This window comes from Heloderma suspectum, chromosome 2 (assembly GCF_057233095.1).
Source record: "Heloderma suspectum isolate Gila_16-S chromosome 2, 16-S_ref, whole genome shotgun sequence".
NCBI lineage: Eukaryota > Metazoa > Chordata > Lepidosauria > Squamata > Helodermatidae > Heloderma > Heloderma suspectum.
The window spans coordinates 123,518,559-123,806,916 of NC_139459.1; the positions used below are offsets into that span (position 1 = coordinate 123,518,559).

The 288,358-nt window shown below is 44.1% G+C and overlaps 3 protein-coding genes and 1 long non-coding RNA gene across 5 annotated transcripts; 2 read left to right on the top strand and 2 right to left on the bottom strand.

Moving 5' to 3' along the window:
- Nucleotides 1-57,550: 57,550 nt before the first annotated feature.
- On the bottom strand, nucleotides 57,551-69,724 carry LOC146352683 (uncharacterized). Its single transcript, XR_014787815.1, has 3 exons — nucleotides 69,527-69,724; nucleotides 60,295-60,447; nucleotides 57,551-57,954 (listed from the first exon to the last, which is right to left on the bottom strand). It is a non-coding gene; the product is annotated as an uncharacterized LOC146352683 (long non-coding RNA).
- Nucleotides 69,725-70,503: 779 nt separating this feature from the next.
- On the top strand, nucleotides 70,504-71,244 carry TMEM215 (transmembrane protein 215). Of its 2 annotated transcripts, XM_084832152.1 has the most exons (2): nucleotides 70,504-70,851; nucleotides 70,942-71,244. In XM_084832152.1, the coding sequence occupies exons 1-2, from the start codon at nucleotides 70,504-70,506 to the stop codon at nucleotides 71,242-71,244; spliced, it is 651 nt and encodes a 216-aa protein (XP_084688278.1). The 2 variants fall into 2 exon arrangements, with proteins under 2 accessions (XP_084688278.1, XP_084688277.1); XM_084832151.1 differs by having other exon boundaries at nucleotides 70,504-71,244.
- A 14,160-nt stretch (nucleotides 71,245-85,404) lies between these two features.
- Nucleotides 85,405-179,005, bottom strand: LOC146352685 (atrial natriuretic peptide receptor 1-like). The gene is made up of 22 exons (XM_084829678.1): nucleotides 178,910-179,005; nucleotides 150,926-151,022; nucleotides 146,474-146,606; nucleotides 143,788-143,911; nucleotides 136,669-136,773; nucleotides 134,061-134,163; nucleotides 131,609-131,754; nucleotides 129,692-129,768; nucleotides 122,666-122,752; nucleotides 121,479-121,622; nucleotides 118,609-118,730; nucleotides 114,108-114,249; nucleotides 111,166-111,214; nucleotides 108,836-108,937; nucleotides 106,486-106,605; nucleotides 103,036-103,129; nucleotides 102,083-102,170; nucleotides 97,466-97,605; nucleotides 93,711-93,863; nucleotides 91,125-91,223; nucleotides 88,570-88,661; nucleotides 85,405-85,623 (listed from the first exon to the last, which is right to left on the bottom strand). The coding sequence occupies exons 1-22, from the start codon at nucleotides 179,003-179,005 to the stop codon at nucleotides 85,489-85,491; spliced, it is 2,448 nt and encodes an 815-aa protein (XP_084685804.1). The 3' UTR covers nucleotides 85,405-85,488.
- Nucleotides 179,006-254,895: 75,890 nt separating this feature from the next.
- LOC146352686 (uncharacterized) lies at nucleotides 254,896-256,769 on the top strand. The gene is made up of 2 exons (XM_084829679.1): nucleotides 254,896-254,905; nucleotides 255,949-256,769. Exons 1-2 carry the CDS (start codon nucleotides 254,896-254,898, stop codon nucleotides 256,767-256,769), a joined length of 831 nt encoding a protein of 276 aa, XP_084685805.1.
- Nucleotides 256,770-288,358: the final 31,589 nt, after the last annotated feature.

Here is a 288,358-nt window from a genome sequence, read left to right on the forward strand (position 1 = left end):
TCATGGAGGACGGGTGAAGTGCCAGATGACTGGAGGAGGGCTAATGTTGTCCCTTTAGGTAGTGGGCTCTCCCACACTGGAGGCATTCAAGACGAGGCTGGACAGCCATCTGTCAGGGATGCTCTGACTTGGATTCCTGCATTGAGTAGGGGGTTGGACTCGATGGCCTTGTAGGCCCCTTCCAACCTTACTATTCTATGATTCTAATGCTGAATGCTCGACCTAACTTCCTGCTTTACAAAACTGGGGTAGTCAGAAGAATTCCAGCATATCCATAACGGGTCCCCTATGACAGAGAGCCAAATTGTAGTGAGGAAGTGTGCATTATCCCTATATTGCTTGTGACTCCTGCTGTAAATTCACTGTAGGATTAAATGATCTAAACAAGCAGATTCCCAAGAAGGGAGAGATACAGGGCAGGGGATGCAGATGCATCATTTGGAACATTCTGTCACAATATACGACTGACAATATAAAGCATTCATTTGGAACATTGACTGAACAATTGCAAAAATACAAAATGACTCATTTTGGGTACACTGCTGGATTGCCATGTGGGTTGACTTGAGATGTGTAATTCACCAGGGATCCAGTTTAAAAAGAGGCTGGACTGAAACTGGGCCATCTGTTGGAATGGAAGTCACTCAGAGCGTAAAGCTGAAACAAACGGGCCAATTTAAATCTGCAACCTGACTCTGGAAGTTATTTGTGCACTTTTCTCATTGTCATCATCATGAACTTTTATGAGTGATAGCATGCATTCAGAGTGTGTCGTACTTAACAGAGTTTCATACGCAAAAAAGACGGGTAGGAGCTAGGGATGTATGGAATTTGTTAAATCCATTACATCTGTGTTTCGCAGACTGTCAGGCATCTTTCGTTCCATCATCTGTTCATTGGCAGAATCAGATCTTTCTTCTTTTTTAGGGATATACAAGAATTTTGTTCCTGTTTGCAAACGTGCACTTGCACAAATCCCCCACAAAAGTAAAAAAAAAATCCTCTGTAAGTCTGCAAAATCCACATGATTCAGAAGAATCCAGTCCACTGTGGAATTTGCAGGTCAAGAAATCTGAACTCATTTGAATCAATTGTGGATCTCTCTGACAACCCTAGAAGGAGCTTACAGTCTATTTAATCAGCACTGCAGATTTCAGTAAGGGGCTGAAAGACACTTCATTAGGGTGGGACAAGTTTCAAAGCAAGGTTTAATTTGCAAAACAAACATTAGGAATATTTCTTAAAAACATTTCTTATGATGGCTTTTTATATAACCAGTTTTTTTTGGGGGGGGGGGGTTAACTATAGCAGTGTTATCAGCAGAGAACAGCCATTCCTCCATTTTGATTGAAGGGCTTTGTGCATTTGGCATGCTTATCTCGTGCATCAGCCCATTTAACAGTTTATAAAAATAGCCACTCAGTATGTAAAACATATGATTGTACTCTAGGGGTGAGCACTGACCACAAGATTTGGTTCAGACCCTAATCTGGAAAACAGCCTGATTCAGCTCAGACCAATTTCAAGGCACTTCAACTCACATCTGAATCCAACTCTTTATTCAGAGATCCAAATTTCATGACTCCCATTGGAAATCAATAAATGGCTAAAACCTTTTTCCGTGAAACGGTTGAATGAAATATGCAGGCATAGTAGTCCCTTATGAGGGAACTACAGCTGCCAAATTTTGGACAAATAGGTGCAGGGGTTTAAGTACTGCATGCTTTCACTTTTTTTTTTTTTTTAAGGGAACTGCCAATGACTGTTTTATTTCCTGGCAGAATTGGATGAAATCTGCAGGGATAGTTGCCTCTTCTGAGGGAATCATGCCCGCCATGTTTCAGATAAAGAGGTTCTGGGAGTTTTGTGCAAGAACAGAGTTTACAGTTTGGGGGTTTCCAAAAAAAAGATGCACTTATCCCATGTTTTTTGTGGGTAATTGTTATAAAAATCATATACAGATAAGAGCTGGCCCTACTTAAGAAACCTGCAAAATTTAAGGAGGATAGGTGCATTTTCGGGTGAGTGGGGGGCGGCGGGTAAATGATCAATGGTGGGTGGGTTTTTTTAGCAATTTGTATGAAAATAGGATATGCCCTAGAGGTGTCCCCACACCTTTAATTATTTGGATTGGGACCAGTGTACCACGGGAGGGCAGGATTAAACCTCTCCCCCACCTGATTTTTTTTCTCTTACATTCCACACAGACACAAACACATAAACACATACATGGGAGGGTTAAAAAGGGGGTGGGAGACTCCGTGGACTCCAGTGAAATCTAAATCAGGGATCCAAATCAGGGCCATGTAGCTACACTAGGCTCAGCTGCATGCTACACAATTAATATAATGTGTTGTTTGGCCTATAGAGGAACAACCTGTCCGCAGAGGAGGTTGCACATTGTGCCCCTGCAAGATGCATGATTCCTCCCAATCAGGCACACCCAGAACACTGACTCACACATATGCACAGGGGGGTGAGCTCCACTGGAGATGAGATAGCTCTTCCTTTTTCATGCCCTGAAAGGAAACATTTTCAAGTTGAAATGCCACTAGCTGCGTTTATCAGCCAATTGCAGGCATGCTTCTCCTGCCTCCATCACTAGGGATATGTGGCTGCCCATAACCTACATGGGATTCGGTGGCACACATTGTAAAGAGGATTCAACTATTGCCATTTCCAAGTTCAAAGCCGCTATGAATAACAGCATTCTGGAGCTTGCATGGGTGAGCGCTAGGGATCACTTTAGGGCCAAACTAGATGTGATGGTGGCAACCGTGTTTTAAAATTGAGTCTGCTGCCCAATTAATATAACACGGGGGAGCAGAATTCAAAGCACACCGTGGTCAAGCATTAGGGGCATTGCCCCCCCCCCCCGTGCAATGCTTTTCATCCTATAATTGCTGCACCTCAGAAGAAACTGTAAAGTGTTTCCCAGAGAGATGCCAAAACCAGAGGTTACATAGGAACAACAGAAGAACACCGGAAGCCAGGGGAAGCCCATAGCTGCGATTCCAGTGGGGCTGTGATTCCATTCTGGGTTTTAGTCAGAACCAGCCAGAACTCTAAAGGATCTATCCAAGGTGCTGAACTCATTTTGAGGATACAGTGGATAGCTCCTTTCTGGCTGGTTCTGACTAAAACCCAGAATGGAATCACAGCCCAACCAAAATAAGGGCCACCAGCCTCTACTGTCAGGAGATGCCTTATATGGAGTCAGACCATTGATTCATATAGCCTTGTATTGTCGACAGGCAGGGACCCTCCAGGGTTTCAGGCAGAATTCTTTCCCAGCCCTACTTGGGGACGGCTGGAGATTGAGCCTGAGACCTTCTGCATGCCTAGCATGTGCTCCGCCACTGAGCCACGGCTCCTCCTTATTCCCCTGCCAGGAGAGAAATGGCTGGGGCGCAGAGATTTCAGGCTGCAAAGCGCAGATGAGTTCAGCCCCTCTCTGGTGCACGTTGCGCTCTCAGTTGTCTCCCTGCTCCCCTGCCACTTTATACTGCTTCAGCTGGACCCGAGCTTGACCCTTAGCCAGCCCTTAAAAAAAACAGTACTGCAGGCTTCAACCTGACCGTGTACGTCGACTACTTTCCTCTTCCATCAGCAAAGGGAGAACATTTGAGATCGTGTATAATGCATATTAGGGGTGATCAATAATTTAGATGCCCCGTTCTTTTTGTTTATGCCCTTCAAGTGACTCACACCGGGAGCTCCGCATAGGAGTAAGACATCTTTTTCCATTAGTGACCTTGAAAGAGGGGGAGCTAATGTGTGTGTGGAGTCACAGTGCTTTGCAAATGTAAGTCTGATTATTCTTCTTGCACACTAGGCAGTAATAACAGTGAAAAACAAACAGACCCCCGAAGCACTCAGCAGCACAAACATGACAGAATGCAGCATGAATACAGCAGGATATACTAAGGGCTGGATGCAGGGTGGAAGAAGGTAAGGAAATTACAGGGGAGGACTGGTGAGCAGGACAGAGGGGTGCTTAACCCCTTCCACCACTTGTCTCCTACAAATGTCCTTCAGACAACACCCCCCCCCCCAGCCTTACCTCTGATTTCCAAGCCTGGTGGTGGTGACGGAGGGGGAAGGGAGGGGGCAGTTATTTAAAAATTACCTGCATGGGATCTGCAGGGAGAATCAGTGGGTGGGATAGGGTTAAGCACCCCCTGCCTGCCTGCCTGCCGACCAACCTTCCTGCATAAGATTTGGGAGGGTACTATGGAGCTCCAACTCCATGTTTCCCTCATAACATCTAGATCGACCCTAAGAAAACAAAGGTGAAACCAAACATTTAAAAGAGCCTTACAGGAGGAAAAAAATAGATGCCACTATTTCAATATTATTATCTCCATATTGCAGATGGGCGATCTCTATTCACTTTTCATTCTGCACTGTGCTTTTAGGAAGGCTACCTTCAAATATCACCCTGGTTCTCCAGTGTCAGTTTTGCCACTAAAACAACATTAAGCAAAAAGCAAGAAGGTATTCAGTCACATGGAGAACAAATACAATATCAGTTTCATAATCCTCAGCAATGGAATCATTGTTCTCTCCAATTGTTTATGGAGAAATTAATGGAAAATTAAAGACTCTGCTGTGAATAATATCCTTGCTATTTAACTTCCAAGTTGCTGCATGGGGAGTGATTATCTGCCACAGCAAAAGGGCATGTAATGTGCATGCCCAGCTAAATTACAATACAAACATAATTGGATTTTAGTAGGCCAGTTACAGTACAGTCAGGGCCATCGCAACGTATGCTTGGTTATTCATTGTCACGCCCTGCTGTCCTCTTGCACTGACATGAATGAACAGGCTTCACCCAATCAAGGACACCACTAGACCTTTATGTAAAATTAGATCCTGAACCAAGGTTTTGCTGGTTTGAGCGACCTGGATTCACTTTCTTCCTGTGTTCTTTTTTCTTGTCTTTTCCCACTTTCCATGTTCGCAGCCTACACTAGAAAGCTATACTTGGAACTAGCTCAGTGGCTTTAAACATTTACAGATCCAAGATCCACTTTTAATTGAATACCAGCCTGGAATACAGGACGTACTTTTTATATTGTATCTTGTATATCATTTTAAGATGCTGCCTTCTCTTTTTCTCCTTTTCTATTCCTTTTCTCTTTCTCTCTCCTCTCTATCAGCCGTTCTTTCTCTTTCTCTCTTCTGAACAGAGTCATAGCACTGTCGGTGTGACAAGACTTCTGGTGAGGTAACATTGCAATCCATTTGTAAGTCGTAGTCTAAAGATCAATGAACTAGACTACCTGATGCTGCAGTATTTTTGGCTCCTGACCAATTCAGGTAGCGGGTGCATGAATATGTGTTTGTTGCCAGATTACATATCAGGGGCATTCCGTCATCAGTTGAGACAGATCTTCACCAGATTGACAGTCATAGAAAAATCATACAAAAATTAAATCCTTCCAAAAAAGGTCTACGTTGATTTGGGAAACACTGTACTGAAGAACTATTTATTGTTGATGGAAGAAAGGCAGAGTCAAATGCCCCAGGAGATTAACAATGAATGCCAAGCCAAGCTTCCTAAAATAAGTGACTCCAATTTTCTTGTGACCTTCTGTGAGGACAATAAAATAATTTGCACATATGCTCTATTCACCATTCCGTCTCACTAATTTCTCTTGCAATACAGAACTAACCTTCTGGGGCCAAACACCAGCTGTCTGTCAATTCTACAGACAGACACAGCATACATTTCTCAAAGAGCAATAAGGCATTAAAAATGATAGGCCAATCTAAGTGATCTCACATTTGTTCTGCTGATAGACTTACCTAGGTCTAGGTGCCCTCCAGATATTTGGACTGTTAAGTATGGCAAAGGACAGGCAAAATATGTTCTTGTCTCATTCATCCTCACAATAAACCTACATGACAAGACAGTTTTACACCCATTTCACAGATGGGGGGGGGGAATTGAGGATGGGAGTCAGTGACTTGCCCGAGATCAGATTTCCTTGGTGTAGATCCAGTACCCCAGCCACTGGAATATATTAGTGCTCAAATTGTTGCCTGGCATCTGAAAATTAGAGTAGATATGTGTGAGCTATGTTTAGTCCCCTCTTTGTTGATATGTTCCACTTTACAATAGCAAAAATCAGTGACACCTGCAGAACTGAACATCCTGCAAAATTCGCTTTTCATCTTCAAAAACGGCGAGCGTCCAATCCTTATGAATGCAGACAATGTCCACAGAACTTCTCCAAAGCCAAAGGAAGGCTGAGCGAGATTCTTGTGCATTTCAGTGCTCTGATCTCTCTTTGCTTACTGTTCTCCATGGATGCTAGCAGCAAAATAAATTAGTCCTAATAAGCAAATGTCATTTAATTCACATTATTTGTTTGGTTACACAATTTGGCTTTTCTTGGTGCAGAATCTGGGTTAGCTTGTGATGAGTTGGGAACTGGGGAGGGAGCTGTCTATTTCCCTATGAATCCCTTCACCTGCTGAGGTCTTCTTCAGGGGTTGTGTTCTGGATACACAGCAGCAAGGGGCCAAAAACTGCTGTAAGAAGCAACACAAAACTCAATAAAGAGGTGTGTAGACTGGTCTTCATGCCCAATGGTTCTCATATGCCAAGATCTATATATGCTACGACAGAGGTGGACAGACATCAGCCTTGCGGGATCTACTTTGTTTTTTTACTAGAACTCTGAGATCCACCAACCATAGCCTGGTGCAAACAAATACATTTAGAATTAAAGAATTCTAAGCCCAGGGATTTGCTTCGAGTACCAGAAGTGAACAGAGGTCACGGTCCTCCCACTCAAAAATCCACTCCTTATCCCAAGCCAGGCACAGGCAACCTGGTGCCCTCCAGATATTTAGACCACAGCACCCACAGTCCCCTGACTATTGGCAACACTGGCTGGGGTTCATGGGAATATTTATTTATTTAATTTCATTTTCATTTCTATACCACCCAAATGCCGACGCTCTCTATTGTAGCAGTAGTCCTTATTTCAGCACCATAATTGGGGGGGCAGGAAGAAGTCATTTTGTTGCTGCTATTAGAAGTAAAAAATCCTTGCTGGTCTGCTGCAAATCACTTAAGAGTTCTACCAGTAGATCGAGATCCGCTTCTGCCCACCATGTGCTAAAATATGAGCCATATTCAGGCATTCTACTTGTGTATAGATCAACAAGGGAGAAGCAAAGATGAGAATGCTTGCTTTTTCCCCACCCCTTTCTCTGCTCATGTAGGCTCCATTGGAGTACATCCCACCTAGGCTTTAGGTGGAGTTGAAAACGCTGATACTGGAGGTCATCTGGCCAATCAAAGTGTGCACTACTTATTCAAATATTTGGACTCGCTACTTAATGGGTTGCATGCATTGCATTGCCTTTTATTGCCCAATTGTGTGAATTTAGATTCCTTGAATTGTCATCATAATCCATTTGAGCTTGTGGAGCAGCGAGGTGAAAATATTTCATGGACATAAAATGCAGTAAAATACCATTTAAGCAGCACGGAATCTACATTGCCCTGGATGAGTTCAGTGTGCGTCGGCTTCATGTGCAAGCTTGCAGCCCAGATCCAGCTTGGGGAAGCCGTTCAGGCAGCGGCTGACTTTGGCAGACTCTTACCGCTCCTTGAAAACGGTTTGTTCACACCTGGCTGAATTCAGAAGGGGCCTCTGAGCAAGGAGGTCTCGGCTCTGCCAGCTCTGCAGCCAGGCTTGCTGTGCTAGGTAATATAAATAGTCATCAGAAGGTTTCGGAAGAGTTGAACCGTGGGTGAACAGTTTGCATTGCATTTCCTCAGGCAAAGCACTCATGCTTACGGCATTAGTCAAAAATAATGAGAAATATGTTGGCAAATGGCACAACCATTAGGCGGAAATGTTGATGATGAGAAAAGAGATGTCTCTGGCAGAAGAGAGGGGCCTTCTTGCTGTTTAATTTAGCATCCTTTAGGGACTGGCCACTGAGGCAGCTACTGAACCTGGTTTTGGTCCACAGGCAGTCTGCATTCTATAATTTATTATTGTATTACAGCCTTCCCCAACCTGCCGCCCTCCAGATGTGTTGGACTGCAACTCCCATAATTCCCAGCAGTGCTGGCTCCAGGTTTTGGAGGGCTCTTGGGCAACACACACTCAGTGGGCCTCCTTCCCTCATCGAGTCGACCTTCTCACCACCATCGTCCCCAGCTGCGCTTGCTCCTCCTCCTCTTTCTCAGCATTGCTACCACTTGCTTGTTTGACATGCAGAGTCAGTGCGCAAGAAGGCAGCGGCATCTTACTGCAGCTCCTTCTCACCACCACCACCGTTGTCTGGGCCAGAGCGAGAGGCAGGTGAACAAGCAGGTTGCGATGAAGAGGAGGAACAACTCCAGGGGGCTCTTTGTCAATCGGCCCCTGCTTGGATGTGGGCCCTTAGCAGGTGCCTGACCATGCCTACCCTTGATGCCAGTCCTGATTTCCAGGCAGCATGGCCAATGGAATATCAAAGTATTTCAGGGCCCACATGCTTACATCTCAGTGGCTACAATGTCATGCAGAGGCAGTCTTCCAAGGAAGCAAGGGACATGGTAACGATTGGATACCACCTGGCTGGAGAGCCATCTCACAGTACAAGATTATGCTTTCTCTACTAATTCTTTCCGCCAAAGAATGATGTCACTGGTGTCAATGGAGGTTTTCCCCCACCTGCCATGGTAGCGGTGTGTGTGGGGAATATTTAAGCTTTACCTCCCAGTGTGGGGTGGCCCTCATCTGAACCGGGACTATGCTAGGGATGGCGGAGAATTTCTCCCCGAAACTTCGGGGGGCCGAGCGCCAACGTGTTCGGCCCCCCGAACAAGTTTCGGGGAGAAATCCTCCGCCCCCCCGCCCCCCCCGGGACGGGACTTACCTTCACCGAATGTCCCTCCCGGTGGCTGGTCCAGCCGGCGGTTCGGCGGGTGTTCGAGCGAGGTGGGAGCGGCAGCCGGTCTTTCGACCGGCTGCCACCGCCGCCATTGCAATGAAAGAAAAAAAAAAAACGCCCCCTGATAGGCTACGTGACGATTCACGTAGCCTATCACGGCTAGATTTGCAAAGTCAGCCGTGATAGGCTACGTCAATTGTCACGTAGCCTATCACGGGTGACTTAAAAAAAAAAAAAAAAGAGTGTACGGATAATGGCGGCCCCCATAGGGAGCCGCCATTCCCGTTCCTTATTTGGTCGCTGTAGTCTACGTAAATGTTTACGTAGACTACGGCGAAAATAAGGGCAACGCTATTTGCGTTGCCCTTATTTTCGCCGTAGTCTACGTAAACATTTACGTAGACTACAGCGACTAAATAAGGAACGCGAATGGCGGCTCCCTATGGGGGCCGCCATTCGCTTACGCATTTTTTTTTTTTTTAAGTCACCCGTGATAGGCTACGTAACGATTGACGTAGCCTATCACGGCTGACTTTGCAGATCTAGCCATGATAGGCTACGTGAATCGTCACGTAGCCTATCAGGGGGCGTTTTTTTTTGTTTTTTTTACTTTCGCGTTCGTGGCTGGCCGAGGCGAGGCGCCTCCTCCCCAGCCTGAATTTCGGCCGGGCGAGGCGGGAAGCCTCCCCCCCGGCCTGAATTTCGGCCGGGCGAGGCGGGAAGCCTCCCCCCCGGCCTGAACTTCACGGGGAGAGCAGCGAAGTGCCTCCCCCCCACCGCGAACGGCCTTCGACGACAGGTAAGTGACTTTCGTCCACCCCTAGACTATGCGCACTTACACTAAAAGCCAACCCTCAGCTACATGCTATGCAATTGGCATAATGTGTAGTTCGGCTCTCAGGAATAAGCCCTACTGAGTTCAATGGGACTTATTCCCAGGTAAGTGTGGACAGAATTGGAGTCCAATTCTGCTTCCCTGCTCCCTGTGTCACAAGGGCTGCTGGCCAGGAGAGGAAATTATGGGCAATTCTAGCTAGGACACTTGCAGAACAGCCCAGAATCCCCCTGGACCAAAGAGCAAGAGGACACCAGAAGGCCAGCCAGGTGCCACCAGGGGGCTGTCTTCACGAGCGGTTTAGTGTGAAGTTAGAGCAGTCTGAGTTCCTTTGCGACAGATGACATTGCCACCAATCCGCTGCACACCAGTCACTTCCCTCTTGAAAAGCCGCATTTTCGGAAACTCCTTTTACTCAGACTTTTTTGTTCTTTTGTTCTTTTCTTTTTTACTGAAAGTGGCTCCCTAACAGTTTTACCAGTGTGCCATGTCCCCCCCCCCATATTAAATCCTGGCCGTGCGTCTGTGACCTGGAAGTGACATAGTCAAGGGGGTGGGACACCCCATTCCCTCTTGTTTCCCCCAATGGAAGTGGTTTTTTCCCATCCCCATTGAGAAAATCACCAGGATCACAGCAGCAACCCCTCATATTACTGCAGTAGTGGGGACACTCATCCAACTTCGGTAGCCTGCTTCTGATCTTTAACATATCCCCCCTGCTTGTGCATGTTCACTCCGAAGAAATAAATCCTGCTTCCCTGCAGTGAAAGGGTTGAAGGCAAACTGTAGTAACTTGCCCTAAAGCGCTCTTTCCCTTCTCTGATGCTCTCATCACTATTGTGATGCTGTGCTTCTTTGATATCCTGTAGTTTCAAGACGTTTCTCTGTTGCTATGTAAAGTCCCTTCTCCGCTTTATCACAGTAATGATCTTTCAGGTTTATGGGAGCTTCTCACTGCGAGCAGGGAAGAGAAAGGGAGGGTTGGAAGCAATAATTCCAGGGCAGAGTGCTGGAATGAGACAAAATTTAGGGGCTGAGCTGCTCTCAAGGGGAGGGGGGGCTTCAGATGCTGCACTGAAGAATTGGGAATTTTGGCTTCCCAAGGCAAAAGTGCACACATGGGGAAAACTGAGGTGGGAGCAATAACTCCATGGCAGATTGCTGGAATGGGGAAAAACTGGGGTGGGAGGAACCTTCAGATGCTGCCCTTGAGAACCAGGGATTTTGGCTTCTTCAGAGAAACCTGCACACATGGGGAAAATTAGTTGTGCTCCATTCATAATAATATAGTAGCAAGGGAGAGCCTGGACAGGGGTGGGGTATAAGCCTCTCTCACTGGTTGAGCAGCCCCTGCCAGGTTGATGACATTCAGTTCTACTCCCCCCACCTCACCTGGAAGTATGTTCAAGAGCTGTGTGACCCCTGAAAACCAGATTTTAAAGGTATGGTATACTTGGCTTCTCTTGCTTCATGTGTCCCTGACGGACCAAAGTTGATCCCATGAAAATCTGGGTAATACCCCAATGCGCTTCTCATTCCATTGCCGTGAAGATCCCCCTTCGGTGATGCAAAGCTCTCAGAATCTTCAGTTCCCGAAAACATGTTGCTGAAAGTTCTCTCTCTGTGCCACTGGACTACCAGTCTCTACACGGCCAGCACAATAATTCCAGGAGTCATTAGGCGACTGAAAGAAATGATGGTGGACAAATGATGGTGGCCCCGTTTACACATACCTGGAGTGGTATGATCGACCCACCTGTTGCTCCCTCACTGCACCAGGACGTTTAAAAGTGTCCACCCACGTGGTTTGCTTTACAGTGTGTTTATTAGGTACCAAGGAGGAGAACATTGCTTGCATGTTTTATTAAGATGGTCTAAAGGAAAAGACCATGAGTAAAAAATAAAGTAAAACTTGGAGTGTTGTGGGAGCGGTCCAGTGAGGGTAGCAATCCTGTTCATATAAAGGTTCATATAAAAGGATTCTAGCTTAGAAATGAATAAGACACTTTCTTCCCTTATTCTGTCGGTGCTTATATAACTGTATTCCCTTGTTGCTGAGTCTATAAAAAGAATGGGGTGGGGGGTGGGGTTAGATAAGGAGGTAGAAGAGTAGAATGGAGCATCTCTGCCTTACCACTCTCAGGTTTGTGTTAACAGATGGCAGGTTCAAGGTGCAGAGGTAGTATTGGCAGCTGCTAGAGCATCACCTTTGTTTGGTTGTTACATGACATATGGGGGAAATAGGAAAGCACAGCCTTAGAGGGAGCATTCAGTTTCCCACGTGAAAAGAGGTTTTGCTTCCACTGCTCTTTGCTACAAAGAAAGTAGGTTAAAAGAATGATAAGGTTGAACAGTTGAGCATTCCCAAAAGCAACAAAATGCAGACGCAAAAGATGGTGTGTGCAATCCAGTGTAGAAGCTCTCTTGTGTACCGTCCCCGCTGTCCTTTTCACACACTCTCCCTAATCTAGTTATTCCCACTGCCTGTTCTTCTTTCTACACACACACATCTGTTTGATAGCAACTGCCTTGTAGAGAAGGTTTGCACACCGTCATATGGATAGGGTTGCCAACTTCTTTTTACTGGCCCCTGTTCCTGTGCCTTTGAGTGGCAGGACATGCAGAAATCAACAGAAGAACTTTTTGCAACATGGAGAAGGAGAACTACAGATCAAGTGGCTGCTAAAGGCACAGGAGGAAGCCTGGGTTTTTTTCCTGGTCAGTTGCTAACTTCATGTATAGGAACGAAAACAAAACAAAAGGGAGTCTTCTCCCAGCCTGACTCCTTCATTGTAACCAAAGGGAGAAAGCTGGATCACAAGCCAGGGTTCCAATGTCTCTTCAACAGCTCTGCAGCATGGAAGAGGGTGCTGCTTCTTTCCACAACCCCTTCTTGTTACTTGTCATCCCAAATCACATGTAAGAAGGAGTTACTTGCCTTGTCCCACAGGAGAGCAATGGAGTAATGGAAGGACAAAGGCAGGAGAAGCTGTAGGGCTATTCTCTTTCTCAGCCATGGAGCTCTTTAAAAAATGAGTCAAGTAGGACCTCTGGGCTGTAACTCTGCAAGTCAAGCAATATCTGGTGTCAGATACCATGGCTGGATTTCTTGCTTGGCCTGACATCCTGTCTGATGACAAAGGCATCAAGAGGCTAACACATCCTTCCCTGAACTGGTGCCCTCTGGATGCTTTGGACTTCAACTTCCATAAGCCCCAGCCAGCATAGCCAATGGTTAGGAATGATGGGAGGTGTAGTCCAAAACATCTGGAGGGCACCAGATTGGGGAAGGCTGGGCTAACAGCTGGAGGAAATATCAAACACCTGGAGGAAGTATCAGTGATGCACACACCTGGTGGGGCCCATTCCTCCACTTATCACTTAAAACTGATAACTTAAAAGTACATCTCACCTCCTGATATTCCCTTGCCCATAGTTTTTGCTCCTCACACTCTAGACAACCTTGAGTCACCCAAATGCTTCCTTGTCTTATAAAAGACTCTGCCCATCCTCTCCTTCTGCCCCTTATGCATGGAACACCACCCCTCTCCCAGAACCCCTGTGTAGTACCATCTCTTTCTTCCTTCAAATCGCAGCTCAGAGCCTACCTTTTCCATGAAGCCTTAAGTATAACACCTGAGTCCTTATGCAGACTGAAATACATCATCTTTGTATCTGCATGTGCTTGTACTTGCCTCTTGTTTATCCTTGCCTCTCTCTAGCTCCCCTCCCACTGTCTAAATCTGCAGCATGAAAGAGGATGCACAGCTAGGCTTGTTCCCCCACCCCCAAATTCCCTTTTTATTTGTCCTCCCATCTCACATGCTGCAGCTAGCAAGACTCTTAAAGCAGAAATGTATCTTCCCCCCACCCTTAAGATTTGTATAAAGTGCCAGGTTCAGAGATGGAGCAATATGAATAATAAATTTAAAGAACACATGGTGCTTTAAAACACACACACACACACCCCATTGGTGAAGTTAGTGGCCACAGCTATCAAAGCAGTAATGAATTTTAAAGTATCCAAGCCTAGAAAAAGGTTGAACATTCATGTCAAACCTGGGAGATTCCACACTTTGTTGTTTATTCGTTCAGTCGCTTCCGACACTTCGTGACTTCATGGACCAGCCCATGCCGGAGCTTCCTGTTGGCCGTCGCCACCCCCAGCTCCCCCAAGGTCGGGTCCGTCACCTCCAGAATATCATCCATCCACCTTGCCCTTGGTCGGCCCCTCTTCCTTTTGCCTTCCACTTTCCCTAGCATCAGCATCTTCTCCAGGGTGTCCTGTCTTCTCATTATGTGGCCAAAGTACTTCAGTTTTGCCTTTAATATCATTCCCTCAAGTGAGCAGTCTGGCTTTATTTCCTGGAGGATGGACTGGTTTGATCTTCTTGCAGTCCAAGGCACTCTCAGAATTTTCCTCCCACACCACAGTTCAAAAGCATCTATCTATCTTTCTTCGCTCAGCCTTCCTTATGGTCCAGCTCTCGCAGCCATAGGTTACTACGGGGAATACCATTGCTTTAACAATGCGGACCTTTGTTGTCAGTGTAATGTCTCTGCTCTTAACTTATCAAGTTAACTTATTTATTAACTTATTTTTGCTCTGCTCGAATCTTATCAAGATTTGTCATTGCTCTCCTCCCAAGAAGCAAATGTTCTCTGATTTCCTGGCTGCAGTCAGCGTCTGCAGTAATCTTTGCGCCTAGAAAGACAAAGTCTGTCACTGCCTCCACATTTTCTCCCTCTATTTGCCAGTTATCAATCAAGCTGGTTGCCATAATCTTGGTTTTTTTTAGGTTTAACTGCAACCCAGCTTTTGCACTTTCTTCTTTCACCTTCGTCATAAGGTTCCTCAGCTCCTCCTTGCTTTCAGCCATCAAATATAGATTCCACACTATATGAATGAATTTGGGCTGGAGATACAGCTTGCCTGGATCTCTACTCTATAGTTTCCTTAGCCTGATACTTAATCCAGCCTTGCTCTGCTGGCAAATGCACAGAGAGTGAACATTCATGGAGGGGAGCAGGATCAGAGCAGTAGTACACACACACACACACACACACACACACACACAATCTACAAACATTCAAGAGATGGTGTATCTCCTTTCAGGTATTATACAACTGCACCAGGTGAGGGTCAGTGGGATTGTGCATGCCCAACTTCCAAGCATTCATTATGAGATCTGAAGGAGGAATCGTGGCTCAGTGGGAGCACACCTGGTTTGAATGCAGAAGGTCCCAGGTTCGATCCCCAGCATCTCCAGTTAGGGCTGGAATAATTCTTGCCTGAAATCCTGGAGAGCCGCTGCCAGTCAGTGTGGATGATACTGGGCTGGACAGACAAATGATCAAACTCAGTATAAGGCAGCTTCCTAAGGAGCCCCTGTGCATATAAGCCAAATATGCTGAGAGCTGTCTCAACATGATCAGGAACCCCTCTTCTCCCTTACACAGAGAGACATTTAGACTGCCTGAACACGGCCTAAGCACATTCAAACTGTACATGTATAGACTTCTCTGTGCCATTGGGTACCCTTTCTCAGGGTTCCTGGTCACTTGCATAGAGCCTACAGACATAATTTGTAGGACAACAAACATGCATAGATCAGGAATGGGGCTTGCTGCAGCACAATTCCACTCTCCCCAGCATCAGACATGCATTCACTGGTCCTGCATTTGTTGTGTGACAATGGCTTATAAGAAACCATTACCAACACTTTTGAGTCATCTGGTCTGCAAACATTTCCTCTCCGTCTTTCTCTTTTAATAGTGGAGGGAAGATTATTAATTACATCTATTTTTTGCAACTCATCTGCAATGAAATTGCTCAGATCCTTTAAATGATTGGTGCTTTGACCAGAAAAAAAGTGATTCCCTAAGCAAAGATTTGCATATTCCAGCTCCTTCCTTCAGGGTATATATTGTTTCACACAGAGGGAATTGTGAATTCTCAGCCAAGTTAATAAACGAGATGACAAGATTCATGTGACATGCGGTTCCTCAGAGAAAGGACCTCATGCATGTAAAACAATGCTGCAACCTTGGGAAATTCTCTAGTTAATGACTGAAGCTCAATATGTATACAATTTTTCCAGTAATGGTGGTGCCTATAAACTTCTCTCTCAGGATACTGCATGAGCCTGCTTAGTACTGGGCATCCTGGAGAAAGAGTGGATGACTGCTTTTGGCCACTGACATCTCACCCCAACCGATACACCTTTCTGTCTGTTCTCTTATTGTTTTTGCAATAAGATCATTCTGGTGGCATTCTGAGCATCTCAAATTCAAACACATCAAAGCATCCCAAGACCGAAAATTTGAAAGGCCTAGAAGTTGGTTGAAATGATCACACAGAGGTTGTGGAATGGGGGGACAACTCAAGGAGCGGGAAAGACTCTCTGGTTCTAGACTGGAGTGCTGGTGCTCATCAGACTGGACCAACATCCCCCAACCTGGTGCCCTCCATATGTTTTGTACTACAGTTCCCATCAGCCCCAGACTACATGGCTAATTGTCAAGCATGATTGCTGTTGTAGTAAAAAAAAAGGCATCTGGAGGGCGCCAGGTTGGGGAATTATTAACTAGACAATGCTAGACTAGCTGGATAACTGATCTGCCTCAGTAGAAGGCAGGCACAAATATTCCTGATCTCATTGATTATTCTTAAAACAAATATTAGTAAAAATATAGTAAAAAGAAAGATTAGATTGGTGATAAGTGCTAAAGTAGATAGATGGATAGATGTGGCTGGCCATGCTGGGAGTTGTAATCCAACCCCTCTGGAGAGCACCAGGTTGGGGAAGGCTGCGTTAAAGCATGTCATACGATGAAATAACCTCTTTGTTGTATGTCTTGGGCTGTACCATTTCAGATTGCATGGGAAGGATTGCATGATCGGATGCTCCCCTTTATTGGTGGATTGATTAAAAAAAAAACACTTCCTAGCACATAAAAATATAGATGTCAAGAAGCACAGTCTCGCCACCTCTGTGTTATACTAAGTTTTCCATGTGCAGGAATTCTATTGTCATGGGAAAGATCTACAGCAGATCTAACCCCAGATTTCCCAGTTCCTTGTCAAGTTTGGTCCTCAGCTGATGCCCACAGCATCTCAAATCCAGGTCTGACATATACATTGTGGGATCGGTCCTGCAAACGTAATACAAGTTTCTTTACCCAATTGTGCTCTGGGATATCTAGGGATGTCAGAAGAATTTATCACTGAGCTTTAGTCAACTTGGCCCCCTGGTTTCAGCTCAGTTTCCCATGACTTGATCTGCATCAAGTCAGTCCAGCTCCTGGATTTTGGGGGTGGGGGGAGCAATTTACACAAATTATGCAAATTGTGGCCATAATTTGTGTGATTTGAGCAAACTGAGACCATGATTTGTGCAAATTACAGCCAAAATGTGGGTAATTTGCACAAATTGCTTTTCGCACAAAAACCCACAAACATTCCCAGATTTTGGAAACAAATCCCATCTCGGCTCACAAACGCAAGCCAAGTCGGGGGTGCTGCAGCAATCCATCAAGCCCCAAAAGGGCCAGATTTCCCAGCAATGGACATCCCCAGGGATATCTAAAACACCACAAATAGAGATTTTAGCTAGATTGGTTGCCAATTACACTGGTTTCCCTTATTCTGTGAGGATACAGGGGAGATAAAGAAGCAACATGTCTAACAAGGAATCATATATAACAACTAATTCTCCACTTCAGTTTCTTTGCCACACCGGAGCATGGCAGAAATAATCAAGTGCTTCTCTTTCACCATCTGTACTTGGCTCAGAGGGTAGGGGTGTGGACAGTGGGATGTGTGTGGCGAGCAAAGGAGCCAAGACACTGAGGTAGGGATAGGGGAGAAATTTGTTTGGTTCAGATGTTAATGCAAATCTACCTAATTTGCACTTCCCAAACCAATATGCAAGCCAAAATGCCATTATCTCTCAGAATTCACAGTTGTCTTAATTTTGCGATGCAGTTCTCAAATCAAAATGTGCAAACAAAAAATGCATATATTAGGGAGACATGCACACAAAAATAAATACGTAAGTGAAATTAACATGTAAAAATGTGTTGTATTAGTGAGAATGGCTTGCAAAAATGTGTATGTTGGGTAAAAAATAAATGCAAAAATAGATATATTCGAATAGAAGTGCACAAAAATGCATACAAATGTTTGTCTGGACTTTTAAAAAAATTGCAAACTGACAACATAAACTTAAGCATGGAAAAATGAGAAACAGAGAGAAACCAAAATTGAGATTTGTCCATCCCTACATTGAGTGGGACGGGTGGGGAGAATCTTCAATACAATGTCAAGGCCCAAAGAGAATCCATTGCATAGCAGTGAAAGTACAGCTGTGAAGACCAGCCTAAGACCCAATAACTGAAAGGTTCAGAGATGAAGGGGTAGCAGTGATGACAACGTGGTACAAGTCAGGAGTCAAGAGTGGCAGCAGGTGAAGCATCAGAACCCAGAGAAGCTAGCAGCAAGGCTAAGGCCAGCAAACAGGTAGCTTTGAGAGTTGCTCCAACATTGGTTAGAAACCTACTGAGAAGTATGTGGTCTTGTCACTTCCCTCCTGGAGGAGATTAGAGATTCAACTTAAATAGGGAGCACAGAATTCTGAGCAGTGTATTCCAGTCATGCAGCCAAGTCCCCTGACATAGCTGCCACCACCTCTGGGACGGGCTTGATGGTGAATGCGGGATGCCAGCAACTGAGGGAGTTTTACACAAGGAGGATCCGAAGACATTAGTAAGGAGACATTCTGAGGAGTGGGTGATGGAGGAGGCAAGGATCCCCAGGGTGTTTGTTTCCTCAGTTGGTCCAGGGAGTGGGTCTCCACTGGTTTCAGGTTAGGAACACAGGAAGCTGCCTTATGCTGAGTCAGAGCATGGGTCCATCTAGCCCAGTATTCTCAACACTGATTGGCAGCGGCTCTCCAGGGTTTCAGGCAGGAATTATTCCAGCCCTACCTGGAGGTGCTGGGGTTTGAAGATGCCGGGGACCCTCTGCATGCAAAGCATGTGCTCTGCCATTGAGCCATGGCCCCTCCCTTACCATCCCAGGATTCCTCCTCTGATGCTGAAATTTCCAAGTTCAAGTCCTGGATCATGACAGAGAGAGCCCCCATCATCATCCATCAAATTTTATGGGCATTTAGTTAATGACTAAATAAAGATTATAGTTCTGTTCTAACTATAAAGATTATACTTCTTTATAGCTATAACAGTATAGTTCTGTTAAGGTTGCAAACTGTGTTATGCTCATTATCTCATTCATCATCACACACACAAACCCACAGTCAGTCTGGTTTAGGGTGATGCATCCTAAACCCTCATGGATCATTGCCTTGTTGTGGCAAAGGGGCTTGCATAACTCAGTGAAGCCATAAGCTATGCCGTGCAGGGCCACCCAAGACGGACAGATCATGGCAGAGAGTTCTGACAAAATGTGGTCCACTGGAGAAGGAAATTGCAACCCACTCCAGTGTTCTTGCCAAGAAAACCCCATGGAACATATCATAAGGCTAAAAGAGATGACGCCTGAAGATGAGCCCCTCAGGTCAGAAGGTGTCCAATATACTAATGGGGAAGAGCAGAGGGAATTTCCAAGTAGCGCCAGAAAGAGTGAAGCAGCTGGGCCAAAGCCGAAAGGACACTCAGCCGTGGATGTGTCTGGTGGTGAAAAGAAAGTCCGATGCTGTAAAGAACACTATTGTTTAGGAACCTGGAATGTAAGATCAGTGAATTAAGGTAAGCTGGAGGTGATCAAACATGAGATAGCAAGATTGAACATTGACATCTTGGGAATCAGCGAACTAAAATGGACAAGCATGGGCGAATTTAATTCAGGTGACCATCATATCTACTACTGTGTGCAAGAATCCCTTAGAAGAAATGGAGTAGCACTCATAGTCAACAAAAGGGTGGGAAAAGCAGTACTGGGGTACAATCTCAAAAACAATATAATGATCTCAGTACGAATCCAAGGCAAACCATTCAACATCACAGTAATTCAAGTCTATGCCCCAACCACTGAGGCCAAAGAAGATGAAGTTGATCGGTTCTATGAAGACTACAACACCTTCTAGAACTAACACCAAAAAAAGATGTCCTCTTCATCATAGGGGATTGGAATGCTCAAGTAGGAAGTCAAGAAATAACCGGGATAACAGGCAAGCATGGCCTTGGTGTACAAAATGAAGCAGGACAAAGGCTAATAGCGTTTTGCCAAGAGAACACGCTGATCATAGCAAACACTCTTTTCCAACAGCACAAGAGGTGACTCTACACATGGTCATCACCAGATGGTCAATATCGAAATCAGATTGATCATGTCCTTTCAGCCAAAGATGGAGAAGCTCTATACAGTCAGTAAAAACAAGACCTGGAGCTGACTGTGGCTCAGATCATGAGCTGCTTCTTGCAAAATTTCGGCTTAAATTGAAGAATGTAGGGAAAACCACTAAACCACTCAGGTATGACCTAAATCATATCCCTTATGAATATACAATGGAGCTGAGGAATAGATTTAAGGGATTAGACCTGATAGACAGAGTGCCTGAGGAACTATGGACGTAGGTCCGTAACATTGTTCAGGAGGCAGCAACTCAATCCATCCCAAAGAAAAAGAAATGCAAGAAAGCAAAGTGGCTGTCTGATGAGGCTTTACAAGTAGCTGAGGAAAGAAGGGATGCGAAAAGCAAGGGAGAAAGGGGAAGATATATCCAACTGAATGCAGAGTTCCAGAGAATAGCAAGGAGAGACAAGAAAGCCTTCTTAAATGAACAATGCAAAGAAATCGAGGAAAACAATAGAATGGGAAAGACTAGAGATCTCTTCAAGACAATTGGAGATCTCAAGGGAACATTTTGTGCAAAGACGGGCATGATAGAGACAAAGAAGGCAGGGACCTAACAGAAGCAGATGAGATTAAGAAGAGGTGGAAAGAATACACAGAAGAACTATACAGGAAAGATCTGAATGTCCCTGATAGCCATGATAGTGCGGTCACTGAACTTGAGCCGGACATCCTAGAGAGTAAAGTCAAGTGGGCCTTAGGAAGCATTACTAACAACAACGCTAGCGGAGATGACAGTATTCCAGCTGAGCTATTTAAAATCCTAAAAGATGATGCTGTTAAAGTGCTGCACTCCAAATGCCAACACATTTGGAACACTCAACAGTGGCCACAAGACTGGAAAAGGTCAGTTGACATTCCAATGCCAAAGAAGAGCAATGCCAAAGAGTGTTCAAACTACCATACAACTGCGCTCATTTCACATGTCAGCAAGGTTATGCTCAAAATCCTACAAGCTAGGCTTCAGCAGCATGTGAACCGAGAACTACCGGAAGTAGAAGCTGGGTTTCGAAGAGGCAGAGGAACTAGAGATCAAATCGCCAACATTCGCTGGATCATGGAGAAAGCAAGAGAATGCCAGAAAAACGTCTATTTCTGCTTCATTGACTACGCTAAAGCCTTTGATTGTGTGGATCACAACAAACTGTGGCAAATTGTTAAAGAGATGGGAGTACCAGACCATCTTACCTGTCTCCTGAGAAACCTGTATGAGGGTCAAGAAGCAACAGTAAGAACTGGACATGGAACAACCGATTGGTTCAAAATTGGGAAAGGAGTACGAGAAGACTGTATATTGCCGCCCTGCTTATTTAATTTATATGCAGAGTACATCATGAGAAATGCCGGGGTGGATGAATCACAGGTCAGAGTTAAGATTGCCGGGAGAATTATCAACAACCTCAGATACGCAGACAATACCACCCTAATGGCAGAAAGCGAAGAGGATCTAAAGAGCCTCTTGTTGAGGGTGAAAGTGGAGAGTGCAAAAGCTGGTTTGAAACTCAACATTCAAAAAACAAAGATCATGGCATCTGGCCCCAACACTTCCTGGCATATAGAAGGGGAAGAAATGGAAGCAGTGACAGATTTTATTTTCTTGGGCTGCAAGATCACCGCAGATAGTGACTGTAGCCATGAAATTAAAAGACGCTTGCTCCTTGGGAGGAAAGCTATGGCAAACCTAGACAGCAGAGTAAGAAGCAGAGACATCACCTTGCTGACAAAGGTCTGTCTAATCAAAGCTATAGTTTTCCCAGTAGCAACGTATGGCTTTGAGAGCTGGACTATAAGGAGGGCTAAGCGCCGAAGAATTGATGCTTTCGAACTGTGGTGCTGGAGAAGACTCTTACGAGTCCCTTGGACTGCAAGGAGGTCAAATCAGTCAATCCTAAAGGAAATCAACCCTGACTGCTCATTGGAAGGACAGATACTGAAGCTGAAGCTCAAATATTTTGGCCACCTAATGCAAAGAGAAAATCACTGGAAAAGACCCTGATGCTGGGAAAGATTGAAGGCAAAAGGAGAAGGGACAGCAGAGGATGAGATGGCTAGATAGTATCACGGATGCAATGAATATGAACTTGAGCACACTCCGGGAGAGAGCGGAGGACAGGAAGGCCTGGCGTGCTATGGTCCATGGGGTCACGAAGAGTCGGACACGACTGAATGACTGAACAACAACAATCCTAAACCCCACCAATACAACCCAAGCAACTTATCTGTTTTCAAGGGGGATGGGACATAACCAGTGATGTAGGTTACTCTTGCCTTGTACAGCATGCTGTTGTCTCATGTTTGCCAATAAGTCAGCTCGCCCTTTGCAAGGAACAGTTTCACTAAGTGGAACCTATTCTGGTAGAATTATGTCCTTTTAACTTTCTGTTTAGACTAATATGGCTGGCAAGCAGCAACAGGCAGAGCCCTGCAATCAGGGGCCTTCTTTTGCCCTGCTGCAATGACTGATTTCTGAGGGTTACCAGCCTTTCTCCACAATCCTTCTCAGCTGAGCTTTGGGCTGGGAGAACATTTCAGGATCAACTCATGCACCGTTAAAACATCCGCTCACTGTGAGGGCAACGCAGCAGCGGTTAAACAATGCACAGCAACATCACAAAACAACGCAAGGCCAGGAATGGAACACCTTGGCTTAACTGAACCTTTGCAGCAGGGAAGGGGGGATTCCAGGAGACACTATGTAATTACAAGTACTGGAATTTATCTCTGTGTAATCTCTTTCATAAACTGTCATAGAATCATCGATGGCCGGAAGAATGATTGATTGTGGTCTCTGTAATCTGTAGCAAATGGACCTGAAGCACCTGTGTGGCGGCAAGTGGGGTAGGGGGGAGAAGTAATTAGGGCTGTGGACATGATTCAGCCAAAGTTAAGCCCTTTTTGTTCCCATTGATTTCAGGTACGTGCTGAAATAGCTCTAGCTGGACTGGGCCACTTGAGACTGCAGGTATGGGACTACACGTCTTAATGCTCTGCCTGCGTGCAGAAAAGCATCTCCCTGATTTAGAGAACAAGAATATCAGCTAGAAGAGTCCTCGCCTAGATGTCCTTGTGATGTGCTAGTTGTTATGAAAAGAATTTATGAAAACTCACAAAGGTTGGTAAGTTTAGACAAAAAGAACCTGATTTTTAAAAAAAGGGAATATGGAAGAAACTGAAACTAACAGATTTCTCCATCCAGGCCCAGGGCTTTGAATGCTTTGCTCTTAAAAGTCTGGGTTTGAATCCCTGTGCATTTAACCCTGTTAGTGCTGAATTAGGGTTGCCCCCTCCTCTTTTTTCTGATGGGCTTCTCATCTTTAACAGCTATGCGGCAGGCAGGTACATCGTGGTCCTCTCTGTGCAGAGATCACCTGTACGTTTTGAATTAGACGGTGCAGAGGATTGAGAATTTTGTTGTAGTTTGTCTTTGATAAGAGTCAACAAAAACCCAAGGAAGTTCTTTATATTTGGAACAGAAAGAACTTGAGATTTTAAACATTTGAATGTGGGAGAAAGGAAAACGGGCATTTTCCCATCCCTAGTCTCTGTGCACCAAATGTATATGTATGGAGAAGCACTCAAAAGTGAAACCCATGCCTACACTACTGAGTGGTACAATCCAGTAACAGCTTTATTGTGTGATTCCTTTGATTGTGTAGCTTTGTGTTTGGGTAGTTATGGCACATTGGGGTCTAGAAGGATTTCTTCCACGCCCCCGCTTATGGATGTCCATCGCCAGGAAGTCCGGCTCTTTTTGGGCTCACCAGATTTCCATGGCAACCCCGGCCTGGCTTGCATTTGCGAGCCGAGCTGTGGGTTTGTCCCAAAATCTGGGAACTTCTTTTGTTTTTTTCATTTTCCCTGTACATTTATTTATTTAAAATATTTCTTGGCAGCTTTTCAGGGCAGAAGCCCTCCCAAGGCGGCTTACAGCAGTAACAGTAAATAGAAATTTGTGCAAATTATTTGTATAATTTGCACAAATTGTGGCTGTAATTTGCACACATTTTAGCCACATTTTGCATGATTTGTGCAAATTGCGGCTGCAATTTGTGCAATTCCTTATTTATGAAAATATTTTAAAACCAGCAAAATCTGTGAGCTGGCCTGACTTGATACAGATTGAGTTGGGCCAGCTCATGTGGAAACGAGCCAAGTCCAGGGGGCCGAGCTGATGAAAGCTTGCCGAGCTCCACCCCTTTGACAGATTCCTCCAACATCCCCAGCCCCACTACCTCATTTGGAGCATCAGGTACTGCCACAACCAGACATGCATGTAGCATGGAGGTGTGTAAGGCCTTCAGGCCTGAACCAAGCTATCAGAAGTTTTAGAGGGGTTTAGATGATCCATAATGCTCCCTGACTTTGGTTCAGTTGGCTGCTGTTTTCCCTAACAGGCTCCTTGATTTACCAGGATGAGTCAAAGGTCGATAGGGCCTCAGCACATTCCATACTAATGAGCTGGAGTGTCTTATCAGGATGTGCCTGGGAAGTGAAGCTTGTTTGCCTTAAAGCTACAGGTGTCTGTGCTAGGAAAGTTCTGATTGTTTCCCTTCTGACCAAGCACTGTTAGTCTTTGCTGGGAAAGTTGTAGATGAATGCTAAACAACGCTTGCTGTTGTCATGCTGCCTCACTGCTAACATGTATGGTATAAAACCCATTTTACCCCATGGCTCTGGGTTCAGAGAAGCTGTCTGATCCAACCATTGGGTACGCCTGTGTGCTGTAAGTACTCAATAAAGTACTCCTTGTAAGCAAACCTGGATCTGATTTATCACTATCTTGGCACCTCTAAATTAAGAGGCCTACTGCAGGGGCAATACAAGGTGCGCTCAGTACGATTTCCTTTGGGTAATCGTAGACTTTTGTTCTAAGTAATCACAATATGTGATTGTCTACTTAGCTGTGACCCACTGGCCTCAGTCTGACAGAGTATGCTTAAGCCCATTGATTTCAGAAGTTTGATGTGTGCTTAACTGTCTAATGCAGTGGATATCAAACCTTCTAGGCTCAGGGACCCCTTTCTACTCAATTGATGAAGGTCCTTGCGTATCTGCCACAGAATGGCCCACCCACATTGCAGGCATGTCCACAGCATGTTTTAGGGGGTACACAAAATCCATGTCCATTGGGCTTTATTGCTTAGGCTTTCAAATGGTTTGACTGAATTGGGAGGGTGGGGGCAAAAGACTGGGGGGGAGGGAACTGATTCCCCTCTTTTGCATGTCCAGGTGGGAGGGCATCCTTTTGGAGGTGACCTCACTAGAGCTCCCTCACAGCCCTGGTTGGCTGATGACCTCCATCTCTCCCTCACCCATGTTCCATTCCAAGGAATGGCAGCCATCACAAACAACAGTGCCCTTAGTCACCATTTTTAATGATGGCAACTATCTTCCCTCCAGAATGCTCCCTTGAACAAGATATTGGCAGGGCGGGGGGGGGGGGAGATGGTGGCCATGAGCCATTTGGAGCTGCAACGGACCTTCAGTAAGTACTTGTTTCAACAGCCTGTGCCCCTACAACTCGGCATAGGTGAAATCTCTCCCTGCACCCCCCCCCCATTTCACAGACTGAGAATGGAACCATGAAATTGGAGAGTGCATTACTTGAAATGACAGCGTTGCTGCCCGTTAGAGAAAAATATCAGTCGTGATGGGCAAACTGTCTTTCAGAGAAAGCAGCTGATCTGCCATTACTGACATTCCCATACTGACAGTATGCCTGATATACTGCTGAAGAAGCCCAGGGTTCCCCAGGGTACTTTCTGAAAACGACTACTCTCCTAGAGTGTGGCTAGTATGCAAGTGTTTGCCATCCACTGCAGCATGTGTCTTGCTTGGTTTCCCGCTGTGCATCATTTGCGCTGCAGACAGATGTCTTCAGTGCACCGGTGTCCTGCTTGAGGCACACTACATCGCACTGGCTGATTGGTAAGGGGCTGATAGGTCCTGCCATTCATAGTGGTGCAGATAGGTAATTTCTGACCCCGAACTTATTGGTCTTATGGGGGGGGGGGGCTGTAGACAGCCATGTGTATTGCTTCAGTTTTGAAGTACACAACTAACATTTATCTCCTCTCCTCTAATGTTTCTCTTCTCTCCTCTCCTCTCCCCTCCCTGACCCCCCCAGCCATTCCACACTGCTTCTAAATCCCTGACATATTAGAGCAAACAACAAAACAAATAAGTTTGCCAACACTTGTTAAAAAAAGAAATTCTTTTTTCACATTTTAAACTCACATTTTCACATTTTAAACTCTCACATTTCACATTTTAAACTCTCTTCAGTGATGGCACCATCATGCCTACAGTGAACAAAATGGAGTTTGCATCTTTCTACTGCCCTGATGCTGAACCATTTACTTGGGAATAAGTACCATTTTGTTGTGGAGGACATATAAATCAAGTCAGCTTCTGTGACCATGTACAGGCCCAGCTTCTGACTGTAATGTTTAAAAAAAAACGTTCAGAAGCAAGGGTGCTGCAGTGACCAACGTCAACCCTGGTGGGTCCCAGCACCCTCAAGCTGGCCCAGGTGCTGATATGGTCTATTTGCTGCAGCCCCCATCACCTGCCACTCTCTGGGTGGTCATTCGGGGGGGGGGGGCTGTGGGGCCCTTGGACTTTGGGCCTGAGGTCCAGCCCTATCTGCACCACTTCATCCATAGGTCAGTCTAGGCAACCTTTCCTTGCAACTATGGTCCCATGACTTTTCTGGCAGAGAGATCAAATCAAGGGAATGATGCAGTAGTACCAAAAGCAAGAGAGAAAAATATGGAACAACATGATCGCTATCTATATATAAGAGATTCCACTGCCGCTGAGCAATAATGTCAGCCATATAGACAGCGTAGAATGAGTGCAGTGCACTCCCCATTAGAGAGGGACTGGATACTGACTTAACAGAATTACCAAGAACATTAGCGGCTTATGCCAGATTTTGTTTTTAATACAAACAGATGTCCCATTCATTACTTCAGCTCTCAGATGTGCACCTAAAGAGCTTTTGATCCAGTTAACATGCATTTAAGCTTTGATCCTAGAAACATTTCCCTGGCATGGATGTGTTAATGAAGCAGAGGCCACTCTTTAGGCCCCCGCTTGGGAATTTGGGGGAGGCGAGATCGGAGCAGGAAGGAGTGAAGCAGCTGTTCCACAGACTCAGCACAGACAGCTGATCTTGTTTCACCAGGAATCCTCCCCCCCCACACACACACAAACACACATTCCAGTGAAGATTGCTCTGGACATGGGCCAAAGGAAGTAAATGGTGACTGGCAATGAGATACAGATCCATTTAGATTTTACAGAGTGATATGGAAGGAGGCTAAAACGTGTGTCTTGCTGCTCTCTCTATGCAAGCACAGCAAAAGTGCTTTTAGCCATCACTGGGGGAATTGGGCAACCATTCCAAGCCAGAGACAGCTGTTTGGCCTGAGAAGTTTGGCCACTGCAAGTGCTTGCACTGCTCGACTCTCTCCCCAGGGCTGACCCAACTTCTCAAGCAAACCAAGCGGCATTTGGGTATATGCTGATACTGTAAGGAATGCCAATCAGCAGCATGCTTGGGGACAGGTGCCCTCACCGTAGGATCACTTCCCTCATCACAGAGGATGCTGGAACACAGAGGCAGCGGCATCTGCTCCAAGTGGTCCTGAGAGGGCATCTGGCAAGAGGTATGCTGCCCAATGGCTCCCCTAAACATGCTGGCATTCGAAGCAACTATGTGGGCTGCTTGGGCAGCAAGGCAACCCAGGGGAGAGGCTCTGGCAGCCTCCTTGGCTTCCCACACTAGGCCAGGGAAAGACATCAGGAAGTAATTCCTCCCACAGGGCTTTTTTTCAGATCAGGAAGCACAAGCAGCCTCTGAGGTTGCAGAACAAGAGAGAGATGAGTAACAGAAAGAAAAACACACACACAGCACCCTCGGCTACCTCTTACCGCTCAGGTACATCACCAAGGGCAATTCGAAATAAGTAATGAAATGCTCTGAGAATGACGCAAAACAAATGGAAGCCTTTTTCACAGGGGAAGAAAACTTCCAGGAAACTGAGGTCGGATTTTGACACAGCACCAGGTCTAACTCTTCCCTGGAGCTGGACACAACACTGCCCCCCGACACCTGCTACCAGGCTTTCAGGGAAGTAGCAGTATTATATAAGCATCTGCCTTAGAGACAAGATGTGCCCACATTACCCCTCAGAAATGTAATGTTTGGAAGACTCTGGGGAAGGTGCTGAATCCAGAAGAATGACAACCGGAGATGAGTCGGAATTTCTCATGAAGACATTTATCTCAGAAAAGTTCTGAGAGATTTCTTTTCTTACCCCCTAGAAATAAAAAGCCACTTTGCAGAATTTCCCCCCAATTTTCTTCACCATTTGCTTTCCTGTCTTTTGGCCACTTTCCCTCTCCACCCTCAATGCCCTGGAATGACGCTACGTATGGGGCATTGCGGAGAATGCAAAATGGGGACCAGGCTGCCAACACAGTTGCCACCATTGCCACTTTGTAGTGGCAGCACAGTAAAGCCAAAAACTCTTAGGAAAAAAGCTGTGCTACAACCCCTGTAAATGGTGAGCCCTATCTGGGAGAAACCATTGAAATATTTCTCCTCCTGCTGGAGATATTCAGTGAAATTGTCCCCCCAATTTCAATACCCACAAATAGAGTGGAGAATTTCAAGAGGCCACTTATGCACATCTCTAAAAAAACAAAACAAAACAAGCTCTATGTTTCCTGCTACAGAAGCCTCATTCCAAGTGTCCTAGGAAGCAGTGCTTGAAGGTTTCTTTCAGGTTCTCAGGATGCTCTAGGAATGAGGCTCCTACAGCAGGAATAGAGCCCATCCCTAGAGCATTTTTCTTCTTCTTTTTGACCATCAGGAAAGGGTGGGGTTGGAGTGTCAATTGGGTGATTGGGGAAGGGGCTTCAGCACCTTGGTGCTGTGAAATGGAACAGATTCTGTTGCTGCTGGAGTATGTGTTTGAGTGGTGTGTGCGTGCAGGCGTCGCCACCGCAGCAGACCCTCAGGACCAAAAAGGTTGTGCACCTTGTCCTATAAGAACCTGTTAAAATCTTTTTCAGATGCCCTTCTCCGGATGCCTCCCCCTCCCATGTGAGATTCAGTGGGTGGATTCCAGAAAAAGAGCCATTTCTGTGGTATCACCTGAACTGTGGAACTCTGTCCTAAGTTGTACTCACCAAGTGCCTTCATTACTGTTTAGGCATCTGGCCTAGTTCTGTTCCCTGGAGCTTTTAATTGCATCTTATTATTCTTACTATTTATTTTTTCCTCCCTCCAAATGGCTGTCTCAGCTGTTTTTACTTTGCATTTATCTGCTGTTTATATTTGTTTTTAATGCTCAGGTTGCTTATTCCTCTTGTTTTTATATTTATTGTTCTTTGCCTCCTTGAGGCTCCAGCAGTGAGGAGCTGGAATATAAAACCTCAATATAAATTAGTTTTTTTTTAAGTGTTTAAATGATAGGCATGTACCAGCCAATACCGATGTTTACATTTGAATTAACAGATGTGGGGAATACAAATGCCAATTTAAATATGGTTTGCAAAAATAACCAAATATGGTAGTGGAACAAGTTGCTAAAGGAAATTGTGGAATTCTAAGATAGTTCTTAAGAGGAAACTGGAAAACTGGCTGTGCTGTATCATTTCAAGCTAGGGAGCCCCGCCAGCATAAAGATTTGGTTAGATGCTCAGCATCCCTTCCAAATATCCATTTCTGAGGCCTAATCCAGAACACTGTGCATTTGCTCAGTTGACTGCTAGCAAACTGCTCATGCAGTGGTAACATCCACTTGTTCCAGCAGAGGTTACCCTACAATGCTTAGTCAACAGTAAAGATGGACATTCGATGGCTGGAAAATGGGGTCTCTCCAAGCAAACTGCGAGTGACAGATAGCTGACAGTGCCCAGGATGATGAAAAATGACAAGAGTGCATAAGGCCACTGTTGTTTTCAAACAGGCAGTTCAGTAACCCCAAAGAAAGCTATGCTCAGCTTTGTACTCCAGTCATCAATGCTGGCCTTCTTAGGCGATAACTTCTTAGGTGACAAACATCAGACCGTTCAAGCTTGCTGTGTGCTCTGGTTTCCAATCCCCTCAGTCAAATTCAGGAGAGGCATAGGCTGTAAGGAAGGTTTGGAAGACTGAAGCGCTCCCTGGACATCATTCAACATTCCAGAAAGCTTCTATCTGGCATAATAAAGAGCGATGAGCGATGTGATGTGACACAGTAGAGCACAAGAGTGCTGATCTCTTGGCACGTGGGGTATCTGAGACCAAAGCTGTTTCCACCAGCATTTTACTCCAAGCTGGCTGCACGTTGAGGTTGTTAGGGATGTCATTGTGGCCATCCAGCAGCCACCCCGGAGCTTATCAGGGAAAAACTGGATTTCCTGAGACTGCTTCAAGTCCGATTATTTTCCTTAAGTTGTGTTCTCCACAGTATAGCTGTTGTGTCCCGTGTCCCCCACTCCCTTTACCTTGGGTATGCTAGCCCTGCCCAGGGGTGTACCTTGACCCTGGTCAGGGGGTGTTTCTTGCGTGTCCTGTGTTTCCCAGCATAAACCAATTAGTGTCTACTCAGAAGTAACTCCCATTGTACTTAGTGAGGCTTGTCCCCTGAATGCCCACATCAGAATTTAGAGATCCCCCTGAATTGAATACAGAGTTTAAAGCAATCATTCCCTGAAGCCTGTAAAGTGCTTTACTGAACCTGCGATTCTCAGTGGCTTGGTTTATTGCCTTAGGAAGTAACTAGTTCACACCTTCGTTGTAGAGATCCTGTGGTTAGAAAGGGGACTGGTTTCCCATCCCTGTCCCCCCATCCCACCCCATTTTCCCAGCACAAGCTTGTGTTTCTACTGGGAAGTAGCTCCCACTGTGTTCAATGAGGCTTGCTCCTGAAATGCAGGTGCATCTGGAGTTTCAGGGGAAAGGAGAAGTGGGGGGGAGCCTCTCTTATTGGTTGAGCAGCCCCTGCCAGTCAGATGACATTCACTCCAACCCCCACCCCCACAAGGAAGTATGTTCTGTGAACTGATTTTTACTTGCTCATGGAGCCCTGCATGGACCAAAGCACAGCAAAGCTGATTCCTTTAAAAAAAAATCTGGTACTCCTCCATTAGCTTCTCCTTCCGTTGTCGTGGAGACATGGTCCCTATTCAATGGATATCTTTTCATATGGATTGAGCAAGGGGATGAGGCTGCAGCTCAGTGGTAGAGCACATGCTTTGCACACAGAAGGTCCTGGGTTCAATCCCCAGCATCTTGATAGGACTGGGAAAGACCCTGGAGAGCCACTGACCATCACAGTAGGCAATACTAAGTTATATGGTCTGACTTGGTATAAGGTGGTGTTGTTATGTTCATAAAGGGAGAATTGTGTACCACAGACTTTGAGTTAGTTTCACACTAGGCATCAAGAATAACTCAATTCTTCTTGTAGGCCTGCTGGGATCCAATCCAGGCTGTCTCAGCAAAACATTTGTTCATTACTGGCCTCCAACTTTACAAAACAAAATGCATTTGGCCACATAGTAAATTCATTAATTTACTTACTTATTTACTTACTTAAATAATTTATAACCAACTATCTTGGCCTATCCAGGCCCTCAAAGTGGCATGCAACACCATAAAACAACAGTACTTACATATCAGAGAGCAGCAAAACAATGTAAACAATATGCAGCAGAACAAGAAAAGAATGTAATGTAAAGATTTATAATATAAAAAACTACTCAAATCACAGCAGCCATTCAATAATTAAAAAGCAAAATTCAGCAGCCCAAAAGGACTTTTAAGAGGAAAAAAAATCCTAAAAGGCAGTGTAGGACCTGCCTAGTGAGCTCCCTTAATCAGGAGAGCATTTCTTGGGGTAAGTGCCACAACAGAAAAGGCCCTGTTCCTTGTTGTCATCAATCTGGCTTTTGACGAGGATGAAACTTGGAGCAGAGCTTCCAAAGATGACAAGTAAAGGGGGAGGGGAGAGAACTTCATTTGGACACAAGAATTCCCTGTATCAGAACCGTACATCACAGTCACAGTGAAGTGAAATTAATATTTGATCAACTGATTCATATATTTTGGATACATACGGTATCTTAAAGAAAGAAAGAAAGAAAGAAAGAAAGAAAGAAAGAAAGAAAGAAAGAAAGAAAGAAAGAAAAAGGTAGGCTCTAGGTATTCTATTCAGGTAGGCTCCCCATGTGAGATCCTACTTGAGTAGGCAACAGTGATGGGCAGGACCAACAGGCTTGTTCCTGCTCCCTCCCTTGCGTGGTAGTAATTGCAGGGGAGAATGACTGAATAAGGCCACTGTCATTAGGCAGCTTGACCTAAGTGAGAATCCTTCCTGTTTCTAAAGATGGCAATGAGTCAGACCCCAGGCATGAGAAGAAACTTTCTACTGAATCATATCAAATTAATTTTTATTGGAGATCAAGCTCAGGATGCCGAACATCCTGGGTTTTTTTGTTTTATGTTTACCCCTCTGGCAGCTTCCAGTGCCCCAGAGAACTCTTGACTCATTAGCCAGCTTTGGAAACAGGAACTATTTTCACCTAGGACAAAGACCTCAATATCATTGGAACCTTTGATACTTTGATAGGGCCAGATCATCCGTAGGGAAGGAGGAGAATATTGTATAGTCTGCATTTTTAAGTGAACCAACATAATTTGCACTCCCCAGACCATTACACAGAAAACAGCCTTCAGGTTGTGCCCTTCTCTGAATATTGCGATGCAGTTCTTATCTCAAAAAATATGTACAAAAAGCTGCATATTAGGGAAAGTTGCATACACAATGTGTACGTCAGGGGAAATTGTGTGTGAAAATAACATGAATTTTCATGCCATTTTTTAAAAAACAATTTGCAGACCAATGTGGAAATGGACAGAATGGACTTATGAGTGAATACAAGCAAAACTGACATGGACCAGAAATAGACTGATTTGTCCATCCCTAATCATCAGCAGATACAATTTCATGGAAGCAACCAGAATCGTGCTAATTGTTCTGCAAACTCCCCATTCTACTGAGAACCTATTTAACTGCACAAATGGCAAATTAAACAAATGTCACAAAAGAGTCAACAATATGCATTTCAGGAGCAACTGTGTTAAATGTTTCTTGCCTGATCATTATACGTACTTGACCTTTTAAAAAAGAGTGACAAATTCTCCAATAAGTATTTAATCCAGTCTGTTGGCTTTATGTTGAGAGTGTGAGTCACCAGCATCCCAACATCCAGCCACAATGAAACTACCTACATTTAGAGCCCAAAGAAAAGCTAAGCTGTGTGTTAATGTACTGAAAGGGTATTTGATGTTGGCGGAAGCTGGCAATGTCTGAAAGTTACCCAGGCAAGCAAAGGCACAGCCACAGCCAACATCCAGCATGTAGAACAGATCACAATGTACTTTCCTACGAGAAACTTCTCTGCAGGTTACCATGGTTGTTAGGAGAAACGAGCCTGGGGCAGGACAAGCAGAGATTCCATCACAGGTTTTGCAATTCTAGGAAGTGTGACTGTCTAGACAGGTCTGGCTTATATGCCCACTGACCAATCATGCCATAATATCTGAACATATGAAGCCATCTTGCTTACTTGCACTGGCAATGGCTCCCCAGAGTCTCAGCCAAACGTCCTTCCCAGCCATCCTAGGTAAGATCTTTTAACTTGGAGAAGTCATGGATTGAATCTGGTCCCTTCTGCATGCCCTGAGCTATGGGCTCTCCCAATTATGGTCCATCTCTCCTGGGGCAAGAGAAGAAAGAGGCTATTTTCATGACTAATGATAAGAATGCCTTTTAGCCTCCTGAATGTTACCAATACAACGAAGAAAGAACCATTTTTAAAGTTATCTGCTCTATGCAGCGCATTCAGTTGTTGGGAATTCATATGCCAGTATTGCTATGTTTGCACTTTTATCCTACCTTTCTTTGAGTCAGAAGGAAGGCATCTTACAGTGCAATCCAACGTGTGTCTACTCAAACATAAGCCCCAGTGAGATTCAATAGAACTTATTCCCAGGTAAGCGAGTACAGGATTGCAGCTTTACTGACACTAAACAACTACATAAGTAAAAGTTAAAAGCAAAGTAATTTCCCAAACCCAGTAATAGTTAAATATTTTAAACAGTGTTCTGGGTCTAGCCAAAGTTCATGACTTCTAAGACCAGTAATTTAAGTGGGAAATATATTCATAAACACGGATTACAAGCATAGTTTACTGTCATCATTCCATGCACTGAAACATGCAAAATATGTCACAGATGAACCTGTGAGGCACAGTATTTTCCAAATGGGGATCCACTTTTGTTACGGGGCATGTTGTAAGGGGCCGCGGTGGCTTAGTGGTTAAGACGCTGAACTGCAGACTGGAAGGTCGGCAGGTCAGCAGTTCGAGACCCGAGTGCTGCGTGACGGAGCGAGCTCCCGTCTTCAGTCCCAGCTCCTGCCAACCTAGCAGTTCGAAAGCAAGAAATTGCAAGTAGATAAATAGGCACCGCCTCGGCGGGAAAGGTGACAGTGCTCCGTGCACCTCGTTGTTCAGTCATGCCAGCCACATGACCACGGAAGGGTCTTCGGACAGCGCTGGCTCTTCGGCTTAGAAACGGGGATGAGCACCACACCCTAGAGTCGGACACGACTGGCTGGGGACACCTTTACCTTTTTATGTTGTAAGAACAAAAAAACATGAGAAGAGAGCCCTGCTCGATCAGACCAGAAGTTCAGCTACATACTGCTTCCCACAAGCCAAGCAGGTGCTTTCAGGATGCCCACCTGCACAGTTCAAAGACAGTAGCTGTCTCCCACTGTTGCTCCCTAACAATTTGTATTCAGTCACGTAGGATACCAGTTCATTCAAAATTTCTGCAGTTCTGCCTGGACACTGGAATTGCTAGGCATTATCGCCCATTTGCCTAAAGAAACCCACAAACAAAGCCTTCAGCCATCAAGGTCACCTTCATCAAAAGTCCAAATCCTCAGATTAGGCTATGCAGCTCTATGAACAGCCAACAACATGGCACCAGCTTTGGATGGGGCAAGTGTTCTCCCTTAATTTAAAAAAAAAAAAAGCTGCAGTATGCTCCCAAATAATAATCTTTGTGCATTAATGAACTCCAAGTCTGAAATGCCTATTCAAGCTCCTTTCAGTTTGTGCCACTAATTACTCTAATTAGTCCCCAGTGAAACAAACTATTAGAAAAGCCATTGTTAATTTGTTCCAAAGCAAATGATTATCTAAAATTTACACAGTAGGGAAGTTCTTAATTAGACTGTCATCAGCTGGGACACTAAGTGCTCCTGGCAGCAGGAGGCTAATTAATTACTTCTGCTGCCACATTGCAAATTTTTTGTGTAGCTGCAGACGCTTCATTGTCTCATTCCCCCATAAGAAGGCTTTAAGAGTATTGCAAGATAACTGGTTCGGCTCATGGATTCACAGACGACCAGCCTTTCTATCACTATGCAACCTTGGAATGAGCGGATCTCAGGCTGCATTTGCACTGGCAAGTGACGGCTGACTTATTGTTGGAATATAATGTCAAAGCCTCAGCCAGAGATGTTGTGGTAAAGGGGACTAAGAATAGGATTGTACAAGAATGTTGTTTCAGTTCGCAAAACACCTGAACTTGCAAACCTAAACCCAAACAACCCTGAAGACGAATGGGAGTGCATTTTTTGGAAAAATGTTTGCACATTCCCAAACTTGTGGTAGTGTTTGAAAAATGTGTATTTTGGGGGAAATGCACACTTTGAAATGTGTATTTAAAAAAATAAATATGCATTGTCATGCTTTACTCAATGGGAGGGAAGTGTACATTTTTGAAAAACACACACAAAAATGTGCACTTTTCCCATTTGAAGGAACCGGAAAAGCAAGCTGCAAACAAAAACGGCAGCGAACCGAACCAAGCTTCTAGGTGAAACTGCGAGAATTTCAGTGAGCTCAAACATCCCTTGTTCTCCCATCCCCACCTCAGAATACACCAGAGAGAGTGGGAGGGCAGACAGAATCAAAGCAGAATGGACAGAACCTATATACAGATCATGTAATATGTATAGTTATTTAATTGTATTAAATATTAATAAAATAGATGCTAATTTTATAAAATGTAAAAGTAAGCATTCAGTGATTGTGTCAGTCATTCCAGTGTCTTTGCAGTCATTGGTCAGAACACTAGGAAGTAGGAGCGTGTTGACTTCTTTGTGACCCCTTGGGTAGGATAATGTCTACATACTGTGCAAACATTGTCATCTTTCGGCACCAGGAGGCTGTCTCCACAAGTGATTTACTGCGAGTTTGCTGCGTTTGGAGGTTGTTCAGGGCACATGACATCATGGCCATCCCGCAGCCACCCCAGAGTTTTGTGCCAAAAAAATGGTTTTTCTGAGACTACTTTTAGTCAGATTGTTTTCCTTAATTCGGCTTGTCTGTGCTTCTGTTGCGGTGTGCACCAACCCTCCACATTTACTCTGGCATGATAGCCTTACCCAGGGGTGTGTCTTTCACCTAGCCATTACCTCACTCACCCTGGTCAAGGGGTGTTTCCCCAGTGTTTTCCCTGCCTGTGTTTCCCTTATATTTCCACCATTTTGCACGGGGAACTAGAGTAGCTATATCCCTACAGCACTATCATGAAATAGCACACTAGTTTTTAAAAACCGAAAACTCAGGAAAGAGAATCTGGAATCTCCCTGAAACAGGAATACCTCCACAAACACCTTCCATAACTACTGCCTTGATGTTAAGGGTTCGCCAGTTCCCCAGCCAGTGAGAATTCTGTCCAAGGGTACTGCTACTGGATTTAGTTTCCACTGGCCATGAGATCACTGGAGACATATGGTGTATTTATACCGTCTACTTTATTTACAAATGTACAGAGCATAAGCATCAAAAAGTCTTGGAGTATGCACTGGCCACAAGATTTGGTTCAGATCCTGATTCAGTGATTCAGAAACCAGCTTGATTCATGTTGGACCTGTTCAGAGGCTGCCTGATTCAACTCAGGGCTGAATCCAAATCTCAACTGGGAAAACTCAAACTTTGTGTCTCCTATTGGAAAAACATGTGACTATAACTTTTTTGCTGTTTGACAAAACTAGATGACATTTGCACACATAGAAGCACCTTGTGACAGGATGAAGCCTGCCAAATTTCAGACAAAAAGGTGCAGTGTTTGTTTGCATTAGGCACATTTAATTTTTAAAGCATACTGACAATAACATAGTTAGTCCTGGGCAGAATTGGATGAAAATTGCAGAAATAGTTGCCCCTTTGAAGGAGATCAAGCTTGCCAAGTTTCAGGTTCTGGGATTTTTTGTGCAAGAGCAGTCTTTACAGTTTTGGAGCTTTCAAAAAAGGAGGTATTTATCCCCCTATGCTCTTTGTGGGCAGTATTTATGAAAATGGCCTATACAATAGGGAAATCTAGCTAAGAAATCTAAAAAATGTCTTAAGGATAGATGGAGCTTTATGTGTGTGTGTGTGTATGGAAAAACAGTCTTCAAACTGAGAAGGGGTGAGGAGGTGATTCATTTCCCTCCCCCTCCACTGTGATTTGGGGGGGCAACTTCTATGAAATTCACATACATCACAGAGGTGTCCCTTGTCTGGAAACATGCAGAATCCCAGGAGGATAAGGCCACATCTACATGGCACCAATTTCATTGTTTGCTCGGTAGGATCTGCGCAGTATTAACGCTGTGACTTCACAACTGGGGCGGTAGATGGGAGGGTTAAAGCGGGCTTCCCAAGCCCGGAACAGCAGAGAGCGCAGAGCTGGGAAGGAGGGTGCGCGACTAACATGTAGGACTTGTTTGCGAGTAGACATTCATAACAAACCCCGCATACACATTTCTGAGGCAGCCGCTGCCTGCAGAGACTGAGCAGGCACTGAGAGCATGAAGTGCTTCTGAGCACACGTTCATGAAAATTATCTGCCCTGGCACCCACCCTTTCTCAGCTTCGCAGCTGCGAATCCACAGGCATCCAGCGTTTCTCAGCTGTGTTCCTTTGTAGCTGCACGTCTCCACTCTCAAGCTCAACACTTAAAGTGAGAGGCAGTGATGTGGAAGTGAAGGCAATTAGTTACTTCCCAGTAGACATGTTTGCCCCTCTGTTCTCTCCCCGCTCCTGCCCTAGGCTACTTTCCCTTCCACCAATCAGTGCGGCGTCCACCAGCCCGCTTCTTCATGCCTCTGTAAGTGTGGAGCTGCGAAGACGGAGGGGCATCACTAACGACACTGCGATTTCAATCCGAGGAAGGGACAGACAGCTCAACCCCCCTCAGTGAACCCGAAGCAAGTGAAAACTTCGCACCAAAGGGACTCTGAGAAAACCCGGATTTCTCCGTGAAAACCACGACTGGGCTGCGAAGCAGGGAATGCGTCATCTGTCGCAAAGATCTTCCCTTCGAAGCGGCACTGGGGCAAATGGCTCATGTAGATGGGACCCAGGTGAAAGGGATAAGGAGTCATTATGGATGAAAACCAGTTTAGAGCTTTTTTCCTGCTCAATTGTCACCAAATTCACAGCAAGTGCAATAGCATGATAGAGCTGGATGATGGATGTAGAACATACAGTGGCAAAGGCAGAAGAATTTGAACATCCATAATTCTTCAAGCAAGTACCCAATGCTACCCTCTCCCAGGTCCCACAGACTCCACAAAAACTCTTTTAATGTTTCTGCTCCTGGAAGAGAGATCTAGCAAGAGTACTGAGCCCCCAAAAACAGTGCTGTGATGTATCCACATCCCTGGCCGAAGCATTTGAATCGGGGAGCCCTGATAAAACTATCCACTGTGATTAGAAGCTGGAGTTGTCAGTCACAAGAGTACACCCTCTTTTCTCCCTCCCCACTCTCTCCAATCAGTTATTTCCTTATATGGAAAGCTTGGGCAGAAATGTATCCATTTTTGCAGACTTGGTGTCATTTCAAATCACCAAGTAAGCTACGGAGGATTCAGATTCAGATCTGGTCCGCTCTGGAGGAGCTCTGCTTTGATTTGCACATCTCCCAAATCTTTCTGATTCAGTCCAATACAGTTCTGAATTCAGCTGAATCCAAAGCACACCCCTATTAAAGACTAACAAATTTATTATGGCATAGGCTATAGTGGTCCAGAGTCCATTTCACCAGATTCATGAAGCGTTATCCCCAGTTGGCAGATCATACAACTGAAGAAGTGGACTCTAGTTACAAAAGTTATGCCATAATGCATTTTAGTCTTTAAGGTGCTACAAGACTGTTGTTTTTGCTGCAGCAGACTGACACAGTTACCACTCTGGAATCAGAACACAGTGGAAACAAAGAGACAAAGAGACAAAGAAACAAAGAGTGGTTATGCTGCAGCAGGCAGCATAACCACTCCTCCTGTTTCAGGGTCCCAAGGAAAGAAACATCCCCCAAATGCCCCGGTTTTAGTCAGCTCCAGCTCAAAATACTTGGCTCTCCATCTCCACCTGTGTCCATATTCAAAACTGCTATAACTTCTAACTGTCTCTCTGCCCCTTCCTATACTCTAGTACTATCACATTTTGATGGTAGGGGACAGCAACTTCAAGCTGATTACTGACATTTGAAGCCCTTTTAAAAAATGTCCACAAGCACACATGGAATTTGTTAAGTAATAGCAATAAATGCATTCATATTAAGTGAAAGCAGCCAACATTCATAACAATTGCCTTGCTGGATCAGACCAAAGTTCTAATGAGTCTAACGTTCTGTTTTCCACTGCAGCCAGCCAGACACCTCAGAGCACTCACAACATGCAGATGATAAGGACTATCCCCTATTATTTTTCCCAAGCTTTCAGTAATCAGAGGTAGACTGCCCCATTCATGGAAGTTCATGATTAATCGCCATTGATACACCTATTTTGCATCATTATCACAATCCTCTCTAAAAGTCATCTAAGTTAGGAGCCTCTGCTGAATGAACTCCTACCTTTTTGAAACTGCATTTGTATCACATTCTCATCCACGTTTTTCAGGATGGCGTCTATGTTCCCCCCCTGGCCACTGTGCAAGGTGATGTACAAAGATTTCAAAATCGAATTGCTCTAAAATTCACTGTTTGAGAGCGGGGAGCATTTGCATGTGCAGAAAAAGAAGAGACAATATTAATTAAAAATAAGCAAGATGAATACCATTTTATATGACAGACTGGGCATCATGTGGAAGGCTTCTGGCAGGCACTTAGCAGCAATTTAATTGCTGATGGTAAAAAAAATTCAGTGATTCTGCTGTACTACACTGAAGACTGCGAGACAATAAAAAGCAGAGGCTTTCAGGGTATCTTATTAAGATAAACAACTGAGAGATCTGTTAATTTTACCCTATATGATTCCTTCCCACTTCATAACCTTCCGGCACTCCAGCAATGTTATCACTTTTTCAGTCACTGATCCAAAACTAGACTCCAGGTCTGCACGCCCACTCTCCATCCATTCTGATGGGTTTGCAAAACATTACAATAAAACACATTTCCTTTCTATTATTATCTGTCAGGGTGGACACTGAGTCCATAGAACCTCAGAGCAGTTCTGATTCTGAGGAGGAACAGCCGTCCGTGGGAGAGGAGCACGCTCTTCCCTCCCAGGCCCTGCAGCTGGCAGAGATTCCTCCCGCTGGCATTCCAGACATAGATAGCGCTCCTGGGAGTGAAGGAGCGCGGGAGGAGGGCTGGCTGGATGCTCGACGCAGACGCAGAGAGCGATGAGCTATGGAGGGCACAGAAAGGAGGCGTAGTGCCCGTTTGGCGCGCAAGCAACGGTCGTGTCCAGAGGACCCAAGGGAAAAGGGGAGGGACTCTCCCTAGCCCATAAGTTCAGGGTCTGCAAGTGATTCTCGTTCAAACGGGGACCAACTGTTTCCAAACCGGGGCATAGGTTACTCTGCTGTTCATAGTTTAGTCGCTGGTGATAGAGGTATTAAGTTGTAAAAGGAATAAAGCCTTTATTTGAAATTTTATTTGGATTTTTGAAAAGAATCCTTTATCTGTGTCTGGAGTTGGCTACTGGAGTAGACTGAAAGAGGCCGGCTAGGGCCCCCTGACATTATCATTGGTCACCAAAGGAATGGCAGGCTACAGCTGATGCTTCAGAACAGTTGCTAGCATTTTCCTTTTCCTTCTTTGTGAGTCAGAAACCTCAACTGAGTGGCTACAGGCAAGCCAGTCACAAGAGGGAAATATGAACATTCATACACTAAATTACCACTGGTCAAATGAGAACCATGGAGCAATAAGGCTGCTTATGAGAAGACCCAGTGCCCTCTACTGGATGGAGGGTTGGATTTGGATTGGGGAAATCCTGCAAAGCCATGAAGCCCACAGGGTGACTCTGGGCCAGTTGTAACACAAGGTTGTTGTGAAGATAAAGTAGTTGGGGAAACATCCTGAAAACTTGGATGAGAATGTGATTCAAGTGCAATAAAAAAGCCTGCCCGAAAAGTTACATCTTCCAGACTCCCTTCTCAACATCTGCTGCCTTCCTGAACCTGATGACCGCCAGATGTGTTGAGCTACAACTCCCATCATCTCCTGCCAACATGTCAAGACACATCTGGAGAGGCACTTGTTTGGGGAAGGTTGCATTAAATATACAGGAGTGTTCTTGTCCTCCTTTACATCTGGCTACCCCCATTTAAGTTGATGACCAAAACAGTCCTGCAATGCAATGCCCTCAGTCTACTCTGAACTTCTTCTGCCTTCTCTGCAAGACAGTGTTTAAGTGCGTAGTCACTGATGCGTACACTAAAAGACTGGGTATAACTCTTTATCAGAATTCTGTCTTCAATAAAATATGGTTTTGTTCACTTGGACAATAGGTGGCTACCACAATGAGGATACCAAAATATGGCCCAGCTCAGTAAAATCCACTCTGCCAAGTTCAGCCTATAATAGTAAAATGCAGAAAACTTACTTGCACAGATTCAAATTGAACTAAACAGACTCTCCAAAATGAACTGACGTGAGAATTTCCTCCGAGGTAAGTGTCAGAAGCTTTTGGAAAACCTCCACATCCACAGCTTATAACAACATCCCCCATTCTCTCAGCTAAAACCAGCCCAGTTAGGGGAAAATCACAGAGAAGGCCTCTGTCCCTGCAGCAAGTGCGCACGCACACACACACACAGACAGAGAGAGAGAGAGAGAGAAGAGGCTCTCTTAAAAGTTATATGCACATCTACATGCATAAGAACAGCAACAGCATATACCCACACCTGTGCATCTTTATGCCAGGCCACTAAAGCCATATTCAGACTTCTACTTTACAAAGGACAATCCCCTATTTGAAGGACTACCCAGTCGAAGTCTGCATATAAGCACATGCCAGTTTTATGCAAATGCGTGCCCTCCTTTGTCCTCCTTTTTGAAGAAGCATTTCCTCTTTTTTGGTGACCTGTAAGGGCCCCCTCTAATTTTAGTGTTTCCCTCCATGCAACTGTAGTTGTGTGGGGAGGAAGAGCAGGGCCATGCCCACATCTTGGAAGGTAATCTGTAAAAGGGAGTCTGTCGTACATGTGTAGACCTCTCCCCACCCGCAGGGACTGGGAACACTGCACAATCAGGGTTCCTGATCACAGGAGACATTTCACCCAACATATGGATGGCAGGGGGCCAGGACTCTCAGGGCTGGGATGGTGGGTATGGGTACAGCGGATGTGGGCCACTTCTCCCTCTCCGTGTGCTTACAATCACATGGAGGAAACACTCAACTAGGCCTTAAATCAGGAAGAAAGGGTAATCCAAAGAAAGTATCCAAAAATCCACAATGAACATGAAGGACATCCATCTAAAAACTACAAAATATACTTCCACAGTCACCACCAACACTGCAGGAAAAGAGGGGAAACTATTGTTCCAGATCTTCGCTTGAGTTGATAATAATGTCAACAGCAATTATTATTGTGGGATTCAGGCAACCATAAGCTACCGTCAACCAGCTAAAACCTTCCTAGTTAGTTTTCAGTATTCCTGTTAATTATGGGATGTGTTACATGGCCCCAGTTATCTAGGGACAACACCCACTCTCCAGTTCTTGCTCACTCAGAAAATCTCCCCACTCAGAGTGAGAAGATTCTTGTGCTTTCAGAGTTACTTAAAAAAAAAAACCTGCCTTGCGCACAGCCTGAATGTACCATTTCAGTCCATGAGTTCTGATGATGCTCTGAGATGTAGCTTGGGTTGCAGGGTTCTGCTAGGGTTCAAATCTTGAGCAGGGATCAGGGTGGGTCAGGTCTCTCAGGAAGCAAAGCAGAAAGAGATCGGCAGCACAGAAAGCTTTGACTGGGGCTGGAAAACAGACAGGATTGTCTGTGTGTTGCTCCAACAAAGATCAGAGCAAGACTGAGGCTTAAATGGGGGCAGCACGGAGGAACCACTGGCAGAGAGGGGCTGACAGGGCCACAAGAAACACAAAGCCCTCTGCCTCATCTGCTGTTACTGACTAGCAAGAGTGCCTTATCTGCCTTTTTTGCTGGCTTCCTGGCTCTGCTGGACTGTTTTACTCTGCAGCTTGCTAGTAAGGGTTTGCAGTTGGGGACCGTGTGGTGGCCGGAGCCGGCCGAAGCCTCACCTGTGAGTGGAGCAGCTCCAGGAAGAGGCTCATAAAGAACTAGCCCTGCTGTGGCAGGGCCAACCCCAAAGGGGCAACCCCAAAGGGGTTTGCCCCTTTGGGTTGCTACGTAGGCGAGAGTGTCCCTCTGTTGGTCTGGGAGTAGGAAGGTTGCCAGGCTCCTCTGTGAGAGACAGGCCCGTGACCCTCACCTAGGGTGAGAGCCTGGGTGGGGGAAGTTTGTGGTGTGTGGATGCCCCCCCTGAGCAAGAGTCAGAGGTAGAGAAAGAAAGCTCCATCCAACTAGGAATGGGATATAGCCACCTGTGTAGGCTAATAACTTGGGTGAGCCACTCAGGGGAGCCACAAGAGAGTAGAGGACCTGGGTTGTAGTTTTTAAAAATAGTTGGTGGGTGGTGGGCTTATGTGGTTGTGTTTGTGATTTTAGGGGTGGGGTGCCCACCTGATAGGTGAAAGCAAGAGAGGCATGTGTCCACCTGGCAGAGGCAGTGGGGGGAGTTCTAGGGGACAGAACATACCGAGGCTGGGCGGCAGATGCTGGCAGAGTGCTAGAGGCAGGCCATGCCACGTAAGGGGAACAGGGGAGAGATGCGTAATATCTGTCCCCTGCTCCAGGCCTGTCCAGAGCCGAAGGATGGCTGGGGGATACACAACTTCATCTAGGGATGTCAGAGAATTCCGGCACGGACTCCAGTGAGTTCTGCCACGGACTCCCGGAATCCGTGGCGGAACGGCCTCCCCACTGCCACCCCCCGGAATGGAGCTTATCTGGCGGCGGCGGCAGCAGCAGCGGTGGCTGGTCTCCCGGCCACTGCCGGGTTGCTGTGGCCGCAAATGGCAGCCATCGTAGCGGCCACCATTTGCGTGGCTTCCTTTTGCCATGGTATCATGGCAAAGAGCAGGGGCACAAATGGCCTTTTGCCATGATAGGCTACGTAAATACTTAAGTAGCCTATCATGGCTTGGCAGACACACAAATGGTGGCTGGCGTAGTGGCCGCCATTTGCGGCCGCAGCAGCCCAGCCACAGCCAGAATTCCAGCTGCAGCCAGTCCCGGCCGGCAGCTCTGTGGAGTTGCTGCAGAGCGGAGCCGGCTGGGGAGGATTCCGCGGGGAGGGAAGGAGCACCTCCCCCCCACCGCCAATACCCCAGAACGGACGGGTGAGTGGGATTCGTACATCCCTAGGGATGTACGAAAGTCACTTACCTTTTGGCAGCTTTGATTCGTGGGGGGGGGAGGCACTCCATTCCTCCCCCCGGAATCCTCCCTGGCCGGCTCAGCTCTGCGGCGCTCCATGGAGCCGCCAGCCAGGGCCGTCCACAGCTGGCTGCTGTGGCCGCAAAGAGCGGCCACCATAGCGGCCGCCATTTGCATCCTGCCAGGCTGCCGTGATAGGCTACATAACTATTTACGTAGCCTATCACAGAAAGAGCAGCGGCACAAACGGCGTAATGGACGCCGTTTACACCCCTGCTCTTTGCTGTGATAGGCTACGTAAATACTTACGTAGCTTATCACAGCAGCCTGGCAGGACATAAATGGCGGCCGCTATGGCGGCCGCCATTTGTGGCAGCAGCATCCAGCCGAGAGACCAGCTGCCGCCGCCAGAGCCTCCACCGCTGGAATATCTGCCCCAGGTAAGCTTTGTCCCGGGGGGGATTCTGCGGGGTGGTGGAGGGTGGGAGGCCGTTCCGCACCGGGTTTCGGGGGGCTGAATGCCAGTGCATTCGGCCTCACTGAAATCCGTGGCGGAATTCTCCGCCATCCCTATACATCCCTAACTCCATCCTCTGGCCTTCGTCTGCTGCTGTGTAATGCCAGGTCCATTGCCCATAAAATATCTCTCATCCATGACATGATCCTGGATGAGAGTGGGGGCCTGGCATATATTACGGAGAACTGGCTGGACAAGGCTGCTGCTCCCACTGTTGCGGCCATTTGCACAGCTGGATTTTCATATGGGCAGCAGCCGAGGGCTGGGAGTCAGGGAGGGGGAGTAGCTGTTATCTACTGGGAGTCCTTGGTCCTCACACACTCCCTTTCTGGGAGACCAGGGTTGCTGACTGCATGTACTGGGCAGTCTTGGGATTATGCTCGTGTACCGTCCACCCTGCTGCACGACAGACTCCCTGGCCAAGGTGCTTAAGATGGTCTCTGATATGTGTGTGCAGTCCCCTAACCTGTTGGTGTTGGGGGACTTCAACGTACATTTGGAGGCCATCCTTGTGAGGGTGCCTTGGGACTTCATGGAGACCATGACTTCCTGGGAGCTGCACCCTATTCCAATTGGGCCCACCCATGTAGCCGGTCATGCATTGGACCTTGTGTTTGTTTCTGGAGAGGTGAGGAGTGATCTTGAAGCCGGGGGTATATCTACCACCCCCTTGTCATGGTCAGATCACTACCTGGTGGGGTTGGACTTCTTGGTTCCACAACCCCTACACAGGGGTGGAGGACCCATTAAGATGCTCCACCCCAGGCATCTTATGGATCCAAATGGATTCCTAACTGCGCTTGGGGATTCTTTGGAGCCCGCAAACAACTGCTTGGTCGAGACCCTGGTGGATGACTGGAATGCTGCAATCACCAGAGCATTAGACTAGGTGGCTCCAAAACGCCCTCTCCCCCTGAACAGGGCTCAGACTGCACCATGGTTTACCCCAAGGTTGCGAGCTCTGAAGCGGGAGGTGAGACAGCTAGAGTGCCAGTGGAGGAAATCTCACTCTGAAGACGATCGAACACACATTAGAGCTGTAGCTTCAGCCTACCACGTGGCGGTAAGAGCAGCAAAAAAGGATTTTCATGCTGCCTTTATTGTGTGCTGTTCCAGGAGGCTGTTCCAAGTGGTCCGGAACCTGGTCAGTCCAACTGTTCAGGAACCAATGGAGCATTCTAAGGCCTCCTGTGATGAGATTGCAAAGCACTTTGCAGATAAAATCGACCGGATCAGGAGTGCTATTCCGTGCGCTATGGATACAGTTAGTGAGCGAGGGGTGGCCAGTGGAAGACCAGTTTATGTGGGATCGGTTCCAGCTTCTTCCTTCTGAGAAACTGGACAGGGTGCTTTCATCTTTAAGGCTGACCACCCGCTTACTTGATCCTTGCCCATCTCGGCTCTTTATGAGCTGCAGGAGAGACTCAGGGACGGGTTCAAGGTGGTGGTGAATGCCTCCTTCGAGGAGGGAGTGATGCCATCAGCCCTCAAGGAGGCAGCGATAAGACCACTGTTAAAAAAGCCCTCCTTGGATCCCCAAGAGTTGAACAACTTTCTCCCAATCTTGAATCTACAGTTTGGGGGCAAGGTGATGGAGCGGGTGGTAGTGTTGCAGTTGCAGGCACACTTGGAAGAAGCCGATTATCTGGATCCATTTCAATCGGGCTTCAGGCCTGGGCATGGGACAGAAACGGCTTTGGTCACTTTGGTGGATGAGGAGGGCTCTGGATAGCGTCATATGCTCCTTCCTTGTTCTCCTTGATCTCTCAGCAGCTTTTGATACTGTCGACCATGGCATCCTCCTGGACCACCTGGAGGGGTTGGGCACAGGGGACACTGTATTACGATGGTTCCTTTCGTTCCTCTCTGGCAGGTATCAGAGGGTAGCTCTGGGGGAGGAGACTTCAGACCCTTGGCTGCTCACTTGCGTGGTGCCACAGGGTTCTCTCTCCCCGATGTTGTTTAACATCTATGTGAAGCCACTGGGGGCTATCAATAGGAGGTTTGGGGTGCAGTGTCACCAATATGCGGATGACATGCAACTCTACCTCTTATTTAAATCCTCACAAAGTGTGGCTGTAGAAGCCCTGTCCAAGTGTCTGGATTCGGTGAGTGGCTGGATGGGAAGGATAAGCTGAAATTGAACTCCAACAAAACTGAGGTACTTTTGATGAAAGACAAGGGGAGTTTGGGGGATGCTGACCTGGTATTGAATGGGCTGTAGCTACCCCTGAAGGACCAGGTCCGCAGCCTGTGGGTCATTTTAGACTTCCAGCTGTCCATGGAGGCTCAGGTGTCGGCCATGAGCTGGGCGGTGCTATACCAACTCCATCTGACATGGGGGCTGTGCCACTACCTCCCTAACCATCTGCTCCCATCAGTAGTTCTTGTCCTGGTCTCCTTTTCCCTAGACTACTGTAATGCGCTCTATGTGGGGTTACCCTTGAAGACAGTTCAGAAGTTGCAACTGGTGCAGAACGTGGCAGCCTGCCTGATTAAAGGCAGCCATCAGCAAGACCACATCATTCCATTGCTGAAGGCGTTGCACTGGTTACCAATTGTTTTCTGGGCCCAATTCTAAGTGCTGGTATTGACCTTTAAAACCCTATAAGGTTCTGGCCCAGTCTATCTTAAGGAGTGCGTCCAGCAACACCAGGGATGCCGATCAACGAGATCAGCCTCGGAAGGCCTTCTGTCTGTCTCATCAGCCAGGACAACTAGGCTGGTGAGGACTAGGGAGAGGGCCTTTCTGTGGTGGCTCCCACTTTGTGGAATTCCCTCCCTAGTGACCTCCACCATGCCCTCTTTGATGACCTTCCGCCAGGCCTTGAAAACCTGGCTGTTCAGGAGGGCATTTGGGGTGGGGGGTGGGGGTAGAGCAATGTTTTGTTTAGCTGATCATGTAGTATTTTGTGTTATTTGTATTGTACACCGCCTAGAGTGGCTGGGTAGCCGGCCAGATGGGCGGCTAATAAATCTAATAAATAATAATTTAAAAAAAAGGTCACTGGCCTTTAAGCTGGTTAGCTCTGCCTCTACCTTTACTGAGGCTTTAACCCTTAAAAGACCTGGTTGGTTTTAGCAGCCCCAGCCTGTGGCAACATGGGAGCAGTTGTGTCACGATAGCAGTTTTATGTCCCAAGCCCTCAGAGTCTGAGGACAATAATGGAGCCTCCTCTGGATAAAGAGGAGCTGACCCTGGAGTTCCTCTGGAGAACCTGGTCCTGAGGAGACAGAAGCCTCATGATGCCTTTCTGTGGCCGAGTCTACTGACTCCACAGCCTCTTTTGAGGATGAGTTGGAATCCTCTGAAGATGATAGTTCAAGGTGCTACTAGTCCACGATGCTGGAGTCCATTCAACTGTCATTTCAGCTGCCACCCCGATATGAAAATGCTGCCTTCTCAGATGCTCTCCTAGGATAGACCTTTACTCAAATTAACCTCTTGTCTGCTTACAGTGCCTTACAAATGTATGCAATCCTACCTTGAAACCAGTTCCTTTATCTGCCAGCTCCTCCAAGGAGAATATTTCTGATCTAATCACTTCAGCCTCTGAAGGAAGGGGAGAGTTAGCTTGCCTGCCTCAACTGTCACCTGGCCCCTTTGTTCTTGGGAGTCATTTAGCAGCAAACCACTCTGCAAAAGAGAGAACGAGGCTCTTTTCATTAGCCTTCTTTGACCCAAGCTTTCCTTGAGGTTTTCTTTGGAAAAAGAATGGAAGGTATCTATAAATAAATGAAACCAAGAAAGAATATCATTTCAGCCTAAATGAATGAATGACAAATTTTTACCTATCAGTTGGCATTTCAAATGTGATCTCAGGAGTGTCTTGAAAGGGGTACAGATACTTTTGGAAATGCTCCCCCCAGTATCAGGATTGAATACCAGCTTGGCAGGGCCTCACACTGGTAACTTCCTATTGACCGTTATCATGATTTTCCTTTTGTTCAGGGAAATGTAGAAGCCACATCCAAAGACATACACAAGAAATGGAATTAGTTTTAAAACTGAGATAATTGCAACAGAGCTGCCTCAGCCACTCAGTCAATTCTGAGGACACAGACGCTTGGTATTCATTAAAAGCTCCTCACAGGGTATGATCCTGCATAAGAGAACTTTTAATATAAACTCCACCCTTGGGACTATACTCATTTCCATGTTTATGCCAGAGAAACATACTGTGGTTGCCTCAAGTGGGCCATTCTTTCCCAGAGCTTTCTTCAGTATCTTCCCATGGGAGACTTGTTTAGGAAAGCAAATATCCTTCCTGTCACTCCCACTGAGCACAGACAACTTGGAATCTTCTAATTTTCCTTAGCTTTCTATTGCTGTCAACCTACAAAATAAAAAATGAGAAGTACTGACCCACAGAATCAGTGATGACTGGTGGCCCTAGGTTTTGGGGAAACCCACCAGCTTGCTTCCGCTCCGCCCACCGAACTCCTGGCTCCCACTAAAATGACCAATCCTTAGACATATTTCAGTTGGCATGCCTTTTGCACTCTCATAATTTAAAAGGCTTCCTGAAGAAAGAATTACACTTTACAAAAAAACAAACAAACAACAGGGCTCAAACTCGGTGTCAGCGGTCAGCACCCTTAGGCATCACCCAAGGCCCCAGAACCCCAACAGGGCCCACTGATAGCTGCCCTGAGCTCCCCTTACTGGGTGGCTAGTTCTCCAAGGCACTATTTTAAATTTCCCACAGTGCTTCAGAGCGATACTACATTGGGGACATTATGGGGAATTTAAAATGGTGGCTCCTAGCTGCCAGCCCCTGCCGCCAGGTAACCCAATGGCTGGGGCCCCACTGAGATAGGAAGGGGCTGACTGGAGAGCACTTTACTGAGGACCTTGTGAAACCTGGAGCTGGCATGCCCTAACCTCATGTCCTGGTGTCCTCATGGTGAGTATTTCTGCACTCCTGTCAGTGGATGTGAAACGGAAGTGAAGAAACACACAGCACAGTTATGAGGGCTCTTTGTCTATCCAAAGGAAGGAAGGAAGGATACCAGACATGGGGTAAGATGTGAGACAAAGGGGCAAGGTGTGGTCAGGACTATCGTTTGACCCCCTCTGAGGAACACCTGTATAGGGGTTCCAGTGCTCTACAGTGCAGACTGGCAGCCTTCCATCCCCTCAGAACTAAAGCAGAAAGGAGGCAGCAGTAACCTAGTTTCATTTGAAGAAGGGCTGAGTGAATAAACAGAAAGGATTTAATGACTTTAATGGAGGTTTTTAAAATAAATGTGCATGGCGGCACACCATCAACACCACACTACCACTCTCAGTTATATTAATCTGCTGTTATTTAGGATAGTGCTCTGTTTGATAAAGAGAACTAAGGAACTTTGATCTGTAAAGATTTCAGCATTGATCTGCTATATCTAAGATAGTACTATGACTGTTGTTGACATTACTTTAGTATCTTGAATGTTAAATAGCATCAGGGTATTTTAACTTGAAAATTCCTGAACATCGATTTGTTGTTATCTAAAATAGCATTTTGACCGTTGAATAGCACTTAAGGCACTTTAATTTGAAAACACTTGAAAATAGATGGGATGTTATCTAAGATGGATAATTCAACCTGTATTAGATGATTTGAAAGATGTATTGATGAAATGATTTGATGATAATTTTAAACTGTGGGATGAAAGCTTTCAAGCCTTCGATATAAGATTAACAATAAGATTGATTAGGTTAAACGGTGACATTGATAGGAGGCTTGGCAAAGTAGAAAAGAAATTTGAGGAACTAGAAAACTCTACATGATAATTAACCAACACAGAAGTTACAGTTATTAGGTGAAGAAAAAACAGGATACAAAATGAAGTATAACAAATAAAGACTAATACAGCTATTGCAGGAGCCACACCTGAAATAAATGAAAAACAAATTGGGTCTTCAGAAGACCAATTGGAACAGTTAAGATTATACTAGGAGAGATGGAATTAAGACAAGACACATCATAGAAAAAGATGAGTTCTTAGAAGACTTTACAGTATCAGTTGTGGGGACAGATTCTTATAATATAATCATTGATAAAGTACATCATACCGATTCAAGATTTGTACATCAAAAAAAGTTAAGATTGGGACGTAATATTTCAAAATGTAAATTCAAGGGACACAATAAGAGAACAGAGATATATTTAGGTTGATGGGAAAGTGGTTTATATTGTTAGCTGATGCCACTCCCCCCCCCACACACACACATTACACTGGACAAAAGAAGAAAGATTTAATATCTGATTGTCTGAAAAAAGTTTAAAAATAAAGTATAACTGGAATATACTCCTTAATGTTTTCATATAAGCAAAGGTGAATACACTAAGACAGGGGGGAAACTTTTTTACATGAATTGAATCACTGTGATACAGGGGCCACTGTTTGTGTTACATATGTCGTTCAACTGTCAGCAGCACCAGGCACACGATCCAGTAGGTTTTATAACCAAACATGCCAAGCGGTGTTTTTTCCATGGCTCCATCCCATGGTGCTGCTGTCATCTGAACAGGGCCAATCAGGCAGATCGCTCCAATGTAACTGCCACCCAGCTGAGATAAAGGGTGATGATCAAGTGGGAAATATCCAGATGACTGGTGCCATCCATGTAGTGCCACTGTGCCAGCCTTTTACCGTTACAGCAGTGCCATGGGACAAAGCCAAGAAAAAGCACCTCCCGAATTGCTGCTGTAGCAAGCATCTAAAGGGTACCTAATTCATCACTGCCTTTCAAGTCCTGTGCCACTGTGGAACACTCTTTCCATAAATTAAAGCTGACATAAATACATAGGGGCTGCTCACACTACACACTAACCCACATTCAGTGTTGACGTGTTGTCTGAACCCAGGGTCGCTTGTTAACCATGCAATGTGGCTTGTTAATGACCCTGAACAACCCAACAACAAAACATGGGTTCTCAAGGTGGCTTGTTCGAGAAAAATAAGCCACACTGCATGGTTAACAAGTCACCCTGCGGAAAATGTCCTGGTTTCAGACAACATGTTAACCCACAGTTCAACAAACAACCCACACTCAACCACTGAGTGTGGGTTAGCGTGATGTGCGAACCCAGTCATAGGCTACATTCAAGGAAATAATGAGACCCCTCATGACCTAAGGTTTCCTAGGGACTCTCCCTTGCTAGCCAGACTAGGGAAGACTGTGAGTGAAGTAGGGATGTGAGAATTTGATTTCAGTTCTCAAAACATGCAAACATGCCCCATTCGCAATCCTGAACTGGGATGTTGTTGTTGTTTGAGAAATGTTTTCAAATTCCCAAATTGGTTATCTTGTTAGGAAAATGTGTATTTTTAATGTACACTTCGAAATGCACATTATTCAAAAATACACGTTTTCATACTTTAGTCAATAGAGGGAAAGCACACACTTTCGAAAACTATGCAATCTTTTACCATTTGGACAAGCCAAAAAACAGTTTGACAATGGGAGCAGGATGAAATAAGTTTGATGTGATTTTCAGTAAATGTAGATGAGCTCAAAAATTGTTGGTTCTCCCATCCCTAAATACAGGCCATGTCCACAAAAAAGGCAGCATTATTTTGTGTTTAAAAATGTTTTAAAGAAAGATTAGGGAATAATTTCCATCTTATCAGAATCTGAAATTCATATCTGTCAGAAGAGAACAATCCTGCCAACGCCCCAAAGAGAACTTCAGTATATGCTGGATTCCCCATTACCATCAGTGTAGATTATGGGTAGTATCCCATATCAATCCTACTTAAGAGTAGACACATTGAAATGAATGGGACTTAAGGTAGTCATGACTAACTAAAGTCATATTCATCTCAATGGGTCTACACTAAGTAGGACTAATTCTGGATACTATTCCAAGTGTACTCAGAGTTGGTGGCCCCTATATTGAAAAGTGTGCGGCAAAGGATCATTCTTTGTTCATCAGAGACCTATATCCACAACAACCTGCTGAATCATGATGACTGTCTAGAATTGATGTATATTTTTGGCTAACTACAATAATAAAATGATTACATATTTACAGCAAGGGAAAATAAATTAAAAACCCATTGAAATAAAAAGTCGGCTTTTAACTTCCCAGTGGAATAACATACACAGCCATTTTTGTCTACAACACAACTGAATTTTCCTAAGATACTTTCCAAATACATATTCCACACTATTTATAGCACTGATCATCCAAGTAAACATTCCAGCATCTGTAAATTTCAGCATTTACAGACAGCTGACATCTAGGGGGGATCTTCACAACAACAGAATGAGAAGTATGTTGGAGTATTATCCGGATTTTCACAGGATCGGCTTTGGTCCGTCAGGGACACACGAAGCAAGAAAAGCTGAGTGTTACATATCTTTAAAATCCAGTTTTCATACAGCACTTCAAAGGAACATAGTTCCGGGTTTGGTGGGGGGAGTAGAATGGAACATCATCAGCCTGGCAGGGGCTGCTCAACCAATGAGGCTTGTTTCCTGCCCCTGTCCAGGCTCCCCTGCTTTTGCCTGAAGAAGCCAAAATCCCTTATTCTCACATGCAGCTTCTGAAGGCTCTCTATGAGAGCATCCCCCCCCCCGACAATTTTGCCCCATTCCAGCAGACTGCTGTGGAGTTATTGCTCTCCCCAGTTTCCCCAATGTGTGCACTTTTGCCTGAAGAAGCCAAAATCCCTTATTCTCGAGTGCAGCATCTGAACGCTCTCCCACAGAGCATCCCCCCCAAGTTCACCCCAGTCCAGCAAACTGTCACAGAGTTATTGCTTCCAACCCTCCCCCTTTCTCCTTCTCTGGGCACTTTCTCCTTGCCAGATCGAAGAAGCAACTTTACATGATATTGGAAATGCAATTTAATACAACTATGGAGAAGCAAAGTAATTCTGACATCAGAGGTGCATCATCAGGGAGTCAAATTACTGGCAAAATGGGAGTGCAGGGCAATTCTGAGGCTGGAAAGGCTCAGTGAGGTCAGGGCCAAGTGAAAGACACACCCCTGGGCAGGGCTGTTATGCTGAAGTAGATGTGGAGAATAGGGGCACACAGCACCAGAAGCACAGAGAACCTGAATTAAAGAAATAAAATGGAGTAAACCCTGTCGCAGAAAACCCGGCTTTCCCACCAGAAATTTCCAGGATGGCTACAGATTGGCCACAATGTCATCAGCCGCAAACAACCTTGAAATGCTCCCAATTTGCAGCAAATCCCCTGTGAGGGCAGCGCCCTAGATATTTATCCAAGGCCTTTTCAGAACTTCTGTGAAACAACTGTATTGTGGTGATGAAAATATTACATTTTTTTTTCTTAATGAACTTGTCTCATAAGAAGATTAGCACTGGCCAATAGCTCTTCTGGATTACTAACACTAACCTCCTGAAAATTCTTCAGCTACTGGCTTCATGGTGTAAATCTAATACAGTGCTGCTTACCTTGTAAGACAGGAAAATATCTCCTATTAATTAGTTCAAGGTTATAAAGCACAGAGTAACTCAACACCTCACCATCTCATGTGCTGTTCATTTGTGTGCAAGTGTCAATGAGCTCACCCAATCTCTAACTTCAACAGAGGTTGACTAATTGGCTATTACCGTCATATCCTGCTTTATGTTGTGAACATCGAGGGGATATCTGAGTGCTGCCGTTAAAAACATGCTTCTAGACTAGATGGACCCTTGATCTGATCCAGCAAGGCCATTTTTTCTTAGGTCCCTAAGCTGAAAGTTCTTGCATCAACATGGCCACTCAATCAGCAATTTCTGAATGGCTCGTTGCTGGGGAACACGAGCAGGAGGGTGCTGTTGCACTCATGTCCTGCTTGTGGGTTTCCCATGGACATCTGGCTGACCACTGTTCGTACAGACTAGATAGGCCTTTAGTCTGATCCAGTATGGCTCTTCTGTTCTTATGGCTCTTCTTAAGTACCTCTCACTGCCCTCAGCATGATCATTAAGCGCTTTTAAAATGGTGCTGTCTATCACCACCTCTGTATGTATAATTTTGAATTGAGTTAAAATAAATCAAGTCCATCAGAACAAAGATTTTCAACATACTGCTACAACATTCACAAGGACACTTGGATCACACAATCTATTTCAGCATATGGGAAATGAGCTCCACCTCCCAGCATAACATGACAGCTAATCGGTCCCTTCCTTTCCTCTTAAACCTTACTAGATGAATTAATTTGATCACAAGCAAGGAACCTAATCTTCAGTGGAAATGCCATCTATAGATTTGTATTTGATGACTTCAATCCCAGCCATGATTATTAAATTAACTAGTAAAATGCCTGTTTACATGAATTTGTGGGAAGGGGAGGCCCTGCTTGGCACACTGACCCTCAAGTATAGATTCCCAGTTAGTGGAGCTATGTAGATCTTGCCTCCAACGCAAGTTTGATCCCATTTGCATCACTTTCTCCACCACCACCACCCCAGCCCACACCCACAGCAGCCATTCATTGGAGAAAGCAAAGGGATGCACTTAGCAACATTTCTGGGGCAGAACAGAACCTGCCCCTGCTTCCAGTATGTAGGTGAGGTTTTGCCATTGCCCTGCCCCTTCATCTGCATATTTCTACTGTGGGTTCTTCTTTTTTGATGTGATGCACCAAAATGGAACCTTGGACCTTTAAGAGCATGTCTGGGATTGTTTTCATATTGTTACACTTCATCTTTAAACTTCTTTCAGTAATCTTCAGTATTTTAGGGTCCATGGATTTTTTCCTGAGAATCTTAAAACTTTTCCAGATTCCTCAAACACTTCCTGCTCTTCTGATTCAATGTTTCAGATCCATTCCCAAAATGATTGTTTGCTTGCCTGTCTTCCTGACATTTTCAGGCAGCTTTGTATTTCTTGTATTTTGATAGATATGTCAGTCTAATGTTACAGTCGAATATTAATGACTATGCAATATGTTCATAGTAAGCCATATTGCCAACTGTTATTAATGAGGACAGCACTAGGGACTTCAACCTTCACCGTGCCTTTTACACCAGCCGAAGAGTGAATCCATTAAAGCCATAAATATTTTAGCCTGTTCTAAAGTTGCAGAACAAAAATAGTCTTTCCCCAATCTTCTGTATTGTCTATGATAGCAATCTAGATTTAGTTTAAGCGGTTTTGTTAAAGAGATGATTTGGTATCTGCTGGTGGAAAATAGGCCATGTATTCACTGCAGGTGAATGTGCTTACTTTAAAGTGGTGATGGGACACTGCATTTGTTTTCATCTTTTAAAATGCTCAGCATAAAGTTGCATCAGGACATCTGCTTCATCCGGTGCTCCACTCTTACTGTGTTTTTCAAACTGGACTCCTACTGCAGTCATTTACTGATGAGATCAGTAATGATGGACAGAAGCCCCATGGTAATGCTGTCCGCATTACCAAACATCACCTTCAATGTACAGCCATAGCAGGAGTGTCGGGATTATTCTAGATGGTGATCAATAAGCCCAATTGGCTATGCACAAACTGAGAGTATGACCTAGAATTAGAACCCATCCCAGAATTCACTGCAACGATTCCACAGGGGCTTCTGGATGGGCAAACAGATGCGGAAACAGCTCCTTGAGGATAGGAAGTTTAACATCCCCAGGCTTATTGGAGGGGTACATGGAACCTGCAACAAAAAATTGCCATGTGGAGTGCTCCTTTTCAGGGTTCCAGTGAGCCAGCCATGCCCTTTTCCAAGATATTCCATTCCACTCCCTCTTCACCCCCATTTTTCATCCCCCCGTCCCCAGACACTCAGTGTTCTCTGGCCACTGAACATGCTCAATCCTCATTGGGCTGTTTTGAATCCCCCCAACCTTTTAGAGATTTTTTTCCTAAAGGTTTTTTGCACTTCTGCAAAACTTGGGATTTCCCCAATTCTGCCAATACCCCATACCTTCCTGTTGTACTTGGACGGCACGATTTTGGCTACATAAGGATCAGCTCTCAACGAATGAGTTCATTATTACCTTGTGCTCCTCATTCATTCTGGAGAAACAATGCTGCCCAGATATAATATGGCCATGGTTTTAGGATGGCCACATTATCATCTTCCTGGGACCCTGATTCCACCGCCTATCCCCGCCCCCCAAAGCCCTCTCTTAACCCTTCTAATGTGAATTCAGAGACCACATTATTTATTTATTTATTTACTAGTTTGCTTATTTGAAACATTTCAGTAAGATACATTCCAAGGTGGCTAAGTCAAAATAGCTTTGACGCTGTTTCACTTTTGCCAGATCAAAAGTGACCTTTTGTTGGTATTACCGAGCAGCTATTTTATTTTGCTGGTTAGGCCAATATTCATTGCCCTCAAATACCTGGAGGAGAAACCTATTCTTTCCACGCTCAGAAACAGAAAAAAACACCACCATGAATTATAGTTAAGCAGATTCCAATAGGAGACAATCAACGAACCCGAATGCTTTGCTGAACTTGTTATGGCTTATATTCCAGCGTAGCAGACTCTTCCCAAGGCTTTCCATGTGTATCTCCTTCATTAAATAATTGTACAAAGCCACCTGGTGGTAAAAAAAAATGGGGAGATTTAAATCACACATGTTCCCCACCCTTCCACCTGCTTCTCCCCAACCGTTTTTCTCCTGTTAGTGTTCTGTGACTAGTCCGGCAATAAAACTTGCCAGGTGATAAGTGGTGGTGGGGAAGTGGTTTGAGGAGGAGAGAGCACAGGTGGAGGCATGGGTCAAGTTCTCCCACCGCACATTTTAGGATTTGGCACAACCTACATTGGCTTGTGCCACCATCATGTCTAGTCAACATGTCTAGCTGACTTGAGTAAAATCTTTGCTAAATCCTGTACTGGGCACATTTACTAGATCAGTGACTTTGGGGGTATGATTATATGATAAACTTAAAGACTACAGACAATATCAGACAAAGAGTGAACATGCAAGGCAATGTCTTGACACCTACCAACAACAGGGGGTTGTATTAATCACATCCTCAAATTTCCCAGCCACCCCTCAATTTCATTTTTCCGTTTGAAATCCAAGAAAATGATTAATGGATCGACTGAAATTCCCAATTTGCACGAATTCCGGAAGCATAGCCAACGTGTGAGTCTGTCCCAGCAAAAAAACAACAAAGGGCTTAAGACTAATTTATTGCTGTGGCCAAAATGTTGGTCCCTGAAAGTTTATGCCACAATAAATGGTTTAGCTCTTTAATCATGCAATCCTATGCATGTCTACTCAAAGGTAAGTCCCACTGTTTTCCATGGGTCTTACTCCCAAATAAATATGTATAGGACTGCAGCCTCAGTTGCCATTAGTCTTATCCTTGTTATTGTTGTTGACACTACTGGCCACATACATAAACATTCACATGGCACATCTGATGTTGTTAGTACATCAGTTCTGGAAGAGGAGACCCATGAACCCTACTGCCTCCTCAGGAGCTGCCTCTCTGCACAGCCATGAGCAAAATGAGATCTATTTTTAAAATACTTTGTAGTGTCGCATCTTAACAGGAACTCATGCAGCAAGTATAGCTTTGACTCAGCTGCTATCTTATGATTGAATCCTTATTTTTCTTTATGCCTTTAACCACAAATATGAAAAATTAAAACTACTGTGCTAAATACTGCTTCTAATTGCCCTCCTTATTGTCTGCAGACACCATTGTCTACATGTGCTGCACACTAATCCGATGTTTCTTTCTATGACTTTAAGGGTGCGGTCCTGTGGGGATAGACAGCCACCTCCGAACTCAAAGGCAACCGCCTCTCCAATGCAGGGCAGGAGAAGCACAGAGGGGATCGTTCCCTCCGCGCTTCTCCTGCCAGGCATTTGCAGCTAGACACCTGATTTCGGCTGCCTAGCCGTGGGAAGGCGGAGTGGGGAAGGAAGCTTCTGGAAGACACATAGGATGTGTCGTATGGGCATTTCCACCTTCCCCACCCTGGAATGCCCTGTTTGGGCCGCACCACACTCGGAGAGGAGTGCGGAGCTGTTCCCGCTGCCTCACAGGCAGCGCGAAAGGGGGGAAGGTCAGTTCTCTGGGAACCGACCTCGGAGCGCAGGCTCCAAGGTCAGTTCCTGGAAAACTACATAACCTGTGGCCATCTAGCCATTGACAAGCAGCCATAGGATTGCTCCCTTAGCCGGTTAAATTTGGCTTTGGCTTTTCTAGCCAATCACTGGCACACTTTAGAAGAGAACCACGTTTTAAGAAGTAAAAACAAGGAGTCCTTGTAGATCATGGATGAAATCCATATTCCATTGTCGTTCATGGCAAATTTCCCATTAATTTTAATAAAACTGCTTTGCTCCTTATGGTGAGTTGATTAATTTGTTTTTACTTACCCAAAGAAGAAATTCAAGACTTTTATGAGCAAATTTCCTAAAAACATATAACTCTTCTTCAGTGAGGAAAAAAAGGCTTCTCTGTAACTGTGAACTAGTGTGCTGCAATATATAGTATGGTGCAGTATATAGACCCAGTCGTTTTATATCTAGATATTGATATACATACATACAAACATGCCCACACACAGCCCTTCTTCCAAAACAATTCAGTACATCATAAGAATTGTAGAATCGTGTACTGTTTTCATCTTGTGAGCCACCTTAAGGTTTGGTAGCCTAAAAAGCGGCCTAAATGTATTTTAAATAAATAAGAATCCTATCAGATGGAAGACGTTTCTTGACGGAAATCTGCGTTTGGCTACTGTGAGTTAAAGGTCTTTCAGTTTCAGCAAGAGTGATGGAAGACAGAGGGCTGAGTTATGCCTGCACCCACTGCTGCTGACAGTTGTGGTCCTAAGCAGTAGAAGAAATTATGGAAAATGGAAGGTAAGGTTTTGCCATCCTCCTGATTAGGGATGTACGAAAGTCACTTACCTTTTTGCGGATTCTGTTCATGGGGGGGGGAGGCATTCTGTCCTTCCCCCCGGAATCCTCGACGGCCAGCTGTGCTCCAAGGCGGCTCCGTGGAGCAGCCAGCCAGGCCCAGGCCAGGGCCGTCCGCAGCCGGATTTCCAGCCGCCAAGGGCTCTGAGTAAAAAAAAAAAAAGCGTACGCAAATGGTGGTGGCTATGGCCGCCGCCATTTGTGTTCCTTATTTTTCGCCGTCTTAGTCTACGTCAATATTTACGTGGGCGCTATTTGCATCCCCTTCTTTTCTTCGTCTTAAGTCTACGTAAATATTGACGTAGACTAAGACGGCGAAAAATAAGGAATGCAACGCGTTTTTTTTGTAAAAACCCAGACGTGATAGGCTACGCAAGTCTTTACGTAGCCTATCACATCTATGGGGGGGGGGGAGAAAAAGACCAGACTGCAAATGGCGGCGGTGGCAGCCGGTCGGAAGACCAGCCGCCGCCGTCGCCGCAGCCACCGCCGTCCGGAACATCCACCCCAGGTAAGTCTCGTCCCGGGGGGGATCCGCGGGGGGCGGGGGGGTGGCAGGCCGTTCCGTGATGGATTTCGGGGGGCCTCACCGAGATCCGTTGCGGAATTCTCTGACATCCCTACTCCTGATGGCCACTTCTCATTAGCAAATGTTCCCTCCTCCCTAGCCATTTCTGTCTTGCTCAGCCTGGTTTGGAGACTGGTTCCTTGAGACTGCAGACTCTGGCTTCATCCATTGGCTAGAGAACCGAGGGCCACTTCATCCATTGGCTAGTGAACCGAGGGCAGGGACTGTCTTAATATTCTCTTTGTAAGCCACTCTGGGGGCCTTTTTTGGCTGAAGAGTGGGGTAAAAACACCCTAAATAAAGAAATAAATTCCCAGTCATTGGGGAAAAGCGGCAGGATGGAGGGTTATATGGGAAAAGGAGTGGGTGAGGTAAAGCACACCTCTTCCCACTCACCATGTCTCCCCTTTAAATGTAGCCCTGCTCTTGCTCTGCATGGCAGAGGCAAAGATCAGGTCTCAGGAATCCATTTTTGTTATTGAAGGCCTTGCATTCCCACCTGTCTTTCAGCCTCACCTAACTCATTGGTTTATCATGAGGATAAATGCACCGACAAATTTCTCAAGCATTTTATATATCAAGAAGTGCTAAAGAAAACGTTAATAATGAAATATTCCAAGAGAAAAGAAAGGGAAATTTGACCCAACTCAAAGCAGGATTCAAAACTCTGGAGGCAAAGGAAACAGGGCCTTTAGCAAGACCACTTCTCAAATTTTCATTTTATTCACAGGTGCATGGAGCTATTGTAAATCTTTTTGACTTCATAATTATCATCACGAGAATGACCTTGGATGAAAACTGTAACTTGCATGGGAAAGAGCCCACAGTCAGAGAACTCAAGTGCTGACGTAGCTTACTAAAATGGCCATGCTGCTGTTCAAGGAATCAACACTTGTAACGTGAATGTTCCAGATGAGCGTCACATATCAGGCCACATTCATGGTTATTTTGCAACACAAATTAGTTAACAAGGTAGGAAAATCATAATGCGTGAAGTATCCCCCAGGCTGCCACCAAGATGGAAACTCTATTAAAATGTAAAAATTAAACCTAAGATGGGAGTAAAGAGGAAATAGAGCAATTTATGATAGCAAATCAATTCCCGTTCCTGGTTCATGCTACAAAATAAATTGAAAAATTGAAGGGCCCAGAACAGTTGATCTTTTCAAGATAAATCACCTTGATTATTTTCTGGCGATTCCTTACCATATTATAAATATATTAACAAAGGGTTTCCTCTCTCTGTGCTCAGTGAAATGTACTTTCAGAATTGTTGCCTAAAGGATAATGGTGGAGGGTACGATCCAGAAAGCTGCCTAGAACCACATAAAGGGCTTTGGCTAGCCCAGCTAATTTTTTAAAACTTTCTTTGAAAAGCCGACCCCTATGCCATATCACACACAGCTTTTGAAACTTCCACTACCCAGCCACCCAAATGTTTGCTACATTGTTCAAGAAAAAACAAGTCCAAAGCCCCTTGAGCTCACAGAACTGGTTTTACAATGCTTGAGATCCCAGCTTTAGAGTCAAGGAAGATGCATTGACTGTTTCTCAGGTAGGGTGGCCCTGTGTCCTACTTTACAGAGGACAGTTCTCTATTTGAAGGTGTCCACTAATTGAAGGGCTGTCCAGTCCAGGACTGGTTTAAAGATAAAGAACCATCAGAAGGAAGAACCGGGACCTTGAAATTGCCCATCCAGTTAGCACCTGGACAGCACACTGAGCAGGCACACAGGTCACCCAGTCGCAGTCCTCCCCGCTATGGTAAGCTTATTACATTTTTATTTAGATTATAGTAATTATTTTTAGATGTACATTTATACATAAAAATGAGCAAATATGCGTCACTTTTTTACCTCTTTTTTGGCAATGCATACGTGGCCACCCAATTCTCAGGTTGTCATTGGGCCAGATCGGACGATACATACCTGGTGTCATACCTATGCATGATGGGAAGTGAGCGGTATCTTCTCTCCATATCCACATGGCTGTTCTGCCTTCGATGCCACCAGACAACCATGCATGTGTGTAACTTTTCAATAGGTCATAGACATGTAACATTTATGTATTTATTAAGATATATTTATCCCACCTTTTTAGAGCCAAGCCCTCATAAGGTGGCTTGAATTATGGAGTTGGAGGGGGTCTTCTGGGCTATCTAGTCCAACCCCCTGCTCATGCAGGAAATCCAGAACAGCACCTGTACAGTCTCTTCTGGAAGATCTTCAGTGTGAGAGAGCCCACCAGCACTCTAGATAATTGGTTCCATTGTCAAACTGCTCTTACTGTCAAGACGTTTCTCTTAACATTCAATTGAAATCTTCCCTGCTGTAACTTAAACCTGTTAGAACTAGTCTTGGATTAACAACACCACAGTAAAAATCAACCTAATGTGCATAGGCCTCGACTGCTGTCCCTGATAAATTATTGGAATGGATTGCATAATCTAGCTCGCACATGTTGGATTTTCTGCAAGTACACCCTATTAGAACATTCTACACTGGTTGTGTCGGAAGTGGGACAGGTATGCTGGATGGGTGGGAAGGGAAGGCACATTATTCCTACCCATCACACACTGAGGAGCAATCCAAGTATGTATTGTCCAATCTGACCCACTCTCAAAGGAAACCTATTTCTCTGCCTCATGTAACTTATTAGAAATAAGTTCTCATGTTCATTCTGATTATGTGCATCCAAATTACTTTTTGACAATAGTTTTTACATCATGCATCATAGCAACTCTGTGGTAAACAAAATAAGGTTGAAGACTGGCAGACATTCTGAAGTGTGGTGAAAGTGATTTGAACACACCTTTGCTGAATTTCAAGGCAGAGAACGTGTGTTCAAAACCAAACCAGTCCCACCAGACGTAGGATGCATGTCTGTCATTACCCTTAAAATACCAGCAAGCTACCAGCTGAATTCTTCATTGGAGAACACAATTATGTTGTTCAAGGGGTTCAGAACAGCTTTTGCACACAATTAAGTCATATGTGCGTTGAAGACAGCATCTCTGCAAACTGAACTCCTGTCATCCCTCAGATGGGAAGGGGGGGGGGAATACGGAGGGCTGAAACAGTAGCTGTCAGCCCATGGAAGTCCACCCACAAAAACGTGGCATTTGCTGTCTAGGAAAAATACAAATAAAAAACAGCCATTTTGAGAGAAGTCCCTCCGGTTATTATTTATTTTACAAGACTTGCTGAAAGGGTATCAAGTCTCACCACAGTAGCCTGTAATATATCATTTTCCAGAAAACGCAAAGGCGGGCAACAAAATAGCAGTTCTGTGAAACACACACACACACATCTCGAAGCTCACATTAGTGCTTTCCTTCACGTTTGCAAGAGGGGAAATAATATGTGTATAAGGGGGGAGGGGACTGGAGGAAGGTCAGTGGTACAGCTAGGACAGGATCCCAGGGGGATGACCACCACATGTGTGACAGACTGACAGGTGACAGGGGCAGTGGCAAACAGGCTCAGTGTCAGCAGCTCCACCAGTGTGGGCATGCTGGGGCCCACCAAGGCTGAGGCTGGTCTCTGCAGCAACCTCTCTATTCCTTCTTGTTTAAAAAAACATTTTATAGTTAAGGGCTGGCCGGGCACGTACATGGTTACAGAGGCTCTCTTTTTTTAATTCCCTTTTTCTGCAACGAAATGGTGCTTATTCCCAAGGAAATGTGTTTGCTTGGGAATCAGGGCAGCAAAAGCAAATTCCATGTCATTCCTGTAGTTATGATGGTGCTCTGATCTGAGTTTAAAATGTGGAACTGCACAGGCTCAGAGTGTTGTTGTTTTTAATCGGGGACGGCAAACAGTTTTTTTTGGGGGGACGGCAGGCGGGCAGGTTGCTCTACCATGTCAGGAATGTATAACCAGCTGTGGAAATATTAACGCTAATACAAATGACCATCTAAAGCATAAACACACATACTGTAAAACAATTAAGTCCAGGGTTTAGACTTAGCTAGCCGCACCACTGGGGACGGGAAGCAAGACACATGTGACTTTGTTCCAACAGGCACAAGAGAAATGTGATAACAAAGCTGCGAGAAGCTCTGCTAGTACACCCACTGCTCTGTTGTTCATGGCCTTTGTGTTGTGTTCATCAATTCTGTGTTGATGAATTCAAGGTTATTTAGTGTTGGAGGCAAAAAATGCCAAGAATTCGCCCATAAATTTAGAGCCAGGTTATTGGCATGACAGCCAAGATTTCCAGACTGCAATGCATTACTTACTAAGGCCATCCCAGTAGGACCTGGCCAGACCAGTGAGCACTGAGAGAGGGCTGGACAGCGTAGGGATGGCGGAGAATTCCGCCACGGACCCCAATTAGAATCCGGCCCCCCGGAGCCCATGGCGGAACGAAAAACTCACCTTTGCCACCCGGGGGAATCCGCATGGGGCCGGATCCTATCTGCTGCCGGCTGGCCACTGCCAGTCGCTGCCGCCTGTCCCATCCGCTGCTGCCTGTCTTCAGATGCATATGGCGTCCGCTGCGCTGGATACCACTTATGTCTGAAGACCAGCAGTCCGGCAGCGGACGGACCCAGCCGGCGGCTCTGAGGACTTGCCGCAGAACAGAACCAGCCAGGGAGGATTCCAGGGGGGAGGAATGGATCGCCTCCCCCCCGCGGACCCCCTGGCGGACTCGGAGGTGAGTTCCGTACACCCCTAGGGCAGAGGCTCCCACAGTGGCTGTAGCAGCTGTCAGAACTAATAGCTTCTGCAATCCCACTGATTCTGCAATCACACTTTCTGTACATGCGGAGATTCTAATTAGGGCTCTTGCGTGGACCAGGGTGGTGAGTGACAATTTCTACACCTGTCAAAAACATGTCAGAGATCTTTACCTGTGAGATCTTTTTTCAGAGACTGTTAGTTGGGCCCTTTAAATAGGAATACGGACTTTACAAAGCCTGAGTCAGCACCCATTATTTCAAACATCTCGTGCTATTCTGGAGATATACAAAGGGGAATGAGGTTTCCATGGTCAGTAAACACTGCCATTGGAAGCAGAAATTAAAAACATCATTTATATTATTTTTACCACTGAAAATTCATGTAAGTATTTTTATTACTTTATTTATATTTATTACTTTATTTTTATAACATTATTTATGTTTTCCCTAAAACTATGATTTGGGGACTTGCAATCCTTTAATTATATGCTGGTATTTTTTTTTAGGAACACTCCCAGCCTTGAAGATTTGAGAGGTCCATTGTAGGAGGGCATTTTTTAGCTTTATTATTCCTTTAGTAGTTTGGTTCTCATAAGAACTTCAGTTATAAGTCAACGGGTAAATTCTTGCTGAATAAAAATAGTCATTCCATTTGGTAACCTTATTTTCCTAACCAACATTTTTATTTATATTCACTTGTTTATTTATTTGTGTTAAGTATTTGTGTGTATAATTTTTTTTGTAGTTTGACCACTGAGGAAGGGAGACCTGTGTCGAAAAGCATTTGGTCATTTTATATTATTTCATATTTTGGTTGCATTGATCATTTTAATCTGTGTTTTTCTAGAAAATAATTTCAGTATAAAGATTCCAACAAAGAGTTTTTAATTGCACTAATTTGTGGTGCATCCCAATTCACTGTTTGTGTTTTGAGCAGTTGGGATACATATCTCCTTTGTGTTGGCAAGATACTTCAAAAGACCAATCACTGCATTTTTTGTTGTTTTTAAAAGGGGTTCCTGGAGGCGTCATCATATAAACAACTCTTCTTTAAAAAAAAAAAAACTGTATGCATCGGCCCCACAAACACATTCAATATTTCTTTTTCAGACACTCTTTACTTATCATATCATGGGTTCCCAGATCAAATAAAAAAGAGGAAAAAGAGTATGAATTTAGCAATAATAATAATATTCTATGGAGCTATGATATTCTGGAATAAGACTACTCACCTTAAGATAAAAATTGTAACCACACCTTCAGCTTTCTACTGCTTGATTTCTTACCTACTTGCCTTGGGATAAATTGTGTGTGTGTGTGTGGGGGGGGTAATTCAGACAGCAAGTTTCAGACAGAGCCTGGGTATGGGGAGAGAAAGCAGGCACATGCGTCTCCTCGTATGTCCACTGCAGCTAAATTATCCTTTTACTTTTTGTCCTACTTTCCTCACATTTATGGCCCAGTACCATCCCTCAGCTTTTGTATGAGGGATCATGGCCAATAAGGGTTTCTCCAGAGTTCAGTTTTCTCTCCAGCCCAATATCATGTTGTATTGCTAAGCCAGAAGTAAGGGATGCACCAGTGCAAACAAGAGGTACTCAGGCCTGTATCACATCTACATTGGTGGGATGGGTTCTGCTGAGAAAGCAACCCACATGCTGGCTCGGAATTATAGGAGATGCAGTCTAACACATCTGGAGGGCACCAGGTCAGGGAAGGCTGCTGTCAGAATAGACAATACTGGGCCAGATAGACAAATAGTCTGACTTGGCATAAGGCAACTTCCTACATTTCTCAATAACCAACCACCATCCATGCTCTAACCCAGTTATGCCACATTCCTGCCTGCAGTATCAAATAGGTGGTGGGGAAACAGACCCCATAACCGGGGGGGGGGGGAGGATTCCTATTTAACCCAACAGGCAACTGGTTAGTCCTCCAATGCAAGGCCAAGGTCAGGCAGGCACCAAGTTCAGTGAAAGGAGGACAGGGAGGTGAGTGTGGCTGGCTGAAAAGAATTCCCATGCACCTCCCTCACACAGGCAGATGGCACAACCATATCATGCTATGCTCTTGTCTCTCTCCCTCCAAGTCTTCTAGGAACATGCAGCCGTTGCTCTGCGGGCAGTGGAAAAGAAGTGGAATTCTGCAAAAATGCTTTCATTCTCTCTCTCTCTCTCTCACCCCCCCCCTCACAAAACCACCTACTTTTTCAGACAACACTTTTACAATTCATACACTCCCCCACACAGAGAAATACATGAGTCTATGCATATCCTCTTAGAAGGGTCTCTTTCGCTCTCACACTCTTGTCTCTCTCTCAGACACTTTTGTTAAAACAGTACCTCACACGTGCACAAAGATTCTCATGTGTGGCATTCAGTGCAGAAATGTGCACTTTGTATCACAAACGGGGACACACACAATGGCCCCCACTCTGTGGAACTCCCTCCCTAGGGAACTCCACCACACCCCCTCTTTAATGAACTTCCGCCACGTGACGCACGGAAAACTATTCAGGCAGGCATCTGGGGTGGGTTAGGGTACTTTTAAATAAAGTTTTAATATATAATTTTACTGTTTTAAATTGTTCCCTTGTACATCACCCAGAGTGGCTGGGTGACTGGCCAGATGAGCAATGAAGAAATTTAATAAATAAATAAATAGCCTTTCACAAACACAATGCTTTATCACACGCATACCGCTGTCGCGCTACTCACGTCCTATCCTACACAATTAACATGGACGCCGGTGGGCACACAGGCCTAGCGTATGTGTGGTGCGAGGCGTGTTAAAAAAACGGCAACCATGAGGTTGTTCCATGCAGCTGTCATCATGCTTAAAGTGGAGGAGCTGGCATGCTGCATTAATGTACGGCAGCGTGGCATACACCCAGGGCATGGGTTAACACTGGTTTGTTAACACTGCACACGTAAGCTGCGTCACCAATTTTTAACTATACCAGTGTTACTTTTAAATCAGGCCATTCCCTCACTGGGCTCCAACATGGGATTTGTTGCTAAAAGAGGCGTGGATGTCCACTTGCTTAGCGGGCTTTAATAGGGAATTAAACAAAGGCATGGGCAGGCCTGTCAACACCTACATGCTTAACTGTGGGGTGGCAGGTGCGGGGCTACAGCCTGCCCTGCCGCTGCCCGCCCGCGTGTTTGCTACACATGTGGAGAGAGCCCTTGTGCGTGTCCCTCTGGAAGTGCCCCCCCCCAATAATCTTGCTGGCCACTGAGGAAGCCACGAGGCTGGACTGGATGCCTCTTCTCGGGTCTGCTGCGCCACGGCGTCGGGGCAGCCTCCCGGCGCCTGTCCTCCTTCCGCCCCGCCTGCGTCTGCACGCGTCGCCTCGGCTACAGCCCCAAACCCCGCTCCACTGAGGGGAACTGGCTGCGGAGCGCACGCACGCGCACACGCGAGCGCACCGTCCGCTCGGGTCCCAGAAAGAGGCGCCCGCGGGCCTCGCCGGCGCGCCCGGACGACGCCGAGGCCCGAGCGCGCCACCGCTGCGCGCGCAGCGAGGCCGCCTCGCCCGGCTCCCGCGACGAACGCGGCCCTGTTCTGCAAAGTGCCGCCCGGGGATTTGGCGCCAACGAGGGAGCTGAGGGAGTCGGGGCCGAGGCGGGCGCGGCGGCTGGAAGGGGGCGGCCCGCTTCGCCCCCTGCCGTGCTCGGGGCGCGCCTCCTCCCCGTCTTTGGCACACTGGGACGCCCCTCCAAGCGCCGCCCCGCGGGGCCTGCTAAGCACCTGCAAGCGGAGGCGACGGGCGGGGGGAGCCGCAGAAGCGCACCTGCCTCCTGGCAAACGGGCGGCTTCCACCCTGACGCCGTCCCTCAGGCGGAGCACCCGGCTGGTCGCGCGGCCTTGCGACCCGCTTGGCGTCGTCTTGCATCTCTCATGCGCCCGTGGCGGGGCGGGAGTGCTCCTCCCCTAGGGCAGCCCGATCCTGTGGTAATACTTACTCGGAAGTGAGAGGGCTTTTCCCTGGGTTGTGCGCAGAGGGCCGCAGCAGCGCGGCTGAAACCTCCGCACGCGTACCGCACGCCGAAGTAATCGCACCGCGCTCAACCCGAGCTGCCTAATTTCGGGCTGTAGCCTGACTCTGATGTCTCGCACACGCTAAGGGCCCCTCCCCTTTAGATGTAAGTACATCCCCCTTTGTGCGGCACACGCCTAACTGTTTCAAGAGGGGTCGCCATGTTAAATCAGCCCGGCGCGGCAAAAACGAAGAGTCTGGTGGCACCTGCAAGACGAACACGTTTATTCTGGCATAAGCGTTCGTGGAGGGCACTAGCCACTTCCATCCGATTCAGGGCGCAGGAAAGCTTCTGCCGGAATAAACGGTCTTTCAGATGCCACCAGGCTCTTCGTTGTTCACACTTTACGCCGTGTGACTGATGCCCTCCCTCGCCCGACGCCTTTGTGGCTGTTGCTGCTGCTGGGTTTTGGTTCTGCGTTTGTCTGCTTCTGCAGTTGCTCTTAATGCGTCTCCCGGCTTCGTTGATCTCCGGCCCTGGGATCCAAACGAGAGCAGCCCAGAGGCCCGCGGGACTTCACGTGTAAGATCGCAAGGCAAAGGCGGCTCTTTTGCAAGGCGGCGGCGGCGGCAACAGCAGCGCGAAGAGCAGCGGCAGAAGGCAGCGGAGGAGTCGGGGACAGGGGCGCCCGCCTGCCTCGCAGAAGCCGATTGCTGGAGCCATGCTGGAGGCCGAGCGGAGGCCGAGCCCGCGAAAGCGCCTCGAGGCCGGGGAGGCGAACTGAGACGCCCGCGGCAAGCACTGCGCTGGCTTCGGAGCTTGCCGCCGCGTGTGCGCGCGTGCCTCCGCGTGTCCCTCTCCCAAAGGATCCTCTCGGAGCACGGAACTCACCCCGCCCCCCTCCTCGCTTGCTGCTTAGCGGAGCAAAGGGCTCCGATGACCTAGGAGAGCTTGGTCGAGCCATGCGACCCGACGACATCAACCCTCGGACTGGACTCGTGGTGGCTTTGGTCAGCGTCTTCCTGGTGTTTGGCTTCATGTTCACGGTTTCTGGGATCAAGGGCGAGACTCTGGGCGACATCCCTCTCCTGGCCATCGGGCCGGCCATCTGCTTGCCCGGCATCGCCGCCATCGCCCTGACCAGGAAAACCGACGGCTGCACCAAGTGGCCGGACTCCCGCGGCTCCCCCCCGTGCAGCTGCTGCGGCCGCAAGCAGCCCCGAGACAAAGACGGCCTGGAGCTGCTGAGGACCCCTTCGGACCTGGAATCGGGCCGGGGCAGCTGCGACGAGCTGGCCCAGAAAGCCCACGCCGCCGAGGACGGGAAGGCGAGCTGCAAGGCGCGAGGCGGGGACGACTCCGTCTCCACCTGCACCACCATCACCGCGGCCACGGGGGAGTGCAAGAGCTTGGTCCCCAAAGCGAGCCAGGAGGAGATGCTGAGATACTTGGAGAACTGTTACCCGGAGATGCCCGGGAATGTATTCGTGGCCGAGGCCACCCCGTACAGTGCCTTAGAGGAGCGGCAGGGATCTCCGGTCTTGGAAGGAGCCACCGCCGCCGACACCGAGGACAACATTTTCGTGGCGCCGCGGGACAGCATCATCGTCTGCTCCTACAAGGAGAGCAGCCCTTACGACAGGTACTGTTGTTACATAAACCCCAGCGAAGAAATCAGCTCGGATCACGAGGCGATCGTCTGAAGCAGCCCTGGCTGATGCGGCGCTTTCTGGCCCCTTCGACTCTTTTCTTTGAAAGGAGTTGGCCGCGTCTTTCCAACAGCAACAATAATAACGAACGCTCCCAACTTCTGGCTCTTTTAAAATAATAAGATTAATACTGGCTGGTTTTGCAATGCATGGGACAATCCTCATAGCTGTTTACTTTAAAAACCTGGTATGTGACTGATACTCAAACCTTTTGTGCCTGAAATACTTGATTTTATCCTATTTTTTCCCGTTAAAAGTAACAATAAGCATGTTTAAGGAGAACATCACTCTTTTCTATGATGACTTGTAAGCGATGATTCTTACTCTTTTGTAATAACATGTTACAGGTAGTGCAGGAGTGGGGCAGAGTGAAAATTCCAATGGACTTGCAAATTAATTGTAAGGCAGAAGTCAAATGTCTGAAGCACCTCTGGTTTTGTTTTGTTTTTTAACTCTCTAAAGATCTTTGGAGTTCTGCCTCTCCCTTGACTTGTGCAAGCACTGATAGGAGGCAGGGCACAGTTCTCTTTTAAGATGTTTGAGGCTGTGAGGAGGGGGACATTGTCATTGTCATCATCTTACGGATCAGGTAGGTAAGTTCAGAGGCAGTCCCGGGTGCACAGAAGTCAAAGACTGAAAACAGTTGTAACAGGGAAGAAAGACAGTGGGAGAGTTAGTAAGAGAAACCATAAAGTTCACACTGGCAGCAGAGATGCTAAAAGTGCAGATATGATTCCTTTTTTGGCTATTATTATTATTATTAGTAGTAGTATTTATTTGAAAACATTAACATAACACACATTTACAGCTGGTAACCCTTCACCCCCCGTAGCATATTCAATATAGTTTATTATAAGTTACATCATCATTCAGGCTGAAAATGCAATTGGGCAGAAAACTAGCCTTTTCCCCTGTAAGGTCTCCAGTGAAATTCATGTGAAATATAGTGGATATTTCACTGGAGATATTTACAACGGGATAACTTTTCCAGGTTTTGCCCTTACATCTGATTTTGGCTTTAAAAAATAGTGGGTGGGTGGCAACATTTTTGGGGGAAATCCGGACAAATTGTCTCTTTTTGATAGCAAAAGCACAGGTAGGAGAAGAACTGTAAGAATAAAAGTCATGGTCGTATACCAACAACAACACTGATAATTTTTAAACAACAAAATCTGATTCTCTGACTTAAGCCTTTACTGTGACTGCTTGATCTCCTCCCTCTGTTCTGAACACTGACTGAGTGTAAAGTGTAATGCCTTACATTTTAGTGTAAAATGTAATGTAATGCATAGATGTCAATCAGGACTTCCCATGTGTGTTTTTTGTCTCCTGCAGCTCAACCCTGGCTTCTCCTCACTTTCTCAATAATTTGGCAGACAAACTGGCCAGTAAATCAAATACCTCCTCCACATGCTTCAGGTGTGCTGTCCATCTTTTTATTTCTAAGGCATCATATTCATAATCAAATTTACATTCACCCCTTTAAAAAAAAAGTTAAAACATTGAAAACTGCCTCAGGTAGGAGAGAGGAGGTGGGTTAGTAACATCAGTGTTATGTGCACAGTATGCTGTGTAAACGCATAGAACCACTTCCCCCTGAGCACAGTCCAGGTGAGAGAATTGTACGCTTAAACAAAACATAGCGAGTGCCCTTATTCCTCTACAGTAGGCTCACCATGCAAATTATGTAAGTCTCTATATACACATCTCTAGAGTGTTTGGATATGGTCTGTGGAATTCACTTCCACAAAATGTGGTGATAGCCAATAGCTTACAGCACAATCCTATACATGTCTACTGAGAAGTAAATCCCATTGGGCTCAATGGGACTTACTCCCAGGTAAGTGTGTATAGGGTTGTAGCCTTAGATGACGTTTTAAAAGGATTAGACAAGTCAAGGTCTATCCGTGGCTATTAGCTATGGAATCTCTAGAAACTGGCCATTATATATTTGAATGCTGGGAGGCGGGGGCAGGTGTGGGGTGGAACAGAGGAAAGCCACCACCTGCATCATGTCCTGTGAAATTCCAAAGGTACATTGTGGTTGGCTGAGGTGTTGAACAGAATGCTGAGCTAAACGGATGCTGCAAAGCATTCTTTTATCTTTCTTTTTTTAAGAAAATGCAGCTACTCTTATGCAATGACAGAGCAGATGGATCTAAAAACCAGTTCTCATCCAAATCAAGGGATAAATCCTGATCAGTTTCCGCTGGAGTCGGGTCTTTGTAAAAAATGATGGTGTGTGTTTTCCAAACTGTAGATCTTTTGGCAGAATACTCTGGAAAAATAATTTGGATCTGAAAAGACAATACTATGAGATTTTTAAAACTAGTGGGACGATCCTCCCAAGGTGAAGCCATTTTAGGCCTCCTTGATTTTATTGGGTGTATTGAGCATGTTCTTAAACTGCTCCAGTTGAAACCAATGAGGCTCAAAATGACTAACTTTGGCTGGGTATGTGGTATGTTTTCCTAAAGAAAATGGTAAAGAAATAATTGGTTTGCATTTTGGCACAACATGGACTGTGCATTGATTCAGTCTTAGTCGTATTAATGGAAACAAGAACTTCCTGATGACTCACCACAAAACATAGTACTTTGTGAGTTCCTTAGAGATTACAGGGAATGAATCAGCAAATCCCATGTACATTATGTTTCTGTATCATATATGTGCAATATAAATGGAATATTCTATTTGAGATTTTATATATGTTAGCTATTTAATCTATGCAGGAAGCCTTCCAAAGGTTAAATGTGAGGAACAATATATTCAATAAATTCAGAGTAATTTGTATTTCTCAGGTTTTCTGTAAGTTTTTCTGTCGAGCTTGGTTTCCATCATTGATCATGAAGTTCCAAAAGCTTCTTCCTTTTATAAATGTTACTATTAACTCATGTTTTAATCACACAACATTTACTCCAGACAGGTTCATTCAACTGCCCATTATCCACCCCAGCTGAAGGCACAGGATAATCCTGCAGAAAGCGATGCCCAGTTTTCCTCTGAGAGAGCTTGATTAGCCATGCAACCCTTATGCGTGTGACACTATTTAGCGGAGGTAGACAAAGAGTGTCGTCAGGCTTCTCCAGGGCTGTCTCGTTTTGGGAAACATTGTTACCGACAGTTCTTTCAAGGGGGATTATCAAAGGGAGAGATGATGCTTTTCATTGTGGGTGTGATCTTTCCTACATGCTACCCATAAAATGGTCTTGCCATTTAGAGTGTGTGTGTGTGCTGGCGGGGGACACATCCTACTTGTCACTTGCATGCTTGCAGGGGACAGCTGCATACACCAGACAAAATCTAGTAAGCAGCATCTCAAATAAGCATCAAAGCACAAGGCTAGAATGAACCTTACAGTCATCTGGTACAACACTTGCCCTAAGGTGAATGGATTCTCCATATATCAGCCCCTCTCCCAATAAAAGTTAAACAGATACCACTATGATTACAATGCATCAGAAGCAAAGAGGAGGAGCAAACTGGCTGGAACTTAGCAAGAGGTTTGATCAAGGCATAGATGCCTTCTATGGTACCTGTATAGCAGTTGGGGGGGGGGGCGACAATTCACATTGAGAAATGGCATGTCAGAAAGGGTTAAAAACCCTCTCCTAGTACCTGGGCCCAGATCCAAATCACACACCCCTTCTCCCAGCATTTGCCCTTCTAAGAAGATTGTGGGAGGTCCAGTTACAGCCCTGCCACTGTCTTAGGGCTGAGACACACATTCAGGCAAGCACACAATGCCTCTCTTCTAGTACAGCTACTGCTAACAATTAATGCTTAGCATTGTCATGTATACTAAGAGTGATCTCAAGTCTCAGAATACTGTTGCTTGTGCAGCCAAAAATGGCTTGATCCCCATATCAGAGTGAAGTGTCAGCAGGCCCCGGGGATCCCCAGGATTTGCAGAAGTACACAAAAAGGGGGGAACCTAAATTGGGAGGGATCCCCCAAAACACTCCAATGGGGACTGAGCATGTGCAGTGGGGATAGAACACAGAGGAGGATTGGAATGGAGTATCCTGGAAAAAGGAGCATTCCATAGTGCAGCATTATGTTGCTGATCCACCAGTATACACTAAAGTGATCTTGATTCTCTTGAGTGCCAGCCCTTCAGTAGCCAAGATGGCACCATCCATGTACAACAGAGAGGTATAAGCAGGCTCAGCAGAACCCAAAGATTTGCAGAAGTTTTTAAAAAACGCTCAATTGGGGGGGACACCCTCAAGGGGGAGCCCCAAAACAAGCCCAATGTGGGCTGCGCAGGCTCAGTGGCCATAGAACGTTGACTGACAGCTGGGGGAGGGATGGAAAGGAGTGGCTAGTGTCCTAAACAGAAGCACTCCACACTGAACCATTTTGTTGCCAGTCACTCTTGTTTGATATAATGCTTTAGTGTGTTCAAAGCACTTCACGTACATTATCTCAGGGAATAATGGAATGTTCAAGGTCCTCTCAAAAGCTCATAATTCATTGTTAGCAAAATATACAGTTGATCATCTCTTGTGGTACTTACGATGTGGCTAAGCACGAGTCATGGCCAAAACCGATGTGGCACAGGAGATGTGACAGGTCTGCTCTTTCTCTGCTGCAAGAGCAGTAACTTTTTTTGGTAGAGGTTGACTTAGGTCAGGAAAACCATGTGTGTGTGTATGTGTGTGTGTGTGTGGGGGGGTTCTACACGTGCCTGCCAGCAGCCCAGATGCTTAGGCCCAGCACTACAACAAACTACATTTTAACGTAGTGGCTAAGAAACGGAGCTTCAAATCAAGAAGCCCCTGAGTCAAATATTGCTTGTGCCATCAACTCACTAATTAGCGTTAGGCAAGCTACTCTCTCTCTGTGGGTCAAACTAAACAATGAATGTGTGATCACATTTCCGTACCTTTAATTTTGTCGCCGATCTGCATCAGGACTACAACACAAAAGGTGGAAGTGGGTTAACCCTTTTCCCTGTGCCATTTTCCCACTGAAAATTGCCTTCCAAAGCTGCCCAGAGGGGAAGGTGTTATTCATGCCTATAAGAGCTTGGAGGGGGGTTATCAGGCAAACAGTGCGGGGAGAAAGGGTTAAATCCTCCCCCCTCTAACCCCCATAACTGCAGTCCAGATCAGGGGCACCACCTGCTTTTATAGATGATAGATAGATAGATAGATAGATAGATAGATACAATCATTTGACTTTTAGAGCTATCCATTGTATTTACTTTCTATTTCCTCACAGAACTGAGCCCTGAGCTCTACACAAAGAGCTTTCCCTTTCCTGCTTTTCTGTTACATAAACTATAGGTGGCACTGTGGTATAGCACAATAAAGCAATTACATAAGTAGGGAAATACATTTTGTTTCACTTTCAGAATTAATACTGCTCTCACTCCCACCCCCTGCAAGTGCTCTTAAGAAGCAGATGTGAAACTGGAGGGTCATGTTGTCATCTAAAGAACCCATAAACAACTGTAAGTGAGGAACCAGCACACAATAAATGCTTCATGTAGGTTCAGACCTTCATCTGCTATATGGGAAGAATAATACCGATCTACCTTATTGGGTGGTTTTAATGATTATTGCAATATTATTTATATGAAACACTTTGAATATTCAAAATAGATTTATAAATGCTAAGTATTATTATGTGTCAACTGCCAGGCTAGTAAAGTTTGTAATTTATAAAGCCTGTAATTTTCCCTGGAATTATTTCTAAGAGTGCCTTAATTGGCCGGATCCAAAACATCTCTAGGAATTGTTTTGGTTTGTACCGCAAACCATTCATTTAAGTGTGGGCTTTTGGTGTTTGATTATGACTCCTTAAAGAAGGCATCTAAATCAAGGATAGTAAAATACAGCTGAAAGGTTACTGACCAACTTGATCTTGGGGTGGGGGTGCAGGTGGATTCTTTCAACCTTGAGATATAGTAGTAAAATTATACACTGAGTGGGTGGGGATGGGGGGGAGATCTTTTTTAAAAAAATCAACAAAATAATTTTAATATTTTTCAATATCGGGAGCTAAACGTGAAATAAGACAATAAGAAGTTAGATTTTTCTACAAATGGGTATACAGGTCACCATTCCCAAACATCTTCATGCATTTCCATTCATTCTAAAATTTTAAAAGACATTTAAAAACATTGTTAATGAAACAAAAGGAAATGTATACAAATGTGTGATACAAAGGAATTTATTACAAAATGTCTGAACAGCACTGAAATAGAGGATTGGACAAGATGACAACAACAATGAAGCAATGTTTACTCAGAAGTAAATTTCACTGTGGTGCGTGCAGCCAGGCCTAACCCTAAGCCTGGCTGCAGCACAATACCATGCCCACTAACTTGGAAGTACACCCCATTGAACTCGGTTGGACTTCATTCTGAGTAGACATGGATTAGATTGCGCTGCTAGTCCAAAGTCTCCCACTGAAATCAATCAGACTAAGGAAGGCCAAACGTTGAATGGATTATGACTAAGTCTTATAATAATGTTGACCCACACTTTGAAAAGGAAACTGGGAAGGGAAGATATTCTAAAACAAGAATATGAAGTTTGGACAATATGATTATCTTTTAAATAAAAAAAAGCAGGCAAGGAAAACAATTGACTAGGGCTCTTAGAACAGTATAACTTACAGCCATATGGATAGTTCAGCTACAATAACATCTTCCAATGTAGGCCCATGTTAGGAATACTCTAAAAATGTGAGGTGGGTTATGGTTGCAGTCTCTTTTTATTAGCAGGAAATATTCATTCCTGTTTATTCAAGAGCACTGAGTTCTTCATGCAACACACATTTAATGTCTGAAATTCAGTACCACAAGATGTAACAACTGGTAACTCAGGATGGCTTTGAGAGAAGGGTTACATAAATTCATGGAGGGCAGGCCTGTGATAAAGAAATCCCTTTATGGAACACATTTTGAATTGAGAGAGATAAACTGACATCCACATTTGCTGTGAGAGCACATTCAGCTAATGTGCCACAGAGGTCTTCTCACATCCATTGTGTCTTCAAGTGCAATATATATCCTACCTGCCTGGTAAGTCACAGACTGCTAAGTGAGAGTCATTAAGGAACATCACCTTCTTGACTGGTAGTAATCTTCTTTCCTGCCCCATGTAACACTTGTAATTAGCAAAAGACCTAGAATGATGTGCTATAAAACCAACTTCCATGCTGGATGGGCACAAACCTGCAACTGAACTCTGGCTGGTGCCTCAGGCCTGATTGGTATAGAATCCCCAAACAAAACTGTTCCTCCCAAAGTGCTGTTTTGCAGGAAAAAGAAGTAAAATAAAAGTGTGTGTGTGTGTGGGGGGGGAATCACCCTTCTTGGGATAATACTGTCTATCAATTTCATATCACAATATGAATATTATGCTGCCTCCATTCGTGTCTGCAGAGTTCTGTCCGAGGAGGCTGTTCCAAGTAGTCCGGAGCCTGGTCGGTCCTGTGGCTCCGGAACCACTGGAGCATTCTAAGGCCTCCTGTGAGGCCTTGGCAAGGCACTTTGCAGATAAAATTGATCAGATTAGGTGTGTTACTCTGCACGCTGTGGATACAGTTAGTGAGCAAGAGGCGGCCTGTGGCAAACCGGTTTTGTGGGATCAGTTCCAGCTTCTTCCTCCTGATGAAGTGGACAAGGTGCTTTCATCGGTATGGCCGACCACCTGCTTACTTGATCCTTGCCCATCTTGGCTCATTATGAGCTGCAGAGAGAGACTGGGTGAGGGGATCAAGGCGGTGGTGAACGCCTCCCTTGAGGAGGGAGTGATGCCATCAGCCCTCAAGGAGGCAGTGATAAGACCGCTCTTAAAGAAGCCCTCCTTGGATCCTCAAGTTTTGAACAACTTTCACCCAGTCTCAAATCTGCCATTTTTGGGCAAGGTGATTGAGCGGGTGGTGGCGGTGCAGTTGAAGGCACACTTGGAAGAAACTGATTATCTAGACCCATTTCAGTCCGGCTTCAGGCATGGGCATGGGACAGAAACGGCCTTGGTCGCCTTGGTAGATGATATGAGGAGGGCTCTGGATAGGGGTGAATGCTCCTTCCTTGTTCTCCTCGACCTCTCAGTGGCTTTCGATACTGTTGACCACAGTATCCTCCTGGACTGCCTGGAGGGGTTGGGCATTGGGGACACCGTATTGCAGTGGTTCCGGTCCTTCCTCTCCAGCAGGTACCAGAGGGTAGCACTGGGAGAGGAGGTTTCGGACCCATGGCCACTTACTTGTGGGGTGCCACAGGGTTCCATCCTCTCCCCGATGCTATTTAACATCTATGTGATGCCGCTGGGGCTATCATCAGGAGGTTTGGGGTGCAGTGTCATCAATATGCGGATGACACGCAGCTCTACCTCTCGTTTAAATCTTCACCAAGGTTGGCCGTAGAATCCCTGTCCAAATGTCTGGAGATGGTGAGTGGCTGGATGGGGAGGAATAGGCTGAAGCTGAACCCTGACAAGACCGAGGTACTTTTGGTGGGAGACAAGAGGAGACTGGGGGATGTTGACCTGGTGTTGAATGGGGTACGGCTACCCTTGAAAGACCAGGTCCGCAGCCTGGGGGTCATTTTGGACTCCCAGCTGTCCATGGAGGCTCAGGTGTCAGCTGTGAGCCAGACAGCGCTGTATCAACTCCATCTGATACGGCGGCTGCGCCCCTTCCTTCCTGACCATCTGCTCCCATCGGTAGTACATGCCCTGGTCTCCTCTCGTTTAGACTACTGTAATGCGCTCTACGTGGGGTTACCCTTGAAGATGGTTCGGAAACTGCAGCTGGTACAGAACACGGCGGCTCGCCTGATTAAAGGCAGCCGCCGGCGAGATCACATCACTCCAGTGCTGAAGGAGTTGCACTGGTTACCAGTTGTTTTCCAGGCCAAATTCAAGGTGTTGGTTTTGACCTTTAAAACCCTATATGGTTCCGGCCCAGCCTATCTTAAGGAGCGCCTCCAGCAGCACCAGACAGGCCGCTTAACAAGATCAGCCTCGGATGGCCTTCTCTCTGTCCCATCAGCCAGGACAGCTAGACTGGTGGGGACGAGGGAGAGGGCCTTTTCTGTGGTGGCCCCCACTCTGTGGAACTCCCTCCCTAGGGAACTCCGCCATGCCCCCTCTTTAATGAGCTTCTGTCATGCATTAAAAACGTGGCTGTTCAGGCAGGCATTTGGGGTGGGTTAGGGTATTGTAGAAAATGTTTTTATTGTAGAATTTTATTGTTTTAAATTGTTTTTATTGTATGTTGTACATCGCCCAGAGTGGCTGGGTGACCAGCCAGATGGGCGATTAATAAATTTAATAATAAATAAATAAATAAATAAAAAAATAAAAAATACGCTGACTTTCCGGCTTAGCGACTTTCCAACGTCCAACTCGATTCAGCAAACGTCCAACACTGCAGAGCCGGAACAATGAAGTTAAAATCATTTTTATTTTTTATTCCTTTTCAAAATTGTCTGTAATTATTGAATATATCATTCCACTGCTTTTACCGATACAATACCAACCGCAGTTCTCTGAATGCTGGTCCTTATGTTTCCAAAATGGCACCATCCACACACAGGGGAGAGGTATCAGCAGACTCAGGAAACGTAAAAGTGGGCTGAGTTAGCCAAAAAACATTTGAGGGGGAAATAAACTAAAGGGAGAGAAACAGTCCAATGAAGACTGATCATACTAAGTGGGCAGCAAGTGTGGACTGTTGGGAGAGGAATAGAAAACTGGAGCGAAAGGGAATGGCATATCCTGTACAGGACTGCTACATACAGAAACATTTTGCTGCAGGTCCTACTGGTATACTCTGATTAGCTGGTGTGCATCTGCAGCACAAGGATATCTCTCATGTACATAGACACTTGAGTAATGTCTGAAGGAGCAGGTAATGAGTGAGGCTGGACAAACTCCATCCCCAGAAAATAGTGGGCAGAAACCTCTCTTGAGGGCGCACGCCCCTAAGCCATTTGTCCAAAAGCAATCCTGACAATGAGGAGAAACAGCCATCCTGTTGGCACTGAAAGGCCAGAGGAGGGCTTTCAAATCATAACATGCAAGATGTTGCATCAAAAGGGCTGGTCAGAGTCCCGTAGATGAACAGGTTTGTGACTGAAGCTGTGAGATGGAAGGCTGAGCTTTGTGGAACCCAAGGGATGCTCCAAGCAGGGATAGTTGGAAGAGATACCAAAGAATGCATCAAAGCAATAAAAATAACTTTTTGGCAGGCAGGACCAAAGTTGCTGTTGTTTTGCTAGACAGAGTAGGTATGCTAACTAAGCAAGCAGCAGCTGTGCTCCTGGACCCCAGACCCGTACCTGGGGCTCACTCAAGATCATTGCTTGGCTGAGGTTAATGCATGAGGAGAGGAAGCATGAGTGAGAAAGACTGACATCATGAAAGGAAATGTTGGATGTTAAGCTGAGAGCTGAACATGCAGCTAGAGAGCATTAAGTCTGGCATGGAACACCTCCTCTCTCTTCAGCCCATATTGACGTTACAAGGTTCCCCTGCAAGAAAGGTGACTGCACTGAAGTTTTCTCTGTGTGTCCCTTGGAAGAACATGAGAATTTTGTTTCAGTTCACAAATCATCTGAACTTGCCCCATTCGCAATCCCAAACGTAAATGCAAATGGCAGCACGTTTTTTCCAAAACATGTTTGCATGTACCCGGACTTGCAATCACAGTCTTAAAAAATGTGTATTCTTTTTTGTCAATATGTGCACTTTGAAATGCAGATTTTCCCCCAAATACGAATGTTCATGCTTTAGTCAATGGGGGGAAAGTGCTCACTTTTGAAAAATATGCAGAGAAATGCACATGTTTCCCATTTGAAATGTGCACTTTGCTGATTCAAATGAAGCAAAAAACATGCCACTCGAAAATGGGAGTGAGTCAAACTGAGCTTCAATGTGAAGTCTGGAGAATTTCAGCAAGCTCAAACATCCCTGGTTCTCCCATCCCTGCTCATAACCTCTACATCTCTGAGGATGAGTGCATGAGATATTTTGTGACTCCTGATTTCAGTCTTTAATGAAATGAAGTTTGAGAAATCCATGGATTATGCTTTGTGTAAGTCAGGTGAGCTGTCTCAGGAGTGCAGGTTTGTGACATGGCTATTAGCCAGGATAGCTACAGTATACCATGTACAGAGGTAGCATACTTCTGAATACCAAATGCTGAGGACAAGCATGGAAAGCTGTTTTCTTCGTGTCCAGCTGGTGGGAGTGACTGGCTCAGCAGTGTGGGAAATAGAATGCTGGATTTGAAAGTCTTTGGTCTGATCCTGCACGGCTCTTCTTATTTTGACCTAAGAGGGGATTACTATGGTCACAGGACTTGAATAACATTCCAGAACAGCATTGAATCCATGTGGCTTAGGCTGATATGACACAGTTGTGCACCATGAGAGATTATTCATCACAACAGGCAATTATGAATGGAAGTGAAGAGTACTTAAGAGAAGCAGCCACACTTTCCCTTCAGAAATGAGAATGCAGCTGGAGTCCTAAATTCTGTGATGAGTCAGAGTGCATTTGAGGTTACCAGTGAAAACAGTATCATGCTCTTGTGTGGCAAAAGGGACACACACAGCCTCCCTGAGGTTCACCAAGCAGGCACTGCAATAATGCTTATGGGCATACAAGAAACAGTTTCCTGATTCTTTCTTCCATGGATTTTCCCCCGTATTCACTGGGCTTCCAAAGTTTACATTTGTAGCTGTAGCAGCGAGTCTCTACATTGGATAAACAACAAAGAGCCTTATGGCACCTTAAAGACAAGCATTTTTTTTAATGACATAAGCTTTTGTGGACCACAGTTTTATGCCATAATACATTTGTTATGTCTTCAAAGTCCCACAAGTCTATGTTGTCTGCAACAGACTAACATGACTATGCCTCTGGGAATCTATATTGGGTGCTAATTTCAAACTTGGAAAACTTTCAGCACCAGAAAGGTTCTTAACACAAGAGAGATGAAGAAATACACCATACCTGATCCCACCACGAGCCGTTTCTTAAGCAGTGCCAGGAAGGAACCTCAAGGAAACTGCTTTGAGGGGCAGTTCTAGACAAAGTGTGAGGTCAATGCCTCCAACTGCCTATTTCCACATTCTAAAAGGTTTGTTCCAGATTTTCCTCCTCACTAGAGCAATATTCAGGCATTCAAAACATGCAGTTACAATCATGTAGAGTGGGAGAAGGTCTGAAAAAGGAAAGCCTGAGCTACACACAAAGGCTTTTCACACAATTCAGGACCCTGGCTGTGCATGGTTCATTAATCCCGCAGGGAGCTGACACATGTAGAGAAGGCTCTCCTTTTCATACCTTCCTCTGCAACACGTTGATGGCAGCAAAGACGTGACAGAGAGGGCAGGACCAACCACTCCTGCGCACATGACTACACCATGTGAGGGGGAGGGAGGGATTCAGTTGCTGGCCCTGCTTCCTCTGTCACATATCACCACCACCACCACCACCAGTATTACATTCATTTCTATACTGCCCAATAGCCAAAGCTCTCTGGACAGTTCACAAAGTTACAAACCATAAAACAGAAGATAATAAAACAGAGTATAACATTTTTTAGCATACAACATTTAAAATAATTTCAACAGCTGAACAATTTCAATAAAATACTAGACTTGATAAAGACAGCTGACATAAATGCCACATCATATGCCATTAAATGCCTGGGAGTAGAGGTCAGTCTTAACCTGGCGCCAAAAAGATGAGTGTTGGTGGGCCTCAGTGGGGAGATTGTTCCATAATTGAGGGGCCACCACTGAGAAGGCTCTCTCTCTTGTTGCCACCTTCCAAGCCTACCTCAGAGGAGGCACTCGGAGGAAGGCCTCTGATGCTGAGCGTAATGTCTAGATAGATTCAGGCTGGGAGAGGTGCTCAAGTCAGGTAATTATGTGAGGAGGAGTGAACTGCCAAATAGGGCTTCAGTGTTGATGGGTAGAACTTGGCAGGGAACCTGTTGCCCTCCAGATGTTGGGCTACAACTCCCATCATCCCTAACTGTCAGCCATGCTGCCTGGGGCTGATGAAAATTGGAATCCAGCTGCATCTGGAGGGTCAGAAGTTCCCCTCCGCTGAATTATATGATCTTTCAAGTCAACTGGAATAGTAGCTACTTGCCACTCATTATTTAGAACTGATAAATTTCATTTGCTGAAACAAAATTCTAGCCTTCTTTTCTGCCCTAAGGCATTTAATGTGTATTTGAAGACAGCTTCAATTGTCAGCAAAATCAATCAGAAGAATGGAGAGGTAAAGCTTGTCCTGTACTATACCACTTCAGGCTGTAGGGTGGAGGTTATATGTTTGAATACTATCCCTTGGTGACAAAAACCTTTCTCATCATAGAAAAAGAGCATGTCAGAGAGAAGATTTCAGCCTAAACTTGCTGCAAACAAATATTTTCAGGGGAGAATAATTCAAACATACAACCTTGCCCTGCCCTGCTACATGCAGCCTCAATGGTACGGTCCAGGAAAAACTTTATCACACCCTTTGGCTCCCTTGTAATTACAAAAAGTACAACTAGTACTGGACTTAGCATTTCTTCTGTATTCTTTTGACCATTCACATTCAATTTGATAGGGAAGAAATGCTTTCTAATACATATTTTTTCAAAGAAGAAGAAAATTTTGCTGAAATACCCATGGGTGGTGTGCAGGATAAGCCAGGATTAAAGGAAAGTGAGATGAAACACTTGCAAAGTCCTTCTCATGCCCACAACAGAGGAGGAGAGGGAAGTGTACAAGCCTGAAGCTATGCTTGGGCTCATTCGAACTTGCGCACATAGTGGCTTAAGTGCTACATGTAAACTAAGCCAATAAAACAAGCCATGGCTAAACCAGCCTTCCCCAACCTGGTGCCCTCCAAATGTGTTGCACAACAACTCCCACCATCCCCAGCCATTGGCCATGCTGGGCAGCGATGGTAGGTGTTTCAGTCCCAGCACAACTGGAGGGCACCAGGTTAGAAAAAGCTGAACTAAAAAAACCATAATTTCACATTATATCTGAGTCCCACTAGAGACTGCTGATAGGGTTTGCAAGCCTAGCATTATGTCTATTTTCTTCTTCTCTAATAAGTAGAATTTTGGCATTGGACATTCTGAGATAACTCAGATTCCTCTTGCTTAGAATTTCCTTTTGGTTCTACAAAGACTGAAGCTTCTGAGAGACTACAGCAGCTATCTCACCACATTCTTTCATGGTGGGTCTGAAAGTGGGTCACTCTACATAATGCCAGGGATGATATTGAAAGTACTTTGGTTAGGAGTCTGAGAGGTTGCAGAAGGGCTTAGAGACTTCTTTTGAATTATACCAGCCTTCTTTCCTTCCAGCCAGTAAGTTATCATGTCGCCTTTACCCTAGAAAGAGAAACACAATAACACAGCATAGCAGCAGTGTCACAACCATACTTTACCTCTGTGAGCATTTCCTCTGTATACCAGCACCGCAAAAGGGGGACCAGTCTAGCCCAGTGCTTTATTTTAATTGTAGTGGAATTAGGGCTGCATGCTACAAGCTTTATTCCTCAGGTTAATCATCACAATCCTATGCATCTTTAGAAAAAGGTCCTACAACTCCCAGCATTTCCCAACCAGCATGGCTGGCTGGGGAATGCTGGGAGCTGTAGGATTTTTTCTGTCTAAACATGCATAGGATTGTGTATTAAAACACCAGTTTTAATCAGCAGGTTGCAAGCTAAGGCCACAGATACAGGGATTGAAGTGGGATAGGATTCCATCCCACTTTTTTTCCAGGTGGACCTAAAACCATACCACTTCTTTGCAATGGACATAATGGAGTCTCACCTAATTTGAAATGAAAGCATCCCCCTTTTTTTCTCCCACTCTATGTTGTGAGGATGATTGGGTACATTTCTCTCACAAATAGGAAAAGGACATGATGGGAGAATTTGCACCCCCACCCCCACCCCAGTCCTTTTGTTCGTCACTTTGTGCAAGCCAGCAAACAAAGCAGGAAGTCTTCAGTTAAATCAACTTCAAGCCATGGTTTAATATTCCCTGGCTTGTTCTGAAGATATAAGCCATAGTTTCCTGATTTTGACAAAATGGAAAGCTATAGTTCATTGAAGATTCCTGGCTTATTTTCCAGCTCACATGAATGGAGGGATGAAGTGGGCTGCATGCAAGGCAAAAGGCTTATTCATGTCCCAGCTTATTAAGCCAAGATGAGATAGTCTGAATGTGGTCATTAAACATAGTGCTTTCATGTATCAATATGTGGTAGCCTTTGTTTATTAAATATTCAGTTATCTTACATTTTCTGCAGTATGTCAACCACAACTCTATTGAGTTTTTTGTAATATGTGCATTTAGATTAATCGGTAAAAAGGCAGATGGTTAACCATCTCAATTTCTTTAATACATAGCCCAAACTGGAACACATTTGCACTTTGACATGTGGGTTTAGAAACTGCCTATATTTTTACCACCTCAGTGGAACAAAAGCCTTGAACTGAGATTATATGAAAGCCCTTGATTTTTGTGAATGGATCATTATGAATGTTAACTGTTATCCTAACAGTAGACTGTAGTTGACTTCAGCTGAGCTCCTCTTTTGATGGAATGATCTTGAACTATTTTTTGTTTCAGAATCAAGCTACATGAAGGGCAAAACTATAAGAAGAGCACATCCGCAATTTGTTGGGTTGGTACCAGTGGTGGCTGGTGACTCCAGTTCTGGAGGGGCTGAGATTCGATTCAGGGTTTTAGTTACCACGAGCCAAAACTCATAAGAAGAGCCATGCTGGATCAGACCAAGGGTCCATCTAGTCCAGCATTCTGTTTGCACAGTGGCCAACCAGCTGTCAACCAGGAACCCACAAGCAGGACACAAGTTCAACAGCACTCTCCTGCCCATGTACCCCAGCAACTGGTGTATGTAGCATACTGCCTCAGGAACTGGAGGTAGTACATAGCCCTCAAGTCTAGTAGCCATTGATAGATGACTTCTCCAGGAAACTCTAATGGTGCTATCCATGGTGCTGTAAGGCGCTATCCAGTGTGCTGAACCTTATCCCCAAATGGGTTCAGCACCTTGGACAGCACTTTTCAGCACCTTTGATTGCACCATTAGAGTTTTGGCTGGTAGTAACTAAAACCTTGAATGGAATCACAGCCACTTCAGAACTGGAGTCACCAGCTGCCACTTGTTGGTACCACAATGCCCCACTGGAAACCCAGTCACTCAAGTTTATTCCTAAATTTAAAGACATACAAGAAAAACAACATCAACAACCAGACACCAGTTTCAGGTTTCTCATTAAGCACATGCTGAAGTGCTTAGTTGGATCCAGTTAGTGAGTTTAACACCTCCAAGATCTATCTGTGAGGAAGATCTATTATTCTTAATAAGCTCCACGCTCCCTACAAAAGACAATACATTACATCTATAAGCCAGCTTATGTCTTTACCAGGGAATAAGCTAGAGCAGGGAAAATTAAGTAAGTTTAGGCAGGATTATATCCAGAAAAACTTTAGCCGGAGAAGCAGGAAACTGCAGGAAAGCAGAGAGAAATGAACAGGATCCAAGGCAAAGAACAGGCCTGGGGAAAGAGCTAACTAAATGGATGAGACAGGGAAACAGAAAGATGAGTGCACCTGCACAAAAAGACCAATTCAAAGATGCAGGCGCAAGCAGCAGCCACAGCAGCCCCTCCACAGATCTTCAAACATAAGCTACTAACCTGCCTGCCAACCTCCTGCTTCCTTTTAGAGCTGGAGGCAAAGAAAGCCAGGAAGCATAAGTGGCTGAAGGTGCACTTGCATTCCAAGGCAAGTTGGGGCTGGAGAGGAGACCCTGGTAGTCTTCTCAGGAAGAATCTGGGGAAGTGTCTTTCTGTGAAGGGGCTGGGCAGTTCTTACTTTCTAAAAGGAGAGAGGCTGGGGTTGAAGCCTATCTCTGTGTCACTCATACCATCTATTCTGGAAGCTGGATAGTGGTGAGAGAAAACTCTGTTCAGAACTACTTTTTTCCTGCGTATCACAGCTTCACCTTCCAGGACTAGGACTTCATGTTAAAAATCGATCCTGCAGGACCTAGGCACAAACGAGGCCCTAGGATGCAGATAATTCTCAATATCGTGATCAAATTGCAGCTCCCCACAGTTCCTTGGGAGAGGCTGAAGTATAAATGTGCCCTAAGGAGCAGTCCAAAAGTGGATGTTCTTCATGCTGCAGAGTAGATTAAAGCCCAGCCAACGCGAGGGTTAGAACAAAAGCCTTCCGGAGGAACTGCTCATTTCCCCTTCGGGAAAGCCTAAAGAACACAAAACATTTCATGTTTACCTTGACTTGCAAATTCCCCCGGCACACCAATATGTACTCTCCAATCTGTTCCAATAGCTGGTGTGTGTTTGAACTGCACTGTATTTTGAGAGCTAAAGGGAGAGAGACGAACAGCTATTGTAACAGTATTCCTGCCCATTTTCAAGGACAACTTATTATAGATACATGGACCACTCATCTCTTAGACAGAGTTAAGTTACTGAATACCCCTACCTTGTTTCATTTGGTTACTGCTACTGTCTTGCCAACTGATGTATTCACAGAGGAACCGTGAGCTTCTATCCTCTATCTGGGGCATCTTGAGATACATACATGACTGTCACCAAAGGCTTAATGCCACATCCCTGCATCTGATAGCATCTCCCAGCTCCTTATAGCTGTTGACAAGTGGACCCTTCCCCTCCCAAAGATGACTCCCAATCATAGGTAGTTTCATTTAGGCTTGCCAGCTATTTTACCCATTTGCCTCCAGTGCCTTTAACAGCAGCCTGATGCAGAGATATGTAGCAGGTGGAAGCTCTTCCTCCTGGCATAGAGATGATCAAGTGATGGGAAAAGCTCCACATCCTTAATTTCTGGGTTTGTGGTAGCTGGATAAGCATAGGAGTGGGGGCTTGTAAAAATGGTGCCCACCCTAGTTTTGATGGGCACAATCTACTTGCAAGTTGTCTCCTATACATTGAAAGGAATGGCAGCTACACAAGAAAATGGTAGCTCATTCATTTTGATGCCTTGCACAGGATAACTCTATAATAGATCATACCCAACAATGGGCTTTTTCCCCCATGGACATTCTTACTGTCCTTGTGTGGTTACAGGACTTGGTTGCTCTAAGACAGGGGTAGGCAACATGCAGCCTATGGGCCAGATGTGGCTCCCTGGACCTTTTTTGTGGTCCCCACTGCTACCACTGAATTTGCAACAGAAGCAAAAAAAAGCAGCAATTTTGCATGAAAACAAGGCATGCGGGAAGTGTGTACCTTGTTTGGAAGCAGAATTATGCTCTTAGAAACCTCCAATGGGGTACAGGGGTATGGCCCCCTTTGCATTCCAGGGGGGCAATGTGACCCCCTGACCCGCAGAAGTTGCCCACCCCTGCTCTAAGGCAAGGATGACTTACCAGGCCTCACCGGTATTTTCTGCAGCCCCTTCCTCCCCCAATAGCCAAGTTTTGACTTGAAAAAGGTCACTTCTCACCTGGTAAAAATGGCTCTGAGGAAGAAATGATTTCTAATTTCCTGCTTGGAGCAGTGCCTGACAGATGTGGAGGAGTACTTTGCATGCTGCTTTTAGAATTGACCCAAATTTCCCAGAATACATTTTTCTGAGAAACCGTCTGAGATTTTTATTTTTCTCAGCCCGCCTGCCCACCCAAGAAAAAAGGCCACTTTGCAGATTGCGTGCATGTTTTGTGGATTGTCAGGAGTCTTTCATTCTGTTGTCCACCCATTGATGAAATCAGATCCCCCCCCCCCGCAAAAAAAGTACACAAAAATGTCCGCTGCAATTTTCGTAACTTTCACTGTTTCATGTTTTCTGTATTTTTCTTAGCTCAGTGTACAATCAATGAGCAGAGCATGTAAAAAAAGAGTGGTATATAGCAGGGGCTGAAGAGAGATCAGAAATGTGTAAGATGTTGTGTGTGCTTTTTTTTTTTAAGTGCCATATATATTAGCATATTTTCTAGTAACTTTCATACTTCTGTACGACTAATTCCAGAAAGTAAAAAAAAAATAAAAATGGTCCACACATCTGTGTGATTCAGAAGGTGCTGGTCTGTTGCAGAATCCACAGCTCAGATTCGGATTCATAGAAATATGAAGTCCTTTGAATCAATTTGGATTTCTCCTACAGCCCTAGTCTGGACCAACCAGCACATTTCCTGATCCCAGGGGAGAGAAACTAGCTGCTCTAAAAGCAGCATGCGAACTGCTGCTTATGGCTCATGCCAACTGGGCTTCTCCTGTTGGAAAGTTGGGGGGGGGGTCACCTCAGAACCCTTTGCCATTGCAGAGTGGTGGCCAGGAAGACAGGACAAGGGGCCTGCCAGGGTCTTCAGCCTAAGTACTCAAGATTCTCCCATGTCAAGTTGCTAAGGCTGGAAAGTGGTGATATAATCACTGGATATTATTCACTGTCCTTTGGTTCCTATGAAGCTTTCCCAGGGGTAATCTGGCCTCCCAGAATGAAGACGTTGCCTGTCCATACTCTACAGGTCCTTCTAGCCCAGCATACTTTGCAAGAAGGCCAGCAACCCTCAGCTGCTTCATGGTCCTCCAGAAAGGTGAACCACTTTCCAGCTACTGCCCACACCTGGACCAGGCAATCATATCTTTGGCTGCAGAAGGTTTCCAGTTTTAAATAGCTCACCAATCTTTGCACTGCTAATGTTTTATAACACTATTTTACTCCAAAGTCAAGAGAAATAAATACCAAGCCTCCAAACAACCCTGGATTTGGATTGTTCAAATGAGAATGTCAGGAGAGAAAGCTACAATGTCATTTTCATTGATCTCACTGAGATTTGCCAATCCCTGTTGTTTTAGTTACCTTACCTTCACTGGTGGACTCCATCCTGGAGGCTGTGTTGACAGCATCCCCAAATAAGCAGTACCGGGGCATTTTTGTTCCAACAACTCCTGCCACAACTGGTCCTAGAGAAGACAAAAAGTTCAAGGATCCTTTTAACTCTTGAGTATTAATCTTAGCTCATCACAGTGTTAGGCAATGCCAGGGCATGCAGGTGTGGGGCGGGTATGAGTCAAGATCTCTCATGATAGATGATGCAGTCGCGACTTCGCAGCCATCCATGGTTTTTGCCCAGAAAAACGGAGTTCCAAGGAGTCGTTTTACTGCGATTTTCTGGGTTTGCTGTGGGTTCCCCCGTGCTTGCGGACCATCTATTCCTTCCCTGACCTCACTCCACAACTTACAGTGGGCATGTTGTAGGCGTGTGTAGTGCCTGCATCACTGTGTAATGCCCCTTTGCTCCCCCATCCCTTCGCAGCTGTGCAGTTACAGAAGCACAGAGGGGCATTTTCATCTATTTAATCAGACTTTGTCACATTTATGCAGCTTCGTATCTTTGCAACAGTTGCTTTTGGACTCAGTACCCAAGGGCTGGGGGGGGGTCTTGGGGGAGGAACAACATCACTTCAGCCACCATTTCGGAGTGATGGCTAGGCTTGTAGGGATGTCAGAGAATTCCACCATGGATCTCGGTGAGGCCAAATGCCAGTGCATTCGGCCCCGCGAACTCCGTGGCGGAACAGCCTGCCACCCCCCCACCCCCCGCAGATCCCCCCCCGGGATGAGACATGTTCCGGACAGCAGCGGCTCCAGCAGTGGCTTCGGCAGAGGCGGAGACGGCAGCTGGTCTTCTGACCGGCTGCTACCACCGCCGCCATTTGCAGTCTGTTCCCCCCCCCCCCAATTCGTGATAGGCTATGTAAAGACTTATGTAGCCTATCACATCTGGGTTAAAAAAAAACGCGTACGCAAATGGCGTCGGCGACGGCTGCCGCCATTTGCATTCCTTATTTTTGGCCATCTTAGTCTACGTAAATATTTACGTAATAGCGGACGCTATTTGCGTTCCCCCTTATTTTCGCCGTCTTAGTCTACATAAATATTTACATAGACTAAGATGGCAAAAATAAGGGGGAACGCAAATAGCGTAGCGGACGTTTACGTAGATATTTTTACGTAAATATTTACTTAGACTAAGACAGCCAAAAATAAGGAACGCAAATGGCGGTGGCTGTAGCCACCGCCATTTGCGTACGCATTTTTTTTTAACCCAGACGTGATAGGCTACGTAAGTCTTTACGTAGCCTATCACAGCTGAATACAGGGATGCAAACGGCGGCAGCTACAGCCGCCACCATTTGCGTCCCTGCTAGCCAGTGGCCGGATGTCCAGCTGCTGGCGGAGCCGGCCGTCGGCTCTGCGGAATCCCTGCAGAGTGGAGCTGGCCGGCCAGGATTCCAGGGGGAGGCATGGAGCGCCTCCCCCCTCGGCGAGGATTCCGGGGGGAGGGACGGAGCGCCTTCCCCCCCCCAGCGGAACCTGGCGGAGCCAGGTAAGCGGGGTTTCGTACACCCCTATAGGCATGTAGCACTCACACTTGTGAGTGTGAACCATCGTGACAGTCTCAGGCTGGGGAACTGACAAATTGATGGTGCGGAAATGAAGGAGCACAAAATACCCAATTTTTACTTAAAACAGGGTCAGAAAGACACAGCAGAGCCCCTCAAATATAAAACAGCCACTGACGTGTCGCACCCCCACACTCATAGGACTGCACAGCTGCGCGTTTCAATATAATGGCCCCAAAAAAGGGCACGGCGAGTCTCTTAGGGAAGCGCGCAGTACATCGCGAGTGTATCGCAGGGCATGGTGATTTGAAGCCACATTGCTGGGCAGGTGCGACAGGGTGGGGGGTCAAAGCGGTGCCATATAGATGGGGCCCTGCAGTTGGGAAGGGAAGAGGAGAGGAGATGGCATGTAATTAGTGCAGCGTTTGACAGACCATCGTGAGAGGGTGCTTCCAGAAAACTGAATTTGTGGATGATAAATCAGAGCCCCAGACACACGTAAACCCTTCATTCATGGGTGGGGGTATTTACAGTTACCTAGAGCAGGGGTGGGGAAGGTGTGGCCCTCTGGATATTGTTGGACCACAATTCCCATCAGCCCTAGCTAGCATAGTCAGTGGTGAGGGGTGAGGGGAGTTGTAGCCCAACAACCCTTGGAGGGCCACATGTTCACCGTCCCTTTGTAGAGCCTGTAGACTACCACTAATCAAAACTTGAGGCAAAGCTACAAAAAGCAGCATTAACCGCAACACAATGTGAAGTTGTACTTCTTGTTTCCCCCTGCCTCTGCCAATGAGAGCAATGTGTGGAAGTTCCCCAAGTCAGGCATCGCTTCTTCCCTGATAATAAATGAAGCCAACCTGACTTATACCTCTAGCAATATGAAATTATTATTAACATGTATATACCGCCATATCTGCTAAAAAAAAACGTAGGCAAATGCATAGGCAAATATCCCTAATACTTATATTTAACCATTACGAAGTCAAACAGTCATCGCAGGCATTGTCCATGGCACTGCTCCCCCCCCCCCGCCCCCAATACCTGAGTGGATTCCTGCTCGAATCTTTAGCTGGGTATCGGGCTTGTGCGGAATCCTAAATGTTTTGCACACGGAGACAAGGTCCAGAGCCATACTTGCAATTTCACTGGCATGGCGAATGCCATTCTCTTTGGGCACTCCTGACACCACCATGTCTAAAAAAAGAAATATGAGAATAATTGCCTACATCAGCACTTATATCACAACTTCACACACGCACGCATGCACGCATGCACACACCACCACCACCGCAACAGGAAAGGAGACTGTAAAAGTGAATCCGTAGACCACTAGAGTGGTCGTATGTGATAAACTGTGTCTTAACCTCATATAGACATAGCCTTGCTTTAATTCAAGGATGTGTTTTAGCAAGCAGTGGGTGGCTCCTAGGATATATTACAGTATCCGTCCTGACTTCTGTTGCACATACTCTGAACAATCACCACTGGAATCTGCTAGACAGATTGTTTTTCCACACCCCACAAGACCTATAAAAGGCATGTATCAAGGCAAAGACCAGCCTGTGGCTGTTAACTCTGAAATCTCTGACAGATAGGAGAGAGAGCTTCAGATGAGCTATGCAGAGAGCAAAGGCCAGTTTTGATTTTAAATTTGTTGTATCAGGGTCAGGCAGAGAGGAGGGGCAGTTCTCCCTGAATGTGGAGCAGAAGGCCAGAGCCTGCCTGGCCTGCAGAACTTCCTAATAGGTTGATCGGACCAGACAAGGGAAGCAGGCCATCCTCCTAATATTTATACCAGTCTTGGACAACCCAGGGGCTTCATATTGCCTGCCAATTGCAGGAATGGATATTGCACCCCTGCTACATTTGTTCAGCCAAAAACGTCAGATAGATAGATAGATAGATAGATAGATAGATAGATAGATAGACAGACAGACAGACAGACAGACAGTATGGGTAGTTGTGACCATGAGGGAATAAATTAGCATTTGCATCCTGCCCAGCTGCCCACTTCTGCTTTGTGGTTCGGAGGCAGCATGCATGCATACTTGATCCCATGCAGTCACAACTACCCATGGTTTTAACAACCTATGGGTACCAAGTCAGGGAGGGAGGGAGGTATGCACGCCAGTCAGGTGAGCTCCAGGATGGAGGGAGTCCTTGGCAAAGGGCCATCTTGTGGGTCCCCTCAATTTTGGGCTTACCCAGCTGGAGTGGTAGGTGGCTTGGAAAGTGCCATTTTAAATCGCCCACAATGCCCAAAGCACCCAACATAGAGTCTGTCTGGGGCATTGTGGGAAATTAAAATGGCAGCTCCCAGCTTCCCAAAGACCCCAACCACCCAGCACAGGAGACCCAGGACAAGCACCAGCATTTGTAGGCCCTGTCAGAATGCTGGGACTCCAGCAGCTGTCTGAGGGTGCTGGGTGCCAGTCCTGGAGAGGAAAAATGCACAGCCTTCCAAAAAAGGCTACGCCATTTGCATCCCTGCCTTTTGCCATGATAGGCTACGTAAATATATACATAGCCTATTACGGCTATCGCAGGGACGCAAATGGTGTAGCAGCCATGATAGGCTACGTAAATACTTGCGTAGCCTATCACAGCTAAAGTAGGGAGGGAAATGGCGGCTGCAGACCGGGGCAACCATTCGCAGCCACAGACGAGGGCAGTGGACGTAGGGATGTATGAAAGTCACTTACCTTTCCGCGGATTATTTTTATGGTGGGGGGGAAGCGTTCCGTCCCTCCCCCTGGAATCCTCAACCGGGGGGGGAGGCGATCCGTTCCTCCCCCCCGGAATCCTTGACAGCCGGCTGCGCTCCGTGGCAGCTCTGCGGAGCAGCCAGCCAGGCCCAGCCCAGGCCAGAGCCGTCCACAGCTGGATTTCCGGCCGTGGAGGGCTCTGGGTAAACAAACAAACAAACAAACCGCGTACACAAATGGCGGCGGCTACGGCCGCCGCCATTTGCATTCCTTATTTTTCACCATCTTAGTCTACGTAAATATTTACGTAGACTATTATGGCGAAAATAAAGGGGAACGCAAATAGCGTAGCGGGAGCTATTTGCGTCCCTTTTTGATTCACCGTTTTAGCCTACGTAAATATTTCCGTAGGCTAAAACGGCGAATCAAAAAGGAACGCAAATAGCGCCCGCTATGCTATTTGCGTTCCCCTTTGTTTTCGCCGTAATAGTCTACGTAAATATTTTCGTAGACTAAGATGGCAAAAAATAAGGAACACAAATGGCGGCGGCCATAGCTGCCGCCATTTGCGTACGCGTTTTTTTTTTAACCCAGCCATGATAGGCTATGTAAATCTTTACGTAGCCTATCACGTCCCTGTAAAAAAAAAACAAAAAAAACCCACCTCCAGACTGCAAATGGTTGTGGTGGCAGCCGGTCAGAAGACCAGCCGCTGCAGCCACCGCCGCTGAAGCCGCCGCCGGAGCTGCCGCCACCCGGAACATCCGCCCCAGGTAAGTCTCGTCCCGGGGGGGATCCGTGGGGGGGCAGGGGGGGGCAGGATGTTCCGCCACAGATTTCAGGGGGCCGAATGCACTGGCATTCGGCCTCACCGAGATCCATGGCAGAATTCTCTGACATCCCTAAGTGAACGGCCAACAAAAGGTAGGGAAATTTTGTGGGGTGGTGAGGGGGATTGCTCCATTCCGCCACGGACTCCGGGGGGCTGGATTCTAAAGAATCGGGCCTTACTGGAGTCCATGGCAGAATTCTCTCACATCCCTACTGTCATCTCTTGCATTGCTTGACCTTTTGGCCTCACTTTGTAAAAACAACCCCCCCGTTCTGTATTCTCAGAGTATATATACGCACCCATTTAGGTGACCACTTCATGCATCTACTGCAGGGATGGGAACCCCTCCAGATGTTGTTCGACTGCAACTCCCAGCATCCCACTCCATTGGCAATGGTGGCTAGGCCTGATAGGAATTGCAGTCCAACAACATCTGGAGGGCCACACGTTCCCTACCCCTGATCTAAGGAAATGGGCTCTCACTCACAAAAACCTATGCCAGAATAAATGTGTTAGTCTTTAAGGCAGAGGTGTGGAAGATATGGCCCTTCAGTTGTTGTACTACAACTCACATCATCCTTGCCCATGGGTCATGCTGGCTGAGGCTGATGGGAGTTAGAATTCAACATCTGGAGGGCCACAGGTTTTCCACCTTGCTTAAGGTGCTACGGGTGTTTTTGTTGTTTTGGTTCTTTAAGAGGAAAAAACTTGCAGAAAATCAACCCAGTTCTGCCTCTGTTCTTCTTGGTTTTCCAAGTCTTTCCTCTCCATTTTACAATTCAGTAATAATGTCTGTACAGGAAATAATTTATGGGTAATGTATTCATTAAGGGATACTGGAATGTAGGAAAAATAATGATAACATTTATACAGAGCATTTCAAATGTTCAAAGCACTTTACATATATTATCTCAGTAAGCCTTACAACATTCCTGTAAGGTAGTCCCTATTATCAACCCTATTATGCAGATGTGGGCAAAGGCTAAAAAAATTGTTTTGCCTGGGAAATTTAGGCTGAGCTAAGAACTGAGCTGGGGACTTTTTGGTTCTCTGCACATGCTCTTAGCTGCTATACTACACTGGAAATGTTTCTGGATGCAAAATTTTCCTTGTTTGTTATTTTATTATTCTAGTGTACAAAGTGTTGCAACTAGAGTTCAGTGCCCTGTTCACGGATTTGGATGCCGACGCTTTGTACTTTCATCTCAGTCTGTTCAAGAAACAATGAAGGACTAACGATGCTGTTTTTAAGCACTCACAGGCATCTCCTATAGTTTCCACCTTGTAGACATCGTAATTATCAATGATTTCATCAAAGGTCGTGTAGAGTTTATTGAGGAGGTCCACCACTTGGTAAGGTGTACTAGTGCTGGAGAGCTGGGTGAAGCCAACAATGTCACTGGCAAGAAAGAAGAAACGTTGTCATGGCACACGATGTGTTGTTAAGTAAGGATTTCAGGAAATGCTTCGAAATTGATGCAACATTTTAATGACATATTTCAAATTCTGCATGTTGAACAGTTTCCTCCTTCTTTCCCTATCCTGCTCCCAAAATTGCCAATAATTGTTTTGCTTTTTTGAGATCAGACTTGAAGCATAATAGAGGGGTGTGACTTTGAACACAGACCAGCTAATGTGATCAAAGCTGGCGTTTTATGCTGAAACATTTCACATTTTAAAAATCTGTTTATAATTTTTAAAAATCTATAAATCTATAAAATGGATGTGCTATCACTGGTCATTTGTTTTGTTCTGGAGTGCTGTGTTATGTGCATCACATCGCCTACATATCAGTTTATTCAATGTGTGTTTAGCTAAACTATTAATGCCAGGCCATCTGCATGGCTGAGAATGTGCCACGGAGTATGGAGCTCAGTTTATAACAACATAACATCCAGTCCTTTGCACCTGTGTATTTTTGGAAGTTATTTGTGTTCCAGTGTGTCCCTGTAGCAGGGAGTGAAAAAGAAACTATTAAAGATGGTTTTTCCTTCTTAATTACAAATGAGCATTTTTGTTTATTAATTTGTAAGTTATTGTAACTTCTCTTAGTCTGTGAAAATGACATTTATATTGAAATTTGGTTAATATGCAAATTTATTTGCATTTCACCACTTAATTCACTGATGAAAGGGACGTAATTAATTTACTGAAATTCCTTAATTGGTTGTCAACCCTAGGAGAAAACAGCATATCTGATTGAGGCTTTCAGTACTTCTGCCGTCATAATCGCCTGTCACCCCCCATGTGTTCCATTTTCAATGGTGCAAATTGTGTGTAGTGCATGCATACAAACATATACTCTGCACATTTTATCCCAGTTGTAGTTTATCCAAGTTTATCCCAGTATGTGATTAAGTACAAAATTCTAGAACTCATTGTTCACACTTGCTTGTGGGGAGCTACCAAGGATGTGTAAGGTCACCATACAGCCAGTATTGTACTGGCTTGACCAGTCAAACTGATTTCTTTTAGATAACCAGGTCTGGGTTCTGCAATTCAGTAAGTGGATTCTACCCTGGGCCCACCAGATTTTGCTGTGTATCTACTCTTGATCTAGCCAGTTCTGCACTGGCTCTGCCTGTTCTGTGGAAGGCAAGCAGCTGTGCCCAGGGGATCAGTATTTTTTGAAATCAAAGGCTGTCAACCTTAAAGTGTTGCTCAAGTTAAATCCACCACCAAAAAAAAGAAAGAAAAAAAATGCTAACAGCACCCAGCTGTTGTAATTAACAATATAAAATGTGTGATTTATTGTACAAACGGTGAAAATAATAGTGCAAGACTACAAAGCCCATATACAAAAGAAGGGGAAAATATGGAGTTGTAAGACTTTTGTCTCTCTAAACATGCATAGGATTGTGCCTTAAATTTTTTAAATGCACAAATGGAGATCCATTCAAAGATGTACAAACCTGAGAATGCACAAATGGGCATCCAGTAATGTGCCAGTTTCAACAGTTTTCATCAGAACCTACCTGTATACTATGCTCAATATCTAAGGCCCTCCTCCAGCTGCCTACACTGAGGGAAACTCGGAAGATGGTGACAAGGGAAAGGGCCTTTTCAGTGGTGGCCCCCAAATTATGGAATGATCTCCCCAACAAGGCCCACCTGGTGCCAACAATGTTATCTTTTCAGCGCCAGGTTAAGACCTTCTCCCAGGCATTCGGCAGCATTGTTTTAATTGATCCTGGAATGTCTTATGGTTATGGTTGTTTGCTTTTGAGATTGTTTGTTTGAAGTTGTTTTAGATATATGTTTCTTTTGTGTATATAGTCTGTTCATGTGCTTTTTATGTAAATGGTTTTTAATCTCTGTATATTGTATTTTTAATGTTTTTAATCTTTGTAAACTGCCTAGAGAGCTTTGGCTATTGGGCAGTATAGAAATGTAAATAATAATAATAATAATACTGTTTCCTCCATTTAAGCCCCAGTTTAGAATATAACAAGGCCAAACATGTCTTTATTTTTTTTTTCATTTCTTCTGTGCCAGCTCGTCAGTTGTTTCCTTTTTTATGCCAATCTTAGGATAGGGATGTGTGAACTCACCCAACCGGGTTCTCTGGACTCCTGCCCAGGGCCTGCTCCCACTTGCCGGTCCCCAGACAGTGCTCAAGCCCCTCCCACTCTCAGCGAGCAGCCCGCACTCACCCCAGCAGCCTCATCGAGCTCTGCGTTCACCATTTCTAAAAAAAATAAAATGGCGATCGTAAAAATGTGTAAATTTGTGCACACACAAAAATGTGCATTTTTCATGAAATGTGTGAAATGCACATTTTTGTAAAGGCACACAGTGTGTGTACGAAAATTGCATTTTTTGTAAAATATGCATTTTCACACATATGCAAATATGCGCATTCACAAAATGTGCATTTTCGCATACGCGAATATGCGCATTCACAAAATGTGCATTTTCGCATACGCGAATATGCACATTCACAAAACATTTGCGATCGCCATTTTATTTCTCAGAAAATGGCAACCGCAAAACTCGAGAAGTCTGCCGGGGTGAGTGCAGGCCATTTGCCGAGTGCGGGCAGGGGGCAAGCAGGGGCAGGGGCTCAGCAAGCAGAGCTCTGGGGTGAGGGCAGGAGCACATCCACTGGATTCCCGGACTGAATCAGGTACCCGTACCATCCCTATCTTAGGACAATAATAAAAGGTGACTGTAGCCTGCCATTTCGTCAAACGGGTGACCGTGTTTGGCCTTGTTAAATTCTAAACCTGTCTGTGTATTCTCAGATTTGTGCATCTTTGAAAATTTCCTGTTTCTTTGTATTTCCCCCTTCTTTTGTATATGGGCTTTTGCATATATGGGCTTTGTGTATATGCACTATTGTTTTAACCTTTTTCACAATATAGCACACATTTTATATTGTTAATTACAACAGTGGGGTGCTGTTAGCTTTTCATGTGTGTGTGGTGTTGTGCAATTGTTGCTCTTCGTTTCGTTTGTTGTTCAAGTTCAATCCAGCCATATCAATTTAGCAGGGGTTTGACAGGCATTTGGGAGTTGAAAATAGCATTCCTCTATAAAGCCATGCTCCCCTCAGCACTAGTGAGCACATGTTTAAATTATGACCCCCAATCCAGCTATCTGTTGTAGCTGTCCAGGCTCCAATGTACACATGGAGCTCCCGTGCTAAAAAGAACTCCTGTATTCATTTTTCTTAATGGCAGAGATAGAAATAATTTACTGGACTCTGAAGTGGAGTATCTGTCCAAGGATCTTGATTAAGTTTTTTGTTTCCCTTTCAAGTATATTTGTTTATAAGATAAAAGAGCTCTCCAATGCCAAAAAAAACCTGTTCTGAATCAATTAAACTTCATTTACAAGGGAAGTACATAATCTCTTCTCTATATGTTAGATTTACATCTCTTGGGCATATAAATCTCTCAGTGTTGTCCATCCTGTCATATATAAATCTTGCCCATCTGTAGACAGGCAGATGTAAGCATAAATCAGCAGACATTAATCTGCAGAATTTTAATGGGCTTGCTTGCTGAATGCAGAAACATGCATTCAGAACAATTCTAAATGATAGTGTCTCCCTCAAAGAGAAAGAAAAAAGATCAAAAATTCTCTCACATAAAGCACAGTACAGATGATTATTTCTCTAGAGTGATTAGAGCAACTTTCCCCTTTCTGCTAACATGGCACTAACTCTGATCCAGCACAAATAGCTTTATAATCATACAAGTGTAATGAGCAGGAAAGTACTGTTGTAAATTCTTAACTCTTTTTCCCCAGTTCCTAATTGCAGCCACTTCTCCTCGGTCAAACTACCTATTATTTTACAAACATAGCTAGCACTTACGTCCCTTTTGTCTTTTTTACTCAAAAACAAGCACAGGAGACTCAGGCATGGGGGCATAGAAGGGCTTTAGTCTTTAGTCATGCTGTAGTCCCTTTGTCCTCCACAACTGCAATTTATGTTGCCAAAAAGTGAGCCATTGAAACAGATGTTGTTTGGGGACCTTAGCAGGAACAGAGCTATACTTTTGGTTAAGTGTGCTGAAATTGATTAGACCAGATTGCATGAAACTTTGGGACTAGTGTCCCTTTTGCTACAATTCCATAAACGTGCTGGACACTGGAAATGGTGACGAGTCTTACTCATGATAGGCACTAACGACAGTCACACTACATGTCTTTTGCAGAACTGCTGCATGTCATGCTCCTGGAGACTTGTTGCAGCTTTTCTATATTTCTCCTTGAATTGTTACAGTATAACTGCAAAGCCAGTTGTGGAAGGTCAAGGAAAATGAATGTATGTGTCATCACAGTCAATTGTACCTCTACAGAATCAAGCCTATACCTTTGGAAAGCACACATCCTAAGCAGCTTGTGTTCTTAAATTTATGCACACATACCTGAAAAAGATGGTGGAGCTTATGTAACTTTGGGCCTGTGATGGCTTCCCTTGCCTTAAATCATCAGCCACCTGTTTTGGCAACATGCCTGTGTTGTATAATAAGACAAGTTACTATTACTGTAATAAAATGCCAACTAAAACCTGTTGCATTTATTAACCGAAAGTGCTTTCACAGTGGGAAAATGATACCTGCACAATACATGTCTTAACTACAAGATAAAACATCTCCACTGATATTAAAACAGCTAAATGGAGATTTACATTAGGGTCTTTGAACTGGTTCCTCTGTGTTTAGTGTTATTTTACTGGTATGAAACCTGAAATTTTAGGCAAATACCTACCCAAGCTCCCACCTGACTCACAGCTCTGTCCAGAGGCCATAAATCTTAAGATTCCAAAATGTGAGGTCCCTGGTCAGATATCCACATCCATTCAGGGTTGGACTTGATGGCCTTGTAGGCCCCTTCCAACCCTACTATTCTATTCTATGATTTCTTCATTCTTTCACCTGTTCTGTTCCATTATTCAGAATACTTTTGGTTTTATTTAGAGCATGTTAATACTTTTATAGTACACTTCATCAAATTATGTCCTTCCTGTTGGAGGGACTCAGGCCATGAGTCACTTAACCTGAACTGGAAGGGTTAATATGTACCTGAGTCAGGTGGGAGGGGATCTCTGGCAAGTCCTTCCGCTTTTTCCTTATCTCTTCCCCCTACTCTCCTATTCTTTTTCCTACTTCCTCCTGCAAGGGATGCTGACCACGAGGCTGACCTCAGCCAACTTGCCTCGAGATGTAAGCCTATTATATCTCAAGTCTATTCTTAACCCACCACTCGAGTGTGTTTTGTCTACGCCCGTGGCTACTGATGGGGAGCTGATTCAGACTTCACTTCCTTCCTTCTCATCTGCTCAAAATATGCTGTATTCCCATTGATAATGACCACTTACTATACAACAAGCGGTCTGTCTTCTGCTTTTCATGCGTTAAGTCCTGCGTCCTTTCTGCTACCAGCACTTCCAAGTGTTTACTGTATTTTTCCATCTAGGCACACAAAAACGGATTCAACATGAGCACCCTCTGAGGATGTTCTGTGGGAGACATAATCAGCTGTGCACTCGCCAGACACAGACTCACATTGACGTCGGGCATCTGCATAAAGGCCTGTGAAAAGATTTTGCATAGCTATGCCCACAACCGTCTGCAACAGAACAGAGGTACTGGGATATATCACAAGGTCACAGTTCAAAAGATGTCTGAAAGCATTTCCCTAATGCAGGAGCAAGCAACTTCTGCAGTTCTGGGGGTCAATCTCTGCACCCCCGCTTGCCACTGAAATTGCTGCTGCTGCAGTGCCAGTTTTGCCACAGAAATGTAGCAGCGAGGCAGCGGAGAGTGGGCGGCATCTGCCTTGCTGGGAGCCTTCCAAGAATGCAGTTCTACTTCCTAACAAGGCATGCACTTCCCACGTGCCTTGCTTTGAAGGAAAAATGCCACTTTTTTGGTTGCCAGCCCCACCACCGCAACAGATTCAGAGGTGGCGGGGAGGCGAGGTGGCACAAAAACATCCAGAGATGCATGGATTGCCAACCAGTGGCCTAGCGGTAGCTGATATATTGCTTCACCCATTACACAACAGCCAGTTCCACACCAGCATTTCCCACAGTGAATACATAACATGAAGGGAAGATTGGTGTCCCTAAAGCCCTGGGACACTTGTGGTAGACACTCACTGCAGAGCTGTGACTGCCCACAGCTATCTGATGCATGTTTGCTTTCCATTTTAGATTTATTTATTTATTTATTTATTTATTTATTTATTTATTGCATTTATATCCCGCTTTTCATCTTGTAAGGAACCCAAGGCAGCTTGCATTATCTTCCTCCTCTCCATTTTATCCTTACAACAACAACAACCCTGTGAGGTAGGTTAGGTTGAGAGTCTGTGACTGGCCCAAAGTCACCCAGTGAGCTTCCATGGCCAAGTGGGGACTAGAACCCAGATCTCCTGGCTCTCAGTCCGATACTCTCACCACTACACCACACTGCCTCTTTGCACATCTTTTCTTCATCCTTTACACGTTTCTTGGAGGAAATACTGGAATAACAATGGTAGAACCAGGCTGCAGACCCAGAGCCAGCCTGTGGCATCCTTGGGCAAATGCTGGGACCCAGGGTCCTACAGGACCTGCCAGCACTGACACCTGCCAAGCGCACTGGACCAGATGGGTCTCTTTAGAAATGTTTCCCTTGCCACCTGGTGGTGAGGAGTGAACTAGGCAGCAGTGAAATAGCAAAATATCCTTTTAGTCTCTCCCTGTGCAGTGGAGGCTGGTGGCTCCAGTTTTGGAGGGGCGTGATTCCATTCTGGGTTTTAGTTAGAACCAGCCAGAACTCAAAAGGTGCTATCCAAGGTGCTGCAGCCTAGCCCCAAAATGGGTTCAATACCTTGGATAGCACCTTTAGAGTTCTGGCTGGTTCCAACTAAAACCCAGAATGGAATCACTGCCCCTCTGGAATTGGAGCCACTAACCTCCATTGTCCCATGTCCTTGACACAGCATCACTCTGGAGTCCACTGGGCTAGTGGGTGTCTCTAAGGATATCAGGCTTGCCACTCTGCACTGAGAGGCATGGCAGCCAGAGACAGCAGGGGGGGGGGGTCTTTTTATATCCTTCCCAAGGGCCTTCTCAAGGCCCTTGACATAGTATTACTACATTGGGGATGTTGGTTCCTAAATGAACAGTTCAGTTGTTCAGTGTAGCCCCAACCCCCTCTCAGCTGAGAGACACTCAACTGCAATAAGCAACCTAGAGAGTGAACTGTCTTTTATTTGCTTCCTTATACCTCTGATGTAGCCCTGAAATGTTGGGAGCATAGGGGTGGGGGGATAAAAAGATAGCTTGCTCAGTTCAGCTGTTGCTCAGTTCCCACCGCTTTTGTCCACACCTCATTGCTGCCAGAATCCTTCAGTCATCTTCATAGGCCCTGCTTCCAGTGAATGAAATTAGATGGGTGTCTACAAGAGAAAAGGCACTCCCAGTTGTGGCACCTGGGTTATGGAAAGCCCTCCCCAAGGAGGGTCACCTGGTGTTTTTATCCAGTTACCTTTTTGGTGCCAGGTGAAGAGATTTCTCTTCTTCCAGGCATTTTTGATTTTCAATATTTAATGTTGTGGGGCCTTTGCAATCTTGATCATATTGTTTATCGTTGTTGTTTTTAACCTGGTGTTTAACTTGTTTTATGGCATGAGCCGCCCTGATAACTTTTTGGTGTAGGGCAGCATATAAACATCATAAATAAATATTGCTTGAGGAACCAGGCAGGGCCCATGTGTATTGAGGGGGCACCAAGGGCACTTGGCCCAGTGCTGCCCACCCCTCCCCCTGGCCTGGAGCGGTCCCTCCCAGGCTGCCATGCCAAATATGAAGTGGTCTTTATAGGTGAGTCCAACACACTGTTTCGGATGCACCATGTTCCACTCTTCCAACTGTGTTGCTACAGAAGGGGGGGGATCACTTTTTTGAAATCATAAATGATAATCTCCCTGAGTGTAGAAAGCTTATATACCAAGAAAAAGGTTAGCCTATAGTATCAAAAGGGATGACAAAAGACAAGAAAAGCATATATACACCCAAAATGGGTCCCACCAATAATACCTGCAACATAAGGATTCATGCTTGAACCTGTGCCACAATGCAAGCAGAAAAACTGAGCCTCTCCTTTGCAATATATTTATTTATTATTAACAGATTACTTCCAAGTAATTTGGAATGTGTCCTCCCCAGAAATTGCTCAAAGGTGATCCCAAAAACTGGGTCTATCCAGGATCCAACTTTCAGGATTGTCGTTAATTTCCATCTTTATTATTTCTAATAAAGCTAACCTATATGATTGGCTAGTGGTCAATAGCAACCTCTGCAACATTAACTTACTTTGCAAGGAACTTTTTTTGCAAGGAATATGTTACTTAAACAAGTGGTTGTTTTTTTTAAATCTCCACCACCTATTTTATTTGCCAAAACTTAGGTAGCCAATCCTCAATCTTAGGACAAAACTAAATATTATCTTGGCAAATGCGTTAAGAGGAAACACAGGGTTTGGGGTACCTTATGTTTCCCCAATAATATCTCATTCTGCCCTGAGGTGATAAAGATGATTTTCTATGCTTTTAGTAATAGTGCATGAGGAGGGTGGGGGTGGGGGTTGTTTTGCCTTTCTTAATACACCCAGTTTAAAGTATATGTCTTCTTTGCTTACTGACATCTTGTCTTCAAGCAAGTTACATGGTACACACATTCCTATAAAGCGTTTTCACATCTTCCAAGCATATCCAAGAACCATCCTGTAGGCTTGCTAGCACGGTCTCTCTGGTATAATTAAGCAACTGTAATTCTTACCAAAGTCATCATCATGTCAACTGGGCTAACTTTGTTTGGGTTCATCTTATGCAACAACTTCTTGACTTGCTCAAAGGTAAGCCTTTGCACTGGATTGCTTTTTCTACACCTCCTGATCAGCTGCAAGAAGGAAAAGAATACAGGACAGCAATTCAAGGTAACATCAGTCTGCCTCTGCCTCATCGACAGTTGCCAGAGCAGGTCCAACACTTCATCGAGGCCAGGTGTGCTTTTAACCTGGAGGCACCTGGAGGCACTACATATTTGACCAGCTCAGGGATCTGATCTATGCTGTTCGAAATCATGTTGTGATTCCCCCTGCAGCCACCAGCACCTCCCCGCAAAAGGCTTCAGAGAGCCCTCCTAAATCATGTGGGATGGGGCATTGGGGTACTGGGCAATGGGAGACTCGCCCCACATTTTGACATGACGTTTCAGGCTGGAATCCTCTGTATATTTGCACCAGAGCAAGTCCCACTGAATCCAATGGGACTTGTTTCCGAAATATACACACAGAGGATCCAGCTGCCAGTGCCTTGTAGAGATGTTTGTTCTTTCTTCTATCTGCCTATAGTTCTCTGGCATTATACCTACAGGTCACCCTTTCCTATTCTTCTCCATTACTTGGAGAATTCCCCTGAGTTCTTTCAAAATGTCCATTTTGGAAAGAATACAAATTCCACAAAATAATGAGACAATGTACAATAGGTAAAAGACAACAGCTCTTGCAAGCTTTTTTTGCTACGTAATTTGGGTTAATATAGCCCAGGGGTGTTGAATCTCTTTCAGACTAAGGACTGAAGCCACTTCAGAGAGGCTCTTGGGTGCCACGTTCCAGTGGGAGGTGGGCCTGAAGGCAAAAGGGGCCAGGGCAAAGCCAAAAGGTGTGGGGTCAAATATACCAAAATACCAGCACATTTCAGTTTAAAGCCCTTAGTCCCGGTACCTACGCCTTTGGAGAGGCATTCCAACTTGATGGAAAGGAGCAAAAACTGGGAAACCACCAGTCAGTGGCCAATAGAAGGAACCATGGCCTTCTGGGGAATTCCAGAGGGCCAGATTGAGAACCCAAGTGGGCCAGATTTGGCTCTCGGGACCTCAGTTCTGCACCCCTGCTTTAGCCCATCATATCTATCCATCTTATTTCAGGTTTAAAATAAGTCATGATTTACTTTAGCACACAACAGTAACCAATTAATGTATGGTTAAATTGTCATACTATTATTCTCGAGCAAGAAATGCCCAAACATCCATGGCTTAATTCATTTGACGTCACAAAAGACATTTTCTTAATATGGGGCAAAGCAGAATTTTGACAGAATTTCTGACACTGATTAGTGCCCAAATGGGTGACCTGTGATCAAGGTCTCCTACAGGGTTTTTTTTTCTTCTTTACTAATTAGCAGGCCCACATGGGTGCTTTAAAGAATTGGAAAGTCGGGCTGGGGGAGATAATGTGTAAACTTGCCCACTCAGTCATTTTCCTGATCTAAATTACACCCCCTACTGCATTCCCGGAAGCTGCTATTAGCTCTGCGGGGGGAAATATGCAGATACAATACTGCTGAATTCTCAAAATAGTTACTTCTAGGGAAGTCTAAACAAAAATGAGGATAAGGTGGAAATGGTCGTGGTCTTGGCTGCCCTAAGTCTATTTTTCCCCAGGCTGGCAAATTAATTAGGATCAATTCTAAATGACAAGGCAATGTTTGAATTCTTCTTTTAAAGGGACAGAAATTCACTCCAGACATATATTTTGGCTTACTGACAGCTACTTTTCAAATGCCAAAGCATCACAACTATTAAATATTATTATGGATCTGACAGTTTATAACCATAGAAAGTCATAAACCTCCAGTGGCTGCATATTAAAAGCATCATTTACTTCCATCTGTTTTTGTGTGACAAGCTAAAATTTCAGTTTGTCAGAAGAATACTATTTTTAAAGGATATTAAAGCCACATGCTGTTCTGTAGTGTCTTGGATGAGGAATTGCAAACATACCTTCATTTTGCTTGTGTTTTAACAGAAAAGAAAACTTTCCCCTTCTTCAAAGGCAACATGCACTGGCACCATATTTAGTTTAGGGTTGGTGGCTTTTTTTTTTTACCAGTCCCTGTGCCTTGTTGTGTCTTTAACGGCAGCCTGACCTGCAGATATTAGCAGGAGAGTATGCTCATGGAACACTTGGCCTGCTGATTAAGGCACAAAAAGCAGGCCAAAACAATTTTTGTTTTTGTTTTTTCTGATGAACTGGCAAACTCAATACTTATGTACCTTCAGTCTTTACTTTCACAAAGAGAATTCACTCATAAAGAAGACAGAGGGGGTAAGTTAACATTGGATTTACCTCTGCGTATTCTGTAGGGCATGGACAGGCATTCTCAGATTTTTCAGATATTAATTCTGCCAAAGGGGGGCACAAAGAATATTCTGAATTTGTATCATCCTTCTGAAAACAAGAGAATGCCATTATATATGTATAACTGGGCAAATCGTGGAACAGAAAACAGCAAGAGATACATGCATTTGATTGGAAACCATCTTTCAAGCATATATTGAATGTTTTGGGACATTCATAGTGCACCAGTTTTATTATCAATAGTTTTAGCCTAGGAACATAGGAAGCTGCCTTATACTGAGTCAGACCATATAGCACAGTAGTGTTGAAACTCATTGGCAGTAGCTCTCCAGGCTTTCAAGCAAGATGCTTTCCTAAACCTAATGCCACGGATTGAACCAGGAACCTTCTGCATGCAAAAAATCTGCTCTACAACTGAGCTAGTTTACAGTAGGACAACCTTCATATTTCCCCCTTTTTGTTGGAGATGGTCTAGATCAGTACATTCTTGTCCAAGAAAGCATTCTTAGGCCATAGCTCACCTTTCATTTGAGGCAGGCTTTACAAGCCCCCAAAGTTAGTTTCTGAGCCTGGCTAGGGAGAACTTCTACAGCATTCCTAGTAATACACTGTCCTGTCTGACTTGGTCCAAGGCATCCAGAGGTGCTGAAACCAGCAAGGCACATACAACAAAGGAGGGTCAACTATGGTTCCCCATTGGGCAAATCTGTTCGCATCCAATCAGGGAGGTCAGGTGAGGTCAAGTCCCATTGCAGCAGGTCAAGTCAGGTTTGGCATGCTGAATAGCAAGGCAAGTTTAGACCACCAGGCAGGGTCTCTCAGGACCTTGGTCAGCTCCACGTTAACTAAGACTCAGTCGAGATGAGCTTCTGATTCAGCAACAGTCAAAGGCTTTCTGAAGCCTTATAGGCCAGCACCTCAAGACCTGCAGTGAGCTCCACTCCCTCAGAGAAGCAGTTTGTTTCCAAAAGGGCTAGTGCCTGATTTGTAGCCACTGGCTCCTATGGGGTGGGGGTGGTGAAGGCTATAATGGGGGAGTGTCCTCTGCTTCTGAGGAGTGAACATCCTCTAGCCTGGAAGGCCCTGGCCTAGCAGGAGCTGGGTTAATGGGGAGGTCCCCTCTGCCTCTGAGTCCTCTTCAGAGTCAGAGGATGGGTCAAGGCTGGGGAACATGACAGCGTCACTTGGCTCTGCCACAGATTTTAACTGCAGCCGCAGGTAAAGACAAAGATACTATGGCCTCTGAAGCACTGGCCCCTCTGACAAGGCAGACTTCACACTGCACATTTCAACCTTTTTATGTAACATATTCAGATCCCCCCCCCCCACACACACACACACACCCCTTTGGTCATTGCAGACCAAATTTCAGCTCTCTGGAATTTTGAGAACTTGAAAGGAGTGATGAGCAGCACCACGTGATTCAACACTCTGCAAAGATTTGGCAGAGAATCAATTCTGCTCCACCTGAAGTGGACTAGGGTGGCCCTGTGTCCTCTTTTACAGAGGACTATCCCTGTCTGAAGGACTGCCCGAGGACCATCCTCTATTTGAGAGCTGTCCTGTCTAATTCTGGTTAAATCATAAGAGCTGTTGCCCAGCAACACTTAGCGCCTGGACAGCAGGCTGAACAGTCAGGCACACAGCCAGGTCACCTGGTCATGGTATTCTGCACTATAGTGAGAAGTACTGTATTTTTATCGTGGAGGCTGGTGGCTCCAATTTCAGTGGGACTGTGAATCTGCCCTGGGTTTCAATCAGAACTCCAAAGGGGCTACCGAAGGGGCTAAACCCTTTCCCAAAATTGGTTCAGCACCTTGGATAAATCATTTAGAGTTCTGGCTGGTTCTGATTGAAACTCAGAGAGGATTTACAGCACCACTGAAATTGGAGCCACCAGCCTCCACTGATTATTTATTTAAATTATAATCATTATTTCTAAATTTGCATCTATACATATGAATTAGCATGTGCAAATTGTATGCAAATATATGTCCTCTTTTTTCGCAATTCATAAGTGGCCACCCTAGAGTGGACAGTAGAATAGATTCCTTAACTCCTGCCAAGTATGTGCTTAGTTTGTTTCTGAAAGCCAATTTTCCCTTCAGCCTGCAGTGAAAAACCTCCAGTGGTGGCTTCTGCTGATGCTGAATGAATCACACAGCCTGCTTACCCTTAGCAGAGAGCCACCAGCACAGACTAAAAAGAAAGCCACTCCCAGAAGTCCAGTAGCTGTGTAAATCATAGCAGGATTTTGTCTTGGGCTTCAATAGGAGCAAACTCAACGTTGGTTACAGAACAATCATCATTGGTCTTACCTGTGTCAGGTCACTTCTTGTTGCTACTTCTAACAAAATGATAGCGTAGCTGCAAATTGGAGACAAGTCATTGTCAGTGAAACAGCATAAAGCGGTTACGGGAATAGGAAGCAACTTTGAAAGAGATCTCCACATATAGGGGCTCTAATCCAGCTAAACTTAGTCACGACTAAGCCCCGTTTAATGAAATAGGACTTCCACTTAAGTTTTCTTGCTTCCAGTGAGACTTAGTCACTGGAACTTAGTAACTTTTAGGTGGATTGGAGCCAGTATCTTCAATGGCTGGGTTCATACAACATGCTAACCCACTATGGGTTATTGTGTTCTCTGAACGCTGCATGTTTTCTTCAGGATGGCTTGTGAGCCATGCAGTGTGGCTTATTTTTCTCAAACAAGCCACCTTGAGAACCCATGGCTTGTTGTTGGGTTGTTCAGGGTGGTTAACAAGCCACACTGCATGGTTAATGAGCAACCCTGAAGGAAACGTGCTGTGTTCAGACAACACAATAAGCCACCCTGCTGAAAATGTGCTGCATTCAGACAACACGATAACCCACGGTTCAACAACAACCCACACTGGGTGGGTTAGTGTGTTGTGTGAGCCCAGACAATGTCACAAAGGGAGATCCATTATTTCTCATACTGAATTGTGAATTTGTCTGCTCCAAACATTCTGGCATCCTTCCTCTTGCCATCTTATCAACCCATTCATTACAGGGCCCAGGCATTATAAACACATTGTTTGTTATGGCACATGGCTAGAACAATAAAGTTATCTTCATCCACAGTGAAGGCTGCATGTGTATATGCAGCACCACATAGAAGAGCCAGCTGGCAACTGGGAGGCTGAATATTGCCACCATTATACTTGGGAAGTGCAACTTTATAAGTACTCCTGTGGGAATTAGCTATTTGCATTGCTCAAAGAGGACCAAACCTTACAAGCTTTGACCCTCTAATACTGATCTTCACACATCCTAAGAGACATTTTAGACACACTAAAGCAGCACACATTAACCTGTTGGTACAGAATGGGCACCACAGAACACTGAGTAGAGTGTTAGGTTTAACCACATCCTAGGCTTATCCTCCCTAAAGTAGCCTTGGATTGTTAATGATTTGTCAATGTGAAGAAATTACTTATGTTACCTTATCTCGGTAAGTTCTGGTTTTATTGATTTTAACTGGTAATCTTTGTTTTTATGCATTTTTATTGAATATTGATTTTTATTATATCCACTTTGTGTAGTTTCTTAAAATTTTGTATGCCACCTTGAGAGTGTTTCACTCTTAAAGGTGGCCTATAAATAATTTTAGGTAGACAGACAGACAGACAGACAGAGACAGCACAGTGTCATCAAACCAGGCAATCTATTCAGAATCAACAGTATCAAAAGCCACTAAGAGGTCCCAAAGAATTAGAAGGCTTGCATTCCCTCTATCCTTTTTCCAGCATATTTCATCCATCAAGTTGACCAAGTCTGTTTTGATGCCAAATCCAGGCCTGAAATATTTCCAGATAATCAGTCTCATCCAAGAGCATCTAGACTTTGACATCCAACAGCCATTGGAGCACCTTGCCCAGAAAATTGCTATATTCAGCTGTTATGATCCATATGGTCTACAGAAGGTTGTCATACAAAAACCTCTTTCAAGACAGCCAGGATCACCCCTTCTTGCAATGAGGTGTTGATTATCTCCTGGATCTAGCTGCTCATTCATCTTCTCCTAAATTGCCAAGTTGCCCCCCACCAGGTCCTCTATGGGCTGATGTCAGTGTGGCTGATGTGGCCACACCTATTGACATTAGTAGGCCCACTGATATCATTGCCCCCTCCCCGCCCACACACACATTTTGCCTTTCTCTGTGCTGAGAGGCACAGAGTTCAGCACTGAGAAAGGGACTTGGGTGGCACTGGGTGGTATGGCTGGTCTTCCCAGTGCCAGCCAAGTCGCTGGGACTTTGCACAGTGTATGTCATCCCCACGAGGGCAGGACACACAGTGTGAAGCTACTCAGCCAGATGCTGTGCACAGCTTCCCTATGGGGGTGGTGTGCATCACGTGAAACCATTTGCTCCAGGGGGTGGGGGTTGCAGGCCAAGCCCTGCCCCCTGGAGGAATCTAAGGAGGCTCTGCAGGCCACATGCAGAACCTCTGTGGGCCAAACGTCCTCATCCATGTGCTATATGTTATAAACCAAGTCAGGGAAAGATTGATGAAACTTTTCTCCAAGCACCTTGTTCACATCTTCTAACTGCAATTCCATAAAATAGGACAAGACAGACACCCACAGACTGAACTGTAGAACCAGGGGCCTCGAAGATACAAGCTAATGTATCCTCAAAGTGCTTAACATGTGCAGTAGGCTACTTCCACCTGGTGGGCTGAGATGGAGAAGGCCTCAAACCATTTGGAAAAGCTCTGCCTTGTGCAAATGCAGTAGGGTGGCAAAAAAGTATGGGTGTGGAGGAATTGGATGATTCTTCCTCCACACACAAAAATCATACCTGTAGAAAACTAGCATGTTGGGAAGAAAGGCTAGATTATATGCAGGGATGTTCTATACACACATAGCATCCAGTCATTCCATTCCCTACCTGCAGGCTGAATTGACACAGCCCAGGAACTGTTCTCTCCCCCCCCATGTATTTATCTTGAAAGCCTCTTCATTTCATAAACTTAGGATATCACAGGTATACTTGAGCACACTCCGGGAGAGAGCGGAGGACAGGAAGGCCTGGCGTGCTATGGTTCATGGGGTCACAAGGAGTTGGACATGACTTAACGACTGAACAACAACAGTACAGTGGTGTCTACTTAAAAGGGCAATCTGCACAAATGTACCATAGCTACTGCTTATCTGCTAAACAAGCTGTAATTTCAGTAATGTAAAAGCAACCATCCATCCAGTGGGGAGAGAGATCAATTTATTGTCATCACCTGTACACATCTGCAACTGGAGTTGGCTCAAAGTTTGGTGTGGAGTGAGCCTCAGGAGCCAGATATATTTGTGTGAAGTGCTGATGAGGATTGTTGGACTCCATCAAAGAATCTTCTTTTCTGTAGGACTGTAAGCCATAGTCTACCACAAAGTGAAGTAAAGGGGGAAAAAGGATTAGAAATTTTCCCTGGATGTTTTGCATTATTTTGAACCTAGAGCTATTAGAGACATAAATCAATACAATCTCAATCAGAAAATGAGTCACTTCAGTTTAGAACTGAAATTAATTCTCCACAAAATTCTCCTCAGCAAATTTTGGATGTGAGAATGTAAGTAAATTCCCTGGATGTGAAAACATCTATCACATTTTAAAAAATATTCAGCATCCACTTTTAACGTCTAAAATATTGCAAGAGTAGCCAACATTTGACAGTATCTGACAGCTGCTATTTAGTAGGGACCAGAATTTGATTGTTCTGATATGCAAGCCTCAGCATTCGACAGCTACATGGTCACTCTGAACTAGCTTTGTTTTCCCTCAGCAGCAGTGACACATAAGAAAATCTGATTGGCTGGATGATGATGTTGAAGTGACTGGGAAAAATTCAAAAAATTCTGTTTTTCAAATAAAAATGGGCCCTCCATGGGAAAAAATGCAGATTTCACACAAATCTGTGCCCTCTTTTGTCTTGTTTTCGGGTGACGCATTTCCTCTTTTTTTGGCAATACTGAAGTGGCCACCATATCCCTAGATAGTCATAAGCAAGCAACTAAATCGCCGTCTCAATCCCCATGTCTGCAATGTAGGAATAATAAAGCTTATCTATCCTATAGCAGTGTTGCAAAGGTTACTAAAGAGCTATTGTTGTTGTTGTTGTTCAGCCGTTAAGTCGTGTCTGACTCTTCATGACCCCATGGACCATAGCTCGCCAGGTCTTCCTGTCCTCTGCTCTCTCCCCGAGTGTGCTCAAGTTCATATTCATTGCATCGGTGATGGTATCTAGCCATCTCATCCTCTGCCGTCCCCTTCTCCTTTTGCCTTCCATCTTTCCCAGCATCAGGGTCTTTTCCAGTGACTTTTCTCTTCACATTAGGTGGCCAAAATATTTGAGCTTCAGCTTCAGTATCTGTCCTTCCAATGAGCACTCAGGGTTGATTTCCTCTAGGATTGACTGATTTGACCTCCCTGCAGTCCAGGGGACTCGTAAGAGTCTTCTCCAGCACCACAGTTCGAAAGCATCAATTCTTCGGCGCTCAGCCTTCCTTATAGTCCAGCTCTCACAGCCATACATTACTACTGGGAAAACCATAGCTTTGATTATACGAACCTTTGTCGGCAAGGTGATGTCTCTGCTTACTATGCCGTCTAGGTTGGCCATAGCTTTCCTCCCAAGGAGCAAGCGTCTTTTAATTTCATGGCTACAGTCACCGTCTGCGGTGATCTTGGAGCCCAAGAAAGTAAAATCTGTCACTGCTTCCATTTCTTCCCCTTCTATATGCCAGGAAGTGATGGGGCCAGATGCCATGACCTTAGTTTTTTTAATGTTGAGTTTCAAACCAGCTTTTGCACTCTCCACTTTCACCCTCAACAAGAGGCTCTTGAGATCCTCTTTGCTTTCTGCCATTAGGGTGGTATTGTCTGCGTATCTGAGGTTGTTGATAATTCTCCTGGCACTCTTAATTCCGACCTGTGATTCATCCAACCCGGCATTTCTCATGATGTACTCTGCATATAAATTAAATAAGCAGGGCAACAATATACAGCCTTGTCGTACTCGTTTCCCAATTTTGAACCAATCGGTTGTTCCATGTCCGGTTCTTACTGTTGCTTCTTGACCTTCATACAGGTTTCTCAGGAGACAGGTAAGGTGGTCTGGTACTCCCATCTCTTTCAGAATTTGCCACAGTTTGTTGTGATCCACATAACCAAAGGCTTTAGCGTAGTCAATGAAGCAGAAAGAGATGTTTTTCTGGAATTCTCTTGCTTTCTCCATGATGCAGCGAATGTTGGCGATTTGATCTCTAGTTGCTCAGCCTCTTCGAAACCCCACTTGTACTTCTGGTAGTTCTTGGTTCACATGCTGCTGAAGCCTAGCTTGTAGGATTCTGAGCATCACCTTGCTGGCATGTGAAATGAGCGCAATTGTGCGGTAGCTTGAACACTCTTTGGCATTGGCCTTCTTTGGAATTGGAATGTAAACTGACCTTTTCCAGTCTTGTGGCCATTCTTGAGTGTTCCAAATTTGTTGGCATATTGAGTGCAGCACTTTAACAGCATCATCTTTTAGGATTTTAAATAGCTCAGCTGGAATACTGTCATCTCCGCTAGCTTTGTTGTTAGTAATGCTTCCTAAGGCCCATTTCACTTCACTCTCGAGGATGTCCGGCTCAAGTTCAGTGACCGCATGGCTATCAGGGACATTAAGATCTTTCCTATATAGTTCTTCTGTGTATTCTTTCCACCTCTTCTTAATCTCATCTGCTTCTGTTCAGTCCCTGCCTTCTTTGTACTTTATCATGCCCGTCTTTGCACAAAATGTTCCCTTGATATCTCCAATTCTCTTGAAAAGATGTCTAGTCTTTCCCATTCTATTGTTTTCCTCAATTCCTTTGCATTGTTCATTTAAGAAGGCCTTCTTGTCTCTCCTTGCTATTCTCTGTAAATCTGCATTCAGTTGGATATATCTTCCCCTTTCTCCCTTGCTTTTCGCTTCCCTTCTTTCCTCAGCTACTTGTAAAGCCTCATCAGACAGCCACTTGGCTTTCTTGCATTTCTTTTTCTTTGGGATGGATTGAGTTGTTGCCTCCTGAACAATGTTACGGACCTTCGTCCATAGTTCCTTAGGCACTCTGTCTATCAGGTCTAATCCCTGAAATCTATTCCTCACCTCCACTGTATATTCATCAGGGATATGATTGAGGTCATACCTGAATGGTTTAGTGGTTTTCCCTACGTTCTTCAATTTAAGCCGAAATTTTGTAATAAGAAGCTCATGATCTGAGCCACAGTCAGCTCCAGGTCTTGTTTTTACTGACTGTATAAAGCTTCTCCATCTTTGGCTGCAAAGGACATAATCAATCTGATTTCGATATTGACCATCTGGTGATGTCCATGTGTAGAGTCACTTCTTGTGCTGTTGGAAAAGAGTGTTTGCTATGATCAGCGTGTTCTCTTGGCAAAACGCTATTAGCCTTTGTCCTGCTTCATTTTGTACACCAAGGCCATGCTTGCCTGTTATCCCGGTGATTTCTTGACTTCCTACTTGAGCATTCCAATCCCCTATGATGAAGAGGACATCTTTTTTTGGTGTTCTAGAAGGTGTTGTAGGTCTTCATAGAACCGATCAACCTCAGCTTCTTCGGCCTCAGTGGTTCGGGCATAGGCTTGAATTACTGTGATGTTGAATGGTTTGCCTTGGATTCGTACTGAGATCATCCTATCGTTTTTGAGATTGTACCCCAATACTGCTTTTCTCACCCTTTTGTTGACGATGAGTGCTACTCCATTTCTTCTAAGGGATTCTTGCCCACAGTAGTAGATATAATGGTCACCTGAATTAAATTCACTCATGCCTGTCCATTTTAGTTCGCTGATTCCCAAGATGTCAATGTTCAGTCTCGCCATCTCATGTTTGACCACCTCCAGCTTACCTTGTTTCATTGATCTTACATTCCAGGTTCCTAAACAAGATTGTTCTTTACAGCATCAGACTTTCTTTTCACCACCAGACACATCCACAGCTGAGTGTCCTTTCGGCTTTGGCCCAGCCGCTTCACTCTTTCTGGCGCTACTTGGAAATTCCCTCTGCTCTTCCCCAGTTGTACATTGGACACCTTCCAACCTGAGGGGCTCATCTTCCGGCGTCATCTCTTTTAGCCTTGTGATACGTTCCATGGGGTTTTCTTGGCAAGAATACTGGAGTGGGTTGCCATTTTCTTCTCCAGTGGACCACATTTTGTCAGAACTCTCCACCATGACCTGTCCATCTTGGGTGGCCCTGCATGGCATAGCTTATGGCTTCACTGAGTTATGCAAGCCCCTTCGCCACAAGCCCACAACAAGGCAGTGATCCATGAAGGGGACAAAATGCTAAATGTGATCTACAGTCAGAGAGTCTACTAGTCCCTTCCCTCAATTCACCTTGAGTTTGATCTGGCACATATTTCATAAATTGTTTTGTGGTCAGTGTTCATAAAACAGCTGTGAGTAATAACAAAAAGAACCTCCTATATTAGACAGTAAACATTACGTGCATTTAAAAAAAATCCCTCTGTATTACCACCCCAAAGAAGTAATGCCAATTGCTCTTTGTTGCTAATGGATCTTAGTTGGGCCATCTGATATTTGCAATGTAATGCTGCATAGCTTTGTATTTTTCTGGAGACATGATGAAGATGGTGATAGTCACAATGAAGACAATGGCATTATAATCACATAAGACAACATCTTATTGCCTCTGTGGCATTAGAACAAGCTGCTTCACCTTCTTTTTGCCTTACCTGAAACCTTACAAACCCAGCGGTCATCAATGACACAGTTGCTGGACTTCAACCGTCCATGATAAATCCTATGCTGGTGAAGATAGGCCATTCCCTGGGCAATGTCAGTGGCAAAAGAAAGCCTATGGGGAGGGGAAATTAATGGTTAATGTTAATATATCATGCTGGGCTGCAGGACTAGAATAAAGCTTTAAAAATTGAACAGAACAAACTGGCAATGCTTTCCACTGATGTTTGACTCACACCTTATAGTACCCCTTTCTCCACTGACAGTGCCGAGCCAAAATGCAGGCATTCATACTGTACTTTTTTTTCTTCCACAAAATGTGCCCTCCCCTTGTGGTGGTATTTTGCATTCCATTGTACCAGACAGCAAATTCATTTATGAGCAAGAGGATGATGTCCCCGAGTCTCCATTGTCAAGGCTGTTCATGTTGAATTGGATTCAAATCCTGCTGTTCTCTAGGTCTCCAGATTCTTTGCCAGGCTGTGGGTGCATATCAGGACCAGCACCAAGGATAAGCATGGTGCTAGGCTCACACCCTAGCAGGGGCCCACTGATGAGAGCCCCCTGGAGTTGCTTCTCCTCTTCACCATTGCAACCTATTTTGTTCACCTGCCTCTTGCTTTGGCTCAGACAACAGAGGCCTACTGAGGGTGTCTTGCCCAGGGCCCCTCAAAACCTATAGCCAGTGCTTGTGCAGATGAATATGGCTATGAACGTATTTAGACATGGCAGTGAAGCCCACCTAGTTTGAATTCCTTTGAAAATGCAATATATTACTAGTTGAGATTACTTTCTTGCATATCAATAAAGAGGACTGGTTCTTGAATGGGGATAATTACTATCATATCTTATTAAGAAACCACCTAATGCCCAAACTAACTTTTGTGGTGGATATGTGTTTGCCACAACATGTTCCTGTACACGTCTACTCTGAGGTAAGCTCCACTGAGTTCAAGAGATTTACTCACAGCTCTACTGAAAGGAGATGCATGGCATGATGTCACTGTGCTCAGCATTATAAGGTGTTTTAAGGATCTCAGAAAAGCTAGATAAAGTGTTCAGGATAAAACATGGTATTATTAAAACTATTTTAGTGGAAAGAGAGTGAGAGGCTTACACGAATCTTTCATCGGTGCCTAATCAGGTCTAGCTTGGAGAAAGAGAGACAGAGACAGAGACTGAGAAAAACCTGGATTGATTTGGAACTGCTCCAGTCCACACTATGATATATTAGAAAGACTAGAAAAACATATCATGCATTTTCTTTCACAAGTCATTACTGCTGACACACAAGGAGAAAGAGACATGCATCCCCTGTAATGTCTAGTTGGAGCCCTATGTTACTTAAGTAATATACAACAGTGATTAAAAGCAAATGCACTCACAAGGCCCTCCCCACAATCTTACAATCAAAAACTCTGATCAGTATTTGATCAGAAAGTAGACTGATCTCTTCATTCACCCCTAAAACATTTCAGGACTTGCACTACACTAGCAGCTTATCTACCTAATGATGTTTCACTGTAATTAAAACCCCAAATTCTATCAAAAATGCCATCTGGTGAAATGAAGATATATAATTTCTCATCTGTCTGTCTGAAAGTCAGTGAGGGGTTTGCTTTGTTTTTAACTATTATAATGACTGCTTTTTTCCATACATTTTTCCTTTGTATTTTTACATTATACGAAGAGAATGATATAACCTAAATCCTACCAGTAAGACCCACCTAACTATTTTTCTTTTATTAACACTATTGTATTTTTTAAAAGACATAATGTACAGTACAATATCACTCTATAAATTATATTCTAACACATTATAGTTTTTGTTTTTGGTATGAATATAAGCTACTGATTTCAATCCAATTTTTTTAAAAGGGGATGTGAAGTAGAAATTCATACAATAACAATTTAAAAAACACCATTTCTGGTTTGGTTTCAATAGCCAGCTTTCTTGCCTGCTAAATGCAATTTAAATTAAAATAAATAAATTCTTTCCTGAGCTGCTAGATGAGACATGTTAATCACCCAGACTTGTATTTCAAGACTAAATATTTGTAAGCTAATTGAGGCTCAAAATATTTATTTGTTTGTTTGTTTATTGAATAAATTTGTGTCCTGTCTTTCTGGGGGCTTATACAGAACAACCATCACTACAATATATATAAAAATACAATTAAAACAAAACAATACAACTGAAAACAATGAAGAACAGCAGTAGTTAAAACCCTACAGCCAACGTAAAACCACAGGTTAAAAAAAAAGGCCAGGCAAAAAACAAACAAACAAAAACCTTTGGAGATCTCCTTAATAAGTAGGTCATGCATGTTTCCTATAGGAAGATGTTCCAAAGATGTGGGGCTACCATTACGAAGGCCCTGTCTCTGGTGCCTGCTACTCTGTTCTTAACAATGCATCATAGATTCATATGAGTACAAGTGGTCCTTCAAATCCCTGATCCCAAACTGTTCTGGATTTTAAATTAGATACTGTGATTATGATAACTGCACAGTTGCCACTGAAAATGGCAGCTATATGTCAAAGTTCTCTTTCCTTTTCCTATAACAGAAATGCATGATGTGATGGTACCACCTCATGCATTGTTGCCACTATCACGCATATACCCAGCGGCAGCAACTAATACAAAGCTGTGGTGGGGAAGCACGTGATGGTTCCCTAACTAGACTTTTAAAGCAAGGGGAGAAGGAAGTAGAAATGTATCTGCATTTTCAGTGGTAAATGCACATTTATTGTAACATCTAGTTAGGCCCTAAGCCGGACTTCTTCAGATGACCCTCTTAGCTTGTAGTAGCCTCGAGGAAAAGGCTCATATTGACTTCCATCTCTGTCACCTTTCTCTTACCTGAAGCCCCAGTTTAAAGGGATGTCTTCATTGAGCAGCACATCATTCAAACTTCCCTTTGGGCAGTATTCAGTTATTATGGCAATATTTGGTACTTCAGTACAGCCTCCAATGAATTTGCAGAGGTTGGGGTGGTCTAGTTCTCTGTGGGAAAAAAAGGAAAGGAATAAGGTCATGGCATCCTTATCTAGCCATGTAGTCAGACTGTGCCCAAACTGTATCATATTTTCCCAGAAATATGTTTTCCCTGCAACACAAACATTTCTTTGAGGGTGGATATTGGGATCAGATCCCAGAACAATTCACCAGCCACTGAGCATTCATTGTTGGGGGAGGATCTTTAAGTTATTCTTTGGGGCAAGGGGTGGGGTCCAAGCTCCACAAAGCTGCTGTAATTTGGTCTAGATCTAATGCAGCCTTCCCTATCTAGGTGCCGTCCAGAAGTGTTGAACTACATGGACATGCTGATTGGGGATAATGGGAGCTGTAGTCCAACACATCTGGGAGACAGTAGGTTGAGGAAAGCTGAGGTGTTTCATCATTAGAAGAGTCGACAGATCAGTTGCGGGCAACCAAGTGATGGGATCAAGCGAGGAGAAAAGGATCTGGAGACAACGGGACAGAATGGGGAAGGTTCTACTGCCAATGAAGCCTTACTTTTTCTGATGTATTAGGAGCTCCTCCTATTTTACAGTAAGGCTCCAGTTATCACATGGAATCATGGAATTTGGTTTCTGTCACATGGATTAAATTTCTGTCGATTCCTGAGAATCCCACTTATTTTTTTAAGGTCACATTTCTAGTCCTCATGTTTGTGTATGCAAGTTTGTATGAGTAAGTTCAGAGTCTGCTACATTTTGAGACAAGAGGGGGTTTGAGACAAGAGGGCATGCCTTTAGCATGAGGAGGAAGTCTAAGAAGAGCTGCATTTGTGTATACAGATTGATATAGAAGGCAAATATGCCAACGCTATAATCGATCACTCAGTAAATGAAATACATTGCTCAGTTCTCTTTTTGAAACAAGAGGACAGTTAACTTAAATTCAAAGAGCACACATTCTAGATTCACTTGCAGGCATGAGTCTGGACAAGAGGACAGTTAACTTAAATTCAAAGAGCACACATTCTAGATTCACTTGCAGGCATGAGTCTGGAAATGCATCCAGAATCTGTTATTATAACTTACCTTACTTGCTTGACCTCTTTACGTATAGTCTTGGTGAGAGTAAATGTCTTGTTCATTATTTTCTTGATGGCAACCGTTCTACCATCACTGGAAGAAGACAAAGATGCTTGTCTAACTACCAGCAGTCCAATAACCTGAGTACATTCATGTGTGTATTTTTTACATTTATATCCCATCATTCTTCCACGGAGCTCAACACTCCCATGAGGTACCTTAGGCTGAGAGATCGTAACTAGCCATAGGTCACCCAGTGGGTGTCATGGTTGAGAGACACATGACCTTAAATGTCTTTTCATTTCATGTGGAAGGAAATGTCCCGTTGGTGCCAATGGAGGATTTCACCCCAAAGCAAATACCAGCTTCAGAGGAGAAATTTTCCTCACAACTGTAGCAGGGGAAGAAAGTATTAAATTCCTCCTCCATGCTTGCTGCAATTGAGATAATTACCCATTCTCCCACCAGTTGATGCTATTTATGCATTTTAAAATGCACATTTAATGTCATGTCTCGTCTGGCTCTCAGTGGGGATTTGAACTTGGGTGACCCTAGTCCAACATTTTAACCTTCACACTATATGGACTCACATGGTATTGTTGGCCCACACTGTATCCACATGGTGAATAGAAATCATCATTTACCAAGCAGTAATTTATAAGGTCTTAAGTTATAATGTGCTTGCTCTCTCTGGAGGTCCAGCAGGCTCCCTCACTATGGGTGTTTGTTGTTTATTTGGTCAGTTGCTTCCAACTCTTCGTGACTTCATGGACCAGCCCACGCCAGAGCTTGCTGTCGGCCATCACCACCCCCAGCTCCCCCAAGGTCGAGTCCGTCACCTCCAGAAAATACTTCAGTTTTGCCTTTAATATCATTCCCTCAAGTGAGCAGTCTGGCTTGATTTCCTGGAGGATGGACTGGTTTGATCTTCTTGCAGTCCAAGGCACTCTCAGAATTTTCCTCCAGCACCACAGTTCAAAAGCATCTATCTTCCTTCGCTCAGCCTTCCGTATGGTCCAGCTCTCGCAGCCATAGGTTACTACGGGGAATACCATTGCTTTAACTATGTGGACCTTGGTTGTCAGTGTGATGTCTCTGCTCTTAACTATTTTATCAACATTTGTCATTGCTGTCTTCCCAAGAAGTAAACGTCTTCTGATTTCCTGGCTGCAGTCAGCGTCTGCAGTAATCTTTGCGCCTAGAAAGACAAAGTCTGTCACTGCCTCCACGTTTTCTCCCTCTATTTGCCAGTTATCAATCAAGCTGGTTGCCATAATCTTGGGTTTTTTGAGGTTTAACTGCAACCCAGCTTGTGCACTTTCTTCTTTCATCTTCGTCATGAGGTTCCTCAGCTCCTCCTCGCTTTCAGCCATCAAAGTGGTATCATCTGCATATCGGAGATTGTTAATGTTTCTTCCAGCGATTTTAACTCCAGCCTTGGCTTCATCAAGCCCAGCACGTCGCATGATGTGTTCTGCGTACAGGTTGAATAGGTAGGGTGAAAGTATACAACCCTGCCGTACTCCTTTCCCAATCTTAAACCAGTCCGTTGTTCCGTGGTCTGTTCTTACCGTTGCTACTTGGTCGTTTTACAGATTCCTCAGGAGGCAGACAAGATGACTTGGTATCCCCATACCACCAAGAACTTGCCACAATTTGTTATGATCCACACAGTCAAAGGCTTTAGAATAGTCAATAAAACAGAAATAGATGTTTTTCTGAAACTCCCTGGCTTTCTCCATTATCCAGCGGATATTGGCAATTTGGTCTCTAGTTCCTCTGCCTTTTCGAAACCCAGCTTGTACATCTGGCAATTCTCGTTCCATGAATTGCTGGAGTCTACCTTGCAAGATCTTGAGCATTACCTTACTGGCATGTGAAATAAGTGCCACTGTTCGATAGTTTGAACATTCTTTGGTGCTTCCCTTTTTTGGTATGGGGATATAAGTTGATTTTTTCCAATCTGTTGGCCATTCTTGTGTTTTCCAAATTTGCTGGCATATGGCATGCATCACCTTGACAGCATCATCTTGCAAGAGTTTAAACAGTTCAGCTGGGATACCGTCATCTCCTGCTGCCTTGTTATTAGCAATGCTTCTTAAGGGCCATTCAACCTCACTCTTCAGGATGTCTGGCTCTAGCTCACTGACCATACCGTCAAATCTATCCCCGATATTATTATCCTTCCTATAAAGAACTTCTGTATATTCTTGCCACCTTTTCTTGATCTCTTCTGCTTCTGTTAGGTCCTTGCCATCTTTGTTTTTGATCACACCCATTTTTGCCTGGAATTTACCTCCGATGTTTCTAATTTTCTGGAAGAGGTCTCTTGTCCTTCCTATTCTATTATCTTCTTCCACTTCCGTGCATTGCTTGTTTAAAAATAATTCCTGATCTCTTCTGGCTAACCTCTGGAATTTTGCATTGAATTGGGCATATCTCCCCCTATCACTGTTGCCTTTTGCTTTCCTTCTTTCTTGGCTTTCCTTTCTTTCTTGGCATGTCTCAGCAGACAGCCATCTTGCCTTCTTGGTTTTCTTTTTCTTTGGGACGTTTTTTGTTGCCGCCTCCTGAACAAGGGAGCTGCGGTGGCTTAGTGGTTAAGACGCTGAACTGCAGACTGGAAGGTCGGCAGGTCAGCAGTTCGAGACCCGAGTGCTGCGTGACGGAGTGAGCTCCCGTCTTCAGTCCCAGCTCCTGCCAACCTAGCAGTTCAAAAGCAAGAAATTGCAAGTAGATAAATAGGTACCGCCTCGGCGGGAAAGGTGACAGCGTTCCGTGCACCTCGGTGTTCAGTCATGCCGGCCACATGACCACGGAAGCGTCTTCGGACAGCGCTGGCTCTTCGGCTTAGAAACGGGGATGAGCACCGCACCCTAGAGTCGGACACGACTGGTTGGGGACACCTTTACCTTTACCTTTTTACCTGAACAATGTTGCAAATTTCTGTCCATAGTTCTTCCGGGACCCTCTCTACTAAATCTAGTCCCTTAAATCTATTCTTCACCTCCACTGCATATTCATGAGGAATGTTAGTGAGCTCATATCTAACTGCTCTGTGGGTCTTCCCTATTCTCTTTAGTCTGATTCTAAATTGTGCAATAAGAAGTTCATGATCTGAACTACAGTCAGCTCCAGGTCTTGCTTTTACCAACTGCATAGATGTCCGCCACCTTTGGCTACAAAGGAAGTAGTCAATCTGATTTCGGTGTCGACTGTCTGGTGAAGTCCATGTATAAAGTCATCTCTTAGGTTGTTGGAAGAGAGTGTTTGTTATGCACAGTGAGTTGTCTTGGCAAAATTCTATCAGCCTATGTCCTGCTTCATTTTGTTCTCCCAGACCATGCTTGCCTGCAATTCCAGATGTCGTTTGACTACCCACCTTAGCATTCCAATCTCCTGTAATGAAAATAACATCTTTTTTTGGCGTACTAACCAGTAGGTGCTGCAGATCTTCATAGAACTGATCTACCTCTGCTTCTTCAGCATCTGTGGTTGGGGCATATATTTGGATCACTGTGATGTTAAATGGCTTACCCTGAATTTGAATTGAGAGCATTCTGTCATTTTTTTGGATTGTATCCAAGCACTGCTTTAGCCACTTTATTATTCATTATGAAGGCTACTCCATTTCTTCTGTGGTCCTCTTGTCCACAGTAGTCGATCTGGTGGTCATTTGATGTGAAGTGGCCCATTCCAGTCCATTTCAGTTCACTGACACCCAAAATGTATATATTTAATCTTGACATCTCCCCAGTAACCACATCGAATTTGCCCTGGCTCATAGATCTTACATTCCAGGTTCCTATGGTGTGTTGATCTTTAGAACATCGGATTCGTCGTTCACCACCAGCACCATCGGCTGCTAGCCGTCCTTTCGGTGTTTAGGTGTCTTTTAAAAGTATTGCTGTTTCAAATCGCCTTCATTGCATAATTTTATATGTGCTTTTAAAAACATCTGTTGCTTTGAATGTGTTAGGGTTTATGCTGCTAGATGTATGTATATTCTTGATATTTTTAACTATAATTTTATTTGGGGTGTGTGTGTGTGTGTGTTTAGTTTTAAACACCACTTTGAATTGAATGATCCTTCAGAGAAGTGGTATATTAACATCAGCAACAATAATAATGCCACCATCATGGTGTACATCCAACTGTTTGTCTGGATCCTTTTGCCAAGTGATGAGGAAAATTGTGCCACATTTCTGCACTTCTCATTTAAACAATCAAATTATCTAAATTAAACTCTTAGCTTAAGTTAAGATCGTAAACATAACTGAAGTTAGCTTAAGTTAAACTCTTGGCTTAACACAGAGTAGCTCGGTTACTTCAACTGTCTCATCATGCCAAGTGGTAAAGAGCGTTTTTAACCAGGTGCAGAAGTGTATAAAAACAGGTAGTAGAAATATATGGTAAAATGGCATATTTTCTATGGGCTTGCTGTCCTAACTTAAATTGCCATAGCAATGTTTATCCCTTGGCTTCCAGTGAGAACTCAGTGTGTGTGTGTGTGTGTGTGTGAGAGAGAGAGAGACAGACAGACAGACAGACAGACAGACAGACAGACAGAAAGCCACTGGTCATAGTGAGGGTTCTGTTTGTATGAGAAAGCTGATCTGCCATGATGTGTGTGTGCGTGTGTGAAAGAGAGAGAGAGAGAGAGAGAGAGAGATGTGTGTGTGTTAGGAGTAGAGCAGCCTGAAGAATGAACCAGTGGAAACAGTTCCAGCCATTAACATATATAATTGATCTGCCCTGTATGTAATAGAGAATTTGGACCGAGGGCTGCTGTAAGAGAATAGAGTAAAATGACTGCAAAATACACCTACTAGATCCCAATCTGTGTGAAGTAGTTTGGCTTGGAAGCATTAGCAGCTGCTGTACAGGAGCTCAGTGCGGTGAGACAGCTGGTGTTGGAGATGCTGGGTGCATGTGGTACACTCAAGGCACTCCCCCTTGCAGTTCTTGTCATGTGCTCTACTTTATTTAATTGTTAGGAATAAAATAGGAAATTAGATGAAGACTGCTTCTAAACATATGGGCAAGAATACTCACAAATTCTTATGACACCCCCCCCCGCCCCATCCACATCATTGTAAGTTTGCTCTGCTGGTATCTCTCTCCACTGTACCATGTTCTCTTCTTGCAGCAGACAGTCTGTTGATGAACATATCCTCCACAGAGAAGTGTGGAAATAATTTGTGTAATTGCAGAGCTTTCCTGCAACTTTTGAAAAGTCTGCTTGTATGCACAGTTCTGAATTATTTGGATGTTATGCTTTTAATATACTAAAGTTATACACTAAATCAGTGTTTATTTTATCATATGCATCTGGGCTATCCTCCCATACACACCTTTTCTTTCCTGATCCAATAAAAAGCAGCATCTTATATACATGAAGATGAAACACTTGTATAATTTATTCCCATTTATAAGCCCATTTGCTTTGCATACATTTTTTTAAGAAACAAAACAATACTTATCTTCCTAATTTCTGTTTCCTCTTTTCCCCCCTTACTGTGCAGCTCTGCTCTGTTGATGGTTATTTTTTTCCGTACTAGATTTGCATATTTATTATCTTTCCATATATTTGAATTAATGAAGTGATAATCTCTTTTGCTTGCTTATCCTTTGAATGCTTAATTTGTGCCTATCAGTTTGAGGTGTTTTCTTTTACTAGATCCAGGCTGACTGCAGCTTTTAAATATTTTTGTCTGATTTTGTTAGCTTTCAGTTGAACACATGATGTCTTTTGTGCAGGGCAGCAATGGATCTTATCGTGCTCTATCAAAAAAACAACACATCCACACTCTGCAATAATAAAAAGTAATGAAATGAGTTCCAAGAGCACCAGTGGTGGTAGTATATTATCATAGCATAATAAAATTGTGTGTGAGATATTCATACTGAAAATGAAATATTATGTTTAAAGGTGATGTATTTTCTCTGTCACCTTAAAGAGCTAGAATGGCAGTTATAAAGCTGGATCCAGAGGGCTTCCCAGTTGGCAGCTGCTTATCCCACATCTGGTTTAGCGCTAGAGCATCTGCTGAATTTCCCTAATCTGGAAAAGTACAGGATCAGGTGATGACTGGTCCACCAAAGCAGTCAAAGGCACATAAGTCTTATGAGTTCATTAAAGACACCCATGCACAATATGGCTACATTTCACATGCTCTATGTTGTCCCAGTGAGGATTAATGAGAGGCTCTCAATATTATATAGAGAAATGAGCATAGATGTAAACAGATACAGTGCTCTGATCAGCAATTTTAAAAAATAAATTAGGGGTTATATGGGTAACATCCAATAGCGTCCCAATGCTAGTGATAGTAACATGGCACTAGCATTAATGACGTTGCACTAGTGTAAATCAATGCTTGCACAGCATAACTAGTGCTTGTTAGTGCAATGGGGAAAAGTGGTGATTTGCCACTGAAATTTGTCAGTGTGGTGGCAAAAGGGTGTTTTTTTCTGCTGTGCTGCCAAATTTCAGCAGCAAATTGCCACTTTTCCCCATTGCACTGGCAAGTGCTAATTATGTTGCACAAGCAATTGGTTACACTGACACAACATTATTAGTGTTGGGACACTGTTGGATGCATACTGCCCTATATTTTCAGCAAAGGCTGAAGGGCTTGCAGTATTGGTTCTGCCCATTAACCCACTCCTTCCTCACCAGTATGAATGACAACAGAGGATTTGGTAGAACTTTCCTGTGATGGTGCACCTTACCTCCACACTCCCGTTTGCCTATTTCTTGGTTCATAAATGGGAGTGAGCATCATAAAAGGAAGACGTCTCTGCCAAAACATCTGTTGCTGTTCACAATCAGGGCAAGAGTTAAAGATTCTTTGGCTTTTGTCTATATCTCAGTTTGGGAGAAACCAAGCACCATAATTAGGAGGGCATCCTTTAGGATAAGGCACAATGCTGGGGACTAGATGGGAAGTCCCTGGCACAGATTTGGCTCATGGGCAATAAGGTGCTTGTCCCTAATTGGCCTAATAATGACAACAGGTTCATACTTACACACCTTGTATGATGCAGCTGAAGTCTATAATCCAGCTTTCATCCCAAAACATTTTTTGCTTTTGGTACTGGAACCACTAAAGGAAACAACAGGCCAAATTCCTAGGGATTACTCCATTGACTTCAGCAATATTACAGCACGGAAGAGGATGGATGGTACCCTGGTAAATGCATGTAATGCTCCAATATCTAAGCTATGTGTTTTTGTACAAATGCTCCTCTCTCTCCCCCTCTCTCTTTCTCTCTTTAGCATGCCTCATGTCCAACGTAAGTGTCTTTAGTGCCAAACTTTTGAAAATGTAATTAGAAGCGAAGACCCTGTGAAGTGAGGGGCAGACTGAATTAATATCTCCTTAAATGTGATAACTGAATTTATCTTTTGATGATCTTCATGCCTCAGGCAATTATCCAACAAAAGGCATCACCAGCTATTACTTAAAATGAACCTGTCACCTAATTCTCAGGACCACTTCATGTTTTCCAACATGGTTTCCAACATGGGGATAATCTCAATGCAGGGAAACAAGCTTGCTGTAATGTATAAAATATGGCATGAATGTTTTTCACATTACAGGTATACAGATCAAGCCTTGATCTACCCACAGTACCATGTACATATTATGGAAGGAAAGAAAGTCAAGAGGGAGGAAGCCTTTCATCTCATCCACCTTTTTTAAGAAGCTAAAGATATGCATAAATCATTTCACACACTTAAAATGTACACTGCTTTGGCCACAATAAATACAATGTGTCAGAGATTGAATGGGATGGAGGGAGAGGGAGATAGAAGTTGAAGGGTAGAGGGGCAGAGTGTGGAAGGAAATACAAGTGAAGAATATGAAGAAGGAAAGAGTAGGAGAAAGAAAATGAAAATGGGCTGATAGCTCCAATGTCAGTGGGGTGGTGAATGTGCTCTGAGTCTCAGTCAGAGCCAGTCAGAACTCTAAAGGAGCTATCGAAGGTGTGAAGCTTCCACTGTGGGGTGGGGAAGTGTTAAAGCCCCGATACACACACCAAAACACACATTCCACCTTCCCCATGGAATTCCATGGGACTTTTTAACTGATTGTTATAGTCCTGACACCTGTTGGTTATGTTCACAAGACAAGTCATCACACCACAGAAAACAACCTGAGGTGCTTCACAGCACCATTGCTGTGTTGTGAAAAAAATGATTGTGTGAATTGAGCCTTAACTGCTCGAGTCACATTTTCTTCTGCCCCGTTTTATTTCTTTGGAAGCCTGAAGAGACTGATATTCAGATCTCTTCAGTTATCCGATACCAGCTGAGAAAAATCCCTATGTAAAAAAAAACGAAGAGAAAACTCTCTGGAAAAGACCCTGATGCTGGGAAAGACTGAAGGCAAAAGGAGAAGGGGACGGCAGAGGATGAGATGGCTAGATAGCATCACCGATGCAATGAATATGAACCTGAGCACACTCCGGGAGAGTGCGCAGGACAGGAAGGCCTGGCGTGCTATGGTCCATGGGGTACCATACCGACTCACGAAGAGTCGGGCACGACTGAACGACTGAACAACAACAACAACAACAAAAAATGTAATTAGTGGCAGGATCCCCTTCTACCACTCTACAGTGCAGCGAGCGTTGTGTTGCAAACACAGTGGAGAAGGAATGATCCTCAGCTGTCAGATAATCTCTTGGGGGGCACACTCTAGAGGCTGTTCTGAAAATGCATCTATGACTGTGAGACAGAGCCAGTTATTGCTGCTTCTCATCCAGATGCACCCAAGGGGCCAGCAAAGAACTAGAACCTCTGTTTGTACTCTGTTGTATTATAAAACCAAGTTTAAATACAGGAACTGGAAAAGGAAGGGAGAAATTGGAGAGGAGAGGAGAGAAGGAAGACAAAGGGAGTGGAATGCAAGGGTGGCAAAAAATGTACTTGACACTTACCATGACTGTCAGAATAAAACCAGTGCAGACTAAACAAACTGGTAAAGCAATTGCTATCCTGACATCCGTTGTCAATGGACATTCACCACAATCAGCTGGACATGTGGAGCAACCCTCATCATCTTCACAAATGTCATCCCCACAGACTGAGCACAAAGGAAAAGAGCTATCAACGTTAATAACATCTGGATTATTGCAATGTGTTATACATGGGACTGCTTAAACATTCTGGAAATTTCACCTGGTCCAAAATAGGGCAGCAAGATTGTTAACAGGGACTGGCTAATGTGAATATATTATGCCAGTGCTTTTGCAGCTGCACTGGCTGCCAGTCCATTTCTGGGCCCGATTCAAAGTGCTGGTATTAACATTCAGAGCCCTAAATGGCTTGGGGCCAGGTTACCTGAAGGATCATCACCTCCCATATATATCTGCCCAGACTGTAAGGTTGCCTTCAGCAGTCCCTCTCTGGGAGCCTTTACCAAATGAACTGAGGTGGCTGGCTACTAAGAAGAGGGCCTTTTTGGTTGTGGCATCCTGGTTGTGGAATGAGCTCCACAGCCTGGCACCTACATTGTAGTCTTTTCAGCACCAGGTGAAGACCTTCTTATTTTCCCAGGCATTTTAGTCTTTCAGTTTCTGTTGTTTTAAATCTGTTACTATATTCAAAATCTTTGCACTGCTGCTAGGGTTTATTTTTATTTTATACTGTAATTTTCAACTATTATATTATATCTTATCCTGTTGTATTTTATGGTTATAAATGTTGTGCACTGCCCAAAGAGCTTCAGCTATTGGGCAGTACAGAAAGGTAATAAAGGATGGAAGGAAGGAAGGAAGGAAGGGAGGGAGGGAGGGAGGGAAGGAAGGAAGGAAGGAAGGAAGGAAGGAAGGAAGGGGGAATAATAATATTCCTTCATGGCTGAGCAGTGATCAGAAGGAAGGGAGCTCCACATTTTTATGGGCATTCAAGAAGCAGCATCCCAGGCAAGGAGAGGGTGGGTCAGCACCACGCAGCTGTGTGGCTGAGGACTGGCCAGCAGTGCCCTATGTGGGCACAGAACAGATGAGCCTGAGAGACAGATGCTTTCCTAAGGCCATCTAGTGAATAGTTTGAGGATGAAGTAAGATTTGAATTGGGCATTTCTAGCTCCGCCTTCCCCAACTTAGTGCCCTCCAGATGTTTTGGACTTCAACTCCCATCAGCTCCAGGCAGCAGGTTTCTGAACACCAATGGTCAGGAATGATGGGAATTGTGGATCAAAACATCTGGAGGGTACCACGTTGAGGAAGGCTGCTCTAGCTGAAGGTTCACATTCAGCCATTATGCTCCAAGTTAAGGTGTGTGTGTATGTGCGTGTGGGGAAATCCTCTCCACACATAACTGGACAAGGAATGTGCGTGACAATTGAAAGTTTTCTTCCAACATTGAAAAGACTAGTTAGTACAATAAAGGACATCAATTGCCTTTGCTCTGTGTTTTTCACTCATCTTATCTTATATATATAATTCAAAGTTGGGAGTTAGTTGCTCATCCTTTCTTGGCTGCTTTCCGTTGACCAGTTCTCATGAAATATTGGAAAGCTCTTGACATGCAGATTCCACAAATAACAATAGTTTTCACTATCATTCAAAGCTGAGAGTTTATTTATGTCCATAAAGCGTTTTTAAAGACTTAGGCTATCTTCTATAACAATGTACTATAAAGTTTAATTTTTAATATCAAAAATGTCAAGTATAATTAAATAAACATAATTAATTGCAAATTGGAGCAAAATTAAATATGAACACAAAAATGTCTCTGTACACCTTTATTAACACAGGTGCAGGCCAAAGTACAATGTACAAAGTACAATGATATCCCAGTAACATACAGCCTGTAAACAAATCATGAAGGGATTAAGAGACACCTACAGTTAAAAGTAACCCAGTCAAAGTTAAACTTGGCATTAGATTTGATTTTTCTACATGCTGTGTTCGCGGGTAACCAACTGGTTTACAAAGGGAAAAGAAGACCTCTGGAGTTGTTTGCTTTTTAGGGTGGGTTAATCTAAACTAAAAGTAGTATCAAGTTCAATTATCTGTACACCTTAACTGTAGTGCTTCAGGCGAGGCCATTTTCTTTCAGATAAAGGATATGTCTATATCCTTCAGAGAGAGAGAGATTGTGTAGTACATCAGCTTCATATCTCCCAACATCCAACATGACTTGTACTGCCTGAAGCCGATGGTTCTGGCATTAGAGATCAGCCGTGTGACACAATGAATCCTTTTCTACAATTGTCATTCCTCACACAGCCAAGGACAAGTAAGCATTTCCAGGGGTGGGGAAAATGAGACATTCTGTTCTAATGAGTATTCAGAAACCTCTGGCCCTCCTTCCTGGCAATAGAACCACATGCACTCTGTGAACCCCTCCACTCACAAGCTCAACCCAAGTTTCACAGCATACCTACTGCAGGGAGCACCATGGTTTGGGCTTCCAAAGCTGCCTGCATTCTCCCAACCCTGATGTGTGCGATGAGAGAAGTCATACCCACGTGCACCAGGACTACCTACAAGGCAAAAAGCAAAAAGCAAGAATCTAAGAATTGACACCCTGTTGGATCACCAAGATCCATCTAGTCTAGAAATTCCATTGACCATCCAGATGCCTCAGGAGTTTCTAGGGTGGCCATGGGTCCTCTTTTACAGAGGAGAGTCTTCTATTTGAAGGGCTGCCAGAGGACTGTCCTCAATTTGACGATCTGTCCAGTACAAATCAGGTTTAAAGATAAAGAACCACCGGAAAGAAGAGCTGGGCCTTGAAGCTGCCCATCAACAGCACCTGGCAGTGCACTGAGCAAGGCACACAAGTCACCTGGTTGCAGTCTTCCACACCAGGGTGAGATGTATTGTGGTTCTTAGGGGTGCAATCCTATGTATGTTTAGACAGAAAAAAGTCCTACAATTCCCAGTATGCCCCAGCCACTGCAGCCAGCCATGTTCTGTCTAAACATGCATAGGATTGCGCCTTAAATTATAATAATTATTTCTTAATTTGCATCTATACATATCAATTAGCATATGCAAATTTTATGCAAATCGATGCATTTTTTTTTTTGCAATTCACAAGTGGCCATCCTAGAGTTTCACAAGCAGCTCATAAAAATGGTTGCCTTCCAACCTGTTGTTTGTCCCCCGCATCTGTTACAGAGGTATACTGGTCTGCAGTCTGCACACAGAAGTTCCGTATGGGCTAATAACTATGGCTAGACCCATCCTCCATGAATTTGTCTAATCCCCTTTTAAAGTCATCTAAGCTAGGGGCCATCATCACATCTTCGTGGATGTGAATTCTGTAAGTTAATTGCACGTCATGGGTTGGATTCAGATTTAGTCCTACTTAAATTCGACCCATTGAAATACATGGGGCTGTACAGTAAGTCAAGATGACTAACTGTACCATTAATCTCAATGGTTCTACTCTAAGTAGAACTAAATCTGAATCCAACCTAGTGTGAAGCAATATTTGTGATGACTGAATGAACTAGCTTTATGAGAAAGGTAGCACTTTTCAGCAATCTTTTCAACAGCATCAAAAATGCTTCCCTCCCCCTCTTTGCAATTACTGTGAAAAGACTCCAAAGAGTTCATTCATTCAGGAAACACTGCCCACATTCTTGTTCAGCTGCCCTATGACAGCATGATGTACACCTTACACTTTTTTGTATCTAACAGGTCAATGTAAGGTGTTAGTGTTGTTTTTTACCCTATGTCCCTCCGTAATCTTACCAGTAGGCCAGGGGTGGGAAACTTTCAGTCCTCCAGATATTTTGGCGTACAATTCCCATGATTTTATTTATTTATTCATTCATTACATTTTTATACCTTCCAATAGCCAAAGCTCTCTTCAGTTCTTGTGAAAGGCAGTTCACAACCATGTTCCCTCACCATTGGCTATGCTGGCTAGAGCTGATGTGAGTTGTAGGCCAAAACATCTGGAAAGCCACCAGTTGCCTACCTTGGTGCTGGGCTGATGATACCATTAGCAGTTTCATCTCTACCTGCAGTAAATTACCACTTGCCATTGCTTAAAGCAGGGGTGGGCAACCTGTGGCCCTCCAAATGTTGTTGGACTGCAATTCCTATCAGCCCTATCCGGCAGAGCCGATGGTGAGAGATGATGAAAGCTGCAATCCAACAACACCTGGAGGGCCACAAATTGCCAACCCTTGGCTTAAAGGTTGGCTACCTAGGTGTAAATACAAGCATTTCCTCTTGATGCAGCAAACATATGAATAGAATATAATGGTCCATGCAGCTGCATCCCTCCTGAATTTAGGGATGAGTGAACCCTCCCAAAAGTCTGGTCCAAGGGGAGGGGTCTGCTGCGGGGAAATCTGGGCCACTTGGGCTCACTAGATTTCCCCAGAGCCCTGCACACACACACCAGATTTCACGGGGCGCCTTTTGGGTTTTAAAAAGGCAAGGTCCACAAATGGCGGCTTCCATTTGCAGACCTTGGAGAAATCATGGCCATAAATTGCATATTTTACACATTTGTGGCCATAAAGCACTTACAGCTATGTAAACTGCAGCTGTAAAAGCATTTTCATGGCTGCCATTTACATAGATGTAAGTGCTTTACAGCCTCAAATGGCATAAAATATGCAATTTAGGGCCCAGATTTTCCCAAGGTCTGCAAATGGCAGCTGCCATTCATGGACCTTCACCTTGTCTTTTTAAAACCTGGAAGCCATTGCACACAGAGTCCAGTGGCCACAGAGGTAAAGGGAGCTGGTCCACTGCAGACCCCGCAGGTCAGATTCTTGGGAAACCAGCCTTATTTGATTCCGCAGCGGATTTCTCCAGCATCCCTACCTGAATTCCTATTAAAGTCAAGAAGTAAAGCGAAGTCAAAGGAAGTCAGCTCCAAAAAGAATCAAGACATTAATAGTGTGCCTTATATGAATGAAATTAAGGAAAAGGGCTCATGTGTATGAATGATAGTTTGTGCAAGCTTTAGCCCAGCAGTCTGAAAGACAGTGAAAACAAGTGTGTGATTAAACGTTCTTTACCTTCGCAGTCCAGTTTGTCTGTGTCATTTTGCCTGCAGTAGACATGGTGTGAGTAAATATTTGGCCATCATCTGGAATCCATGGTCCACAAATGCCACCTTTCCCCTTTATCAAACAGATCAGAATTAAAGAATGTAGATTTGGTCTTCCATAAGGAGTCTTTTACAGTCTTACAACAGTACACCCCAACTACAAATGAGCATCCAATGTTGTAAGATATGACTAAAAGAAAAAGAATGTATAATCCAACTTTTCATGCAATTCTGTATAACCTCCTGAAAACTTAAAATGGATTATATCATTGTGGTAGCCATTCATCCTCTTTTGGGTATATTTGGTCATTCTTGCATGTCAGATGAAACATTTTAAATATATATTTTTTTAGTTGTAATTTCCTTTCATTTCCAGTGATGTGTCTCCCTGTCTTAAATTCCAGGACCCTGAACTTCAGAAAGTGTAAGGGCACAATCCTATGCATGTTTAGACAGAAAAAAGTCCTCCAGTTGCAGGACTTCTTTCTAGCGGAGGAATGCAGGGAGTTGTAGGACTTTTTCCTGTCTAAACATGCATAGGATTGCACCCTAAATTATTTTAGTTGTATTGTTACTAATGAACTTATATCCCACCCTTTCCATCTTTAATAGGATGTACAAAGTTGATTACAAAACATGAAAACATCAAACCATAAAAACAACTTTAAAACTCCAACACCTCATAATAGTCTAAAAGCTAGTATAAAAATATCATATCAATTAACCCCAAAGTCTTGTGGAATAAAAAGCTTGAAATAGTCTCAAGGACAAAAGGGAACAGATACGGCAACACTCCATTAGGAGAAGTTCCACAGAATGGGTGCTACTACACAGAAAACCCTTCTCCTCATAGGTGCCAAATTAAATTTTCAGATAGCATAGCAAAGTCTCCTAAGTCTTCCCAACCCGGAGCTCCCCAGATATTTTGGACTATATGTTCCAGGATTCCTGACCATTGGCTATGCTGGTTGGGCTGATGTGAGTTGAAGTCCAAACCATCTGGAGGGCACCAGGTTGGAGAACAGTGAACTAGGAATATGCTTATTCAGGAATTGTTTTTAAATAAGGTATCCTGGACACAGGGCATTTAAGGGTTTAAAGGTTAATTAATTTAGGCCACAATCCTATAGAGATAGTTGTCAGTCTCTGGACTTGGAGGCTGATGACTAACCAATGCAGGGCAGCTGGAGCATAGAAGTGATCCTCCCCTACCTTTCTGTCCTCCCTGCCTTTTTAGCTAGGCCAGCAACTTCACCAGTCTGGCTGGGGAGCTTCAGAGCAGGAGAGAGGCAGCATGGCGCATAGGAAGCTGCATAATGCAGCTTCATGGTCTCCTCCCCTTCCTGCCCCCAGCCCAGGACCACCCCCTTTCCCCCATCTCCTCACTCCATTTTTGAGCATGGAGACATAGCCAGTGTGGAGAGAACCACACCAACTAAGAGGGGGATGGGGATGGGGCAGGGAGCAAGGTTTCTGGGCTCTGGGGCCAAAGCCCTGGTTCTGACCTCAGAGGCCAGAAATGGAAAAAAACAAACAAACCTATCCCCCGCCCCACAGACACTGTCTAGGGGACACAGGATTGTTCTCCAAAACTAGGCTATATGATTTCAAATTCCAAATACAAGTTTAGAATTTCCTATACAAAGTTGGCATGCACACTTCAAAATTCAAAGTTCAAAGGCTTGGGTTTGAATTTCACTGTGAAACTATGTTGAATATATTTGCTCAATGCAAAGTTAAAATTTGATTGTCAAAATGCAAGCTTTGCTAAGTAAATGTATGCCTTTTTCATATACTGTTCACATTCTAAAATTTGGAAATCAAATTCAGGTTTGGAAATCTTATTTCCAGAATTCAGCTTGAGAATTCAGATTGGACTGTTTAATTTGTAGGACATATGACAAATCCTCAGTATTTCACAACAGCTCATTTTAGGGGTGCTTCCAGAGGAAGATTCTATTGTGCAACCATACAGCCTCATTTGTGGGATTTTATGGGGCGACGGGTGTCTAGATGACATTGTTTTCAATATATAACCCTTGGATTCCACTGCTTCCTCCAACTTTTTTCTTAGCAGAACAAATCTGTTAAGGAAGAAAAAATGGAATAGGTGCATAATTCCTTTAGATTGTTAGCAGTAGGACCCCTCTACCTGGAATCACCCCAGAACTGTCACTGTTCTGTCCTCTGTGGAATTTAAGGCTCCTATACAAAAGACGGAAACCATACCTCTCTTTGGAATTACAGAGGCTGGTTCATTAGCCAAGAAGAACAGCACCAGTAAGTGCTGGAAGCAGCGATGCCACATTTCAAACATTGCAAGTATGGGAGGTGTTTTATGATATGATTTTTTAAAAAAATGATGCCCAATTAACCTGTGCCATCCTGATAAAAAAGATCTGTCTGTCTGTCTGTCTATCATCTATCTATCCATACATCTATACATCTATCTCTACACAGAAACACAAACACACACACACACAGTCAAAGCACCACAGTGGCACAAAGTATTATGTATCCTTTTATCATAAGGAATGGTAATAAAAAGAGTATAGAAACTCAGGGCGGCATGCATGAGGTTGTCCCAAAATCCCTATGAGGCATGTTATGTTCCCTACTCTGAGGGTCAAAACAAGACATTACTTTAAATCTGTGTCTAGCAGCTACATTTTTAAAAAATTTTTTACTCCATAATACACACAGGAGGCCCAATGCAGATCTTTAAAGCCTCCACCCCACATGCTATGGCCCTCATCCGAATCAGGGCCCTGCACCTACTCTAGAGTAAAAATGAAGGGGAAAAAAAGATGTTGATGCTAGATACAGAGAGCTTTTCTACATGAGGCATTTATTGTATGCTTATCATTCCTCACTCATGATTCTTCATGGGCTCTTTAGATGATGTTATTACCTTCCATTTGCACTTCTGTTTTTTAAGAGCACTTTTGTATGTGTGTGTGTGGGGGGGGGGAGTGTTAAAGTGGGGCAAACGCAGTATTATTGTGAAAGCAAAACAAAAGGAATTTCTCCACTTATGTAATTGCGTTATTCTGCTAGCTCTTTGTGTAGAGCTCGGATCTCAATTCTGCAAGGAAACCGAAAGTATTTGGGTACCAAACAATGGATTAACAACTGGGTGTAGCTCACATTTAAAGTGAGGTCTGTTTTGGCGGTTATTGATTATACTGAGAGCAGTCTTCAAATTAAACTGGTTTTAGGCAAAGCATAAGCTAATTCTAGTCTAATCAGGGTCTCCCCTCATGTAGAGGAGGTCTACACACATATATCAATATGTGCATAGAGCCCTTTCCCATACAAGGCCAATATGCCAACTGTGGGGAAGTATTGCCATGGAGGGGCGAGTGGTGGTGGGTGGGGCTATGACATGTGTCAGAGGTGCAGAGCAGGGTTAGCTTGCATGGGCCCACAACCCCCACCCCACATGTTCTTTCAGTGTGTGTGCTAGGCGGGGGGCGGTCGGTCGGTCGTGTGAACCACCTTTTGGTGCCTTGCTCAAGGCCACTCCTGAGCCTCATGGCAGAGCACAGACTTGAACCTATGTCTCCTGCATTCAAGTCCAGCCTTCTGCTGACTACACCCTGTTGGCTCAGCCTTTCCTATTACTACACTGGCTCTCCCTTACTAAGAAGAGAGGCAGCTAGATCATGAAGCCAACAGCAGCATCAGCCCCAAGGAGAGACAAAACAGATTGCGTTCAGCAAGGTGTCTGTGAAGTCATGGGTTTTTAAAAATTGCCCTCATTTTGTGACGTTAAGTGTCCACCCGAACCTCAACTCTGCTGTCAGACACGCTGCTGCAAGTTGGAAATAATCTTTGTAGAGTCAATGGAGTAATATAGGATGAACCACACTACACAGAGATGCTCAGCTGTTCCATTGGCTCAACAGCATCCTCCCCCCACCCTCCCGTAATGAATAGTGGTAGGTTCTCTAGAGCTTTTTTTTTAAAAGGTGATTGACAATGCAATTCTTTACAGAAAGCCAATGTGGTGTAATGGTTAGAGTGCCGGACTGGGACTTGGAAGAAGCTCACTGGGTGACTTTGGGCCAGTCGCTGACTGTCAGACTAACCTACCTCACAGGGTTGTTGTGAGGATAAAATGTAAAGGAGGAGGATCATGTACACCGCCTTGGGCTTCTTGAAGGAAGAGGAGGGATAGAAATGTAACAAACAAACAACATACATATCTACTCAGATGTAAGTCCCATTGATTTCAGTGGGGCTGACTCCCAGCTAAGTGGGAATAAGACTGCAGCCTAAGAAGGGAATTTTGCCTATAGAATTTCTAGAGAGGATTCCCTGCAGCTTTTCCTTTGATGTTCAACTTGTTCTGACAGCTCCCTCCATAGCCCCTTTTTAAAAAAAAAACTTAAGAAAGTCTATTTTGAGTAAGTATTTTTCAAAGACTCTCATTTCCTAGCAAGCCGTAACCAAGGATTATACTCGCTATACTGTGATAAAATATGCAATTTGAAGGTCTTAGAGTTTTAATTTAAAATAATAAAAAAGGCTTATTTCTGGTGGCCAATTTCAGGCATTCCTATGGACGTTTCCTTTCATGATATACCAAAAATGTGGATCGCTCCTGCAAGCTAAGGTAAAAAATAAATGTGGAAAGGCATGGAAAGTAGAAATAGCTCTTACTTAGCCAAAGCTGAGCTGAGCCCTCGCAAGACAACTGCATTCCATATAACAAAGCCACATTCCTCTTAGCCTCCATATATCATTCCATCTAAGCAGAGAAACATAAAATATCTGAACCAAAATGAATCTTTAATAACTGATGGCTAAACTGGGTCCTTTTGGTCAGCCCACAAATCTTCCCAGCCGCACAATGACAGCAGGGAATCAGAAATCTGGCACCATGAATGACATTTCCCTTATTTCTAAGAAGACTTAGCATTTATATAGCATATTTCAAGTGTTCAAAGAACCCAGAAATCAGAAACATGTAATGTAGGCCAGTATTATTGTAATGTAGTGTGTGCCTTATATATCTTTAAAGGCAACACGTGGTGGGAGAGGTGTCTGTGAAAAGGTGGGCCCTGAAAGCCAGGGCGTTCTCTGGCAGTAAAAAGGCCTGTGTGAGTGGAGTTTCTGGGGAAAAAAGGCCTGGGAGAAAAATAAGAGCCAAACTACACATTATGCTAATCATGTAGGGTGCAGCTGAAGCTTGCATTTCCACCCCATAGGGTGGTGGTGGTGGAATTTTGAGGGAAAATGGGTAGGGGGGAAGTTTAATCCAAAGGTAAGCAACAAGCACCCCCAGACACCTATCTTGGCGCCCCCAAGGTGCCCTACCCATCCCATTTTTGTTGTTGTTCTATCAATTTTTTATTGTGAGTTTCAACAAAAGAAAACAAGCAAGCAAAAACATAACAAAACCCCAAAATTGAAAGAATAAAAACATACTCTAAAGCCCTCAGTTTCAAATATTACATTTTTTAAAAAAAGATTAACACATTTTCTAACCAGCTGTGGTTTCAAAGGAGTTGTTTAGTGTGTTGGGGCTCAGACCCCACTTCTGTCTTGTTCTCAGTCCTTTAGGCACGTTAATTGTCCTTTGTAACTATCCACACTTCTCTTGGCAGCCATTTTATGGTGGTGCCCCGGGCATTTCCTCAAGTTGCTAAACGCCTATAGGTCCAAAAAGGTTGCCTACCCCTCCTGGAATGCGCTGCTCCTGATCCAAATTAGGACCAGACACAGTCATACTAAGGTAAAACAGGATCACACACAGTTACACTATGATACAATAAAGCACAAGGCTCCGCTACACTACACAATCAGCATAATGTGTAGTTCGGCCCTGGGTCTGTTATGTAAATGGTGGTTTGGGTCTGAGACCAAAATAAGACCCCATTTGGATCTTAAACACTGTACCTACTAGGGTTTTGTTTCATTTGCCCTGTGGAAGGAAAAGTATGATCAAAATACAGAGCCTAGGGCTATGCAGATAAAAGGGTGGGACAATGCAGATAGGGGAAGGCTGTGATCACCATGGAGGAATGATGGCTTTACCCCCACATAAATAGGATTTTCCCATATAAATGAAGGGTAGCTATCCACTCCTGTGGGGGAAAAAATAAGAGAACACTGCTGTGGTGGGGTAAAACCTATCCTCCACTCCCAGCACTGGGAAGCTGACCTTTCTAATGAACTTCTCACAAAGAGGTACAAAGTAATCCCTAATGAACCCCACAGAGATCCATGCAATATACATTCCCCCATAAAGATGGATGCTTTGCTAATTGCAAATTAACAACTTCCTTATTTACGCAATCACTGTGAATGTGCGGATGAACGGAAAACGGAAAACATTTATCTGCACGTAGCCAGAGTTGGAGCCCCCTAAAACAAGAGGCATTTTGCATGTTTTAAATGATATTCTGAGTTCAGGTTCATTGACCATTGTCTGCAGCTTTTCAGTAACCTGCAGCAACTATAGTGTCTCCTTCATCCCCACTGGGTGAAAGGGGAAGGGACAAGGGTCAATTAAGAAGGGCAATGGGGAGAAGGGAAGAGACACCTCCAAAAGAAGGTGGTTGACAGCACCCACCAGCTCCCTTTTGACATCTGCTATGCTCAGCTGAGGAAAAGCACGGATCTACCTCATCATTATCCTTGCCACAGCTGGCCCTACTATTAGGCATAGTGGGACAGCTGCCTCAGGTGGCAGATACTGGGAGAAGGGAAGCAGTGGTGATTTATGGAATGACAGGGCTGTCTGTGCCACACAGCCTTCTTTGCACCCCCTAAACTAGCCTGCTGCCCTTGGGTGCAGCGGAGGACAGTGCCCTGTCGCAAGTTTAAAAGTAAAATTCACCTGCCAGTCCTATTGGCCCCCTTGTATATGTGGAATGTGTGTGTGGTATGTGTGTGTGCCATCTTGTCCTTCAATTCAGGCTGCAAAATGTTTTGGGCCAGCTCTGGTCCTTGGTCTCATCATTCCCCCCACCACCCCAGTTGCAAACAGCACAAAGAGTTTCCCAGGTCGTAACGCCTATTAGCTTCCCCAGCTACACAATACCACTATGTCAAACAACATCTTGCCATCAGTACTAACCATGAAGGCCAAGGGACAGGAATGAATGTTCGCATGATGGACACAGCAGTTCTCTCCATTAGCATCCTTCCAGTTGGTAGGGCATTCCTGTTCCTCACAGAACTGCTTAGCAGCAACTGCATCACTTTAAAAAACATTTCATAGACAAAGGTTACCTTGAAGTCAATTTGATTTTCCTGTTTTAAGCAGGCATGCAGATATCTTGCAAGGAAGAACAGAGAGTACAAATCCCCCTAAACAATTTGTGCTAACTTCCCAGGACAAGTGAATCATGCTGTTTTCAGACCGTATCACTTTCCAGACCGTATCACATGTGTTCACCCATACATCTGTTCCATCCTGTTTCAGCATTAATCCATGATTTTTTGAAAAAAATATTCAAGAAAATCCACATTTAAATATGTATTTTAATAATATTTTATATGTATTTTCTCTCAGAATATCTCTAATTTCATTTTCTCTCAAAATTTGAACTTCTAAATTTATTTCTCTCAAAATTTACATTTCTATACATATTTTAATATGTTATGGGGGTTTTGCACTGCGAGCTGCATTGGAACATTCAGGAAGGGTGAACGCCCATGGATAAGTTCTGATCCACATATTTGTCTGGGACGTTCAGATCAGGTCAATATGTACCAGATTTTTCAAATATTGAATTCCTCAAGCATCCCTCCTGGTCCATGTAGCTGGTTGTCCCAGCATAATCAAACTGCAGTCATCTGGTTCATGTAGCTGGTTGTCCCAGCATGGTCCTCCACTCTATCTGGATTATCAGACTGGGGTTGGGAATTGCTAGAGGCTGGTGGCTCTGATTTTGATGGGGCTGTGAATCCATTCTGGGTTTTAGTCAGAACCAGCCAGAACTTTAGAGGAGCCATCCAAGATTCTGAACCCCAAACTAGGTTCAGCACCTTTGATAGCTACTTTAGAGTTCTGGCTAGTTCTGACTGAAATCCAGCATGAATTCACAGCCCCACCGAAAGTTCAGCCACCAGCCTCCACTGCATGGGCTTACAATATAATGAGGACAGAGAATATGTTGCAATTAATAAGAGCTGAGTGGAGAATTTCATCAGTTTTACATATCCACATGAAGAATGGCATAAACAAGAGATTTCGTACAATACCAAATTAATAGGCATTGCCTGCAAATTAATTAATCAGTCAATCTGTAAATTGCAGCCTCTGCCTTAAGACACCCAAGGCAATGTACAAATCCTAAAAATTACAGTGCAGGTCCTAAGACAATGAAACAATCAAACACAAATCCAATACTATCAAATAAAAGCAATTAAAGATCAGTTGTAACAGCAGCAGCCATTCCCAGACAGCAACAGCAGAAGCCAGCCGTCTTATAGAAGTCTGCCCAGCTACCAGAAATTTTTTAAATAATAATAATAATATTTTTTTTAAGTTTTTACTTGCTGCCTGGTGGAATGACATCAGGGAAATAGCCAGGTTGATCTCCTTCAGTGTACTCAACAGCGTGAGTGTTGCAAAAGGAAAGGATCTGTTCTTTCTCCTCACAGTTTTTACTTAGAGAGGAACAATGTCATTGATGAACTGATATTGAACGTATTTTGGACAGAGCAATGGACATTTGCAAAGTGATTGATTTTTTTGGATATCGACACATACAATTCTGTCTTCAGCATCCTGTGCTTCATGAATGGAATTAGGACTTGCATTTTGTTGTTCTTACAATTGTTTTTGTACTCCGCTTTACCAGAGCATTGCATTTCCCCACACAGTTCCGAGTATCCCTCTCCCCCCACCACCCCATACCACTAAATTAGGTAAGGGAACAATAGTGGGAATAGCTGAAACTGCTGCTATTGGGACATTCTGTGCAGTCTGGTCTGCCCTTACCAAACCTCCCCCCTATGGTTACAGGGGGTTCCTTGTTTCTCCTGGTCTATACAGAGTAGTTACCAGGGGGTTAGAGCAGTATGTTACTGATGATATTATTACCAACACTTGTAAAGGTATTGCTTATGTGAAGGTACCGCTGCCCACCAGGCTGTTCCACCAATACAAAAAGTAAAAGAAGTGATTGAATAGCAGACTTGTGTGTGAATTGCTTAATGCAACAATTCCCCCAAAATGTGCTCTGAAAAGAGCCTTGACAAATTCAGCCGCCAGTTTGGTTGCATCTCCCGCTCTTTATCCCTTGGGAGTCAGAAAGCCCTATGCCACATTTTTCTCCTGCCAATATGTGGACAGTGACATGTTTCCAAGGGAAGACGCTTCCCACACCACAGATGATAGGCACAGGGGAACTCCAGAAGCACCACTGTCGCCTGGAAAGCAATAAGCCCTGACTTATTGACCACACAGGGAGGTAGCAAGCTGGGAGGCAATATTCACAGAACTATCTTGCAGTTGTAACTTGTAAGGAGGATGCCTGCCCATCACTGTATCTGCCGACTGAGAAAATATATCTGTATCCTTTTGACCAGAAGAGTGAAGTATTTCTCCAATTTTAATCCACTTTTTAAAAACTGGTTTAGGTATTACATTTTTGGAAAATGCTATTCTAACTTAATTCACAACTGTGATATTACCCAATCTGTTATTTGGGTGGTAGGGTGGTGCAATCCTCTATGACCTCTACTGTTGTATCACTTGAAAAATTTCCTGAAGCAGGAGTGCAAATATCACAACCTTGTATGCCGGTTTTCACCTGTGGGAAAGGATTCCGTTTTCCACAGCATAGTGGTAAAAGTAATCAGAAGCAAAGACTGCATAGATTACATCAAAAGACTCCCCACTTATTATCTTTTCTGGAGGCCTCTGGACCCAAGCCATCTCTAGGCCTAGAAATAAAGCAGAGACAAGGGTTAAAAAAAAAAAAAAGCACTGGGTCAACATTTCACAGCCTTTAACCCAAAGACTAAAAAAACAGCAATATAGCCTGTGAGTGATATTGCCCTAATAGGATTCTTTGGGGTCATGTGTGGGTGACAGACCTGGACTTACAGTTAGGCAAAGTGAGGCGGCTGCCTCAGGCAGCAGATGCTGGGGGTGGAGAAGGGATGACGACAGCCGGACAGAGCTGTGAGCGAGTTGTGGCAAGCTGTTGGAAGACAGAGCTGTGTGTGTTTCAGGGCCTCCTAAGCTGTGTGTGTTTCAGGGCCCCCTACACTGTGTGTGTCTGTGTGTGTTTCAGGACCTTTGGGGCCTCCTAAACTGTGCGAGTTTCAGGGCCCCCTACACTGTGTGTGTCTGTGCGTGTTTCAGGACCTTTGGGGCCTCCTAAACTGTGCAAGTTTCAGGGCCTCCTACACTGTGTGTGTCTGTGCGTGTTTCAGGACCTTCAGGGCCTCCTAAACTGTGTGCGTTTCAGGGCCTCCTAAACTAGCCAGCTGCCCTCAGGTGCAGTAGAAGATGCTTTCCCATTGTTAGTATTGTCCAGACTGCTTCCATATGTGGAACTGGAGGGGCGGGTCAGCGTGGGGGGGGCACCATCTCATCCTTTACCTCAGGCCACAAAATGCTTTGAGCTGGCCCTGGTGGGTGAGTGTAACTGAGGAAGCAATGTCTGTTTAGTTATCCAAAAGGGGATTTGCACTTTTGCTTGTGGATTCCTACGTTTGAGCAATCCAGTACGAAAGATTTTGTACATGCTGATAGGGTCTGTTTTCGGAAGGCTGATGTTTGATATATCAGATTCTTAATCTCAGTTGCCTTTGTATAGGAAACCTTTTCTATAATATGTATTCTATGTACAATAATTGGATGCTCTTGCAAGTCTTGTTTTGTTAAGATTGTTGTGGCTATTAGCTTCAGCAGTAAAAATGACTGCTGAAAATTTTCAAAAAATGAAACCGAGCCAAAAAAGAGCTGCTTTACACTACATTGCTTTCTGATTTATAGAGAGGACTTTGTGCATTCTGCACTGTTTAAACAATTCAGATCCTGCAAGAAGGCAAGTCATCCAGGAAAAGCTGATGGTCATGATGACTCAGACAGAAAAGCATGGCTACCTTGACAGCCCTGAATAGGTTGTTACTGGGCTGGCTCAGGAGAATTGTGAGACTGGGTTTTTGCCAAGGCCCCAAGATCAGAGAAGGGCCACCACCTCAGCAGAGCTACTGTTTTCATTTTGCATGGATCGCTGGTGAAGATCACAAGCAGTGTGACAGAGTATTAGTTTGTCCACCCCAGCTCTACCCGCATTGTTATCCTGCTAGGGCCCTTTAAGGGAACCAGAGGAATTGCTTTTCTACAAACAGCTGCAAGTAGAATTAAAATAGTAGTTCAACGTGGCACTTAATGCACTGCTATTTTCCCAATTAAAATTTGGCAATGCTTGTCCCCCATGGGCAAGATCACACAACCCGCTTACTCAAAAATAAGTCCCAAAGATCCTGCTTCTTGCAACTGACCCTTAATTAGTAGCGTCCTCCTTGCATCTAAATTAATTGGTTCCTATTCAATTGCCATGGCTGCAGTATTACTGAATTGGTCAGGTTCTCTCGGGGACAATTGATCATTGTTTTGTTTTATTTATTTTTTATGCTTACAGTTTTGAAATGATGACATTGTGCTCATAAAATATACAATTTAATAAGTCACTTTTTCTGGCTAGAGATGAAGTCAGTAACTAAAGCCTAGCTCTCGCAAGAAACACGAATCAACTAATTAAGGGCAATTCAGAGATTGAAAAGAAAGAAATTAATTAGCCATTTAAAAGAGGAGCCCAGGAGGAAGCTGCTAATTAAAGCGACAGTAGACCTGAAAAGATTCGACAGTATTTTGCCAGTGCATGCACTAGACAGGCTGGTACTGCAATTATGTATTAACACGCACACCCAAATTGCCACATATCAGGAATGGAAAAAAAAAAGATGGGAGGACAGCAGAGAAAATGCTGGAATGCAGTGGATTACATACTCAGGATTTTCCATAAAACTGAGTAAAGAAAAGGTTTAGCTCTGACTAAATAATGCCAAAGCAACCCAGGTTAAAGGGGGCAACTGAGAATACCATACCCAAGAGCACCCAAAATCCCGGCAATACCACTAGACATAATTGTCATCTTGAGAAAAATTGGTGAACCGCATACATTTTGCAATGACAATGTGTTTATCTGCAAAGCACTTTTTTTCTGGAAAAAAAAGTCTGGCAAGAATGATGCATAGTTCCCCCCACCCCCTGAGATCACATGAGAAATGTATCCTGTTTTCACTGCTTATAAAGGCAAACAAATATTAGATCTATCATGATTTATTCACTTCTACATTGCATTACTTCATGTTGAAGACATCAAGTGATAAGCAAGCATGTGTGAAGCAGCTCATAGACTAGAAGTGGGCAGATTTAACACCACTCTGAGGATACTGGTCATCCCATGGTGCAGAGAAGCCTACAACTCACAACTTGCATTGCAAATCCCATTGCAATGCCACTCTCAAAATATTTGTATGATTTGGCTCATTAGTGGGAGCTTTTAGGTCTATTTACTTTTTCCATCGGTAGACTAAAAGCTATTTATTTCATTCTTTTCTAATAAAACAATAAAATGTATGGCTTGACATTATTTATGTCCCCCCCCATCCTAAATTTTGATTGTTTAAAAAAATATATTTGAAGAAATGTTTTCAAAAATGGAATGTAGCTTAGAGAGATGAAAGAAACTTGTGCTTTCATAGTGCTTGCAATCAGTAATTCAGTTTTGAAGGCATCAGTCTGAGCTGTTTTAGAGCTGAAGGTTTCTCTGTGTGTGTGCAAGCGCTAAACCATTACAATCACTGAACGGTCGGAAAGATCAAAGCATGAAAAGACAAGCAGAGAAGCTCTGCAGCTTAGCTTGAACATCTAGGACATTCAGTGCCTAGTCTTGACCACAACAGCGTAACTTAACAATGGAGAATTTAGCAGGCCAGTCCTACGTACTTCAGATGTGCCACTGGAATACATATATTTCCTCATAAGACATTGGTTTTAGGTTTTGGGGGAAAAAAGATATCATTCCAGTTGGCTAGGTTGCTTTCCATTTTCTAACAATTACACGAACCTGAGAGCAGCTCCAAACTGTATGTGGGTATTTTCGGCTGCAGATCTTTTCCCCATGAGAGCTCCAATTTGGTGCCCATGGGCACCCATGTGTTTGTAGACACCTCTCTTAGTGCCCAACAGGCTCTCTGCCCCTTCTGATCCTTATTTTCTTTCTTAATATTTTTAATTATAATTTTTAAAAATAAAAATAAAAATGGGAGTCTGGCATATGGCAAAGCAAAGGCCTGCCCTCCAGTGCCCTCTTTATTTCGGTATTTCGGTTTAAAACAGTTTTTTATGTTTTGGAGCTTAGACCCCACCTCTATCTTGTCTTTCGGTTTCTGGGCAAGTTCCTTTTTTCTCTCCAGTTTGCCTTCTAGAAAATGAGTGTTTGGGGACCAGCCATGCCCTCCTGGCAGCCATTTTGTGAGAGCACCCATGACACACTCAACATTCCAAATGTACCCACCTACCTGAAAAGGTTTGGACCTCTGCTGTAAAGTATGAATGACAGTCCCATGTTCTTAAATACCCAAGTACCTGCACCCGGGAACTTCAAGCCAAGCCAGCCTCCCAGATTCACACATACACAGGTCCTTAAGGAACCATTTCTGTGGTGTACACATAACGTGCTTGTTGCAGATAGCAGCAGCAAGACAAGTGGATCTGTAAGGCAGGTGGACCTATAGCAAATAGAAACTGCAGTGTGAAGCTGCTCTGATTTTGGCCCCTGGCTCCAAGACACAGGCGTTTCAGTTATGCCAATAGGTATTTTAATCCATTGTAATGAATAAGAGCTCCACAAGAGCAGATAACACCATTTCATTTTAATGTTACATGGGATACATTCCTGGGAAAATATACCCATATCTGTAAATATTTTGTTGCCTAGCTGAATTTTTCCTTGGAATACTTGAACTCCAGGCAAGCATTTACTCTGAAGTTCTTATGTGCTGGCTGGGTACTTTCCTCAGTTTAATTTGCTTAGAAATAGATGTTATTGCTGACTCATGTACTTGCAGCCAGGTATAACATCAGAGATGCATTAGGAATCTTCTTGATTGCTTAAATTTCTTTCCAGTCTATTGAACTGGCAGATGTTTCTGCACCCTGTGCAAATAAGGAATACACTCACCTCCACAGTCCAACATGTTATACTCATCTGGTTTCTCCAGAGGCCAGCAGTCATAATCGGTGTTATCCAAATCATGCCACCCTTCCACTGAAATAGCCTGTCACAAAGACACATAGAAAGGCTCTTATATATACATATACATGGTTCAGTAAAGTAATGGGTCCTACTGTTCTGGTTTTAAAAAAATGCACGGCACATATTTGCCACTTTCATATTTGCCATTCTAGAAAATGGAGCAGATTCTGGAATAGCATAAAGACACAGGAAAATAAGGCATCATTACAGAGGGGAGTTTTTGATATACTGATTAAACTGGTCTTGTTTCCAAAAGGCACGTGGCCTTTAGGCACAAGCCATGCTTATTTCCTAGTATTGACATTGCAAATAGGGAAGGAATTATGGAGTGAACAGAGGTGAGACACTTTATACAGGGGAACGACACAGAAAACACTGTACAATGTGGTTTTTTAAAAATGTGTCTGCCCCTGCTGTTGATGATGATGTTATTTTGATACTATTTTCCATATTTCTTGTTCACCAAAGCACCAGACTGGGTGTTTGTTTATTTATTTATTTACTGCAATTTTATTCTGCTTTTCAGATAATTATTGTCTCCCAAAGTGGCTGACATCAATAAAAAAAGATAAGAAACTAAAATGACAAGACACACAAGGAAAGGGGAGTGGAGAGAAAAGGGAGAGGAGAGAAATCAGTTTTTCATGGACAGAAGAAAGGGGTGATCTATAAGCGGGCATTTAGATGGGTATGTTCCTCTGCTGACATGGTGACAGAGCTGTAGAAACCCATGCTCCCATTCCTAACATCCCCTAACTCAGGGATAGGGAGGATATGGCCTTCCGGATGTTGTTGGACAATAATCCCAGTATCCTCACCATTGACTATGTTGGCTAGACTTTATGGGAGTTGCAGTCCAATAACATCTGGAGAGGGGCACTCATTCCCCACCCCTGCTCTAATTGGTTCCATCTAATTGTGTTGATGCTTTGCCAGAGTGAAACCTCTCTCTGCTGGTTCTTCTCCTGATCCTCGGAGTTTGCTTCCTCCCCTCCCCTCCCCTCTGGAAGCCCTGAGATGAACGTGGGATCTGAACAGCCAACTCTAGTGGTTGGATAGCCAAATCTGCACCCAGATGTCATAGGCCCTTGTACTAGTCCGTGAACCCTTGTGCAAAGATGGCAGTGTGAGTCCTTTGATCAGGGCCAGCTGAAGACATTTTGTTGCATGAAGCGAAAGACAAGATGGCACCTCCCCCTCCCATGCCACATACAAAAGCTGACCAAACTGGCAGTTGAACCTTACTTTAACACATCAACACAGCATCCTCCACTGTAGCTGAGGGGATCAGGTTAGCTTAGGGGCCCCCACATGACAGACCTTTTTATGATCTCCATTTTACACAGTGTAAGACCATCCCAAACCATATAATTATGTCTGCGAGAAGCAGTGACTGTCTGTTAAGAACAGCAAAATCCTGTTCTCTGGTCTGTGAACACTGCATGCAATAGAAAAGCGTTCAAAATAGAAGTGAACCTAAGAAGAGAATTCTTCAGTTTAATGTGATGGGAGGAAATAAAGTGGCTAAAATGCACAGAAAGATAGGAAAACAGTAAGATGGAGACATTCACCATATAATATCTTCACTACTACTGAAGTACACAAATGATACATGGGTAACAAACAGTTACTATATCAACTGATGCTGTTGCTTCTGCTGTCACCACCACCATGCACTCAGACCCAGAGCTACTACATTGGTTTGTTAACAGTTATTAACTGTGTTGCTGTCTGTGTATTGTTTTATTTTTAAAATTATTATTTAATTACTATTTTATTAAGCATTATTGTAGTCTAATAAAAGTGTTATTTACCAACCACCAACCCCTCATATAATTACTTTGGGCACAATCCAACAAAAGTTAAGTATTTTTAAGTCCCATTTATTTCAGAGGGAGAGATTTCATCGATTACTTAAACTCTCAGTCAAATCAGTGGGACTTAAAAGTACTTAAATGTGCCTGGATCATGTCGAATAATTATTGTTTTTCATCTTTCACCTTGTATGTGCAAAGTGCTTTATGATTTCTGATAAAGTTTGTCACTATTAGATTGTTTGTATTATGGATGTGTGTCATTGTATACTGCTAATAATCTTTGTTTTTGTAAACATTTATTTTTTGCTTTCAGAATTATCATTAATAAGTATGAGCTACTATTATAGTGGCCTATAATAAGATGTGGAATGAAAATTACCTACCAGTAAACTGAGGAAGATTTGGAGCCCAGGGCTGAGTGATGTGGTAGTTCTCATAGTCCCTCAACAGGTATCAAGACAAGCAAGATGACTGATGCTGAATGAACTGAGTTTCTTCCTTAGATTTTCTACACAGCTGCTCCAGCTGTATCTTTCCCTTTCCTCAATACCTTCCCTTGCACACACTGGGAATATTATGGAAAGCAGTTCCCCAGTTCAAGACTCGTGTGAGAAGGAAGCAGAGCTTTTGTCTCAAAGTCTCCGCCTGTGCCCATGAACACGCCTGCTTTCTGCTTGTCGCCTGAGGTAAGCTTAATAACTAGGTGATTAGCACACGCACACACACACACACACACACACACACAGAGACCTCATATAGCTCAAATTCTTCAAGCCTTTCCTTTTCAATTGGTTTGAAATGTTTAATGTTTCTTGTTGACAAATCAAAGCTGGGTGGGTGTAAGTGATAAAATTAAGGTCCTTGTACAAAATGAAATTCTGAAGGGGTAGAGCATCAGGTATATTTTTTCCTGTGCAAATAGTCACGGCATAGCAATTTTCAGGTTCTAGATCCGAAATTAATTATTGATTTATCATTTATTTATTACATATCTATACCACCCAACAGCCAAAGCTCTCTGAGAGGTTCACAAAAATGTACTTTATGGTTCTTGAAGCTCATTCCAACCTGAGTCCATATCAGATTGCGAGTGTTGTGTTTTCTTTTTGCATCAAAATCTCTGTGTATTTCCGTGCAAATTTTTCCAAGTCTATGCATCAGTTGTGTGCATCTTTGAAATGTATGCATTCTTCTCCCATTGATTAAAGCATATTCCTGTGCACTTTTCAAAAGGACACATTTTTTCACATGTGTGCATGCTGTTGAACACATTTTTGGGTTTGCAAATCACATTGCAAGCTCAGAAATGTACAGACTTGCAGATTGCGTCCAAGTCTGTGTTCAGTCCAGAAAGCGCAAACTGGACAAATCCTGATCAAAAACAAACTGAAACGAATTTCTCATACATCCCTACCAAAGACTGCATCTGCTGCTCAGCACAGGGGTGAGGACAGCTGTCCCTGCCAAAACAAGGGTACGTGTGTTCCCTTAGGCTGGAGCTGGGACATGCTGCATTCATCCTTACCCTCTGCTCTGCATCAGCATGAGAGAACATCATCTAATGTTCGCAGTCTCATTTATCAAAATGGCCCAGGACACAGCCACCATGTTTGGATACCCAGAATTTAGGATAAACAAAAATGCTATGTATTTATTTTTGCATGCAGGTATTTATTTATTTGTTTGTTTGTTTATTTTTATATTCCACCTTTCTACCAAAAAAAAAAGGGCAAATAGAGGTATGGGGATACCAAGTCATCTTGTCTGCCTCCTGAGGAATCTGTATAACGACCAAGTAGCAACGGTAAGAACAGACCATGGATCAACGGACTGGTTTAAGATTGGGAAAGGAGTACAGCAGGGTTGTGTACTGTCACCCTACCTATTCAACCTGTACGCAGAACACATCATGCGACGTGCTGGGTTTGGTGAAGCCAAGGCTGGAATTAAAATCTCTGGAAGAAACATTAACAATCTCCGATATGCAGATGATACCACTTTGATGGCTGAACGCGAGGAGGAGCTGAGGAACCTCATGACGAAGGTGAAAGAAGAAAGTGCAAAAGCTGGGTTGCAGTTAAACCTCAAAAAACCCAAGATTATGGCAACCAGCTTGATTGATAACTGGCAAATGGAGGGAGAAAACGTGGAGGCAGTGACAGACTTTGTCTTTCTAGGTGCAAAGATTACTGCAGATGCTGACTGCAGCCAGGAAATCAGAAGACATTTACTTCTTGGGAGGACAGCAATGACAAATGTTGATAAAATAGTTAAGAGCAGAGACATCACACTGACAACCAAGGTCCACATAGTTAAAGCAATGGTATTCCCCGTAGTAACCTATGGCTGCGAGAGCTGGACCATACGGAAGGCTGAGCGAAGGAAGATAGATGCTTTTGAACTGTGCTGCTGGAGGAAAATTCTGAGAGTGCCTTGGACTGCAAGATGATCAAACCAGTCCATCCTCCAGGAAATAAAGCCAGACTGCTCACTTGAGGGAATGATATTAAAGGCAAAACTGAAGTACTTTGGTCACATCATGAGAAGACAGGATACCCTGGAGAAGATGCTGATGCTAGGGAAAGTGGAAGGGAAAAGGAAGAGGGGCCGACCAAGGGCAAGGTGGATGGATGATATTCTGGAGGTGATGGACTCGACCTTGGGGGAGCTGTGGGTGGTGACGGCCGACAGGAAGCTCTAGCGTGGGCTGGTCCATGAAGTCACGAAGAGTCGGAAGCGACCGAATGAATAAACAACAATCCCACCTTTCTACCCCCCCAAAAAAGGGCACTGAAAGTGGCCTAGATCTGGAATTCCCAATAAAATGTAATAACTGTGGTTTTCAATTAGGAATGAGCAGTCCCTGTATTCTCAGGGACCCCTCTATTTTCCACACACCAGGCTAGGGGCTGGCACAGTGTGACCCTCTCACAAGTGAGCAGCCTCTTTAACAGGTGTGCAGAACCACAGGCCCAAGAGCCAAATCTGGCCCTCTGGGGTTCCCAGGATGGTCACGCCCCCTTCCCCAGGGTCCAGCCCCTTTCCCTCATCTACCAATCAGTTGCTGGTTTCCTGTCTGTGGTACAGTTCCCCCCCCCCATTATAAATGGTTGAAATGCATTCTTGTTACGGGCAGTAAGAGCTTTAAGCTCAAATGTGCTGGTATTTCTGGTATTTCGTATTTTGGCCCTGACCCTTTTGTCTTCTGCCCCACCCACTGCTGGAATGTGGCCCCCGAGAGCTTCTCCAAAATGGAATTCGGCCCTCAGGCTGTAACACCCCTGAAGTATCTATCTATCTATCTATCTATCTATCTATTCACTAAATTTATGTCCCACCTTTCTTCCATTATGGAACTCAAGGTGGCTACAAGTGGTTCCCAGGTGGTCTCCCCTCCAAGCACTGACCAGGCCCAAACCTGCTTAGCTTCAGCAAGGTGGCTGCCTCCTGTGCCTTCAGACTATGCCCTGGGACATAGTCTGAAGTATAATGAGGTTGGAATCATAGGTAGGGAACATCTGTATAAGGTCATTGACTGGGAGGAGCTAAGGAAAGAATGCAATGCCAATGAATGTGAAATGCCTGAAATATTTCCTCAAGAGGGGCAGATTGGCAGTGGCTGTGCTTTATTAAGCTAGCATTTCTTTATTACATTTATATCCTGCGTTTTTTCCTCTTGCAAAGAACCCAAGGTGGCTTACATGATTCTCCTCCTCTCCATTTTATCCTCACAACAACCCTGTGAGGCAAGTTACATTGAGAGTCAGTGACTGGCCCAAAGTCACCCGGTGAGCTTCATGGCTGAGTGGGAACTAGAACTCAGATACTCTAACCCCCTACACCACACTGGTATTGAGCCTGAGCACACACACCCCTTTGCCCCTCTCCTCTTCCCCTCATGTGCCAGCTTTAGCACTGAGATTGTGGCTTGTTTGAACCACATTTTCTTGTTACATCTGAATTGGGAAACCATGGGTTAATCTCAGATTATTAACGAGGATCTGAAGCCAGGACCTGATTTAATAGCAACTTGTGTGTGTGGTGGGGGTAGATTGGGAAGGGCTGCCCTGTCCAAATCCAGTTTAAAGATAATGGACCATAAGAACCATCAACTGTTAGGACTTGGACAGCAGACGAACAGGCCCCTGGTCACAGTCTTCCCCACTGTGGTGAGATATACTATATTTCTATTTATAACAAGCATTTATAAATTGGCATACATATACATTAGCATATACAAATGTTGTGCAAATCACTGACAAATGTTGATAAAATAGTTAAGAGCAGAGAGACATCACACTGACAACAAAAGTCCGCGTAGTTAAAGCAATGGGATTCCCCGTAGTAACCTACGGCTGCGAGAGCTGGACCATAAGGAAGGCTGAGCGAAGGAAGATAGATGCTTTTGAACTGTGCTGCTGGAGGAAAATTCTGAGAGTGCCTTGGACTGCAAGAAGATCAAACCAGTCCATCCTCCAGGAAATCAAGCCAGACTGCTCACTTGAGGGAATGATATTAAAGGCAAAACTGAAGTACTTTGGCCACATCATGAGAAGACAGGATATACTCTGGAGAAGATGCTGATGCTAGGGAAAGTGGAAGGCAAAAAGAGGGGCCGACCAAGGGCAAGATGGATGGATGAAGTTCTGGAGGTGACGGACCTTGGGGGAGCTGGGGATGGCAACAGCCGACAGGAAGCTCTGGTGTGGGCTGGTCCATGAAGTCACAAAGAGTCGGAAGCGACTGACTGAATAAACAACAAATGGGAATCTTTGTAACTGATTTAAGTTTACAGCATAGTTCAGGAAAGGAGAGAGTGTCTTACAAATGCACTATTCCTTTGCTCCCATCTAGTGGTTTTAGAGCAAACTAGCACAGCACAACTTTGCTTTAAGCATAGAATCAAAGGCTTTGCTGCATCAGAAGCTATATCTTCAGGCAATAAGCAATAGCAAAAAAGCAGACAGAACACTTGAGTGGGGCAGGGCGGGGCAGGAGGGACATAATTGTTAATCTCTATCTTCAGAAAGAAAGAAAGAAAGAAAGAAAGAAAGAAAGAAAGAAAGAAAGAAAGAAAAGCAGCAAAGATAGCTGTGCTAGTCCATGAGGGGGGGAAAGCAAAATCCACAGTTGGGCAATAACTTTATTAGGACCAACCAAAATTCACAAAAATGTGTCAGCTTTTAAGTTCTCCAGAACTCTTTGTCAGACTAGATGGTACAAAAAGTGGGGCGGCAGTGGGAGGGGATGACGACAGAAAGGTCCAAACATTAGGCCAGATATTAGGGCCATCAGATCTGCATTTGAGGTTCCATTTCAAAATGGTGATTGCAGATTGAATGAATTAGTCACTGGTAGGCATTGCAGATATCAGATTATACCCACCAGTTCATTTTGGGGAGAGAGAAAACAATGGTTGATCTCCACTCCTGAAAATACAAAGTCCAGCTCTAACTCTGATCTGCCTGTTGCCTTGGGCAAGGTGGACTTTATGCCATTTGCCAAGGAAATGAACCATTGCTGCATCTCGCTCCCCCTAAAATCAGGGACTGTGTTTATTTAGAACTGTCACTTGAGGCACAGGTGAACTCAGTGGCACGGAGCACTTTTTATCAGCTTAGGCTGGTATACCAACGATGCCCTTATCTGGACAGAGATAGCCTAGCTACAGTTATCCATGCTCTGATAACTTCTCATCTGGCTTACTGCAACGCGTTATACGTGGGGCTGCCTTTGAAAACGGTCCGGAAACTTCAGCTGGTCCAAAATAGGGCAGCAAGATTGTTAACAGGGACTGGCCTGTGAGCTCATATTACGCCAGTACTTTTCCAGCTGCACTGGCTGCCAGTCCATTTCCGGGCCCGAATCAAAGTGCTGGTGTTAACATTCAAAGCCCTTAACGGCTTGGGGCCAGGTTACCTGAAGGATCACCTCCTCCCATATGTGCCTGCCCGGACCTTAAGATCATCGTCAGCGGCCCTTCTCCATGAGCCCCTGCCAAAGGAAGTGAGGCGGGTGGCTACTAGGAGGAGGGCTTTTTCTGCTGTGGCACCCCAGCTCTGGAATGAGCTCCCTAGTGAGGTTCGCCTGGCACCTACATTGTATTCCTTTCTGTGCCAGGTGAAGACCTTTTTATTTTCCCAGGCATTTTAGCATTTTAGCTTTCTAAATTTTTAGCTTTGCTGTTTTAAATCTGTATTTTAAACTCCGGCACTGCTGCTAGGTTTTATTGTGGTTGTATTGTTATATTGTGGTTTTAATGATCTATATATTTTAAATTGTTTTATTGTGTGTTGTTTGGTTTTAATTTTTGTGAACTGCCCAGACAGCTTCGGCTATTGGGCGGTATATAAATGAAATAATAAATAAATAAATAAATAAATATTTAGACTTGAACATAAATAAGGCACCTAGATTCATGCTCTGAAAGAAGGTGACCATGTGTCCTACTCTACAGAGGACAGCCCCCTACTTAAGGTGTCCTCTATTTGAAAAGCAGCCCAATCCAAGTCCAGTTGAAAGATAAAGAACCATAAGGAGCCCTGAAGTTGCATCTAGACATAATATATGCAAATTTTATGCAGATCTCAATCTTCTTTGGTGATGATGCATGTCCTCTTCTTTGGCAATGCACAAGTATCAACCCTATAGTGGGCATCTCCATACATTCCACTTCCATTTCCAACGCACTTGCGACACACCAGTAGTTCACACTCCTCTGACTATAAAAAGATCTTGAATAGGCAGCTTCAGCCATAGAATCAGAATCAAAGAGCACAAATATGGTTGCTGAGGATCTGTATTTTCTTCATGACATCTTGGTTTAGTTGATTAATGTTTGATGACAGTTTTAGTCAACTGTAGCAGAAGGAACTGAGCATTTATTCAAGCTTGCAAATAGTACATGCTTTAAGCAAAGGAACATTGCTGACAGGCATTTAGCCAGCACAAAAACTCAAAAAAACCAAAAAGGTCTTGCAATTTGATAATTTAGGTTGCAATCCTATACCCACTAACCTGAGAATGAGTTCTGGATAAACATGCGTATTATCTGTGCTGATAGGTCTGATTTTTTTTCTGAAGGAAGAGACTAAGGCTGCATTCCTATGCCTGTTCAGACAGAAAAGCATCCTACAACTCCCAGCATTCCCCAGCCAGCCCTTAAATCAGCACCCTTAATCAGCTAATATATGAAGCAGATTAAATTAGATTGATTAAATGATTAAATGACTTCATGGCTCAAGAGATCTATAGGATTAGATTACTGAATTGCCACAGCGGTAGTTGATGCTATTTTGTTAAAACCACACTTAAAGGGTAGAGAATTTACTATGTATATATCTCATGTACAAAAACATTGTACCTCCAATTATGAGCTTACATCCAAAATGGGGGGGATGCTCAGCGTACTGCCTGAGGGATAAATATGGCTTGTGCAGTTCAGTTCTCCAGTCTGGCATCGTCTTCTGAAGCCCATTACTTTCTGTTGTTCCACTTCCTAATTGCCACCCTAAGGCAAAATTGCTGTGAAGTACCTGGTGCTCTGAGCCCGTAATGAGCTGATTGCATGGAAGGTAGGTCGGTACATCTAGATCTTCAACTTGTTTCTGATACAAAGAGCAGAAAAATTAGAGATGCTATTGCCCCACCACTGGTTTTTTTTTTTTAGATGAATAAAATGAGGACATTTCCTCATGGGGAGGGTACAGCTTACACATTTCCACATGGGAGTGATGCAAACAGTCTCTGTTCAGATATTCTCTGTCACACAATACCATGATGTCCACCGGCATAGATGTCTTTTAAAAAATATATTAATGGAGGCTATTCAGAGCTCTATACGGAACCACCATGTTCAGAGGCAGGGTGCTCCTAAGTTCCAAATAGAGGGGATGAGCAATGAGAGGCCACCTAGCTCTTAAGCTTTGCAGCAGAAGTATTTAGTTGGTCAATTTGATAACATAATTATAGACTAGATGGATCTTTAGCCTGATCCAGCAAGGCAATTTTTATGTTCTTATGTTACATTGAAAACATGAAAAGCAGATGGACAAATCACTTGCACTTTCCTTGTGTTGGTGTCATATCTGAAGGTCCTCTTAGACCTTGGTCATGAAGAGCAATAGTGTTCCATGGAGCTCCACATCACCACAGATTGTTTTCTTTGAATGAGCCATTGCAGAATAAACCGCACAGAACTTTCATATCATCTTTAGCACAATGCTTTTCACAAGAGTCATTCAAGAAGAAAAGGAGAGCCCTGTCAGATCATAAAGTGAAAGGCCTATCTACTCCAGCATCCTGTTTCCATGTCCTGGCCTGGCCTGGCCTGGCCTGAGTGAGAGATACAATGGGGCAAGGCAGCACCCAGGAGAGTTTCTACTGACCAACATGCTCCCCAAAAAAGTCTTGGAGTGAAGGCTTTATGCTTCCAGGGCCAGATCAGCCCTCCCAGGCTCCGCCTCTTCCTTGGGGGAGTGGAAGGCCTTAAAGGGGCAGGCCTTTGGCTTGGAGCACTCCTCCAGCTTTCTGAGAAGTCTTTCCAGACTCACTAATAGGCTGACATAGTGGTGTAGGTTCCTAATGTGGAGGGGCTTGACTCCTTAGGCTGTGGGTGTAGGCTCTTAGGATACATTCTCTGGAGGTCCCACTGCAGGGATTTCTGGACCCCCAACCTGACAGGCTCATGATGCTAGGGCTGAACTGGTTTCCACTACATCTACTACTAGTTTGATGGATCAGGCTGGCTCCTGCTTGTCAGAATCTGAGCCCAGGCTGCTGCTCTGGGGTGAGGATCCTGACACCCATAAACAGGATCTCAAAGCAATGGCCCTTTCCCATAGTTGTCCCTCTGGCCTAAGTCAAGGTGATGTATTTTTATCCCACTACAGATGCTAATTAGCTTACCAGTTCAAGGATATTTGTTTTTATTAAAACTGCTTTGTGAATGATCATTGTAACTATTTTGCATCCATTTAAGCTTTGTGGTGTAGTGGCTAGAGTGCTGGACTGGGAGCCAGGAGATCCGGGTTCTAGTCCCCACTTGGCCATGGAAGCTCACTGGGTGACTTTGGGCCAGCCACACACTCTCAGCCCAACCTACCTCACAGGGTTGTTGTTGTGAGGATAAAATGGAGAGGAGGAGGATAATGTAAGCCACCTTGGGTTCCTTGCAAGAGGAAAAAAGGCGGGATATAAATGCAATAAATAAATAAATAAATGCATTACATTTCCCTCTAACCCCACTGCTAACAACCCCCACCCCCAATGTGTATATGTACCTGCTAACTTAGGATAACACTTCATGCATCTGCTGATGTGGTCCACAAAAACATAGGCCACAATACATTTATTAGCCTTAAAGGTTCTATATAAGACTCTTAGGGCACAATCCTATGCATGTTTAGACAGAAAAAAGGCCTACAGATCCTGGGGCATGCTGGGAATTGTAGGACTTTTTTTCTCCATAGACATGCATAGGATTGCACCCTTAGTTGTTTTTGTTGCAACATACAGACATAGGATGTCTGGATGTCCCCAACAATGGGTAATTCAGAAACCCACAAACCTGGAGACAGCACACAGCCATCGTGACTTCTATCCATTGACAGACATTGAAGGTTCCCACATTCAGGCCTGATTTATACAATCAGCAGAAAGTCAAATGGTAAAGCTTTTTCTGGGTTGTCATACTTCAGGAAGAAGGGTCAGGAGGCTTGCATGTTTGAATCCTCTCCCGTGTATAAAACTCGTGTGCATAGACAAAAGTAGCAGGGAATGTTTACCTTAAACTTTTCCCTGATATGACATTTTTCTACATGTAGGAACTCGGGAGGGTTTTTGTATTTTTAAATAGGGGAACATTCAAATGTGCATTCTCCCCACCTTTAGTTGCAATCCAACTTCATCTAAATGCTCTTAAACTACTCTGTTTTTGTGATGTAATGCTTAGAGTGCTGGACAATGAAGCAGTCATTGGTTCACTTGTCTCCACTCAGCCATGAAGCTCACTGGATCATGCTGGGTTTCTACTCCACCACCTCATGAAGCACTCTTTGAAAAAGAGGTATTGAAACATGAAAAGGTGTCCCTGGGCATGCCTTTGTAATAACCATTTCTGCACCAGTGTGAAAGCACAAAGTACAATAACATAAACAGTTCTTTGTCAAAGAAGGCTTTCCTTTTCCTGGAAATCATGAGGTACTTCTTAGCTTAGCTCCAGCTTCCATTTTGTACCTCCCCAACTCTGTGCTAGGCTAAAAAAGATGTCTACTTAGATTGTCATCATTTTTTAAAATGAAGTCTTCAAAAAGTTGTGCTAAATTATGGACTACAGAAGGAACATATTTCTGTTGCTGAATTTACCTTAAGGTTTATTGCAGTTTGGCTGTTCCTCTCTTCTTAGGGTAGGGGGTAGGATTATTGACTGAATAAATTATTCATTGAGTAGTTTTCTGTCATTTGTAATGCATTTTCTATGCAGGACATTCATGCATTTTTATAGAATCATAGAACAGTAGGGCTGGAAGGGGCCTATAAGACCATCGAGTCCAATCCCCTGCTCAGTGCAGGAATCTAAGTCAAAGAATCCCTGACAGATGGCTGTCCAGCTTAATCTTGAATGCCTCCAGGGTGGGAGAGCCCACAACCTCCCTAGGTCATTGGTTCCATTGTCTTATTGTTCTAACAGTGATATTCAGCCGGAATCTGGCTTCCTGTAACTTGAGCCCATTATTCCATGTCCTGCACTCTAGGATGATTGAGAAGAGATCCTGGCCTTCCGCTCTGTGACAACCTTTCAAGTACTTGAAGAGCACTATCATATCTCCCCTCAGTCTTCTCTTCTCAAGGCTAAACATGCCCAGTTCTTTCAGTCTCTCCTCATAGGGCTTTGTTTCCAGTCCCCTGATCATCTTCATTGCCCTCCTCTGAACCCTCTCCAGTTTGTCTGCATCCTTCTTAAAGTGTGGCACCCAGAACTGGACACAGTACTCCAGATGAGGCCTAACCAGTGCTGAGTAGAGGGGAACTAGTACTTCCCGGGATTTGGAAGCTATACTTCTATTATTGCAGCCCAAAAGAGCATTTGCCTTTTTTGCAGCCATATGACATTGTTGGCTCATATTCAGCTTGTGATCTACAATAGTTCCAAGATCCTTCTCTCTGGTAGTATTGTTGAGCCAAGTATCCCCCATCTTGTAATTGTGCATTTGGTTTCTTTTTCCTAGGTGCAGAACTTGGCATTTATCCCTATTAAATTTCATTCTGTTGGTTTCTGCCCAGTGCTCCAGCCTATCAAGATCACTTTGAATTCTGTTTCTGTCTTCCAGGGTATTAGCTATCCCACCCAATTTTGTCTCATCTGCAAATTTGATCATCATTCCCTGCATCTCCTCATCCAAGTCATTAATAAAAATGTTGAAGAGCACTGGACCCAGGACTTGTTACCTCTCCCCAGTTTGAGAAGATCCCATTCATAAGCACTCTTTCAGTTCGATCCTGTAGCCAACTGTGGATCCACCGGATCGTTGTTTCATCTAGCCCACTTTGAGCTAGTTTGCTCATCAGGATATCATGGGGCACTTTGTCAAAAGCTTTGCTGAAGTCAAGGTACATTATGTCCACAGCATTCCCACAGTCCACAAGGGAGGTTATCTGATCAAAAAGTGATATCAGATTAGTCTGGGAGGATTTGTTCTTGACAAATCCATGTTGGCTTCGAGTAATCACTGCATTGTTGTCAAGGTGCTTACAGGCTGATTGCTTGATAATATCTGCTCCAGAATTTTCCCAGGGATTGATGTCAGACTGACTGGTCTGTAGTTCCCAGTTTCCTCCTTTTTGCAGATAGGGACAACATTAGCCCTCCTCCAGCCATCTGGCACTTCACCCGTCCCCCATGATTTCTCAAAGATAATAGTAGGGATGTCAGAGAATTCCGCCACGGACTCCAGTGAGGCTGGATTCTTTAGAATCTGCCCCCCCAGAATCCATGGCAGAATGGCCTCCCCCCCCACCACCCTGCGGAATCCCCCCAGGATGGAGCTTACCTGGCGGCGGATGCAGCTCCAGCAGCAAATGCAGCAGCGGATGCAGCGGCGGCAGCTCCGGCTGGTCTCCTGGCCACTGCCACACTGCTGCGGCCGCAAATGGCAGCCGCAAATGGCGGCTGTCGTAGCGGCCACCATTTGTGTGGCTGACTTTTGCCGTGTTAGGCTACGTAAATATTTATGTAGCCTATCAGGGTGCAAATGGCAGCCACTACACCATTTGTGCCCCCGGTCTTTGCCGTAATAAGCTACGTAAGTATTTATGTAGCCTATCACGGTAAAAGGCAGCCATGCAAATGGCGGCCGGCCCCACAGAGCGGAGCTGGCTGGGGAGGATTCCGGGGGGAGGAATGGAGCACCTCCCCCCCACCGCCGATGCCCTGGAACGGACAGGTGAGTGCAATTCGTACATCCCAAGATAATAGACAGTGGTTCTGAGAGTTCTTCTGCCAGTTCCTTGATTACTCTAGGGTGCAGTTCATCTGGCCCTGGAGATTTGAACTCATTCAAAGTAATTAGGTGCTCCTTGACCATATGCCTATCGATCTCAAGCTGCAATCCTGCCCCTTCAGCCTGTACTTCGCCTTTGCCAGGGGGGTCATAGACCCTCTTTCGAGAGAAGACTGAGCCAAAGTAGGAACTGAGCACTTCTGCCTTTTCTTTGACATCTGTTATCATTTTGTCATCCTTATTTAATAGCTGAACCACCATTTCTTTCATCCGTCTTTTATTATGCACATATCTGAAGAAAGCCTTTTTGTTGCTTTTAGCATCCCTTTCTAATGGTCCTCGGCTTGTTCTCAGCTTTAGCCTTCCTGACACCATCCCTGCAATTCTGTGCTACCTGCCTGTACTCGTCCTTTGTAGCTTGACCTTCCTTCCACTTCCTATATGTGTCCTTTTTTATTTTCAGGTCATCTCTAAGCTTTTTGTGAAGCCACACTGGCTTCTTCTGTTGTCTTCCGCCTTTTTTTCTTGTTGGAATCATTTGTAATTGTGCCTTTAGAATTTCCTTTTTTAAAAACTCCCACCCATCTTGGATTCCTTTTCTCATTCGAGTCGCTTGCCATGGGACCTTACTGATCATTGTTCTGAGTTTATTAAAATTGGCTTTCCTAAAATCCAGGGTATTTGTTTGGCTATACTCGCCTGTTGCTTTCTTTAGAAACAAGAACTCGAGGAGAACATGCCATGGTCACTTTCCCCCAGCATTCCTGTAACTGCTACTTTATCCACTAAGTAATCTCTGTTGGTTATGTTATTTTTAACGTAACCTTGCTTTTTTACTCTTATTTCAAGAAATGCATTTTTAAACAAATCCTTGTTTTAACTGTTTCCAGTGTGAATAAGAGAATTTGTAAGAGAGACAGGCTCCCAAACCCCAGGAGTGCCATATAAATTGGAGTAGAGGAGTGAAGCCGCACCCATGTTTCACACCAAGTATCTGTGGCCTCCACACTGTCTGCAAACACTAAGATTTTCTACATGGGGCTTTTATTGTGTGCTTATCATTCCCTATTCACAGTTGTTTGTGGGTTCTTTTCATGACATCATTACCCTGTTTTTAATGAACAATTTTGGCGAGTTTCTTTTAGAGCAGGGAAAATGTGGTACTATTTCTGAAAGTGAAAAAATGCCTTTTCCACTTGTGTATTTGCACTATTTTGCTGTACCACAGTGCCACTTAGAGGTTATGTAGTGAAAAAGCACAAAAGGAAATGCTTTTCATGTAGTGCTTGGATCTCAATTCTGTGAGAAAACCAAAAGTAGATACAGCAGAGTAACAGCCTGGTGTAAAAAAGCCCTAAGAGCACAATCCAAAAGGATTGCTACTCTTGAGATCTGAGCCCTCTACCTGTTACAAATAGCTGGGATTACAGGGTGAGATACAGACTGAAAAGCAAATGCAATTTCTAGAACAACTTTATTTAGAAATTTAGAATATAGTTCAATTCAACCCATTCACAATTTCCCACAGTCATCCAGATAGTTACTAATGTAGAAGCAACAGAGCCTGGTGGCCAGCAGGGTCGTATATTCAGAAGCAGGAGGTGCGGTGCACACAGCTGCTTCTTTGGTGTTCAAGTCTCTCTCAGAGTTCTGCTGAATTTGGAGTATCTTAAATACTCTTTCTCCCAAGTCTTTGCATGATGTGGAAAACACATCTTTTGACTACGTGTCCTGGTTGTACATTAACTGGGCTCATCTTATCTTTTTGTTAATTCCTCTTCTTGATGCTAAGAACATCACCATCAGAGGCCTTGATCACCATTTTACCTGCTGGCAAGTATAGGACATCTGCCTCAGGCTCTAGGCTTATCTTGGAAGTTTCTTTGTCCATTGTTTTCCTCTTCCAAACTCCACTGATCTTGTTGTTCACATTTCCCTGTCAGCTTTGCACGTACACACACCTCTTTTTCCAGTTCTTCAGACTTTTCCTTGTGGGAACCTTGCATGTTTCTTCTGGTAACTTTCCTCCATTCAAACCTCAGAAACCCTTTCACCCCTAAAGGGGGCCATTATATGATTTTATGTAACACACACACATCCGAAGTCCTGCAAGCAAGGCAGATACAACCACATAATATAGGCAAAAATGCCTCCCATTTCACCATATTAAGAACACTTTCAGCTAGGTTTCCTACCTCTCAGTGGATGGGATGGGTGACAGAGAGGCTCGTGGATCTAGCAAATCCACATCTCTCCTTCACTCTCCTTTCCCTACCCACCATCCCTCCCCCTTTGCTCCCTGCCTGCCCCTCCTCCAAAGTCTCTGTTGTGACCTCAGAAGAGGAGTTGCCATGGTGGAGTTTGGGGCTGTGGCTGGGAAGGTGGGGAAATCCCGCTAGGATTCCCCCCCCCCAAGGTCATAGATGTGTCTATGGCCTGGGGTGGGGAATCTACATCCTTCTTTGGTCCTTGGGATGCCCTCCCAGGGGCCATAAGATTGCTCTAGAACTGTCTGACTATTTCCCACTTCCTAATTCAAATCTAAAATGGCATCCCTGCCTAAACCTAAATGTTAATACAGTGTATCTGCCCCATACACCCTTGGGCACAAGTTGTGTTGCCTGAGCTAGAAAGGCTTATTTCTAGAGCTGTTCACAAAGGGCCTCTTGAAATTCTCCACCTTATTTGTGGGCAGAGAAATTTGAGAGACAATTTCACCAAATTTCTCCAGCGGGAGGAGAAATTCTCAGCAGTTTCTCCCAGGTAGGGCTCCCCATTGGCATGGCTTGTAGCACAGCTTCTTTCTTTTTTGGTAAGGGGTTGGGGGATCTTTGTGCTGCAACAGCATCAACTGTCTTGGCAGGCTGGCCCCAATTTGCATCCACCGCAGTGCAGGTGGGGGTAGTGTTGTGTCTGGCTCCAGGGATGAGGTGGAGTTAGTGCTCTGCCAAAATCTGTCCTCTGATTTTCTGAAAGTTTTCTCCCCCCATGAAAGAGGCTTCCATTGTTCTGCCTCATTCAGGATGTTTTATAATGTATTTTTGTGGTGTTTTTGAGCTTACCTAATCACAGCTACCCCTTCATGGATCACTGCCTTGTTGTGGCGAAGGGGCTTGCGTAACTCAGTGAAGCCATAAGCTATGCCGTGCAGGGCCACCCAAGACGGACAGGTCATGGCAGAGAGTTCTGACAAAATGTGGTCCACTGGAGAAGGAAATGGCAACCCACTCCAGTATTCTTGCCAAGAAAACCCCATGGAACGTATCACAAGGCTAAAAGATATGACACCAGAAGATGAGCCCCTCAGGTCGGAAGGTGTCCAATATGCTACTGGGGAAGAGCAGAGGGTATTTCCAAGTAGCGCCAGAAAGAGTGAAGCGGCTGGGCCAAAGCCGAAAGGACACTCAGATGTGGATGTGTCTGGTGGTGAAAAGAAAATCCGATGCTGTAAAGAACAATATTGTTTAGGAGCATGGAATGTCAGATCAATGAATCAAGGTAAGCTGGAGGTGGTCAAACATGAGATGGCAAGATTGAACATTGACATCTTGGGAATCAGCGAACTAAAATGGACAGGCATGGGCAAATTTAATTCAGGTGACCATCATATCTACTATTGTGGGCAAGAATCCCTTAGAAGAAATGGGGTAGCACTCATAGTCAACAAAAGGGTGGGAAAAGCAGTACTGGGGTACAATCTCAAAAATGATAGAATGATCTCAGTATGAATCCATTCAACATCACAGTAATTCAAGTCTATGCCCCAACCACTGAGGCCGAAAAAGCTGAGGTTGATCGGTTCTATGAAGACCTACAACACCTTCTAGAACTAACACCAAAAAAAGATGTCCTCTTCATCATAGGGGATTGGAATGCTAAAGTAGGAAGTCAAGAAATCACCGGGATAACAGGCAGGCATGGCCTTGGTGTACAAAATGAAGCAGGACAAAAGCTAATAGAGTTTTGCCAAGAGAACATGCTGATCATAGCAAACACTCTTTTCCAACAGCACAAGAGGCGACTCTACACATGGACGTCACCAGATGGTCAATATCGAAATCAGATTGATTATGTCCTTTGCAGCCAAAGATGGAGAAGCTCCATACAGTCAGTAAAAACAAGACCTGGAGCTGACTGTGGCTCAGATCATGAGCTGCTTCTTGCAAAATTTCGGCTTAAATTGAAGAACGTCGGGAAAACCACTAAACCGTTCAGGTATGACCTAAATCATATCCCTGATGAATATACAGTGGAGGTGAGGAATAGATTTCAGGGATTAGACCTGATAGACAGAGTGCCTGAGGAACTATGGACGGAGGTCCGTAACATTGTTCAGGAGGCAGCAACGAAATCCATCCCAAAGAAAAAGAAATGCAAGAAAGCAAAGTGGCTGTCTGATGAGGCTTTACAAGTAGCTCATGAAAGAAGGGAAGCAAAAAGCAAGGGAGAAAGGGGAAGATATACCCAACTGAACGCAGAGTTCCAGAGAATAGCAAGGAGAGACAAGAAGGACTTCTTAAATAAACAATGCAAAGAAATCAAGGAAAACAACAGAATGGGAAAGACTAGAGATCTCTTCAAGAAAACTGGAGATCTCAAGGGAACGTTTTGTGCAAAGACGGGCATGATAAAGGACAAAGAAGGCAGGGACCTAACAGAAGCAGATGAGATTAAGAAGAGGTGGCAAGAATACACAGAAGAACTATACAGAAAAGATCTGAATGTCCCTGATAGCCATGATAGTGCGGTCACTGAACTTGAGCCGGACATCCTAGAGAGTGAAGTCAAGTGGGCCTTAGGAAGCATTAGTAACAACAAAGCTAGCGGAGATGACAGTATTCCAGCCGAGCTATTTAAAATCCTAAAAGATGATGCTGTTAAAGTGCTGCATTCAATATGTCAACATATCTGGAACACTCAACAGTGGCCACAAGACTGGAAAAGGTCAGTTTACATTCCAATTCCAAAGAAGGGCAACGCCAAAGAGTGTTCAAACTACCGCACAATTGCGCTCATTTCACATGCCAGCAAGGTGATGCTCAAAATCCTACAAGCTAGGCTTCAGCAGTATGCAAACCGAGAACTACCGGAAGTACAAGCTGGGTTTCGAAGAGGCAGAGGAACTAGAGATCAAATCGCCAACATTCGCTGCATCATGGAGAAAGCAAGAGAATTCCAGAAAAACGTCTATTTCTGCTTCATTGACTACGCTAAAGCCTTTGATTGTGTGGATCACAACAAACTGTGGCAAATTCTTAAAGTGATGGGAGTACCAGACCACCTTACCTGTCTCCTGAGAAACCTGTATGAGGGTCAAGAAGCAACAGTAAGAACCAGACATGGAACAACCGATTGGTTCAAAATTGGGAAAGGAGTACGACAAGGCTGCATATTGTCACCCTGCTTATTTAACTTATATGCAGAGTACATCATGAGAAATGCCGGGTTGGATGAATCAGAGGTCGGAATTAAGATTGCTGGGAGAATTATCAACAACCTCCGATATGCAGACGATACCACCCTAATGGCAGAAAGCGAAGAGGATCTCAAGAGCCTCTTGTTGAGGGTGAAACAGGAGAGTGCAAAAGGTGGTTTGAAACTCAACATTAAAAAAACTAAGATCATGGCATCTGGCCCCATCACTTCCTGGCATATAGAAGGGGAAGAAATGGAAGCAGTGACAGATTTTACTTTCTTGGGCTCCAAGATCACCGCAGACGGTGACTGTAGCCATGAAATTAAAAGACGCTTGCTCCTGGGGAGGAAAGCTATGGCCAACCTAGACAGCATAGTAAGAAGCAGAGACATCACCTTGCCGACAAAGGTCCGTCTAATCAAAGCTATGGTTTTCCCAGTAGTAATGTATGGCTGTGAGAGCTGGACTATAAGGAAGGCTGAGCGCCGAAGAATTGATGCTTTCGAACTGTGGTGCTGGAGAAGACTCTTACGAGTCCCCTGGACTGCAAGGAGGTCAAATCAGTCCATCCTAAAGGAAATCAACCCTGAGTGCTCATTGGAAGGACAGATACTGAAGCTGAAGCTCCAATATTTTGGCCACCTAATGCGAAGAGAAAACTCCCTGGAAAAGACCCTGATGCTGGGAAAGACTGAAGGCAAAAGGAGAAGGGGACGGCAGAGGATGAGATGGCTAGATAGCATCACGGATGCAATGAATATGAACTTGAGCACGCTCCGGGAGAGAGCGCAGGACAGGAAGGCCTGGCGTGCTATGGTCCATGGGGTCACGAAGAGTCGGACACGACTGAACGACTGAACAACAACAATCACAGCTAACCTCCCGAGCTACCTGCACATCCTGACCTGAAAAAGCCCTCTGGGAGGAATTACCTCATGTTGCCTTAAACTGGGCTTTAATCAAAGTGTAGGAAGCTGAGGAGGCTACAGGCTGCCAGAGAGATGATTGTACAATGGAAAACAGGACACCTGTGCTCACTCCTCGGCTACCTCCTAAGTAAGGAAAGCCCAAGAAACCCAAACCCAACCCATGAGAATTTCTCCAAAATCTCTTCACCATTGGATTTCTTTTCGAAAGCAATTTCTCTTCTACCAGATTGAATGAGAATGGTCGGAAAAAATGTGGGAGAATTTTTTGGCGCAGCACTACTTATTTCTAATAAACTGATTTAACATGGTCCCATTTAAGGGAGAGTGGTGTGTTTCAGACTACAAGTAATTATTTCTCAGAAGCACCTGTATTTCTGGTTACCGGGGGGGAAAAATCAATTATTAATCATAGGAACATAGAAAGCTTGTTCTTTCCCAGCCCTACCTGTAGATGCCAGGGCTGGAACATTTTGCATTTGCTCTACCACGGAGCTGCAGCTCTTCTCAATGAACGCTCTTAAAATGCATGCCTTTTTTTTTTTGGTAATTTCAAATGAAATATATTCAAGGGTGGTAATTTTGGTAATTTCAAATGAAATATATTCAAGGGTGGGTCTCTGAGAATTGCTATGGATTCATTCATTCCCCGTATCTCACTAGAGTCTATCTGCTATTTACCAGCAGATGGCAGAAGAACAACGCAATGTTTTGTTTGTACTATTCTCAGAAATTTGCATGCCGCAAGAAGTACTTGGGTGTTTGTTTCTTCACAACATTTCTATCACGCCTTTCCTCTAAGGAGTCTAAGGTGGCATTAGAGAGATGGGGAGATTTTTGTTCAGTTTATATCTTGATACAAACGTAGTAGAATCACGCTTCCTGAATCAATCTGAACTGGACTGCAGCTGTCCTTCAGTATTCACACTTCTGTGGCTTTCACAGTGCAGTTCCCTGAATAAAATGTGTGTACCAAAAATGTGCATGTTAGGGAAAAAGGTACACGGAAATGCATATGTTAGTGAAAGAAGTGTACAAAAGAAGCATTATTATAAGGGGAAACTGCTTGAAAAAAATGTATACAATAGGACAAGGTGCATACAAAATACATGTATCAGGAGAAATGCATAGATACATCCATATGAATATCTGTGTAGATTTTTTTTTTAATTGCAAAACATGGAATAGGGCTGTAACACACTTAAGGCTAGAAAAATGGGAAACTGCAAGAAACCAAAATTGAAAGATTCAGCCATCCCTCGGTAGCATACAAGGTCGAAAGGAAAAAAGGAAAGGTTCCTCCTGTGCAAGCACTGAGTCATTGCTGACTCCTAGAGGGATGCCGCTTTCGGTGGCGTTTTCATGGCAGACTATAGCGGGGTGGTTTGCCATTGCCTTCCCCAGTCGTGACTACCGTTCCCCCCAGCAAGCTGGGTACTCATTTTACAGACCTCGGAAGGATGGAAGGCTGAGTTGACCTGAGCCGGCTACCTGGGACCCAGCTTCCGCCGGGAACTCAAGTCGTGGGGAGAGTTTCGGTTGCAATACTGCCGCCTACCACTCTGCGCCACACAAGGCTCTCATTATACAAGGTGGACCCACTCCTATTTCTGCATCTTCATTTTCTGAGTTGTCTTTATTTATTTCCTGACAAAGTCCTTGTCTATATTTACAGACTATATTTACTCCCATTGATATCTATCAAGAAAGTAACAGCCAAACTATATGTGATGTTCAGGCACGTGATTGAATTTAAAATGCTGGTTTTGACTTCTAAAGCCTTAAACAGTTTGAGACCAAATTACTTGAAGGACCACGTGGTGATTAGGCAAATGGTGCCTGGCACATGCCATGGCTTATTTAGGCCACAGTGGCTTGTTTAGGCCACGGTGGCTTGTTTAAACTTACTAAACTTATTTGAAACTTACAATTGCTGTGAACCCACAGTTAATTTGTAAATTGTCTCAGTTTGTATATTGTGTTACCAAAAGTAGCAGTTCCCACTGGGAATTGTGAGAGACAAATTCCTTCTGACATTTGAGACAGATGCAGTGGCTTAAAACACACAAGAAATCTTAGCAAGCCCATACTGTTTCTAGTTTGGGAAATAGATTTGTAGTTGCATTACTCATGAGCAACTATGGCTTGACTCCAGATGTCTCCTGTGCAAACAGGAAAGAATGTCTACTCGTGGAAGGGAGAATACCTGATCTTTGCGGATTCCCCTCTCCTACTATAATACACACACACACACACACACACACACGAGCAGAACTCAGGGAAATTAGGATCCAAGCCAAGCCTTTTAGGAAAGTATTGAAAAAAGCCAAGTGGATAGAACTGAACTGGCTTGGTTTTATCTTTTTGAAGCATCTATATCACTAAGCACTAGAAAATTGCATTTACAACCAGCATTATCACATATGCCATGAAAATCATTAGACTAAGGCAAATACGATGTGGCCAGTTTGTGAAGCATGGCCATCCCCTTCCACCACTCTCCTGATGTATTTAATTTTAATTTGTGGAACTCTCTGCCCCCAAAGATCAAGTGTTTCCTAAAGAGCAATTGTTTTTAAATTTGTCCAGTTAGCATTATTTTTTTAAACCCACCACCCTGCCATTTATTATTTTTATGGTTATATTTTAACTGTAAGAAAGAGTTCTGAAATTGTATATTTCTCTTTGTTTCCTGCCTCAGGCTTCCCCAGATAGAAAGGAAGGATATCAGTTCACTCAAATAAATAACATAACAAATGAAACACCAGTGCAAAGATTCTTCAGGGAATGGTTTTCAAATATTAGAACTTCATTGTGTCTATAAAATACTGGATACAATACAGCTAAAGGTGAGCATTTTTAAAATTCCATGGCTTTTGATATGAGAGTTAAATACATTCTTAACTTATACCCACAATCGTCTAGGAGATATTAGTGCAGCCACTTTGATCCAGTCATAGTAAAACTGTGAGTCTCAAAATATAGGCAAATTTAATAGACATTTACAATGCACAGTGCAAGTCAAACGTAGGCAGAAATTGCCATTAAATATGTGGTGGAGGGAGCAATCCTATGGTCACTAGTCAGCGGCTAGATGGCCATAGGATGTCTGTTTTTCCTGGAACCAACCTCGGAGCCCGCGCTCTGAGGTCGGTTCCCAGAGAACCGACCTTCCCCCCATTCTGCGCTGTCTTGCAGGTAGTGCGGAATAGCCCCGCACCCTGTGCTCAGATGAGGAGCACGGAGTGGCCAAAACGGGGCGTTCCGGGGTGCCTTTCAGGACAGGGAAGGTGGAAATGCCAGTATGACACATCCAATGTGTCGTCCAGCAGCCTCCTCCCCCGCTCTGCCTTCTCATGGCTAGACAGCCGAAATCGGCTGTCTAGCCACAAATGCAGGGCAGGAGAAGTGTGGAGGGAACTATCCCCTCTGTGCTTCTCCTGCCCTGCATTGGATAGGCAGTTGCCTCTGAGTTCGGAGGCGGCTGCCTATCCCCATAGGATTGCGCCCTTAATGGTTTATTAAAAATTTATTAATTATAGAATCATAGAATAGTAGGGTTGGAAGGGGCCTACAAGGCCATCGAGTCCAACCCCCTGCTCAATGCAGGAATCCAAGTCAGAGCATCCCTGATAGATGGCTGTCCAGCCTCGTCTTGAAGGCCTCCAGTGTGGGAGAGCCCACTACCTCCCTAGGTAATTGGTTCCATTGTCGTATTGCTCTAACAGTAAATGATAGACTTACGGTTCATTTGTTTTCAGATGAGAAACTTTCCTGGCTGGTGCTAGAAGAAACTGAGGAAGAAACACAGATATAAAAGAAGTAGAATTGGCAGTGGTGGTGAAAATCTGCCCTCTCAACCAAAACAAGCCACCAGTGTCTGACATTACATGCCAGGGTTAGCAAGGAAAAAAAACAAAGTTCCATATTGTAATCTGTCATGAAATAGTTTGCTCTGAAAAATGGTCTGGAGATTAATGTGACAATCCCTGGAGATTTCTTAAATTCTGCCATTTCGGGAGAACAAAGGAAGTCAAAAGACAATACACAGTGTTGAATTAGATAGGGGTTTTTATGGAATACATCACATGTATTTCTTCAGGACCAAATTCAAGATAAGCAATCCCAGATGGTAACAATGAGAAATATAACATGATAAAATGTCTACTAGGTCCATCAAACTCTGTAACTGTATTTAAATTGTCTACACACACACACACCACTCCACTCCTCCTCCCTCTGGCGCCATTGATTGGCTGTCTTGCAATAGCAGGCCATATCTTCCCAGACAGATAAGACTCATAAAACCCAAAGCTATTACAGTATTAAAACAAACTTATAAACCTTTCTCTCAAAATTAGCTCAAAGGCCTCTACCCCATTAAACTGTGGAAGGGCAGTTCATAATACAGGTATCTTTCAAAGCAGAATCCTTCAAATTCACTTTCAGATGCGTAGACAACCAGCTCACCATGCAGAAAATGTGGAGAAGTTTGCTCATTTCTAGGGGTGAGGGAGAAATTCATCCAGTTTGCATTTTTATGCAAACATACCTAATTTCACACTTTTGAAACAATTCATCAACCGAAACTCAGTTATCCTTCAAAAGGTGCACTTCTCTGGATGTTGCAATGAAGTTCTCCAATCACGAAATGTGTACAAAAATTCATATCTTAGGGGAAAGTGCACCTAAAAATGTGTATATTGGTGAACATGTTTAAAAATGTATTTGCTTGCAAAAAAATGTGTATATTAGCAAGATTGTATACAATAAATGAATGTTTTTGGAGAAATGCACAGAAATGTATACTTATTTTTATGGAAACTTTAAAAAGAATTCAAAGTTCAGGGCAAACTGACAAAAATTGTCAAAGCTGGGGGATGAACTGAAGCGACTGGAAAAATCAAAAACAGAGAGAAACTGAAATTGACAGATTTGTCCATCCTTACTCATTTCTTTCATATCTGCTGAAGTGTTGCAATGCAGGCAAGCAAGGTTAGTATTGTAGTAATCAATGGCTGTTGTTGCTCCATTCCTAAAGACTCACTTGTTTTGTTGCTATGAAGACGTACGTACCCCTCCATGCATTGCTGTATTGTCACTATTTCCTGGTTCTGTGTTTATGAAAGCAGATGGTTGATTCTCTTATTGCTGGATTAAGAGCTAGCTCATACTGATAATGCTATCTTTTGCACTGGCTTCCAGATATATAAGTCAAGTTTTTGATAAAATGTTTTTCTGTCTTTTTGTGGGGGAAGTAAAGGAATCATACCTTTTAAAATAATGCAGGGGGGGGGGATTCTGGCTTTAAAATGTGTTATACAAACTACTGTTCTCCTCTGGGTTCCCAGCTGTCTTTGAGCCTCTTATTGTGTTTCCTGCATGAAGCTGACCAATGGGACCAGGCTCGGGGTGGGAGGGGCTTGCTTGGAGAACATGAAAGAACCAGATCTGCAGAATGTTGTGTCTCAGGCCTTTCCCATAGCTTCCCACAAGAAGCAAGTGCTGAGATGCAGTGGCTCCCTCCACATGGGTCTGACATTCAGGTTACTAACACATACAAAGCCAACTAAAAGGGGAGCCCCACAAAGAATGCCAAAAGCTTTTTCTTTCATTAGATAAAGCTTCCTTTTTGTCTACCCCTTTACTAATATGTACAGCCATCCAGTCATGTGGAAAATGTGGGGATACCTTGCCAGTTGGTAAAGTCCCCCACATTCTCTATGCATACCTGGTGGGGTGGAGGGAAACTGGATGGGGCAGGATTTCCAGAAGTCAAGGTAGAGCTTCAGAGCTTTGCATAGCTTTTTCTCCATCGCTAACGGATGGAAGAAACATCACACACAAGGCTGCAGTCCCTTGTAAATCTCCAAGGACTGTTTAATGTCCGTAAAAGCCAAAGAAATGTTTAAAAAGCAAATACATGCACATTTTGTTAGCGTGCATCATTTCTTCAGTTTAGGGAATGTGGCTGTTTCAGGGAGACAGTACACACATGTACTGTCTGTGCGTTTTTAATAAAGTCAAACATTTAATATAGTATAATAAGAGTGTTGTTATTATTTTTAAGTGGTATGGATTGCTGAGACATCAACACCTCTGGAAACAATTAAAGATCTATTTTGCAAAGAAAAACCCCATCTCCAAAACCACATGCAGTGATACAGACAAAGAATCGTCATAATGCTGATGCAGACCAAGGTTCCCAAATGTGCACCCTCTTAAGAACATTAGTCTAAAGTCTTTCAAGTCAACTTTTCCTTAAGGCCAAATAAGCTTGTCAGAATGTATCTGGAGGCCTGTTACAAAAGGATACATCACAGTGGTTAATTTTAATATGGAGCTTTTAAATTTGATTTTGGTTTTAAATAAGGGTCTAGACAGCATAAAGTAAAGCCAGGCTTGGCAGTAATGAGACACAGAACTACATAGACTGGAAGAAAAAAGCATTGTTCTTATCAAGTGTATTCTTCTCATAAAGGTTTGATGGCTTGACCCTGCGCCATTAAATGTGATGTAAAAGTATCAAAAGGGTTAGATCGATGCTCTTCCTTGTGTTTTGCCTAATTAACAGCACAATCCTATGAACGTTCAATCAGAAGCTGCTTTCCACTGACTTCAAAACAGAAACAGCTCCAACTACAGTTCCCTGGGACTGAAGACTCTGGCTTCATCAATCAGCCTGAGAACCAAGGGCCACTGGGAGGCTGCCAGGGAGACCATCATGGCAAGGAGGAGACCAACCTAGCCCTATATATCAACCAGAGAAGGAACAACTGCAGGGGGCTTGTTTCACCCTTTGAAAGTGCTGCCTTTGTATTTGAAACTGGTGTCTGAGCTTTCACTTTTTTCCTCCTCCCTCCCAATCCCTTTTCCTTTGGGGTCGTGTCTTTTATATGGTAAGCTTGAGGGCAGGGACTGCCTTATTATTAACTTTTGTAAGCTGCTCTGTGAGCCTTTTTTCCCTGAAGACGGGGCAGGTGTGTGTGTGTGTGTGCTTGCTGCAAATAAATAAATAAATAAATAAATTTACTTCCAAGGCTGCAATCATATGCACATTGACACTTTAAAAGAAATTTGAGAGTGTGACGAATGACTAATGAGTATGGCCTCCAATTCTGGGTACTTTCAGCTCCTTCAATTTTAAAAAGACAGTAAGGGCCGATCTACATTGCACCCACCATCACAATGAATTCAGTGTCCCATCGGGTTAAACGCTCTCACATTAAAACATGATTATCCACACTCACCCATTTTTCCTGTTGCGATGCTTCATTGAATTCGCGAGCTTGGTTCACACTCAAGCGCTGTGCTGTTTTCTTACTCTTAAAGACGGAGGGTCCCATTGGAGGATCAGAAACTCTTCCTGTTTCTGCTGATTCCACGCCCACCACGCTCACAGCTCTTGACGGCCCGATGTCATCTTCCGGCTACTGATCGCATAGCTTCGTCAGCACTCAGTGTTTCCTCAGCAACAAGTAAAGGGCTGGATGTGCGCGCGCTTGTCTCATCTCAGAAGTTAAGCAGGGTCAGCCCTGGTCAGTAGTTGGATGGGCGACCACCTGGGAATCAGGCTTCCTGCTAAGTTTTACCCCCTCCTATCCCCCGCTATGGATTTTTTTTTTTAATCAAGGCGTTATCTTTGAAGAATCATGGCTTCTCCGCTATGTTCCCCCCCCCCCCCAGCTCAGGCATGATCTTCAAAGATTCGAAGCTGTGAAGCTTCACAGCTTCGAATCTTTGAAGATCATGCCTGAATTAGAAAAAAAACATTATGGAGAAGCCACGATTCTTTGAAGATAACACCTTAATTTTTTAAAAAAAATCCAGAGCGGGGGATAGGAGAGGGTAAAACTTAGTCTTATTGGAAGGGATAGAACAACACCTTGCTCAGTGCAGGAAGCCTGATTCCCAGGTGGTCGCCCATCCAACTACTGACCAGGACCAACCCTGCTTAGCTTCTGAGATCAGACAAGTGTGTGCACATCCAGCCCTTTGCTTGTTGCTGAGGAAACATAGAGTGCTGAGGAAGCTATGCAATCAGTAGCCGGAAAACGACATCGGGTCTTCGAGAGCTGTGATTGGACAGGAGGGAAATAAAATACCGCTTTATATGGACAGGCAGGGGAGGGGACTATGACCAGATACAGTAGCGAAGGTGGACAATCAGAGCACATTAAGGGGAAATACCAGGATATCAGGGTATTGAAAGTGGGAGCATGGAAGCGGGAAATTCCGGTTCCAATTTGAGGTGGGTACTGCATACTATGAAAGACGGGCGGTGAAACCTCATTGGAAGCAAAAAAAAACCCTGTAAGCGTAGATCCTCTCTACGTTTCAATTCCTCATAATCGCTTAGCAAAATGTGAAAACGTGGCCACATGTTTTCTATGCAGCAGGTCTCACCTGCATTCATTGGGGGCCACATCCATTAAACAGTGCGCTTTTCTACACAAGGCTGTTAATTGGCTGTTAATCTGCTATATCTACTTTTGGTTTCATCACAGAAATTAGATCCAATCACTATGCAAAGAGTGTTTCCTTGCCTGCTTTTCTGCTACATAACCTCTAGGTGGCACTTTGGTATAGCAGAATAGCACAAATGCACAAGAGAAAATCACACTTTCCCTGTGTCTATTTTAGAATGTAAGCCCCTTGGGGTAGGGATCTGTCATACCTATTCTTTGTAAAGCACTGTGTACATAGATTGCACTATATATAAAAAGAAATCAATAGCTATGCCTCTAATCAGGGGAATATGCACTTCAACAGGACGGGGTGAGGGAACACACATCCATGAAATCATGAAAGGGGGGGGACGAAATGAAAAGTAAAATGATAACAAAATGGCAGGGCATTCCTGAAGGGGAGCCACATTTTTAAAAAGAGGATACATGAGCGCCTCCATGTTTGAGTGTTACAGTTGGGAGTACTCGGATTCTGAAGAAAATGGGACATTCATTGTGAAATCTACACTACTGTAGAAAACAATCCCTATTTGTCTCCCTTGCAATGCTCAGATCAAATGGCTACCATGAGATCTACCATGTTGGCTATGATGTTTCAACTGAATATCACATAAAACCTGAGGATTCTTGTCTTCCTTGACAATTATCCTAGACAAACACTAAGACAAAAAACAAAACAGAAGCCACAGACATATTTGCCCCAGAGAAGAATGCTTTTATCTTCTTGACCAGATTTCAGGCCCCACATGCCAAGCGTATGTGGGCACAGCTGGAGCCTTAGCCACAGTGCCATATGAGTGAGGAGTTCAGACCAGGACTGGTTTTCAATGCCAGGACTCATCCCAGGATCAATTGGAATAATAATAATAATGAAGAGGGTAACTCTGAGTGTGTACAACATTAATATAGAGAAGTAACAGTTAGCTTCTGCCTTGGCTTCTACTCATTTGTGACAGACGCTTTTATCTCACTATATTGTGTGTGTGTGTGTGTGTGTGTCATTCATACTCTCTAAGCAAGCATGTAATGCTGCTACATGAATCACTGTGCCCATGACAAATTATTTTTGGAGCACACTGGTTGGCCATCAGATTTATCCCAGTTGTTCCTGTCTCTGTGTATAGGTTTCACCATAAACAGCAGTCATCTTCCCACAGTTACAAATTATACAGATTTGTTGTCTCATCTAATAAGAAACAGACAAACACAATGGAGAGTTAGCTGCTTGTCCCAGTACCTTGTCAGATTCGTCTTTCTTTTGTCAAACTTCATGGCTTTTTCATGGTAGGAGTAGAGATAGTCCTTAAGTAAGTTAGTGGTGGGAAAGTTGTGGCCCTCCAGATGTTTTGGCCTACAACTCCCATGATCCCTCACCACTGGCTATGCTAGCTAGGGCTGATGGAATTAAAAACACCTTCAGTAACAGACCAGTTTATATGCCAAAGGCCTGCCTGAATAAAAACATATTTGCCTGCAGACAGAAAGATTTACTTTTGAGGATGTTTGTGAGGGAGCAGTGTAATTTAATAAAACAGGGTTAATGCAGCCTGCAGTTATGTGTAGACAGTTTAGTGCTAACAAAGCTTCATGAACCAGGAGTTGCTATAGACTTCAAAGTATAGCAAATGTACCTTGCTATGGCCAAATACACCAGGAGGAACTGTTCAGTCTTGGAATATTTACAGCAGCTTTCTCTCTGTGTATCTTTCTCTCTCAGCTAGTTTTCAACTCTGTTGTACTTGAACATTCCTGTTAGAATGTTAGCACATGGAGTAACTTGTTATTCTTATAAAGGGTTTTGATACATATATTTTTGGAAAGCAATGCATGCATCTGAAATGTGATTATGTTTTAATAAGCTTAATAAGCCTGGCACTGGCAGGTATGTAAACATACTGGTCCAGCCAAGGTATCGAAGAAGAATGGGACTTTCCTTGACAAATGCACATACTGTTGTTAACCAGGGAAAGGAAACCAAGGCTGTAGCTCCTTTTAGAATTGTGTATATTTCTTAGGTACTGCAATGATCTTTATGTCCTGGGGTATATTCACTAACAGAGTTTCAGTGAGCAGAGGCCTCAAGAGAACAACTCCACATTCTGCTAGCAACAACCTCCAATTGATGGAGATTTCTTAAGAATACAATACAACTTAATGTGCAGAAGCCTCTTCAGCTTGTCTGCTTGTTACATTTCATACAGTATTGTTTTCCTGTCTTTCCACGCCCCCCCCACATGTTTTTTAAAAATACATCCAAGAGAATGATAAGGTGCAGATGTTACGGTCGTAAACAAATGTGTAATGGAATGTATCACCTGAAGATGGAAGCAAGCAAAGCAGCAGATCAAGAGAAGCCCAAATGCATTGCGTCTTTCATGAATCCTCAGGGCCAAACTAGACAAGATGATAAAGATCTGTAGTTGAATCTCCCATCTTTTTAACATTTTGTTAAAAAAAAACAAACCCCACCGCAGCCCAGGAAGGAAGAGCCCTGATTCAGAACCATGGCACTGGAGAAGGGGGACTAACCTTTTCCCCTGCAACATTTCCCCAATGAAAATGCCCCCCTGGAGGTGCTACTTACTCAGTTAGGGAAATTTACATGTACCCATAAGTTTTCTCTTATGGGCCAATAGCAGCTTGGGGGCAGGGTGATTTCCACCGGTGAAATGGCATGTGTGTTTGGAGGAGAGGTTTAACACATCCTCCTTGACTGTTGTGTTGTGGTTCCAGTCCAGAACTCATTTCCTGTGCAACTGGGCTGGCAGAAACAGACTTTCCCAGCCTTCCTCCCCATGGAGGGCTCTCCAGCCCCCTGAAAACGCTACACAGAGCATCAGCCACCCTGTATATGTTGAGCTGTGGGAGAGGGGAGAGGGGTGATCCCCAAAAATCAGTCAGAGGCACCTTCCATGAGCAGAGCCCTTCTGTCCACAGGCAGAAGGTAGATTCTGGATCCAGCACTACAGACTTCACGGAATATGTGCTGTACGCCCAGTCTCTCTGTGGCCTGGCAAATGCTATTTTTATTAGGAACGTAAGAAGCTGCCTTATACTGATTCAGACTAATAGTCCATCTAGCCCAGTATCATTGACACTGGTGGGCAGCAACTCTCCTAGCCCTACCTGGAGATGCTGGGATTGAACCCAGGGCCTTCTGCGTGCAAAGCATGTGCCTCCCCCACTCAGCTACGGCCCCTCCTTAGGTATTTGACATAGTTTTAGCTTTTGATTTGACATAATTCTAGGTTTGGGGAATGCTTTTAGAGAGGAGGAGAAGGAGCTGCCACATACTGGTGTATCTCCACCATGGACAGCAAGTACGTATTTCAAAGCATGTCCCACTTAAGTTTTAACCATGGTAGCAGTTGTTCTCCTCTTACTATTAGGGCGCAATCCTATGCATGTTTAGACATGCATAGGATTGCATGGCCGGGGCATGCTGGGAGATGTAGGCCTTTGCTCTGTCTAAACATGAATAGGATTGCACCCTTAAGTACGTTTGACTGCTGTCATGAGTCAGTGAGCTAACGCTACTTTTGAAAAGCGAAGTGGTGTTGCTACTGAGCTCAAGGACAAGTCAGTGGGTGAAGGTTCCTCACTGTCCTCTCCAAAAACGCAGGGCAGTATTGAGGGAAATTTCTCTTGCCGCCGAATTGGCAGAATTCCTGCAAGTCGGGCCTGTCTTTAAAAACAGCACATTTGTTTTTTAAGAGTTGTACCCTTCAAGGTGGCCTGAAAACGATTTTAAATAAATCAACAAATTGTTTAGGAAACAACAAGCCCAGTTTTTGCCATTTTAAAAATAGCCGCACTTCCTGTTCCTGTATCTCTGTAGCGTCAGCAAAATGTATTCTGCATACTGGCTACTTTCCAATCACAACACATTATACTTCACTTCGCTAATACACACACGCATGTCATGTTTAGATGTTGTTCACCTCAGAGTAAACCACACTTCTCCTGCAATGGTGAGCAGGCACGCTTAACGATTGACCTGGGGTGAAGATCGCACTGGTAATTTTTTGCGTCTAGTATGGGGTTTTGGTACATAGAATTTGCTCCAATAACCTTACGATAATGGCCCAAACAGGCATGGTACCTAAGTGTTCCATGCACAACTGCCACCATTAAATGTACTGACCATGTGGGTCAGCCCATTCTCTTGTAGTCGCAGTTAGCACACCAGCAGGTTTGTCACTGTCATGCTAAAGCTACAACAAAATGGGTCAGTCAAGGCAAGGGAGAAAGAGTCAAAGCATTTTTGAAAAGGCGCAATGCAGGCTCCAATTAAACAAGAAAGCCCCGCACATGTCAGCATTACGTTTTTCACATGGTATTGAAACAGTCCAATGGTCTCTACCAAAATCTGGGATATTATTTGTGTTGGCTTCAGGGGATTTCAAGACAGACCTTTAAAGAGATATAATTCAAGAGAATTGGGAAGTACAAACAAACTCTGAGTTAACGTCCAAAAGAGTCATGTCTGCTCCTTCCCCAGCCCCCGTGAATGTGTCTGAGCACTTTAACAACAAATAAGATGAAGTCATTTTATTAAAGCTGCCAACTCTAGTGTGGTATAACTCCTTCCAGAGTTGCTCATAAAGAATTTATAGCCAATATGCTTACCATTGATATCTGAGGACGTGTAGTTTGCCCATTTCATTTCATCTATATTGTATTGTGCCTGTGGCTGAGTTGGCTTGATGGCTCTGAATGTTCAGTAAGAACAGTCCAGCTTCTTTGAGGCAAGGGTCAGTTGTCATTCCGTTTGGGGTTTTATTAAAACCTCGCACAGAGGGTGGCTGAGAAGAGGTCCTGGAAGGTAATGAAGTCAAAGGACAAGGGGTTCAGGGGCAAGGAGCACACCAATGGGTGCAGAGTATTTCTAAAGTCTTTGAAACTGTAACATCTTATTCCTGATGTGTTTTATATATTATTATTATAGTACACAACATCCTCACAATCCATCCTGTTGAGATGGAGAATCCAAGGCATTCACTGATATCTTAGGAGCAGTCCTTGCATATTCATATAGGAATAAAGAACAGTACAAATGGATTTCAGTGATGATGCAGTCTTGTTGCTACCACTGGGACATGGAACAATGCTGTACCAAGCCAAAGAGCTATAACAAGTTTATAAAGAGGACATAGATGGGAACAGTTAATCTAAACAAGCAAGAATTTCTGTTCCCTTTATTGATTTTCTCAATTATTTCCTCTACATATTTCAGGGATGGGCAATATGTGACCTTCCAGATGTGTTGAACTTCAACTTCCACCACCCCTCACTATTGGCTATGCTGGCTAGGGCTGATGGAAGTGGCAGTCCACCAACATTTGGAGGGTCACACATTCCTCACCCCTGGCATAGATAACAGGCTGCTTATTGGCCATATGTGCCATATATGCTGCTGTGCAAACAAGACTTCTTAGCCCCTTGAAAGTGATCCATCAGCAGATGTTATTCTGGACCTAGCTGTTGATCCAGAAACTGGTGACACAAACATAATATATTTCTCTGGCTCCATTTATGAGGACCTAGTCCAGCCTTTGCCTGATACCACTTATACTGAAGAAAATATGGTCATGGATAGCTTGGTGAAAGAAGGCTACGAACACCAGGCCCAGATTCTGATACCAATACTCTATGTATTTTAATTCTGCCATCCCCGGGTTTGAGGCTTTTGTGGTTATTTGAAAGGCTGGTGGTGTGGATGGTTGCTTGTCAACACTATTGATTTATTATGTGAGGTAATAATTTGGGTTTCAATCCTGTTTCTCCCCTCATTTTCCTTAAAATCTAGCTTCTAACATGATTCAAGTATATGAGATATGATTAGGAAGATTATGGAATGAAGTCACAAAATCCATGATTCAAGTATATGAGATATGATTAGGAAGATTATGGAATGAAGTCCCAAAATCAATGAAGACATCAGTTGAATTCATGGATGCTGAGATCTGGCAAAAATCCAAATGTGACAGAGATTCCATGGGATGGTGCAGGCTGCTCATTGCACCACTGCCTTCACTCCCTATATAACTAGAGTTAAAAACACATTTACCTGAAGGATGAAGCATGGCTATTAACATGCATCTGTATTGTGTCAGTTCTAGGTCTAATCTTATCAGGTATATTACACCTTGCTCTCTGTGTACACACACACACACACACACACACACACACTGTCTTATTGTGCAAATTGTATCTCATCACCTGTACCTTAGGGATGTGCAAATCAGCAAAACTCGAGCTTGTCAAGGTTCCTTGAATTCCAGTTCAAAACTCATTCCAACTCATGTCTATATCACATTGCAAGCTTCGTTTATTTTTCTTATCAAACAAAAATTTGTGTGAGTTTTCATGCATATTTTCCAAATGTACACATTAATTGTACATTTTTAAAATGTATGCATTTTATCCCATTGATTAGAGCATGTTGGTGCACCTATTTCCAAAAGTATCTACTTTTTCATGCATAGTTTTCAAATGTGCGCATTTTTCAAATGCATTTTTTTTGTTCTGCGAATTGCATACTGAGCTTGGAAATGTACGAACTTTCACTGCAGATGATGTCCAGGTCCATGTTTGGGAGCAGGAGGTACGAACTTGGTAAACGGTGATAAAAAACAGAACTGAAACAAATTCTCCATGCAGTTCAAAGGCAATGAAAGTAGGGGGGCTTTCCCTACATTTTTCCACATATGTTGCTCTCCAAAATCCCCCCACCCCAAGCCTTATGATAAGCCTGCAAAGAAGAGATGACGGTGGACACATACACACACACACACACACACACATATATATCCCCACCATATATATCACAGACCACAGGCTCTGTTCAACCAACATCTGCTTTGGTAGAAATGTCATATGTAACTTGCCAATATTCATTGCAATTGTTAGAGTTCTTAAAAGTTGGCAACATTCCAATTTGTTGGAGAAATGAAACATAATTGTACTTGTCATGGTATATGTCCAACAGATACACCCACATTCATTTTCCAATGTGCAGCTTGTCAGTCTTTTGATCTCTACATAAATAAGCAATATTTACTGTTGGTGTGCATACATCACATATAATTTGATTGCCTGAGAAACATTTTGGTTTTTATTTTTCTCAGTCCAAATGAGAATGGACAATCTGGAACAGATTTCCCCAACCTGGTGCCCTCTAGATGTGTTGGACTACAACTTCGATAATTGGGATTTTGGAAGTTGTAGTCCAACACATCTGGAGGCCACCAGGTTAGGGAAGGCTGATTGGCATGTAGTACATATTCTACACCAGTTATTGAGGGAATGGCAAATATATGGGACATTGGCTGCATAGATTCAACTGCTGAAGTCATAAAGAAGGACCTCCAAGTGTTGTTAAAGAATTAAAATCTTCACATCTGAAACTTGAGCATAAAGTGGTTTGCACACTGAAATCTTTTAAGAGTGCAAGTAATGTGAAATATAAATATCAGCATCCCCCACTTCCCCCATCCAAAAAAGACAGAGGACTAGAACTGTATTGACAGGTCTGCAGTAGTATAACTAACCTTAGCCTCAACCTCACAGCATGTGTGCATATGACAAACAGTTCCATCAATACTCAAACTGTTTTTAAAGCAAACTTCTGCAGCTGTGCTTGAAACCCCAGAAAGCTATTTAGGGTACAGAAGGAGACTCTTTTGACACATGTTCTTCAGTTCACTTTATTACTCTGAACAGTTTTCTGCCATTACAGGTACAGAAGCATGTAGTACAGCTGGTCTCCTAACTTAGTCTTATTTGAAGGGATAGAACAACCCCCTGCTCAATGCAGGAAGCCTGATTCCCAGGCGGCCGCCCATCCAACTACTGACCAGGGCCGACCCTGCTTAACTTCCGAGATCAGACAAGTGCACGCACATCCAGCCCTTTGCTTGTTGCTGAGGAAACATAGAGTGCTGAGGAAGCTATGCGATCAGTAGCCGGAAGACGACATGGGGCCGTCGAAAGGTGTGATTGGACAGGAGGGAAATACAAACACCGCCGTATATGGACAGGCAGGGGAGGGGACTATGACCAGATATGGTAGCGAACGCGGAAAATCAGAGCACATTAAGGGGAAATACCGGGATATCAGGGTATTGAAAGTGGGAGCATGGAAGCCAGAAGTTCCAGTTCCAATTTGAGGTGGGTACTGCGTAGTGTGAAAGACGGGCGGTGAAACCTCATTGGAAGTGAAAAAACCCGTAAGTGTAGATCGGCCCCAGGTCTTGCAACTTCCTGAGGGCATCTGGTTTTAGGAGACCTTTCTGGGCTGAAAAGAAAATGTCCCCCTCTTCTCAGTCATCTTCCTGTTTGCTGGTAGCAAATTTGGAGGACCCATTTTGGCATTTTTCAGAAGGGGTGGTGAAATTATTCAAAAGTTTCCGGGTAGTTTGGTGTTGTTATTTTGTGTGTGTGTGTGTGTGTGTGTGTGTGTGAGAGAGAGAGAGAGAGAGAGAGAGAGTTCTTTTTGCCCTCCTTTCTTTCCTTACCAGGAAGCAAAAAACAAATGATGGTGGACAAGAAAAGAGGAGGGAAAGCAGATCAAAGTGAAAATGCATAAAAGTGCAGTCATGTTTGAAAGATCCCTGTGGAATCTATACACATGATCCACTTACTCTGACCCCCAGGTACCAGTGTTTGTCAGGCATCTAAGAGGATCATCCCACTGCTAGAACCATTTATCAGTGCATGGAATAAAGTCTTCTAAAACTGCCAAGGTCAGTCCTACCAACAGGCAGAGTGAGATGGGTATACTCAGGTGTCAGAGTTGGTGGGCACCATTTAAAGGTCAGTGTGTGTGTGTGTGTGTGTGTGTGTATATATATATATATATGCACGTGCACACACAAACATGCACATACACACACACTTTACCACCATGGCAACCTCTCTGGACATAGCAGTCAATAGGGAGGAGTTCAATCTACCTGCATCATCAGAGGCTTGGATAAGCAAGTAAGCGATGAGGACTTTAATAACTGAAGGGAATTGAATTGCTTCTACACTTGTTAAAAGCAAAACCTTCTATGATGGCCCAGAACAATGAACAGGATTGGCCCACCCCGCTGTTGTTGTTTTTTGTGGGGGAGGTCAGAGTAGTGGGCACTTGTGTTTTTAATAGCTGCATAACAGGTGGGAGTTCAGTAGGTGAAGCTTTTCCCCATCCCTGTGTTCCCAGGCTGTTAAAATCTTCAGCTGAATTTTTTGCTTCTTGTGCAGCTGTTAAGGATTCATGGGGCTGGCAAGCAAAAAGCCAACCTTTGGTAGGTTAAAAGGCATCATTCTAGTAGCTGTTTGGTATTTAAATGAAAGGAGAGCATCTTTATAAAGCGAAATACCCACTTTTCTTTTTTAAAAAAATACAAAAGCTAGAACTTACTTTCTAAAAATCATGTGTGCATGTGCGTGCTTTCCCCAATCTGCAGAGCCCATGATGCACTGGGAAAGAAACAATGCCAAGTCTGTGAGTACTCTGCCTTCCTCTTGTCAAAGGAATCCAATAGCAAACATTGACTTCTACCGATTATGGGATTTTGGCTGGCTGCCATGCTCCCTTGTGTACTTCTAGATAAATGAAATCCAGCATGGTGACATGCAAATGCCTGCCCCCTGCACATATTGATTCCTGTTGTTTCCTTTTCTATTCACTCTCTGTGAATAAAACTATAGATGCGTTTTGTGCATGGACAAGAATAAGACTATAGATGGGTTTTGTGCATGGACAAGTAGTACAGCCCCCAACAGTCATAGCAGAAGGCCCACATATTGCTCCTTTCTACAGTTCCGTGAATGAGAGCACTCCACACGGCTAAGCTTTTTCTGGAGCAGCAGTGTGCCAATATGTCCTTTGGGAAGCTAGGTTATATTGGAATGTTAAATACTAGTTGCTATTAGGAATGCCCAAGTATTTTGTTCGCCCACATTTTAAGCAAACTGTCCCTATTCACACTTCCTGGACCAATATGCCCATCAAAATGCAGTTATCTTTGGTTAAACAGTTTTCACTGAACTTGAATATGAAGACGCTTATTTTAGGTTAAAATGCATAGAAAAACCATTATTGTCATGATAAATGCATACAACATTCATATTCTAGTGTGAAGAGAATATAAAGATGTGCATTTTGTGAAAACAAATACTTTAAAATCATTTTTGTGCAGTTTTTCAAAAGTCACAGATTGATGAAGAAACAGGTCGCAACAGTGCCCTCCCCTCATTTTGATGGTCTTCCAAAGGGCACATGAAGAGAAGTAAACTCACCACCACCCCCTTTTAAGGAGGCAACGGCAGTGATCAGCATGACATGACTCTCCTCCTCTATTGCTGGGCATAGTGGCTGTGAATCAACTCTTTTTAAATCCTGTCAGAAGCCGCTTTACAGGAAGAAATCTGCCTCGTGCAATCTTCTCTCTCTTGGCAATTTACCATGAAAGAGGAAGGATCTCACTTTATATTGGACTGCAAATCACTTCCTTTTAAATAGCAAGTGTAACATATAGGGCAAATCTAGCATAAAAGAATTCCAGTATATTCTCTGGAGGAGTGGAACATGGCAAGAATAGATATTCATTATATTTGACAGAGGTGCTTCCACGCATTCCTACCATCAGTGCGAACATGGAATGCAAAAAAGAATGATCTCACTGAAGGTACTTACAGGCTATACTAGCCGCTATAGGTTTAGACTACCCTCCCTGTTTAGGTAGAACTATAGCTTTATCTCCTTTGCTGAACTTTTAGTCGATTCAAACCAAGTGCGGTCAAAATGGTGATTGCACGCACACACGCACACAAACCAAGTATATGTGTGGATTGGAGGTAATCAATATTCAGGTTTGGAGCACCGATCATCTACAAGCCCATTTGTTTAGAAGTGCCCAAAGATTGAAAATGGTCTAGAATAAGGAACCACCCCATAAAATTAAAGGACACCAAACAGCTTTACCTTTAATCTCCCTCTATGTTTGTTTTGCAAGATGGAAACTGGTAATAGTGTCTGCATTCTGAAGTTTCTGTACCTCTGAATAATGCCTGATAGTGCAATCCTATACAAGACTACTCAGGAGTAAATCCCATTGGGTTTACATGTGCTTATAGGATTGCAGTCTAGATTTATTTTGCCATCCTTGGATGAAAGGTGATACAGAGAGGCAATATTCTGTTCTATGGCAGTCTCCCTGACTACTTCTAATTGCTTACAATGTATTTCCACCTTGTATCACTTGCTTTTCTATTTTCCCTTGCGAAAGATGAAGAAAAAAACGGCTCCAGAAAAAAATGTTGCACACCAAGTGAGGATGTTGTTCTCTTTCTTTTCAAAGCCATGCAAAGAAACCAAATCCCCCGCCCCCGCACAGTTCCTAGATCTTTTTTTTTTTTGGTCTTAACATCATCTCCAGACAAAATATGATGAGAGCCTGTTTGCATGGCATCCTGGAGTTGCAGAAGAGCACCTGGTTTCCATTTGGAAATGACATGAGAAGTTCCGATTCTGTACTCAGCATGTAATGAAACCCATGTGGCTGTAAATCAGAGGAGGTTGGGGCCTAGGATCCTCTGAATCTCCCTAATTAAATTGAGGAAAGGGCTCTACTCACCTCCTTCTCTAACAGTTCAAAGTATTCACGCTAATAAAAAAATTGGCATGAAATGAGGACAAGTTCGGCCCTAAAAATAATTGGCCTCAAGATAAAGTGACACTGTGCATGCCCTCATCTGCTGACCAGAGAATTTTTATAAAGCCAAACACTGCAGCAGTCAGACAGAGAAAGCAGCAAAAGGAAGCTATTTCCATGCAGAGTCTCCACCAAGGCAAAATCATTCCTAAAGAAAAAATTGAATGGGCAGATCTTTGAGGAAAAGCAAAAGATATTTGATCCAGCCAGTAAAATTTCTCAGGGATAGAGGGAAGACGGGGTGTTCACCCATCCCTAGTGAAACATCTCCTCCTTAGATAACTTTTGAAAAGTGACACTTTAGATCAGAAGAACCACTGAATTCTGCCTGAAGTGAAATTTCAAAAGTACATATAGAATTTAGAGGAAAGGGAAAAAGTAGTAAAGACTAGCACAATTTCTCAGGAAGGTTCTACACATCTCCATGTCGCTACTGAGAAACATGTAAAGCAGTGAGGGGTGACTCCCTTCCTACACCCCAGGGCTTATGTTGGTTTGTGGGAAGGGACTTTCCCCTCACTACAAAAAATAAACTGAGCTATTTCCAAGATAATTGGCTACCTGGCCTTTCATCATCATCTAGTATTGTTCTGAAGCCTATTAGAGCCAAAATAATTGGGTAAAAAATATTGGCAGACACCAACTGCCAGCAGGAAATTTAGGGCAGCATCCCATACTGCCGCTGTACCTCAGCTGGTTCTATTGTACTCGCGGGATCCACCCAAGCCCAACAGGAAGTCATGCTTCTGAAAGGAATCGCCACTTATTTCCGGAATAGCAGTGGTCAGCGGAGCTCCCTTTCAAGAGCTCTGGCCTATGCCATTCCAGAAATGTGTGTTTTTGCCCATTCCCACTTGCTTCGGGAACCACTAGGTTCCCATTGTATTAATGCTAGGTCCCACTAGCATGAGGTCTGTACTGGATACTGCCCTTGATCTCCTACACACACGCACGCACACACACACACACACACACACAAATAACTGAAAAGGCATTCCTAACACCCCTCTCTCTCCTGCTACCAACTGCCACTGTTGAAGCCATCAGGGGGAGAGGAAGCAGTAGCCCTTTCATTGGGCTTAGATCTTGTTCTGTCACCTGCTTCGTATCCAAGAATCTAGTCCCTCCATTTGCTCCCTCCCTTCCCCCTCCCAATCTCTTTTCCTTTGGTGACATGTCTTTTAGATCATAAGCCGGCACAGGGAAAGTCTTATTTCTGATGTTCGTAAACTGCACTGGGAGCCCTTTTGGCTGAGGAGTGGGATAAACATGCTTTGGAGAAATAAATATTGCCACCTGCAAATGAGGTGTGTGTCGTTTCACTATGCACTAGTTTTAATAAGGCCAGCAACACTGCTCAGGGGTTCTGTTCATCCTTTTTGTGTGTGAATATTGTTAACAACGTTCTGAGAGTTCTAAGCAGTAACATATCTATTAGCTCAGTAGTCTTTACAACAATCCAACAATATAAGCTAGCTTTATTACTGCCATATTGCAAGTGGAAGACTACAATGAAATGATAGTAGGCTGCCGTTGCCTAATGCCACATGAGTTTGTAGCTGGGGTGGGAGCTGAACCTGGGACTTCCAGATTCATAGCACACATGCTTAGCCACTACACCACTGGTGGGCAATTTGTGGCCCTTCAAACTGTTTTGGCCTATAACTCCAGATATTTGGGCCTACAAAACATCTGGAGGGTCACAAGTTGCCCATCCCTGCACCACACTATAGCAGCTCCTCAGTTGTAACATGGGAGAAATAATGGCCTGCCATGTGTTGGAACAGGTGAGGATGAGAACTGCAAAGGACCGGACATAAAAAGCATTATGTAAACGATTAACACACACTAGTCTCTCACCAGAGGCATAGAGCACCTCATTAACTTGCATGCTTCTAATCAGACTCTGGCATCTCTCCATCTGGTCTCCTACAATGGCAGTTTGTTTTTGGAAGGATTATGTACTTGGAGTTATTTCTCTTGGTGTTCCAGGGTGATAAAAAGAAGAGGTAGGATTCCCGCTGCCTGAGTCATTTAAAATAGAAAAATAAACCTTCCATTAAGAAGCATTCTGTAGTGGAGGAACAATTCCAGTGTTGGCCTGGGTTAGCAGATGAGGTAAATTGTCCATCCTGCCCTTAAATTCCAGATATTCATTTGGGGCCTCTAAGCTTTTCTTAACGTGATTCACCTGGTATGCATTGTTTACTGCCATATTAGGTTGCTTTTTCATGGTTGACAATTTGGCTGCTTACCCATCAAACCCTTTAGCATCTAGTTTAAAAAAGAGAACTTTCTTCCAGTGGAAATAACTCTCTTTTCTCTGCAAATTATTGGCTCAGCAATACGTTAAGCCACCCTGCCTACTTTCTGTCATTTGGCCTCTATTGACTAGCTTTAGACTGTAAGTTCTTTGGGACGGGGACCTATGTTTTTCGTTTTTCTTTGATTATTCTTTAAAGGCTCATATCTGAATAAATTGTTAGCACTGTGTAAATAAGTTATTTTTAACATTTAAACTAATTGAGTAAAAAGAAACTACTGCTACTGCCACAGGTAAGCAGCCCTGATTCTGAAGTGAGCCACTCCCCACCCCACCCCCACATAAGCCCAAATTGCCCTATTTTGGCCTCCCAACCCCTCCTCCTCTCGAATTTGAGACCAAATTTCTCACTTGAGAGGTTTTGGCTCAGCACTGAGTCAAATACAATTCCCTATAGTGGATAGGTGACTACAGCCTTCATGCCAACATTAACACCCGGCATGTGACTCCCCAAAGGTAGACACTGGGGAAACGACAGGGTGAATGTATATTCAATAAGAGAAATCTTCCATTAACTAGGTATTAACTTGATCCCTGATTGGGTGAGATCACCAAAATACCTAGTTCTGACCTGAAAAACAAAAGTGAAGAACAGCCGTTAATAAACTCAGAAGTGGCACTCTAAAAATGGACACCCCTGAGGGCCAAACTACACATTATGTTAAATGTATTCAAGGATTTAATGTAGTTTCAAACTGAAATACTATTTATTTAAAGTATTTTCATCCCCCTCCTCAGCCAAAAAGACTTCAGTAGCAGCTTACATACAGTTAGTTCAACAATATGGTCCTGCCTGTAGGCTTACGATCTAAAAACACAACACACAAAGAAAAAGGGATGGGGTGGTAAGAGGAAAAGACTGGATCCATGGCATGCGCAAAGGGTGGAGTTTACCCTTCCCATCCCTGCTCCAGTCCTGATACAACCCCATGTAATTTGCTATGCAAGGAAAGCTCCAGTTGGAAGCAATGGCAGCTTCCCTCACAAGGCAAAATGTAGCGGCAGAAGTGTGTGCTATTTCTGTTGGGACTGTGGCAGGGGAAGAAAAGGTTAACTCCCTCTCCCTGTGAGCCGTGGTCTTGCTCCAGATAACCTCTGCCCCTCCAGCAGTGGCAATTGCTGTTTAAAAATGCACTGATGTTAAATGATAACACATCTTTAATGTAAGACTGTCCTTCTAGTAGCTATCAATGGCTACTAGTCCTGATCACTATATGCTCCCTCCAGTACCAGAGGCAGTGAGCCTATGTACACCAGTTGCTGGGGAACATGGGCACAAGGGTGCTGTTGCACACATGTCCTGATTGTGGCTTTCCCATGGTCAGCTGGTTGGCCACTGTGTGAGCATAATGCTAGACTAGATGGACCCTTGGTCTGATCCAGCATGGCTCTTCTTATGTTCATATGTTCTACAATTTGATACAAAAAGTACCAGCAAACATACCCTGTGTGTTTCACTGTCTACTTCCATACTGAAAAGATGTACAGAGATCTTAAACTGGCTTTCTGTGTGGGTATCTACTGATGGACTAATTCTTTCAGTCTTTAAGGGGCATCAACTGTAGTCCCAAAAATTCCAGGTGGCAGACCATAAGAATTCTTTTCAGTGTGTTCCAACATCAATTGAAAGCAGTGCAGCATTCATGTGCTCCATCTTATGGTCTTGGCAGCTCTCCCCACTGGTTCCACACAGTAAGGATTTCCAGCACTTTACCTGTGGTAATTATGTGCTCAATTGCTATTTGTACCCTAGATTAAAAAAAAAATACAAATCTGCTCTTTGATCTGCAAACCTGCACATCATTGAAAGTTAACCTGTTGCACAAATTAGAAATGTTTGCAACTTGAAGCCCTGGCTGGCTTTTCCAACTCTAGCATGCCTGGCAGTGAGACAAAAAGCAAAGCAAAGATGTCTGCCCCTTGCTGGCATTCTTCCCTCTACCTTCCTCCAGTTCCTTCATCCAAATAATTTACTAGAGGTTAAAAACCCAGAAGGCGTGCAGGCAACTTTATACTGAAATGCAACTTCTTGGAAAGCTGAGTGTGCTCAGTGCAAAGTTGGCAGGGATCCCACAAGGAACGCACAAAGCTACCAGTGTTTCCTCTTCCAGGAAAGCTGGAAACAGGTTCTGAATGCATCGCTGTTCCCTCCGTCTCTCTCAGTGGCATCAAACTGACATTTACGGCCCTGGGCTTCCACAGACATGGTGGGGTGTTATGTGCTTCCCATGGCATGTTGGGAACAGGGGTGGGGTGGGGTGGGGTAACAGCAGCAACTGGCCCACATGCTCTTTTCATTTTGGAAAACAAATAACCCACCTCCCCGGTGCAGTAAAAATGAGCATGGATCTTTTGACTGTAAAATGCACTGCTAATTATAGGAAATAATTCCTTCACACAAGTCTAGGTTGGACATTTGAGGCATAGCTAGGAGCAAGAGGGAGGATGCCAGCCCATATATCATAAGTAAATCATGCCACTCCTATGCCCTTTCATGGATCACACCCATTCTTATCAGGAATATTTTACTTTGCCTATATGGTCAATGGCTGGGCAAAGTGAGGAGATAGCTTTTTTCCCTCTAAGCTTTTCTGTATCTAATTTCCTCAGTGGGTGTTGCTGGCTAGACTGTGTTTGTTTAAAAGAGCACTGAGAGATTTAAATGACCGGTGGCTACTGACTACCACACACCTGCTGCCTACTTGGGTTGGGGCTGAAGAAAATAGTTTGGTGAGTTGAATGTAGCTACTAAAGGACAAAATCTAGACTTTGCTACTAGCTGGCAAAAAAAGGAAACCTTGTGGCGTTACCGGAGTTTCGTCTTTTCATTTGAGGGAACTGGTGGTGCTTTATACAGATTAGCTCTGTCTGTCTGGTTGCTTGCCTGCTCTCCCATATCTCATAATATGAATATGCAAATACATAGATACATTATAGAGTAGTAGTAGTAGTAGTAGTAGTAATAATAATAATAATAATAATAATAATAATAATATTTTTAAAAACCCATAGGGCTCATGGGAAAGCTGACTTTGTAAAGCAGCTGTAGTGGCAATGGAAGAAGAGAGATTCTAAGGAGAATCATGGGAACTCTCATAATGTATCTTGGAATATCACCTGTCTCTCCTTGGTTTTCCATTTTGGCATCACGAGAGAAGCACTGCCTGCTACACTGACAATATTTCTCCCCAGTTACTGACTTTGTGCATCAAATCACCACCCAAGCAAAACATGTAGTAATTGCCCAGAAGTGCAACACTGATTGTGTCTTTCATGCTAGAGTAAACTTCAAAGCAATCCTCCCTGTGGCAATCAAAAAGTTCAGATATTATACTCTGCTTCTTGGTACCGTGGGCCTGTGTTGTGCTTTGAAGCTGTGCTTTTCATCATCAGCAAATGAGGCTCTCTGTTGGCCTTACCGCTTGTAATTTACTGGAATTGACTAATCAGATTAAAGCAGTGCTCCAGCTAGGAGGACATTCCGTCCCTAATTTTGGCCATTTCCAGCTGCTTTAACAGACACCTTCACATTACAGAAAATTGCTTTGGATTATTCCTGCCAATGCTGTTTTGTGTGAGGGTCAGCCCTACTATAAGGCAGAGCGAGGAGGCGGCCTCAGGCAGGAGGCTTTGGATGTCAGGAAAGGGCAGAAATTCCTAGTTATTTAATTTGTTGTTATTGTATTTTTACTGCCAGGGATGGGGAGAGGTGCTTGTGGGATTTTCTGACTCATGTGCCAAAAAAAAAATTGGCTGGGTATTACGTACATTGATGTGGGCGGGTCATTTGCTGCTCCACCTCAGGCAGCAAGATATCTCCGGCTGCCCCTGCATGTGTATAGTGCTGAGGTAAAGTGTGTGTATGTGGGGAGGGGGGAGGTTGAATTTCACAATTTCAGTCTCCACAAAATATGTCCAGCCCTTTTTGATGATTTTTCACACCCCTTTGGAAAAAAAATAAGAAGGGCAGGTTTCTGGGGAAGCAGAAACATGCTCCCATTGCAGAGGTAACAAAAGTGACATTTCATTACCCCAATCTTGTTTCAGGTAGCTGCATAGCTGGGGCAGAGTGCGGATGAGAAGATACAGCACCATACACATTTGCATGCACATCTACATTCACATTCTGCCCCAATGGCATAACTATGCATGACTGGAGCTGAAGCAAGACAAAAGTCTTGGCATGTGGTACTGATAGCCAATAAAACTGCTAGTTCAGCACAGCAAGCCAGGGAATGCCAGCCCAGTTGCCCACGTATGCCATGAGTTCCTTGGAGGAAGGGTAGAAATAAACATCCTAAATAAACAGATAAATCAAACTGAAAAGTTCTTCTGTGTGTGTGTGATCATTAATGCTCTTGTTACGAAGGGCAGTATCTAACTGTGTCATTCCGTTAGTGTAAATGAAGTTGCACTAGCAGAAACTGGTTCTGAACTATGCACAACAAGAGAATTAAACTAAAGTTATGCAAGTGTTGTTGTGCAAGAGATTTTGTATAACTCTTGAGCAACCCATTGTGCAACTCATTGTGCAACACATGTATATTCTGCCTTTATAACCAGTTATGCAACTGCTTGCACCCATTGTGAAATGCATTGTGCAGTACATTGTGCAACGTCTTGCACAACCAGTTGCGTAAGCAAAATGAGCAACCACTTACACAGTGGAAAGATTCAGCAGAGCTCCACTATTTTTTGTGAACCGCCCAGAGAGCTTCAGCTATTGGGTGGTATAGAAATGAAAATAAATAAATAAATAAATGCTAGTGCTGAATGTCACCATTGGATATTGCCCACTGTCTACTAAGCAGCCAACATACACCAATATTTCCTCTCCCTTAAATCAACAGAAAAGGGTGACCAATCATTATAATTTATTGACTTTTCAAATTGTTTAAAACACTTCCATTGCTCAAATGCACAAGACCTCCCTCCCTGACTAGCACCAATAATCCAGAGGACTTTCTTCATGGGTGATTTGCTGCAGATTGGGACTGTTTGGAGGTCCTTTGCAGCACATGACTTTGTGGCCAGTCCACAGCCACCCTGGAGTTTACCTGTGAGGAAGCCACATTTTTGCAGAGTACTTTTACTCCATTATTTTTCTTTAATTCGGCTCCCATGCAGTTCAGCTGCTGTGTGCCCATCCCTCTGCTTTAAATTCAGTATGATGGGGGTGTTCCTACGGTGTGTCTTTTGCCTAGCCATGCCCTTGGTAACCTACGTAACTAGAGTAACTAGCCTGCCTTTCCAACACATCAATGTGCTACAGTGCTCTTTCGAGCCTTCAGAATTGCACTGCATTTCCTTTTCACCTCTGTGATTATGCACTTCTCTGATGTTGTGTAACTTCGCTTCTCTGTGATCCTTGCAGTAAAAATGGGTTGGAAGGATTAAACAAATGTGCATAAGGGCTTTATCACAATAGCGATCTACCACAGTCTTGGGATCATGGGAGTAGAGAAGACTGTCACTGTAAGCAAGGAGAAGTGGCCAGAGGAGGAGAAAGGATGGAAGCTATAACTCTGTGACAGTTTGCTGGAATGGGGCAAAATTGAGGTGATAGGGTGGTCTCATAGGGAGCCTTCAGATGCTGCACTGGGTAATTGGGGATTTTGACTTCTTCATGTAAAAGTGAGCATTTTTCTCCCTATCCCTTTGGCATTAAACAAATGTGCATAAGGGCTTTATTGCAGTAGTGATCTACTACAGTCTCGGGATCACCGAAGCAGAGAAGCCTTTCACTGTGACCAGGCAGAAGTGACCAGAGAAGGAGAAAGAAGGGTTGGAGCTAGAACTCCCTGACTGTTTGCTGGAATGGGGCTTATTTGCACTGGTAGGATGCTCTCATGGGGAGAGAGTATCTAGCCTGTCTTTTTAGCGCTGTCTCTAGCCTTCAGAATTGTGAATGAGTTACTCTCCATTCATAATAATTTAGTAGCAGGGGGGAGCCTGGACAGGGGCAGGAAACAAGCCTCTCTCAGTGGTTGAGCAGCCCCTGCTGGGCTGATGACATTCAGTTCTACTCCCACCCCCACAGCCCAGAAGTATGTTTCTTTCAAGTGCTGTGTGACTCAGGAAACAGTGGATTTTTAAGGTATGGCACACTTGGCTTTTCTTGCTTCAGGTGTCCCTGATGGACCAAAGCTGATTCCATGAATATCTGGATAATACGCCAATGTGCTTCTCATTCCATTGTCATGAAGATCCCCCCTGGGGTTAATTTATTTAGAACAACAAAATCCCATAAATTAATGTACCTCTTTCTAATTCTTAGGATATGATTGGTTTTCCAATTCTTTGCATATATTACCCTAGTGGCAACAGTCATGTGATAAAGGAGTGTTTCCTTATCCTTACTTATCAACTCTTTACATTTGATTAATTAAAAAACCTTAGGCCAAGATGTAACTCCCCCCCCCCACACACACACTCATTTTATTAATTGACATTAGCAGTTGTTGGCAATATCTCTTAGCCTTTCTACTCTGCCACCAACAATGATAAAATAAATAAATCTCCCTCTCTTTATCACATTTCCAACACATCTCACCTACAGTCAACAGTACTGTTACTTTGTATAAGCTTATTAAAGTACCAAACTTCACCATCAAGCCTTCCTCATGTTATTTCTTAATTTAGCTTCAGCATCGCCCAACAAAATAACTGTTCACGACACTAGCTGAGAAATGGGGTTTGGTCTGTAATCAAAGTATTGCAGTTGTTTCAAACCAGACCAAGAAAAATAAAAGAGTTTAAAAATAGTGAAAGACCATAAAAAATCTCTATGGCTCAAGCCAAAACTTTTGTTATTCCGTAGGACCTGGGCTCCTAGCAAGGCTCAGCGTAAAGGCCCTGCCATCCATCAGGTTTATGTCTCCCCCAATAAAAATATTGCTGGGCAGTTGTGTGCTCTGCATGACCTTCAAATACCCTTCCTGTATGGCAGTGGAGCAGTGGGCTTGAGAACAAGGGACCTATTGTCCTTCCTTGCTGGATGAACCTTACCGGGTAGAAGACTGAGCCTATGCTTTGCTGAATGCCAGACTTTAAAAAACAACTCTATTTTAAAATAAAAACTGCTTCTTTCAGTATTTTCATAACTTTCAATGCCCCTTTTGCCTAAAGAGAGAGAAGAAGTTAGGAAAACTGACCGGCTGCAAAAAAGCAAGTTTGAATTAATCAGGTGCTTCCCTGGATGGTCTCTTTCCTTCGAGACTCCAGCCCAGCAAACTATACTAAAACGTGGTATCACCAATGTTTCGTGATGCAGTGATGAAGAAAGTTGCACTTAATCTATATGCTCCAACTGTCCCACTTTTCTGGTTATTTGTCCCTCATTTATCCATGTCCCAATTTGGTCCCTATTTTCATCTTTTGGGGATGCCTTGTGATGTGCTAGAGTTCTCATTCCTCCACTTTAAGCTTTCCTCCATGGGTAAATTGTGCAATCCTATATGTGCCTATTCAGAAATAAGTGTCATTGAATTTAATAGGGCTTACTCCCAGAAAAGTGTTGTAGGACTGCAGATTAAGGGTGCAACATTGACACCTTATAGATGGAGAGCTCTAATCTTAGAGCCAGGCAGGGCAGGAGGAATGACAGAGGCTTTTTCACCTCCCGTTCCCCCCAAACTGGGCTTAAAGTGATGGGCCGCTAAGCCCATCTAAGTCTTTGACCTTGCCAGGGATGGAACAGTAGCTGAGAGGCCTATGGTTCCAGTGGATCTATGACCTCTCCTCTCCCCTCCCCACCCGCTCTGCCCAGTGGTTCACCCCTCCCTCCCTCCCTCTACCCCCTTCCTGAGGTTGGAGCTCAGAAGAGGAGACACCGTGGAACTTTCTGTGGAGACAAGGGGGGCATTCCCTGCTTGGATTTCCCTCTTTGAGGTCATAGCTCTGTCTACGTCCTAGGGAGGGACGTATTTCTACCTTTCTCAGAAATTTCTAAATTTCTGACAGATAAAACCTTGTCTGGAATACAACATGTAAGTAAATACACATGCTTAAATACTGAGGTACTATGCGGTGCACAGCCAGACACATTTTGCACACGGTCATTGCTGAGGCATGTTTTGAACTGTTGATAACATCTTGCAGGGCAATTACATTATTTTAGTAGATATTCAGCCAAACAATCTCCTTCTTGGCTGGTAAATGACCGGAAGACAGACTAGTAAACTAAAACAGCATATATAGCAGGCAGTAAAGCACCTTTGGTGTGTAATAGAAAAGAAGAGGGGCTTACAAACTTATCCTTTGAATGGAAACAGAGGTGTACCAAGCATGTCCCTGTTTTATTGGAGGGCATGATATTCCATTTCCGCCCATCACAGGGCAGTTTAAGACAGAAGAGCCCAAGCAGGGCAAAAGGGGGCAACTATCTGGCAGTGGCACACCATATCCATCATGGATTTGCAGTAAAATAAAGACCATTTTGATTTCTGCCTTGGTGAAAATTGGTATGTTGCATTTGGAAACCTCCCATTGATAGTTTAATAGAAAGCATCCCTAAAAACAAAGTATTTGCTGCATTAGATCCCAGTAGTTAGTAAGACTCTAAACTGAGAGTGGGATTGCTTTCCCCCCTCCCCCCTCTCTCTTCAGGATATCTATTTGAATTGCTCTAAATGTATTTTACTTTAAAAAAAAAAATCATGCCTGCAGAAAGCAGCTATTATTGACCAAAGTAATGATGCCAATTGCATTTTGAGCTTCCTAAACCCCCTGGAATTACTATGTCTGCCTTTTGAATTATGGTAACACCCACTTTAGTCTGCTTAAAATGCTAAGGGTTTTTATGATAAATCTTACATCTTGAAATTTAATCTATAGCTATATCTAATTTCAAAGTGGAAGTTTTATCAATAGGAAACCTCTAAGAACCACCCTTTTTCAGTGTGCCTAAAAATGCGCATTAATTTCAAGGGGGAAATTTATCAGTAAGAAGCTGTTGGGTGGTGTCGACAATGTGGTGTTGACAATGCAAGAATAATTGAGTACTGCTGAACTAACTCTGGATATATTAGGCTCATTTATTCCAACTGTGCTGGTCTGTGTTACCTCAGGTGTTGCCAAGATCAGGAAAACATCCATTTAATTTTTTTTTAAGCAGTGGAAAGTGCAAATTAAAAGGGGGCAAGTAGAAAGAGAAGAAAATGAAACATTTTAATAAAATATTTCATTATTCAGGGAAAAGAATACTGGTGTGTGTGCAACTACTAAATTTCAGTTCATGATCTACACACTATAGCCAAATGTAGAAGTGACTAAAAGTCAGTGCAAATGGCAAGAAGATTTAGCCTGCAGTCTTATCTGGGAGCAAGCCCCGTTTAATTTGATGGGACTGACTTCTGAATAGACATGTTTAGGATTGCACTGTTAAAGGTTTGACTGGGCAACAGTTTGAAAAATGAATATATTCTGACTGTAAATTTGCCAGATGTCTGAGCTTGACCTGAACAGTTCAAGTTTGTGCAATTATTCCCACCAGGGAAGCCAGAAATGACTGTCAGGATTACAAGCTACTGTTACGATGGGATGTCTGGGCACATCTAACCTATTAGTGAATTTATATATTGTTGGTAGCAATGGTTATATATGTACCCTTCTAGACTGGATTTAGTTTCTCAAAAGTTTATATCTGCAAGCCAGAAATCATTCAAAGTTGCCAAGTCCCCTCCCTTCCTGTGGGGAGAGAGCACACCATTACTTTCCTATTCTTTTGTGTTGGGTCTCCTTTGCCAACAAATCTTTTCTGAGATTCACATTTCCCCCCTGTTTTGTATGTTTTGCTGCTGATTAGGAAATAAAAGTTGCCTGGCACAGATCAACTGTGGCCTTTCAGTTAGAGGGAATATTTCAACTTGTCATAATTTCCTTTGTCCATGTCTGAGGTGATAAAGGCCCAAAGTTACTACATCAACGTCAATATTTTAACAGATTCTTCTCCTGTAGGTTTTTTAAAGGTTTTTTTTTTTCCAAATCTCCTGCTCCTGTCTCTGTTTTCCAAGATTTTGCGGTAATATTAATTTTTTTATGTATATTATTATCAGAAAAATATTTTTGAAACTACCTCAGAAATGAATACATGAATTGGCAGAATTACACAAGATGGTGGCAGCTCTATTTTTCAAAGGCAAGTTGATGTCAATCATCCGTACAGTAAGGGTTGTTGAACCCCTCTCCCTGCAGATTCAAACTTAAATATACCTAAGATAGCATTCAAATGAATTATATACAAAAAAACAAATGGAAAATAACCATTTTATGAACAGGAAGCAAACTTTATATCTTCAAATTAAAACATACAACTATCATATCTTTCAGTACAAAAAAACCAAATAAAACATAACCAAATGCATTTGATCATGGGTCTTCTTCAGTGGTGTAATACACACACACACACAAATATGAAAGATAGACTAACAACAGACTATTCAAATATATATATTTAAGCTAAACGTTTCAACTTCCACCCTCATCAGTAGTTGTGCTGTTAAATAGATATCAGGAGTGGCAGTTTGGAATGCCTGGAGATGAAAGTTCCTTAGGAGAAAAAACAGATTGGTATAATGCTTACAAATTGTCCTCCAGATTAAGGCCATTGGGAATGAGAGTTCTCAGTCTATAGGTCCGGAAATTTTCCCTTTGTCAAGCATGTCATTGTCTTTTGTTTGTTCTATTGAAAGCAACTGTAAATTCAAGAGACTATGTGAAAGTCAGTTGAAATATTTTGCAACAGGCTGTTATATACACACACACACACACACACACACACATATCTATCCAAGCTTCCCTTGTGGCTCTCTTCACACCCGGCATGTTATTCCACTACAAACTGGTCCTTTTGATTCCAGACCCTTTCCGGGATTTAGACTGGCCCTGTATACAGGCATCTCTCATAGCACGTCCCTCCGCATTCTATCTTTTCCTGGCTGGGCCAAGCTGCATGGAACCATCAGGGCAGAAGGGGGCTGCTGGCTCGATACCCCCTCCCCTCCCCTGATCATTGGTTCCTGTAACATGATTGATGGCTCTGCCCCATCCCTCTACTCCTCTGCAGCAGGAGGGAAGTCAGAAGCAGTTCTAGTGATCTGGATAGCAGGCTATAGGAGCTGATCCCTTTCTTCCTCCGAGGGAGAGTCTTCTCAGTGGCTTACCCCGAGGTTGCTGGCACTGCTAGTCCTTCTCTGCTAAATATGTCAGTGTGTGATGGAATTAAGTGCAGTATATTGCTTGCACTACTGAGTTTGAAGGGCATACCGATTTCCAGGTTCCCAACTACAGAAGTAAGAAATCCACAAACAGACTTGTATACAGTCAATGCACCAAGCCATCCCTAGCAGCCCCGCCCCCTGTGCTTCACGGGGGACACCTTCTTCATTAGACCCAGCTTGCTTCCCCCCCCCCAAGCTGTTGTTGTTCTTCTCCCTTGTTCTGGCTTCCCAACGACCCTGCAAGGTGGGCTAGGAGAAGAGATAGTGGCTGGCTAGGTGGGAGGGAGTACTATGGAAAACCACCTCAGCATTACTGCCTTATCTAAAACAACTCCACACTCCAAAAGGTAACTATTAAAAATGACTATTCCAAGCTCTGCATGATGAATTTATTGGGGGAGGAGAAAAGGCACTTTTTAATACCCATTGAAATCCTAACTGTCAAACCTTTCTCCTGCGTGGCTGAGAAGGGAGACTTCCCCATCCAACCTGGGAGGAAAAGAGCCCAACATTCTGGTGAGCAAAAGGGAGAAGAAGCTGTCAGTGAAGTCAATGGGAGGGGGAGGTACAAAGCCCATTAATGCATGGAAGGGGATGGGAGACCTTGCTACTCTAAGTAGACTTACACTGCACTCCTATGCATGCCTACTCAGAAGCAAAGCACACATATTTCAATGGCACTTACTCCCAGGAAAGGAACGCCTTACAGCCGATGAGTTTACTCAGAAGTAAGCATTGGCTGTGTTCAAGGGGATCTCAGAGTCCGTAGTGGAATGGGAGAGAGGCAAAAATGGTCACTGAAAGCCTGGTCAGTGACCTGCCCCCCCCCCATTTTTCATCATGACAATGTTATTCAACACTGCCCAGCAACACCCCCTAGCAGATGCCCACACAAAGCGGGACAAGGCGCTAAAGAGGAAATACACGGGGGGGGGGGGAGGAATCACAAGCATAGAAAATGCTGTTTTTGCCCCATTCTCAGATAACATGGGAAGGGGGAAGGGAAGCTGTGAGATAGCAGCAGGACAGCAGTGGCGTTATCTAAAGCTCCCGCTAACATCAGTGATTAAAGAAGAATGATCCTGCTAAAAAACTCAGGTGTGAAGAGAGCCTGTATTTGCTATGCACTATGTTTGTCGATTTTGTTTATTTTTATCAGCTTATATATCCCAATTGATGTGTTGGATTTTTCTTCTTGGGCTGGGATACATTTCCTTTTTGGTTTCGTTCCCTCTGCCTGCAAGCCATTATTCTGCTAACCATTTTTTTTCCAGTACTGGAACTCAGCTGGTGGGGGGGGGAGCATTTGAGGGGAGGGCTGCAGAGGAAATGTAATGGCCAGTAGAAGAATTCATAATCTCTTCCCACCTCCCACTTTTCAGCTCAAAATTGCATTTGCTTACCCGAGCTCTACAGCTGATTGGCAGGAAACGACATTTAGGGAGACTGGTCCGTCCCCCCCCCCCCATGTGTAGGTGTGCCCACTGTCTAACTTCTCCCAGAACCAATTCTGGATTTCCATGTTCCAACACAATCTATTATTATTCCATGGCTTCACTTTGCTTCACATTCTGGTCTTACGGAGAATTTCTAAAATTAATTTCACAACTGGTGCATGCACACTTTGCCAGTTTTCAGTTCATACCTCCCCCCACTCCACCCCTTCTTACAGGTTCCCAATGCACATGCATACTGATTAAATCAATAATCTTGATGTGATTGCATCCAAATTCCTTGACATGCAGTGATTTAATCAGTGTGCATATGCATGCACTTTGGGAGGAAATGCAAAAGGGGAAAGAAAAGAAAAAACCTGGCAAACTGCACATGTACAATGGGCTTTCATTTGGAAATGAAAAACAGAAGAAGGGCAGATCGCTAACACACTGGCACCACTCCAAAAACAAGATATGATCATTTGGAACCCCATAAATCTGGAGGGAAATGTGGAGAAGGATAATTTTGCAAGTGTCGCTAATTCTGACTTAACATTCCATATTTTGGTATAGATCCCGATGAGGCCAAAACTTCTCATCAAGTGCAAAAGAAGTCCTTGTATAAAATTCAGCACGTATCTCCTTTAACATGCTCATAAGGGACCCCCTCCCCATCTTTTCCCTCTCAAGGCTTCCAAGTATTTTAAAACGATGTGAGGCAAAATAGATCACCATACTTCCTTCACACTAGATGAAAGGTTTGTGTTCTTTTGCACTGAGATATTCATACCAGGAGTAAAAAATTAATGTAAAGTGACAGTCACGCCTCAGTCTGAACAGGTGAGAAGCACAGCTCTGAAAAGCATATTTGCCAGTGTTGAAGTGATCAATGCCTGTCTCAGGCTTCCTTCCATCATTCTGTTTTTCCTCTCACTGACTCATATCTGTCCGCCCTCTGGCTCACCTCACCTCTTAGTTTCCCTCTTTTTCCCTCCCTTTCAGATGAGGCGATTCATGATCTCATTTTTGGAATGTGTCATCTTGCAGCATGATCTCTATTCCAATTGTGAGGAGCTTGAAGGAGTTTACATTTCTTTAAGGCCTCAGAGGGCTGATCTTTTTCTCCCCCCATCCCCACTTGTTTAAAGACTTGCTCTTTTTATCATTGACCCTAAAAGGCAAGGATCAAGCTGGCAGTAAAAACAAATCCATCCATAAAACATGTTCATCAATACTCCATCCATAACTGCATAGACGTTTCAAAAAGAAAAAGTTAGCTTTCATCTCCTGGTCTGAGATCTCCCAAGTATGAGACATGAAGGCTGTGAACTGAAAACAAAATGGGTACAAAGCCCATAAATGAATGGGGAGTATGCCAGCAAAATAGTTTTAAAGAAGCTTAATAGCAATGGGAGTCTTCCATTTCCTTTCCATTTTTGCAGTGGAAAGAGAGTTTGGTGTGTGGTATAATAATTAGACACAATAAACTAGGTTATGTATATGAAGAGGATTAAAATATGCTGGAAAACATTTTCCAAAAGGTCATCATAATTTGAAAGCTTTACAGTACACCCCCCCCACCTGATATATTTCCCTGAGAACTTGATTTTGTATTCCTGCAGTTAGTTGGACTTAGAATTTGGTCCTAAACATGTTGGACATGACCCAAAGCCTGGCACACAGAGGTGTTTCTTGTTCTCTTCTATGAATGGAAGGGTGCTATGCCAGCACTGGGATTCCCTGCTGGAGTATTTCCCAACTGGATTATAACTATGAAATCAAGAAGACTTTCAAAAACATGTTTAGGATTGGTGTGTGTAAAGCAATTTAGAGATGCTGGAATCATCACCTCACATGGGTTTTACAAAGAAGGGCCATGGGTTCATTAGGATAGCCTCATGGCTAAGAACAACAACTCCCTAAGCTGATTGATTGGTCTAGATCTAGATTCAGACAAGTGGATCGTGTTGGGCTTAGACAAGAAAGACCTGGGGGCGGGGGGGGGGGAATCACCACAACAACGGAAGGATAAGAGAATGGAGGATTAGGGACCTCCCCCCCCTTAAGTTAGGCTAGCGAGACCGCCTCCCTCTTCAAATGGTGGGCAGCTCTTGTAAATTCCATTTGGATCCCCTGAAGGCATTCCTTGTAGATGGAGAGTTTCTTTGCGAATTTGCATCTGTATGACTCTGTGAAGTAATGGATTAAAAGGTGCAGACTGAAGCCTCTCATCTGTGTATGTTTGGGCATTGAAGTGAAGTGGGGACTAAGGAAATCATGACAAGAGAACCTGACTTAAGGAAAACAATCGGACTTAAAGTAGTCTAGGAAAAAAAGGCTTTTCTGGATAAAATCTCTGGGATGGCTACAGATGGCTGTGGATTGGCCACAATGTCACGCACCCTGAATGACCTACAAATGCAGCATGCTCACAATAAATCACTCATGGAGACACCCCCTAGATTCAAATCCCCATTTAGTCATGAAGCTCATTAGGTGACTGTCAGACATGGCTCCTGTTCACTCTAGGATGGGGTAAGGCTCCTCAAAGGTGGAGCAGTGAGAACTAAATGTTGTAGTTTATTATTATTAGTAGTATTATTATTGAGCTTTTATTCCACTTCCACTCCAACATGAGCACCCAAGGTGGCTTACAATATTTTAAAAATGATACAAATTAAATACAACTATACTTGTCACAATCCAATAAAATTGGATTTTCCTGAATTCTCCATCATGTGGAGAGCCTCCATGGATACAGGAGGCTCTCCTCTTCAGAAAGCTGCCTTTCACGAGTAGAAGGCAACTAACACAATGAAGGAAGGGAAGGGGCTAGAGCGGTCCCTCTTCTCACACATTAACTTTTACCTCATTCAGAATGCCTGAATTGAGCTTCTGTCTTCCTCCTTTTATAGACTTCCAAGTCCCTCCCCTTGCCACTGTGATTGGAGGGTTCTGTGTGGAAAGCAGACCTATTAGAATGTTGCACACTTTGGCTAAAATGCGTTTTAGTTAAGGATTGGACATTTTACAATATCAAACTCTCCCCTCCACCACCTCCGAGTAACCTTCACCTGTTAGGATGAAATGAAAATAAGTAATGAATGAAACAAATGAAAAACAAATGAATATATGGCATTTGGAACTCATTCCTGACTCTGACATTCATTTCTTTACTAGTAACAAATAAAACAAATAAGCCCCATTTCTTTCAACAGGAATGCATAGCCCTACCAGTATTATTAGATCCAGATTGAAGTATTATTAGATCCAAAGGGGGTGGGGCTAAGGTGGAGTAATTTGCCAAAGGTTTCCCACAGAGTGAATGGCCGAAGCAAGATTTGAACCATGCCGTTCACCCACATTTAACCATTAAACCACAGTCACTCTGAAATGCCAATGGAAAGCGAGAACAGTTCACAATAGGCTGCCCTGCATTCGTAATATATTGCGTGCGAATAATACAATATCCATTTTTAAAAACACATGTACATTATAAATATGCTAATATTTACCACAGAGTAATTGCCTACAATGAAATAAATAGAGCCCTACTTACAGGGCCTTCTAGAATTCATGGCCAGCTGCTCATTGACAGCAGGGACACAGAAGCCTCCCCTCCACACAAGAAGGTCAGGGAATGCTAATGTGACATTTAGCTGCAAGTGCTGTTCAATGACATTTTGTTGAAAGAGGGTCTCAGGAAGAGGGCAATTTAATGATCCTATGGAAATGAACCTCACAACTGCAATTGCAGAAATGCATAACTTTTTAACTTCATTTCAGGAGAATAATTTCCCTTGTTGGCTCAGGGTGCCTGAGAGCAGGGAGGTGGGGTGGGACGGGACTTCCATCTTGGGCACTGACTTACTTTCACATTGTATTATGCAAGAACAAAACATATCTCAGGCTCTCTGGATTGTTTCTTTTGGGCAAGAGAAATACAGTCTTGCAAATAAACCAAAAATAAAGCAATAAAATCTACCAAATAAACTAGGCTGCAAGTACAGCCTTTGCTTCTCCCTCAAAAACCAAAGCGAAAATGGTTGTGACTTTTTTCCCAGGCCCTGCTTCTGTTCCTGTCATCCTGTGACACCTGCCTGTCACACAGAAATGAAGCAGGTGAAGCTTTTCTCGTTGTTTTATCTCTAGATGCCATGTCAGGTTTTGGTGGGAAAGAGGGTAGAATTCACAACAAGTTTCATGGCGTGCTCTTCGATAGATTCCAGATCAATCCACACAAAAATCAGTGTATTAGAAGACTATTTGTTGTCATTACTTTTATACAGTACCTCATAATAACGAGAAATATAGGCTTCTGAAAAATCACATGTCAACTGAACACACACAGAGGTGATGGTAATTCCCTGATCTTCGCCTTCATAAATAATATCCAACTGTATCTCCCTGAGAGGAAAAGCTACATCTGGGTAATTTCTCACTTACTTGCTCCTGTTAAAGAAACAAGAGCAGGGCCAGAAAAAATGGGTGCCAGTCCCATGGAAGGAAGTTGTTTCCTCAAGAATCAGTATTAGCCACAGTTGTTTCACACACCACGGCTTTTCACGAGGTGAGTAGCTGCTGGTACACAACCATTGTTAAACAAGTTTGTTTTGTATGATTTTATAACACTTTTCTGAGTATAAATTGCTTCACAAATACCAAACTGAACCTCACAATAGCTTTGCAAAGCAGGTTAGGCTGAGGGATGCTGACTTGCCAAAGGCTGTCTAGATTCATGACAGTGCATTGACTGGACATGAGCCTTTCTCAAGGAGATCTTGAATATATCATGCTGAGCCCCTCACTTCAAATTGCACCTAGTTCAAATTGCTCACCTCAGCAGTGAGCTCACCAAGTGGCCTTAGATAAGCCATTATCTCCCAGCCTCTGTCTGCATGACCCAGATCGGAGGAATGGGTCCACCATTAGTGGGCTAGTACTCCTGATATGATTGGCAGAGAAAAAAATCACTCAAGAGCCCACCTACCCACCCAGCCCCGCTAGGTTTGGGACTGGGGAGTCTGGGATAATAATACCAACCTGCCTTACAGGGCTTTTTCTGCGATAATGTATGTGAAGTATTTTTTAGCATTTTGGAGAAATGATATTGAAATACCACTGCTAGTACTACTACGATTGCTATTACTATTTATCATCATCATCAACAACATACCTTTTTTCACAGTGAACAAGTGGCATTTTGCAGAGACAAAGAAGCACAAATAATCTGCTACTTTACCATTAGGGATGTACAGATTTTGTTGCATCTGTTCTATCTGTGTTTTGTGGATTGTAAGGCATCTTTCACCCTGTCATCTGCTCATTGACAGAATCAATATTTTTAACCAGAATTTTGTTATACTTGTGCTAATTGCATTAGTGCTAAAGTGCACTTGTGCAAATGCACTAATTCACATTAGTCAATGCAGACTGGCATATTTGCACAAGTGCACCTTAACATGAATGTGCACTGGGGCTAATGTTCTAATCGTCCCCCAGAGTAAAAAACTAGTCTGCAAGTCCATGTGACTCAGAAAAAGCCGGTCTGTCACAGAATCTGCAGGTTGGATTCAGAGAAATCCAAACTCATTTGAATTTGTTATGGATTTCACCGCGTCCCTACTTACAATGCAAACCTATGCACAGGGCTTACTCCCAGGCAACTGGCTACAGCAGGGGTGCAGAACCACTTTCAGCCCAAGGGCCAAATTCCATTTCAGAAAAACTCTCAGGGGCCATATTCCAGTGGTGGGAGGGGGGTTAAAGGCAAGCGAGGGCAGGGCCAAAGGCAAGCGAGGGCAGGGCCCAAAATACAAAAAATATCAGCATGTGTACATTGCTGCACAAAAGCTAGGAAACCACCAAACAATCAGTGGTCAGGGGAACGGGAATGCAGCCTTTTGGAGAACCCCAGAGGGACAGCTTAGGGACCCCTGGAGAGCCAGATTTGCCCCGTGGGCCTGAGGTTCTCCACCCATGGGGTATAGGGACAACAGCTTAAAATTACTTGTGGGGGGGGGGCGGCATTAACACACACCAACCCCAAATCAAAATTAACATTAACAACAATAAAAATTAACAAAATTAATGTGAATCCTATTCACACTTGCCCAGAAGTCTCACTGTTCAATGGGGCTCCCATTCAGACAAGCATATATAGGATTGCAACCTAAATTGTTTGTGGGATCCTTTTCTCCCACAGTAACAATACCCAGATTTCACTCTTACCATTTGAATTGCATTCTTCTGAGAATTTAACTGGACTTCGGTATGAAGTGACTGTGTGCGTTTGTGGAAATGCAGAATTAGTTATTATTACTGTTTTATTATTATTTATTTCATTTCCATATTAGCCAAAAGCCAAGTCTTTCTGGGCGGTTCACAACACTGTCTTCACTGTTTGTCTTCACAGGTACAAATGGAAGAAAAATAGAAGATGACATTTGTTTCTTTCTTTTCGCACCCTGGTCGTGGCACAACACATTCATTCCTGTTAGTGAGAGGGCAAATAATTCAGAGAGTTTGGTTGCTGAAATCTTTTATTATGCGTTTTTCGTGCTTTGCATTTTAGTCTATCTGAATATGTTTTAGTCTAAATGAATATCAATATGAAACCTACCCAGTTGGCTCTGTAGGATTTTTTTTTTAAATGCATGTATATGAAGAGGGGAAAGCCGGAAGATACTAATTATAAACACTGGGTCCAATTTATTCAACAGGAAAAATCTCTGTGGGAAGGATTATTAGTCTAGAAAGGAGAGAGAGGAAATGAGAACCACCCTTGTCAAGCTCAGATGCAAAGCAGACATGGCCAGCCTGGCTGCTATCTCAACAATGGGAAGGTTGGCCATTCTCTCTCTCTCTTTAATGTTACAACATTCTTCTCATTAAAGAGTTATGTTCCTGGTGCCTCCCAGCCATGGCCCACAGAGGGGAAGGAAAGAAACCATTGAACGCATGTTTAGCACCATTCCTATACCTTCATTAAATGCTAGTATATTTATAAGGGGTGTCTAAGACACTCAAGACTGTTGGATACCTTTAAATTCACAGCTGGGCAGCTGTGGGCATCTTTCAGCGGGTTACAGGAAATTAAGCCTGCCTGTTAAAGAAAAACACAACATTTTCACTTAGCTCACACGCTATGATGCTGAAGGGTCACATTTAATCGCAGGCAACCCAGTCCTGAAATGAAGTGCGATGAAAATTGCTCAGCACCTTGGTTGTTTCGTCTAACACCATATTGCAACTCACCAAGGCATGCTGTGGAAATCCTAATGGCTACAGCCTCACTTCCACCTCCTTATTAATGTTTAGCCAGCTGTGAGAAGCACCTTAAAGGAAATTGAAATCCATGCAAACGTAGAAAGACGTGCATAGAAATTAAATACCAATACCTTTCAATGTCATCCTTTCCCCAGGGGTTGAACCCCAAGGAACTACTCAAATAATTTATTGAAGCAGAAGGGGCAGCTCATGGGCCAAACATAGCCCCCAAACCAATTCTGTCTAGCCTCATTACATAGTTTGTTCTTTTCGTTGATAGGAAAAAGAAAAATGCTTTCAGGTTTTAAGAAATTGAGCTATTATTCCCTAATTGACTGTTGCATCTCCCATTTGGATTTTGCAACATGTAAAGCTCAGGCGGGCAACTTGTGGCCCTCCAGATGTTTTGTTCTACAACTCCCATCAGCTCTGGCCAGCATAGCCACTGGTGAATGGTGATGGGAGTTGTAGTCCAAAACATCTGGAGGGCCACAAATTGTCCACCCCTGATATAAACCCACATATTTGTATGTAATACTGTGCCTGAGCCTCATAACTGTGAAGGTTTTACTTCTAGGTGGAGCCAATCTTATTATGGAAACTCATCATTTGTGATGGGGTCAGTTTGTGCAGCAAAATATGCTTCTAAACTAGTGATTTCCCTCAAATTTGTATTTCTTGGCTCAGGAAAATACAAATTTGGCACTCCAAATGACACTATTTGGGGACACAGAAGGTTCTAATGTGGCTTACAGTTGGTCTTGGAATAAACCAAAGTATTTGCCACATTTGGGGAAAAATACTTTGGTTTTCTGAGCCCAATAGTGAGCCTATGAATGGGAGGAGGGTGTTCACCCCTTTGCTATTCCAGACCCCAATCACTGTCTGGAGGATAGAATGTGTTCCCCCCCCCCCAATAATACAGAAGTTGGCCATTCCTGCATTAAAAGGTTACAAAGGAAGCCAGATTAAAACCTCAAAACAATGTTTCTTAAATATCAGAACAATAAGCTCCTGTTAGGTAAAAATAAGAGATTTATAAGATTCATCATAAGTTATAACAAAGGCAGAAAACCTCCTTGATCATGTTCCCTCTTCTGGATCACTGAGATGCTAAAATAAGAAAAGGGGAAGAATTACATTTACTTGAGCTTGTGTAGCTCTCTATCACAAGGTTGGCATGTGTGGGCAAACACTTGGAGACTGCAATTCTTGTTCACATGGAATTAACATGTAAGAGGTGTGGTAGAAAACCATGCTCTAGTAATTAAGAAGCTACTGAGCCAGATCCCGGGTGGTTAAAACAGCATTCTTGAGACAGAAATGAGAGTTGAAATGTCATTGGTAACTAGAGCAATCCAAAGTAAGTTGGAGCTTTCTAAATAGTGTGAAGAAGTCATGAGATTTGTAACGAGAAATGTAAAGGCAAGACAGCTATGGTAACTAGAACTCAGAGAGCTGCTGATTGTGCATAGCATAGCCCTGCTGAAGACTGATACATACTAACAATATCCACCAGGAAGGAAGTTGTGAGGTGTAAATTCCATTGGAATACCTTGCTAAAATGAAACTCCAAAGGCCTCTACTTTGATGCAACATCCTACCCTTACACTAAAAGTTGTGATATATTAAATATGTTCACTTCTCAGAACTGATAGATTTTTCCTCCTAATTATAGTTATTCCCAATGTCATATATTTTCCCTTTGACTGCTAAATGAATGACATTTTTTTACCAAGCAATACATTGACTCTGATTTAGGGATGTTAGAGAATTCCGCCACAGACTCCAATGAGGCCAGAGCCCCCTGGAGTCCGTGGCGGAACGGAGCAGTCTCCCCCGCCACCCCGCGAAACTTTCCCAGGATGGACCCTACCTGGTGTCAGCCGGTCTGGTCCATCCGCTGCCCTGGTCTGCAGCCGCAAATGGCTGCCCCAGTCTGCGGCCGCCATTTGCCTGCCTACTTTAGCCATGATAGGCTCCGTAAGTATTTACGTAGCCTATCACAGCAAAGAGCAGGGATGCAAATGGCGTCCGTTACGCCATTTGTGTCGCTACTCTTTGCCGTCATAGGCTATGTAAATATATACGTAGCCAATCACGGCTAACACATGGACGCAAATGGCGGCCGCTATGCATTTGCATCCCTGCATTAGCCATGATAGGCTACGTTTACATAGCCTATCACGAAAAGAGCAGGGACACAAATGGCGTAGCCGGACACCATGTGCGGCCGCAGCCCGGCAGCGGACAGAAGTCTGGCTGTGGGTGGCCCCGGCCAGCGGGTCTGCGGACTCGCTGCAGAGCACAGCCAGCTGGGGAGGATTCCAGGTGGAGGGATGGATCGCCTCCCCCCCACCGCGGATGCCCTTGACCGGAATGGGGTAAGTAATCTACCCATCCCTACTCTGATTACTACATGAGAATGATTCATAGGTGTTGTTCCAGGGGTTTTTTTTGCTTCTGGGTAATGTCCAGTGACAAAGGAGTAATCCAAGGTAATGCTGAGCCAAAAGGGGAAGCTGAATTTCATGAACATTTTTTTCTCCTTGTGAAACAAACCCCATCCTCTTTGCACCCCTTTGTGGAAGATTGCAGAACTGTTCACAAAGGAGGGGGTGCGGGGAACGGCATCCTCATTGTCAAGGCAACTGGCTCAACATGCTGTCTAGGTATGGATGAAGATTTTGTTTCATTTCATTTTTTATAATAATTTACAAAAATTTGCAAATTTCTGCATATCTGGGATGGAAAGAACTAGAGATTTATTAATTTTTTTAAGGCACATGGGAGAAAACGAAATGTACACATTCATCCATCTAGGCTCAGGAGTTTGAGTGTTTAGCTCGTAAAAGTCTGCCTTTGAAAATCTGTGTGTTCAACCATATTTATGATGCTGAATTAAGGTTGCCATGTCTTTTTTCTGACAAGTTCATAATTGTTTATATGGCAAGCAGGCACAACAATGTTTCTCTCCATGTACCTATTGAATTTGTCCAGTGCAGATGGATGACAATTTCATTTCAGTTCGTTTTCAGTAACAAACATTCGCAGATGTCTTCATATTCAAGATGGAAAGAACCTAAGATTTAAAAAAAAAATGAAATGTAGAAGAAAGCAAAACTGACAGATTTGTCCATCCCTGGCTCTGTTCTTGGGATGAGCATCCGAAAGAAATTCTGTGTATAGGAACAGATTCTACATTTGGATACACTTTTAGATGAGAATCTGAGTGCTTCAGATTCTCATCTAAAAGTGCATCTGAATGTGGAAATTGTTCCTCTGCAAAGCATGTTCCTTTCTGTCAGGTGCATATTTGGATCTGTATTCAAGTATGAGGGAACATTAGGGATGGACGAAACACTTACCTTTCCGCGGTGGGGGGGAGGTGCTCCGTCCCACCCCCTGGAATCCTGGCCGGGGGGGGAGGCGCTCCGTTCCTCCCCCCCAGAATTCTGGCCAGCCGGCTCCGCTCCACAGGGATTCTGCGGAGCCGCCAGCCAGCTCCGCCAGCAGCCAGACATCCGGCCGCTGGCTAGCAGGGATGCAAATGGCAGCGGCCATAGCCTCCGCCGTTTGCGTCCCTGCAGTCAGCTGTGATAGGCTACGTAAATATTTACGTAGCCTATCACGGCTGATTTTTAAAAAAACAACAACGCGCGTACGCAAATGGCGGCGGCCATGGCCGCTGCCATTTGTGTTCTTTATTTTGGCACGTCTTAGTCTACGTAAACATTTACGTAGACTAAGACGGCGAAAATAAGGGGAGCGCAAATACCATAGCGTCTACGCTATTTGTGTTCCCCTTATTTTCGCCGTCTTAGTCTACGTAAATGTTTACGTAGACTAAGACGTGCCAAAATAAGGAACGCAAATGGCGGCGGCCATGGCCGCCGCCATTTGCATACACGCGTTTTTGTTTTTCTTTTTTTAAGTCAGCCGTGATAGGCTACGTAAACATTTATGTAGCCTATCACGGTGTTTTTTTAAAATCTAGCCATGACAGGCTACATAAATCTTTTTTTTTTAACTGGAAATGGCGGCGGCGGCAGCCAGTCGGAAGACTGGCCGCCGCCGCCGCACCACCGCCGGAGCCGCTGCCAGAGCCGCCGCCACCAGGAAGATCCACCCAAGGTAAGTCCCATCCCGGGGGGGCGGGCCGTTCCGCCACCGATTTCAGGGGGCCGAATGCGCTGGTATTTGGCCTCCCCAAGATCCATGGCGGAACTTTCATACATCCCTAGGGAACATCAGCCTGGTTGCCTCAGCAATGGGAACGTGTTTCCTCCCTCCCTCATGCTGTAACAACCTGGTGCCCTCCAAATGTTTTGGACTACAACTCCCAGAAGTCCTGTTCATTGGCCATGCACACTGGGACTGATGGGAATTCCAAAACATCTGGGGGCATCAGATTGGGGACAACTGTAGCAGTAGATGGGAGGAGCAAAGTTTGTGAGCAGGTGCAAAAATGGGGGGTACAAGAGTGGAAAGCATGAGGGTTCTATGAACCTTGTTTTGTCCCCCAACTTTCACCACAAAACTGTAGCCCCATTAAAGTTTGCCACAACACTAGTGCAAAGGGGCATGTTCAAAGGGCAAACTTTTCCATGTTCCCCACATACAGATGAGAGAATTTTGGATGCAGACATAGCTCATGTGTCTCACACCGTTGCACATCGACTATTTTGATTTATCATTATGTAAAATGTAAATTTAATTATCTGAGTAGTGATTGACAGTTCTCTAAAACCAAGTATGTGAATTCACTGTTTACCAATGGGAATAAGGACCAATTCACACAGTAAAAATCAGGCTTCTAAAAATTCTCTGCTGATAGCATTCCTCTTTCCATATTAAACCAATGCATAAATTGGTTCTCTGAACAATTCACTGTAAGTCTAGTTTAACAATCAACTCACACCAAGCAACAACAACAACACAGCAGCGCTACCCATGAGACTTATTTGGCATCATGATGAATTATTCAGATGACTGGTTTTTCATGTACACATTTAACCAATATAACATATATGACCAAGGGGGTGTCTACATGAGTGATTCACTCCGAGCTGGCTGTGTTTGGAGGTTGTTAGGGATACATGATGTCATGGCCATCCAGCAGCCACCCCATAGCTTATCAGGGAAAAACCAGATTTCCTGGGACTGCTTAAAGTCCAATTCTTGTCCTCAAGTCGGGTTCTCCCTGGTATAGTTGCTGTGTACACCAACCCCTGCACTGACCTTGGGTATGCTAGCCCTGCCCAGGGGTGTGCCTTTCACCATAACCCGAGTCAAGGAGTGTTTCCTGTGTGTTTCCCATCCCTGCACAAACCAATTAGTGTCTACTCAGAAGTAACTCCCATTGTGCTCAATGAGGCTTCTCCCCTGAATGCCCATATCAGAACTTACAGAGATCCCCCTCAATTGAAATGGCACAGTTTAAAGCCCGAATTCCCTAAGTGTGGTAAAGATCTCGAGGCTCCAATTCTCCATTGTTTGGTTTATTGCCTTAGGAAGTAATTACTTCAACCCTTTGTTATAGAGAACCTGAGCAGCATTGGGTTAGAAAGGGGGCTGGGTTACGATGCCTGTGTTTCCCCCCCCTTCCCAGCACAAGCATATATGTGTCTACTCAGAAGTAACTCCCATTGTGCTCAATGATGCTTGTCCCTGAATGCCCACATCAGAATTTGCAGAGATCCCCTTCAATTGAAATTGCACTGTTTAAAGCCCAATTTCCTAAGTGCTGTAAAGCAAGATCTTGAGGCTCCAATTCTCCATTGTTTGGTTTATTGCCTTAGGAAGTAACTACTTCAACCCTTCCTTATAGAGATCCTGCACTATAGAGGTCCTGTGGTGGGTTACAAGTGAATACAGAGTTTAAATTGAATACAGAGTTTAAAGCACTGATTTTCTGAAGCCTGTAAAGCATTTTACCGAACCTGCAATGATTGTACGTGGCTTGGTTTATTGCTTTAGGAAGTAACTACCTCACACCTTTATTATAGAGATCCTGCAGTTAGAAAGGGGGCTGGTTTCCCATCCCTGTGCCCCCCCTTTCCCAGAACAAGCATATGTGTGTCTACTCAGAAGTAACTCCCATTGTGCTCAATTAGGCTTGCTCCTGAAATGCAGGTGCATCTGGAGTTTCAGAGGAAAGGAGAAAGGGGGGGAGAGCAGGGGGGAACCCTCTCTTATTGATTGAGCAGCCCCTGCCAGTCAGATGACATTCACTCCACCCACCACCCCCACCAGGAAGTATGTTCTGTGAAGCAATTTTTACTGATGTGGAGCACTTGCTTGTGGAGCCCCGCATGGACCCAAGTGCAGCAGAGATTATTCCTTTTTAAAAAAATCCTGTACTCCTCCATTGGTAATGGCTCTCCGTCATTCCGTTGTCATGGAGACACGGCCCAGAAAGTAATAACTATACTTGGATTGAGTATTGCCTTTGTCCATTACTAATCCAAAGGTCTTAATGGAGTGATTCATGGAATATGTCTTTTGATTTGCAAAAAGAGTTACAATAAAAGTCTCACATAAACTAAACTATTTATTATGTATCACACTCACAATTAAAGTTAAGCACTTACAGTCCAATGATTTAAATCACAGGTGGGCAATTTTTATTCTATCAAGGGCCATGGGTCAGTGGTAGAGCACATGCTTTGCTCGCAGAAGATCCCAGGTTCGATCCCCAGCATCTCCAGGTAGGGCAAGGAAAGGATCCTGTCTCAAACCTGGAGAGTCATTACCAGTCATTGTTGACAGTACTGGGCCAGATGGACCAATGTTCTGACTGAGTATAAGGCAGATTCTATTTTGCTCAGTACCCTTGAAAATGTCTATTTTATTCCTCTTCTTTCACTTGATTTATTTTCTGATGAGCTGAAGTGTAGCTATTGTGCGTCACACATGCTTGATAGTTTCAGCAATGTGGAATTTGTATTTGACTTTATAATTCGTTATGTAAATACAATCATGTTCGTTGCATCTGTTTTTTGTTTTGGCTTGGAGATGGGGGGTTTTGTTTTTGTTTTTTACATTTGCTATATTCTTGCAACAGTATCACATCCGGATTTGGACCGAGAAAACCATTGATAAAATATCTTGCTTTAAATGACTAACCAAATAGCCTACTACTAACATTTGAGTTTGTCCCTCTCCTCCAAACAAAACAAAGTTCCCAATAGTTGCAACCAATTGAGAAACTAGGAAGTTTAACAAAGATCAGCCTGTCACATGACACCACGGGGAAATGAAAACAGAATGTTTCTTTCTTCAAAGACCAGCACTGCAAGAAATACACCCTGAAATCCAGATGTTCCCCCTCCCCTTTCTGGGCTATGAATAATGCCATTTGCACAAACAAAAGAGAAAAGGTACCTCCAGACGTGCGGCTGTAAAAAATAATCATTTCTGGAGGGGGAATGGGGAAAAGAAGGCGGAGGGAGAAGAAATCATATGAACCAAAAGAGCTTTGCCAACGTGTCGATCCTTTTTTCAGCCTCTCTGCCAATTTGCATTTCATAACATGATGAGTTACAGAAAGCCATGAACCAGCAGAGTGTGATGTTACCTCATCCCCTTGTGAGAAGGCTGACTGCAAAGCCTGCACATCTAATTGCAGCCAGAACAGGTCAGAACCTGTTACTGTTGTGTTATAACTTTGCCAGAACAGACATTTTCCTTGTCCCAATTCCAATGCACTTTATTTTAAAAAAATACATATATGTATGACAGGACAAGACTTTCAGCTTTCATGACAGTGTATGTTTTGCGTCACTGCCATCTGTCATTCTATTGGCAAGTGGGCCATATCTGTGTGTGCGTGTGTGTGTGCATGTGGTTTGGTTGTTCCCATGTGACAACATGGGGAAATAAAGCTATATGGTTAGGGAATTACTCTATGTGCATAGCAGAAGGAAAGAATGACATATTGCTTTTTTCAAGTTGGACGTTGGCTCTTTGGGTAACTGCCTTTCCTCCAGAACTTGAGTGGAGATGGCAACAAAAAAGGAGGAGGAGAGGTATTGCCTGCATTCTTTCCTCAGTGCAGTAACAATAGACCTATTAATCAGGCAACAGCATTTCATTTGCTGACGACTTGTATGTACATCTCCAATTGTCTAAATAGGCTTTGCCACATATACAGGCCCAAATCCAACAAACTTCACACAGATTTCTGTCACACAATGGGACTTCCCCTTGCTCTCCTCTGCCCTGAGCCCCCCCCCCATACCTCTGGATCAGAGATCTGCTCTGGAGGATCCCCCCCACCTCCAGAGCAGATTTGGAAGGTTCCTCGGAGGCTGCAGGGGAGAGGGAAAATGTTCCACTGCTGCATTCTGTTCTAGTAGTAGACAGTCAGGATTGGATGCAAACCGCAGTCACCACAGCACCACTCCTGTTTTAGTAGCCATGTTGGATAGGGTGGAACCACATGATAGACTAGAGGTTCTGCATCCTTGTTCAAGGGAATATGCAGGGCTGGATTTAGGGACAGAAGACTCAGGTGACTGCCTGAAACACCAGGCTTGCAGGGCCATCTGCCATGGGCTCTCCAGTAGGGATGTACGGATTTTGTTAAATACATTCTATCTGTGCTTCACAGATTGTCAGGCATTTTTCGTAGGGATGGGTGAACAAGATTACCAGGATTCTCCGAACATCAGCTTGGTGCTCAACTTGTGCCCATTTCCTGTTCGCCTTTGCTATCGCTGCTCACTCTGCGCAAATGGGAAAATTGCACAAATCAAGCAGCAACCAAATGTGAAATTTGCGCAAATTTCCCAAACTTTGCACAGATGTCCTTGAAAGACTAAAGCAGGGCTGATACAGGAGAAATTTGCACAAATTAGGAAAGTTGCGCAAGTTAGGAAAGTTGCACCAATTGAATGCGAGCACATGTTCAGCAATGAACATTTTATGAACATTTTCAGTAGGCATGCACTTGTGTTCAGAGTTGCGTGCTTGCTTGTTTTGTGGGCAAAAATGAAATTCTTATATATCCCTAGTCTTTTGTTCCATCGTCCTAGTCTTTTTGTTCCACCATTGATGGAATCAGTTTTTTAATCAGAATTTCATTCTCCTTGCACTACTTCGCATCAGCGCTAATGTGAATTAGCACAACTCCCCTCCAAAAGTGAAAAAACACAGAATCTGCAGAATCTGCATGACTCAGAAAAAGCTGGTCTGCTGAGGAAGCCACAGGTCAGATTCATAGAAATCTGAACTCATTTGAATCCATTCCAAATTTCTCCAACATCCCTACTGTCTGGTCAACTCTCCACTCAAAACTAATACTATGACTAGTTCGTCTTCACTTGTAACGTTGGCTTATGTGACCAGCATTGTCTTAATATTTGTTTTTATCCACAAGAAAATGTACATCTTCAGTGCATACAATGTGAGTGATTTTGAACAGATCTATGCATGCACATTTATCATCATATATGTCAAGGGGAAGTTATGCATGCACATTATGCATCAAAACTGTGAAACAAGCTACGGATACAATAAAAAATAAGGAACTCAAAAGTTGAACAAATGGAAGTGGGGAGCACCAAAGAAATGCCTTGCCTGACACAGCATTTGTTCTAGTGCCAGTCTTGGAAGCATGAGCCCCAGGCTCACAGAACTCTTACAGCATCACATCTGTTCTAGAGCTTGCATGTGCACTGTGAACAAACAGCGCAAACACATTGCACAGTTGGCATGTAACGTAAGGTTAACAGAAATAGCCTAGAAGGAAAGACCTAATATGTTCCCTTTCTATCTAGTAGCCAGTGACTTAATCTCAAATGAAAGTGTAGTCCTAAAACAAAATTGCTAATCTTTATACATGAAATCTGTTTGTTTTTAACCCATTTTATTGCGTGCCATTAAAATGTGTATGCACAGCAAAAGAAATACTAGCGAGACACAGAAGAATTCTCTTGACCCTCAACAACTCGCAAAGCTTGTTGGAACTACACACATGCAACTGAGTATATGCCAAAGAGCAACTGGAGGATGGTAGACAGAGCAGAACTGCAGCTGTGGGAGGAAAGCAAACATACTGTAGGCTAAATAACAGCGATGAGTGGAAGGCACTAACCAGCTGCCCCTGTCTTCCTGACTCAGGAAAGAAAACAGCATTGAAACTCTCGGGTCACAGGCAGCAGAGAATATAATGGCATATGAGGGCACAAGCAGGACTTCAGGCACCGAAATTTAAGCAATTGACTGGGAAGGGGAATTAATCCCCTTTTTAAAAGGAAATGAATGATTGAAAGCAGGAAAATCAGTCCCTGTAAATCTTGTCTAAGGGCATATCTGCACAAGAAGTTCCTGGTTCACTGCTCTACTTTAAAACCAGAAGTACCTGGGAAAAGGAGATATAGATAGGGATGTGCGAATCAGCAAAACTCAGGTTTGTCAAAGTTCTCCGATTTCCACCTCAAACCTTGTTCTGAGTCAAATTCATATTGGGTTGCAAGTTCCCCCCACACCCCTCACAGAAATTTGTACATATTTCAGTGTGCATTTTTCAAAATGTACCCAATTTTGTGCACATTTTTCAATTGTATGCATTTTCTCCCATTGACTAAAGTGTGTGTGCATGCATTTGTAAAATGTATTAAAGCTTCCTGTGCATTTTCCAAATGTACATGTTGTTTGAACACAATTTTTTGCTGGCCTGAATTTCATTGCAAGCTTGGAAATGCACTGACTTCCAACTGAAAATTGTGTTCAAGTTCGCACTCAGTTCCTGGAAGTGCTAATAAAATAAATTCTGGTCAAAACCAAATTGAAGCACATTTCATCCCCATCCCTAGATAGAGAATACTGTGGTATTTGATTGAGTATATTCAAAGCAGAAATTATTGCTATCCATTCCAAGCCCCTGTGATGGAAAAATCTCAATAAATTGGTTACGGGACTACAATTTCACTGTGGTTTAAATTATTATGGTGTAACCCTAATATGGGCTATAAACAATCACATCTTGAAGTTTTATTAGGCTATGTAAAATATACTTAAGGTGGTCCAAACCCGGATGGTGCTGAAGATGTCCTCTGATTATGTTTGTACTTTTATATATATGTATGTCTGACTAGGGGGCTTAGAGTTAGGTTATATGCACCAGGAAAAGCTTTACAACTTGATCCCCAGCCCTATGTCCCATTGAAAACAATGGAGTGGGATGTAGCCATGACTAACTTGTACCATTTATTTCAATGGAACTTAGTTGTGATTGTTTTTGGCGTGCCCATTCACTATCTTGGATGTAGGTTACCAGTATTTTGACAATAATCAGATTATGCTTGACTTGAATCAGGGGTATGTTCAAATACTCCTGACTAATCAACTCTAGTGATAGATGGCTACACTTTAATTCTGGACCATGGTGGTTCTAGTAGATAAGTAATGAGTATGATTTGCAACAAATAGGCCATGTCTAATAATAATAATTTTGGGGGGTGCTGGAAAAGTACAGATGACCATGGGCAGGGGTGGAGAGTGAGGCAGAGTGAGGCAGCCATTTCAGGCAGTAGATGCTTGGGAGTGGGGAGCAGTAATGAAGTCTTGGAGGACAGCAGTGTTAAACATGTGGCCTCCTCTGCACCCCTAAGCTAGCCTGGTGCCTTCTGGTGCAGTGGAGGATGCAGTTCCATCGCTAGTGTTGAAGTAAGATTCAGTTGCCAGTCTGGTCAGCTTCTGTATATGGAATGGGAAGGCACCATCATAGAATAGTAGGGTTGGAAGGGACCTATAAGACCATCGAGTCCAACTCCATCTTTGTCCTTTGCTTCAGGTAGCCAGATTTCTTGGGCCAGCCCTGATCACGGATAACCACAAACAAAGAACATCTGGAAAGCACCAGTTCAGCGACAGTAATCTCAGTTGTTAATTAAAATTAAATTGGTTTCAATGCTCTTATCATCCCTAAATGCAAACAGAGCCAATTCGGGTGAAAGATTCCTTTCTTTCCTGTTTCATATTGATACAAATGCATTTTGGCCTTTCTTTTCTTTTTAAAGAGGTTTTGCTTAAAAGAGGGTTTTTAAAAAGAGGTTTTCCTTTCTCCCCGAGAAATATACAGAAACCTAATACTGAAGGTTCCCAAACCTGTGACACAACCTAAATACAATTTATGCATATTAAGAATGGGAGGGATAATTTGCTTCTTAAGTTACATGCATGTTATGTATACTTCAATGTTTTTCCTCCCCAATCATTTTCACTCATATGTAAGTACAGTTGGAAATTAATGAAGAAAAGCCGCCCTAAAGAATAAAGAATTCCTATTTTGCAGTAATGGGTTGTAGATCTCTCTAAGAAGTCTTGCTTATTTGCATGACTCCAAAAGCAAGGTTCTTCAAAATGATTTTCTTAAAAACAAATAATAGCAATATTACAAAGACTAATGACTTTGTTTGGACTGCTTGAGTAACATAAAGACTTCAGACCAGAGGCCTCCATCTACTGAGTCACCGGTAATCATTACCTGTGGGAAAGCTCAGACCAACATAAAAGAAAGGAGCTCTGAGCCTTTTTGTTGTTAAATCTTGTTCCCCTCGGGACAGTCAGACTTTAACTTTCCATTTAAAATAGAAACCAACCAGTTCAGGAAAATGCAAGTTTCTCCCTGTCTTCCAGTCTTTGAAACTACTTTGAATCTTTGAATCTACTTTCAAAGATTTCCCACCCTCAAAAGTAGGAAATAACGTTGACAGGACTGTACAAAGAAATAAATTAAACATCCAGGCCAAATTAGTATTGAAGCTTCCTGAAAGGCTAATTCATACTCACTTTTTCTCATGGTGGGATGAGGGAAGCAGGCAACATTCCCCATTTTATTTACACCTGTTAAGTCTTCAAATTATCATTGACAGAAGGCAGATAGATTTATTTAGTTTCAAGCTGAGCTGAAATTTCTCAGAAGACATTTTTCTGAGAACGCGTCTGAGTTTTTTTCTTTTTCTCACCACCAGCACCCTCAAAAACCTGAATCTGTCAGTTGCACTTTCTCTCATGTTGAATTTTTTAAATCTCGAGTTCATTCTGTCCCATTTATGAAGAAATGTGTGGATGTAAATGTAAGTTCTTATCAAAAAATGAAACTGCACAGAACTCTCACCCAACTGTACCAGTCAAATTATATAGGTACACCTATTCCTAACATGGAGAGGCCATTTTGTACCTGCCTACTGTGTCTCTGTTAAAGATGAGGAAACTGTAATAAAAATAGAGGTGGCAATCCTAATTCAGTAGTACAAACATGGCTGAATGGATAGGGGTTTAAACATAGACTTCTAAGAGCTAATTATGCAAATTGTTCTGCCTGGATGGAAAAAAACTGTCAGTTTTGCTTTATTCCACATTCAAGTTTTTAAAATCTCAAGTTCTTTCCATCCCATTTATAAATAAATTTGTGAGTTTTTGTAAGTTCTTTTTAAAAAAACAAACCAAACAAAATTCTTGCCCATTCCAAATGGCGAGCTCCACACCCCTGAGAAATTGTTGGAGAGTATTTCGTACTCCTGGAGAAATGCAGTGAAAACTCCCCCCATCTTCATATCTCTGTCTGTCTATGAAAAGGACGGAGAAATGCAAGAGTTGATTTATACACAGCTCTAAACTAGGGATGCTGGAGAAATTTAAGATGGACTAAAATAAGCTCAGATTTGTAAGAATCTGACTTGCAGAATCTGCTGCAGAGTGACCCCCTCAGGCAGCGCAGAGTCCGTGAACTTCTGGATGATTTTTTTACTGTCCCAAAATTTAGGCATGTAAATTTGTAGGAAAATTCATAAGTTCCTGCTCAGGAAACATTGAATGGAATGGGGACAATATGCTAACTATTACGTACTAAGGTAAATTATGTAAATACTTACACAAATACTTACATAATTTGCGTATTTTTCAACATGACAAAAAAATAATTGCATCTGTCTGTGGGCGGACAATGGAACAAAAGGCACCTGGCAATCCGCGAAACACAGACAGAGTGGATTTTACACAGTCCGTACATCCCTACTCTAAACTAGTCCCATCCCTGTGAATGGTTTGTAGTCTGTAAGTAGACAATGAGGCTTTTCATATACACTTTCTAGGGCACCAGTGAGCCCAGAATATTGGGGATTGATTAGCAAAAGCTTTCTTACTGTGTGATTTCATCATCATGAAATTTCCTATGATCAACTGTAAGCTACCATCCAGTCTGATCAAAGGGGTGTTCTTTCTCATGGTTTTAAAAATATGGGAATAGATTGGAATCACTATTGTCCTCACTACAAAAGGGCAGTACAGGACCAATGGAAGGTACAAAACTGGAGCATCTTCATCAGATCTTTGTGAAGTGGTAATAATTTCTCTGCTGCAGAGTATCAGTATGAATTATTCCCTAGTCCAATATTAATCCCTGAGGAACATCCAGTACAGTTACTTCTTGTATGGAACTTAGGTGTTTGTGCCAACACAATTAAAAAGGTAACTCATACAAGGCAAGGTTTGGGGGGCTAGATATCTGCAAAACTGGTCACAGCAGCATATAGTCCTAAATGGACTGAGGCCTATATGCTTTAGGAATCACTCTTTTCCTGTCACAGTTCCCATCATAACTGCTATGATCTATGTATGGGGCTTTCTTGATAAGGACTTTCCATAAAAGCACATGTTGGTAAACATTCTTAATTGCTGCTCCCTCCTTCTGGAAATACATTCAGATACAAGCCTGGGCATTTTCTGGAAGCCATGTGAGTTATTTTAGTTGGCTTTTGTAAAAAGACAGTGAGCCAGCTTGCAAGATTGCAGCAAAAGAAATAAGCCATGGTGGCTTGTTAACCACGCTGCTAGGGCCGGCCCTACCATCAAGCAGAGTGAAGCAGTCACCTCAGGCAACAGATGTTGGGAGGTGGCAACAAGATGTTGGGGGAGAGACCTCTGTGCCATGCAGCTGTCAAGGGCTCCTTGGAGGGCTCTCAGTCTAATCCAGTAGCCAAGTCCAGACACAGACAAAGGGATTCTTTTCAAAGCTTTATTCTTCTTTTACAACTTAACAGCTCTACAGGTAGCAACTAGATCTGAGCAGCAGCATCCCTATGCCCTAAGTTAGAACAGTTGGTCCCCGTTTGAAGGGCAATTACTGGCAGACCCCTGAATATAAGGACTAGGGAGAATCCCTCCCCTTTTCCCTTGGATCCTCTGGGCGCAACCGTTCTTTGAGCGCGAACCATTTGGCGCCGCTCTCTGCGTCTGTGCCGTGCATCCCCCCCAGTCTGCTATCTGTGCTGAGTCACTCCCTGGACTGCTTTCTAAACTAGGAATGTGGGTGGGAGGAAGCTCCATCAGCTGTTGGTCCTGGGAAAAAAGGAGCGCGCTCCTCTCCCGAAGAAGCGACTGCTCTTCCTCAGCATCAGAACTACTCTGGGATTCTATGGGCTCAGTGTCCACCCTGACAGCAGCCTGCTCTGCACCCGTAAGTTAACCTTCTGCCTTCGGGTTCAGTGAAGGATGCTGTCCCATCATTGATGTTGAAGTCAGATTCAACTGCCAGTCAGCTTTTGTACATGGAACGGGAGGGGGCACCATCTTGTCCTTCGCCTCAGGCAACAAAATCCCTTGGGTTGGCCCTGCATGCCGCATGTGCCCATAGTTTCTCTGCCCGATTTCCCCAGTTACCTTTACTGGTGCAGCTTCCCATGTTGGGGGGTTGGGGAAGCAACCCTCAAATAACCCAACAACAGCCCATGGGTTATTTGAGGGCTGCTGCCCCCTCAAACAATCCATGCTGCCTGGGTTCAGAAGACACAAGAAGCCCCAACAACAAGGGTAATTAGGGAAATCTGCCTGGCATGTGACTGGCATGTGTGGTGGGGGTAACAAGCCAGTCTTACTGAGCACAAACCTATGGAATTAAATACAGCATTGGCACTAACGTGTGTGGTTGTTTTTCAACACTGTCCATCTCCCCTATATTTATATTTCTTAGAGTTGTATTATTTTGGTAATCCTTCTCTTATTATCTTTTGTACTTTCCCAATTTCCATATTAAACTTAAAAAATGTGAAAATGCATCTAAAACCAGCCAATAAAATGATAAAACAGAAATAAAATAGAATGAAAAATTAAGATTCAAAACTACAATTTCAGCTGTATAATTATGTACTGTGAATGTGCTTGAATTAACCATGGTTGCCAGCCACTGAGGGACTGTAGCAGAAATTTTCAAAACATAAAATTATGACCTCATACACCTCCACTGCCCCTATTTGTCTCATACATTCCCTCTGTCTGTATTGTATTTTGGGGAGAAATGTTTATAAATAGTATTCTTGTGTGTGTTGCTAATGTTGCCATTCTACAGGTTCCAGCCTCATCCTCCCTGAATCTCTAGAAGTTAAATTTTTGAGTAAGGAGTAGATGTATCTTAATTATTTTGCAAATGTATGTAAATGACGGTGGAACCCTCGGTAGCACGCTGTGACGAGTTTGCGCGGCACTTTGAGGATAAAGTCGCTCAGATTCGTCATGAATTGGACACCACGATTAATGCAGTTCCATTGGTAGAGGCGTTCAGAGCACCGTCTGGTCCAGTTTTATTGGATGAGTTTCAGTTACTGAGGCCTGAGGATGCGGACAAGGTGCTTGGCCAAGTCCGATCGACCACTTGTGTGCTTGACCCTTGCCCTTCATGGCTTATTAAATCAAACAAGGAGGGGTTGTCCGGCTGGGTCCAGGAGGTTGTAAATTCCTCCTTGAGAGAGGGAGTGGTGCCTGCCGCTTTAAAAGAGGCAGTAATTAGACCACTCCTGAAAAAGCCTAACCTGGACCCAGAGGATGTTAACAATTATAGGCCAGTGGCCAACATCCCCTTCCTGGGCAAGGTGCTTGAGCGGGTGGTTGTAGGACAGCTCCAGGCACTCTTGAATGAAACGGATTATCTAGATCCATTTCAATCGGGCTTCAGGCCTGGTTTTGGAACGGAAACTGCCTTGGTCGCCCTGTGGGATGACCTCTGCCGGGAGAGGGACAGGGGGAGTGCGACCCTGTTGATTCTCCTGGACCTCTCAGCGGCTTTCGATACCATCGACCATGGTATCCTTCTGGATAGGTTGTCTGGGTTGGGAGTTGGAGGCACTGCACTACAGTGGTTCTGCTCCTACTTGGATGGCCGATTCCAGAAGGTGGTGCTGGGGGATTATTGCTCTGTGCCATGGCAATTGTGCCATGGGGTTCCACAGGGCTCTATTCTATCCCCCATGCTGTTTAACATCTACATGAAACCGCTGGGGGAGGTTATCCGGAGGTGTGGGCTGAGGTGCCATCAATATGCGGATGACACCCAGCTCTACCTCTCTTTCTCATCAAAACCAGGTGAGGCAGTGGCTGTTCTGAACCAGTGCCTGGGCACGGTAATGGACTGGATGAGGGCCAATAAACTGAAACTCAATCCAGACAAGACAGAGGTACTGTTAGTGGGTGGTTCGTCTGCCCGGCTAGGTGATATTCAACCTGTTCTGGAGGGGGTTGCACTCCCCCTAAAGGATCAGGTTCGTAGTTTGGGGGTGCACTTTTTATCAGCTTAGGCTGGTATACCAACTACGCCCTTATCTGGACAGAGATAGCCTAGCTACAGTTATCCATGCTCTGATAACTTCTCGTCTGGATTACTGCAATGCGTTATACGTGGGGCTGCCTTTGAAAACGGTCCGGAAACTTCAGCTGGTCCAAAATAGGGCAGCAAGATTGTTAACAGGGACTGGCCTGCGAGCTCATATTACGCCAGTACTTTTCCAGCTGCACTGGCTGCCGGTCCATTTCCAGGCCCGATTCAAAGTGCTGGTGTCAACATTCAAAGCCCTTAACGGCTTGGGGCCAGGTTACCTGAAGTATCGCCTCCTCCCATATGTGCCTGCCCGGACCTTAAGATCATCATCAGCGGCCCTTCTCCATGAGCCCCTGCCAAAGGAAGTGAGGCGGGTGGCTACTAGGAGGAGGGCTTTTTCTGTTGTGGCACCCCGGCTCTGGAATGAGCTCCCTAGTGAGGTTCGCCTGGCGCCTACATTGTACTCCTTTCGGCGCCAGGTGAAGACCTTTTTATTTTCCCAGGCATTTTAGCTTTCTAAATTTTTATCTTTGCTGTTTTAAATCTGTATTTTAAACTCCTGTACTGCTGCTAGGTTTTATTGTGGTTGTATTGTTATATTGTGGTTTTAATGTTCTATATACTTTAAATTGTTTTATTGTGTGTTGTTTGGTTTTAGTTTTTGTGAACCACCCAGAGAGCTTCGGCTATTGGGCGGTATAGAAATGAAATAAATAAATAAATAAATAAATAAATGGACCCATATGGACATAACTGTCTATCCAGGTAGTAAATGTCACTGAATATGTTTGGTTTGCAGCTGTTCTATAATAAGCACAAGATTCACTGTGAGACCAAATATTCAATTACAATTCTTAAGGTGGTTAGGGTTGTTGTTGTTTGTAATGTTAGAGTCCATTTTCATAGGTGTGTAAGAAAAAAAAGTGGGGGTGCCACTCCATTCATTTTTTGCTATTACAAAGCTCGTTGGTTTCATTTGTTGAAAACACATTTGCTGTGTTACTCCTTTGTTACAGTTTGTTTTCGTAACTCACATTTTTCTGTCACCCATTGCTTTCACACTGCCAGGGCAAAAGGGTCTCAGAGTACAGAGGGTTGGATCCAGACTTAGTCATACTTATACCTCACACAAGGTGCCTCTGCTCAGTTTTTAGGGATCCCCCCTTCTCCTCGCACCATAGGCTACCCCGTTCAGAAAGATCCACTGGCCCTCTGTGTAGTGGGGGGGTGTGTGGAGGGGCTGCCATGCGGAGAAAGGAGCATGGAAGTCTACTTGTGCCAGCCCAGTTGCAAGCACCTAAATCTGGACCCAACCTATTAAAATCAGTGGGACTTGAGTGAATCGGACTTGGATCCCATTGATTTCAGTGTGTCTACTGTGACTAAGTTGGGATCCAATTTAGAAAAAGTTTAAATTGCTGGTAGATTCTAATGAAATCGCTTCACTCCATTAGAGTCTATGGGCAATTTAAAAACCCAGCGACTGTTTTCTGGGGTGCAGGCTGTTTAGATCCGTACCTCGACCCAAACATGTTCGTAATGAAAAATGAATAGGCTATGAATGACTAACCCATTCTTTATTTATTGGAGGCTCTGGGCATTTGTTTCAGCATGAATGAAAAATGAACCAAATGCACACTATTTGATTCATTTGTTCCAAAATGAATGCTCAGCCCTACTGCCTTAGTCCATTTAGAGCACAATCCTATGCACGTTTAGACAACTCTCAGCAAGACCCAGACAACATGGTTAGCTGGAGGAATGTTGGAAGTAGTAGGACTTTTTTCTGTCTAAAGATCCATAGGATTGCACCCTCAGCAGTTTTGCTTCAGAAGCCAAAGCAGGGCTTCAGAATAACTGAAAAGAGCCTTCTGCTAAGTGTAAATAGTGAGGAGGAGACATGAGAATAGCAATGGAAAAATCTATCAGGTTCGCTTTCTACCACAGTCAGCTTTTTAAAATCTCAAGTTCTTTCTGTCCCATTTATGAAAAATATGGCAAAATTGGCAAGTTATTATCAAAAACACAGACAACCAAAACTGAATTCTCAGCCAAAGGAGAAATGTTTTCCATATATTACTTTTGTTATCTGGGGAAATGTCACGGTAATCTCATGTCAAAATTGTGGAAAGGCACAGTAGCATAGTGCAAACTGAACCTGCTATTTTTTCTATAGGGTCTCTAACTTATGGTGCTCTATGGCAGCGAACCACCATTTACTGACAGAGGGTGTAAACACTCCACTGACCTCAGCAGCAGCTCTGAAAGGCTGCAGAGTTAATTAGGGAGGTCAGTGGCGTAATTGTCCAAGGGAAAATGCTGGTTTCAAACACCTCATCAGTGGGGATCTTGGGCTTTTAATGAGCTGTTCATTTGCAACATTGGGGGAGGGAGTGTACAAGGGTCCTTGCCAGGAACAGGGCAGAATCTGTACAATCCCAGGGTTTAATTAAGGAGATGGAGGGTTGGATTTTTTCAGCCAAGTCTTGTGTAATTCCATCTGCTCTGAACTCAACAGGACAGGAAGCTATTGACAGGGCACTTGGGGCCTACATCTGGAAACAACATGTTTCAAAGCTTTTATAAAGCCTTCACAAGGGGGGTGGGAAGCAAAGTGGGGAAAAAATAACAAGGAAGAAAGGATAAGGAGCAATGGAGGTATCTGGGGAGAAAGCAACTCACGAAACAATGGGTATTTCTTTAAAACAGGCATTTCTGGGGTGCATAATTGGTAGCAGTGGATAAAATGTTTGCCTAGGGAACTACAAAATGAGAGACTGAGGTTCTTATTTCTGCAGTAGTTCTGGAAAGATTCATGCTTCCGGGGCTGGCTTCTATCACAATTGGGAACAAGCCAATTCTTTGTTCATTACTACTCAGTCTGCTAAAAAAGCAGGCAAGCAAATGCTTTTTTCAGTCATTAAAGGCTGGCTTGGTCTCATAGGAGTTTTGTGAGCTAATATCTCCATACTGCTTTCAATGCCTACAGAATATTCTTTGCTTTGTCTAGGATTTGCTCACCCAGCCTCTAGAAGTTTGGGGTTCAAATCCTGAAGTCTGAGTTGATTTGTTTGTGAGTGCTGCGCATCTTCAGCACTGATTTGATTCAGGGCTGCCAATTTAAATCAGTAAATAAATCAATGAAAACTTCAGTTAAACCACTGAAGGCAACTTTTAATTAATGGAAGCAAATGATAATTGGTGGGTCTGAGACAGAATGGCAACGATTTTGTGGCTAAGTGTTTTAGTATGGCAGAAAACGGCAACAATAAAAATAAAAGACAGACTTTCCTTTTCACAACTGGTGGTAGCTTTCATTGATTCATTGGCTGCAATCCTGTGCACAGTTACCTGAAAGTTAGACCCACTGAACTCAGTAGGGCTTACTTCTGAGTAGACATGCAGTGGATTGTGTTCTCAAATGGGGGCGCGGAACCTCTTTCAACCTGATGGCCAAATTTCATTTCAGAGAAGCACTCAAGCGCCTCATTCTAGTGGTAGGCAGGACCAAATGCAAAAGGGGCAGGGCCAAAGGGGACAGGGGCAGGGCCAAAATATCAAAAATACCCCATTATCCTAGCTTGACACTCTCATTACCAGTAACTAAGCCTTTTGGAATAGGGAAAACGCTGTACAAAAGCCAGGAAACCACGAAATGATTGGTGGTTGGGGGGAAAGTGATGGGCCAGGGGAAGGGAGCATGGCCTTCTGGGGAACCTGGAGGGCTGGAGGCCTGAAGTTCTACACCGCTGCTTTAAAATATAAGCTCTCAAGCATCCTTCGATAACATAAAAACAGGTTTGGGTAATAGGTATATTTATGTACATCTGTCAATTAGTGGGCTGAAATGCAGATTATCCTGTTTAAAGTCTTTTCCAGCCCTAGTTTGTTTTCTTGGTCTCTCATTCCCCGGTTGGCAGCTAAGGTGTTGTAGGGGTGGGGTTTTGTGTGTATTATTATTATTATTATTATTTTGGAAGGACACATTAAGAAAAAAATGATGGGGTGCACCATTCCCTTAAGAAAGCTCTGTTGTCACAGACGCTGTTTTTACATCTAATTTTGCAACTGGGGATCCTTCAGGGGTCTGGATTTGGCTACAGGACCTCCAAGGGCTGATCCGCATTTAACAGCCCACACAGTACTACTACTAGTACTACCAGTGACAGTGGTGGCATTTTCGCTTCAATTTCAGACAAATACATCAGGGGCGTTATAGCTCCACTAAAACTAATATAATTACTCCTAATATACAGCAGTGATAACTAGCGCAAACAGCTCTATGCAGATCTGTCCTTTAAGGTAAAGTAATTCCAGAGAAGGTATAGTGCCATCAGTTGTATCTTTGATTGTTTTCTTACTGGTTGTGATATCCCATTCTTCCATGCACCAAAGTAGTGGAAATATGCAACAGTGTCTCATCTAGACAGAAGTTCAAAATCAGTGTTGCAGTGGCAGCCAACCACTTATCATGTAAATGAGGTCTTAGTTTGTCCCATTTAAGGATGGCCTGCCTACAGTTGAAAACCATATGGCACCTGTCTTTCTGCTCCCATCACTCCTGTAGCTCTCCTTTGACCCTCATAGACATTAACTGCAGCAAATCTCTCTCTCTCTCTTTTTTTAAAATAGAGGTCAGGCTTAGGGTTTTGTTTGGTGTCAATTAATCATATGCCTAGCACCAATCATATATTACTACGGTGTTGTTACAAGGAAGAGTTTCTTCATGAAGACTCTGAGGGCACTGAAAGAAACTGTTTCACCCTATGCCACTGTCTCTCTCTTTCCCAAACCACCCTTGGCTTCATTTTCCATTTTGGAAGGACTGAATTATTCCTTCTATAACCCCATTGACTTGGCCAGCACATGCATGGCTCCACAGTTTGCAAGGTGAGGTGTCACACAAGGGGATTTTAGAATGCATGTGTAGATCTTAGAGGTACTACAGATTTCAGGCAAGTTAGTATCTAGGTTGGCCGCTTATGAATCGCCAAAAAGGAGGAAATGCATCACCAAAAAAAGATGAAAGGAGTCACAGATTTGCAGACAATTTGCATGTGCTAACTCACAGGTAGAGATGCAAATTTAGAGATAATTATTATAATTTAAATAGAAATACAGTACATCTCACCAATGTGTGGACGATTCTGACCAGGTTACCTGTGTGTCTGCTTGTTCAGCCTGCTGCCCAGAGGCTAACTGTTCATGGGGAATTTATTTATTTATTTATTTATTTATTTATAATATTTCTTGGCTGCCTTTTAGGGCAGAAGCCCTCCCAAGGCAGCTTACAGCAACAAAATACATAAAAACAGTTAAAATATTAAAAGTGATAAAAACAATAAAACAATAAAAGCCAACAATAAAACCAGGAACAATGTTAACAGCAGTAACAGCAGAAATAGCAGTCATATCAAGAGAAGGCCAAGGTAAAGTAATATGTTTTCAAGGCCTTCTTAAAAGCCTGCAATGATGGAGCATGGCGGACCTCCAATGGCAGCTTGTTCCAAAGGTGTGGGGCCACTGCAGAGAAGGCCCTCTGCTCTCATGGGTGGGCAAATGAGAAGGGCCTCTCTTTCTGATCTTAAAGTGCAGGCAGCTGATATGTGTGAAGGCAGTCCTCCAAGTAAATTGGACCCCATCTATATGGCACCACATGCAACTGTGCAGCAATGCAGCTTCGAGTCAGCATGCCCTGTGACACACTCGCGATGTACTGTATACTTCCCTTACAGACTCGCCATACCTTTTTTTGCCTTTTTACTGAAATGCACAGCTGTGCAGTGCCATGAGTGTGGGAGGTGCAACACTTCCGTGACTGTTTTGTATTTCAGGGGCTCTGCTGTGTCTTTCCAGCTCTTTTTAGGTAAAAAGTGTTTTGCGCTCCTTCCTTTCTGCACCATCAACTTGACAGTTCCCCATCCTAAGACTCTTGCGATGGTTCGTGTGAGCGCTACGTGCCTAACCATCGCTCCGAAATGGTGGCCAGAGCAATGTTGTTCCTCCCCCAAGACCCCCCCCCCGTCCTTGGGTACTCAGTCCAAAAGCAACCGTTGCGAACATACAAAGCTGCAAAAATGTGCGAAACTGTGATTATATAGATGAAAACGCCCCTCTGTGCCTCTGTAACTGCGCAGCTGCGAAGGGATGGGGGAGCAAAGGGGCATCACAGAGTGACGCAGGCACTACGCACGCCTACAACACGCCCACTGTATGATGCGAAGTCAGGTCGGGGAAGGAACAGATGGCCAGCAACTGCGGGGCACCCGCAGCGAACCCAAAAAATTGCAGTAAAATGACTCCTTAAAATTCTGCTTTTTCTGGGCGAAAACTATGGATGGCTGCGAAGTTGTGACTGCATCATCTATCATGAGGGACTTTGACTCAAACCCACCCCACAGTAAAAGCCAGGTGTAGATGGGGCCTTGGTCCCAAACCATTTAAGGCTTTGAAGGTCAAAATCAGCACTTTGAATTGGGCATGGTAACCAGTGCAGCTGGTGCAGTATAGGCGTTAACTGATCGAATCGCCTCACCCCCACCAATACTCCTGCAGCTGCATTCTGCACAAGCTGGAATTTCTGAACCATCTTCAAAGGCAGCCCCATATATAGCATATTACAGTAGTCCAGCCTGGACGTGATGAGTGTGTGGATAACTGAGGCAAGGTCCATCCTCTCCAGGTAGGGCCGCAGTTGGTGTTCCAGCCTAAGCTGGTAAAAAGCACTCCTGGACCTCCTGGGCTTCTCCAGTTGGCTGAGAGTCCAGGAGGACTTCCAGACTGCGCACTTGGTCTTTCATGGGCAGTGCAACCCCATCTAAGGCCAGTTGTAAACCTCCATCTGAAGTAGTTGGTTTCCCAACCCATAGTACCTCCATCTTGTCTGGATTAAGTTTCAGCTTGGTCACCCTCATCCATCCCAAAACAGCCTCAGACACTGGTCCAAGAGATCCACAGCCTCCCTGGGATGGGCAGATGGAAGCAAGAGCTAGAGCTGAATATCATCCACATACTGATGACATTTCAGCCCAAACCTCCTGATGACTTCCCCCAGCGGTTTCATGTAGATGTTAAAAAGCATGGGAGACAAGATAGAACCTTGTGGCACCCCACAGGCTAATGGCCATGGGGTGGAACTGATGTCCCCCAGCACCACCTTCTGAGACTACTCCTCCAGAAAGGACCAGAACCAGTTTAAAACTGTGCCTCCCAAGCCCAATTCAGATAAACGATCCAGAAGGATACCATGGTTGATGGTACTGAAAGCCACTGAGAGGTCCAGAAGAACCAACAGGGTTGCACCCCCCCCCCATCCAGTTCTTATAGACAGGACAGCTCTTCAAATAGAGGATACCTTCAAATAGAAGACAAGTCTCTGGCAGCCCTTCAAATACAGGATTGTTTTCTGTAAAAGAGGACTCACAGCCATCCTATAATATCTCCTCTTCTAAAACACTTGCTAGGCTGGTGAATGTATATTCCTAGCAAGGAAAAAGGAAAGTATTTTATTTGCATTTTATTTTATCCCATTCAGTGTTAAAGGAAATTTTAGGTTTGATATTAGATTTTGTATTTCAAGTTAAATCTGGATTTTAGATTCAGCAAATTTCAGCAGAGATTTGGGATTTTTGCCTGGTCCCTTTAATTTCTTAGCATGTTTCCAGCCAGCATTGTATAATAAATGGCCTGACATTAGGAATGCTGGAGAAATTTGAGACAGACTAAAATGAGTTCGGATTTCTAAGAATCCAACCTGCGGAATCCGCTGCAGACTGGTCTCCTCAGGCCACGTGGAGTCCGTGGACTTTCGGATCTTTTTTTTTTACTTTTCTGAAATTTATGCAAATTTATTTGTAGGAAAATATGCAAGTTGCTGCTGAGACATATGCCATCCTGGTAAATATATGTGGGGAAAAGTTAAATGGAATGGGGGAAAATACACTAAATATTACGTGTATTGTATATACCTCAACTTCAGCAAAGCTTTCGACAAAGTGCCCCATGATATCCTGATGAGCAAACTACCTCAAAGTGGGCTAGATGAAACAACGATCCGGTGGATCCACAGTTGGCTACAGAATAGGACTCAAAGAGTGCTTATCAAAGGGACCTTCTCAAACTGGGGAGAGGTAACGAGTGGGGTACCGCAGGGCTCAGTCCTGGGCCCAGTGCTCTTCAACAGTTTTATTAATGACTTGGAGGAGGAGGTGCAGGGAATGCTGATCAAATTTGCAGACAACACAAAATTGGGAGGGATAGCTAATACTTTGGAAGACAGAAACAAAATTCAAAGTGATCTGGATAGACTGGAGTGCTGGGCAGAAAACAACAGAATGACATTTAATAGGGATAAATGCCAAGTTCTGCACCTAGGAAAAAGAAACCAAATGCACAGTTACAAGATGGGGGATACGTGGCTCAACCACACTACAAGCGAGAAGGATCTTGGAATTGTTGTCGATCACAAGCTGAATATGAGCCAACAATGTGATGTGGCTGCAAAAAAGGCAAATGCTGTTTTGGGCTGCATTCATAGAAGCATTGCTTCCAAATCCTGGGAAGTACTAGTTCCCCTCTACTCAGCACTGGTTAGGCCTCATCTGGAGTACTGTGTCCAGTTCTGGGCACCACACTTTAAGAAGGATGCAGACAAACTGGAGAGGGTTCAGAGGAGGGCAACAAAGATGATCAGGGGACTGGAAACAAAGCCCTATGAAGAGAGACTGAAAGAACTGGGCATATTTAGCCTTGAGAAGAGAAGACTGAGGGGAGATATGATAGCTAGGGGTGACGAAAGTCCCTTACCTGTCGTCGAAGGACGTTCGCGGTGGGGGGGAGGAGCTTCGCTGCTCCCCCCGCGAAGTTCAGGCCGGGGGGGAGGCTTCCTGCCTCGCCCGGCCGCGAACGCGAAAGTTTTTTTTAAAAAAAAAAAAACGCCCCCTGATAGGCTACGTGATGATTCACGTAGCCTATCATGGCTAGATCTGCAAAGTCAGCCGTGATAGGCTACGTCAATCGTCACGTAGCCTATCACGGGTGACTTAAAAAAAAAAAAGCGCGTACGCTAATGGCGGCCCCCATAGGGAGCCGCCATTCGCGTTCCTTATTTAGTCGCTGTAGTCTACGTAAATGTTTACGTAGACTACAGCGACCAAATAAGGAACGGGAATGGCGGCTCCCTATGGGGGCCGCTATTATCCGTACGCGCTTTTTTTTTTAAAGTCACCCGTGATAGGCTACGTGACAATTGACGTAGCCTATCACGGCTGACTTTGCAAATCTAGCCGTAATAGGCTACGTGAATCATCACGTAGCCTATCAGGGGGCGTTTTTTTTCTTCTTTTATTGCAATGGCGGCGGCGGCAGCCGGTCAAAAGACCGGCTGCCGCTCCCGCCCCGTTCGAACACCCGCCGAACCGCCGGCCGGACCCGCCACCGGGAGGGACATTCGGTGAAGGTAAGTCCCGTCCCGGGGGGGGTGCGGGGGGCGGGGGGGGTTCAGAGGATTTCTCCCCGAAACATGTTCAGGGGGCCGAACACGTTGGTGCTCGGCCCCCCGAAGTTTCGGGGAGAAATTCTCCGCCATCCTAATGATAGCGCTCTTCAAGTACTTGAAAGGTTGTCACAGAGAAGAAGGCCAGGATCTCTTCTTGATCATCCCAGAGTGCAGGACACAGAATAATGGGCTCAAGTTACAGGAAGCCAGATTCCGGCTGAACATCAGGAAAAACTTCCTGACTGCTAGAGCAATACGACAATGGAACCAATTACCTAGGGAGGTAGTGGGCTCTCCCACACTGGAGGCCTTCAAGACGAGGCTGGACAGCCATTTGTCAGGGATGCTCTGACTTGGATTCCTGCATTGAGCAGGGGGTTGGACTTGATGGCCTTGTAGGCCCCTTCCAACCCTACTATTCTATGATTCTATGATTCTACGTACAAACATAAATTACGTAAATTACTGTGAACCCTCTTACGGAATTATTTGCGTATTTTTCTACAAAACGGGGAAAAATCAAATCCATCTTTGAATAGACACCAGAACGAATGACACTGCACAATCCACGAAACACATATGGGACAAATTTCACAAAATCTAGACATTCCTACCTGACATGCATGTTTGGGCCAATCTAGATAAACAGCAGGTATGTCTTTCTTTGCCACCACTGACAACTAGGGCTATAGGATAAGGACATTTTCTTATCCATTCACTTATCTCAAAATTGGCTATTTTGTTTTGACTATATTTCAGGGAGCAGACAAAATTCCACTGAGGGGAACAGAATCAGAGCAGGCAGTGTTTTCATTTTCCTAGAAAGATCTGTTCTAAGGTGCTTTTTGAATGTTGTGAAACTCAAAATGGTTGCCAGCTTTGCCATTCATTGGGCGCTGCCGTTATATTCACAGCAGTTGAATATGTACAGAAAAAAACACTTTTACAGCAGGCAGATGGATCCTCCAGCAGCTCACTTCATTCAAGAAGTGTAATGCTAAAATACCCCCCCCCCCCAAAGAAAGGCCAATAACTGAAGCAGGCTTATTAAAAACATGCATACAGTCACAGTCTGCCATTCCATACAACCCTATTTTTAAACCTGAACTAGGAAAAACAGTTTTTACATTTGGATTTCTTTCTTTTTATATAAGAATGTTTTCTAAAAACCCAGAGATGCTTTATTTAAAAGCAGACCCAAAGGGCTAAAATGTGTCCCGTGCCAGAGGTTTTCTTTGGGAGGTGAATGTGATGAACAATCCTATGTTTGTCTAATCAGAAGTAAGCTCCATTTATTTCAGTAGGATTAACCCCCAGTTAAAGTGCTGAGGAAAGAAAACAGCAAAATGAAATGGAGAAACAAGCTGGGTTAGGGTCGGATTGGGGCCATTTCACAAAACCATTTCTTCTTGAATGACTTGGTCGATTTCACAGATGTTTGGTCGAATCAGTGTTTCTCCCCAGCCATACTCACAACCCTACTTATTCTATCTCCTCTGCACAAGTTTATCTTCCACCAATTACCTTTCCCTCATTAGAATAGTCATTCTTCCAAGCCAGGATGGGAGAACAATTCCTCCTCAAAATGAGCTTTTGTTTTTGTTGTTCAGTCATGTCTGACTCTTCGTGACCCCATGGACCATACCACTCCAGGCCTTCCTGTCCTGCGCTCTCTCCCGGAGAAATGAGCTTTGTTGTTGTTGTTCAGTCGTTCAGTCGTGTCCGACTCTTCTTGACCCCATGGACCATAGCACGCCAGGCCTTCCTGTCCTGCGCTCTCTCCCGGAGCATGCTCAAGTTCATATTCATTGCATCCGTGATGCTATCTAGCCATCTCATCCTCTGCCGTCCCCTTTTCCTTTTGCCTTCAGTCTTTCCCAGCATCAGGGTCTTTTCCAGTGAGTTTTCTCTTCGCATTAGGTGGCCAAAATATTGGAGCTTCAGCTTCATTATCTGTCCTTCCAATGAGCACTCAGGGTTGATTTCCTTTAGGATGGACTGATTTGACCTCCTTGCAGTCCAGGGGACTCGTAAGAGTCTTCTCCACCACCACAGTTCGAAAGCATCAATTCTTCGGCGCTCAGCCTTCCTGATAGTCCAGCTCTCACAGCCATACATTACTACTGGGAAAACCATAGCTTTGATTAGACGGACCTTTGTCGGCAAGGTGATGTCTCTGCTTCTTACTATGCTGTCTAGGTTTGCCATAGCTTTCCTCCCAAGGAGCAAGCGTCTTTTAATTTCATGGCTACAGTCACCGTCTGCGGTGATCTTGGAGCCCAAGAAAGTAAAATCTGTCACTGCTTCCATTTCTTCCCCTTCAATATGCCAGGAAGTGATAGGGCCAGATGCCATGATCTTAGTTTTTTTAATGTTGAGTTTCAAACCAGCTTTTGCACTCTCCTCTTTCACCCTCAACAAGAGGCTCTTGAGATCCTCTTCGCTTTCTGCCATTAGGGTGGTATCGTCTGCATATCGGAGGTTGTTGATAATTCTCCCAGCAATCTTAATTCCGACCTCTGATTCATCCAACCCGGCATTTCTCATGATGTACTCTGCATATAAGTTAAATAAGCAGGGTGACAATATGCAGCCTTGTCGTACTCCTTTCCCAATTTTGAACCAATCGGTTGTTCCATGTCTGGTTCTTACTGTTGCTTCTTGACCCTCGTACAGGTTTCTCAGGAGACAGGTAAGGTGGTCTGGTACTCCCATCCCTTTAAGAATTTGCCAGAATTTGTTGTGATCCACACAATCAAAGGCTTTAGCGTAGTCAATGAAGCAGAAATAGACGTTTTTCTGGAATTCTCTTGCTTTCTCCATGATGCAGCGAATGTTGGCGATTTGATCTCTAGTTCCTCTGCCTCTTCGAAACCCAGCTTGTACTTCCGGTAGTTCTCGGTTCGCATACTGCTGAAGCCTAGCTTGTAGGATTTTGAGCATCACCTTGCTGGTATGTGAAATGAGCGCAATTGTGCGGTAGTCTGAACACTCTTTGGCGTTGCCCTTCTTTGGAATTGGAATGTAAACTGACCTTTTCCAGTCTTGTGGCCACTGTTGAGTGTTCCACATTTGTTGGCATATTGAATGCAGCACTTTAACAGCATCATCTTTTAGGATTTTAAATAGCTCGGCTGGAATACTGTCATCTCCGCTAGCTTTGTTGTTACTAATGCTTCCTAAGGCCCACTTGACTTCACTCTCTAGGATGTCCGGCTCAAGTTCAGTGACCGCACTATCATGGCTATCAGGGACATTCAGATCTTTCCTGTATAGTTCTTTTGTGTATTCTTGCCACCTCTTCTTAATCTCATCTGCTTCTGTTAGGTCCCTGCCTTCTTTGTCCTTTATCATGCCCGTCTTTGCACAAAATGTTCCCTTGAGATCTGCAATTTTCTTGAAGAGATCTCTAGTCTTTCCCATTCTGTTGTTTTCCTCGATTTCTTTGCATTGTTCATTTAAGAAGGCCTTCTTGTCTCTCCTTGCTATTCTCTGGAACTCTGCATTCAGTTGGATATATCTTCCCCTTTCTCCCTTGCTTTTCACTTCCCTTCTTTCATCAGCTACTTGTAAAGCCTCATCAGACAGCCACTTGGCTTTCTTGCATTTCTTTTTCTTTGGGATGGATTTAGTTGCTGCCTCCTGAACAATGTTACGGACCTCCGTCCATAGTTCCTCAGGCACTCTGTCTATCAGGTCTAATCCCTGAAATCTATTCCTCACCTCCACTGTATATTCATCAGGGATATGATTTAGGTCATACCTGAGTGGTTTAGTGGTTTTCCCTACGTTCTTCAATTTAAGCCGAAATTTTGCAAGAAGCAGCTCATGATCTGAGCCACAGTCAGCTCCAGGTCTTGTTTTTACTGACTGTATGGAGCTTCTCCATCTTTGGCTGCAAAGGACATAATCAATCTGATTTCGATATTGACCATCTGGTGATGTCCATCTGTAGAGTCGCCTCTTGTGCTGTTGGAAAAGAGTGTTTGCTATGATCAGCATGTTCTCTTGGCAAAACTCTATTAGCTTTTGTCCTGCTTCATTTTGTACACCAAGGCCATGCCTGCCTGTTATCCCCGTGATTTCTTGACTTCCTACTTTAGCATTCCAATCCCCTATGATGAAGAGGACATCTTTTTTTGGTGTTAATTCTAGAAGGTGTTGTAGGTCTTCATAGAACCGATCAACCTCAGCTTCTTCGGCATCAGTGGTTGGGGCATAGACTTGAATTACTGTGATGTTGAATGGTTTGCCTTGGATTCGTACTGAGATCATTCTATCATTTTTAAGATTGTACCCCAGTACTGCTTTTCCCACCCTTTTGTTGACTAGGAGTGCTACTCCATTTCTTCTAAGGGATTCTTGCCCAGAATAGTAGATATGATGGTCAGCTGAATTAAATTCGCCCATGCCTGTCCATTTTAGTTCGCTGATTCCCAAGATGTCGACGTTCAATCTTGCCATCTCATGTTTGACCACCTCCAGCTTACCTTGATTCATTGATCTGACATTCCAGGTTCCTAAATAATATTGTTCTTTACAGCATCGGATTTTCTTTTCACCACCAGACACATCCACAGCTGAGTGTCCTTTCGGCTTTGGCCCAGCCGCTTCACTCTTTCTGGCGCTACTTGGAAATACCCTCTGCTCTTCCCCAGTAGCATATTGGACACCTTCAGACCTGAGGGGCTCATCTTCCGGCGTCATCTCTTTTAGCCTTGTGATACGTTCCATGGGGTTTTCTTGGCAAGAATACTGGAGTGGGTTGCCATTTCCTTCTCCAGTGGACCACATTTTGTCAGAACTCTCTGCCATGACCTGTCCGTCTTGGGTGGCCCTGCACGGCACAGCTTATGGCTTCACTGAGTTACGCAAGCCCCTTCGCCACAACAAGGCAGTGATCCATGAAGGGGAAATGAGCTTTACAAGCCCCCAAATTCTTCTCCAGCTCAGATCAAAATTACAACAAACAACAAATAAGATTAACCCCCCTCCAATAATGTCTAGTTTCACCTTGAAATAAAGAGAACCCACCCCACTCCTTACCACATAATATAAACAGAGACAAAACTTCAGAGATATGACTACGATTTCTCACTAAAAACACCATGAAGCTTCTGTGAATATTAAAAGCACACACACACACCTTGCAATAACTGCACATATTTAGATGTTTTAAAATATATAAACTTGGAACAGATATTCCAGATCCATAAAGGAAAAGCAGGGAAGGCAAGTAGTTCCTCAAAAGATAACTCACGACTCAAGATCAGGAGAGTACCTTTTCTGCTTGATGTCACCTGTCTCAGATCACTAAGAGTCAAATTGTATGTTACACTAATCATGTAGCTGAGGGTTAGGTTTTTCATTACTCTAGTGTAAGCACATGTGGCCCCAATTCAGATTGGGACCACCGCACAATGGGAGGGGAGGATTAAACCTTCTCCCCACACCATTTCCCCCCGAAATTCCCCACTCCCCCTGTGTGTGTGTGTGTGCGTGCATGTGTGTGTGCGTGTGTGTGTGCGTGCTACATAAAAAGACTCCTTTGTCATTGATGTGGGGAGGTGGCGGGGGGATAGAGGAGAGAAAGGTTTAATCTTCCCATCCTGGCACATGGTGGTCCAAATCTGAATCAAGGCCGCATGCACGTGCACTACAAAAAGAATAAAGACAGATGGTTTACTGTTCACTCATGTCAATTAAAATCTTCCTGTAGCACTAAGGTGGCACTAGATCATCATTTTGATACAGCAGGTCCAACTTAAGACTTGGTTCTTCCCATTCTCCTCACATGTTAACTTCTTCACTTCTGCACATCCGTCCAGGCATCTCCCATAGCTACAAATGAGAACAGAGTCCCATTTCTGTACATTTTTATTAACTGAACATGTTGGGTGGGAGTATGCTTCTGATCAGCATATCCATTCTGGGGAAGTAAGCTTTTAATATGCATTTGTCCCCTTGGCTGGGCTTTTTTTTTTTTTTTTTAATGATCTACTGACTTTGGTTTTAAGTTCCTGCAGTGAACAATATGTTTCCAATGAAACACCATGGTTGCTATTTTCCAGAGTAGAATTTCTTGCCTATTGCCAGAGATATGCTGGTAATTAATTCAATATACTTTTTTTTAACCAAAGGAGTAAATTCCCTACATCTAAATAAATGTTAACAGATTCTAAGAAGAGATATGTATCTTTTGATGTTATATCCTATCCCTTACCTGAATCAAAGGATAATTTCCTAATCTGATTTAGATTTTCAACAAGCCATGGGGTAGGTCACTATTGTTACTATTTTATGGATGGAGAGAATAGGCTGCGCTAGGGATGTACGAATCCCTTACCTTGTTCCGGTGGCGGCATCCCTGGAGGGGGGGAGGTGCTCCGTCCCTTCCCCCGGAATCCTCAACAGGGGGGGAGGCGATCCGGTCCTCCCCCCTGGAATCCTCAACGGCCGGCTCTGCTCCGCGGCGGCTCCGTGGAGCAGCCAGCCAGGCCAGGGCTGTCCGCAGCTGGATTTCCAGCTGCGGACTGGCTGCTGGGTAAAAAAAAAAAAAAAGGCGTATGCAAATGGCGGCGGCTACAGCCGCCGCCATTTGCGTCCTTTATTTTTCGCCGTCTTAGTCTATGTAAATATTTACATAGACTATTACGGCAAAAATAAAGGGGAACGCAAATAGCGTAGTGGGCACTATTTGCGTCCCTTTTTGATTCGCCGTTTTAGCCTACGTAAATATTTACATACACGTTTGTTGTTTTTTTAACCGGGACGTGATAGGCTATGTAAGTCTTTACGTAGCCTATCACGTCTCTGTAAAAAAAAACAAAAAACCCCAAACAACCGGACTGCAAGTGGCAGTGGTGGCGGCTGGTCAGAAGACCAGCCGCCGCCGCCACTGCCCGGAACATCCACCCCAGGTAAGTCTCATCCCGGGGGGGATCCGCGGGGGGGCAGGCGGGGGGGCAGAATTCCGCGACGGATCTCGGTGAGGCCGAATGCCAGTGCATTCGTCCCCCTGAAATCCATCGCGGAACGAAGCTCCCACCCCCCTACCACATGAAAGGCGCACAAAAAGGAGCACTTACCTGCTCCCATCCGCACTGCTTTGCGAATGGCGGCCGTCCTGCAGCCACCATTCGCTTCCTCCTCTCAATAGCCGTGATAGGCTATGTAAATACTTACATAGCCTATCACAGCTAACACAGGGACGCCATTTGCGTCCCTGCAGAGGCCGTGATAGGCTACGTATGTATTTACATAGCCTATCACGGCGGGGGGGGAGAAATCCCAGCGTACGCAAATGGCGGTGGCTACCGCCATTTGCGTACGCTGGGGTTTTTCCCCCTGCCGTGATAGGCTACGTAAATATTTACATAGCCTATCACGGCTCAATACAGGGACGCAAATGGCGGCGGCTACGACAGCCGCCATTTGCGTCCCTGCAGGGCTGCCCAGCGGCCGCATGTCCGGCTGCAGGCGGTCGGAGCCGGCTGACGGCTCCGCGGCTTGGCTGCGGATCAGAGCCGGCCGGGCAGGATTCCAGGGGGAGGGACGGAGCGCCTCCCCCCCACCGCGGATGCCCCTGCACGGAGCCAGGTAAGGGATTCGTACATCCCTAATAAAAAGCATTAGCTGGCTAATCTATCAGTTAAACTTACAAATATTTGCAGCCTACTAAGTGTTTGTGTCAAATAAACCCATAACTGTCCTATCCCTAATAGCAAGAGTGTGAGAAAATTCAGTCCTGATCTTAAAAGTGGTGATCAGTTGGACCTACATGTGGGGAAACACACACACACACACACACATGCCTTTTCCTGAATGTTCTTGGCCTACTGACAACTGTCTGCTAGGAAGGGTGGCACCTCTGAGTCTGCTGCTGTCTAACCCCAGATCACTTGATTCACGTGGGCTGACAGGCTCCAAGACATCTCCCAGCCATTATCAGGGTAGTACTGCAGAGCAGCAAGAATTAGGCCAGCTGTGAGTGTGTCTGGTGGTACAGAGTAGGGTGCCAGGGCCTGCTGCCAGATTCCCTGGTTGGAGCCTGCTGGTGTCTTACAGTCTGCTCAACTCTGTAAGCATGACATCCAAAATACATCCAAAGAAACCTGAGTGGGTATTTTCTCAGCTTTCTAACAAACGAAGTGTGGCACTTCTATCAGCCTGCTATCACATAACAGGCAGCTCAGATATGACAATAAGGAAGGCTTTATATGACTATCATAGTTAATGGTGTATACAGAGTAGAGGCTCTGTGCCTTTAACAGGTGCCTTACAGGCAGGAATACAGGAGAGTCATCTCATACAGAAAGAGGCAGCGATGGGGAGCATTGCGTCTGTTTGATTTCTGCTTGGCTTGCCATGTGTTTGCTGAAAGCAGCACTGAGCCTCAGTTCATAAAAACTTGGCAATCTTATGCTGGAGTGACAGTTGAAACACCCACAAACTCCAACTGCCTTGGAACCTTGTAGTTCTCTCTCCCTCTCCCTCTCAGGTCCATTTCTGACTGACTCACTACTCCATTAAAATGCCTTTTGGTTCTTCCCAGCCAGGTGTTCCTAGCTGTAGCAGAAATTCTTTTCTTTATTGCTTTTATTATTTTAAAAATGTATTTTAAGGTTGAACAGGATATTATCTCATTTGTGGCCCAATCGGTTTCAAAAGCCCGCAGATTTGTAATTTGGCACTTCAACCAATCTTTGCTTGTTTTAGGGAGGCGTGAACACCCCATTCCTTAATTGTCCCCTGGGGAAATATCAATCATCTTGTTAAAAAAAAGTGGCATTCCTCAACATTTTGTAAAGGTTTTGCCCAAGTAGGAATTTCCATATTTGCCTCAAATTTCATTTTAGGAATAATTTGGTGGGGAAGGTTTGTGACGCCCCCACCTCCCAATCTCCTGTTCCAGACCTCAGGAATTTTTGTTACCCTTACTTGAATCAGTTTTGGCTTCCCTCAAAAGCTTTCAGTGACATATAACAATCAAAGTGTGGAAGATAGTTATGGAGAGGAATTATGGGGACATTCTGTACAAATATACAGGGCTTTATGAAAAGGCTTTATTGAAAATCATTGGTGTTTTGCTCCCCCACTACTTCTCCCTCTCTTCAACCTTTCCATTTTTCTCCCCACCCCACCCCCGTCCTGCCTTCTTTTTCCTCATTCCAACTTTCCTGCTTATTTAATTATCTATATTTGCCATGTGTATGCAGCCTAAAGGGCTCACTAGCATATCCATAGCTTTTAATTGAGAAGAACCTTTTACAGTGGAATTAAAATTCCAAGGCTGAGTTAAAAGGAAGGAGAGGGGAGTTATTGTGGAATTCAGTGGGGATGTTTAATAAGTTGTTTAAAACTAATACATTGTTTTAAAGTAATTGTGTTGGTTAACAAGTGGGTACTAAAAATTAATAAAATATAAAGTTAAACGAAATATGTCCTCAGATGCTTTAGAGCACAATCCTATGCATGTTTAGACATAGAAAAAGACTACAACTCCCAGCAAGCCCCAGCCAGTATGGCTACATGCTGGGAGCTGTAGGCCTTTTCTCTGTCTAAACATACATTGGACTGCACCCTTACCCAAACAAAAATGTCTAAATTTTCTCTGAATTTCTGTGCTATTTGGTGGCAATAATGTAGCACAGTATCTAAGAAGCTGAGCTGTGAACTAGGAAGCCTCAAGTTAAAATCTTGTGTCCACTCACTAGGTAGCAATCCACTGTCTCTCAGCCCCTCAATCTCCAATATGGGGATAATGATGATATTAATAATATTGATGTACCTTAGAGGGCTGTTGTACAGATTACTGAGATAAGCACTTTGAACACTCTAAAATAGGATGGTCACTTGTACATGATCAAAAAAGAGGAAATGCATCACCAAGAAGGGGGGGGGGGAACAAATGATGAGATAGATTTACATACAATGTGCATGTGCTAATTTATATATAGATGCAAATTTAGAAAGAATTTTGTTGTTGTTCAGTCGTTCAGTCGTATCTGACTCTTCGTGACCCCATGGACCATAGCACGCCAGGCCTTCCTGTCCTCCGCTCTCTCCCGGAGTGTGCTCAAGTCCATATTCATTGCATCAGTGATGCTATCTAGCCATGTCATCCTCTGCCGTCCCCTTCTCCTTTTGCCTTCAATCTTTCCCAGCATCAGGGTCTTTTCCAGGGAGTTTTCTCTTCGCATTAGGTGGCCAAAATATTTAAGCTTCAGCTTCAGTATCTGTCCTTCCAATGAGCACTCCGGATTGATTTCCTTTAGGATGGACGGATTTGACCTCCTTGCAGTCCAGGGGACTCGTAAGAGTCTTCTCCACCACCACAGTTCGAACGCATCAATTCTTCGGCACTCAGCCTTCCTTATAGTCCAGCTCTCAGAGCCATACATTACTACTGGGAAAACCATAGCTTTGATTATACGGACCTTTGTTGGCAAGGTGATGTCTCTGCTTCTTACTATGCTGTCTAGGTTTGCCATAGCTTTCCTCCCAAGGAGCAAGCGTCTTTTAATTTCATGGCTACAGTCACCATCTGCGGTGATCTTGGAGCCCAAGAAAATAAAATCTGTCACTGCTCCCATTTCTTCCCCTTCTATATGCCAGGAAGTGATGGGGCCAGATGCCATAATCTTCTTTTTTTAATGTTGAGTTTCAAACCAGCTTTTGTACTCTCCACTTTCACCCTCAGCAAGAAGCTCTTTAGATCCTCTTCATTTTCTGCCATTAGGGTGGTATCGTCTGCATATCTGAGGTTGTTGATAATTCTCCCAGCAATCTTAATTCCGACCTGTGATTCATCCAACCCGGCGTTTCTCATGATGTACTCTGCATATAAGTTAAATAAGCAGGGTGACAATATACAGCCTTGTCGTACTCCTTTCTCAATTTGGAACCAATTGGTTGTTCCATGTCTGGTTCTTACTGTCGCTTCTTGACTCTCGTACAGGTTTCTCAGGAGACAGGTAAGGTGGTCTGGTACTCCCATCTCTTTCAGAATTTGCCACAGTTTGTTGTGATCCACACAATCAAAGGCTTTAGCGTAGTCAATGAAGCAGAAAGAGACGTTTTTCTGGCATTCTCTTGCTTTCTCCATGATCCAGCGAATGTTGGTGATTTGATCTCTACTTCCTCTGCCTCTTCGAAACCCAACTTGTACTTCCGGTAGTTCTCGGTTCACCTACTCCTACAAGCCTAGCTTGTAGGATTTTGAGCATCACCTTGCTGGCATGTGAAAAGAGCGCAATTGTACGTTAGTTCAAACACTGTTTGGCATTGCCCTTCTTTGGAATTGGAATGTAAACTGACCTTTTCCAGTCTTGCGGCCACTGTTGAGTGTTCCAAAGTTGTTGACGTATTGAGTGCAGCACTTTAACAGCATCATATTTTAGGATTTTAAAGAGCTCAGCTGGAATACTGTCATCTCCGCTAGCTTTGTTGTTGGTAATGCTTTCTAAGGCCCACTTGGCTTCACTCTCTAGGATGTCTGGCTCAAGGTCAGTGACCGCACTATCATGGCTATCAGGGACATTCAGATCTTTCCTGTATAGTTCTTCTGTGTATTCTTTCCACCTCTTCTTAATCTCATCTGCTTCTGTTAGGTCCCTGCCTTCTTTGTCCTTTATCATGCCCGTCTTTGCACAAAATGTTCCCTTGATATCTCCAATTTTCTTGAAAACATCTCTAGTCTTTCCTATTCTATTGTTTTCCTTGATTTCTTTGACTTGTTCATTTAAGAAGGCCTTCTTGTCTCTCCTTGCTATTCTCTGGAACTCTGCATTCAGTTGGATATAGCTTCCCGTTTCTCCCTTGCTTTTCGCTTCCCTTCTTTCCTCAGCTACTTGTAAAGCCTCATCAGACAGCCACTTGGCTTTCTTGCATTTCTTTTTCTTTGGGATGGATTTAGTTGCTGCCTCCTGAACAATGTTACAGACATCCGTCCATAGTTCCTCAGGCTGAGGTCCATAGTTCCTCAGTCTATCAGGTCTAATCCCATAAATCTATTCTTCACTTCTTCATAAGGGATATGATTTTGGTCATACCTGAATGGTTTAGCGGTTTTCCCTACATTCTTCAATTTAAGCCGAAATTTTGCAAGAAGCAGCTCATGATCTGAGCCAGTCAGCTCCAGGTCTTGTTTTCACTGACGGTATAGAGCTTCTCCATCTTTGGCTGCAGAGTACATAATCAATCTGATTTCAATATTGACCATCTGGTGATGTCCATGTGTAGAGTCACTTCTTGTGCTGTTGGAAAAGTGTGTTTGCTATGATCAGTGTGTTCTCTTGGCAAAACTCTATTAGCCTTTGTCCTGCTTCATTTTGTTCACCCAGGCCATGCTTGCCTGTTATCCCGGTGATTTCTTGACTTCCTACTTTAGCATTCCAATCCCCTATGATGAAAAGGACATCTTTTTTTGGTGCTAGTTCTAGAAGGTGTTGTAGGTCTTCATAGAACCGATCAACCTCAGCTTCTTCGGCCTCAGTGGTTGGGGCATAGACTTGAATTACTGTGATGTTGAATGGATTAATACTGAGATCATTCTATCATTTTTGAGATTGTACCCCAGTACTGCTTTTCCCACCCTTTTATTGACTATGAGTGCTACTCCATTTCTTCTAAGGGATTCTTGCCCACAGTAGTAGATATAATGGTCACCTGAATTAAATTCGTCCATGCTTGTCCATTTTAGTTCATTGATTCCCAAGATGTCGATGTTCAATCTTGCCATCTCATGTTTGACCGCCTCCAGCTTGCCTTGATTCATTGATCTTACATTCCAGGTTTCTAGACAATATTGTTCTTTGCAGCATTGGATTTTCTTTTCACCACCAGACACATCCACAGCTGAGTGTCCTTTCGGCTTTGGCCCAGCCACTTCACTCTTTCTGGCGCTACTTGGAAATTCCCTCTGCTCTTCCCCAGTAGTATATTGGACACCTTCCGACCTGAGGGGCTCATCTTCCAGCGTCATCTCTTTTAGCCTTGTGATACGTTCCATGGGGTTTTCTTGGCAAGAATACTGGAGTGGGTTGCCATTTCCTTCTCCAGTGGACCACATTTTGTCAGAACTCTCCACCATGACCTGTCCGTCTTGGGTGGCCCTGCACGGCATAGCTTATGGCTTCACTGAGTTACGCAAGCCCCTTCGCCACAACAAGGCAGTGATCCATGAAGGTGATTAGAAATAATTACTGTCATTTAAATAGAAATATACTATATCTCACCATAATGGGGAAGACTATGACCAGGTGACTTATGTGCATGCCTACTGAGTCTGCGGTCTGTGTTCAAACTATGGATGGGCAACTTCAGGGTCCCTGCTGCTCTGTCTTCTTATGGTTCTTTGTCTGTAAACCAGACTTGGACTGGACAGCCCTTCACTGGAGAACCAGTGTAGTGTAGCGGTTAGAGTGTTGGACTGGGACTTGGAAGATCTGGGCTCTAATCCCCACTCAGCCATGAAGCTCACTGGGTAGAGATGTAAAACATCTGGGAATGTTGAAAGCCATGGGGGGACACACACACTTTTTTTCTGTGTTTTTTTCCTGGAAAAAAAAGGAAATTTGTGGATGAATTGAAAAATAACCAATATTTATTTTTAAGCACACTTTACAGATCTAAAGTGACTTTGTTGCTTTAGGTCACCTTTCCCCAACCAGGCTTCCTCCAGATATTTTGGACTTCAGCTCCTATCAGGCTCCTTAGGCAAGATGGCCAATGGTCAGGAATGCTGCCCATTGTAGTCCAAAACATCTGTAGGGCACTAGGTTGAGGAAGGCTGCTTTAGGAACATAACACAGCCTTATATTCCTAAAGTTATATTATGTATAACATAGTTTGCTTATAAAATTATCATTATATTTGAGAACTTTAAAAAGTGACCAGAGGGAACATCAGCAAGCAGTCCCTGAAACATAGAAACTGGAAGAAGCAGGAAGAACTGGAGGCAGGGGAAGACAAGTCCAGAAACACAGACTCTGTAGAACAATAACCCAAACTGTCAAGAATGTACATTTTCTTCCATATTCAGATATGGTGACTAATCAGAGGTCAGGAAACTGAGCATGACTTGGAACATCCCAAAATGTCTATCAATAAATGATACAATGGATCAATAATTTTAATAAGAAATTGAAGAAATAACTATGCTGACAATCTTACAGAGAAGATTAAAAAACATTTTCCCCCATGGCTTCATTATTTCCAGACATTTTACATCTCTAATCTTTATATAAAAGATTATTACAAAACTCTATGTAATCTTCTTATTACATAATTTTTAGAAATCACTTGGAGAGCAGTATAGTCTTGATAACACTATATTAACACCTTGTCTTAAATTCTAAAAGAAAATAGTTCATAATCCAAAGCTATTCAATATTTCCACTTTGGGGGGGGGGTCCTTGGGAAAAAATGGAGGGGGTCTGAATTTTTCTCTTTTTTTCTGGGCCTTCACATCTCTGTCACTGGCTGACTTTGGGCTAATCACTGACTCTCAGTCTAACTTACCTCACAGGATTGTATTGTAGTGAGGATAAAATGGAGAGGAAGTGCACCTTGTAAGCCACCTTAGGTTCCTTGCAAGAGGGAAAAGGGTGGGATGTAAATGTACTAATGAATAAATAAATAAAATAGAGGATATCTTCAAATAGAGGACTGTCCTTTGTAAAGTAGGACACATTGGCCACCCTACTCTTAAGTGCTCTATACATTCCAAATATGTGTTATTGTGGATGCTAATCCATTCCTCTTCTCACTTACAGATCCATTGTCACTCAATGAGGAGATCATAGAGACCAAAAGATTTTCGCCCAAAGCTGGCACGAAGGACTTGCACCAGACAACATGGCGACCTGGTGCATCTCGACATTCCACATGTCCTCTCTGTCTGGGAACCTTTGGCAATATGCTGTACGCACACCCCTGTTTACATAGTTTCTGCTTTTCCTGCTCACAGCACTTGTTGGAAACCAAGGCAGAATGTCCTTGCTGTAACCAGCCTTTCAGTTCTGTTTTTCACCCTGTCAAGATCAAAGGGTGTCCTAAAGAGCTCCCATCACCAAGGCACGCCAAAGAAGAGTCCTCCTCTTTTTCACCCACCAAAAAGCACCCCAAAGAAGGACATGCTTCCTTGCCTGCCAAAAAGCACATGGAGAAGTGTCCACCTTCCCAAAATCACTCTGAAGATAACATAATTCTGCCTTGCGAAGATCACCCCCTTCCTAGACCTAATTTGAAGAGACCTCATAAGCCTTCCACTTTGAAGTCAGCCTCAAAAGACAGACCACTCCATGGTGGATTCACAAAACGTCAGGCCCGTCATGAATGTCACCATTTGTCTGTCTTAGGGAAGAGGCCAAATTCAGACCAAGTAACCCTAGAATCAGTACAGGATGAGACTGGATTTGAATCTACCCCAGAACAGATGAAATCTGGAGACAATGATCAAGACAACCTTCGCTATAGAGCAACATCTGCCAATTTGTCTAGGCCTAACATTTTAGAGGCCACACTGTTACTTATTTCTTCTGGGGTCATGGTATTCATATGTCTTTATATCTATTTAAGTTTAGTTCTCTTATAAATAATAAAAGCCAGCTAGATTTCTTTGTGGAGAGATCAGACTCTGGGTGAGAGGAAAGAGCAGCCTTCCCCAACCTAGTGCCCTCCAGATGTTTTGGATTGCTATTCCCATCAGCCCCAGCAATCATGGCCAATGGTCAGGCACCAGGCTGGGGAAGGATGAGCTTGGTGTGGGGAGAGAGAATAATACTTTCTGAGCAAACAGGGAATGTTCTGAACAAACGTCCCCTGCCCTGATACATAAAATGTGTACACCTAAAAGTGTGAAAGTAGCAATCCAAACATTTGGAAATACATGTAACATATAGGAACACTTGCCACTGAGCCACGATTGGCTGCTCGGTTTAATGTACGCTCAGTGGCAAGCACCCCCCAAGCCCAAGATTTTGAGAATCTTCAGAGGAGGTCCCTGTCCCCCATGTGATAACTGGTCTCTACAAGGAATTAGGCCTTTTCTGTTTCAGTCCCTGAAGTATTGGGGGTTGGAACTCTCTACCCAAAGAAACTGCTGTCCTTAAAGAGGCAGCTGAAGACTTTTCTCTTGCTGTGCTCTGCTGTTTGTTGGTTTGAGATATTGCTGCTGTTTTATTGTTGATTGTTTTGTTCATGTCCTTGTTTAGCTCTTTTATTGAAAATATGGTTTTTAATTTGCATGCTGCTAGGTAATCTTACTTGCACAGTGGCATAATGTTTTTAAAACATTAACAGTGCAATCCTATACATGTCTACTCAGAAGTAAACCTGCTTGAGTTCAAATAGGACTTACTGCTGGGTAACTGTGTATATGATTGCAGCCAAACAGGAGAGGAGCCCAAATGACAAGACTGTTCTGATCGCGGAGGCGTTGTTCTGTTCAAACCCCTGCCAGGCCCTTGCCGGCAGGGTGAAAGGAATGGTGGAGGCATTTCCCTCCTTTCCCTCCCCCCACCCCCACAAACAAAATCAGATGGACAAACCTCAAAAATGATCTGCCTTCCCCCAACACACCCATTTCTCGCCTTTATGAAGCTGTACAGAAACCTCCATTGTGGCTGGGAGGAGCCAAGAAGGGGGCTGCGATGTTGGGAAACCCCTCCAAGGTCAGAGGTCTGACTAAGATCTTGGAGGAGGTTTGCTGATCAGTCCTATGATCTCTTGGACAATGTCAAGGAATTATAGGATGGCATTCTAAATTGGGTTAAATAAATAAAGCCCTGCTTTGCCCTGCATAATATTAAAAACAGTCCCCCATGTGGGTAAATCATATGGGGTGGGCAACTTTTGGCCCTCCAGATGTTCTGGTCTACAACTATCATGATCCCTCATCATTGACAGTGCTAGCTAGGGCTGATGGGAGTTATAGGTCAAAAACATCTGGAGGGCCACCCGTTGCCCACCCTGGCCCTAAATGTTCTATTAGTATTCAAAATGTGATAAATTCAACATTCATCAAAACATAGCTAAACTAAGGTTGACCAAAAGAGCATTAATGCAACTTTACAGCATTTTTAGGTGACTACAAGCTTCTTCTTTTTAAAATACTGCTGAGAAACTCAGCTTTTATCCTGTGGAACATTTAGGTGCCAGAGCCATGGAACACTCAAGGCTGCAATCCTCTTATTTATTTTTAACGCATCTCCCACTTTTCTTAAATGAAACTAAAGCAGCTAACAATAAATATTACAATTAAAAAAGATTAAAAGGTAAACCAAAAATAAAACAGCTGACTACAAAGCAATCAGCAAAAAGGGGCATAGCCTCATCATAGCAGCAGAAAGAGCGAGCAAAAATCTAAAATCAACGAGAATGTCTCTGAAAAGCTTCCTGCAAAAGCCATGTTTTAGCTAGGTGGGGAAGACACTTACTGTGCAATCCTATGCATGCATGCTGGGAGTTATAGGACTTTTCTCTGTCTAAACATCCATAGAATTACACCCTTAATGATGGGCCCCAATGGGCTTTTCTGGGGAGGGCCACCCACACACTTCAGTCAGCAAGGGGAGCAGCACCTCCAGTATTGAGCAGAGTGCAGAGGGAGAAAGCAGTCCTTAAAAGTTTCCAGATGTCATGGTCAGTGTCGAGGTTGGAAACTCAAGGACGACAACGACACAGACTACACTTGCAAAACTTTATTCAAGATGGAGCAAAGAATGCTGCAGCAGGCCACTCAGGCACCAGAGAGACCTCGAGCACAATTTTCAGCCTTCTCTTACGCACAGTAGCAAACAATTTACGCAAAACCACAACTCTCCGTGCTCCCTCCTCCTCTAATTGCTATTCATGATTGCAGTTTCTCATATAGAGCAATTAATATGTTACATCTTTTGCTTAAAGCCTGGCATAGATTGATAATGGTTACACCAACTAGCAGGAAGATACTAGCTTAACCACAAGCTATGCAGGAAGTTAACATAAACCACACACCTTATTCTGTTTTCTAACTTTGCACAAAGCTAAGCTTTTTCTAGAGGTGTACGTGTTGTGCTTGCTTGCTCTGAAATGGCTGCTTAACATAAAATGGCATTAGTTAAATCACTGACCTCAGCCCACTAGTTTTTCCTTTATACTTCCCCCCTTTGAGTCCATTCTTCACACTCACACACTTGGATCTCCATTAGTTTTTGAAGCTCATCTTTCTGTTCCCACTTAGTCTGTAACTCTTTCATGATCATTATTCTCATTTCCTTTGCAGAGATGTTTTTTACTGTTCCTTTTGCTCTTCTAACACAACATAAGACACATGCCATACATAACTGGAAGCAAAGAACAGTAGCAACAGTAGGAACCCAACCAGGATCCATTTTAGAATAGGCTTGAGCCAACACACCCAGTCAGGTAACGAACTGGTCAGCCAGCCAAGCCATTCTTCCGCTTGACTGGAATCCCTGGGAATGTGTGCTATCTCATCTGTTTCAGCATGCGCCAATGCATCATTAACTTGGGCATTCACTACATCCAGAGTACTATTTAAAAACTTACAATGTTCATCCCCAATCACAGCACATGCCCCTCCCTCTGAGGCTAATACAAAATCCAGGGCCATTCAAGTTTGTATTACCATTTGCCTTAGTTGTTCTTGGCCTTGGACCAACATTTTTATGGCTTGTCCTAAGTCCTCATTGGCAGGTACTAGTTCAACTGCCATTATTTCAACCACAGCTTGAAGCCTCCTTACATATCTTCCTAAACAGATAATACCTACTCCAGTTACAAAGGGTACCGTTCCCAAAGCAGAACAGCCAATCAAGTCCATCTTACTCATAGGCTTGGGAACATTTTTTAATGTTTTGTGGGCTTCATTAAGGTCTCGTCTATGCCAGTGCCAACCAAACTGAAGGGCAGAGACCATTCTCATGTAGCCAGGCTACATAACAGGACCCTCCAGCAACCTCTGGGCAATTTCTTATAAACTTGTTTCCCACACACAAAATATTGCCCTTCTTTTGCTTCCCATCTTGTTCCTGGCCAATTAAGAAAGTAGTAATACCCAGAGAAAGGCACATTATAACCCTTTAAAGTGCCATTAATCCTTGTTCGATTCAGGGAAACAAGCAGCTTCCTTAAATTAAGTTCTTAGAACATCCCCATACAGTTTGGGAGACATGGTTAGTATAGTTATGGGCATATTCCCAGCATTGCATTCCTGTGGTGCCATTTGTGGATTTTTATGATACAGATAGGTCCTAAATCCATTTTCACCTTTATTCCCGATCCACGTATCGCCCCCCTTTACTTTGACTGCCGTCAGGGTCACTAGCTGCACCTCGCAGGGGCCGGTCCACCTGGGCTGCAGTGTGTTCTTCCACTGGAAGGCCCTGACATACACCTGGCCTCCTGGTAGCAACAAGTGGTTGGGCCATCAGGAGCAGGTTGGCTCAAACCTGCTTTAACCTGTGGAATCAGATACTGAAAACTGTTGATTAAAGCTCTGCAATATTCCTGCATTTGGTTGTCAAGGTGGTCCAGATTGCGTGCCACTGGGGGCAACACCCCTGTCCTCATTAGTCTCCCCACCAGAATCTCAAGTGGGCTGAGCTCATTTCTTCCTGGGGTGGCCCTCATGCTGAACAAAGCCAGGGGCGGTGCCTCTGGCCAGGGTAACTTGGTCTGCTCACAGATTTTTGCTAACTTGTTCTTCAAGGTGTATGTGTCATGCTTGCTTGCTCTGAAATGGCTGTTTAACATAAAATGGCATTAGTTAAGTCACTGGCCTCAGCCCACGAGTTTTTCCTTTACACAGATCCTAAGCCATTTAGGGCTTTAAATGTAAAGCTGAGAACAATCAACCTGAACAGAGCCTAGAAACAAATAAGTATCCACTAAAGATTAAACAGCACCGGGGTTTTATGCTCCAGCCAGCCAGTCCCAGACAACTGAATAGGTGGATCGCCTGAATCTTCCCAGGGGCATGTTTCCATGCATATGGAGGTTGTTAGGGATACATGACATTGTGGCCATCCAGCAGCCGTCCCAGAGCTTATCGCCGAAAAAATGGATTTTCTGAGACTGCTTAAAGTCCGATACTTTTCCCTAAGTCGGGTTCTCCCCAATTTAGTTGCTGTGTGCCCCAACCACCACATTGACCTTGGGTATGCTAGCCCTGCCCAGGGGTGTGCCTTTCACCATGACCCCGGTCAAGGGGTCTTTCCTGTGTGTTTCCCATCCCTGCACTAACCAATTAATGTCTACTCAGAAGTAACTCCCATTGTGCTCAATGAGGCTTGCCCTCTGAATGCCCACAGAACTTACAGTCAGAGAACCCCCTCAATTGACATGGCACAGTTTAAAGCCCAATTCCCTAAGTACAGTAAGTGTAATCCCCAGCTCCAATTCTCCTTTGTTTGGTTTATTGCATTAGGAAGAAACTACTTCCACCCTTCGTTATAGAGATCCTGTGGGTTAAAATGGAGGCTGGTTTCCATCTCTGTGTTCTCCCCTGCCCCCTTTCCCAGCACAAGCATATGTGTGTCTACTCAGAAGTAACTCCTATTGTGCTCAATGAGGCTTGCTCCTGAAATGCAGATGCTTCTGGACTTTCAGGGACAAGGAGAAAGGGGGGAGAGGGGGAAGCCTCTCTTACTGGCTGAGCAGCCCCTGCCAGTCAGATGATGTTCATTCCAACCCACACCCCCACCAGGAAGTATGTTCTGTGAAGCGATTTTTACTGCTGCAGAGAACCTGCTCATGGAGCCCTGCATGGACCAAAGCACAGCAAAGCTGATTCCTTTTTTAAAAAAAATCTGGTACTCCTCCATTAGCTTCTCCTTCTTTTGTCATGGAAACATGGCCCGGATGTCTTTCAGGGGTAGTGCAGCCCCCACAAAGAAAGTGTTACACTACTGCAGTCTGGAGGCTACTGATGTGGGAATGCTGTGGCTCAGTCTGCCTTCTCAAGGAAACAACACCACTGGCATATCAGCTGAAGATGGTAAAAGGCACTCTCAGTCAACCGCTGTCGTCAGAGCATTCGGAAGCAGCTCTGAATGAACGAGCTGTAAACCTGTGTCTTAAGAAGGGCAATCCCATCCAAAACTGTACACCTATCCCCAGAAGACCTTGTCTCCCAGTCAATAGTACTTCTGTTTTATCCGGATTAAAGTGGTTTTTTTGTCACATCTCGTCACTCACAGCTAAATATCATTTTAAGGTTTCCACTGCCTCCCTAGGATCTGGTGGTGGAAATTAGAGGTAGAGCTAAGAATCATCACTGTACTGTTGTCTAGAGATTTTGGCTGAACAGACATCAACAGTTACATGTAGACCAGGGATGAAGAACTTCTTTCAGCCCAAATTCCATTTCGGAGAAGCTTTCGTGAACTGCATTCCAGTGGCGGGCAGGGCTGAATGCAAAAGGAGTTGGGGGCAAAAGCAAATGGGGTGTGGCCTAAAATACCCCAAACACCACCACATTTTTTTAGCTTATTGCTTATACTGCCAGTAACTAAGCCATAGGAGAGCCATTTCAACCTTTTAGAATGGGGGGAAATTGCACACAAGCCAGGAAACCACCAAATGATTGGCAAGAAGGTGGTGGGGCCAGGAAAGGGGCGTGACCTTCTGGGGAACTCTGAAGGGCCAGACTGAGATCTCCGGAGGGCCAGATTTAGCCCCCATGCCTGAGATTCTATACCTCTAATACAGACCCTGAAAAATATCAGGGTGACAAGATGGAACCTGCAGTACTTCTTAAGTCAATGTAAGTGGCCATGGGCAGAACTGTCTGACTCTCTACCACCACATTCTGGGACCTGCCACTCAGGAAGGACAGCATTATCTAAGTGTAATGCTCCCTAACCCCATCCCTGTGAGACAGTCCAGAAGGATACCATGCTCAATGGAACTATTTTCCAAGCCACCTCTGAGAGATCTGGAAGAATTGGATTTGGTTCAGAACCACTATGCATGGATAATGGAGTTTAACCTTCCCAGCCAGCCACTTTCCCTCTCCCCTAAATTTGCCCTCAATTGAGTTTTCTTTTTTTTCTTTAGCCCCCATGGGGGTGGGGGGAAAGCAGCGGAACACATACCCCTACTCTCTCACATTTGTCCCAGGCTGGGTCAGGGACCTGTGCAGTTACACCAAAGTAAAAAAAAAGGCTAGGTTCAACTACATGCTATGCTTTTAATGGCCTATTTTCAGCTTCTTCTCTGTTTTGCTCAGGCAGGGTACCAGACAAGGTTGCCCACTTTCCCCATTGATATTCAATTTATGTTTGGAACCACTGGCGTGTGCTATTAGACAAAATAATAGTATTCATGGATTTGTCAATTTTGGTTTAGAATTTAAAATTAGCCTTTATGCTGATGATCTTTTGTTGTTTATCTCTAGACTCCAGTCATCAGTTCCAGCTTGACGAAATTGATTAATACCTTTGGTGAATGTGGCTATTCAATTAATTGGTCAAAGTTGGAAATAATGCCGATTGGAGATAGGGTGTACTCTAGTATATTATATTTTGATGGTGTCCAGAGTTCATTACTTACCTGGGAATAATTACCCCTAGAGATATATCTCAAATGATTAGGTTAAATTTAAACAAGTTGATTAATGATATTTCACGAGATATAGACAGATGGGCATCTTCGAAGTTGAGTTTATGGGGTAAGGTGAATACCATACCTCAAATTGTTTGTTATACGTGGGATCCCTATACTTATACCTGGCAAATATTTCCCAAAACCTAATGCTTTGTTTCGTTTTGGAGTTCCTCTCCACCAAGAATATCTTTAAAAAGGATGCAACCTCCAGTTAATGAAGGAGGGTTCAGTTTTCCGGATCTAGCTATGTACCATCGGGCCCACTTGCTGATCTCTACTAAATTTGGGTCTTCTCCACTCAGATTAGATTTTCCACCTTGGTTAGTGTTGGAATCTTCTTGTCTGGAGCCTCTCTTTAAATGGATGGCATTAAGTTCTTGGCATACGAAGGTAGTCAGAGCTCCTCCACAATTTTGGCAGTTAGAGAAGTTTGGCGTATAATGTCACATCAATTCCAGTTTGATCCATTTTCCCATGCTAAATTGACTTTATGGTGAAATCCAGATTTAACAATGAGCAAGAAAATGTTTTTATGGCGGACCTGGACAGATAACATTATCTTTACCTGGATCAATTAGTGGAGGTCGATGATGAGTTTTTGTTATTATTTTCAACTTTGTGAGATCAATTTGATTTGCCGGCTTCAGCAGAAAGGCAGTACTTGCAATTGAAACATTTGTTCGTATCTAGATTCAGTCCTGCTGGTTTTACTGCTTCGGAGTCTCCTTCGCTATTGGACAAACTTATTGAAGCTGATCAGATATATCAACCTATGATTCATGTTTACAAACATTTATTATCAATGAATAAATATGATACAAGTGGTTTACAGCAGGAAAGGAACAGGGAATTGGAACATCCTATTTTGTTTAATCAATGGACTGCCATCTTGATGTCTGTATTGGACATTTCAATGGATCTTTGGTTATGCCTTATTCAGCAAAAACTTTTGTTTCAGGTCTACTGGATGCCACAATGTCTTTTTAATAAAGGCTTATCAAATTCAGCTAACTGTTGGAGGTGTAATGCTGTCAATGCTTCTCTTATTCATATGTTTTGGAAATGCCCAATGGCAGCCTCCTTTGAGGAGGAAGTTATTATACGGATAAATTTTGTATTGGAAAGTTCTTTAATTTTTACTGATGTAAATGTTCGTTTAAATTACTTATCGGCTTCTTGGAATGTAACACATGGTCAGCGTAAATGGATTTTTCGTACCCTTTTGGTTGCTAATAGACTGACACTATGATATTGGAAGCATAAACGCTCATTGCCTATAATGCAATGGACTGAAGACTTAACAACACTAGCAACATTTGAAAGAGTGGTATATAGGCATGACTTGTAGATGGACTTATATGCGGATATTTGGTCTGCTTTTACTGAAGTTTATGTGTAACCTATTGTTTTTATTTTTTTCTCCTTTCTTGAAAATGGTAATATTTGAAACTGAAGATTTTAGAATATGTTGTTGTATCTTTATTTTTATTTTGTTCTTTATATTATTATTATGGTTTTGTTATGTTTTCTGTTTGTTTTGTTTTGTTAAAATTCACAATAAAAAAATTGGGGGGAAAACCATAGTGTGTGGTTTAGCCCTCAGTTGACAGCAGGGAAATTGTCAGCTTTCCAAAAATGCTGGGGATTTTTTTTCTCCTGTAAGTGAAATACCATGCATTTAAGGCTGCAATTCTCTGCATACTTACTTGATTATATGTCCCACTGAACTCAGTTGGGTATACCTCCAAACAACACATAGCATAGCACTGGCCGGTGGAAAGAAAAAAGAAAAACAGCTGTTATCTCCTCTTGTTGTTGTTTTTTAAAGTCGTTTCCACCCAAGGCTGTGGTGCTTTTAAATTCTCCCTGTTTCTACAGAGTTTTATATAGGATTGTTCAGTGACTCATAGGCAACATCATGAATCGCTAAGTCAGATCATTGGATACCCCAGAGGGAAAGAAGAAAAGGAGAAACCAAAGAACAGCTTAGCCCAGTGTGTCTGAGCATCCTTATCCTTACCCAAGAATATCTTATAGCCCCTACCAGCTGCAACTGCACCTGCTGAGGAAGGCCAAGATGATCATCTTGCTATAGACAGTTCAGCTGCTCATCTCAGGCAGCCAACAAATCATTTGGCTCAATGTGCACCACTGCCATTTTAGGCTGGGGGGATTTTTCTGTCTCATATCCTGGATGATGATGATGAGGCCAGGCTAGATGAGGGCTTCTTCCCACAGAGCTTTTGTCCTGCTATTGAGATTGCACACTCATGGAAGTTTGCAGGCCTTTTAGATGACATCATCAACCTCCAGGGCGTCTCCTGCACTAAATGACCTCTATTCCATTTTTAAATAGATTGGAGATAATGAGCTATCAAATTACCCCACTTGTGTTCTGCTTGAGTTCCCTCCATGAAAAAGGAAAAGTGGCAAGAAGAGGAGCGAGATCAATGAAACATATGGAAGTTAAGGGGGAGAAGGAGGGGGAAATGAAGCATGTGTAAAGGGAGTCTGTTGTGGTCCTGCATTTAAAATGAAAGCAGAAAGCCCCCTTTTAAATGCGGGATTTTAGGCTGGTGTAGAGATGCTTGGAGAGAACTCAAGTGGAACACAATTGAGGGAATTTGATACCTCATTATCTCCGATCTATTTAAAAACGGAATAAAGGTCATTTAGTGCAGGAGATGCCCTGGAGGTTCAGGACGTCTTCTAAAGGGCCCGCGAACTTCCATGAGTGAGCAATCTCAGTAGCAGGATAAAAGCTCTGTGGGAAGAAGCCCTTACACTTGCCAGGTTTGCAGAATCCTGCAAGCAGCATTTCAGGAGAGGGGAAAAAAACCGTTCAGGAGGCTGATTACATCTCTCCTGGCATCAGCTCTGAAACATGCAATTCTGGAAATGTGGCATCATCATATTGCTGCATACCAGTGGTAGGTGGGGCCAAGGCAAAAGGGGCAGGGCTAAAATAAAACAACAACAACCCCAAACCTACATATTTTAGCTTAAAGCTTTTACTGCTAGTGACTAAGCCTTAGGAGAGGCATTTCAACCTTTTAGAATGGAGGGGGGGACTGCGCAAAATCCAGGAAACCACCAAACTACTGGCAGTTGGGGGAAAGGGGTGGGGCCAGGAGAAGGGGGTGTGGCCATCTGGGGAACTCTGGAGGGCAGCTCATTGGGATCCCACATGGGCCAGATTTGCTCCCTGGGCCTAACGTTCAACAACTTGGCAACAATGCATTTTTATTTATTTTATTAAAAAAAAAATAAAAATAGAGGAAATGCTCCAGGCACCTAATGATCTGAAACATGTTAAAACCAACAATACAATACAAAAGACACTGCCTATTAGACATTGCTAGAGGCTCTCCTCTGTCTGCTGTTTTGATTTACTCCAGCGTCACAGGCTCATTCCACCTTGATTCAAACGCAAGTGAAATGTTCTTTGGATGAACGATGTACTAGAAAAATGGAAGGCCAAGGTTGATATTAATGCAAAAACAGCTAACTTTGCTTTTTTAAAAGGAAAAAAACACATAGTGGCTACAATATGTTACCAGCTATTCAAAATGGACCTCACCAGCTGTGATAGGTAGAATGACGGGCTGTGTGCCACGGTACTTTAATTGCATACATTCACATGTACGTGCACTTAAAACGGGACTGATCTATTCCTTACTTAGTTAGATTTAACTTCTAGAGACCTGAGGGAGGAGCTGAAACCTAGAGAGTGGCAAGTTCAGCAGAGAGTCGGTGTGGTGTAGTGGTGAGTGTTGGACTGGGAGCGGGGAGATCTGGGTTCTAGTCCCCACTCAGCCATGGAAACTCACTGGGTAACTTTGGGCCAGTCACAGACTCTCAGCCCAACCTACCTCACAGGGTTGTTGTTGTGAGGATAAAATGGAGAGGACGATGATAATGTAAGCCGCCTTGGGTTCCTTGCAAGAGGAAAAAAAGGTGGCATATAAATGCAATCAATCAATCAACTCCCACCAACAAACTTTTAAAAAGGCATCACCAAAATCTCCCCAAAAGGCAAAATACAGCAAAGCGTTCCTAGAAAAAAGGAACATCCCCTGATATAAATAACAACATCATATTATTATTATTATTATTGTTATTGTTATTTTGATTTCTAACCCAACCTTTCCACCAAAACAATGGCACTCAAGGAGGCTAACAAGCATAGGAACTTAAAAAACACACAGATAAAAACTTGGTTTTTAAAACTTAAAAAAATAGATAAAAACTTGGTTAAAAACAATTGTGAAACAAATACATTTAAAACACAGATAAAACACACCAAACTTACAGAACAAAAGCAGCACCCAGATCAGCTTACATGTCCAAGGCCTGCTTGAGCAGAGACATCTTTTCCTACCCACAGAAGGACAGCAGAGAAGGAGCCAGGCGAGCCTTGCTTGGCAGGCCTAAATAGGAACAAATGGGGCAGATGACTTCTTTGGGCTAGCTTGCAAAGGTTTCCCATTTTGCACATTCTGAATCTTTTCCCAGTATTTCCTAGCTTATAAGGAGGGAGGGAATGGAAAACTTGCATGCCAGGGTGATTAAAGTGTCAGAATTGGAATCAGTGGTGCCACTGAGGCTGGACCTCAGGGCTAAACCCTGGGGCCCACAAGTGAACATCTAGAGAGCAGCAGGCGATGGAGCCAGCCGCAAACAGGCCCATCAGCAAGCAGGAGCCACCAAGGACATGCCAGGCCCCACTGCAGCATCCTTCCTTTCTTCTTTTTAAAAGCATTTTATAGTCAGCGGTTGGCCAGCCAGGCACGTACATGGTTACAGGGGCACATTTTATTAAGTGTGTATTATTCATTGCTACAAGGAAATGGCGCTTCGTCCCAAGTAAATGAGTTTAGCATCAGGGCCACAGAAGCAAACTCCATTTTATTTCTGTAGACACAATGGTGCTGTGATTTAAGCGAGCTGAACATGCAAAATTGCACATGCTCAGAGTAGTCCTTTTTCTTTTATTTTTTAATCAAGGTTAACAAACATTTTTTGTTCATTTGTTTTGGGTTGTTCTTATTGTGTGTGTTTTTCCCCTCTGTCCTGTTGGGAATGTGTGAACTGCTCAGAGAGCTTTGGTTATGGGACGGTACAGAAATATAATAAATGAAATGAAAGTGTAGAAATAGTTGACAAGAATGCAGGGCTGGTGGCAGGGGCAGGGAGAAGAGAAATGTTAATTGTGTGCTTCACAATTGAAGTAATACACATTGCCATCTAACCCCCACCCCCACCAAGACCATTAAATCCAGGTTCTAAAATTATCTAGCTATATCACAGCTTGGAATGGGGAGATTTCAGTTGAAATCCTGATACAGCCATGAGGCTTACCGGGCGAACCCCTCCCAGGGTTCTAGTGGAGAAAAATGGGAGGAAACCCCACATACAGTGGTCTGTCCTCCTTGGAGGAAGGCTGCTGGCCAGGAATGATGGGAGTCGTAGTCCAAAACATCTGGAGGGCATTAGATTGGGGTATGCTGCATTAGAGATATAGATGCTTTTTCGAAAAGAAAAAGGGAGGTGAGCTTTTTTTTGCTTTTATCAAATAAACACCCATATATTGTGGATGCTGGTACTAACATTCAAAGTGTTGATACTAACATCTGAAGCCCTAAATAGCTTGGGGACCTGAAGGATCTTCTCCTCCCATACACACCTGCCCGGACCCTAAGATCAGCTTCAGCGGTCCTTCTCCAGGAGCCCCTGCCAAAGGAAGTGAGGTGGGTGGCTATTAAGAAAAGGGCCTTTTTTGCTGTGGCGCCCTGGTTGTGGAACGAGCTTCCGAGAGAGTTTTGCCTGGCTCCTACATTGTGCTCGTTTCGGCGCCAGGTGAAGACCTTTTTATTCTCCCAGTCATTTTAGTTTTTTAGTTTGTTTTACATTTGGTATTGTATTGTACATTTTTACACTGTTGCTAGCTTCTGTTTAGTTATTATTTTTACGTTTATATTGTAGTTTAAAACCTTTACATTTTATGTTTTATTTTATTATCATCTGTATTTTATTGTCTTGTATTTTATGGTTTTAATGAACTGCCCAGAGATCTCTGGCTATTGGGCAGTACAAAAATGTAATAAATAAATAACTGAGTATATCTCACTTCTCCCCTACCACCCCATTTAGAGATCAGTGGGTATGAATTGGCATAACTCTCAGGAAATAAGTAGCGTTCTCTACTGACATACACCAGCCCAAGGTTACTGTTCCTCAGAGAAACAGTAACTCCAGCTGACCCTGACTTAGCCTTACGCCCTGTAGCATGTCTTCTGCATGAGGCCAGTACTTTAGATCATTTTCAAGCAAGTAACAAATATGCTTGTGTGTCAGCTTCTGAGCCAAGAGAGGTTAATCAGCGGCTTTTCCTTAATCATTTAAATACAGGCCAGCTGTATGCCTACAAAGCCAGTTCCTACATTACTTCCTGAAAATGTGTATGGAAACATTTCACTCCTTTAGCCACAGATGTCTAAATGTATTTCTTCTGCTCCCCTTTTTCATTTTTCTGTTTTCCCTCCAAATTTCCTCCTTCTCCACCATACTCTATTGTACACACTCTGTGGGGGAGGGGGGCAGTCACTCCTGCTTAACTCCTGCTGCTAAAGAAACTAGGAAACCTCTAGTGCTGGTTTGTTTAGCGTTATATCTGAAGTCTGAACTGGGATTCCTGGTTTGTTGCTCCCAAACAAGCCAGGAGTCAGAAGCCAAGAACAAACCCTGGTTTCAGATTCTGGATTGTTGGGAGAGCAACAGGCCAGGAATCCTGGTTTGGACATAATGCTAAACAAACCAGTATTGGAAGTGCCCTGGTTTGTTGAACCACTTCCACCAGTAGGAGAAGCCAAGGAGGACTGATTGGGCAGCATGCACTAGCACACTGCTGGTCACTGATAAGCCAGGATTCACCCCAATGCTGGCTTATTGTTAGTGTGAACCATTTCTCTTTTTCTCTCTGTATGCATGCTGTGTGTGTGGACCAGTTTTTGAAGATCTAATGAAGGGGTGGGCAACTTGTGGCCCTCTAGATGTTTTGGCCTACAATTCCGATAATTCCTCACCATTGGATATGCTGGCTAGGGCTGATGGGAGTTGTAGGCCAAAACACCTGTAGGGCCAGAAGTTGCCCACCCCTAATCTAACAGCTGCCATTGGTAAAATAAAGTAAAATTTTGAAATCTCATAGAGGACTGCCACTAAGGACTGCCTGCTCATGTTTTGAACATGTGGATGATGACGAAGATAGGGGCAACAAAAGCTATAAGAAAACCTAGGAATTTCTTTTTATTAAAAAAGAAAAAAAAGAGAATTTATGCCCAGTTCAATGGACTTGGACTTCACAAAGATTGCCTGTAAGTATGCAAGGGACAACCAGGGATTACAATCCATTGGGGGGGCAACAACATAAGACCCAGTGCCTGTGCCTCATGATGGCTGGACTACCAGCCACCTGATTTGATATGTCAAAGAGTTTGGTAAGTTTGGCAAAGGAGACAGAAGGCTGGTGTTTGTTTGGTTTTTGCAGCTAGCCTGAGCAGGCTGAAATCATATACTGTTTGCTTTTCGAGGAACTAATGCTAATTTAATGATTAGCACTGGTGCTTGCCTCATCTCAATTTCTAGATTTACAATGATAGCTATACTGCTTTTAGAAAAAGGCTATAAATCTTCAGTATTATTGGTTCATTCCCAAAGAAACTGTGCCTGTAACTGCTACCTCTGGAACACCTTACCACTCAGGGGAAGTGAATATGTGTTCCTTTTCTTCTTTTTTTTACCCCATAACCAAATGATGCCAAACTGCAGTCACTTGAAGGGAAGATGTCTAGAAAGGGGCCTGTGTTCTGTGAAAGTTGAGCAGCCCAAGGGCACTCGCCAAAAAATTATTTACAGTCTGTCTGAGCTTTTCAGAAGCAGGTAATCTACAGTGCATCAGGTCATACAGCTGAAACAGAAGCCAAAAGAGAGATAGCTATACTTTTGAACCAACCAATTTCTCATGGTTCTAAAGAAGCAGGATTATTGGTGAGCTCCATCCCAAGGTGTCTGGAACAAATCCACCTGAGCATCAGGAAAGTAAGGGCCTGAAAAAAAGAAAATAAAAGAGTCTGATATACTCATTGCTTTGTATGCTTTAAGCTTATTCAAATATTATTTTAAGCTGCATGCAGAAACAAGGAAACATTTGCCACATCCCTTCTACTAGTACTGAAACTCAGTAAGTAGACCTGCAATTCAGTGATCTAGTAATATTCTCCCCATTTGAGCCTACATCTGTTTCAATCATTATTGAGGGCAATGGCTTCATGTACAAGAGGCAGAGGCAGGTGATGAGCCAGGGTCTTTTTGGTAGTTGCCCCAAGGTTGTGGCATGATCTCCTCCTCCTCCTGCAAAATGAGGTGAGGTGGGTGGCTACCAAGGGAAGGGCCTTTTCGGTGGTGGCACCCAAGTAGTGGAATGCCTACCGCAGAGAGGCTCTCTTGGCACCCCCATTGTGGTCTTTTGGGCACCAGATGAAGACCTTTTTTTTATTTTCCTGAGTTTTTTAGTTCCTCAGTTTGTTTTTAAATGTGTGTTCTTGTGGTTTCCGTGCTGCTGTTTTTTATTCTGGTTTTATTCTGTTTTAAACTTCTAAAGGTTTTGTGTTATGTTTTATCATGTTGTACTTGTATTTTAGGGTTCTAATCTTTGTGAACCACCCAGAGAGCTTTGGCTATTGGGCGATGTAGACATGTAAATAATAATAAAGGGCCAACATGAAAGGGAGGCATGGTTGGGCAGCTCTGACAGGAGTCCCCTGGACTTGCTCTTCCTCTTCACCATGGCAACCTGCTTTCTCACCTGCCTCCCACTCTGGCCTAGACGGTTGTGGTGGTGGTGAGGAGGAAGAGGAGCACCTGATTCCGCTGTCTATTTGCTTACTGGCTCTCTGTCCGGCAAGTAAGCAAGCAAAAGCAATGATGAGAAAGAGGATGGCAGCTGGTGACAGTTTGTTCCTTCAGAAACTCTAAGAACTGGCTTTAAAGGGCATGGTGTTTAAGAAAAAGGAATGTTAGCAAGAGCGTAACAGCCAGTGATTCACACAGAATGCTCTATCCTTTGATCCTAGAGGATCCAGATTCCATATGGCAAGGCTGTCCCAGCATTCAAATTCTGCTTCCGGACACTTCCTGACATGCTAACAATGCAATCCTACACATGTCTACTCAGAAGTAAGTCCCACTGCGCTCAATGGGGCTTACTTCCAGGTAAGTCCATATAGGATTGCAGCCTCAGTGTATTTTCCCTGTTCTCCTGGCTCTAGTTCCTACATTTCACTGTCATGCTGCTAGTCCCAGATCTGCCACCACACCATTCCACTTGAGATGCGAAGACGCATTTGGTGTAGCCTGCAACATCAGGGCTGGCATCAAGGTAGGCATAGTTGAGCACCTGTCGAGGGCCCACACCCCAGCAGGGGCCCACTCACTCCTCCTCTTCACCATCACAACCTGCTTGCTGGCATATCTCTCATTCCGGCCCAGAGAGCGGTGGTGGTGAGAAGGAGGAGCAGTAGATGCCTTTGCCTACTTGCTCGCTGACTCTCTGCAAGCAAATGTTAGCAATGATGAGAAAGAGGATGAGAGCTGGTGACAGTGGTGGTGAGAAGGTAGACTCGATCAGGGCCCTCGAAAACCTGGAGCCAGAAATCATTATCTTCTTCTTCATCACCTCACTCAGGGGATTTTGTTAATTGCTTTGCTTCTGGCCTATTTGAAAAAGCAGTGCAGAGCCCACTAAATTGGCAAAGCTTTGGGGTGCCATGTGGGCTGCTGATAGTTTATTGTTTATTGATTGGGGATGCTCCTGTAACTGTGTTGTTAGTATTGGTTTTAGCTGTGTACTGTTAGTTTTCAGGCTTCAGCCACATCATTTGCCTCTTGTGCTTTTGATCTTCATGTACTTGCGCCAGCACTGGATCCCCAAGCACCCGCAGGCTTGCAGGCAGAGCTTGACTAAGGTCTGGGCCAGAGGTGACCCAGGGAAAGGAGAAATGAGAGGAGTCTCCCACCACAAGCACTGTTTCTGCTTTAAAGAGACAGCTAGTCTTCTGACTTATGAAGAGGGAGGATTTCAAGATGCCTGGAGCACCTCACTGAGGTCTAGGGTGTTGACAGTCTAGCTCTGGGGTCTCCAACGTGGTGCTCATAGGCACCAATGGGCCTGCATATACCTCTCTTGGCACATGCCAGCCTCCTGCCCCCCCCCCAATTTTATTTTATTTCTTAAGATTTGATTATATATATATATATATATATATATATATATAAACTGGCATGCTACAAAGCAAAGGGTTTATTTGGGTTCAAAAGAATAGTTTAGTGTTTTGGAGTTCAGACACCCACGACTGCCTTGTAATTAGGTTCTTGGGCAAGGAACTTTTCTTTTAGTCTATCCTGTTTGCTCTTTGGGAAATGACTGTTTTGTGGCTGGCCTTGCCCACCATGGTGGCAGCCATTTTATGAGGGCGACCACAACATTCCCTCAAAGGCCCAAATGTGCCCACTGATCCAAAAAGGTTGGGATTGGGAACCCCTGATCTACCTTGATCCTTGCCTTTGAGGCCACCCCTCAAATATTTATTTAGATTTATAGCCCATACTATCTTTAAAGCTTCAGTTGGATGCTTTAGCTTTATCATATCCTTACAGTACTATTCACTGGAATCACAAAAACAGCGACAGCACCCTACTGGAAACTGGAGAGACACAGACACAGGTTGTTTACACTGAATTCATTCCTCAAATTGCAACTTCTCTACGGAGCTCCAAGTTGCTCTCTACTCTCTTGAGGCTCTGTAGGTGCACTCCACAGAACATTAGAAGGGGAAATTAAAAGTAGAGGGCTTAGATTACAACAACAAATGAACTTTTGCATTTGGTTAAACAAAGCAGGCAAATCCATTAAGAGAGACAGACTGCTATGTTTAGTCTGAGGAATCACATGATTACTCTAGGCAATTTTTCATCTTTTACATCCCCCCTTTATGGAAATGAAATATAAAGAGAAAGCCGAGAGCCATTTATACTATTTCCCCGGGGTGAGGTGAATCCCTGCCCACTTTATGTGAGCTGGGCCTGGTGCTTCCAGGCGGAGGGGGATTTTTTCCATGGCTACTGCAGGCCTAGCAAGGTAATAAGGAGCAGCAGTAACAGCAAGAGTCAGTTAAATCCAACAGCTCGATTTCTTCTCAGAAGACTACAAGGCATCTGTGTCGGGGGTGGGGAACCTCTTTCAGCCACGGGCTGAATTCCATCTCAGAGAAGCTGTCAGGGCCACATTCCAGTGGTGGGTGGAGCCGAAGGCAAAAGAAGTAGAGCTAAGAATACCAGCATATTTTAGCTTAGAGTTCTTACTGCCAGTAACTAAGCCTTAGGAGAGGCATTGCACCATTCTAAAAGGGGGTGGGGGAATCCTGCACGACAGCCAGGATAACACCAAATGATTGGCCATTGTGGGGAATGGGGTGGGGCCAGAGGAAGGGGATGCAGCCATCTGGGGAACCCTAGAGGCCTGGCTGGATTTGGCCCCCGGGCCTGAGGTTCCACAACCCTGGGTTATGCAGATGCTGGAGTACTGATAACATGCCCTTTTGTGACCCACTATTAGGAGGCAGGGCATAGCATTCTGCACCCGCACACCCACACCTTCCTCCGTATTCCAGGCAAATGGGAAGAACAGCTCACAAAGACAATGTCACAACAATGTAATCGTGAACTAGGCCCAAGGCCTGGCGCGCAGCAGAACACTGTGGAGTGATTACAGCATATGTCATTTTCTTTTCCCCAGTAAGCTCTGTTTCAGTGAGCTAGTTGAAAGGAGTGCCGTAGTTTTGATCTGAAAAAAACAAGACCTGGAAGCTGTCTTTAGTAGGGATGTCAGAGAATTCCACCACGGACTCCAGTGAGGCCGGATTCTTAGAACAGCCTCCCGCCCCCCACCCCCCCCACGGAATCCCCCTGGGACGGAGCTTACCTGGGGTGGATGTGGCAGCGGCGGCGGCAGCTCCAGCTGGTCTCCCGGCTGGCCTCTGCCGGGCTGCTACGGCTGCAAATGGCGGCCATCGTAGTGGCCGCCATTTGCGTGCTTGCAGGCAGCCATGATAGGCTCCCTAAGTATTTACGTAGCCTATCACGGCAACGAGCAGGGACGCAAATGGCAGCCGCTACGCCATTTGCGCCCCTGCTCTTTGCCTCGATAGGCTATGTAAGTATTTACGTAGCCTATCACGGTAAAGGCGGCCACGCAAATGGTTACGTAAATACTTACATAGCCTATCATGGCAAAGAGCAGGGGCGCAAATGGCATAGCGGCCACCATTTGCGTCCCTGCTTTAGCCGTGATAGGCTATGTAAATATTCACGTAGCCTATCACAGGCTACCATAGGGACGCAAATGGCAGGACGCCATTTGTGTCCGCACCACCCTGGCAGCGACTGGAGCCCCTGCTGCAGATCAGCCCGGCCGGCGGCTCCGCAGCATGGCCATGGAGCAGAGCCGGCCAGGCAGGATTCCAGCAGGGAGGACCGGATCGCCTCCCCCCCCAGCGGATGCCCCAACCGGAACCAGGTAAGGGATTCGTACATCCCTAGTCTGCAGAGAGAAATTGCGGATAAGGTTGGCTAGGAGGGAGTTCAAGAAACAGCAGTTCTGTCCTGTTGTGATTATACTTTTCTTCTACAGACAAGTGAAGGGTGGTTCACAGTAATACACTCATGGTAGCAGTTCTCAAAGTCACATATGTCCCCACCACACACACACATAGAGCATATTGTATGGTTGGGTATACGTGTGTATATACCGCTATGCACATCTGTCCTGTCCACCACAAAAAAGGAGCTAAGCATGACACGCGTCATGTTCTGATCCGAAGCTGGGGCCCATGGGGCTTATTGCAGCAAGGAGGGCCAGATGTTGCAGCACCGAGTATAGCTCCTGGTAAGCAACTTCCTCTGGCAAGGGCTGAGGCCAAACTCAGGTCTTTTACGTTTCAGCCCAGAAACTCCTCTCAGGTTTCACCCTTTCCCAGAAAGTGGAAGCCTTAAAGGGATATGCCTTTGGCTCTCTTCCATCTCTCCAAGAGCTCATGCTGGATGCATTGCCATCATCTCTGGCTTGGGGGTCTCTAGGAACTTGGGCTCGGGGTCTCTGGTTCCATAGTGGTGCTTGGGCCCAGTGCCTCCTCTGTTGGCACTACTGGTTCCTCAGTCTTGCATGTCCAGGTCTCTGTTGGACTCCAGGGTCATGACAACATGCAAATATATAACTCTCTTTTTCAAATAAAATACTACTTGCTGGCTTTTCAAACCTCCTGCCCAACCGCAGTTCTTTTTTGGAGCCCTCCAAACTTCTAAAAACCCAAATATATGTCACCATTTCAGTTGCCTGAATCAGGCCTGAGAGAATGCCTATATGCGCCCACCCCAAAGAATCCCAGATTCATGCGTTGTCTAAGACTCTTAGTAATGTATTTGCCATAGTGAGCATGAGCAAGCTGAGTGTGAACGAACCCAAGGCAGAGAAGACAATTAAAAAGTAATTTATATTGATTTAAGGAAATGAGAGTTTGCCTGGCATTAAAAGTAATCAAAGAAGAAATATTCTGAAATGGCTCTCTACTACCTGGCCATGATATTATTTGTCCAAAAGAGTCCTCAACTTACTTGACTGCAGAAATGTTTTTTGGTTCACCCCCATTTCCAAAGCTAGGGGTAAGCATATGCCCTCTCAGAACACGAAGGCGGAAGGAAGCAGGAAGTGAACTCATGTTAGAACCTGCCACATCTGGGAAATCTGTGGGAAAAGACAGTGTTCCTTGACTCTCCCAGGCCCCATCTACATGGCACCGCTTTCACCCCCCACCCTGTCACAACTGCACAGCATTGCAGCTTCGAATTAGCTTCTGGTGGTATACACTTGCGATTTACTGCGCTGTCCCCTAACAGACTCCACCGTGCCCCTTTTTTTGCCATTATACTTTAATGCGCAGCTGTGCAGTCCCATGAGTGTGTGTGTGTGTGTGGGGGGGTGACACTGCAGTGTCTGTTTTGTATTTTATGGGTTCTGTTGTGTCTTTCTGTCCCTCCTTAGGTAAAAAGTGGGTGTTCTGTGTCCCTTCATTTCCACGCCATCTGTTTGTCAGTTCCCCAACCTGATACTCTCACAATGGTTCGCGTGAGCAGTACGTGCCTACCCACTGGTCTGAAATGGTGGCCGGAACGAAGTTGGTCCTCCCCCAAGACCCCCCGGCCCTTGGGCACTGAGTCCAAAACAACCATTGCGAAGATACGAAGCTGCAAAAATGTGCGAAAGTGTGATTAAGTAACTGAAAATGTCTTTCTGTGTCTCTGCAACTGCAAAATTTTGATTTTTGCAAATGCAAAATCAGTTTGGGGAAGGGAAAGATGGCTTGCAACCACGGGGGAACCCAGAGCAAATGAAAAACATCGCAGCAAAACGTCTCCTTGGAAATCTGCATTTTCCAGGAGAAAACCACAGATGGCTGCGAAGTGGCAACTATGTCATCTATCCCAAAGGACCTCAACTCGCAGCTGCCCCAGAGTAAAAGACTCGTGTAGATGGGGCACCAGATCCACATTTAGGCAATGCCTTTATTGGGTCCCACCAAAATATCACAAAATATTTCTGCAAGCTTTTATGTTCTCCAGAACTCTTCATTGGGCCAGATGATACAAAAAGGGCGGGGGGGGGGAGTGGAAGGAAAAACAAAAGAACTACAAAACATAGGCTCAATGTCGTGGCTGTGAGCCCTGCATTTAGACCCAGTCTCAAGAAGGATTATTGCAGACAGAATGAATTCACCTCTGCTATGTGCTGCGGGTATCAAGGTACATCTAGGAATCTGGGATGAAAAGGAATCTGGGATGTTTCCCAGTTTTTGGAAACATAAAGCCCAGCTGCTATCTTTGCTTCTTCTTTTTCTTAATCTGCCAGCATTGCCTTTCACAGACAGAAGTCGTCTCACAGGGAATGGGGAGGGACAAACCCGGGGAGGGACAAACACACTTTTGGATGTGGGCCAGTCCCTGTCCTTGGTAGGCCAGACTTATACCAGCCAATCAGATATGTTTATTCAAAGGAAAGCTGAACTAAGCATGTGTATGGTCCTATTAGGACCACTTCTTACACCCCACTGCATCATCTAAGGTCAGATATTCCTTTAAAGCATTTACAAGTTGCTTGCACTTGTTAATATTTATCCAACAGAAAGAAGCAAAGGGAGGATTTGGGAAGCATCTGCTGCTGAGTGACAGTCGATCCACTCAAAAAATGACATGCACACACAGTACAACCAACAAGGCAAGTTTCCAATGGGGCTTTTGGTCTCTAAAATATGGAGATTATCATCAGTTGCCCCAAATTTATTTAATTTCCCTCACAACAGGGTGGAGAGCGCAATTTTGAAAGCAGGGTACAGCTTTTTAGACTGTATTACATAGCATTCATTCAAACTGATCTCCACGCATTGAAAATGCATTTACAAAGAGAATGTTTGAATCACAAAACCATTACAAGCTGTCGTGCCATGAAGTCTGGAGGCAGCAAACTGTTCAAGCAGTGTCACTCTATGCAGTCATGCCATTCATCACATAATGGACGGTTGAGGTGGACTATTGAGCATGGGAAGCTGCTGTGTATTTTGTTCCAAAGAACAGCAGCTTCCTATAGGTTGGACTTTCTCAAAGTTCTTTAACTCGTGATGCCAGAGTATGGCACTGGGACCATGTGGATGGACAGTGTGACCTCTACCTCTGAGCTATGGCGCCACCCTCCAGGAATTAGTCATGATAACTAAAAGGAGATTCCACAGACAGTGCTGGCTCCAGGGTTCAGGGCCCTTGGGCAAGACGCCCTGAATGCTTCCTCCCATGAGTCTGCGTTCTCACTGCCATTGTCACCAGCTGCTATTGCTCCTCATCCTCTTTCTCATTATTGCTACCATCTGCTTGCTTGACAGGCAGAGAGACCATGAGGAAGCAGGCATGGCATCTACTGCTCCTCCTTCTCACCACTACCATTGTCTGCACCAAAGTGAGAGGCAGGGGAATAAACAGGTTGCAGTGGTGAAGAGATGAAGGAAGTCCAGGGTGCCTTTGTCAGTGGGCCCCTGCTGGCGTGTGGGCCCTTGGCAGGTGCCCGGACGTACCTACCCTTGATGCCAGCCCCATCTGAATACCAGCTGCTGGCCGCAAACAGTGCAGAAGGACTGTTGTCTTGAGGCTCTGCTTCTTAACTTCCCAGAACTAACTAGCTCAGCCTTCCCCAACTTGGCACCCTCCAGATGTGCTGGGTTACAACTCGCATCATCCACAACCAGCATGTTGGCTGCGGAGCATGGGAGTTGTGGCCCAACACATCTGGAGGGCATCATGTTGGGGAAGGCTGAGCTAGCGGGGTGCTGCTAGAAATAGAAGGCTGGACCAGATGGGATCCAACCTAACAGGGTTCTTATTATTTTCATCGGCTTATGTCATAGAATCATAGAATAGTAGGGTTGGAAGGGGCCTATAAGACTGTCAAGTCCAATCCCCTGCTCAATGCAGGAATCTAAGTCAAAGCATCCCTGACGGATGGCTGTCCAGCCTTGTCTTGAAAGCCTCCAGTGTGGGAGAGCTCACCACCTCCCTAGGTCATTGGTTCCATTGTCGTATTGCTGTAACAGTCAGGAAGTTTTTCCTGATGTTCAGCCGGAATCTGGCTTCCTGTAACTTGAGTCCATTATTCCGTGTCCTGCACTCTGGGATGATCAAGAAGAGGTCCTGGCCTTCTTCTCTGTGATAGCCTTTCAAGTACTTGAACAGCACTATCATATCTCCCCTCAGTCTTCTCTTCTAAAGGCTAAACATGCCCAGTTCTCTCAGTCTCTCCTCATAGGGCTTTGTTTCCAGTCCCCTGATCATCTTTGTTGTCCTCCTCTGAACCCTCTCCAGCTTGTCTGCATCCTTCTTAAAGTGTGGTGCCCAGAACTGGACACAGTAGTCAAGATGAGGCCTCACCAGTGCTGAGCAGAGGGGAACTAGTACTTCCCGAGATTTGGAAGCTATACTTCTATGAATGCAGCCCAAAAGAGCATTTGCCTTTTTTGCAGCCGCATCACATTGTTGGCTTGTATTCAGCTTGTGATCTACAACAATTCCAAGATCCTTCTCGCTTGTAGTGTTTTTGAGCCAAGTATCCCCCATCTTGTAACTGTGCATTTGGTTTCTTTTTCCTAGGTGCAGAACTTGGCATTTATCCCTATTAACTGTCATTCTCTTGTCTTCTGCCCAGCACTCCAGCCTATCAAGATCATCTTGAATTTTGTTTCTGTCTTCCAAGTAGGGATGTCAGAGAATTCCACCCAAATTTTAAATGGAATCGAATTCTGACAAAGCCGATCCGCAGAATCCTCCTTGGAATGGGGCAGATCGGTCGACCCAGACCGGAGCTCATGCGGACCCTTTTTTTTTTTGTCCGCCGAACAGCAGATTTTACAAAAATAATTACAAAAAGAAATCCGTAAATCGGAAATGGAGGAAGAAGAATGTGAACGGCTTTACCTTTTTTACGAGGCATTTTCCCAAGGCTTTCTTTCACTGGGGCTGAGTCTTGAAGTCCACGGAAATCCTCCATCTTTTCTGTTTATTGTCTGTGGAGGTCAGGTCAGGTCCGGTCCAGTGAGGTCAGGACAGGTCCAGTCAGGTGAGGTGAGGTCAGGACAAGTCCGGTGAGGTCAAGTGACCAGAAGTTACATGGGGAATCCCCACGAAGGGCTTTACTCATTTTATGAAAATAAATAGGCTTACGGAGAGCGAAGGTGCACGTGCGTGAAAAGGATTTTTCAGCAGTACTTACGGAATTGTTTAAGTAAGTTTGGGGAGCTGGAAAAAAAACGGGGGAATCCGGGGCATGTGGATGGCGGAACAGGGCAGCCCTCAGCTCTGCGGAATCCTCACAAAGCGGAGCCGCTCCACGAGGATTCCGGGGGGAGGAACAGATCGCCTCCCCCCCATGGATTCCCCACTGGAACAGACGGTGGGGAATCCGTACGTCCCTACTACCTGTCAAGGGCTCCTTGGAGGGCTCTCTCAGTATAATCCAGTAGCCAAGTCCAGACACAGACAAAGGGATTCTTTTCAAAGCTTTATTCTTCTTTTACAACTTAATAACTCTACAGGTAGCAACTAGATCTGAGCAGCAGCATCCCTATGCCCTAAGTTGGAACAGATGGTCCCCGTTTGAAAGGCAATTACTGGCAGACCCCTGAATATAAGGACTAGGGAGAATCCCTCCCCTTTTCCCTTGGATCCTCTGGGCGCAACCGTTCTTTGAGCGCGAACCATTTGGCGCCGCTCTCTGCGTCTGCGCCGCGCATCCCCCCCAGTCTGCTATCTGTGCTGAGTCACTCCCTAGACTGCTTTCTAAACTAGGAATGTGGGTGGGAGGAAGCTCCGTCAGCTGTTGGTCCTGGGAAAAAAGGAGCGTGCTCCTCTCCCGAAGGAGCGACTGCTCTTCCTCAGCATCAGAACTACTCTGGGATTCTATGGGCTCAGTGTCCACCCTGACACTACCGAGGTATTAGCTATCCCGCTGAATTTTGTCTCATCTGCAAATTTGATAAGCATTCCCTGCACCTCCTCATCCAAGTCATTAATAAAAATGTTGAAGAGCACTGGGCCCAGGACTGAGCCCTGCGGTACCCCACTCGTCACCCATCCCCAGTTTGAGAAGATCCCATTGATAAGCACTGTTTGAGACCGATCCTGTAGCCAATTCTGGATCCACCTGATAGTTGTTTCGTCTAGCCCACTTTGAGCTAGTTTGCTCATCAGGATATCATGGGGCACTTTGTCAAAGGCTTTGCTGAAGTCGAGGTATATTATGTCCACAGCATCCCCACGGTCCACAAGGGAGGTGACTTGATCAAAAAGTGAGATCAGATTCGTCTGGCAGGATTTGTTCTTGACAAATCCATGTTGGCTTCGAGTAATCACTGCATTCTTGTCAAGGTGCTTACAGATAGATTGCTTGATAACCTGCTCCAAAATTTTCCCAGGGATTGATGTCAGACTGACTGGTCTGTAGTTCCCAGGTTCTTCCTTTTTGCCCTTTTTGAAGATAGGGACAACATTAGCCCTCCTCCAGTCATCTGGCACTTCACCTGTCCTCCATGATTTCTCAAAGATAATACATAGTGGTCCTGAGAGTTCTTCTGCCAGTTCCTTGATTACTCTAGGATGCAGTTCATCTGGCCCTGGAGATCTGAACTCATTCAAAGTAATTAGGCGTTCCTTGACCATGTGTCTATCACTCTCAAGCTGCAATCCTGCCCCTTCAGCCTGTACTTCACCTTTGTCAGGGGGGTCATAGATCCTCTTTCGGGAGAAGACTGAGCCCAAGTAAGAATTGAGCACTTTTGCCTTTTCTTTGTCATCTGTTATCATTTTGCCATCCTTATTTAATAGCTGAACCACCATTTCTTTCTTCTGTCTTTTACTATGCATGTATATGAAGAGAGCCTTTTTGTTGCTTTTAGGGATGTACGAAAGTCACTTACCATTTCGTGAATCTGCTTCGCGGTGGGGGGGAGGCGCTCCGTCCCTCCCCCCGGAATCCTCAACGGGGGGGAAGCGCTCCGTCCCTCCACCTGGAATCCTGCCCAGCTGACTCCGCTCCGTGGGGATTCTGCAGAACCGCTGGCCGGCTCCGCCGGCAGCCGGACATCCGGCTGCTGGGCAGCAGGGACACAAATGGCGGCTGCCATAGCCGTCGCCATTTGCGTCCCTGTACTTAACCATGGTAGGCTATGTAAATATTTACGTAGCCTATCACAGCAAAGTTAAAAAAACGCATACGCAAATGGCGGTGGCTATGGCGGCCGCCATTTGCATTTGCTATTTTTTGCTGTTCTAGCCTACGTAAATATTTACGTAGGCTAGAACGGCGAAAAATAGCAAACGCAAATGGCGGCCGCCGTAGCCTCCGCCATTTGTGGACACTGCGCCCAGCCGCGGCCGGCCAGGAGACCAGCCGCTTCCGCTGCTTCAACTGCCGCCCCCACCGCCGCACCTTCCACCGCACCCACCACCACCGCACCTGCCGCACCCAATGCCGCCCCGCCACCCCCGCACCTTCCACCGCCGGCCACCCCCGCAGCACCTGCTGCCTCCACCCCCGCCACACCTGCTGCCCCTGCCATCCCCGCCCCTCCTGCCGCTGCCCCTGCTGCCGCCCCCACCGCACCTTCTGCCCCCACTGCAGCCTCCGCCGCAGCCGCAGCCGCCCCAGGTAAGTGCCATCCCTGGGGGTTCCGTGGGGTGGGCAGGGGGCAGGAGGCCGTTTCGCCACAGATTCCAGGGAGCAAATGCCAGTGCATTCGGTCTCACTGGAATCCGTGGCGGAATACTCCGCCATCCCTAGTTGCTTTTACCATCCCTCACTAACCTCAGCCAGTTCTCAGCTTTAGCCTTCCTGACGCCATCCCTACAATTCTGTGCTACCCGCCTTTACTCTTCCTTTGTAGCTCGGCCTGCCTTCCATTTCCTATATGTGACCTTTTTTGTTTTCAGGTCTTCTCTAAGCTTTGTGTGAAGCCACACTGGCTTCTTCTGTTGTCTTCCACCTTTTCTTCTTGCTGGAATTGTTTGTAATTGTGCCTTTAGAATTTCCTTTTTTAAAAACTTCCACTCGTCTTGGACTCCTTTTCTCATCAGAGTCGCTTGCCATGGGACCTTACTTATCATTGTTCTGAGTTTATTAAAATTGGCTTTCCTAAAATCCAGGGTACACGTTTGATTACACTCGGCTTTTGCTTCCATTAGAACCAAGAACTCAAATATAACATGGTCATTTTCCCCCAGAGTTCCCATAACTTCTACTTTATCCACTAAGTCATCTCTGATGGTTAGGAGCAAGACAAGGATAGCCGATCCTCTAGTTCCTTCCTCCACTTTCTGTAAGAGGAAGTTATCATCAACACCAGTCTGGAACACAAGTCTCCCAACAAATATCTAGGAAATCAAAGTCCCCAATTGCTACTACATCATGCTTCCTTGAAACATTGGCTATTGCTTTTCAAAAGTTTCATCCTCATGTTCTCCTTGATTGGGTGGCCGGTAGTAGACTCCGACCACCATGTTCCTTTTATTCTTTGCTCCGTTTATTTTAACCCAGATGCTCTCGATGGGGCTACCAAGCTCATCCTCCTGTATTTCTGTGCAGAGATATGTATTTTTTACATATAGTGCAACTCCACCTCCCTTTCTGTTCCTCCTGTTCTTTTTGAACAAGTTATATCCTTCAATTGCTGTATTCCAGTCATGAGAGTCATCCCAGCAAGTTTCAGTTATACCTATCAAGTCATAATTTCCCTCCTGTATTAAGAGCTCAAGTTTGTTCCATTTGTTTCCCATACTCTGGGCATTAGTGTATAGACACTGAAGACCATGTGCTTTATAGTCTGGCTTTCTTCCTACATGTTTCTGAAGACTATTATTGGGCACTATTAGAGCTGTTCTCTCCGTTGTGGTGCATGAGCCTTCATCCATTGTTTCCCCCAACTTTACGTCTCCCTCCGCTGTAGGATTCAGTTTAAAGCCCTCCTGATGAAGTTCTTCAAGCTGTGGCCAAACACATTCTTCTCAGCCTTTGTGAGGTGCAACCCATCCCTTGCCAACAGTCCATCTCCAGGAAGTATAGCCCTGTGAGGCAGGAAACAGACTGAAACTTCCTGCCCACACAGCTGCTGGGAGTACTCAGGCCACACCCCCTCAATTCAGCTGGACCTCTCAGGAGCACCTGGTGAGCTCACATCCACACAGAAGGAAAAGGGCAGCCCTCTGGGCTTCCTCCAGCCCACTTGCCTCTTTGCCTTTGTCTCCTCTTCCACTGCAACTCCCCTGGCCAACTCCTGTTTGCTCGCTCTGATCGCTCACTCTCTGGGAGCTTGCTTGCTTCTATAGACCCTAGACCAGCTGGAGCAGCGTCCTCTGCTCTGCTCTGCTCAGCTGGGAGGCGGGAAACAGGCGATAAGTGCAAATAAGGAGCAGATAAGGATAAGAACAAATGATAAGAACAAACACGAGATAAGAACAAATGTCAAATAGGAACTAACTATGACTATGAGAAACATTTCTTATTATGTCCATTGAAATGAATCTTTTAGTTCTGACTCAAGGAGCAGGGGATAAATGGAGACTGTGGAAAAAACACCCTGCAATGAAGTTTGGGTGCTGCTGCTGCTGCTAGGAGCCAGTACCGGAGGAAGGCATCACTGGGCACCTGATGAGGCCCATGCTCCTGCAAGTGCCCTGGAGGCTCCTGGCCCGGCTGCTGCTCCATCGTGCTGCCACTGCCTGCCCTCTCTGAGCCTGCAAGTAGTGGCAAGAGTGAACAGAATAGCTTCCTTCCCTTGCACTCTCCCTCTGGGCAGTGGGACAGACTGGGTCTAAAGTGAGCCCAATCTGCAATTATGCAGTAGAGAAAGAACCAAGGAGGAAATGAACTCACTCAGGAAGGTGCCCACTGAGGGCATCTTGCCCCAGGGCCCCCCAAAACCTGGTGCTGGCACTGCTTCTGAAAAACCGACTTGAATGAACGGACTGTGGGTCTTTTGAGGAAGCTCTCTATGGTTATGACTGGCTTCAGTACCTTACGGGAGGCTATGCCAACAGAATCCTGCAGCAGCTGCTGGAATTCGCTGCCATGCCAAGACATTAGAGGCTTAAGCCATTTGTCTCTGTGGTTAATTCATTCACTTCAAAGCGATGCAACCCTAGGAGTCAGAGCAAGAGAGAGAATCCTTTCATTAAAAGGGGGGAAATTAGAGAAGGGTACAAAAGAGAGAAGAACAGAGAACAAAGGGAGCAAAGCAAATGGAAGGCATTTCTGGGTATAGCTTTACAGAGCCAATAGGAAGGCACCTATCTTGGGCTCAGACAAGTGAAGAAAATGTCCCATTTTCACCCCAGTTAATGAGTGGCATGAAGCCAGGCACAAGTTGTTGTTTTCTAAAGGTCCCATTTCTGAGCGGACAAGAGAAGAACCAAGCTGAAAAGCAATAAATATGTAAACAGAAAAGGAAATGCCCAATCTGCAGATGTGGGGAGATCAGAAAAAGAAAAACAAATTTAAAGGAAACCACCTACTGACTTTGGGAAGCTCTGAATGTACTCTATAATTATGCACTCATCTCCCAACTACAATGACTACAATCCAAGGGTCATGTTTTATTTTAAACTTTGTCTTTCTGAACAAATACTGCACTCGACAGTATATAGTTGAAGATATTATGTATGTCTTTGGGGTTTAAATATTCTTGGCTGCCCTTTGCTTGGATGGAAATTTTTGCAGTACAAAAATGACTACTGCATCTTCTGATGTCAACAAACCAGGCCTGTTAAGGGTTCATATTCCTCTACTGCTTAATCCATACTGGAGACCAGTGATTCCAGTTCCATTCACATTGGGGATTTCAGTGATGTTTAGATGCCTGTGTTCAGACTCAAGTGACTCATTGCTGCTGCTTATTGGTGTTTAGAGCATGCTCAGCGCTACACAAACAAGACATGTAAATACAAGAATTAGGAACAACCTAGGGACATGGAGCACAAGAGACATGGAGCTGCTGCCATTTCGTCGCTCTTTTTACTCTCTCTTTCTTAAAATGCCTAAGACAACAACAAATGTTATGATGTCATCTCACTGTGCATCTCCCTGGCCATCATTATAATGTCTAATTTGGCCCTAAAAGTATTGGGTAAACATTTGTAAATAAGCCTACAAGCCAGTTCCATTTGCCACAGATCCCCAGCAGTACATGTTGATGTAGCTTAGAGAAGATGCACTATAATGGTTCATTTCTCAGCAGCCATCATACTGTCTCCAAATAACCCCAATTTTGGAATTGCCTCAGAGGTCACTATGTACAACCCCATGGCCCATGAGATCCATGTGCTTAAATCCACTGATTACAATGGGGTTAAGCACATTCAGCTCTGTGCAAGATTGCAGCCAATAATTTTTCAGAGATTTAGAGGCAGTACCATAGATTTGTCATTGCCTATCATTAGGGATGTATGGATTTTGTTAAACCTGTTCCATCTCTGTTTCATGGTTTGTCAGGCATCTTTAGTTCCATCATCCACCTATTGATGGAATCAGAATTTTTTTACCAGAATTTTGTTCTACTTGCGCTAATGCGCACTAACACAGATGAGCACTTGCACAAATCTACATTAACTAATGCAGATTAGCACATTTGCACAAATGCATATTAGCACTAATGCACATTTGTGCTAATGCAAATTAGTGCAAATCCTCCCCAAAAGAGAAAAAATGGTCTGCAAGTCATAGAAATCCGAACTCATTTGATTCCATTGTGAAATTCTTAGACATCCCTACCTACATTACACATGGACCTTCCCCCTCTGCCTCATCATGATCTTTGATTAAACTAGCTTTGCTTATTTTCATGTCAGCGGTATCCAGAAACAGATGAAACTAGTCCT

Excerpts from the sequence above, each read along its gene's own strand:
- TMEM215 (XM_084832151.1), top strand. The coding sequence starts at position 70,504 with ATGCGACCCGACGACATCAACCCTCGGACTGGACTCGTGGTGGCTTTG.
- LOC146352685 (XM_084829678.1), bottom strand. The coding sequence starts at position 179,005 with ATGGGACCCTCCGTCTTTAAGAGTAAGAAAACAGCACAGCGCTTGAGT. Across the intron at positions 146,607-150,925 it reads TAACATGTTGGACTGTGGAG|GCCTAGAGATGGCTTGGGTC; the intron begins GTGAGTGTATTC and ends CTTTATTTCTAG. Across the intron at positions 143,912-146,473 it reads AACGGAATCCTTTCCCACAG|TGATGCAGTTGCTGCTAAGC; the intron begins GTGAAAACCGGC and ends TGTTTTTTAAAG.